Source organism: Toxotes jaculatrix, chromosome 17, assembly GCF_017976425.1.
Source record: "Toxotes jaculatrix isolate fToxJac2 chromosome 17, fToxJac2.pri, whole genome shotgun sequence".
NCBI classification, from domain to species: Eukaryota; Metazoa; Chordata; class Actinopteri; family Toxotidae; genus Toxotes; species Toxotes jaculatrix.
The window spans coordinates 16,001,685-16,290,042 of record NC_054410.1 but is presented as its reverse complement, the minus strand read 5'-3'; the positions used below and the strand labels follow the sequence as shown (position 1 = coordinate 16,290,042).

General features: G+C 41.8%; 7 protein-coding genes across 10 annotated transcripts; 4 read left to right on the top strand and 3 right to left on the bottom strand.

The window, feature by feature from the left end:
- Positions 1–46,431: 46,431 nt before the first annotated feature.
- Positions 46,432–49,104, bottom strand: foxa2 (forkhead box A2). The gene is made up of 2 exons (XM_041059929.1): positions 48,819–49,104; positions 46,432–48,061 (listed from the first exon to the last, which is right to left on the bottom strand). The coding sequence occupies exons 1-2, from the start codon at positions 48,888–48,890 to the stop codon at positions 46,886–46,888; spliced, it is 1,248 nt and encodes a 415-aa protein (XP_040915863.1). The 5' UTR covers positions 48,891–49,104; the 3' UTR covers positions 46,432–46,885.
- Positions 49,105–59,551: 10,447 nt separating this feature from the next.
- Positions 59,552–97,876, bottom strand: prkd3 (protein kinase D3). Of its 3 annotated transcripts, none has more exons than XM_041060840.1 (19): positions 97,583–97,876; positions 95,860–96,540; positions 77,761–77,899; positions 73,602–73,733; positions 72,844–73,001; positions 71,744–71,936; positions 71,550–71,627; positions 71,273–71,459; positions 70,596–70,719; positions 70,297–70,374; positions 66,960–67,236; positions 65,104–65,153; positions 64,590–64,662; positions 64,362–64,468; positions 64,038–64,199; positions 62,909–63,007; positions 62,554–62,821; positions 61,999–62,084; positions 59,552–61,589 (listed from the first exon to the last, which is right to left on the bottom strand). In XM_041060840.1, the coding sequence occupies exons 2-19, from the start codon at positions 96,133–96,135 to the stop codon at positions 61,416–61,418; spliced, it is 2,661 nt and encodes an 886-aa protein (XP_040916774.1). In that variant the 5' UTR covers positions 96,136–96,540; positions 97,583–97,876; the 3' UTR covers positions 59,552–61,415. The 3 variants fall into 3 exon arrangements, with proteins under 3 accessions (XP_040916774.1, XP_040916772.1, XP_040916773.1); XM_041060838.1 differs by having other exon boundaries at positions 59,553–61,589; positions 65,104–65,156; XM_041060839.1 differs by having other exon boundaries at positions 59,553–61,589; positions 65,104–65,156; positions 71,744–71,933.
- Positions 97,877–98,691: 815 nt separating this feature from the next.
- Positions 98,692–105,217, bottom strand: mocs3 (molybdenum cofactor synthesis 3). The gene is made up of 13 exons (XM_041060813.1): positions 105,005–105,217; positions 103,829–103,961; positions 103,625–103,717; positions 103,027–103,147; positions 102,032–102,106; positions 101,705–101,822; positions 101,513–101,621; positions 101,354–101,416; positions 100,666–100,829; positions 100,412–100,459; positions 99,727–99,823; positions 99,509–99,616; positions 98,692–98,896 (listed from the first exon to the last, which is right to left on the bottom strand). Exons 1-13 carry the CDS (start codon positions 105,095–105,097, stop codon positions 98,739–98,741), a joined length of 1,380 nt encoding a protein of 459 aa, XP_040916747.1. The 5' UTR covers positions 105,098–105,217; the 3' UTR covers positions 98,692–98,738.
- A 647-nt stretch (positions 105,218–105,864) lies between these two features.
- On the top strand, positions 105,865–113,551 carry LOC121197677 (glutaminyl-peptide cyclotransferase). Its single transcript, XM_041061383.1, has 7 exons — positions 105,865–106,017; positions 108,452–108,598; positions 109,004–109,285; positions 110,693–110,860; positions 111,589–111,688; positions 112,121–112,237; positions 112,336–113,551. The coding sequence occupies exons 1-7, from the start codon at positions 105,910–105,912 to the stop codon at positions 112,524–112,526; spliced, it is 1,113 nt and encodes a 370-aa protein (XP_040917317.1). The 5' UTR covers positions 105,865–105,909; the 3' UTR covers positions 112,527–113,551.
- Positions 113,552–115,646: 2,095 nt separating this feature from the next.
- LOC121197186 (connector enhancer of kinase suppressor of ras 3-like) lies at positions 115,647–160,572 on the top strand. The gene is made up of 25 exons (XM_041060630.1): positions 115,647–115,857; positions 130,690–130,853; positions 134,721–134,923; positions 136,156–136,243; positions 139,891–139,932; positions 140,793–140,912; positions 141,129–141,188; positions 141,969–142,037; positions 142,159–142,305; positions 143,799–143,923; positions 144,110–144,297; positions 144,407–144,493; positions 144,803–145,053; positions 147,301–147,338; positions 149,119–149,161; positions 153,848–153,901; positions 154,412–154,451; positions 154,946–155,115; positions 156,591–156,664; positions 156,965–157,036; positions 157,141–157,205; positions 157,609–157,733; positions 157,884–158,238; positions 158,587–158,777; positions 158,992–160,572. Exons 1-25 carry the CDS (start codon positions 115,806–115,808, stop codon positions 159,190–159,192), a joined length of 3,024 nt encoding a protein of 1,007 aa, XP_040916564.1. The 5' UTR covers positions 115,647–115,805; the 3' UTR covers positions 159,193–160,572.
- A 137-nt stretch (positions 160,573–160,709) lies between these two features.
- scaf8 (SR-related CTD-associated factor 8) lies at positions 160,710–184,992 on the top strand. Its single transcript, XM_041059928.1, has 20 exons — positions 160,710–160,848; positions 161,786–161,869; positions 174,656–174,700; positions 175,105–175,266; positions 175,586–175,742; positions 175,879–176,006; positions 176,131–176,307; positions 176,395–176,474; positions 176,627–176,747; positions 178,281–178,412; positions 178,545–178,654; positions 178,983–179,176; positions 179,261–179,361; positions 179,695–179,808; positions 180,017–180,173; positions 180,534–180,661; positions 180,870–181,011; positions 181,092–181,139; positions 181,280–181,504; positions 181,652–184,992. The coding sequence occupies exons 1-20, from the start codon at positions 160,819–160,821 to the stop codon at positions 183,574–183,576; spliced, it is 4,260 nt and encodes a 1,419-aa protein (XP_040915862.1). The 5' UTR covers positions 160,710–160,818; the 3' UTR covers positions 183,577–184,992.
- An 18,006-nt stretch (positions 184,993–202,998) lies between these two features.
- Positions 202,999–271,680, top strand: tiam2a (TIAM Rac1 associated GEF 2a). 2 transcript variants are annotated; one of them, XM_041059925.1, is made up of 27 exons: positions 202,999–203,209; positions 224,963–225,057; positions 225,985–227,166; positions 230,085–230,538; positions 231,203–231,375; positions 232,385–232,609; positions 235,871–236,056; positions 236,345–236,488; positions 240,286–240,342; positions 244,395–244,571; positions 245,221–245,325; positions 245,427–245,505; positions 245,665–245,754; positions 245,871–246,089; positions 248,563–248,657; positions 259,962–260,195; positions 261,325–261,393; positions 262,410–262,535; positions 263,015–263,123; positions 265,392–265,571; positions 265,884–266,002; positions 266,647–266,755; positions 267,197–267,255; positions 267,373–267,475; positions 267,692–267,785; positions 269,222–269,376; positions 269,711–271,680. In XM_041059925.1, exons 3-27 carry the CDS (start codon positions 225,991–225,993, stop codon positions 270,412–270,414), a joined length of 5,241 nt encoding a protein of 1,746 aa, XP_040915859.1. In that variant the 5' UTR covers positions 202,999–203,209; positions 224,963–225,057; positions 225,985–225,990; the 3' UTR covers positions 270,415–271,680. The 2 variants fall into 2 exon arrangements, with proteins under 2 accessions (XP_040915859.1, XP_040915860.1); XM_041059926.1 differs by lacking the exon at positions 202,999–203,209 and adding an exon at positions 220,924–220,992.
- The last annotated feature ends 16,678 nt before the right edge of the window (positions 271,681–288,358 follow it).

Genomic DNA, 288,358 nt, shown 5'->3' with positions numbered 1-288,358 from the left:
GGTTGGCTTTTCCCAAGCCTTTTGAAATCTAAATCAAGAGACATAAATTAGATCTAATCCAGGATCCCATTAAAATGACTCTTTCATGTCACATTAGAAAATACTCTTGTCTTCCCTTGTTGTTTTGACATTTTTATGGAAATAAGAATCTCATGACATTCTCTTGTCACAAAAAACATGGCCTCTTGTGTAGAGCACATGTTAGAAGCTACACGGGCGCAGGTAACAGCACTGATAAAGACTATGGTGGTCAGTGATTGGCTCACATGAAGAGGGTGAAGTGAGACAGTCTTATTTGATTGGATGGAGTGAAGTGGGCGGGAGCTTAAAGTGACAGCGTGACAAAGGGAGGAATAAAAATAAACAGCACATGAAATATTTTTATATATGATGCAGCCAAGTGATGTGAGTGCGAAAAGGTAATGAAAGGAAGAGACGGGGGAGTAAAGTAGTCTTGCTTAGCAAACTGTCACCAAGCTCTGTATCAGAGTGGGTCTAACACACCCACAGTCAGCTGCACAGGTGTTTTCAGTTGCCTGATGAGCCCTCCTCTCAGGGCTGAACAAGTGAAAACACCTGTGTGGGTGTGCAGAGTTTTTAAAAGCCTGCCCTTATTTCCAGCTTTTTTTCTTTGCTTCGCTGCTGTTTCAGAGGGCAGAAACACCTAAGCACCTTCCAGTGATAACATTGATATCAGTATAACCACTGTGAATTTAAGAGATAGGAGTGTGAAACAAAAATCACAAAGTATTACTAGAACTTGGTTTGACATGAAATAAAATATCTTTCAGCTGAGATAGACAAAACAGTCAGTTTAATGGTGAGCAGAGGAAAGAGATCTGAGGCACTGAAAACTGCTGACCTTTCCATCCTTATCTCACACACACAAGTTTGATAGTTTTTAAGTGGTGATGGATATTGGCTTTGAGTGTGACATTAGATATTTATTTATTTATTTATTTAGGTATTTATTTATTTCCCTGTATCAGATAATGAAAGTGAACATTGTCAGTCAGACATGTCTCACTATACAAAAAAAGTAAAACACATGAGGAAGCATGTTTGTGGTCAGATATATCACATGATGTATGCACCCATTTTTCCAAATACAACTTTATGAAAGAGACCAATTTAAAGACTGATGCTGATGGTTCTATGAGAGGATGTGAGCAGATTCTGATGTGTCAGTAGGACAATGGGAATGAGTCAAATGGTCAAAAATTATGTTGACTTGGTGGACAACATGACCCAGTAAGAAGTTCAGTTGCCATCATGAAAGATTTAAAAAAAATCAGGGCTTCAAACACAATAGATCATTTTTAGATCTAAACGATATATTGTTTTATTCAAGTGGGGGAAAAATGCAATAGTACAGCTTGATTACTTTCAATATTTAGCTATCATTAGATGGAGGGTATCCAGATTGTCGTCTTTATGATCTAAGTCTTAGTTGTATCACCGCAATAGTGGGATAGAATGCTGGCACAGTTAGCACAGTAAAGGGTATCACTCTACCCAACCCTAATGTGCAGAACTGTGCACATCCAATACTCTCTGCCACCAAAACTTAAAAACTGACATTACAAAGAGAGAAATCGTAATGAGACCCTAAACACTGTTTTGCATAAAATCTTTATTTTCTTGCATGAAATAAAGTTAACTTAGCTGCAGCCAATCAGCATGAGGCAAGCTCTAATCAGCCAAGTGAACTTAAAACACCTGTGTGAAGAACCAGAGCTGATCTGAGCAACTTCTTCATACTTTTTTGTTGTTGTGTTCAGTATAACTTCAAACAGAAGTGCTGTATTTCAATCTGCTACAAGCAAAACAAAAATATAGGGTTATATATACATATGATAAAAAATTTATTTATACAGGAACATTTGACGGACAACTAAATCAAAGTTTCAGATTAGTTAATCACTAAACTTGGGCATGTATTTTAGTGCTGCTGAGCAGCTTTGATTCACTGTTTTTACCATTTGGCTTCCACAATCCTTTTTTTTTTTTTCTTTTTTCTTGGTGAAACAAATTTAAAAATTGCAATTCTGTTGAGCTTTGATGGCTTAAACTTCAGCCAATCTGCCTGAGCTCTAATCAGGCAAGAGAACTTAAAACACCTGTGTGAAGAACCAAAGCTGATTTTGATTTTTGAATTTCCTCATTCTTTTTCAAATAATTTCTTTTTGTGTTTAGTGTAACTTCAAACTAAAGAGTTTAATATGTTGAGCTGATAATCAATTAAACGTGCCTGCAGATTTGACTTGCTTCTGTGTTTCAACAATACACTGACTTTATTCAAAGTCAGTGTATCACTGACAGTGTCGCTGGAGAAAATACACATACAGTTCACATCTTTGAGCCCTACAGACACTTGTCTCCACTACAGATCAACACATAGTGAGACTCTGTAAAACCTAACTTTAGACAGCACAAAAATATGTTTGAAACAGGCCTCAAGAGACTCTATCTCTGCTGTGTTATTCAAAGATAAACCATTGCAATACACCATGTCAAACACAAGGTGGAGCCACAGAATAAGGTGTGATTAAACGTGTCTCAGTCCAGCTCCAGCATGAAGCACTCAAAAACATGCAGAATTAGCTCAGTGTGTTGTTCCATGTAAGCTAAGGCTTGATTGACACACTGAGTGTTTTAACAGATACGAACTCTGTATCACACACCCAGATGATGACAGGTTCTCCATTTTCCTGCTGACCTTTTCTGCTAATCACAGCCACTGTAAAAGAAGTGCTATAAAACACTGGCCAGCTGGTGATAAAGAGCCCTCACATCTAGCAGGTGGTGCTCCGTATGTAACGTCCCCTCCATACAAGCAGCCGGTTATGGCTTTATTGCCCCACACATCCCGTTCATATCTGCCTGCTTCCCTGTCACAGTCAGGTAAGACCACCTGTCAGAACAACAATAAGACAATAAGAGGGATTGTATGTGGTGATAGCCTGGCAAGCACTGGATATGACCGTAGTAATAATAAAGGTGTGTGTCTGGATGTCTGTGGCCATGTTGGTTTAATCCAGTTGTTTGTGTTCATTTAGTATTTGTATTTTCTTTCTGATATGTACATATAAATGTGATTGTTTGAAATGTGTCTGTTTAAAATTTTCTACATAATTTGTAGCAAGGTTCACATGTGTACTATAGCTCAAGGTCCACCAGGGGCAGTGTTGCTCACTATCACATGAATCTTTTTGTTTTAATCTTTTTCTTTTTTTTTTTTTTTTTAATTTGGGTTTTTCATTTGAGCATTAGTATTTTTTTTTTTTAGATTTATTCAAATTTAAAAAACTCAGAAACTTTAAATTATGAGAGAGAAGGTGAGAATGGCAGGCCACTTTCAGTATATGAACTCGGAGTGGTTGCATTAAGCAAATATGGCTCCCTGTTGTCCATTTTGCAAAGATAATCTGCACGATATCACAGCTGGAGTTGTACACAATACTCGCTCACTTGCCGTGGCTTGGTCGGCTTAGCAGCTATACAAACAGACCTGACTGATTATTTTTTTGCCTTGATTTACCAACATGCCTTCGAGATCAGCAGATCAACAGCTAGCTTTTTTGAGTGCTCTACTTTTCAGCGTGATGTGCAGTAAGTCTGAGGATCTCTGTGCAAACAGCCTCTTTATGACAGAGAGCGAGGTGAGTGGCTTCAGACACTACAAGCCAGACAACTCATCAAACAAACACACTAAAGGCACTGAGTACACTCACTCTGTACCGTCTGATTTGTGTTATTAGAGCATTTATTGACATTAGTACAATATTACAGCTTGCCATCAATCACTACAGTGCTGATGTTGTCCATTTACACATCTACATTTTGTGGTCTTACCTTTACAAAATGTTTTCCTATTTGCTAAAACACTACAGTACTTTAGCACACCAGTATTAGGTGTGAACATGCATTTTACTTTTTTTTTCATCTTCCTCCCGATGTTGATAAGATCATAAGCCGTTGACTTTATTCTTTTCTTGACACTTGTAGTATTAAGAAACATTAGGTGTTTATAAAGCATATAGGGAGGTGCCATCTTTTCTGCGTGGGCTGTAGCACCTTTCAGCACCTTGCTACCCGGCTCAACTTGCTATCTGAATCTTACCTGATGAACCTGCACAGCTCCCAGCTGCACAGTAGAGAGGTTTCTTTTCACCAGTAAACCTGGCAACAGCTTCAGCACTGATCTGTCACTCCTCTGATTTTTCTTTCAGTCATTTCACTTTATTGTTTCTTGAATGTGAAAGTTGATGACTGACTATTTTTCGTGTTCTGTCACCTTTCAAATCTCTCAGCGCGCCTTATCTCAACATAAAAGCCAGTGCCTGTTAATGGTTGAAGTGAATGCAGGTGCATTGCAAATCATAGCAAGGAGAAACTAAATCCTTACAACCACAGAGATATAAACCTAAATCACACTGTATATACTTAAAAGAAATGTGCCAAGATTTCTGCCTGACAAAAGCAAACAAGCTTAACATTAACACTACCTGCTCATTCAAACTAAATTAGTCTTAGCAGTCAATATGTAGCCTAAACCCTGTCAAATTCTCTATGGCAACTATGACAACACAGAGTTCAAAGCAGAGGCAGCAGCATCAGAGTCCAAGCAGCATCAGCAAAATGGTAACCATGATGATGCCAACACATATCATGGAAAACACACCTGAGTGAAACATTTTATTATTCAGTGTTTTAGAGTAAGCACTTAGATATAAGAAGGCCGAACAAAGGGGGCAGCGCAGCCGTCTTACAACAGCCAGTCACGTTGAACAAACTGATGATGTTCGCCCATCGTTTTTCTAATATCCATAAACGGATGTTTCGAAGCTACTTTTAAAGTGCTTAAACAAATTAGCAGTCAAATGAGCAACAACATCTGCTACACGTTAACGTCACAATATTTTCCAGACACAATACAAAACAAGACGTGACCGCAGATTCAAATGCCTCTATTTTCTTTATAATCACCGGATTTAAGATGGTTCCATCATTCTGATGACTATTGTGAGGAATAGGAAAATATCATTCACGGAATCAGTATCCATTTCCATATGACAGAAGGATGATCAAAGGCCTTCAGGCTCATACAGATGGTTCGACAAGGAATGGTGGTTAGGAGGTGAATCACTGGTTCGTGTCCATGAAAACACATCGTACTGTGGTGAATCCTGTGGCCTGCTGTTTTCTACAACAGCGAGAATTGAAGCAACTGCCACAACTGTCAGTCTGGGGCCCTTAATTCAGCCATGTGCAGCTTTCTAACTGCCAACAATCTATCTCATTCACGTTCTTGACAAGCCTGCCATCCCGCGCTGAATCTATAATACAGCTTTTCTTCTTTTAGAAAATGTTCAGTCGCTCAAAACTATGAACGTCCCCTCTGGGTCCATAAATTGGGAAACAAATCTCAATTGCATCTACACTGACTAACCCCTGAATGCACTGATGGATGTTTAAGACAACCTTTGTGAAAACAATGGCATGGCCCTTTTTGTGCTGTTTTGCTTGGGGTCTTTCCACAGTGCTGTAGTGGGCCTGGTTTGCAGCCATGTGTGACTGGGGCACTTACTGGCTCACACTAATGACCCTAATTGGGAAAGTGGGCTCCGTTTCAGGGTCACTGACAGACTGACTGGCATGTGAGGAATGTGACCGGGTGGCACCTGCCTATTGTCTGGGCCACCGTATCAATTAGCTGCTTACTGCAATGGACACCTTCCCTCATGCTTGTCTCCACAGGCGGAAAAACTGACCCTAGTGTTTTTTGAACTAGCTGGCTCTCCAAACCACAAATTTTCAGGTGTGCATCTTGCATTTGGCTTGTTTGTTATATTTGTCCTTTTTTTTTTTTTTTTAAACATCTGAGTGACTTTGAGCTTTTTAAAGATACACATGGAAGAAATATACACCAGTAGAAATAACCTCACACTTTTGTCTGAAGCCTCCAAACTTGTCTTCAAAGACCTCTCTCTGTCATGGGAAACTTACTCTCACCTGACCTGAGAGGGTTTCAGCTCATTCAGAGATTACCTCTGAAACCCATTGGTACAGTGCAGACATGCTTTGTCCCTTTGTTGCGCCGCTCTGCTACAGATAGATGTGCTTTGTTACTGAAGGGAGTGGTGGGCTGTTTGTCAGTGTTTCACTCTAAACTGGAATTAAGTTTGGTGCAGCACTGCGTGGGATGAAGTTCAGAATTCAGAGAAACTAGAGTCACTGAGTGAGACGTTTCGCAGTAACAATTCATGTCGCAACCCCTAACCCCCCCCCAACCCCGAATCACATTGACAATTAATCAAGTGTTTGATGTGGTTGGCCTTGCGTTGTGCTCCACACCCTAAAAGACTTCATGAATGAACCCGTTGTAGCAGCTTCAGTCAGGAATTTTCGTTTTTCATGTAAGATGAATATATTTGCACTGCTATTTCAGTCGTGATCGCATGCTGTCAGATGTTGTGTACTACTGAAACGTTTTTCATTAATAAACAAAATATTTTTTAAGCTTTTACTTTATTTAAAAGTAACAGAACACAATAATGTTACTAGAATAATTCTAGTAACATACAGTATATTGTCTACCACTACCTTTGCATAGGTGGATCTCTAAGAGCTTTGTTACCATCTCTAAGGAATGATGTGTACAAGAAACAGGCTTCTGTGTGCATCTGTGATCTGCTTTGGCTGCGGTATCCATTCAGCTCTCTTTCTGAGCTCGCTAACGTCTGCCACCTGCATCCCTGCAGTGCCACTCAGATGTGGCTTTTGCTAATACCTGGGCTATGGTCCTCTGATTTCAGACTGGTAGGTGTGCATAAAATAAAAGCCCTCTTTGGAACATGCAGTCTCTCATGATTTGAGGACAATGTAGCCGTCACCGCAATTCAGAGTGCAGATGGTCACAACAGCGACACGCAGAGCTGTGTGGCTCTGTGACGGTGGTGGGAAACATTTTGTGATTTAAAAATAACAAAGAGGAAATGTATATATTTCTGGGGATGCACCTTAAAAAACAGAAATACATACATGACATTCGTACAATGCCTACAATACATTCTATGATGATTTTTCGTTGCTGCAGCTTAGCACAAGTCTCTGAAAGACATGGGTGTTAGCCACGCGCAATAAGGTATGTGTGTCAACATTGCTGGCCTGGAGGTGAACCCTTGGATACACCTTGTGTGGAGGGAGAAGAAAAGGGAAAGGCAGAGAGAGAGATGGAGAAAAGCGGGTGTGGCCTGCTAAGTGACTCAGCCGGAGCCCGAGTCTGCTGAGTGACAAATCAAATGCCAATTGACAGAGCACACTCTGGCTCCGAATTTACTGGCTCCCTCCACTGCACAGGTGGTCTTTGTCTCATATGCGCACACATGAGCACACACATACGTTCGCACATGCACATGCACACACACACACAGCGACAACCTACAACGCAGCGCAACCTCAATGGGTGATTGCTCTCTGCATTAAACAGGTTAATCTCTGCAGGAAAAACAATACTATTTGAGTTTGACAAACATTCCTGATCACACATAGTGAATCAATATTCAACAGGAAAACAACAACACAAATCACACTTTTTTTTTTCATTATTAAGATATTGTGGGTCTAAACCAGTGCCCTGCACATGACCTAGCAGTTGCAACACAACATGTCAGATCTGACCTCATCCACACACAACCATGACACTTGATTAATGGGCTCTGAGGTGAACCCTGTGTGTCTGTCCCAGGTCAGTCTTTTTGTGCTGATCCTTGAAGGGAGTGGTCAAGTCGTCCCCAGTAAATTGATGGTGCTTCCAGGAAGGAGGGAGGTAAAATTAGTGCCACACAGTGAGACTGGCTGAACTTCTTTATGTAAGGCTTTTCTTGCTGACTCTCTCGCTCACTCACACCCTCTCTCTCTCTCACACACACACACACACACACACACACACACACACAAGGAACAAAGAGAAACCACTTTCAGTTGTCAGTCACAGTTCTAGTTTACCTTGATAACTTTGGCATACTGTCAAACTTTAATCTATAATAGGTGTGTTTGCAAAGCAAAGAATCCCTAAGAATGATCTATTTGCTCATTTCTTAGGTCTTGTTTAAATAAATGCATTACATAAACTCTTTCTGTATTTGTTTGTAAACATCAGGAGATGACGTGCTGAGCAAATTTACTCTCGTGTGTGGTCACGGGGGTGCTGAAGTAGCTCCAATTCATAATGCCACCTAGCAACTAGGGACTTTAATGCATATTGCCATTTGAAGATTTCACTTAGACTTGGTTTTTCATAAATTGAAGATGAATTTGTAAACATTATAGACCAGCTTACTCCTCGGTTTTATGAATTTAAGAAGAATAATATTTTTCTGTCACGGCTAGTATATGAAAATATGAAATATGAACTTGTTTTCCACCAGTCATAAAAAACAGATTGATGATGAACTTTTTTTTTTCTTTTTTTTTTAAGCTCAAGGTCAGAATCTGCGGCCCACTCGTAACCCTTATAACCCGGTTTAACAGCATCTGGAAAGTCAGATGGGAAATTCAGTATTCTTCCCCCTCTGCATCTTTGAATTCATGCGTTTGCACATGATTGTATGAATCAGGAATTCCACTTGCAGGAATAACCCGCTATTTTGCAGCCTCACTCTCATGCCATTTCTGAAATTTTGTAAATGTGGAATGCTCTGTCATGCTCAGCGTGTTAAACATCTTATGAACAGACTTGCAACCTGCCTGCCTGTCTGCTTCCCTGTCTGTACTCCACCTCGGGAGACAGGGATTAGAGGCCTTGGAGGACTGACTGTATGGATGGTGTATGAATAACTTGAAGAGAGGTGACAGACGGGACAGATCGCGTCTCATCACCAGTAAAGCCTTGGGGCTCCCATAGGGGACCAGTGCATCACACAGAGAGCTACATAAAGGGCCGCCGCAGACGAAGGCCTGGTCAAGGCCTAAGCTATAGAAGCCCTGACATCTGGCTTTCTTCTATGCTTCACCGCCAACCTGCTACCCCAGTCTGGCAGCTATATGCACTTCATTATTGCGCCTTAATGCGCTCTTGAATCACAGTCAAAATTTAGTCCTGATATGTGTCTTTATTGCCAATATAAATTTCCTTGAAATGAAGTGTCTGCCATAAGATATACAGAAAGTTATACCGGCATACAGTATATGACGCTTACAGCATCATTATATTGCCCATTTAAGTACAAAATGTGCACTGTGTGTTACGTTTTGGCCAACAAACTGTAAAGATAAAATTATGATGAAACAATAAAGGCAGGCTCAATCATTTTGAGGGGAAGATACACAGCAGGTGGTACGAAAATCTCTGACAGAACCCCTGATTTGTGCAGAATTGTGTTGCTTAAAGGATATGGCCACCAGATGCCCATTTGGATGAAAATCTAGGTTTCAGTCTGTCAATTTCGGAAGCCAAAAACGTGTCAGCTTCGTGAGCAATGCAAGAAACTTTGGTGTGAACACTGTTCCAAAACACTTTTTTACTTTACTAGATTGAGAATTGTCAGGCATGTGTTTACAATTTTATGATTACAATTATATTTTATTAATCTTATTTACAAATATCAAGCCATAGCATTTTTTTTTTTTACTGGGAAGAGTTGATTGCCTTTGTGCTGGGTGCACAGGACCTCAGCAGTCCTAGGAACATAGCCATAGATGGCAGTGTTTTGCCTTATTTTTAACAGCCCACTCAGCTGTGTGGCTGTGCAGAAATTAAAATTATTGATTTTTTTTTTTTTTTTTTTTTTTTTTTTTGGAGGGGGGGGGGGGGGGTGTACGTTTAAATTTTTTATTTGACAATTTTGTCTGCTCTTCTCTAAACTGCTTAAGGCAAATTTCCTAAATTAATCAAACACTTGGTTATAGGAAATAGTGATTTTCGCATGGTACATGGATAAAAGTGCCTCATACTCTGAGTGTGTCTTCTTACTGTTTTAAATTCTACATCTTAACATCAGCTCATGCACTTTACTCGCAACTATCATTCCCACTTGGAGCTGTTTTTTACTTTAACATATAAGTAATTTTGTGGCTTCAGGCGTGGCAGAGTAATCCCCTGTTCTTTAGTGGAACAAAGTATAATTCATAAATGGGTCAACTGTCTATTTTAGAGGTTTTTCTATTTTTATTTTTGCTAATTTTTTTCAAGTACATGTTAAGTTAAAAGTGCCCCTCCTTTGAACATCCAATTTTATTTGTGGGTATTAAATTAGAATATTGGGGCATTATTTTGGATGGAAACTTAATAAATAGAGAAACAATTAAGAGGTGCACTTTAAAATGGGGATTCACTGATCCATTTCCAGTAAAAACATCCTGATATTCTTCTTTTATTTGCCTAGTTATAGAAGATTTGTTGACAAGTTCTACTTGAATAAATAGTGTTTAAACCACAGTAAATTTCCTTGGTCTTTTGCTCCGACTGGGCCAAGGTCGGTTTTATATTCGACTGAAATCATAAATTGACACTTGAGATAAACAGAATGTTTACCCTCCCCATGTGAGCTGAGGCTGATATGTAAATGCAGCCTTATTCTTTCATCAAATTTGCATTTACCCTCTTAACCAAACACTACAGGGCTCCAATTCAAACAGCACTAATGATGGCTGGCCCTTTATGACCGATTGCCGTATCGGCGAAAAAGGGGAAGAGCAATTTAGCCTGGAATGAAAGGAGTAAAGCATAGTAGCTATCTGTGAGTGGCTGACAATAATTGGATCAACTTTGCAGAGAAATGGATGTGTTTTGATGCTCTAGTGGCTGACTGGCAATCGGCTGGCTTTTCGCCTATTTATCATTCCCCTTTTATCTGCTGCTGCCAGACCTTTCCACAGCCTCCATTCCAGGGCCGGCTAATCAAACAACTTTTTAATAAGACTAAACGGCATCTCCACCAACAGAGAACAGAGCAGGGCTTCACAGCACAGGGAGGAGAATCTTGGGATGAATATCAATTAACACTCTGACACGCTGTTTTTCTGCGATGAGAAGTTTGACACTGTATCAAGAAGATTCAGCTGACTTTGTTTGCTGCTTTCAGATCTGTCAGGCAAGCTGTGCTTCGCAGGGCCGCAGCATTTGCGCATTAGGCTGCTTATTGCTCATCAGCCAGAAAAGACTCAACTTAGCTGGACTTGACTTTTCAGCTGGATGTCTTCCAGGGCTGCTTTGTTTGCTGCAGCTGCGTTCACACCTTTACTGCAAGGGCTCTGCTGCTGACGTCTTTTAAATACATTTGCCTTTTTTTTTTTTGCATTTTCCGGCCATAACTTAAACACGTCAGACATTTCAGTGAACCCTGCAGGCACTGTCTATAAACTAGTTTTTACATTTCATGTTTTTTGTGAAAAGTCTTTTTTTTTAAATAAAAAAAGTCTGAATTTTGAGCGTTTTTCACAGAACTCAATAGAAATGTTACCAGTGACAGTGGCGGTTACCAACGACAGGTGATATTGCCTGTGGTCCATTAGCACCTTTGCAAGACTCACTAGTCACTAATCTGTGCCAGACTCATAGCTGCTTGGCAACACGGACAGATGACATTACAGTGAGAAGGTTCAAGGTGCTGTCAAAACCAAGCCTGGCCTGTTTTCCCTCCTTGTTCTGGGATAAAATTGATGCCTTACAGCTTACTGCAAGCTCACCAGCTGCTGCTTGTCCATGCGGCTATAGAGAAGTTAACAAGCTCAAAACAAAACAAGTGACAAAATGCAACAAAGGGCGGCAGGGAGTGAACGGGGCCTAACGGGGCTGTCTTTTAAGGAGGATTCTCCCTGTTGGTCTTCTACCACCAAAGGAGGGCAAAGCAGAAAAGGGGGACCTTGATTCGAGTCCTTGCTAGGTAACTGAGGGTCTTATGTTTGGAATGTGTCTCCCTACGCTTGTGATATCCCACCCTGCGAGTCCTCTGGCCATAGGTCACACAATTTGTCTTTGTTCCCAACGCCTCAATTATGTATTTCCTATTTGATGAAGAAAAAAAAAAAAATTGTGGTGCCCTTGGAAGAGAACAACTAACTCACATTTTGAGTGTGCCTGTCAAATTGCTATCTAATTGTTGCAGGGCTGCAGGGGGAGCTGATATCTGCTTTTCTCTCGCCGCCGGCTGCCGGCCCTGCCGTTCACAAAGCCTGGGGATGCCACACACATTCTGTTTGTTCTACATGAGCAAACAGATTGTAAACTGGCTGATAATTTTTGTACTGACAATGTCATTTACGGCTGTCAGCCTTTTGTCTGCTCTGTTTGCTTTATTCAAATATGAACCGAGTGGACCTCCCCTCCACCGCTCACTTCTGCATTAAAATCACATCAATTCACTTCCATTTTGTCTTATCTGAAATTCATTGGAGGCAATCACTTGGTTGAATGCCCTGCAGTTGCCATGGAGACCAAAGGTCCCGTGTGGACTTCAGAAGGATTAGGAACTTGTAAGATTTAAGTCTTGAAGTACACAGTTGCTTTGTTGTGTCTTCCTTTGATTTGATGGGGAGGAATTTGCCTTTTCTAACTTTGGACTGAGGTAAAATAAATCTGTATATGTATTAGCATCTTCTGACAGGATTGATAAATATTCATCTGTTTCCCCTTTCACTTATTTATCTCTACATTTACCAGTCTCGGTAAAAGGCACTCCTATAGTTATTTGCCTGACCCTGATCTTCATTCATATGGCCTGGGGATCCCAGCAGTGCAGCAGTCTGAAAATGACATTTTATTCCTGCACCGCTCTGCTTCGTTTGACAAGCAGCCATCTTTGTGCTGAAACTATGACAGTCCAAGTGGCATGCAGTGCCTGGGTGCCCTGGTGGCACCTCTCTGCCCTGCCTGGGGACAATAACTCCAACTCAGCGAAACGAGCAGGGGTGCTCTCTGGGCGCTCGCCTCCCGGGGTGTCCCGCTCTGCTCCTGAGGCATTCCCCCCACCCCTCGCCTTTGTTCGCCAAGGTCAGGGCACAAAGTGCTGAGTTATTCACATCAAACTGTCTGGCTGGAAGCGGCTGCAGATGTTACTGTTTTTGTGTTTGGTTTTGTCTCCTCGCTCCGTCTTTTCTCTCTCCCCTGCATCTTGTCAGCGCTGGCTGCCAGGGTGTTTGGCGTGTGAGTTTTTAAAAAGCTGAAAAAACGTGGCCTGTGAAAGAGAAGTTGAGGCCTTGGCTCCTGCACCTCGTGAATTGGGGTTTTTTTATTTTCTTTGCCTTTACAGCCAAAAGTACAAAGTAAACAGTCTGAAGTAAATGGATTCATTTTTAGTTGCGCCAGGCAGTTTGTGCACAACAGAGAGCCGCTTCTTTTTGTCCTCTTTACCATCAGCGCTAACATTTATTAGGCTAGCCTTTATTGTCGGCCATGACAGGCGGTTTTCAGAACTTAATGCATTCCAAATATTTTCTCCACTTTCTAACAAAGGTTAAGAACAAAAGAAATCTTTTGAATAGTTTGTACATTTTAAGTAACAAAAGGATAGTCTAGATCAAAACACTGAATAAGGTTCCTAAAATATGCTGTAGATGTATGGAGTAATTTGCATCTCATTTCCTTATTGAATTGCACCGTACACACTGGCCAGCCTGGTTGCTGGTGAGACAGCCAGAATAATAGTGAGGATGCCTGGATACTATATATCCCTGTCCCTCTCTCTCTTTTCATATATATATATATATATACACACACACACACACTTAAATGCAGTGTTCTTTATTAATGACTTAAACATCATCGCTTATGTGTTTGGGGAAAAATATTTTTTTAGAGGGCATGTGCTGTGTGTTTTTTCACAATTTAAAAAGAATGTTTAACTTAACGTAAAATAATTATTGCTCAATCTGTCTTTTAGCACAGACACTTTTGCAATATGTCAATAATTTTTTAGTGCCACTTCAACATTCTGTGAAATTTGAGAGGTAAACAAAAGTTCTCTCTACTGGCATGGTGTCACCTGGAGCATCTAAACAATCAATGCACATTTGCAACTTGGTATTTACCTGGTGTTGACATCAATGGCAGCCCTTTAAATTAAGGTCATTTTGTCAGATATTGCATGACATTACACGTGGCATTTTGAAAGGATAACTAGACGCTGAATATAAAGTAATGGCATCTATTTCACTTTCACATGTTAGTTCATCTCATGTTGTGTTTCCAAATAATAGGAAAATTTGTTTTTAAAAAAAAACATGTAAATTGCTCATGAAACACATTAATTACTTCTGCACTGTAGAGGAAAGCATTCAGTACAACAGCAAACAAAGCAAACATCCAACTGCTTGCCCAGGCTTTAATTGCACATTTCCTGTATTCAAAGCCAGGTGGCAAGTTTACATCACTTGTTTTGTCATTAACAAGACATATTTCAGCCTTGAACACTGCAGATCTCACAAAGATTCGCCTCTGGAAAAGGTTTTGACAGAGTCTTGCCGCTGCCTGTCGAGGCACTATTTCATCTATGGAAGGAGGATTATTCTCAAATACCAGCCCCTGTTTGAACAAAAGAAGCTGATGATGGCAAATTAGGCTTGGGCTTTTTACTGTTGGGAAAAAGGAGAGAAACCTCTAAAGTCTAACTTGGTGGTCTCCATTTATTCATAATGATATATTCATCTGCAGTTTACATGATTACAGAAGGGAACCATCAAAGTAACAGTAATGGACAGTTAAATCTGCATTTTATTCAATGGATCATTGCACCCTGAGCAAGCCTTTTTACTGAGTTAAAGGCTCCAAAGTAGACATGACAAAACAACGTGGGTTACACTTTGGTCAAGGACACATCTCAGTGGTTCGTTGACAGTCTTTATTGTGCCAAGAGGGAATGGGAAATCAATGCAACTGACCTGTCCAAGCCAGTGTACCTATAGGCTGACTGAGGTCACTGTCAGGAAAGATCTGGCTCAGCAGAGTACACAGAAAACTTTGAAAGGTCCTCAGGGACATTTTCAACTAAATGGAGATATGGCACATCAATATTGCCCCTGGACTGCAGTGTTCCATTTCCTACACAGCAAAAGCAACAGAGAAACCCGACTGAAAAGTTCTGTATAAAAGCAGAGCGTGCACAAGTAGATCAAAGATAGAGATCTGACAATGTGTCGAGTCTGATCAGCTTTATCTTCTCTGTCTTGCAGCTCTGCGCGGCTGCTGCTGCCACTGGCTGCTGCACAGTTGGCCATGCTATTGATCTCATTGTGGCTAAAGACACTTCATGTACCCTGAAAGACTGCTGCACAAAGCGGTGACATTGATAGGGCCACACTGAGGTGGGTCTTTTTGTTCCTGCCTGTGTGTGGGAGTTGGGCTAAGCATGGGGGTGGGGGCAGTGCCTTGAGCTGACCCACACAGGACAACATAAAGTTCAAGAAACTTAGAAGCTGCTAAGGGGTTAAACTGAAATGTTGGGCTGCGTTTTAATCTGTCTATCTAACTTTTTCTTTTTTTGACTCATTTAAAGTCATCAGATTTGTCTGATGACTAATCCAGTCAATCTACTTTGTTGTCTAGACATGCCATCTTTCATATACCAAGCATCAAATTTTATATTTTGAAAAATGTAACAGATATTGTATGTTATCACCAACACAAACACGGCACGACTGAAGTTCTGCCAAGTTCAGTTCTCACAGTGTCAGTAATGTTTGTACATTTTGTTAGTACTAAAGGGTTAAACCTTTCTTTGTACACTGTCTGAAAGGGAAAGTCAGTTTGCAAAGCAATGGCTGTCGACAAGACTGCCTTTCGTCGTCACACACAAGTAGCCTACATGTAGCCACATGAGACTCCTGCCTGCACATCTGGCCTTTATTTTCGTAGCTAAGGAGTATCTAAACAGTGCTGAATTCGAAAAGTGCTTTGTTGTTTTAGGCCCAGGTGGAAGGGATGTTGGTCGCAGCACAAGGAATTTTCATCGCACGTTGATTTCTGCCTTCCTTGCATTCCTTGCGTAACACATCACTGTCGATAGTGTGCACTTGCTTTTATTGTTTTTCCAAAAGGAGTCCATTTTGATAGGATTAGCCATTGCCAGGAGCCTTGTTGTAGTAGATTTAGTTTATCCAAATGTAGGAGCTGTATTGTGCTGTTTTGAAAGAGCCGTGGCCACCCAGATTTCTGGAGTTGCAGGGGATGAGGCAGTGCGTGACTGATGCGCCTCCCAGAGGAGAACAACAACTTCCGAAAGGCAAGTGGGTAATTGATTTGGTGCTTTGTTAATAGCTCATGGCTAATTGGGCATACCATGAGTGGCAAAATCAACAAAAGTACAGAACGGGTTTACACAAGCCAAAACTACCAAGAGGGCTCAATGAATATCCCTTTCCCAACCGATAAAGAAAGTGCTGTTCTTTTTCTGCGGCTGGAAATAGAGCATATGACATGTTGTGAGACAGTGCCCTTCCATGGCTGACCTCTGACCTTTTCATCATCTTTTATGTCAAGAGTGGCCTCTGGCTGCCATGGAACAGGAAAAAAAAAAAAAAAAAAAAAAACACAGTGAAAAGAACCACATTGAGTCAGGTCAGTTTTTTGAGTAGTCTTCATTGTAAAGATTTGTAAAATCTTACATAATTCATGTCTTGATTCTGTAATTAATTCAGCTCTGTTTCATTTAACCTGTTGCTATTTAGTTATTTTGGCTGTGTTGGTTTGAGCTAGGATTGTGCCACAGCATTACACTGAGCCTTTTCTTCTTGTCTAGCATTTCAATGCCATCCTCTACTGTTTACAATGCTCTGGCGTTTCACTTCTGTGGCACATAGGGTGTCCCTAATTAGATAATAATGCTGATCTGTTGTCCTGATTAGCATTGAATAGACTTTGATCAGCATGTATTATCAGATTACTGTGATAGCCCACCTTTGGATTAAGACAAGGTCCACGCTCATTGTGCTGTCTTGCTGGGAAGAAAGAAGGGGGTGTGGGTTGGCTGAGGATTAAGCCCGATGCCTCCTTTGTATGCGGGAAATACCACTTTATCAGGGAGGGCTGTGTCGAGCCGCGGGGTCCAGCAATGAGAAGGGGGAGCGGGCTGCTCTTTCAGGAGAAGCAGTCTTCTGTACCCTGGCCTCTCTTCCAGGCCCCAGCCCCCTTTGTGGAGGCCCAGTGACCAGCAAGGCGCACAAGGGATGACACATCCCAATCTGGCCTGTTTACCCAGGGAAATAATCACTAATTTTGGAATAATCATGCCTCCTGCTGACCAAGACTAATTGAATGGTGGTATGCCATGGAGCCGCTGGACACAGCTTTGCATTGCGTCTGTCTTGTCAGTTGTGTTTGGCCAGGCAGCTCAGAGTGATTGATCCCCAGGGTCAGAACACACCATGGAGCTCTGAACACAGAGAGGCGGAGAAGGAAGATGTAGAAACATAATTAGTCATGAATATGCCTCCATACCCCTGCTGTGATGATCCTGAGATTTTAGGATTGAGGAATGTTGGATTACCCATCAGTGCTATTTGGACAAGTTGGCTGCATTGTGGTGCTGAGGGATAGTCCGAAGAAAAATGTGACCCAGCCTAACCCTCTCTAGAAATCCAAATTTCATAAATAGAGATTGCCTATTCATAACCATTGAGAGCACTTGCATTTCTTCATTATGATGTGATGCTTCAATCTTACTGCCAGCTTTGGAAAAGAAAGAACCATCCCTTGCCAATAAATGGGTCATTCCTGTTGACATTTTTCCCAGCGTGAGCCATTTTGATCACCCAAAATATCTATGAGTCCAGACTCAAAGAAAGAGGATTTAAGAACTTTATTCCTTCATTCAGCTGATAGAAAAGGTATCATTTCGTCTCCTCGGTTATTTTACCATCCTGCTAATTCACTAAAACCGAAAGGGGAGCTTTGAGTGAAGTAATGGAAAATTTCAATCCATCCTTTCTCTCTCACAACCCTTCCCTCTTTTACATGCAGCTTAATGCAACAAAAGAAGCTGATGCATGTGTTTCATGCTTTGTTTGGTATTTTTTGAGAGAAAAGAAAATGCCTCTAGGTTTGGATTATTGTGAGGGAGAGCAAAAGTTCAATTTGGGAAAAAAAAAAAGTCAAAGAATGCCCTATCAGATGTAAATTAGCAGGCATAAAAGGCCCAATGCATCATTGGTTTTACAACTTTAAATTTTGTGAACTAATTTTTGTGGTTAGGACTGGGAAAATACTGAAGTCTGTGAAGCAGTTTGGAGGTGATGAGCAGAACTGAAGCATGATCAGAAATTCAGTGTGAACTGAACAAAACATTTCTTTTGCTGAAGCATTTTCAATGTAAAATAAAAAATAATAATATTAAAAATGAGTAATAAGTAATCTGTCAGTCCATGTGCATTCATCTTTATTACTAATGGAAGAACATCCTAGCATCCTATCATGCGCTAAAACTGAAATTGGACGTGAAATATTCTGGATTAACGTCAGGCAAAACAAACACACAATATGTGCTTTTAAATATTTTCCCAAACACATTTGCCACAAATGTTCCAACACATGCACACACATAAGAGTACACAGGCACAGGAAAACTGAATGGCTGATATCAAGGTTCCCATCTGCTGTCAGATCAATATTTTGTGCAAGCCTTGTAGGCCTGTCTGTTTACCCTAGGCATCTGTGCCTAGCATACCAACCCAGTGCAATGTTTGAGCATGTGACTGTGTAATAATGGCAGATAGGGGAACTAATAGCCACTGCAATATCTGTAGCTTGACCCAGTGTGCCTCTCCCTAATTGATCTATAGATTAACATCAGACACATCAGTCAGGGGTTAACCTTTTCTGTTAGCTGCACTGTCTTTGCTGTGGATTATCAAGCAATTGGATGGCTGACAGCGACTGGCAAGAAGAAAGCCATCCACAGTCTTCATTTTAATGTATTTGAGAGGAGGTGTGAAAGGAAAGCAGCAGAAACATTATAACCACATTAAATGGTAGACCTAAACTATTAAGCACTTTTTAAAAAAATATTTCATGATTTTTCATGATAGATGTCATGATTTTTTTTTTTTTTTTTTTTTTTTTTTTTTAAACTTCCTTGCAGACGGAAACTTTATCTTCAGACAATCTTCCCTCTTGGCCCGGGTCTTTGAGTAATCTTCCTCCTCTGTGGCTTCTCTCACAAAGTGTCTATTTCACCAGCATAGACTCACTGAGGTCAGGCCAGTTCAGCCCCACTCAGCCCCACAGTTCTCCTGCCCTATATGTACACTTGGTCCGGCTATGTAAACTTTGACATGTGGGTGTCAATCTCTCCCATATTTACCATGGGCTTTATCAGACCATGATTAGTTTTCCGAGCAAATTTGGAGGTAAAAAGAAAAACACCACTAGCAGTATGTAAGCCAACACTGCGTGTGCCACTGTTGGACACTGCATATTTACAAGGGTCCTGCTTGTTTTGCTAAGGCTTTCTCTCTAGGTACATGTCAACTGAGGGCTTTTGGAAGAAGCAGGGGTTTATCCACAAGCAAGAAAGGGTACGGTCATGCATGCCGTCAACCCCGGCAGGTTTGTGTTTGTTAGCTGTGCCGTTCCTTTACTTGTACTGTAAATACTTCAAGCGCAGTGCATGTCAACAGTAGAATTTCAGTGAAACAGTCCCAGTGTCTTCGACGAGTTTGTGCAGCAGTATGACAAATAGAAGAGGGGACTTGAGGAAGTTCATAATGCGCTCAAAAAAGGAGATAGCTCTATATTAAAACAAGGCAGATAGGATTATTTTCATTTATTGCATTAGAAAAACAATGGTGTAGAACATCCTAAGATTGAACTTGATAGGATTATATTTGTGGACACTGGTCAATGACATACGAGGGCCCTAAGTGTTTGCCTCAAACAAATGGTCCCCACTAAACGTGTACTCAAGCCAGAGTAAATTTGATTGTGGTGAATGGAGAGAGGAGGGGTGGCCTGGCCATTCCTGTAAACACTGGAGAAAGAGAAACATTTGCTATGACACGGATAAAGCAAAGATGATAATAGCATGCAAATGTTGGCAGATGCAACAAAGCAGTTTGCTTTTACAGACCTTGAAGAGTCCTCATAGAATAATGACACAGACGGTACGTTTGTACACTCTAGTAATACTGCTCGTGGTTTGCAGTGATGTCAGGAAATTAATGCTCCTTTTGACATGTATTTTACAGGAAATAAAACCCTTTTGAGTGCCCAATATTGTAAATCTTAATGACTTACCTGCAGTACAACAGGTAAGTTTGCAGTCTTTCAGAATGACCTCTGACTGTATTCTCAGTGTGACTTATAAACCCAACTTTGAATAAGCCTCTTTGTGCTGAACCTAATCCAGAGTCAACTCTCCGTATCCAAGAACAATCTCATAACCACTGACACAGATCTTATTAAAAGTTATTAATGTTGAAGTTTGACTTCCTCACTCCCATGTTACCATCTAGCCTAGACCAATCCCGTTCTATGCTGCGTGGTGTCATGGTAACCGGGGGAACGCTTGGTCTCTGTTTAATAAATGTGGTCGGACCGGAGTGAGGGTCCCATATTGACCACTCAGGAAGAGATTAAACGCTGGTGACATTTCCGAGGTGGAATTTGCAATTTCCACAAATATGAGGGCGTCCTCGAGCCCGGCATGACAGCACATAAAATCAATACAAATAACCTGAATCCCTAATACCTTGATCCCTGTTAGTGGAGGGATGCATTACAACTAAGACACTGGGAAGTGGAAGACACAGCCCTCCATAACCCCCACCGCCACCACCGCCGCCACCCCCACGCCACCACCAGGCTCTCTGCTGATTCCTATCGACTGTCTCCAGGCCAAACACAGACGCAATAACAATTAGGTGGGACACTGGCCCAATTCTCTCCCTCACCCCCTTCTCTCTCACACATACACAAACACACACGTGTCAGAAACACACACACTCATACAACACAACATACATCAAAAAAAAAAAGTGGAACAAATATGAGAAATGACATATGGGTTTTTCAGATTTTTTCTTTTATTTTATTCAGTTTAGACATGTAAATACTAACATAAGAAGAGGTGTTCAGCAGTCATTAGAAACTATTAAATGCCACACAACATGATTCACAAAGCCAACATAAACATTCCTATTGATATTCAGACTGTGGCAAAGATATCTTTGGGAACACATTGGCCACACCCGTTGTGAGTCATCACACCAAGCAGGATTAGCGGGCTTACCCCAGACTTAGCCGAGGGGAGACACTGAAAAGAAAACAGCTCTCCTTCTTTATATCCTTTTTTTCTGTCTGTTGCAAGAGCCAAAATTGAGGGGGGATTTTGAAGGTGTGCTGCACTGTACAGGAGCTACTGGGCAGGGTCTATAGCTGACACTGGAACTCGGGAGTTTTTATTCACTAAGCCTTCACAGAAGGGCAGGTGAGGCGAGGCAGGTGGCTCTTTTACTGCTTGGAGAGCAGTTGGCTCCTCTTCAAAGCAGTTGCCCATAAATGTCACACCACTTTGAGTCTACATGGAGCACTGGTTAACAAAAGGGATACAACTGCAAGGCGCAGAAGTTGGGAAATTTTCCCTTATCGAGAGTGTTTATGTCGGATCGTAGGCAGTCCCTTATACATGTGTAAAATGTTGTTTGGTGCTATAGAGCGGGCTATCAGACTCAGCTGTGCTGCTTCATTTCCTGCTGATTGTGATGTGGCTTCATTACCTTTCTATGGAGGTGATAACAGTGCACCTGCTGTCTCTGCTTCCTGTGTCTGACCACAGCTAGTCGAGCCACTCCCAGTGAGCATGGTTGTCTGCCTACAGGTGGCAGAGGAGCTGCTGACCCTGCAGCGGTGCCATATAGACGCACACACACAGACAAACACTTATGGCAAATAGCTCTTGTAATGACTGTGTTTTCATTTCGGATTAGCTGTTTATAGTCACCTTCCTTTCCAGGAACAAGTAACCTATTTTAAATATGGCCTTAAAGGAGTAATCCACCATTTTTGTGCATGAAGTTCAGTTTACTTGTGATGAAGAATCTACTACTTCTCAGTTTGTGAAAATTGTTGTACAATGTCTGTGTGTGTCCAAGGCTCTGAAAGGAGCTTTCCAAAGTCTGAAAAGTAATAATAGTAATAATAATAATGATTTCGTAATACAGACCCTATTTATTTTCATTGGGGTACAGGTAGCCTCAACTGTTTTTGCAGCTTGACTCTTCCTAAAGAGTAAAAGTAAAACCTCTATAACAGGATACAAATATCTTGAATAAGATAGGCTTCTCCATCTGCTATTATTTGACATTTATTTGTACATTACTGCTCTCAGTGAGTCAATAAATGCCACAGAGGCCTGTTTGGTGCCCCACACAAAATCTGTTTGTCTGTTTGCTTCTTTACTTTTTCTTAATACATGTCTGTGCATTTAATTGCTATTAAATTTTGTTTAATACAGTAAGTGACAATGATAGTATTAGAGATGTGATGCACTGAAAATTATACAAGGTACCTAAGATGGGTAAATAGCTTATTTATGCATACATTGTGTACAAATTAACCACATACAAAATCAACTTTGCAACATGGAAATATAAAGATCAGCAATCAACTGAAATTCAAATTGACATGATAAAATGTACACAGTGCAGTTTAAACAAAAAGAAGAAAGAAATCAGCTTTGAGTATTTAAAATAAATACAACTGTGACCCAAAAAATTGTTTTCTTATTTATGGTCTCCTGGTTGGAGTGTGGTCTTTCACAGCCCTACAGGGCATCCTGTGTCTGGTCAGCGCGTAGACTGCATCAAACGTGTGCACTGAAACGGGTATTATCAGCCTTGTGTGCAAACTTTCTCCCTTCAAAACAAACACAGACACACAAGCATCACATTCTAGCAGAGTGGTCCCCCATCCTTCCCTCGTGCACTTTTTCCTCATGGGTGCAGAGAAGTCCACATATTTATGTGAGTTGTTTCTTTTTCCAACTCTCTGAGATGAGGGATCACTGATGGATGTGAGAATCTGAGGCCTGTCTCTAAAGCTCGCCTGTCAGGAGGCATTACTGCTCCGTCTTGTGCAGGAGGACAGTTGGAATCCTTCCGCAGTGATATCTTAATCTGCGTCTTTCAGGAGTGCGACTCCTGATGAAGTGGTCACTAGAGAGGGAGGGAGGGAGGGGTGGCAGGCAATCCAGGTGACCCGTGACGTTCACCGGCAGGTAAATCTGTAGGAAATGACATGCCCGGACACAGAGGCACCTCACTCCTCCCTCAGCTTTTACCCCACACCCACCTCAGGAGAATGTTTGCAGGAGAGGGATTTTAAAAGCTGCGCCCCAGTTAAAGCTACCATCATCATTACACTAAGAGGTTGAACTGTGGCGGCGTAATGTGTGTGCCAAGTTACTCTGTCTGTTTGAAGGGCCCTCAGCAGAAGTGTGTCTGCTGTTGACACTCCCCATTTAATATTGTTTGAATTTTTCATCAAGATCCCAGGCCCTGTTACAAGAGCCTTTTGTTTTCCAACTTGTTTGTACATTCTTTGTGTGTGTGTATGTGTGTTTGCAGAGACATCATTGACATTTATTTAGCCTGAAAAACTTAGCACAGCTTTACATGTGTCTGCACACATTTTTTATTTCATTTATTCCAATAGTTTTACTACAATTTTTCTTTTCTTGTCCATCCTGGAGGTCCGAGGTGGTCCGTGGTGGTCTAGTGGGGGATTCCAGGCTCTGGACTGGACATCCAGCTGCAGACACCCCTGTTCCCCTCTCCTCCAGTATCTTTTGTGCAGGGGACCCTGACGCAGCCTTGAATGCAGGTCACCGCAGGTTACTGACAAAGCTCGGTGAAAGGGAGGGTTTTGTGTGTGCGTCTGAAAGAAGTGCACGCGATTAAAAATAGCCTGCCCTCCTGTCAAAGCATCGTCATTAAAAACAGCTGGGCCAGGCTCCTGTCTGCATTCAGCCACGTGAAAGTTGATTCTCTCTTTGTGCTGCTATCTTGTCACAACTCCCCCTTTACTGCCGCCCTTTGTTGGCTGCTTTGTGCAAGCGCCATCACGGAGGCAAAGTCAGCCTCATAAAAAGAGTTCATTTTGGATTCACTGGCCTCCGATGAACACTGGGAACTTTCTTTTTTGTGCCTTCATCCATAAATTGGTGCTCACTCACTGGGCCCTGTCAGTTGGTCTCAAAAGATTCTTTATGGAGCATTTCCTACTTCTTCCCTTGAACACGTTTTGTCAGTTCACCCATGTAGGTAATCAGCCTAATCGCACGCGGTTGATTTTGAGGCTGCCAGGATACCGACAATTCAGCCGCAATGCAGCATGGATGCTCCACTAATTTAATTTATGCGAATGAACCGGGGGGGGAATCAGTCAATGGATATTTATATTTGTGCTGACAGCAATAGATTTAGATTAATCAACTTCAATCTCACCAGATTGTCAGGTGATCTTGTGGGTCCATGAGAGTATTTTCATTTTGCTGTCAGTTATGACACATTAGAGCTTTCATTGGATTTAGGATGAGTCCTCTGAGTCTACAGGTAAAAGTAAACACCCAGGATCCCACCCATGGAGCAGCTGTCAGTGGCTTCAATGAATCAGCTCTACCTGGGCAATGAAGCTTCAGGGGTTAATGGAAGAGGAGGAGGCGGATGGTCTCTCTCTGTAGCCCAGCCTCCTCTGTTAGATGTGGGGGGCTTTCAGGAAACCCTCCTTTACCCCGGCTTGTCATTTTCCACCACCCCTTATTGTTCTGCCCTCTCTCTCTCGCTCTCTCTCTCACACACACTCTTTTTCCTTCTCCCCTGGGCCCTCTCGTCACTCCGTCCAAGGCCTTTTCTGATGCCAAGAGAACACACACACAAGCAAGCAGCAACATGCACCCTCACATCGACACACACTCATAAAGACAGCCACAGAACAATCACACACAATCAGAAAGTCTCAAAAGGGCTTTCTTATCTCATCAGTACTGTCATCGCTCAATCATCCACTGCCGTTCCTCTTGTCTGATCGTTCAGTGATTCCAAAAAAAAAACTAAATGGGTAGAGTAGGATAGTAAGGTAGTAGGAGATGTGCCTGAGCTTAACATTTCTGTTATGCAAATTGAATCCTTTGAAATGTTCTCTTTTTGGATTCAAGGAACTGCTATTATTCATTGTCATGTGACCATCGTGTTACTGCCAAGTGTCTTCTAAGCTCATAAAGGCTGGTCACCATTTAAACAAATCAATCAATAAATATTCTTAAGTTATTTCTTTTTTAAATTCATTTATTTTCTTTTATTGTACTTTATTTAATTTTATTTACTTGCTCACCGTTTGTTTTGAATTCATAATTAGATTTTTTTTTTCCAGTCAGTGTATTGTACATATCTGAACAATGACTGAACAAATGCATTGTAGGAGCTGCCATATTCATTTATAATGTACAATAATATCTTCATGTTCTCTGCAGTCCTAAGACATTACATGTATAATATTAATTCTTGGTAGCCATATTTTGCAAGAATCTCTCCGCAGTCTTATGGACATCCTTGTACTATAATGAAAGCAGATTGTGGTATTATACCTTTATTACAGCCATGTGTATTGATATATTGCAAACATACTATAGGGATCAGGATGGGACATAACCATCTGACTCTGTCGATGCTGATACCAGAGCCTATTATTTTATCCTTTGTAAGCAGACAGGATAATACATTAAAGGGGTTTACAGCAGCTCTTGTAAGGATAGAATCTGTACTATATTATGTATATGGATATCATAGAGAGTGTTACCAACTCCTCCTCTCATCCTGCTCATTTTCTCCCTCACGTCTCTCCGCCTCGCTGCTCTTTTGTTCTGTCTCTCTGTCTGCTTTGGCCTCCGCTGCTGCTGCTGCTGCTGCTGTGGCTGCTGCTGATGGAAGGGATTGTCTGGTTTTATTAATATGACAGGTGAGCCTGCCCAGCTGCTACCTGAGTGTGTCTGTGTGTTCTGTATCTGTGTGTGCGTGTGTGTGTGTGTGTGTGCATGTGTGTGTGTGCGTGTGTGTGTGCGTGCGTGTGTGTGTGCGTGTGTCTGTGTGTCTGTGTGTGCGTGTGTGTGTGCCAAAAAGCAGCAGCTGTCTCATACACGCAATGCACACATGGTCTCACATGAACCCATTCACACAGGCATTATTGTTGCATATAGACTTTTATTTTGCTGTGTGATTTGTCTGGTTACCGGATTCTGTGATGTGAAGTGCATCAACGCATCTTCTTGTGAAACTGATGGAAAGCAACAACTGGCCAGATGCTCTCCGCACTGGAACCATATTTGTGTGTTATTACCCCTCATATATTACCACTTTGTTTACTTCCTGGGCTGCAAATCACCAATGTAATTTTCACTGCCCCTCTGAGATGGCCATAATATCCCTGCTCTTGTATATACACTTTATGATTTGACTCATATGTTGGGGTTCAATACATCCATATTGACTCAGGTAATTGAACACAAGGGACACAGGCTGTTTTCATAAAAGAGGCAGGGAGACAATTCAGTGAAGAGAGGTGTATTGGAACAGAAGCTTCTGGAACATTGGTCGAGGTGTTTTTTGCTTTTAGAGAGGCGTCAGGTTATGTGTCTGTCACTGGACAGCACTTCAAGCATGACAATGGCGGCACAGAGGTCTTCCGCCTGAGAAGGCCGTGCTCCGTTTCTCTCCTTAACCTAAGTGGACCACCTAATACACCAGGATTGTTTGTATGTGTGCTTCTATGTGGGGGGTGGTTGTGAGCAGCGCCTGAAGACAATTCGTTTTCAGGAGGGTACTGCATTTAACTGCTGGACTTGGCTAAAGTCACTGAAAGATCCTTTCAGGATCAGGAAAATCATACCTCAGTCAACAGATACAATAAACCAGCCTCTCAAACGAGGAGACAGGTATATTTTCTTATCTTTCTCTGGGGAGTCGTTAGACTGGCTGGCTGATGGACAGAGATAGTGCCGGCCCACTTGAGCCGAGCAGACACTGTACAGATTTTAGCCCCAGATCTCTCGCCCGAAACAAATTTTAGAATTGGGCCAAATTTCTGCCAAATCAGCTGTTGTTTGACGTGCAGTCTGAGGGGCCCGATTAATCACCTGAACGATTTACGATCTGGCTCCTGGACAATGAATTTCTGGCCTTTCAGAGATTTCGGTTGGCTGTCTTGCAGTTAGAACAGTTCAGTTGTCAGATTTCCAGCATGGCTGCTGTCAAACAGCTGTCATAAACTAGAGAGAGCTTCTTTCTATATTATCGGAGTGCTATTTTTACATTGTGGCTAAAACTGTTGTCGTAGTGTTGCTGTGATGTGAAACTGAACTTCTGAATTGGAAAACAGGCAGATCATGTTCTCTGCATCTGCCTGAACTGCAATTTTCTTAATTCCTTTTAATTTATTTATTTTTATTTACTTTATTTATTTGATTTTTTTTCGTGAGCATTGAGGACACAGCCATTTTGTTTGAATTCAACTTTATTGGAATTGTCACTGGACAAATCCAAACGTACGTTCTGTGTGAGCTCCACATTGTGGCTGGTTGATTGACCCGTACAGTGTGAGCAGAGAAATCGTAGGTGCTAACCATGAAGAAAAACACAGAGAGTGAGTTCACATAACATGGACAACCAATAAAATTGTAAAGTGTCCACCCAGCTTTTGTGGCTGTGACCTGTGACTCCTGGGTAATCTGTCAGCTCCAGCATAATGCCAGCAAGTTTGTGTCACTCTGCAATTTTGAAATACCATTTCCTTGAATCTGTGATCTTGAACTACTTGATGGGACAAACTAACTCATTGTGATGCTTCTTAATAAGCCTTCACATTAGTTAAATCAGTACTGATACAGTACTAATAAGAACACAGCAAGCAAATGTTGCAAGTCTTTGAATAGAGGCCAGCTCTGTGTCTTGATCAGCCGACCTCTGAAGGCAGTAGGTGGAATTAGCACAAAGGTTGTCTCCCCTCAAGGAGGCCATTCCTCATGAACTACATTTTCCATAGAGCGGAATATTACTTCTTTGTAGGTGTGGGCCTGTCAAAAGACAAGGGGTTAATGCAGTGCATTGCTGCTTAAAGCACACTTTGCTCTTTTCAAATTTTACCATTGTGCCTGGCAAGATCAAAAGGGCCCTTTCAACATGTCGCTGTGTTCAATGAGCTTTCATGTCTTACCTCATTACTGGAAAACTTTTCTTTGATTGAGCCGTGGTCTGAGCGGAGTTTGGTCAGACAATGGGACTGGACGACTTTCACCGTAACACAATGAGGAGGCAACAAAGATGTTGTCTCAAATCCCTCTCGAGATGCTGGGCCCCCACGCTTTACTGTGGCCAACAGGCCTGTGAATTACAGTAAGACCCCTAAAAGTGAGGATTTGTAACTCCTCTGATCAGACTCAGCTCACGACCAGCAGAGACTAAATCCCTGCAGGGAACCAGCGGCAGAACAGGGGATGAGATGAGCTTCTCCGAATATATCTTTGCCCATTTTAAACCCTTGCTGATAGACCCTGGAAGAATGGTTTAAGCAGGTTCAATTCAATTTTAAAATGTGCTAATTTTAGCAAAATCGAGGAACTGTTCATTCAAAAAGCTGTTAAAATGAAAATCTTTTTGGAGAAAATTAGATTTCAAATAACACAACACCTTCTATTATAAAGTGAATATTTTATTTATGCAATTTTCACACAGTTGCAAAGGCTTTTTTTTTTTTTTTTTTAGTTCTAACAAAGTTCTAACATTTCATGGGCACCAATATTTTTTCCAATCATTTTTTTGGGAATAGAGCAAACAAAGCCCTGAGTGAATCCTTGAGTATACACACCCTTCTCTGACTCTGAGAATTAGTCAGAAAAAGTCGGAAAAACCAGACAGAAGCGGCGTTTCACTGATCAGAAGCAGGTCTCTGTGGAAACTACTTTTGACCTTCTTCCTTCACCAACTTTCCGTCTCTTCCCCTCACACCCACACACCATTTTTCTATTTTTCTATTCAGTATATAAATCTGTACATTTTTACTACTCTGTCCGCATCTCTTTTTCGCTCTCACTTTTACAACTTAATTTCCTCTCCTGTTGATTTAAATTGTTTGTTTTAAAACATTTTTATCGTCTTTCCATTGATAACTACTTTATAGGCTCAGGTAATTGCAGACTGTGAAACCAAAATGCTAACAACAGACAATATAAATATTTGAGCGATAAAAAAAAAAAAGAAAAAGAAAAAAAACTGTTACCGTGACCTGGGCTAAGTAGAAAATTGAAAATGAAATAAACTGCACCTATTGGGAATTTTCCACCCTGATAATTTTCCTTTCTTTGAAGGAGCCAGCCAATAAGAGCCGAGCTTTTGTTCTTGTTATCGCGCACTGTTCATTTGTCTCCCAGCCGGAAAACCATGTTAAGATAACGCCATCCTGTCATCTGATTGTCTTATCAAAGTTGAGCGACACAACACCCCGAGTCAGTCTGAACAATCAGTCAGCCTGGATGAAAAGGTTAAGTGCTCCACACACCTCTTGTTAAAGTTTGTGGTTGAATTACATAGAGAGCAGAAATAAACCATGAGTATGCACAGTGTTTACTACACACAGAATTTATTCAAGATTTATTTGTCAGATGCCAGTTTGAGGCGTCTCACCGCACCAAGCTCATGTAGGCCGGTACTCAAGTCCTGTTTAATTACGGCCTCCTCTCTGCATTTCAAGTGCAAGAGTGTGCAACCCTTATACAGCATTTGACACCAGGGTCAGTGGAATTGCCCCACTTGAACCAAAAGACATTTAGTTTGGTTTGGAAAGTGAAAACTCGAACACCATTAATTTGTTTGCTCTCCCACTAGTCATGACCACAGCAAATGCCATCACCTCAAAGAAGTGGTCGGCCGTCCTCACTTTTATTTGTTTGTTTCTTTGGAGGGTGTGAGAAGTTGTGGAGCGCGGCTGGAGCGGACATTGGACTTGTGGGGGGGACGTGGGGACTCTCCAGAAGGAAGGCTTTGCGGGGAGAAAGCTATAGGGAGCTAGCAAACAAGTTAGGTAGCGACAGAGAAGGGGTTGGGGGGCGGGTGGGCGGAGGAGGGTGGAGGTGGTGATGGTGTTGCTGTTGGGAGGGGTGGGGATTCATTTAGCCAGGCATAGCTGCTCTTGTTTGTGGTTGTCCCTGACAGCGTCGGCAACGCTGCTCCAAAGCACCTGTGTTTGCTCACTAGCTTTCCCCCAATCTGCTCGAAAAATGCTGTGAGCATGTCACATGGTGGCCAGATAGCCTGGGCACCATGGGAATACAAAAGCCGGGGCTTTTAGAACAGTTAATCATTAATGGAGGTCTCTCTTTTGTTCCCATTCAGCTCCGCACTGACAGAGGCTTTGATATTACATATGGCAGACAGGTCAGACGCAGATATAGCCAAGTACATCGACAGGAAAGTGCTTTCAGGTCACTTGATGCAGGGTGATGAAGGGTAGACGGTGAGCAGCAATGGAAAAGTGTCCCTCCAGTGAAAGCCATGTGCATCTGTGGAGGACAGGAACAACACACACGTCAATCTCATACATCGTTCTATGTAATTTTACGTTTTTCACCATATAATAATTGCAGTGCTGATATTGACTGGTAGAAGTGAGGTGCTCGGTAGCTTCAGCACATGCTGGTGGTACATTAAACAAGAAATTCTATACTAACAAACAATCCAAAAAAAAAAAGGACAACAAATTTGTCATTGCACCATTGTCACTGATTGGCAGGATGGCAATAAACGGAACCAGTCTTTCATGGGATGGGAGGCCACTTTACCAACCCCACAATTAATTAACATGCCTTAATCTCAGTTTGCTCTCCATCTTGAACTGTCAATGAAAAGTCCAGGACTCATTTCACGCCTGTCAAACTGGGCTTTAGAACAGGAGGAAAAAAGGCAATGCATGAACTTGCTTTCACAAAGCAGAGCCAAATTTATCTTGAGGGGAGATTAGGTTTACACAGCCACATTCTTATAAAGCACTAAAAGGGTCAGAGACAAACTCTTATCTCCCATTTACCTCAGCATGCCAATGGTTCTTTATTGAAAGTTAGTCTCGACCCCACCCTAAACCCCCCAGTGCTAATAATACTGTATGGGACTTGGAGAGGATAGTGGGACCACAAACATTTACGGCTGAAAATGCAGCACAAGAGCAGGCAAAGTGGCCACTCAACGCAGGATGCTTGGTGCGCCCGAGAGTCAATCATTAACGCAGCACTTTTAGTGATATCTGCTCTCTCACTCAGAGTAGAAGTCAAAAGATAAATGAAGGTTGCGTTTCAGGGAATGAGAACTGCTCCAACTTTGCTTTAGCAAACATACCAGCCCACACGTAAGTTTCTTCTGAGACATTTGTTCCCAGTTCTCATGTCGGAGTCTCACTCAGACAATATGTTCTCAAGTTGGCCAACAATAGCAAAATGACTCAGGTTTATGTTTTTGGTTAATGTCAATACGACTATGGAAACCTTACTCGCTTCTCAGCCTTTCCACCATCAAATATAAATATTCAAATATGAGCTTTCTATGCTTGATTTATACTTCACTGTTCTTTTATGAACAACTGCTGTATAAATAATACAGTGGTTTTATTTGTGAGATAACATGTCCAAAGAAATAACCCCAACTTAAATAGCAAAGCCACTTCCAATATTTTAAGCATCATAAATGGAAATATACAAATTTTTGTTTTTATTTTGATGTAGCATGATCCTGTGACTCTGCCAGAAAATAAAGAAAAAAGCGTTTTCATATCCTCTTTGTCATGTGTGAGCGTCATGCGGCCATAAATCTTTCCTTTCCTTACGTGCAGCTTGACTTCACTACAGTGTGTTTATTTGCTAACCCTGGTCACCGATGATAAGGGCCACCGATGTCCCCAAACTGTAGCTCGCAATCTGTCTTAGTGACAACACGGTCCATGTTTCTAGCAACACGTTCTCACTGAGCGGCCTACAATAAGAGGAAAAATAAAGAACAAAACATAGGTGCTAGTAAATAAGGAAATAAATTAGGTTGAACAGAGTCAAAGGATGGGTTTAACAAGTGTACGCTTCAAACAAAAGTTCCTGTTTCAGGAGGGAAGGTGCACGGGTGATGGATGGCTTGGCAAACATAGCTGACATACCTGGCCAATGCCATGGGCCGGTCACAACCCAGGACTGAGAGGGACATTGTGTGAGTGTTTGAGAGTGTGTGTGTGTGTGTGTGTGTGTGTGTGTGTGTGTGTGTGTGTGTGTGTGTGTGTGTGTGTGTGTGTGTGTGTGTGTGTGTGTGTGTCTGCATCAGTGTAGCTCTTCCACAGCTATCCCCCTTCCCTCTGAGGCTTCATCTCCCTCCTCTCCTCCACTCGGGCCATGGGGATCACTTCAGTCAGCAGAGCCCTGTTTGACAGAGACACAGCCTCCATATAAATCCCATCCTCCTATTTATTTGATGTGCAGTTCTACTAGGACGCCTTCGATCCGTCCTCAGGGAGCCCGCATCTCAAAACACTCAAATAGTCTGGGTGCGGCGATAAGCACGGGGCTGGAATTATACTCCCAAATTCCCAAATCCTTATAGAGCATTGTCCCATTGCATTTTAAGACACATTCACAGAAAGAAAACTGCCAGATGAGACAGACTGGTGAATTATTGCAATTTCTCTTGTTTACCTTTTTAATATTTTTATTTATGTGCGATACATGTAAAAGATAAATGGGGAAAAAAGGAAGATATATGAAAAGAAAAATGTTCTTTTTCCATGAGTGCAGTTTGGAGCGTGGGAGACGGGTCATTGCAGCCTGGTGGATGAGTGGGAGACCTTTACGGGGAACACCCAGGAATGTTTAGTTAACGCGCCCGTCGCATTCAAGCATGTGTGTCAAAGGTGTTTACAGGGTGTTGACATTCACACATTGGCAGAGAGGTAATGTGAATGGTATAGCAGTGTCTGGCTGAGCTGGGCCCTGAAAATGTTCAACGCAACTGATATGAAACGTCTTGCTGTTAAAATGTTCCAGTACGAACGGTGGCATTTAAATGCAGAACCTGAAAACACTTCTTCAATTCACTTCTGTAATTTAAATTTATTTAATGCAATGTTCATGTGACAAGACACCAGTGTTATAGCAGGAAGCATTTTCAGATAAAAAGCATTAAAACAAAGATGTCCCTTTAAAATTCTTGTAATTGGAAACCATGAAATATACTATATAAAAAGCATATTTTTGTTTCTGTCTGTTTTTGTCAGTTGTTTTTTTATGATTTATATTTTTCTCAACAAATGATTCAGTTATTTCAAACATGTTATAATAATGAAAAATGTATGTATACACATAATTAAGTGTCATTTTGTATAATAATTAACTCGATGTTTTACATGTTTGTTTTGCATATTCCCCAAAACCTGAATCCTTTTACCCGTGACAGGATTTGTAGTTCAATTTGTAGTTAATTTCAAATGCATAGATTTTCATTGTGACAATTTGCTATATCAGTAATATTAACGAGAAAAATGTGTTTTCTTTAAAAAAAAAAAATACAGATTTTGTTTATCCAATTTACTTCCACAATTAAACAAAGCTAATTTAATTGTGCATTAAAAGCTGAACACCTTAACCTTTTTTTTTTACTATGGAAAACATGATCTTATTATTTTAATTTTGCCCTTTCCAGATGTTTTAATTTTTTTTAAGCCATTCTAACCTGTAGTTTTTGTGGTTATAAGGTAAACAAAATATAATTACTCTGATTGTAAATTTCATGATACAGTGACATGCTGTACCACTAATAAAACCAACCTGATAATGTGTGGTTTAATTTCCCTTTATGTGATGGCTTAGCAATAAAACACAATTATCAAGCCATATATCTACTCATTGTACCAAAGAGCAAACACAAGATATGTAAATACAAATAAAAATTTAAAAAACGGTTTGTCCCTACAAAGCAGTGTCATTATAATTCACAATCCCCTTTTTGTTTTGTTTTTTGGACAAACTGTGCTTTTGATGTAGCTCTAAATCAAATTTTCACCGCAGAATGAATATGATTTCTGGTGCTACACAAATGTTAAGTATTTTGTTTCTTTTTTTAATATACATGTCAATAATGATTATATTGTTTTTATTTAGAACTGTGAAAAATATAAGTTTACTATTTCAATATTGTAAAAAGGAAAAGCACTGATCATTATTTTTGAATATTAAAAAAAGTATAACTTATAGCACATTTGTCTGATTTATCTCAACACTGCAAAATACATATATACCAGGATAATTCAATTTTTTTTTTTTTTTTTTGCGCTCATCACAGTCACCCTCTCAGGAGGCTATCCTTTCTTCTGCAGTAAGTTGCCAAAGAAGCAACCAGTGCCAGCAAGGACAAGTCAGCATGTCATTCTGTCTGTCTGTCTGTGTCCATATGACCACCCACTGAGAACTGCAGAACATGAATTGAACTGCTCTAACTACCTCCTGCCAGCTTTATACTGACCTACAGGTGACAAAACACCTAACCTGTTAAAGTGCCTGTACATCCAGTTACTTTAGGTGACGTCCCCTCAACATTTAGTGACTGAACCACACACCAGAACACTACAGGTATCACTCAGACCACCATTGTTTAAGGTAATTGGAGGAGTGTTGTAAGTTTCCTATGACTCACACACAGCTCTTTTCTCCACCCATGAATGCTGGAAGATTGTAGGTCGTAGTGAACTTAAAAACGAAGTCCTCTCAACTCATAAATTACACGGCCACGGACAACCTTAAGCGGTGTTGAAATGCCTCGAACAGAGCTTTATTTCAACGTTGGTGGAGCGTGAAGCTGAGAGCACCACCCCACAAGGAGCCTGGCTCTCACAGGCACAAATAAGACAGCTATTTATCTTGCCATACCTGAGGTCTGACATGCTGGCAAAACGCTGATGGTGCACCAAAGGTGGATGTGAAAACAAGCACTTACTGTTTCTTAATGATGTTGCTCTTTGAATTATTGCTTCCGTAACAGGTCATATACCTTTTGTTGTGATTAGGGCCTTTGTGAATAATGTCTGGTCTTAAATTTAAAAATTTCTGCCCCAAACAAAAGGGCTTTCCTTCCTGGGACCTGTCTTGGCACAGCTACTGGCACTTTGAAATTTGATCTGAGAGATTAAGAGCTTAGCCATTAGAATAAACCACTGTGGAATCATCATGGGTTGTGTTTTCACTCTGGTGGAAAAAGAGCAGTTTTCCTGTAGTTTCTGTGCAAAAGCCGCTTGCAACACAAGACTGTCACTGTCTTCAAATACATTACAAGTCTAAAAAAAAAAAAACTACACATAATACACATATATGTTTTAAAGTGGTTTTCTAAATGTGACAGTGGGGAAAAAAAACCTAAGCCAATTATTCTTTTTTTGTTTCAAAGGTTTTTCCTCACAACATCATATTGTGTAGAAATCATCCTCAGTCTGACCACCCAGGGGGTCCCTGACACCACAACCTTTACAGAGGGGGATGGGTATGAGTGCGTGTGTGAGTGTTTGTGTTTAGGCAAGTGTCTGCTCACATGCATGAATATGCTCCTTCATCTTATGTGTATTGATCCTCCTGTGACATCCCACTACTTTTTTTTTTTTGTATTTGTTTGTTTGTTTGTTTCGGACACATTTACTATTGTTATTTTATTCCCAGCAGACTTCAACAGGGAGGCACGCTACTTCCATTTCCTGCCACGCAGACAACATTACATGTATTGAGTGTGAATACACATTCAGCAGAGAACTGGTCAATGTAAATGCAAACACAAACCAACAAACCAAAACAAAAGAGCACAATATGGATCTTTCTCTCAGCCAGAGCCACTACACTTGCTCTGTTTGCCCTCTCTTCTGACTGGAGTTGCCATTAGGTCATATAATGACCGCATCTCATTTCTCCCTCAAGAGCCCTCTGAAGCTTTCTGCCTTTGGCTGGAAAAGTACATCTTTGTCGGGTTCTTGAAACGGGACTCCTCTGTATTTTATTCCTTTTTATACAACATTTTGACATTTCCTCACTTTCCAAACCCAGCTCTTCTTCATTTTCTCTCTAAATGATAATGTTGCAAACTGCTCTAAAATGAAAATTATGTGTCAGCTTAGGCCAGAAAAAATAAACAAAAAAACACTCGGGTATCGTTATCGCACTCTGTGCTTGACTTGTGCTGCCTCCTCTAAGAAGAGAGAAGAGGGGTCAGCCGTCATTCCCCCTCCCCGGGTGCCACCCTGCCTTTTATAGCAAAGTGGAAGTGATTCAATCCCTAAACGAGTACACATGCTAAGGTGAACAGAGATACACACGCGATAACCCGTTCAATTAGACAACACCGTCATGGCAGGCAGAATGTGGACAGATAAATGACCATACAGTATGGTGTACAATGGGAATTAAAAGTATAGGGCAGCTGGGCTCTTATCTGGCCAGGGAAGAAGAAACCAGGCAACAAAGGGAGGCCTAAGACTAAGAGGCTTGATGCATGGGAAAGCCATGGGCCGGCCATTGTGGCTGCCCTTCTGCTGAGCAAATAGTCCAAACTGTTCATTCCCCATCTCCCATTCTCTCGCCGGTACATTGTTTGTGTCCTTGCATTTCATTCTGACTGGGGAAGATTGCTCTCAGGGCCAGTGAGCAAACAGTCCAGAAAAGAGCCAGCTATCTCCTGCCGTTCCCAGGAGAACTAGCATTTTTATTTCAGCTCCAAGCTGTCAAAGGATTGGAGAGTTTATGTCAGGATCCTGAATTAATTGCTTTAAGCCTCGGGGCCGACGCCGGCGTTTTTATCACCAAATGTTCGGTAAAATGTTTCCTAGCAAATTATGCATACCCCCCCACCCACCCACCATCGCCTCTCTCAGTCGCCAAACATTTGGTATTGGATACATACAGGATGAGTTTCTGCAACACAAATGATGTGTTTAGTTGTTGTGACAGCACAATGGTGTGAATAGTGATGGGCTATAGCACGGCTGTCAAGGATTTGGTGGAATGAAGGCAAACAGCAAACTTTTGTGTGTGTGTGTGTGTGTTTTTTTTTTTTTCCTCTCCCTCTCCATGACGGTAGGTACACGAGCCAAGCTTGGCAATAAAATGAGTAAGCTTACAGATGCCTCAATAAACCATAGCTGTTCAGACATTTGGTGGACCGAGCTTTAAAGGCTCCAAACTGTCCTCTGAACTGCCAAAGTGACTTCAGAACCGTCTGTCATCCTCATATTCATCCCATGCTACCGCTTACTTAATAACTATAACCATACACAGTGCATCATACATTTGGATTTGCAAAAACATATATGTCCGCAAGTCATATATCTAACCTAACTCCATTTAGCAACAACTTCAGGATCTTGAACAACCAGTTTAATGACAAACTTTTCATGAAACTTCCTAAATGCACTAAATAAAGTCACACAGTTGATACTGTTGAAAACTTTTGGCTGCTCACAAACTTTCCAATCCAGTGTATCAATCCCAAATATCCTACTTATCCAATGCAGGGATTTTTTTTTTTTTTTTTTTTTTTTTTGAGTAAGAAAACTGCTGCAGTTTTTTTTATAAATATCATCATGCTGTCATATCTGGATGTTGTGTTTTCATTCTCTGTTGGCTCTTAAATGAACAGTCCAAAAACAACAACAGAAATGGGCGGTCCAACAGTTCCAGTCTTCAGAGCCACACATCAATAACTGAACCTGGAGCCGCCATCTGGACTTTGCTTTTCTTTACTCAAATGCATCTGACGGCGCAGTGGACCATTATATTTGCATCTAAAAAGCAGTGGTAATATTTCACCATGCCACATGATGCTGTGCTATTTGTATAAATAAATCCTTCATCTAACTACCTGCCATTCACACATTTGCTGAGCGCAGTAATTCAAGGCTGTGGTCCTCTGATGTAAAAACTGATAAGGAGTTGTTCCCAGAAAATTCCCAGAACTTATCTTCACATGAAAGGTTTGCATATGAAAGGGGGTCAATGTGAAATTTGCATCGGTACATCAACACAACTGTCTCTGGCACTATGACCTCAAACAGTGGTTGGTTGTAACAAGTCTGAACCCACAGCTAATTTAACTGTAACCAAGGCCCTCACAAATATGAAATATGTGCACCTTTCACACAATATTATCCTTCTGTTGGGCACTTCAAGATAAGGGTGTCCCAGCTCTGACCAATAAATATGCCAGTTGACTCCTTAATCTGAAAGGATATTAAGTGACAAGCGCCATGATGTTTCTGTCAACGTCGAGCAGGCGAGGGTTAAATAGTGTGTATCAGGGGACTACTCTGTAGTGGGGAAAACATACAGGCTTCATCCTTCACCATAATCTGCTCAACAGCCCTATAGACACCTCCCAGCTTTCCTCAATCCTTCGACTGAGCATCAGCCTTTCCATTATAAATAACACAGCCATTTATATGGGATTAAATTGGGGATTAATTTGATTCAAGTCAGGGTATGGGAATTCATTAGCGGGCTGACAGTGGCGCTATACATGGGGAGAATTTAATTTGAATCCCCCAAGGGAAGCACTATGGGGCACTGGGGCTGTGTTGAAATAGAGGTCTTAAAGACAAGGGGGGATATTGTTCCGCACTTTAGATTTGGACACTTGTAAGGTGGCACTTTATTGCTGTTGATGGGTTGTCGTCAAATTGAGAGCGGCAATGCTATTAGGTGAGAGTGTCCTGAAATAGACAGACAGTGCTGAAAGAGAGAGAGGTGGGTTTACCCGAGGGGAGAGAAGGCTTACCCTCACGTCTGGCCTTGTCTATCTGCATGGATCAAGAATAGTTCTTGACACTCCTATGACCGTGAGCAAGTAAATACACGTTTTTCACACAGATTTGGCTCTCACTCATACGGTATTAAAATGAGCACATTATTTGAATGTCAGTGATTCTCATGAATGTTGAAATGGCATATCTATAGCAGCCATTTCCGACAAGCTGTGCGGTGTAAAGTGAAGGCATTAAATTCAGCTCGGATGCAGATTACAGAATTCACCCCTGCAGAACACCATCCTGGCATTCACTAAATTGGACAAGTCCCATTGTAAGATAGCCTATCACAGTGCACATGTCTGCATAGAAGAACATATGCAGGACAAAATATTCCGTAGTTTGTTATTCCGAGGACGGCACCGGGGGCACACGGGCTTGTTTGCCTTTGCTGGGAGAGGAGATTGGATTGGGGGTTTAAATGAATCGCTGGCGCACCACGTTTATAGGTTTCATTAACTTTTAATGAGTTGGGTGTCCTTCGATGTGATTGGCTGGCAGAGCTTTGCCTTCACTTCCTGGAACTAGAGCTGAGGGGGGAAGTGAGGAGATATTGCAGTATGTTGGCTTCCATGTTGTAGCCATGTGCTGCTGGATGTGCCACAGAGGGTGGAAATGGGTCAGAGAAAAGGGGGTTATAATGTGGTACTATTCCAAAAGCAGAAGCCCCAGATATCCATCAGCACTGGCAACTGCTGAATCTAAAACCTGGAGGTATCCAGCCTCGAGGGGAATAAAGAAACCTTGGCAGATCAATCACAGCCAGGCAGGCATCCCTTTACCACAGCTGACTGACATATCGCTTTATGGTAGCTTTGCCAACAAGGTTTGATCTCAAAGACAGGCATGAGACCCACTGGGAAATACCTGTGGAATTACCAAAGAGGGTCTAGAAGCGTGAATGCGTGCACGCACACAAATGTTTTCAGCAGTCAACCCAAGCAATACCTAACTTCATATTTTCAGCATCTTTAATCTCCATCCAATATAGTATCTTTCTGCCTGGTTGATCACACATATATTATCTTGCTTGGAGGGTTTTTCTGTAAGCTTTATGTTTCTCCTTGAGAAGCTAATCTCCTCCTCCCCCCCTGAGTCTCACTTCAGCACTCCTGTGAAACGAAAGCTTTTGACTGTCTTTGCCGTTTTTTATCTCCGTCACACTGACATGAGGAAAGTTCTTCATCAGGCATTTACATTATCTCCATCGCCCCTTGATTTTCAGTGTCTCCCCTGATGAAATTTTGGTTAGCCCGGTAAGGTGGGGACTGCTTCCCTTCCATTTGCATGACGACAGACCTGTGTTGCAATAGTTTACAAGGATAAACACCGACCATCCATCCACTTCCAGGCATATAAAAGCAGCAGGGCAGTGAGAGGCACCCCGTGCTGGCCTGAATAGATCGCCTTTAGGTCACTGCACGTCCCACCAGCTGCTGCCTCACAGTACTCAATGGGCATTGTTGATGGACCTCTCTCTCTCCTTCTCTCTCTCTCACTCTCAGGACATGAAGGAGTCCTGCACTGGAATGTCACATAGTCATGTCAGAAGAGCTCAGACACATCACAGTCGGCGGCCGCATTCTCACCCTGTCCACGCTGCCATCCTTCTCTCTCTTTCCATCCCTCATGATCTCACTCTCTCTCTAACATACACACACCTCCTCCTTTCCATCCAAACAGAGCCCTAACCTGCTCCTCATACATCTAGATTTGCAAAATAACAACCACATCAGTCAATCGTGTTGACTGTGAAACGTTCCAGTTCTTTAAGGTTAAATTGTCACGAAGAGAAGGGAATAGTTATGATGTAAAAATTGTAAAATACATTTTCCGCTGAGAGAAGAAAAAAAAAGGAACAAGAAAGAAAGGAGCAAAGAGTCACATTTTTGTGTGAACAGCAGGAAGGGAGAGAAAAAATGAGTAGAATATGTAAGGCTTTGGTACACATCTGTAAATCCCTGATTATACTCTGGAAGTATATGTGCAGAAGAACAGACCTCCTCATAAGTTAGTTTCCACCATCTCTTGCAGATTTTGTAAAATATCCTTTCTTCACAATGTATAACAATCAAACATTTAGATACTAGTGGCACTATTGAGTCACATAAAATTATATATGAATAATTTACAAATGCTGACAACTTTAATTTGGAAACTCCTCCAAAAATCACTTTTTTCAGTTTTTATGAAAAGGCCATCAGAATCAAACAGTTTGTTTGTAACTTCAAAATCTGCCAGGGGTCAGGTTTAATTTATGCAGGATTTTTGACTGTTTTTATTATTTTTATTTTATTTTATTTTTCAGCTGTTTTCCTTTAGTACAACAAAATATAATGTAAAGGAGATTTAAGATGTATATTTGCATTTGAGGCCCCTTAGAAGCCCCAAAACACAATAAAACCATGTGAACAGGAACTGCAAGTTATTGTACAGTTTGAATTATATTCCGAAATTATGCACTAATATATTTATCCAGTGTGCCAGTTGTAGTGTTCTTTATATTTTGAATTCATTGTTGTAGCTGGAAATACTGAAAGAATCTATAATAATGCAGAAATTTACGTGTATTTATATTTTAACCTCAGAAACTTAATGCAAATTTCAGCCTATAAATTGACAGCAGAAAAAATAATTGTTGCCATTTTAAAAGAAAATCTTCAATGCAGCTTACTTTATAATTTCAATTTTAATGTTATAACTAAACCTTTTTTGTTATTTTACAGGCTGCTATCAAAACTAAATTCAGTTAAATTAAAATTCAGTGTGGCCGTGTGCTCATCCTAAATTCCCAACAAGGCAATTACCAGGTTTAGAAAAGAACAGACAGCAATGACAGCAGAATAATAAAACAGCAGCACTACAGCTGTGATAGAAGCCAAAATAATTAATCATATATTAGATCAACATACATTTTTATTTTAAATATTTTTGTCCATGGCTGAAGCTTTAATTTGGCAATAATTAATATAGTCTCCTTTTTTTCTTTCTCACACTTCTCTTCATAAAACAATAATAATAGGCGAATATAACAGATTTATTCATGGCCAGTGAATAAGTGCGGAGAAAACTGGAGACATGTACTGTCGATGGACAGACGGGACGCCGGAGCGTCACACCGGGGCCGGGCCGCCTGCTGAGAAACCATGGGTGGCTTTGAGTTTTGACTTTGTGGTCCCTTTAATATACTGAGGGACGGCAGTTTGCCTTGCTAGGATATGGGATTAGGAGTATTTCTGGTGAAAGAGGAGTTAAGTCGGGCTAGTGTGGACGGTCCCTCCCCTGCAAAAAGGCTGAGACAGAATTACAGCTTGTTGGACCGGTGTCCCGCCGTCGCCATGGAGACAGATCTACTTGGGTGTTCCAGTCCGCGGGCTGCAGCGCGGAGCCTATAGGTGCGGCAGACACCCTGCTGTATATACCACCACCCGACTCCCTGAAATAACTCTACACCTAATTTGATAAATAACCTGATGAGGCGAGACATCAGTGACGATCCAACAGTGTTTATCCCCAGGCTGACTGGAGCGCTGATCACCAGACTGTTCTGCGCTGACACGCTTATCTCATGGGCTGCTGCCAACCTAATGTGTATATAAATATTCCATATTTTTTTCTAACATTTTATTTTATTTTATTTTATTTTAGTTTAGTTTAGTTTTTTCTTCCGTGCATAAAACCGGTGCCGGGAATGATAGCGCTGCTGTATTCAGCTGACGCCCATGGGCGGATGCGCATGTGGCTTATAGGGTACTGAGTCATTCATTGAAAATAGAGGCCCAAACTCGCCTAGGCATTAAAATGTATTGCTGTAGGGAAAATGTCAGACTGAGGAGGTCTGGTACAATTAGATGCTATTTAAAGACATGAACGGGGATAAAAAGGCAATTCGCTCATTGTAATCTCACAATGCAGATTTTTTTAAAGAAGCAAAACTATAAATAGATTGTTTTGTGTGTGTGTTCACTATATTATCTCTTATTTATGTATCCCTTGTTTTAACAGCATTACATTATATTTTTATAATTGCTGATGTTCCGTCGCAGACCTGCAGCCGGAGTCAGACTGTCAGTGGCTGAGACGCGCACCAAAGCTTTGTGGTGGGCTTCGGGTGAGAAAGCGGTCTGATTTCTGAGGCCTTAATCGAGAAATATGTAAATGAGTCCAAGAGAATTGCAGAGAAATCAGGTTAGCGGAGTTTTTTTTTTTTAAGAATCAACAGGCTGGGCCATCCTTTATTCAGTTTCTATAACAACAGATGTGCTGGTCTATGATGGCGCGGCCAGGAAGCTGCAGAGGTATCCTCCCTGATGGAAAAGCCTGTACAAAGTTAGGAGATGCGTTACGTGGCCTTTTGGCGAACTTTTGTCCGCCGGTACAGATTGAGGTTGGTTACCTTTGAACCGACAAAGCTCCAAAAGGCCATTCCCATCTCAGTGTGCACCATGAGAGGGCTTGACTGGGGTTATCCCGCTTTTAAAGGGTCGGGGGAGAGCCGCGTCGCCGTACAATAGTTTAATGTTGGCAAATGGATGTTTTGGAGAGCTCTCCATCTGCTTAAGATTTAGTACAACTAGATAGTCAAATAACGGCCTCTTGAACGTTATTTATAGAGACATCAGTGTAGAAATATGAAAAGATTAGGAAAAATACTATTATTATTATTATTATTATTATTATTATTATTATTATTATTATTATTATTATTATTATCATTATTGATTTGTAATTAAATATTATCAGTGAGCATTAGGGCTACTTTACATTTATAATATAAGCCAAAAGGAGTTCCGTTTTCTGAACAAGAAAAAAACAACTACATTACCTTCATTTAATAAAATCTCACGAACTGTTATATGTACGTTTGACAATAATTGATTGAAATGTATACCCTGCAAAAAAAAAAAAAAAATATATATATATATATATATAAAAATCTAAATCGATTTGTACGCTGATGAAAGCAGCAGGAGGGTCAGTGCTGCGGCAAAGCCCGTCTTCATGGCATCAGCGCATTGATATCAATCAGCCGCACACTGCAAAAAATATCCGTCTCAACAACAAGTAATTTTAGGTCCATTCTGAGTCTCACAGTTCACTGAGCACGGGAATAGATTCTCGCTAGATTCTCGTGTAAAATCAACAGCAATTTCTAGAATGAAGTAAAAAAAAAAAAAAAAGAGAGAGAGAGATGATTTAGTTTCAGCAGCACTGGAAATAAATGAAATGATCTCACCCTCTGCAAAAAATGTTTTCGATCGAGTTTTAAAGTTACATTTTTAAAAAATGCAACGACAAAGACACTAAATTAGTTGCCATGGCACTTTTTTTTTTTTTGCAGTGTAGCAGAATCCCTCTCCATCACACAGCTCTAAGACACAGAAACTTGAAGCAACCTCTACCACACAACCTGCAGATCCCCTCAGCTTTGCACCACCCTGTCGTGAAATCCAATACGTCTCCTTTCTCATGAATTTAGGATATCAGCTTCTGCACCCCCCTCCCTCCCTCCTTCCCTCCACCTCTCCCCCGCCATGCATGTCCGTCCGGGAACGGCCATCAAGCCACATCTCCCTTCCTGTAAAAAAAAATATAAAGACTTCTAAAAAAGAGAGAGAGAGCCTTATAGAAAATAAAAAAGCTTCATACCTGTGCAAAATAGCCGGTGCTTGTTGTTGGCAAGCCACACAGGAGCCCATTGTAGAAGCTCGCCTTCTGCCTTCTGCAAAGGGCTCCAGACATCACGGCATTTATTTGAGCTCAAACTCTGTCACTGTTGACTTTAGCACAAAGCAAAGATTTCACTGCCCCGCTAGTTAAAAAAATGATTATTTTACAGAGATATCGATCAGTGTGCTATAAAAAAATCAGCTTAGCATTATATGTCTAAAATGAATAGAACGAAATTTAATGTCTGTGTAAATTTACAGAGCTGCGGCGTCCTATTCAAAGTTTACACTTGTGCAATTTGGTTTGTGTGTGTACTCTTCCTATATGTGGGCATAGCCTCCACTCTATTGTTTACTGGCTTTGTTTATTCGCAGATCACGCTGTTTAAAGTACGATCTGTAAAGAGGGTCTGGAGAATAAACGCACACTTTAGGCCCTACGTGTTCAGAAGGCGAAGGGGTGTCATTTGGTTATAAGGGAAGCAGAAATGCCCCCCCCCACCAAACACACACACACACACACTTACACACTCCCCTGGCCTTGGATTTGAGCTCAACAGGGAAGGACAGGCAGTAAAAGGGTGGGGTAAGGTGGGGGGGCCTCGATTCATTTGGGCGACAACTAGCCTATCTTATCTAACAAGTGGGGAGGGTCCAACTACTTTAAAAATAGGGAGTAGACAATGGATCCCCAGATTGTGGGGATAGAAGTTAGAGCAGCGCATTGAGGCGGCCCTGTTCCCAAATCAGCCCCCTTTTCCAGCAACTATTCTCCTGCGCCACGGGAGGCTGTTTTATGTGACAATGACACTTAATCTTAGTCACTGATCTAAACTTTGCAGTGTGTGTGTGTGTGTGTGAGAGAGAGAGAGAGAGAGAGAGAGAGAGAGAGAGAGAGAGACTGTGTGTGTGTGTGTGTGTGTGTGTGTGTGTGTGTGTGTGTGTGTGTGTGTGTGTGTGTGTGTGTGTGTGTGTGTGTGTGTGTGTGTGTGGTGGGGATCCACTTGTGACTGGCAGGCAGGAATGGTGTTTGAGTGACAGCCTGAATCATGATGTGATTCACTGTATGTGTGTGGGAATTTAAAAGGCTGACTGACTACACTTATAAACTTATTACTTGACCAGCTCCTCCTGCGCACTGGCGGTCAGCAGCTGCACATCAGCAGCATCAGACTGTATGTGTGCGTATATGTTATGTTAATATGGAAGCTTCTGCAGAAAACCCTCATTTATGTTTGCAGCATATTTGGAGGAGGATTTTTTATATAAATATTTTTTCAGGCTTTCTTCCTTCTAAACTGCATCTCTGACAGGTTGTCTTCTTCATCACTTCAATTCCAAAATATTACAAACTTTTTTTTTTTTCTGGTTCCCCACATAAATATCCCAATTTATGTTTGGGATTAATGAGTGCGTGCGTGTTTTGTTTACATGTTCTGAACGACAAATTGACAGCATTGTGCTCAGTGTTGTCCAGCAAAGCTATTAATCCCTGCTGAAAATGTGCGCCTCATTATAACAGCACGTGTATATGAATCATATCCACAATTACACCAAAAAAAAAAGTAATGATTATCGTGAAACTCGTTTTATGCACTAACGTGCAAGGCGTTCATGTTATCATGCGTGTTATAAATCAGATGGGTCTAAGAGAAAAATAAATAGCCTAATGCCCTTAGTTCTATCTTCTTCTTCTTTATAAATTTTTGTTTTTAATATTTAATGTATATTAAATGGAAACTAATTAAAATAGTTGCATTTAATGTGAAATATTTCTGCTAATAATTAAATTCTGTTGTATTCAAGTCCACCCACATGGGGAACACCGCGAATATTAACAACATGTAATGGTGGAGAGGTGTTTCATTTACTAAATTACTACTACTGTTCTATAATATTAATAATAATAGTCAAACACCATCATTCAGAAAACAAAACCAATAACACTTTAATATAGATTCTGTTCTTGTCACTACAAGAATACACATATGCAAGTCATAAATAGGAATCACACAAATGATTGAAGAAATCCTGCGAGGCATTTAAATTCATTTAGGAATCCAGTAATGCGGATGGAGGCTATTTTACAGCAAGTTTTTGTTTGTCTTTGGGGTCCATTCCTGAAGCCGACTTCTGAACAGATCTCGTCACATTATCATTACTTTTAATTATTATCATCATTATTATCATTATTATTATCGACATCCTTTCTCAAAATAATTAGGCTACTAACAAACTCGACAACTAAAACGGTGGGAAACATCAAAAATATCTGAAATACATATTGTACACAAACTCTATATTTTTTGTTTGTTTGTTTTTTTACAAATGTACAAATTGAAGGGAAAAGAAAGTCCACGTCGGATGGAAGGGGGTGAAGAGTTTATGAAGAGTTCATGATTGGCCTGGAATAGACGCCTTGGTAGTAAGTTGTGTCAGGTATGGATGAAGAATCCAGACCGGGTTTCCCCGCCATGGAGCCCATGGAAAGCGCCCCGGCCATGGGGGAGCCATATCCGGAGTAATGCATCACTTGCTCGTAAGTCTTAAGGTCCATTTTGTGATGCTGCTGCTCCGACGACATGAGGTTGTTGATGGAGAAGGGGTGGTTGAAGGAATAGTGGTGCTCCGGCTTCAGGTGCGCTTCGTGGGCAAGGACCGAGTGATGCTGAGCCATGAGGTGCTGCCCCTGCGACACCGGTGAGGCGGCGGCGTGCTCCGGGCTCAGGGCCTGGCTCGCCTTCATGTCTGACAGGGACCTTTTGTGGTCGCTGGAGGAGGAGTTGGAGTGCGGGGACTCGTTGCCGTTGCAGCTCTCAGAGCTGCTGTTGGAGGAGCCGCCGTCTCCCGCCTTGCGGCTACCGTCCTTTGTGGTCATCTTCTTCTCGCACTTGAAGCGCTTCTGCCTCCTCAGGTAGCAGCCGTTCTCAAACATGTTCCCGGAGTCCGGGTGCAGAGTCCAAAAGGAGCCTTTCCCGGGTTTATCCGGTGACCTGGGCACTTTGAGGAAACAGTCATTGAACGACAAAGAGTGGCGAATGGAGTTCTGCCAGCGCTGCTGGTTCTGTCGGTAAAAAGGGAAGAGGTCCATTATCCACTGGTAGATCTCGGCCAGTGTCAGCATCTTACTGGGAGACTGCTGAATGGCCATGGTGATGAGAGAAATGTAGGAGTAGGGAGGTTTGGCGTGCGTGTAGCTCCTGCGGTAAGTCTTAGGGTCTCTGGACCTGTTGATGTTAGACTGTCCGTAAATGGGGCTCATGGCGTTCATGGTGTTGTAGGATGTCAGGGCGTTCATAGACGCGGGCTGCGCGGTCATGGGACTCATACTGGGGCTGAGGGCTGCGCTCATGGCTGTCATGCCTGCGCCCATGCCGTTCATGGCTCCGGTGCCCGGTGACATGCCGGTCATGGAGGGACTCATTCCCGTGTTGACGTATGACATGTTCATGGAGTTGGCCGTCATGTTGGCAGTGGTGCTCATGCCGGACATGCTCATGTAGGTGTTCATAGAGTTCATTCCCAGGCCCGTGTTCATGTTGCCAACCGAGGTGTAACACTGTCAGTGAGGGAAAGAGGCACTCATCAGTTTCATCTGGCACAAGCATTAAAGGGAGGAATTAAAAGCAATTGTAATTGCTAAACACAAAGGTTAGTTTCTCTTCCAACTAAATAAAATCCGATTATTATTATTATTATTATTAATGGAATAATATATACTAAGATTAAGATAAAGGCTTTTTTTAAAAGTATGCTGGCTGGTAAACGTCGAAATCATCTTTAAGGTTTTTGCTGCCGCGTGAAATAGTTTGAGAATTAAGAACAAGGCTGCATGTGTTTAACAGGCCGTGTAATGCCACTGTTCGGGCAGCTAAACCAAGTTAAATAATCCTCTATAAAAAAAAAATGTAGGTTGATGAGGTTGATGAAAATGTTGACGCCTAATGTGACTGTGACTCCACACGCAAAAATAGCGACCGCAACGCAAATATTTGAATCAATCTCCACAAAATCAAACAGCGCGGATGTTTGTTGAGTGGAAACACGATACACACACAAAAAAAAAAAAATAATAATCTGATTTAGTAAAGATACGTATGGACTTATGAAATTATAATCCGAGTGAAAAGTTTCCTCCCCCCCTACATGTCAAGCAACTTTGTTAGGATAGTGCGCTGCGTGGAGATGGGGGAGGATTTGGAGGCGCCTCAAGTCAATATTTGATCACAAAGTTAATATTATCTCAGGGCTAATATTGAGTTGTATAAAATGGGATCGGCTTTAGACGGGAAAAAATATATATTTAAGGTACCCACCTCGGGCTCTCCGTAGTAGGTGCTCCAGTCGGTGTGTTCGTGTCCTTCCATTTTAACTGCTCCAAGCATCATGGAGGACTTTTACAAAGCGTCTCCCAGCAGAGGAAAAGCCAAAAGTCTCTCTAATAGCAGGTGACTGGGGACCACTGAGTGTATTTTGGTCGTCGGTGAGTCCCTTCGTCAAGGACTGGCGCATGTGTGTCTTATAGAGCCAGCCGTGAAATGCGTCTGTCAGTGACTGGAGTTCAAATGACGCTCCGTGCTGCCTGTTAACGCTATGATATAGCTCTGTGCGCTAGGCAAGCCTCCAATCCCTACTTCTACGCCTTGGGCCCTATTTGAATAATCTCCTCGCACCTAGATGTGAGACTCCTCAAGCTCCCCTCCCCTCCTCCTCCTCCTCCTCCTCCACCACCACCACCAATTGTACACCTGCGCTGACTGAAAAGAACAGTTTCATATGAAAAGCTTCATTATAAACTAATCTTATTGTAGGCTATTTTGGCTTGGGCGAAGAAAGGAAAAAAAAGAGCTATAAAAGGAATGTTTGGCGCTCTTCCTTGGTGTGCTTTTCATTACGCACGTCCTCAGTAAGCACAACGTGTTTATTCCACCTCAACAGAGCTGAAATCACATTTCTATTGCCTTCAAGCAGTTTAATGTCTAAGTCCATACATATATGTAACTGTTCATTATTTTTACACGGATAACAACGCAGTGAAATGGAGATTAGAACGTTTGTGAATTTAAAAACTCACAATGCGCTTTAAGAAGTGTGTTTGTCATGCAAACATTAATTAATAACTGTGTTACACTGTCAGGGTTGTGCTGCTATAAAATATTGCAGGTACATGCAGCTGTTTATAGGTTACACAATTCTATTTTTGAACGCCTGCGGTGTTAACCTGCAGAGGCTATTGATCGCTGGTATAGGCCTGCATGAGTGCATGTATGCAGTGCAGGAGAGCTATACTGCGGTCCATTCAGATGGTTTAAACACCTCTGGTAAAATAGGTGATATTTTAAAGATACCAAGAGGCCAGTTATTATCATTACTTAACCCCCGCAAAGTATGCCCTAATAAAACCCTGCTGGTCTTGGCACTTTTTTCACAATTAGAGTTTGCGCCACTTTCCCCGAATAATTTCGCAAATATTTGCGAAAAGATGAGATTTTGTTCTGCTTTACTAACCTGGATGACCGATTTACTGTTTCTAAATGTTTTAATTAGTGATGAATATGCCAGACATAGCTTCAGAGCGCCCTCTCTCGGTTATTGTCTCCAACTGGCTTTGCTGTATGTGGCACAAAAAGCAGCCCAATTCTTTGGAATTAAATGCCTGTGAAACATTTCGATGGAGTCGATGGAATTTTATTTTATTTTACATTTTCTTGGAATTTTTAAATAGGTGCAAAATTTGTGTGTGTGTGTGTGTGTGTGTGTGTGTGTGTGTGTGTGTGTGTGTGTGTGTGTGTGTGTGTGTCTAGAGGCTTCCAAACCGCACACTATTTACACACCTTCATATTTGCTGGAGCTCAATATTCAGTTTATCTGAACCTTTATGATGAGAGTATTCATCATAGTGTGCGTTGAGTCTTATTCATATTGGGTTTTTATGTAGCTCTTTGAATGATGAAACTTTATTTATATATATATATATATATATATATATATATATATATATATATATATATATATATATATATATATATATATATATATATATATATTATCCACTCTCACCGCATCAGACCTGGTAAGACCCGGGCTTCTGAGACTCCTCACTCCCCTGCCTGTCTGTCTGTACAGTATTTGTATGACACAAACATCAAGGTGAGGCTGCAGTCCGGTGCCAGCCACGTGTCAGTAGTTGTACATCTATTTGACTGCATATTTACGCAAGAGCATAACTATCAGTATAGAGCCCCATTAGTAAAGGCGAGTAAACCTATCGTGTTGACGAGGGACTAACAGAGTCTGCTTAACTTGGAAATGAGATCATGAGAAAAAGCTCTGTGTGTGTTTGAGGATTGGGGATTGCGCCGGTGGAGAGCTGGAGATGGTCAAATCCGCGCTTTCTCGGCTTGACTCAACACTATGTTTTTTTTTAATTATTATTTTTTCAATATCATTCAAATTTCGTAATAAAAAAGAGACAATACAAAAATAACTCTCCAATATTTATTTATATTTTATTTATATATTTTACATCCACACACTTCAGTATGTTCATCATTAGAGTGTATTTGTAGAGCTGTGTGTGATGTATTAGGAAGGATAAGCATGTAGAGCTTCATTTCAACATAAACTCATGAATTATGCGTTGAAGAATTTCACATTTAAAAATGTGAAATGTTTAAATAAAATCAGTTTCACACGTATTGCATCTTTGACTAACAGATGGGCATGTGTAACACCAGCATGGTGTTTTTCAGTGTCCAAAAACAGTGCACACTTTCTTTTGTTTTTGTTTTTTACTAACACTAAGTGTGTGAACTGACCAATTTAGATTTGAATCAGTCTCGACTGTTTCTAATTTATGACCAAATCCAAAGTGTGTTTTTATCTTAAAATAAAAAAGCATTTTATGAAGTTTTTCCAACAGACAGACCCAAATCTTCAGTACTCCAAAATGGTCCTTGACCTGCATGACATTATGTTCCTGAATGAGACATGTTGCTAATTCCATAGTTAATCATCAACCTGCAGGAGTCCTCTCACATGGGTGAAGGTCACATTTTGGATTTAGTCAAAAACAAAAACTTTCAGCTCGGCTCTGTTTGCTCTGTCACCCTATTTGGCGTGTGTGTATTTCTTATTTATGCTCTGGTGTAGTGAGTGTGTGTGCTAACACACTGGATGTCCCTATATCACAGATGGAAAGGGGAGTCATGCAAAGACAATTGTTACCCTGATTACCTTTTAACACAGGGTTATGAGAAAGTTGGGCAACATCTCTTCTGGGCAACAGTTGGACATCGGTCAGTGTCAGTCTGACAAAAATCCAGGCTGGGTCACACACTCTGAAGAACTGAAACATGGCTCTTTGTCGTTTTTGTTTGGCTTGTCATTATTGTAATAAATCATTATCAAGTATATGAGTTGAAGAGCAGTTTTTTTTTCCACTTTTAAAAAAATGTCTCATGGTTCACGTTTTTTTTTTTCCACTTAAGGTAACAGAGATTAACAAATGTAGTGTGCCAGCAGAGTACATAGAAGATGCTGAAGATGTCAGGAGTGTGTCACAGTGAGGAAATAAGGTCTTGTTATGTGTTGTCCTGTGCTATGTTGTCATGTGCATTCTGCTTTTATTTTGTAATCTGTTCTCCCTTTGTGTTCCAGGTAGCTTGCCCTTCCTCTTGTGTTCCTGCCAGTCTGATTGTCTTCCCCGCCCTGATTGTTTCCACCTGTTCCCCATTACCTAGTGTCTATATATTGTCTGTGTCTCCCTTTGTTCTGTGCCAGTTTGCCCTGTCTTTCGATAGTAGAACCAGCGTTTTCCTCAGTCTGTCAGGTCACGTTCACAGTTTACTCATTCTAGCCATTTGTTTAGTTTTGTCAGTATTTTGTTTGGTTTATTTCATTATCAAGTATTTTCCTCGCTAAGAGTGATTTTGTGTTTTTTTAGTAGTCTTTAATTTTGTTTGTGGACTTTTGCCTCGTCACGAGAGTTATTTTGAACTCCTTGTTGAGTCGTGCATTTGGGTTCAAATCTTGCTCAGTTGTGACAGTGTGTGACCATCAAGAGATGATACTGAAATTTCCCTTCATCTGTATTTGCAGTTACATGCCAGTAGATTAAAGAATTCATTTGCCACCAAGCAACAACATATGCTCTGTAACAGGCCACTGTATGTAGGCCTGTTGCTAAATTAAAGTTCCATTTCTGCCATTGACTGTAAGGATATGCAAATGGTTGTCAAATGAACAGCAACACCATTTTAGGAAACGCATGCATGACACAAACTACTGTTGCACTTATTGTTGATCATTGATCATCGTGTTCTCAGCTCAAGCTTTCACAACCCTGTGCATGTCCTGGAAATGAGAAGAGACTTGCATTTGCTTCTGTTCAAATGGATGAGTCAAAAAAAAAAAAACCCTACTGTAGCACAATGGGTTCCTGTAAAGTTGACACATTACCTCAGGCTGGTTTTGCCACTTTGTCGATCAGTTAACCTCCATGATGATCAGTGCTACATTTCACACATTCAGGTGCCATTCCCTTACTGGTTATGATAAGGGCAAACGCTAAGTGATGAAAGTTTAATGAGTCATTTAAAGAAGTGAAAGCACAACACCTGCATGAGCCAGGCCCTAAAATGACACCACAAAGCTGAGTTTTTTTTTTCTGGGGTGCAGGGCAGGGGGATGGAAACAGGGCGCTCCCTGCTCTGTGAGAGTAAGGCGGAACTCTTCGAACATTCCTTCAAACACCCAGGAGTTGTTGGCAGGAATGTGTTAACTTTAAGTTTCAACTTTCAAAGTAAGGGCTTTTTTTTCTCAGCTGAAATTTAAAGATTCACTTAAGAGTGTCTTCTTTTTTTGTGCTTTTGTGTCCTTCTGAATGCACCAAGTCACACACAAAAAAAGTCCAGGGCAAAGGGGTTAAGCATGTAATTCATCAAAATAAAATTAATAACGAGAGAGTATTCCTCTTAGAGAGTGCTGGAAAAAAAGATGTTTGCTGCCAACTTGCCTGTGGTGACAGTAAACATTCCAGAGCCGGGCTGGAGTTTGGACTTGCCATTATCTGCCACAGCTGTGACAACGCCTGTTGGCCGCAGGTTTGTGGCTGGCCACACTGTGTTTACCTGGAAATGAATCTGAAAAGCGGCTGGACTGGGAAGGCACACAACCCTGCTAAATAAAAACTGAGAGTGGTCATTGCAGCGAGATGCAGTGGGAGGGAGTCCAAAGTTATTGCACTGGCCCCAGTGGGTCAGGGCGCAAACACAGGCGTAAACGCACTAAGGATATCCTCAAATATGCGCCTTTTGATATTGAGAGGAATGTGGCGAGGAATGCCATCCGATATGTTTTATGTTGACTGTATCCAGGGTATTGCAGATTCAGTACTTGTCTCTTGTCATGTTAAAAGGACCCTATGTTGACTGCTGCCTTTCATTTATCAAACAAGGTGACAGTTTATCTTGTGGACCACAGGAGTAGAATGAGGAAGGTGGGATCCCAAGTGATGCACAGATCAGATGACACTAAAGAATGCATGTGCACTAAACTACAGGCTTTAGCGGCTCAGATGGTTGAAACTTTAAGTTTTACATTTATAAAATAAGTGCAGGCAGCACGTTCTAAGAGCAACCCCTTTATAAAGGATTTTCAGTGGGTGAATTGTAACTAATGGCTGTATTAATAATTAATAAATAGTTCAATAAAGCTTTATAAATCAGTCATAAGCTATTAATGAGACCAAGGTTTGGGTTGCCAGATGGTGAAAACTCCCCATGATGAGTTAGACGAAAAGAGCTGCAAATAATATTGATCAAATCCATTTTTAGCAAGTTATTGACATATCTAACTGCAGACATGGTGGCTTTTATGAATCTGAGCCACTCATGAGTATTTTATTAACGGGTTACCAACATTTATAACTGCATTATCAGCAAACGCAACTAATAAACACCTGCCAAAGGGGTTTTTTTGCAAACTGATAACCCAGAATGTGTTCTTTGTAATGGGCTTAGAATGATCTGTATAACTAACCATTTATAAAGCAATTAGGTGAAACCTATAAGCTTTAAAAACATTTCAATAAGAAATGATGTGGATGATTATTTGTACATTTCTGCCAGATTTAAAACTACAAAGAAGATTTTTTTAAAAAACACAAGTCACGTGGATTATATATATTTCATACCCTGTATATGCCTCAACTCTGACATAGATCTGCTCTCATACTATGATTGCCTGTCATTTCTGTCTGAACTTTCTAAGCAACATGCATAGGGTGTGTATTGGAGCCAAAAGATTTAATATCACCAAATCAGCACATTGTTATTCATTAGTGGACCAACTGCAGAGTCAATACACATTTAATCACAGACTGAAGGCAATTAAAACAGGAGGGGGGCCTGTAGTGCTATGTTAATTAAAGTGCCAGGCTCTCATGGGAAGCTCTGTGTCTAAATATCACTACAATCAAGCCCATGCCATAATCCGTGATGAGCAATTGCCGTTTACGCTCGGCCGCCATGCTGTCAGATCCCCGTCAGCGCGGACAAGAGGGCAAACCTGGCCTGATGATTAAACTGTTGTGTATCAGTAATGGTCTTTCTAATCTTAATTGACTCAAGGGACATGGGAATAAAAAGCTGACATCAGTTCCAAGTTAAATTAATTGATCAGCTCTTTTGATCTGGTTTTGAATTGATACAGTGGTATGAATAATGGGTGTCATCCAGAGTCTTCAATACTATATCTTCTTCTGAACATCACAATGGTCAATTTCCTCAAAGGTACTGGGCTGCAACCACCTCTGAGAGACCTCTTGAGAAAACACACACACACACACACAGACACACACAGACACACACAGTCACACACATCTCAGCTCTACATCTGACAGAGGCTTTTGGTCCATTTCCTTTTTCCATCAGTCAGTCAGTCAGTCAGTGAGTGAGGTTCATATCTGCTGCCGTCTTATCTGTATTCCAGGCTGATGGGGAAATTCAAGTTTGGGATTACCTCTGACTGCTGACCCGAACCCATCTGAGACGACTGGCCAGCCCTGCACTTTCATTATTCTCATGCTTCAAAGCACCATACAACAAAATCTCACACTCTCTTAAGCAGAGACACGCTGCTGGCATATCTAAAATCCCCGTGTCTGAATGTGCTATCTTCATATGCATGAGGACAGAAATTAAAAGCTGATAGAGGAAGATTTTTTTTATCTGGTCTACATTAGAGCAGAGCATAAATCTTCTAGCTTCTACCAGGCAGTTGTCTCCTTCCTGTATGGGATGAGGGCCCATCCATATGCAGATGACTAATTTGTAGTGTTTACAGAGGAGCATAGAGGGGGCCGACAACTCATGAAGAGGGCTGAAAAGGGGCTGCCTACGTGTCACCCCAGAAGCCTGGTGGTAAAGCCTGCCCTACCAGAGCAACAACATAAGTGTCCAATCTGTGTTTGCTTACCCGTGGACACCGATGGCTGAGTCCTGGCCTGGGGCCCGTAAATTGTGTCTTTTTTTACAGGCCCTGACAGCTAACAGGCTATTGGGAACAGGGGCCCAATGACACAGCCACTCAACAGATTAGCACCTCATCAGCCTCCTGCAGCTTCGAACAAATACGGTCCCTGCCTCTTTTAAGAGACAATAGGGCCGCCACCGCTAAACAGCCCCCCGCCAAGACAGCCCCCACCCTTCTCCAGCCACAGAACTTCCTGGTCTAGTCTTTCTCCGGGCCACAGCTGCATCAAGGGGTCCTTCCCCAGTCCCTGAGCCCACCCCGACCCCAATTGGCAAGATGTGTGTATTTCAGGTGAGCAAATATTGCCACTTGCCTGAGAGTTCAATGGCCAGTCCTTTCGCGGGGAGGGGAGGGGTTGCGTATTGCGCCTGACTGCTTTGCAACAGGGGTGCATGTGGCCTCACACAGCAACTGGTCCACAAGATGGGTCAGGGGAATTCTCCAGGCACAGCTGGAGTCAGCAAATCAAACATACCTATATAGCTCATCTGCATTTTCCCAGACTAGGAAACCATTTCCAGCTTTCATTTCCTCTCTCCACAGCTTTTACAACAAAAGAGTGACTTGATGTCCTGACCAGCCACCACACACACACACACACAGCTTTGACCTTTTTCTTCTGCAATACACAGTCTAAACCTCTGAGTTGAAAGACATATAATTTAAGGCATAATGACCTATCTTTTCATCAACTAAAATCCCCTGCAAATGGACACACATAACTCCATGATTTAGGCCATGAGGCAATAGGTACAGGGTATTTAAAAGTTTAGCTCGTCAACCACTCGTCATGTTGTGGACATCTTTGTCTCCAATACACACATTTAAGGTCTAAATGCCCTTTGCTGTCGCATTCATTTGTCATCCAAGTCTTAATGTGGAAAAAAGAAACTGATAGGGAAAATACATCATGTTCTGTGAGATTGTATTAGAGATTAGAGTGTTTCTTGGGACTTGTGCCCTTCATCAAGGACACAGGAAGAAAAAAGAAAAAAAAAACAGTGTGGGTAGTATGTGGGTTAGTTAGTCACAGGCAAAGGGCACTGAACTGATAAAATTCAGGTTTTTGTTGTTTTAGTATTGAACACTTTGTTTAGCAGTTATATACTTTCTTTTGATTCTTAACTCCAGTCAACATTTACAGGAAATATAGTATAATACTTCTCAAATGAATCACTATTTACTGGTCATGACTCGGAGACAGCATTGTGAGGATGAAAGGCCGCCAGCTGAATGCCATACCAACAAGTCCCTCACAGAAAGGCCAGGCCCACAGCTAAAGAGAACGGGATCAGCTTAGGTAAAGGCTACAGGCCCCTCTGGCTGCTGCCAGCTGTGTATTGGGTTGGAAGATGATGTGTCACTGCAGACTGAGGACCACCTTGATCCCCGCTGGAAGTCAAACAGAAGTGTGGGTAGCCGTGTCCTGGGAGGCCTTCTCCGCCATCACAGTGAAATGGAACTGGCCCAGAAAACAAACAAGATCTCTTCCCCATCTCTCCCCCAAGCCCAGACCAACCTTGTCTGGGTGATGGGTTTTTCTGTTGTTCTGTTTGTTTGCTTGTTTGGTCTGGAGCCCATGGATACCCAGCATGGAGTAGAGAGGAGAAGCGGAGGAGTGGAGGACATGGAAGAATGAGGAGAGAGGAGAGGTGGTGGTGGACAAGGACGCATGACACACGGACCTCCCCTTGAGGTGACGAGAGACCTGCCGGGAAGCTACTAGGCAAAGCTGCTCAACAAATATACACAGACCTCAGGATCAGGGCAACAAAGACAGATCGAGGTCTCTGATCCTTCAGCAGATGTTATTTCTGATGCACATCTGATAGCATAGTTTTAATTCATGTTAATTATGTTTCAACCTCCCAAATATATTTTATAGTTCACTCTAAAGGAGATTTCTTCAGCTTTTTCGGGTTATTTACACAAATGATTTCTAAATGTGGTGAAGTACAATACACATGATTTGATGAAAAAAATTCTGACACTATATCTGGGGGCAAAAATGAATCTTTGTCCATGTCAGGATAACTAAATGTTTGACTAAACATACGGTTTCACACTCTCCTTTACAATTTGAGTGGACTAACCTACAGAGAGTGACACCTCATGGCAGCATGGAGAATTGCTTTCTCCATGGAGGCTGGGCATGCAGTGCCCTCCCATGACATAACATGGCTAAACAGTAAAGATATGCAGTATATTTTAAATACTTAAAGCACATGAGCTTCACAAGCTACACATATCCCACACTGAATATTTTCCTTTGATTGAGGGCTTGTATTGTGCATTAAAACTACCATAGGTTTGAAGGTTTCCACCATATATGTTTTACTACAGAGGTGTCCAATCAAGAGCCCACAGGTTGACCAATCAGCTGTCTGAGGACTGAGCTCAGTTGATTAAATGATTCAAGTCTGGTGTGCTTCTGTTTGGTTGGAACAAAACCCTGCAGCCACATGGTCCCTCTGTGGTGCAGTTTGGACACCTCTGTTTTACTATATGTAGAATTAGTCCGCATTTAATAATCATGTGTATATGATAAACATAAAAAATGTACCTCCAATTACCATGAGATTTTACTGCTAGATACACGATATTTCCTACTACATGGAAAAGTCCATTTTCAGTGTGCGTGTGCTGGAGGCTTCAAGCTTCCACATGACACTTGTATCAGTTTCATGGCTGGTCCTAAACTAGTTGTAATTAATGCTCTTCTTAAACTGAGGCTTAAGGCAAAAAAAAGTCTTCTGGTGTCAAACTCTTCACCTACATCTTTCTGAGCAATGAAAGGCAAACATCTGAGTTAACTAACAAAAAAAAAACATCTTTTAGAATGGAGGAGGACTTCTAAAGTGGAATATAGATTTGAATGAGACAACACAGCATTCAATCCATTTAAATCTTTGAGGAAAGGCATGAACTACCAAAAGCATGACAGTCCCATCCAACCAGAGGAGGGAGACATTGCGCCTTATTTCCCCAGCAGTTTTGCTCTAATTTCCTTTCCTCTAAATAACTGAAGATACATCTCTTTTCACATTGTATCTTTAAATCTGACAAACAGAAGCTGCACTAAAATATGTTATGGAGGGTAGTTTGGATTTATTTTTGTTCAGTGTGAGGATCAACTTAGTGAACTCTCAAAACAGTGTTGTTGTATTTGTGCCTGTTGACTCTATAAATGGTTCTGGGGTTAATGGGGTCATCTGGCCTGCTATGAAGGTCCACATCTTGAAATCATTCAGACTAACAGACACAGGAGAGTAGTACTGAGTATCTTTAAGAGAAAAAAAAAAAAGAGTCTGACCTTCAGCTTCTCATCAGTGGCTATTAGAAGATAGCACTACAATAAGTCCAGCTGTGATTGCTAACAGTGGTCACCCGGTGTCTACAGTAAGTGCAGTGAACATTGGTGAAGGAATCAAGGAAAGGACACTTCAAAGATTTTGTTAAATTAACGACAGATGTCTATTCCCCGGAGTTCACAGTGAACAGTACCTTCAGACAATAGGCCCATTCAGAAGTACAGTCCAGAAATTAGACGTTTTATTCATATGGCTGGAGTTGAACACACGTTTGATACTTGAAGGGATTCCATGATAGCATTTATCATGAGCGATTTCAAAGTCTTCCACAAACCCCCACATCACCACCACCCTCTTTAACTATGTCATTACTCCCTTGCGGTGAGCGACTGGCTGGGCAAGCTGCTCAGTGTGGTGCAACAATCACATCCAGCTGCTGAGAATGGGATCTGACATGTGAAACCACTACACACAACACTCATACATCACAACAGAACATACACAAAGCTACAACCCGGGGCGGCTTTATGCATGCATGCATAAGCAGTGCCGAGGCACTGAAACCCAAAATCTATTGTTAAAGTCAGGAGCGTGAACAGGAAGACAGCCAGAAGAAAACTTTAATTCTCAGTTAAGACGTTGGGTTTTTATTCCACTGGTATGAACTGAAATATACAAAACACTGACACCTGCCAATCCAGCGGCAACAAAGACGGGAAAGGGACAACAGGAAACAGGAACGTACTCCCAAAACACACCAATAAAGCAAATAACAAAACGGTAGCACTATAAACTCCCATGTGAACCGAACTGTAATTATACTTCGTTTCCACGATGTCTACTGTCTAGACAAAAGGGCTGTTGAAATGGTCCTGACGACATAATAAACAAGAAAATGGACACCAATATTTTGTTCTGTGTAAAAACCTAGGTTGGAAACAGAGCATCAAAAACACATACAGTAATTCAGAAATGGAGTCACATTCAACCATACTGAAAAAGTAAAGGGTACACAGAAGCATGATACTCTAACATAGAGTCCATTGCTGATTTTAACTTCATGTTGAATAGAAGTATTGGCTCCATTATTGCATTTACTCAACGTTCAGGGCTACGGTCTTGCAGCAATTTAGTAATGAACAACGTTAATTAAGAAAAAATAGTTTGGAAACACTGAAATGAATAGTTTTTGTTAACATGTTTGGTCAGGGTCTGTTTGTCACTTTGTCCAGGTGAAAGCTGGTGAAACATACACGCTAATTAGCTGCCACTAAACATACTCTAACAGCCAATAGTATGTGAGCTGCATCAGCTTTCTACTGGTTACCACTCTTTAACACTTTGCACCCAGACTGGACCCTCAAAAGCTGTTTGCTCTCTGTAGCAGCGAATAGCGTTACTATTCAGTTGCTATGTTCAGTGGTAATATAGTGCAAAAACCTACCACAATTACTAAATACATTAAAAAAAAAAGACATACAAATACATGTGATAGTTCCAGTTTCATGCCAAAGGACAGTCTCACAAACAGTCTGGAGATGAGAATAAACTCTGTGTTTGATTCTCATGCTGTAAATCCCTTGTGAAAAGTGCCCTTTACTCCTGGTGTAAGATATCTCTCTGATCTCCTCTCTTACTTAAAGAACAGAGCCATATTATTACTCAAAACCAATCAAAATTGTATGTTTACTGACTAAAGTTCACCTTGCGTATTTTGGCTTTGTGATTGTTCTTGAGCAAATCCATGGAATGTTTTGATATTGTGCAAAAAAAAAAGGAGGAGGGAACACTCTTATCTCCTGACAGTTCTTTAATGCGTTTCTGTGGCACGCATCTCCGCCTGCCTGCTGCGTGTCACGGTGCTCCATGCTACGATTCCTGTCGGGTTTTCCCCGCTTTCAAAGCCTATGGTGAGTAATTCTCTACCTGATTGGCTTCTCTCTGTTTCCACAACAAACAGTCCTGGGGGGAAAATCCACCGCTCCCAAAGCTTCATGCAAAAAGTCCTGATGACAATCCTTGTCCTTAACACACACACACATGTGGTGCAGTAAGTCCCCCGTGCCACTAGGGGTCCTCTTCCATGTCGTCCAGGTTGGGAGCCATGATAAAATGTTTGGGGTAAACGAGACTGTTCTCGTCTGCGTACTCCTCCCAACGTGCGTCGTCGCTCTCGTGGGTGATGTAGCGCTCGCCTCGCCGCGTCTCAAACTCCCTGAGATCCAGCCATGTCTGATAGTCCTGAGAAAAAGAGACACAGACTTTAAAATCAAGTCAATACATTGTCCTCATTGGTGAGGAAGTGCTCCTGACAGTAATGATTCAACTTAACGCTCAGAACCCCAGCTTTTGTGCTTGTTTTTAACTCTCAGTCAGGCATGCCATGCTTTTTTTTTGTTTTTTCCATACATACATACATATTTGGGGTCATGTTCTAAATTTTTGAACCAGGATTCCCATAATGCCGTGGGGCATGTAAGCAGGAAGTATAATGTTACAAGGAAGGCAAAAAGTGGGCTACATCTGAACCCCTGTTTTTATGTCTACATTTTTTAACATCTTAGCAAAACTGGACCATGAAAAGTTTTATTTTTGGATAGAAAATATAAATTTAAAGGGTCAAAAATTTAAAAAAAGAGAAATTTGTCACCTGTAACCAGGGATGGCTGAGACACTTGTCCACACTGTACCTCTTCCTCATCTTGACTTGGAGAAGATTGTTGATGAGATCTGTGGCTGTAAGGGGAAATGTCAGCGACAATGACAGCGTCAGTAAACTTATTTTACACTGTCTCGATTTGACTTCTGAAGAGGCAAGACTTGTTCACACCCAACGATAAAAATCAGCAGTGTATCACAACAACAACAGGGACTACTGTAGATGCTTTACTCCATATCATCTACATGTTTATCAGTTGCTTCACCTTGTAATATATTTTACATTCTGCGTAGGAGGAGCTACAGCTTGGGCAGCTGGGGAGATCTGAAAGTGATTCATCTCGACCACAGACAAAGAAAAGTAAGAGCAAAGTGCAGACAACCTAGACATGTAGGTGGGCAGGACAGCACTGAGGCAACATGTCTGAGTATCAGTTTGACATGAAAATACAGGAGCAGCCAGGTCACCAACTGCTTACAAGAGTGAAGGTCATACTCACTGCCAGCACCGGTGAATATGAGTAAACTGAGTAAACAGACAAATTACCTTCTGCAGAGATGTCCTTCCAGGGTGTAGGTGGGTACATGAATGCAGCATTCTGGATCTGATCGTTAATGTCCTCGTCCTCATTAAAAGGGAATGTCCCGCTCAAGCTGACGTACACAATGACTCCCACTGACCACATGTCTAAGGAGCGGTTGTAGCCTTTACTGCGCAGCACCTCTGGAGCCAGGTAAGCCGGAGTGCCCACTACAGACCGCCGGAACGACTTCTCACCGATGATACGGGCAAAGCCAAAGTCACACAGCTTCACCTGGGTAAAGAAAGGAAAAACATTGTCATGGAATTTACGCACATGTGTGGACGGACCAGAAACATAGATATATTTACTTTTTTTTACCTGAGGAAAGGGCTCTGCAGAGGCTAGTAGTACATTCTCAGGCTTCAAGTCACAGTGAACAATGTTTTTGAAGTGCAGATGTCTCAAGGCCACCAGGATCTGTTGTAACCAAAGGTCCAAAAATCACAGACTTAGCTCAGAAAAATCCAGATGACAATATGTATGAATGTTCCCAATGTTTTTTTTTTAGACCAGCATCTAAAGGTTTTAATGTATGCACCATATGGTATAAACAGGGGAATGTCTGTATAATCTATGCAGTAGAATTTATGGTGTTGCCATGTGGAAAAATCACAGTATAAGCATGCTAATGCCCTTAAATAGTTCCATCTTGACCAGCACCTTCACATAAAGAAATATGATCTCATTTCATCATCCCATCTATATTCACGAGTGCTAGTATTAGCTAGTGCTGCATGCATGTCTGCCTATGGCCCTGTACCAAAACCACAGTGCGCCTGGCTCCCCTATCCTGACCCTGGCTTTGACAGAAGTCCTCCTGGCCACATCAGAGCCAGGCCTGCCGCAGCTAATGGGACTGTTGTTAATGGCCCCGCTCCTGTTTGGGAATCGGGATCCGCGGAGGCCCAGGGGCCTGCTGCTCTTCTAATCAGCCCACAAAGCCACCAGCGAGCTGCAGACTGTAATCCACGGCCAGGGAGGAGGCCGTGATGCCATGCAGACCAATCCCCTAAACAACACCCCCACCCCTGACACACATGCACAAATCAGCTCACCACAAGAATAAACAGGACCTGGAGCTGGAGCACAGGCTCATTCACAGTGGGCTAACACACCCCAAACACAGGAGGGATGATACAGGGACAGAGTGACGGAAAACTACAGTGGAAAATAAATTAAGACACAAAAATGCAAGAAAGGAGTGAAGGATGATGCAATTTAAAAGTAAAAAGTGTGGAAAGGCAATGATGCATGTGGTAGATCTAAGTGATTATCACTTTATTTGACAATGACCAACTGCTTTCAGAAAGAATATAATAGCATTAGCCTATGGAGCATTCTGGTTAGTATCAGCGTGAGAGGGCTGGAATCTTAAAGACTTGAGAGGAGAAAAAAGGCAAAAAGAGTTGGAGCAAAGGGAAAAGAAGCTTATTTCTGCAACACGGACCTGTGTGACTAGAAACTTGGTGATTCGTTCAGGCAGTTTGCTCTTCTCGCTGGACAGGATCATCTCCAGCATGTCGCCGTGCAGCTTCTCCATGACAACAAAGACCCGCTCTGGCGTCTCAAACATACACTCCAAGTTGACGATACCTGGGTGGTGCAGATTCTGAACAAGAGCAGATAATGACATCAAGTTGAAATTTCTGCTTTCATAGAACTTTATTGGTCTGTAACATAAGAGACAAAAATTGACTAAATTGTTTGAAACATGTTTGTTATCTGCTTTCATTTCATGCTGTTCATCATTTTGGTGAATTCTGGTCATTACCTGTAAAATGGCAACCTCATTCCTTAGCTGGCTCTCCTGCTTCGTGGGAAATCGCATCTTGTCGATAACTTTGATGGCCACATCTCTGCCGCTCTTTCTGTGTTTGCCTACGACATTATGGGACACGGTAAAATAAAAAAACGTTAAACAGCCTACGAATTTAAGACAAACACAGTAGATCTATAGTATATAAAATGTAGGTGCTACCATAATAAAAGAGAAATGTACCTCCATACACGATGCCAAACTGGCCTGACCCCAGCACCTCGTCAGAAAATATTTGGTACACAGAGGCAATGTCCTGCACAGAGACAGTTTGCACTGTTACTTAATAACTGTATTTTGCTTTTACTTGAGGAAACATTCAGTTAACTTTCTGTGCTGTCATTGGCAGTCAGCAACAGTTATATCATCTTGATCCTGTCAAAACTATTGAATGGTTGAATGGTTCCTGGTATTGCCAAATATTAAACTTGCACTCAATGCAGAAGTGGAACCAAGATGAAAATTCCTTGACCAAAAAAAAAAAAAAAAAAAAGAATCTGCAGCTTCCCCATTTGTGCAGCATTAAAGCTTCCATTAGAGGTTTCAGTAAAACACAGTAGGATGTCGTTTCTGGTGTTACCACAACAGCTATTTTAATAGCACATGAATGCATGCATTTGCAGGCTATGCTGGGAAGTTGTGCAAGAATATCTCAAAAAAAAAAAAGAAAATTCAAAAAAAAAGAAGCCCCACTCACCACGTTCTCCTGGATCTGGCAGTTGGACACAGATATGCTGATGGACAGCTCTTCTGGAGGGGAACACAAATGATGTTTCCACATTCAACAACTGAAAAACGCCACTTTAACAATGCATAAAGCAATCAGTAAGTCCTTTAGTGATCGCAGTCTGAGGCACATTGCTCACATACTCACATTTCTTTTTTTTTTTTTTTCACAATTTTCCAATTTTCCAATTTTTTTCCAATTTTCCCTGCAGCTGCATGCAATAAGTCACAGCCCCACATAATGAAGCATTTTATTACACAATAAATTGGCTATAAAATTGATCTGGGAAGCTATGTGTGACTGAATGATGCAAGAATGCATTGCATTTCATAACTGGGAATTTAGACAGCCGCTGGGGCTAATTCTGCACAATGAATAGAAAATCAGAGATAAAAGCATGTACAAAACGGGGTGTTGTGATCATTAAGCTGATGTTGCACACAAAAATTTTGTTTTAATCTCAGATGAAACGCTTTTTATTTTAATTGACAGAAAGGACCACTTATATTACACAGACATTTGCAGATTAAAAAAAAAAAAAAAATCAGCCTCAACAGCCAAACAAATATACCCCTCGCTTCAGTGCTCCTTCTGTAACTCCTCCCCCCAAATTCAAGGACGCGTGTTGCCAAGGGAACAACACTAACAACTGGGCTAGCGGACCAGAAGAGAAATATGGTGGAAAGCAGAGTGTAAGCTCAGGAGTAGCTTAGCTTATGTATCTGTAATGTTATCGCTAGTAACTTCAGTGGCAAGGGTAACTTTTACTCTAACTTTTGCAAGGAAGAAAATAACAGAGTTAAAAGGTTATATCTCTGACGTTTTTAGATTTTCTTCTTACTACAGTGTAGAGCACATAGGTGTGATAGTACTGTTACACAGGCGAAGACATGTAATTCCAAGGGAAATAATGTTCGATTTGCCGTAGCAAGTCAAATATTTTTATACCAAGTTGGCAAAGTAATATTCTATTCTCTGATGTTATTTAGGGCTCATTAATATATTGATGTAGCTACAATCATTGTGTGCGTGGACGTGGAAGAGGGAGACAGAGGCAGAAGAAGAGGGAGAGGTCGGAGTGAAACTGGTGTCAGCAGACAGCCCAGTACACTAGCACAAAGGCCCCCTGCTGATGATTGGCTGGAGTTGTGTTCTGTGGCTCGGTACGAGCTGCTTTGTTTGATAGGAAGCTAAAAAGTGTATTGGATTTTTATTGCCAACTATACCCTTAATAAATAAATCCAGGTCCACAGAGCGCGGACAGTTTTATACAGCGAGTTGTCATTTCGAAATGCTGAAGTGGTTTCTGAAGTGACAAAATGAGTTTTTGTTTCAGGTTTACAGTACCTACAACACCTCTGACCTGAGAGAGGCTCAGTTTCTGCACAGTCAGTTCATTTTCAATACTGTCAAACAGTGACTTGGTTCACAGTCTCACTTCTTTGACCTATAGACTCTAACAGAGGGCTTTCCCTGGCTATCGAAAGTTGAGAAGGGCCTTCTATCTAAGAGTTTTTTTTTGTTTCAACACAGGTAATCAGGGTGAGAAACACTTTTCATTTGTTGTGGCCTTAGCAGATACTTTAGCCTTGTGTTAAAGCAGGAAAAACCCAGCAATATTACAAGTCATCACTGAAAAGGGAAACTCTTGTCTAAACCAAACACAAAGTCATACTCACAAAGAAAGAAAATTTTCAGGGAAACATGTGAAATTAACAAAAGGTCACCATCCTTAGGTTGTAAGCTGCTTAATTCTCATTTTAAGTTTCAGTTAGAGACAAATAAGTGCTTTTGGCACAAGAGAGTTGTAAAACTTTTGTACTTACTGTGATCTTTGCCCTGGCCAGCAGCACTGGCCACACTGGGCTGGGGGGTGACGGGCATCAGGGCCTGTCTGATGGCCTTCTCCCATCCCTGGGCTACTTCCATGCCGACTCCCGAGGCAGCCAGTGCGGGGCTGTGGTAGTGACTGCCGTTGTTCTCTCCTACATAGTAGACCATTGTTGCTGTGATGATCTCGAAGCAGTGAGGGTTGCTGCCCTGGGCCAGATTACTGTAGTCTCTGGACTGTTCTACCTGCAGGATCTCGGACAGAGGGATTTCCTGTGTGGGGGGAGAGTGAGGGACTGAAATTAAAATAAATAACTAACGCAGATAATATTATATTTTGTACTTCTCAAATAAATAAGAATTGCTGAATTGCTGTCTCCACAGCAAACCACTACACCTGAGGCTTAAACAGTTTCCTTGCAGAAAAAAACACAAAGCAGAGTCCAACAGCAGGTGGAACCAAACACACTAACACATATGCACGCTTATACACAACTGTGCTGTATGCATTAAACACGTATTTCCTTGTAAAGAGAGGAGAAAACAAGAAAGACATACTAAAATACGTGAATTGATAATTATAAATATATATTTTTTCAAAAGATATGGAAAAAAATCCAATTATTAATATTAACTTGATAAAGGAAGTGTTTAAAAGTTAATAAATAAAAACTGAAAAGTAAAATGAGAAAATATTAATAAATGCACATCCCCTCTCTTTACCAAGTTGACAAGTTTCTTTGTTACCTTTGAAAAGCATAAAGTTACTGATCTATACGTTAAAAAAAAAAAAAACGTAAAAGTAGCTTCGCATGGAAACAATACTTCATAGTTAAACAAATTCAAACAGAGATCCATTTTATCGGACAATGCTTAACCTAAAGATGCAGCTCTCAACCTACACAATAACATGACAAAAACAATACTCATACAGGTAATGACACTCACACACACAGTCTCCCCACTCAGTTGCTGGGTGTTGGTTAAATAATCCAAGCTCTAACTTTCCCCTGTCCTCTTCTCTCTCTTATGAGCACATACAGAATGGACAGTTGCAGCTCACTTTAAAAGTCCCCCCCTTCCCCTTCAAACTCACTGTCAAATCAAAGAGAGGAAGGAGGGTCGAAAATGAAATAAACACAGAGGATTTCCAGCCAATGGGGGCTCACAGAGGCACACGCTGTCCCCTCCACATGGCTCACCACAGAGTATCAAATGAAGTGCTTGTGGTTAGCGGGGCTGGGTCACGTGAGCAGGGCCCTGCGGCGGCTGAAGCGCTCTGGTTTCCTGATTACAAGGCAGGGCCAGCCAGAGGCCCCATCTGAGCACGAGCCGCTGGCGCTACCGCTAGCCACTGAGACGACAGACACGGCAACTACCGTTCTTCTACGGGGTAGTGTGTGAGTCGTTGTGTGTGTGCGGGTGCAACGTTTGATTGTGACAGGACTCAATCTGGCAGAGACAGAGAGAAGCCCCCTCACCCCATAAAAGGTTCTTCAGAGAAAGCCACAAGTACAGGGGTCTCATCTTCAAACGAGGAGCCGTTATGGCTTCCAAATGGTGAAAATGGCTGCCATGCCTGGCAAGCAAGCCACCACGCGACCACCACTAATCAGATTGGAGGTATAAAGAAAAGGGGAGGACAGTGGCCACACACTGATGAGCAGCAGGCTAGAAACTTTCAGGAAATTAAAGGAAAATGCCCAAGAAGGGCGATTTCCCGGGAACAGATTGAGCGTATACAGAATCTGTGGTTTCTAAAAAGAACCCCCTGAAACCCCCTTTTCTACTGTATGCACAGGAAAACATGTCATGTTATCTATCACAGATATAAATCTACTACTCTGAAGCAAAAGGCCTGGAACAAAGACCAAACTTTTGAGTATGAAAAGAAGGCATTTACAGCTAGCCTTCAATTAGCCTCCTGAAGGTCTTAAACGAAGCTGAGTGCCAAGTTGATAATAAAGAACCACATAAAGCTGCCAGTAAACACACCCCGAGGAGTCAGTCCCCACTGAGGTTTCCTCTCCGAGGCTTTAGTGGCAGGCTATGCAGGGTGTGACAGAATAATTGGGAGAGAAGGGTGAGGCAATTAAGCTTTTTTTCAGGCTTGTTTCACAACCAGCATAAAAGAGAGCGACGGTAAGAAAGAAGAACAGAAGAACTGTAGATACAGCTGCTTACAAAACCGCCTCATTTAACACACACACACAACACACACACACAGTCAAAGCGAATGTGCTGGCTCTCACCCTGGAAACTCTGCTGCATCCTACACACCATCCCACTGCAACACAACTCTGGCCACAGCACAAGGAGGTGTCAAAGTCTCAAGACACGCAGTGCTACATGAACAATAAAATGATTACATCCCCCACCTTACACACACACACACGTACACACATACACACACACAAACAACCACCGACACACATGTGGAAGTCTTTACCTTGCAGGCTGTAGTTCCCTCCCTCAGACTTCAGTGTGTAATTACTGTGCTATTAAGCCCCTGCAGCAGTGTAATGACTGACTACGGTGCTGGCAATGGGCGGGAAGTGTCACACACTCTCCACAACTGATTTTACACGTCGAAATTATAGCGTTTCACTCACAGCCACCGCTGACTTTGAGATAAGGTTGTGCAATATACGTATGACCCACTTTGGTGGGAACTTAATCTTAACAACTTCATCCTTGGTCTTAGATTACATCAGTTTGTTTTACTAACTCAGAAGCTTCTGTCCACTTTCATACTTTTTTTTTTTTTTTTTCAACTTGGGGATCCCTGTGGTCAAAACTGCGACTCTCTCTTCAAAACCCCTTCAAATGTCCCATGACCCGATACACAAAAGATAAACTGAGCGAAGGTTAGTGACTGTGTCCTTTCACTTCATGCAGGGAAGAGACAAGGCTGCAGGGTGAAAAACCACTGGGGAAATTTCAGTGTGCCGAACTGACCTTAAGGTGGTTCACAGCTGTGACACGACAGCCCTTCAGGCTGAGTCACACAGTTACCACTCCTTAGATTTTATTTACATACCTCTCACAGTGTGACAGACAGTATTCAAATATGGATAAGACAAAGTAGCCCCTTTTGGCTTCACTATCACTAGTTTAGAATTGTGGGAAATTAAAGTAGAGGCAAGTTTTCAAGTCCGCGGAGCTGTACGAGGACTTACAGAGATATTATTCACCCCGAACTCGACACTGAATCTACTTGCATTAAACTCCTCACTTTTCTGACATTTTAATGAATGTTGCTATGTGTCAACAACATGGAAGACAAGGCGTGATTTTCCAAGAACAAGGCAGAGATGACAGTTTTATGCTTACTTTGTAGAACTTGGCTCCGGTGTCGTTCTGGAAGAGACTCAGACTCTTGCTGTCCAGCCTCCAGTAATGTCTCTTCCGCTGTTAAAAGGGAAAACAAACACCAAGTTTGAGTCTAAATTTGAAAATGTTGCCAATATTGCAGTAGTCGAAAAGTTGGTTTCTTAAGCAAAATACCTTCTGTGCTGAATTCAACACATGTGAACAGCTTTGGAGAAGGAGTTTTCCCCTGCATACAGGCTAAGCACAGCCCATTTCAGACTGGGCTCCTCTGATGAGCTTTTGAGGGTTATCGGTCTTACCAGGTTGTCCCTGCTTGTATAATGAACCATCCAGCCCTCCTTCACAACAGTGGAGCTCCGCCTCTTGGTGTGTTTGATGGACTGGACCACCCGCATCAGAGGGATGTTGCTGCTAGTGGAAGGACTAGACACATATAAAAATAAGATTTTACTGATTAATATCATAATTAGTCACAGATTTAGAGATCAGTATAATGAAACAGTAACTGATTACATTTTATCTGACCTGTGGCCAGTTAATGAAACTTTCTCTGTTTGTTTTTCTAAGCAGCGAGTGTCTGGTAGGTCTTTCCCGACAGAAAACCTGCACAGGAAGTGATGCATTTTATGTTTGCGGCAATGGTAACACTGTAAACTCCACGACTGGCGTAGAATAAACACAGGAATTGGGCAGTTAGACCTAGTGGTTCAAAGCATAACAGTAAAGTCCCTGGTTTGAATCAGGAAGGTGACCTTTGCTGCATGTCTTCCTCCCCTCTCTCCTTATTTCCTGTTGCTCTTTACTGAACTGTCCAAAAAAAAAATCATTCATGAAATTGGGTAGCTGGCATGAGGAAGTGACAGCCATCATGGCTGAAGTAATAAAGTAAACAGTGCCACCTACAGAAATTTACACTTCATCAACTGAGAAAAGTTGCCAAAGTGAGAGTCCTGTAATTAAATTAGTATCTTCATACCTTATGGTCTTGATGGGCTCTTCATCCTTCTCTCTATCCAATAAGGGAGAATCCATGTCAAACATCCTCTCATCTGGTGTTGAGGGTTCCTCTGGGTCATCCAGCCCTCTGCCGCCATCCATATCACTACTGTCCACCTCCATAGTATCCATGGTAGTGTCTGAATCTGGGCCAGGGCTGGCTGGCTCTACACATGTATGTGAAATATGCAAGTAGTTGAAATCACAAATATTAAGAGATATACCACTGTCACTGTAAAACTGGGTGTAGAACTAACCTCCATTGAAGTCCACCTCCCCTAAACAGTCTCTTGGTACCTTTGAAGCACACCGCTTATGGCAGTTGAATCTGCAATCTGACAGATAAAATAAAAAAAAAACCAAAAAACAAGTTAATTATGATACACACTGCCAAAATGTCCTAAAGTGAACCACAGTGTCTTTGAAACACACTCTTTATATGTAGTCCTACCTTTACACTGCATGCCCTGGCGAAAGAGACCCTTGAGCAGACGCTTGCAGTACTGGCAGATAGTGGGCCGAGTGTAGGTATGAATGGCGAAGGTGTGCGGCACCTTAACCCGTCCCAGCACCATCTTCTCCATCCAGATAGGCCTGCCGCTCCAGGACAGGATCCGCTTCCCTGCCTCCTGATGGGACCTCTGCTGCGGGGGTTGGAAGGATGGAAAAAGGGGGGAAGATGGAGGGACGTGGAGGAAGAATTAAAAACCATATGCAGGAAGGAAGCAAAGGGAAAAACAAAAGGAAGAACACCCTCAAAGGGAGAATTTGAGTGATAGGGAAAGACAGAGTGAATAATGACATGGCAGCAGAAGAAGAGAAAGAAATCAGTGGAAAAGGGAAAAAGAAATCTGTCACACTGAGTTAGCATGACTTTGCATAGTTCACACAATCCCGGTGGTCAAAACAAGGTTATTAGATTTGTCATGTTTTACCACATATGAACATTTACTCCTGATTTTATATGAATAAATTGAGCAGTCTGGAAGCTCCCGACCGAAATGGGAAGGAAGTTTTCTTCATTTTTTTTGCCAGCAAGTGAGCAAATACCTAAACTTGGACTTCAATGGACTTTTAATGTCATTAGCATAATTACATTTCCTGATGACCTTTCGTGGGGACACAGACACGAGGAGAATATTCCAGTGTGGACTTATGCAAAAACTGTTTCGTAAGACCTCACGGAGGATCTCTCGGCAGAGCTCTGTGCAGCTCAATTCAATTTTCTGCATCAGTGGTGTTCTACGACAGGGCCCAGGAGATTCACCCGTGGAAAAGAGCCAAATTTGATAAGTTTAGAAACGTTTAACAGCATGCAGATTGACTGCCTCACATTCTTGGCCAGTTCACCTGGCTTTCCAGTCTGATTTAGGATGATGCCAAAACTCCAGCCAGCTCACTGTATGCATAAGGATTAAAAAATCATCACATTTCTAGGTCCTTCCATTCAGAGGATAAGCAGATACTGATTTTTCATAGTTTTGTGTTTGTCCACTTGTATCCAAGCATATGTACAGAATGTAAGTCATAACTCCACCAATCAGACCTCACCTCATCCAGGACGACCACGGCATTCTCAGCAGGTACCGGTCGGGGGACGGAGAGGGAGGGTACAGGCAGTGAGACATTAGACAGTCGCCTCTTCCTCACACCGGTACAGTTATTTGGGATCTTAAAGGCGCAGCGCTTGTGGTAGTTTAGCCCACATCCTTTAAACATGAAAACACAGATGACATCAGTCACAAAAACTAGGAAAACACATCATTAGCCTGTGAGGTGGGAGCATATTTCATTCTGCAAATCAGCCACAAGGTGGCCCCACAGATGAATAAGCCCATATGAGAGAATTTATGACTATGCATATTTCACTGGTAGATAAATCAACTATTTAAATTTAATTCACAGCCACAGAGGACTTCAAATGCAGCTTAATGACCATGACATGAAAGAATATGATTCGAATCTGATCCAGCGATGACAAATAAATGTAAGCGAGCTGGCGTGCCATAACTCCACTGGGATCTGAATGTCAAGTGTTTCACTGGCTACAGTGCCTGGGCCGAATCTTTGTTGTTTGCTTGTATACCTCCCTGATACATTCCTGAGGTCAGAGATGTAGTGTGTTTGTGCATCTGTGTATGTGTACAGATACAGTAGGAGGCAGGCTGGATTTCTAAGAGTTATCCCTGTGATACAGTAAAAGGTCTTAGAGAAGTCAATGGCTTGGGAAAGACACAGCATGTTCTGTACTATTTGTCCAGGTGTGCGTGTGTGTGTGTGTGCGCGTGTGATGTGTGCGAGTTTCTAACCTTCACATTTGAGCCCCTGCCGGACCAGACCCCACAGCATCTCCCCACAGTAGTCGCAGAAGGTGGGGGCCTTGTAGGAGTGGACAAAAAGGGCATGGGGTCGGATCTGGAAGTCTTCAACTGTTGCTTGAGCTAGAAACCACACACAAGTGGTATAACTAAAACTTGACAAAGGCAAAACAAATCTGGAAAATGTTTTTTCAAAGAAAAAACGAAGGATCAGAAGAAAAATAAATATGAGAAATGATGACAAAGGAATAAAAAAACCCAAGAAGAGCGTGGCTATTTATCACATGTATTTGACAACTGTGTTTTTATATCAAAGCAATATTGCAGACAATATACAGTTTCACTATGTGTATGTTTCACACGTGTATGGGCTTTTGCTGGGGAAAAAAAATATTTAAAAGAAATCAAAGAAGAAGCTCTCTGCCAGTGCTCCAGAAACTCTCATCAGAGTGCTGTATCCACACTGCTGCAGTAGAGGGCGTCACACCTGCAGTGCAACAACTTCAATTTCATCATTCCAACTTTTAGTTTGATGCAAGTGTACAGGGCACACCCGTAAGACACCAGAGAAACACACCACAATCCTGTTGTATCAGTCCATCTTTGTTATCATGCACTTGATATAAAATCCAAACGAGCTGTGGATGTGTCTCTCTCTCTTACTCTTCCCTTATTTTTCTGCTCTTTTGTGTCGAGCAGACACACTGAGCTCATTGCTGGAAGCAAGACTTGGTTAATCATGGCTGTGAATCATCAAATATGTGAAGATGAGTAAGATATGGAGATGACTGCTGCCAAACCTGTGTGTGTGTGTGTGTGTGTGTGTGTGTGTGTGTGTGTGTGTGTGTGTGTGTGTGTGTGTGTGTGTGTGTGTGTGTGTGTGTGTGTGAGGCTTTTCTTCTCTCAGAGCCTGCATTAGCAAAATGTTCCTGTGCAATCATTTGACCAGTGGCTGCCGAGCGAACGGTTAATCTTTACACACAGGTTAAGCAGCAAAACCTGTGTGGTGTCAACGGTAATGTCATATATAGCGTGTGTTAGTTCATTTCCTTTGAGGTGATTCAGCCAAGCACATATTTCCTTGTACAAGTGAGGGCATGCTCAGCTGTTGGTGCTGTGATGAGATGCAGATTTGAACAACAAATGTGACATATGGTCATTAAAAAAAAAAAAAAAAAAAAAAAGAAAGAATAAAAAAACATTTTCTTTTGTCAAGAGTCAGCACATGCTCTGTATAAAATAAAGAGAAAACATCCTTGAAGAAAGAAAACAATTTGAGATTCAGAGAAAAAGAAACCCTCAGTCACAGAAATCCTCACAGGCGATAAACAGCCAGTCACACTGAATCACTCTGACGTGTTAATTTGACAAAAGAATGCCACATTTCCACAGGAAAGTCGGGTCAAGGGTTAATTTGAAGGTCAAACCAAATGAAGAAACTTAAATATAAACTTTAAAGTCACCGCATGAGACCACTGCAATGAAATTCTCGAGATATTCATGTTCACACCATCAACGCGAGGGGAGATCATCTGAAAAGAATCAGGCCACATTTTTCTCCACTTCAGAGAAGCGCGGCGGCTGGTGGGATGACGTTCGAAGTTTGGGTTTGATTTGAGAGAGAAGAAAGAGCTCTGGCAGGTCACATGTCACGGAGCAAACACAGCTCCCTGACACAGACACATGAAAGGCGAGCATTCATGAGCTTTTTCACACACGTCTGCAAAACAACTGGCTGCTTCTTAGCAGTCGCAGTGTTATGTAATGCTTGTCATGCTAATTAGCATCAAACAACGCCAAACATAAACTCCAAATGTTGTTTTTCGCAGCACTTCTCACGAGCGGAGAGGCTCACATGAATGCACTATCTGTTTGCTTTGGTGCACTGAGCCTCCATTTGGAGGCCACAAGTTTCCATCTGAGAAAAACAAGTTTGCCATATTTATGACAAACAGAAGGTATTGTAAAATATCAATTTCACACCGCCGGCAGTGGTGAATAAGGAGCTTGTGAAAGTGGGTGGGAATACGAGGGAGTGAGAAACAGAACAAAGGGACAATCGGTCAGGCCAAACCTCAAACCTCACGGGCCGAGATGGCCTGCACAGTGTCCGCTGTGTCCAGGACCGCCCCGCACATCAGAGAGTGTTTACACTCCGCGGGTCTACTACAATCACTTACTGCAGGAAAAACAAGCCCTCTGCTTTGAGCCCGCGGCCAAGAAAAAGCCACTTCTGCCTCCCTCTCGCAGCAAGAGAGATATTCAGACGGTCTCTCTCCCACAGCCGCAGAATCCAACAGCAGGTTGGTTAAGGAACGCTGAACGGAAGATGACAGGAGACAAATTGCGGGGCAGAAAAGGTTCATATTTTCTCTGAACCAAATGAAAGGCTTGGGAATGTGGATCTCTCAGCTCGTGTTTCTCAAACAAAGATCAAGTGTCTGACATAGCAAAGCCCCTCTGATGAAGAGGGCCAAGTTTATTGAGTGTTCAATGAAATTAAAAAAAAAAAAAAAACAGAATGTGTTGCACATGTAGCATATTTGAGATCTTCTTCTGTCGTGCTTTTCATCAAGTATATCTGAGGCCATAAACTGTCAAGCTCCGCTGGTGGAGCTTACACCTGCAGATGGATTTGTTGAGGTAGGAAGGATTAGGATGAGAGAAAGCAGAGGAGGGAAACAGAGCAACAAAGACTGACACAGAAGAGAGCACAAGACAAACACAGACAGTCAGGAACAAAAAGAAGGAAGTTCTCCAGTCTTTAGTCTACATTCCTCAGCCCTGATGCCTGAAGTATCCTCAGATCCTGAACCTATACAATCATCCCATCTAAATCCCCACAAACAATACTCTCAGCCCAGGAGAGAGGAGGAGATATTCAGCACAGGTGGTGTCAGGTGCTTCCTAATGGAGACAGATGGGAGCAGGAGGACAGATTAGAGCAGAACAGATACTCTGAGCCATTTGTTGGTCTCAGCAACGCACAGGAAGTTGATTCATTCATCGCAGGAAATGACAAAGAAAAACCAGAACACCTGTGTGGCACCCCTATAAAGGTAGACAATCTGATGGAAACTTTGACGAGGAAGAAACAAAAAAAAAAAAAAAACATGAGAAAAGAAAACAGGTTTATTGCAAAATCAAAAGCAGGTGAGTAAGTGAGTGAAGTGTAGAGTGATTCACTTGTAGTCATTCACCTAGCTACGTAAAATTGCTCAAGAACTGTATTTCCTTTGGGCAGTGAGGTTTAAGTGATTACACAGAGGACTCTGACAGTAAGTGTCTGACCCACTCAAGTGCCCTTGAACAAGACACAACAGGCGTTTACTGGAAAAAGTGTCAGCTCCGACTAGTCACAAAAAATGTAACGAGTCAAGCTTCCTCCGGTTTATTAGTTTTAGTCAATTGTTTGGACTTAAAAACACTTGGCTTATACTGCTCGGTGGAATTTTATGTTCGTTTTTCTACTGTTTTGGAAGACTAAAGAAGCATGACCTTAAGACTGTTTGTTTTGGACTCAAACAGACTGAAACAAAGCTGTGCCAGCAAAGTCACTGTATTACAATTCATACACAATCTCTGCTGGTGTTTCAGCTGACATGAGCATAAGAAGATAAATGAAGATCTGTCAGAGTGACTGGTTTCTGCAGTCTCAGTTTTTATACCATACCTCTTCCCCCTCAGTGAAACAGGCTCAAAGTCTCCAGCTGGGTTTCCTTAGCCCTTTTGATGTTTGCAACTGCTTTCAAGCTACTGCATTCAACATTAAATATTACATTAAACATTCCTCTGACCTTTAGCTTCAGTGATGAGGGGCTGGAAGTGATGTGGATATCTAATTTGGATTTAGAAACACCTAGCATATTAGGAGGTCTAAACTCCGTGACTGGACGTTTAGAACCTCTTGTTCATTCTGTACCTTTACATTTGCCAAGAGCAACAGTTCACAAGGTCTGCTGACCTTAATGGTTCTTCTTTTTTTTTTTTTTCTCCTTCACAAAGACGCTAAGTAGTAATTCATTTTAGTTCAACTTTGTTCATGTTTTAACTGATCTGAGATGCTGGAGAAAAAGGGTGTGCGTAAATCATCCAACATATTCGTTCATTGCGATACACAATGTGTACAGCTGCAGTGCGGTTCACGTACCAGAGAGCACCACCTCAATGAGGTCTCCTTCATGGATTTCTTCTGCTGAGGTCAGCCTCTGCAGGATGTTCTCGTCATTTAAGTTGTGGCGGAACAGCAGGATTTTGTCGTACATGCCAAAGAAGCCACACTCCGGGAACTGGGGAGAAATGAAGACATGAGTTAAAATATAAGTATAGTAAAAATGCTACTGAAGTACTAAGCCTGATAAATGGTGATAGAGGTAATGTGTGAGCATATTTATTGTTACCGCATAAATCTGATACAGAACACAGAAGGAGACTCAGATCAGCTCCCTTTGTCTGACTCATATTCACAATCTGTTCCATAGAAAACCTCCTGTAAAAACACACAAGGACAGACGCTCTCATATTACGTCATTTCCCATGACTTACATCACGCTCAGTATGAGGTGCATTTTGAACCCGGTGGCTCAGGAAGAGAGCTCCTGCCCAGACCTCCTTTCCCCCCTTCAGACAAATCTAAACTATAAAGCGAGAGGAAATACCAGGAAAAAGACCCTTCATTGAAGACTGATGTCCATTTTCCCTGCTGCAATCAAAATTAGTGGACCACGTTTATTTTCATCAAGTCATAAAGCCCAGGTGCACTGCTCTGTGCCTGTTTTATGAGTCTTTTATTTTGTGTTGTTTCCATTAACACAGGAACCACCATGATAAACTACTCCAAAAACTGTTGTACCTAACTAATGTATTTGATCTATGTTTTAATAAGTGTGCACAAAGAAAAATCCACTTCTGGCCATTCCATCATGGCCAAGATTTCCAGCTCAGCTGTCACCGTCGACGCCGATGTCTGCGCCAAACCAAACTTAGACAAACCAGGTCATGAACTGGAGCTCAGAGCGTCGACGTAAAGTGACGTGATCGAGGAAGGGGGCGGAGAGGAGGGTGGGAGAGGGAGACGTGGAGGAGAAGTAGGAGGAGGAGGAGGTAAACATCCTGAGAGGAGTAGAGGAGAATCAGCGCACAGGAAGTGCAGCGCCAGTCAATACTGAGTCACTTCCTGTACGGGGGCAGCTCATAGCCTCTTGGAGAGCAATGTTCTTGTCACAAGCGCAGGGCTCCAAACAAGTAATATGGACACCTACGGAAAGAGTGTTGAATATATGCAAATATCTACTGTACACATTCACAAAACCTACTTAAAAATTAAAGCTTGCATAAGGAAGAATCCTGCTTTGAATACCAGGGAAAAGTTTTGCAAACCCGCCAGCATGGAAAAAAAACGATCGACAGTAGATGGCTGTTCCGAGCCGTCCTGCATGGTAGGAAGTCAGGAATTGAGGCTCAAAGCGTGAGCCCAGTCTCAATGCCAAGCAGGCTGGTGCTGGAGGATCCACCAGCTGTTTCCCCCTGAACCAGGGTCACACACAATGCGCAACTTAGAACAATGCCACTAAGGCCCAGGAGCACCGGGGTTTGGCACAGTGTCTGGGCACGGGACACATAAGACACCTGCAGCTTTTTAACTGCCAAGAAACGCAGATACAGAGACAGCGAGACAGATTGATGGCTCAGGAAAACATGGGTGTATTAGATGACTCGTGTCAACAAAGGCAGAGGAATGTAAGGCAAGAATGTAATTCTGCACAGAAACTGACAACTACAGAGGCTTGTTGTGGTTCTTCAGGCAGCAGATTGGACAAGTGGTGGGACAGAGAGACGCTCCAACAAAGGACCTGGTGCTGATCCCCTATGTAAAGCAATGGACTTTTCCAATAAAAGACCCACCGGGCTTAGTATAGCACTCATGAACTGTCAATATGTTCAATCACTGTCATGACTAGCACCTAAGGGGGCTGTTTTCTGAACTCTTTTGTTTTGTTATGAACTCTTTTGTGGACATTTGGACCTTTTCAGAGTTTAATTTTGAAATCATAGTCCTTGTGTATCTTGTCTTGTTCTACTTCCTGTCTTTGTCTAGTTTCCCGCCATTTGTGATTGTCTGCCCCGCCCTAATTGGTGTCACCTGTTCCCCATTACCTTGAGTGTATATATTGTCTGCGTCTCCCTTTGTTCGTCTTGTCTCTCCAGTGATCTAGACTTTTATTTCTCGTCATCGTATATTTAGTCAGGTTGTGTATTATTTGTTACTTTGTTTCTGGTTTGTTTTTTTGCTTCTCAGTTTGTTCTGTCTTTTTCCTCACTAGAGTGATTTTGTGTTCGAGTTTTGCACTTCTGTTTTTTTGTGCCCTTTTCCCCTTTATGGGTGACTCTGTGAAGTCGTGCGTTTGGGTCCAAGTCCTTGCTCAGTCATGACAATCTCAGAATAAACAACACATAGTTTGAGCATCAATATTTCTCAGTGTACATATTATACAGTCGTTGCATTGCAAAGGATGCACCGTAAGTTATACTGGATAGAGGGATGTTGAGGATTTCAGCTCCAATGTGCTGGAGTGGAGGGAGATATCTCAAAACCAAAATTATCAGCATTGAAAGATACAATCAGTAGTAGCCTGAAAAATATTTTGGGTGAACCTTGTCTTTAAATAAATAGGACCATTCAAACTGGAGTGAATGAGAGCTGAATTACTGCCTTAATCCACTTTCAAAATTCCTTTAATGATTGCAAGAGTGGTTATTTCCAAATGGAGATAATGAGGTTGTGCAATTGCACCAGTAGATACAATAGATCTAATTCACTGGAGGCAGTTCTTTACAGAGTCTGGATATTCTCACTAAATTGCTTTGGAATTTCTCCAGGTGCAACACTTTTCTCCCCTATATGTAGATCCAAGGTGTACCTGAATGCTCCCCAGATGCATGCTGGGAAAAGCCTGTGTCTCCCACAAGAAGAAAAATTTTCCATTCCTTGTTGAACACCTGTTGTGTTTTAATGTCACTTGTAAAACCCAACTGAACGTTTTATTTCACCAAGGAGAGACACGTTTTGTAAGATGATGTAAAATGTATGAATTCAAAATGAGAACAGGCACACAACGGTCTGACACATACTCACAATCACACTCAGACACCTTGTGGTAAACTAGAGGTAAGCTTTCACAAACACCACGGATCTGTGATGTGTTTGTGTGTTAATGTGTCTTTGCGAGATGAAGATTTTTTGCGACAACAACAGTCCATCATCTTACAGAGACACCCACATCCTTTCTTATGTCATTATAAGTTCCACTGGGGAGATAATCATCAGTTGAAAACACAAGCATGAGAAGTTAACAGTTGCACAGAAACAGTTTGTGGGGAGAAAGTTGTTGCTCAGCTCTGAGTGTTAACACAGGGCACGTGCCTATATAATGGAACACTTCCAACTCGCCCCCCTCCTTCTGACATAGCTACATCCTAAATCCTGTCACCTTTTGAGGTGATTAATGGTATGTGGCCCAAACCATCACCACCGCAGGCAGGCCCGGGGAGGTGGAGGGGGTGGTGGGAAGGTGGTGTGGTGTGGTGTGGTGGGGGGTGGGGGTGGGGGGACATCCTTCCTGAGCCGGCTGCAGTGTCATGGTGGGGTTTTCCTCCACTCGCCTGACACGCCTGCTCTCCAACACACACACACACAAAAACTGTGGTTCATGCCCAAATCTAGCCAGCTGGAGTCGCCTCCTCTTGGCACCTCCTGCAACACTTTCCACTGTACAGATCGGGTCCCATTCCAGAGCAGGAGCATCTGCAGGCCAGCACGTAACGATTGCGAGGGCAGAGGACACTACTTTTTTCCAAGGTCCATTACAGCAAGAGGAAGCCAGAGGTACAAGAACAATAGATTGGCTGGTTTAGGGAACATTTTAACAGTATGTTGTTCAGATCATGCAGATAAACTTATAATTGATGGCTAACCTGTGGGGGGGCATGTATGCATAAAGAAGAAAACCCTATATTCACACATTTCTCCTCCCTGCATGTACAAATAAACCACTCACCTCCACCGTGCTCCTGTACACATATGCCCCCCTCACACACCATCACCCACACATGCTACTGCATACATCTCCGAAGCCCATAGTGACTAAGCATGTCTTTTGTCATCTTCAAACGCAAATCCATTCAGCCGAGCAGCCGCGACCACACATGCACACCAAAGACCCCGGCGCTGAGGAGCTGTGTGTGAGGTCCACAAGTCAGGCTGGAAAGACGAGTGGAAAGGGGCTTTGCAGTAGTAAGCTTTTGTTAAACGAACTAATCCGCCATTGATATGCTAAATCCTGTTATAAGAAAAGAGAGTGAGAGGCAAGAGAGGAGAGGAAAGAAGGGAGATGATTTGGGTGGTGGTGTTCTGGGAGGGTGGTGGGGGGGGGCAGATCTGAAATATGGTCCTATTTCACTGGGAGCCAAAAACAAATTATGTCAAGACAGCCATGAAAAAAAGGATCTGGTATGAATAACCGACTGTGCCATTTGGCATTAAAGAATGTTGATGCTTTCTCTTGTCAGTTGCACTATAAAGCTCAAAATGATAAATTAGAGAAATGACTCATAAGTCATAAGTCATCAGTGTACATCTAGAGAAAAATGTGACATTAAAACTGGGTCGGAAAAGCTGTGGCTTGTTTTGAATATTCCACTGAATTTATTTGCTATCACCTTCAAAAAACACACACACTCACAAAACCAATATGTGGAGGCTTTCAGTCACAGCAGACAGTAAGAGCTCTTGTCGAAATAGAATAGAGTGCACATGATCATGTGGTTAGACGTTTGAGTTTCTGTGCATGTGTGATGTGCGGCAGAGGTGGGTAGCAAAAGGGAAGCAGTGCTGAGAGCGGTGCACAGGCTCTGACAGATGGCCATGTGATTACAGTAAGGAAAAGTATGCTGCTTGACCTCAGGCTGCCTCACACCTTTATTAGTCTGGCAGAAGCCCAGACAGATGTGGAGGACAGTAACAGTATGCCCCGCTCCTGATCAGTCTGCATGAGGTTACATACATATGTGGCTTAGTAAACAACACTTCTCATAAAAAAAAATTAAAAAAAAATGAAGAAGTATTGCAGCTAATAGGCTACCAAAATAGCTGCTGTTTATATGTAAGATGTAACAAGTCCGTTTTTTTTCTTGGTTAATCTTTCTATTCTTTGGCCTTTTAAGTTTCAGAAAACAGTTTTTAAAAATTGTTACCACAGTTTCATAAAGCTCGAAATGATGTTATCAAACAGCTTGTTTCACCCAACCGACTGTAAAACCTGAAACAATTCAGTTTAAAAATGACTTAAATGATTAAAAGATTCTCAAAACGGATGCTTATTTTTTCTGTCAAAGGACTAATTAAGTGATCTTTTTCTTCATCGTTTTCCTCAGTCAGCCTTTCATTCACACTAGCACAGTGTTTCAGACCATCAACAATGGAGCTTTATGAAAACACTCTTCAAAGTGGATGCATTCAAAAATGCCAGTTTTGTTATGTGGTCGAGAAAAGAGAGCGCTCTTCAAAATTCTGTATGATTGTCATGTGACCGCTGGCATCTCATTGTCATGTGATTTATTTTTCATAATGTCGACTTGCTGGCCTATTCCATTCTGAAGTCTCACTTTGTAAGTGATAAATCTGACACAGCCAGAACTTTCTAATCAAATAGAAATTAAAGCACAGAAGCTGATGTAGAAAAGAGCAGAAATACAGAGAGAGCTGTCTCTATACAAAGAAATATATTTCCATTAAGAAAACTAACCGAATGTGTTTTTTTTGGAGCCAACCAACTGGTCGCCCAGAATGTCAAACCTCCTAATTTCGAATTTTTCACATTTTTCACAAGATTTTTCCCAGAACTCTCCAGGCATCTGACTGTGTAAAATCACTGAGTAACCAACATGTAAGCACTTTTCTATTGTTTTGGCATTTTAACGCAGACAGCACACCTGCAGAAATAAACCTGAAACACCGGAGTGGACGGAAAACTTAAGACGTGTTGTTGTCCTCACGCCAATTCCAATCCAAAGTCCAATTGGGAAACCGTGAAAGTGAATGAGCAACAGGCCCAACTACTTCTGAGATGCCCTTGAGCAGGCACTTGGCCTCAGAGTGACGACTGTTGTTGTGCTGGTCGGTTCCCAGGTGCAGAAGCAATTGAATATGCACTTGAAAAGCAAAAGCTAAAGAATAATCTTCCCACAAGAGGACTTCACCTAAATATTTTCATCAAGGTACTGAGTTCTAGTGAAACATTTAACAAGAGTCAAGAGGAAGAAGGCCCTTCTTCATTTAGCTTGAGGTGGTAAAATAAAGACTGTCACAAGATCAGTATGATACAAGGTGCTTTTATCCAGCAGATAAATAACTCCATTGACAGAGAACCCTGCAATTATTTAATAATTCTGGGACACAGATCACACTGCCCCAGAGACCTACATCAGGAGACACAAGATTTTGATTTCTTTTTGTTTCTGTTACATATTTGAAGAGTCCCTCAGCACATCTTAAAAGGAGACTAATGAGAAGACAGTTGGACCAAATAGCACGTACTGTATATTCAAACTGGGTAAATAACTCCAACCAAGACTTGATGAGTTTTTATGTACAGCAGATTTAATAGATAACATGTGCAGCGTGAACACGCTCCTCAGTCAGTCATGAAACCATAAGTTCCACTGAGCCGTAGTGAGGGTTTCGCAAATAGGAAAACAGTGTTTTATGTCAAAACAATGGGGAAACCATTGTTTGACTTTGAGGTGCATGTCAATGCCCACAACAGAGGAAAGTATACTTCAAGAACTCGTCAAACAAATACAGTGGAAAATCCAATTATGCGCTCACGCAAAAACCTTGGGGGAAAGCTGTGTAATTACTTTGTTAAGTCACATCAAACACAGTGTGGAAAACAGTGTTAATTTATTAAAGTCAACAGTGGAATTGTATTTGTTTTCATTACATATTACGAACGTAATACCGAGCAAAACTATTCCACGCAGCATGGCACGAGAAACACATGCGCATTTATACGATGACTGGACATGGGCATCGGCGACAGCCAAATAAGTTATTTTGTCATTCGAAGTGAGGCCTCAAAAGTGGGCACGTTGGAAACACACTAGTTTTCCACTGTCTAGTTCAACACTAAGTGTTTCTGGCCCTCCTTTAACTGTTCCCATATAATTTCATGCACTTTGAAGGTGCATGTCCTCACTGTACAGTAGGAATGAAGAAAATTCAATGTAAACATCCATTCTACTTATTTTTAGGCAAAAAAAAATCCCATTCAGTTTTTCAAAGACATTATTACTGGTTTGTTTTTCTATCTAAAAAAAGGGAATATTCTAAGTTTAAATGGACTCAGCAGTGAGCTGAGAATCTTACATGGCGTCTCTGAAGTAGTACAGTAGTACAGGGCAGACAACAACAAATGCACTGCTACTTAACATGCTGTGACCTTTAGGTGATATATCATGAATGTGATGTCTCATATAAGGAGTAAGCAGTTGATATAGAAATAGAAATAGAAATTGCTTAAATAAATTGAATTAAAACTTCAGTTCCACATCTGACACATAGTGGCTACAAAGTGAAGAAGCATATTTCCCATAATGCTGCACTACTCCTTTAATATCTATCCCTGACCTAGAACATTTTGGTCCGAGCCAAATCAATACTATTAGTGATAAGTCAGATTTTAAAAGAATGATAATAATATATTATGTACATGATGTACTTATGAACATAAATGGCTTTTATGTAGTGTTAATTTAATATATACACCCACAAACAGCTGTTATGGGTCTAGCTCTAATTTTAACAGACTTGTCCTTGGAAAACTTGAAGCTTTATTTAGTTGCAACAGGTCAACTGTTTTTAAAATCCCTTCATATCAGAGAGCTTTATGATACCAGATGACCACATCATCTACCACAGCATCCACTGTTTTATTCATTAAGCAAGACATTCTAGATCATTTTGCAGGCTGTTACAATACGCTGCACATCTACTGACGACTGCCCATGATGAGTCAAGTAACTCCATAGACCGTGCTTCCCTTCTGCTCTGCAGCCAGTGCGTGGAAAGAAAGGCAGAGAAGCATGCTTCATTTCAATGGTACATTACATAAATCCATTTGCTCCTCCGTTTGCAGGCGCAGGCCAAGACAAACACACTACAGCTGGAAGCAGAGAGAGCGAGAGGGGACTGCGTGTAGCTGACTGACGCAGCACTACCCTCATATGGTTCATATTCACACGAGCATCTTTGTACACATGCAGGATCAAGCAAACTCGTCCCATCACTCTCCACAACACATTCATGATACGTGCTCCTCCTGAGGTCAAGTCAAGCTTCTTTTCCACTGCAGAATTAAGACTCCAGCGAGGCTAACCGACTGAAGCAGCCTCATGCAGTGGAAAGGAAACTCATGTGGTGGGAGAACGGCACGAGAAACTGTGACTTTCTCACTCTGCTGGCTGACTAACTTGTTTCCTTCCATGTGGCAGAGTATGGCTCATCGCTCATTCATAGGTTTTAACTGTGTGAGGTTGTATCATTGTGCAGCACAACAGTGTGCTCTTCAGAACCATAAATCCAGTGTGAACGATGCTGATGCTTCTCAGTGTGTGGCTGCCAAGCATGAAATAAAAACTTTATTCGAAATATATCTGGAGCTACAGGCAATTCCAACGTGCATGATACCGTAGCCATTCAGTTTCGAAACTTAACACACACACACACACTGCACAAGCTGAAAAATCTTCACTGCCACTCAGCTGTTAACTCCGCCCGACTTGTGCAACCAACATGATCATTCAGCTGCTTTGTATGAACAAGGGTCAACATAATAACAAAGGCAACTTACTGTTCCACCAACACCTCAGAGCTCTAGACACTCTTCTCACCCCCTTGTCTTTATACTTCACGTTTCAGAAAAGTGTGAACACCGAGGCCTGGCGGAGACATAGCTGACAGGTATGATGAGAAACATAAGGGTCTGAAAAAGTGTAGCACAAGTATTCATGTGCAATTAATTCACTTCTTGCTGAGAGCTGCGTATGTGTGAGACTGCAGCACACACGAACATGTGTGTATCTGCATTTCTGGTGCAGACGAGGTGGAATCACAACTCTAACCACTGAGCTCAGGTCCAGGGCCCTTGTCCAGACCGCAGCGTATATTAGGAGACTCTACACCTGTCATCCTAGACCTCTTGCAATCATCAGGAGACTCTAACAAAGCTATACTGCTCACCCAATTTACATCAACCACAATGGCTGATGGTTTCCAGCCAAATTTCTCCCGGCTTCTACAAAACGTCGCTGTGCAGCTCTCCAAAGAAAATCCCTCAATTTTTTCACCAGGCTTTTGATTATTTGGATCCAGGGAAACAATACGCTTCTGTGGTCATTTGGCCTGAAGTATGCACTGGAGTGGAGTGGAGATAATGGTGGTGAGGTCACCGTTTGGTTACTAGCCACTGTATCCCCAATGAGAGCCAGGTGGCTTTTGGCCTAATAACACCAATTTTTCTTTTTCTTTTTTTTTTACATACATGAGAGAAACTGTCTCATCTCTCCTTGATGACGATGATGATCTCCTGCACATGTGTGGGTGTTTTCTTGCATGCATCTGCGTATGTATGAGTGCGTGTTTGCATGAGTATTACATGCTTTAACAGCGTCCAGAGGCCAGGCAGAGAAGAGGAAGGCTGAGTCACAGGATCCAAAGCCTCTCAGGAAGAGAGCAGTGTGATCTAAAACATGCTTGGCCAGGCCCCCGCACACTGCTGATGAGTTATAGCCCCGCTGCGATCCTCCGCCAGCGCCTCCACCTCAGAGATATACTGCAGTACACACTTCATCTCCCCTCTCAGGCTTGGAGTAGCAGGGGGACAGCCAGCAGATTCACCTCCACAAGGGGCAAATAAACAGGTGAAGCTAGGGGGAAGAACCTAGGGGGAAGATGTGTGAGATTGATAGCGACAGCACTTTCTCTTGTTGTGACAGAGTGGGAGGTCAGAAGGTGCACGGTAATAGCAGGATGTAGGAACATACTGCTGTTGCTCAACAGAAACATTAATAATTGCTCTGGGTTCTGTGCAACAAAGTGGGCGGGGAGTAGCTGCTTGAGGCTTTCTCTTTCTACACAGGTTCTTTTGTTGAACTGGCAGTTTCACAGAAATCCAATTGTGCATATGTAATAAAACTAAACCAAACTAAACACTCAGTCCAGCCAAATTCCAACACCCGAGCTGTCACCTTCTTCAAAACAGAGACACCAAGACGCAATTTCTCAGGACGTTTAAACACACAGACAAGAATAATAGCAAGTGCAGTGTAGGGAAAAGCCATTTGAACACAAGCACACAGACTGCACGGGCTGTGCTGCTCTGCCGACCACAGCAGATTGGAGAGCAGGCGTGGAGAGAGAATATGGAAACAGGGAGCGGCTCTGAGGGGAACTAACCGAACAGCGAGCACGGCTGGAGAAAGAAACACAGTGACAAAAGGAGTCATGCTGAGTAGCTGACTGTTTCCCCTGAGCTTAAAAATGGCCAGACAAACCAAATCAAACGAAAGTGGAAATGTACAACTACTTCTCTTTGCATCTTAGACTGTGGTGTTTTTTCATTAGGGCAAATGTGGGATTTCTGAAGACCTTTCCCCTTCATAGCACAGTAGGCTTCTTATTCTGTCAACAACTTGTTGTATCAACATGTAATTGCACTTCCCCTGCCACCTTCCTATCAGTTTGACAGATCACCCTCTACGCTGAAAGACAGGAAAGGCAAACAGTGCTAAGAAAACAACACAGAATAAGACATTCTGCAACCTGCTCGCACTGCAGCGATCAATAATACCACACTGACGTGACTGTGTAGCTACAACACAGACCATATGCTCTTCATTGCAGGACACTAGTAACATGCTTGGCATGCTAACAGATCCGCTAAGGTCATGCTTATAGCATATGTTTGTAGAAGCAACATTAATGATTAACTAGGTCAAATAAGCAAGGGTTAACATCTTGAAGAGGCCGCGTTCTCGTCATTAAGCCAAGTTTAACCCCCCCTTCGTTCAGCATTTGTCATGGTTGAAGTCTTCTAAGTGTGCTGAGTTTGTCAACAAATGCAGTCAAGGTGTAACTCCAGTCTAAGAAGAGGAGAAACGCCGTTAATGAGTACATTAATAAGGGAAATGAAGTATCCTCTTTCAGCGAACCGTGTTATGCTATGGTTACAAATTTATGAATGGAAACTTAGTGGGGTCTCTCAGGAAGTACTCCTGAACTCCTGCACACGTGATTTGGCTTCACACAAGGACAAAGTCACCGGGATTCCTGAGTATTAAATGGTTCCAAATTACTGCTGTCTACCACTTCAATATAATCACAATCAAAGCCCATTCAGCTGGTATTAGTGGAGATTGGAGTGATGCGAGATTATCACCGTCCACTGGCTAAAGTCAAGTATGGTGAAGGGCATTTGGGCAGCCTAGAAGCGCAGAAAATCCAAAGCAAAGCCACACTTGGTGGCAGGAGCAGCCCTCTACTGATGGTTTTGGCATCAGACATCAGTTGTACGGTGGCCACAACCCCCTCTGTGCCCCATGCAAGGCCTGCCAACAGGGCTGTCCCAGCCTCCCCTGCCCCTTTTCCCCGGAGAGGACCACTCTTCTCCACTCTGTCATTCTCTGACTCTTGTGGCCAGGCCCTGCGTTCTGCCTTGCCACTTTACATTTAAAAGAGAGCAAGGCGGCAGAAATGTGCACTGCAGATGGTAGAAATTACTTAGCTCACTTAACTTCAGAGATATTTTTTTTTCCTTTTTCTTCTCTCGCTCTCCGTTTTCCACAAATTACTCCAAGACTGGGGAAATTGATAGATTCCTTGTGCAAGTAGGCTTTTGAGTTGTACATGGAAGACTTTTGGGGTTTTTTTTCAGCGTTCCCAATTGTGATATCAACTTAGTCAGCTCCATGGCTTTGGAATACGTAAGTATGCCTGCAAATGAACACTGAAAACCATTTAAGTTGGAAAAAGGTTACGGCCATAACAGTGTGTATTTAGAACCAATACCAACAGTGAATATTTTGATTCAAGAGTGACCTGTTTTTTCTTGAGAGGGAGCTGAATGTTCTTTCCAGGAAACGTCTGGCTCCATGTATATCACACATAAAACCCTGTGCTGTTGGGACGTCCTCTGGGGTGAAATATGGCTGCCAGCTCCATAGGAACATGCAGATGTGGGCTTATACCGTCGAAGGGAGGGAGGGAGGGAAGGAGGGAGGGAGCGAGAGAGCGAGAGAGATGGTGGTGATTTATTTCCCGTGTGTTTCAGTTAGTTTTGGTCAATGTGAACTGCAGTCCCTCCATTTTCCATCTGCACCCTTCTTTCTTGCTATTTTCTCTTCTCATTTTCTTCTGCTTACAACTATTTTTTTTTTCTTGCTCCTTTCTCTTGATACATTTTCCCAGACCAGATCTACCTTTATCAAGTTTAGCACCGTATCAAGTAGAAGGTGGGAGGGCTGGTTAGATTACAGTCATTTATTGTTTCTATGTTCTAAAGCTCAATCGCCAAAGCAAAATTTTCAGATTCAAATTTGACACAATAACCTTTGCTTAAAAATAAAAAAAACTAAAGGCCATTATGAAAGCATAAAAACGCAAACCAAAGAGAGCCTTCTCTACTGTTGCAACTCAGTCTAATTAATCTTGAAGAGGAATGTTGAGCCGATCTTGTTCTCTCTGCCAAGCGTTACCTTGCATCATGCAAGTGATATTACTCAAAGGTTTAGAACAATCCAAATCCTTCTGTTTTTATAATACTCTGCCATTTTACTGTATGTTGTTCAACGGAGCCTGTTTCTGACTCAAAAAAGGCCTTTGTCTCGCTAATTACAGAGGCAGATGTACAGCCCTCAACCAGAACTGGGAGTTACAGCACTGACAAAACCAGTAGGGAAACCTGTGGCTGAGGCAGCTGCCTTTCACAACATTTCCAGCTGTAGTGAAAAAGCAGCAACATCCTAAGGACAAACGCTAAAATTAAAGTGTTCATAAAACTAACATTTGAGGCAAAGGTTTAATGCTTTTTTCCATTACCTATGCCAGAAGAACTTCAAATTTCCTTCCCCCTGCAAAGCTTTATCATCCCCTTTTAACTAACGCCAAACTGCACTGTAAATTCTCCATTTATATCAAACATGTTTGCTGCCAATATCCACCAGAATGCGAGTCCACTGAAAATTCAATTGCTCCTTCGTAGGATATTAAACACAGTCCCATAAAGACTGAAAATTAAACTGTGTAGATCGGCCATTTGGTATTACAGCATCCATCAAATCTGTCAAATGTTCAGTGCTACCAAAGCAAGTGTTCAGCTTCAAATATTTCAGTTCCCTAGCAGCCTAATCCCACCCATCCCGAGCAACATCACATCATCTTCCAAAAATGCTTGTGTGAAGAGGAATGTTCTGTAGCTGGCTGGCTGGCTGTCCAGGCTGACCAAGTGGCTAACTGGGAGTCATTCTCAGAGAGTCGTGAACTTTTGTCCCACCACTGCTCCCTTGCTGACTGCACGAGAGGACTTGGGCGACACCAAACAGGAAGTGTTCAACAAGTGGCAGCTATGGATGTTTATCTCGCACCATTCATCAAGCCTCAAAAACCAGACAGAGAAGTCGAAACCCATCCAGTGAAACAAGGCTGTCCTGACTCGGGAGTAGCATGTAGCCACAGGGGAGCCGTCAGTGGGCCATCACGGGTTAGATCTGGGCTGGATGGTACCCGACTGGGAGGGTCTCCACCACCCACTAGCTGGCTCCTTTCATCCTTTCTCACAGTCCTCAAGGAGCCTGGCCAAGAGTTGATACCCTTGCACCAAATGGTGACACATTTTAAAGTATTCAATAGATTTCAGGAGCAGTAATTGCAAAAGCTGCTCCAAGAGACTGAGCCTATCAGGATCAGGTTGCCCCCGGGACTATGGCTGACCTTAACCACAAAAGCTGGAGAATGGGGTCCAAACCACTACTATCAAAACCAACTTCAGATCAGTACAGGGAATAGAGAGAAAGCAAATTCTGTGGACTCTGGCCAAGTCATGTGGTTGAGCCTTTAGCAGGAAGAGGAATGAGTCGTACAAAATCTATACAATACACAGCTATTATAACAGGCTGCATGACTCCCTGTCAAACAATGAGACTGATTCAAAACTAAAGGGTTCAGGAAATATATGAAATGTCAACCTTGAAGCCATGACACAATATACACAGTAAAAGAGAGCACATGTAAACATCTGGAAAATTTACAGCTGTCCAACGGCATCCAGAGTGCATCTGCCAGAGCATAAAGGTTTCTATCTGTGGCTTGTAAAGTTATTTCTCTGCGACTAACAAGCATCATCAATACAAAGGCTCACTGAAAATTGGACATGGGCTAGTTTGTCAGATGTTGCTGTCTAGTATACCAAAAGGTCTCACACGTCTTGGCAACATCATGGCAAGTCAGCAAAGGAAGAGTTTCTACAAAAGAACACCAAAAAAGAAAACTAAAAAAGTACCAACAACAGCAACACTGCAGCAAAGGAAAGCACTCACTTCACCACAAAACCAACTTTCTGTCCTTAAGCTATGGTCACAAGCTTTGAGAGGACACCAAAAGAATGAGATTGCAGATACAGGCGTTCAAAATGGGGTTTTTGTATTCTCTGGCATGTAAAGTATGAATCTTAGGTTGGATTTATTCTTCTGCGGCAAAGGGTTACGCCATACCTACAGCGGCTGTGTGCGCAGTCTCTAAGGTTACACCATGGGCTACACGATAGTTGACATTCACCTCTTCAAATACACGCTGGGGTTATGGCAACAAAGGACACATTAAGGGACTGCAAGACCTGTGATTGATAAGCATGGGCTGCCTGTGCTTTATCCTAAGTTTTTGATGCTGGTGGAGTTTGTTGAGGGTAAAGACAACATTAAAGAACCTGAAGACACACACTCTGTTGTTTTCTCCTTTTCAGTAACAAACTTATAGCAAACCCGTTACACTGCAGACTTGAAGTTCACCACGATCGAGCTGTATGAATGAATAAACATAAACACAGCGATTGTACAGCGGTAGTCTTGTAATCAGTAATAACACAAGGCAAAGTCACCTTGATGTAACTCCAGGTCTATAAGTTGTCGTTGTATCACTAAGTAAATGAAAGAATGTAAACACAGTTATTGAGGGGAATGCAGGGTATTTAATGCACAACAAGGCCTGATTATATACAATACATGTACCTGCAATAAATCCAAAGTTACACTGTCAGTATCTGTAGCATAACTTCTGTCAACCCTATGTGTCAAGTACAAAACAAGCTTTGATCCAATTGGTCAATGAAGGGCAGAAGAAGAGGCAGTTTGACTGTGTAGTGGGAAAAAACCAGAGCAGAGATAGTGAACAGTGGATGAACCAGGTCAACCAGCAAGTCTAAAAGCAGAGAAGAACTACAAGGAGAAGTGCATCTGGGTTTCTGTTCTTGCCCTGCTGGCACAGTGACCCAGACCCAGATAATCAGCAGGAGAATGGACATCTTGCTCTTCCACTGAAGGGTAGAAAGATATCAAAATGCTTAATATCATGGTTTACATACAACTAAATCCCACTGTGAAAGTTCACAACAGCTGACGCAGCAGAAAACCTGACACTGAGTGGACAGATTTAAGCGGGGATAAGCATCCATGTTTGTTGCATGGCTGAGTGGTGAGTCATTAAGTGAAGCAGGCCAGCTCTCAGCGGAGGAAACAGCAGCACGAAGGGGGCAATACACTTCCATCCAGACTCCATCTCCATGCAGATATTACCACATGAAGTCGAAAGCGTTTTCCTGTCTCGCCTCTGCTGACAGACACCTGAGGTTCTGCTGACTGGAGACATCCTGGGACAACTGTCAACGGCTAAGCTAGGGTCAGAGATCCTCAGCTGGTTGGAAAGTTGGCCGGCATGAGCGGACTCTGTAAAAGGCTCACCATTGTCATGCATATTTCAGAACAAGAAGCGAGGCAGGGATGGACTGGAGAGAGCAGGAGGCCTACAGTCATATTTTCCATTGATATCAAAGCCATATGGCTGGATTTCATGAAATAGCTGAGGCAGTACACTGCATTTGGCAGTGTTTAATAGAAGAAACGCACAATAATGTGGATGAACGACCCATGTTGACCCATGTTCTGTGGTACTGATGTACAGTATACTATGATGAAAAGGATGTACAGTATGTTCAGAGGTTTACTGTATACATAGCCTTTTAAAAGTTCCCATGAGTGTTGGCCATAAATTAGATCATTTCCGGTCATATCTTATTAAACTCCATGGCATCTTTAGATGAATGGATTTGATATGAAGTGATACACAGTGATAAAATTGCACAAAACCAACACGTGATCTTGATCACCTCCTGGCAGATTATCAGCACCCATTCGCTGTGAATGCGCTGCACTGATTTTCTTTAAGGGTCGTCTTCAAAGCATCATATTTCCCCCTCTTTTCCTGTTACAGATTCTTGCAACTATGCCAGTGTTACAGGATCCATGTAAATATGCGCAGTGATGGGATTTTGTGCTCTGCGGACCAGAACTGTTCATAACTAGCTAGTGAGAATCAGCAGACCTCGTAAAGAACAACAACATTACCCTGTTCCTCTGGAATGTCAACTTGGACAACATGGAACCAAAGGACACAGGCTCAGTACAGATAGCTCCTTCACTATCTTCCACTTGCTGTTCAACACTAGTTTATCCTTCATTCACTTTTCCTTATTTCCATTATCACCACCTCAAACGCAAAATACAGCTCTGACCTACCTAAATGTTCAGATCCCGGTAGATGATGAAAGTGCTTTGTTTAATCACCCTCTTTTTATCCAGTCAATGATAATTACAGTCACAAATGGAGTAATCATCATTATTCACAAGAGGTTAAAAAAACAGCAACGTGTGGATGCACACAGGAGCCATTTCATTATTCCAACAGGCTTTACACACCATTAATCCCACACAACTATGAAGTGCACACATCCATGGGCTCAGAGAAGACAAAATAACCGAGTAAGAGGTTTAGGGCACCTGCATATGTTTAGAAATACTGTTTATTTAGTATAAATAATAATGGATATTATTTACTTTCAATTTCAATTTGCAATATTTATTGTATTACTGTGCAAATTTACTTGTAGTTCAATGCTCCAGTTCGTGTGAAAGAGTGTTTTGATCTTATTTTGTATTTGTAGCGGTGCAAAGAACATATTTTTTTCCGACAAAGAAAACCACTTCACATAAAAGGCATTACATCTGTGGTGTCGTAGCATTATAATGTTTATTATTACATGGGGCCTCTTCAGATTGTAAAACAAAAATTCAAATGTTTCAGCCTCATTTTCACTCTGCACATTATAAACTCACACACACACAGGCAGACACAGACCACGATCAGAACTTTCCCGACCATTCCCGGCACGTACGAACAAGAACAGGAAAATTAAAGCTGGCGCCGTTGATTTGCACTTAGGATATTCTCACATGTCATTTGCCATCTCACACCAAATGTGAGATGGCAAATGATGGGGAATGAAGCAGCCTATACTTGTGTTTAAAGCCACTTCTTATGCTGAGGCTATACTCCAGTGTCATTACAACACATTACCAATGTCATGGAAAATAAAGCAGGTCCAACATCACACAGGCAGAGCAAAACCACGGAGTAGTTCAGTAAATGTGTTTGTGCATGTGAGTTTGCAAGCGTGCACTTGCATCACGTAAGTCCAGCAACGTTACACCACAATGTAAATAACTGCCGCTACTAGACTGTGTCCTGTAACTGGAGGAGCATCGGTGCTGTTGTGTACAAGCTTCTGCGGTTTTTGACTCATTTTGGGGCACGAGACCCAGATGTCTGCTTTGGAAACAAAACCTAAACAGACGAATATGGTAGAAGATTGGCAAAACAGACCGGTGCAGCATCATGTTAATCCTCTACTGCCTTCAGGATTACTGCTAAAGTTCAGGGACAAGCTAACTGTAGTAGGTTTGCAAGCATTTCTTGCAAATCTTTAGTTTCAGAGGATAAAAAGGAAAGACAGTTTGATGAGGGGTGTCCTGGAAAACTGAAAACAGTGTGAATCACATGAAAGGGATCTGGCATGAGACAGGTCCTTACCTTCTGGTCCACTATGGAGCACACCAGGTCCTTCACAGCAGACAGCGACAGGTCACTGGCCTCCAGGTTCACCGTCTCTCTGGTCAGTCCGATCTGCAGCAGGAAGGACACCCCATGGAAAGAGCTGCGGGAGTTGGTGGGGCTGGGGGCGCTGTGACTGCCGTTGGACAGCCGCGTGTAGAGCGGCCCAGGCGGGCTCGGCGACGAGGACGGGTGGTGCGGATGGAGAGAGTGGAGGAAGGCTCGAGGTAAGGATGGGGGAGAGGAGGCAGACATTGGGTTTCTTCCAATGGCAACGTGAAATGCTGAATTGTGGAAAATTCAGAGAGGGGTGATACAAAAAAAAGCACAGCTGGACTTCTATGGATGAACTCCTAGTAGGGGGGGATCTCTGGTCCTCATCAGTCGTAGTGACTCAGCACTGTACGTGTTTATCAAAGTGACATTGTTTTTTGGGGGGGTTTTTTTATTGTTTTTTTCAGAAATTAAGAGGGTAATAACCAATCCGCCCACCTGAGCTCACACACCACACACTCATTAATGAAGTGGGCAGGTGATGGAGAAAAGCTCTCTGAACAATCCACAGGCTTCTGCAGTAAAACCACCGCCACAAACTTCATATCCTGGAGTGGTGTTCCTTCTCCTTACTGAAGTCAGTAATCCACTCTGACCACAGGAAACCTGTCACCGCAAACACACACACACACACACACAAACAAACAACTATTTGTATAATGAACAAAAGTATTCACCTATCTGAATACAGCAGAGAAAGTAAAGGACTGGTGCACATTAGAGGCTCTCAGTCTGTTGTGCCATAGGGCAAAGCAGTCCAGCTGTATGAATGAATCAGCTCCTTTTCCTCACACTGTGAACACTCTTTGGTTAAACTGAAAAAAAAAAAAACAGGCAGTATACCTTCTCAATTAAAGCACTCATAAAATGGATTTCACCACCCAGTAATATCAGGGTCAGCCACACACATCATTTTTGAAATCAAGTCCACAAAATCCTCATCAATATTTGCCTTTCCTGGAATTATTTCTTAGATCTTTTGTTAAGTTTTGGTTTCTCCTACATTATCTCTATGACTAGCATTTGTGTTGTGTTTTGCTGTTGCCTTGCACTGTTTTGGTTGTGTGTAGGCTACTTCCCAGGGTTAGCTTTAAGCTAACTCACACTGCCTTTTTGTAAATGGGCCGTGCTAAAAGCAGCCACAACTTACCCAACTTGTGTGTATGTGTGTGTGAGAGAGGGAGTGAGAGAGAGAGAGAGAGAGAGAGAGAGAGAGAGAGAGAGAGAGAGAGAGAGAGAGCATTAGCGTTAATATTCCGATCGACCTTTTATTTATTTATTTATTTATTTAACTTTTGATCAACTTAATAAAGTTAGAACTACAATAGGCCTTTGTGCTCGTGCGCAAAACAATAACATTAAAGCCCAAAAGACACGTAAAAGTTGATAAAGCGTATCATTTCTGTGTTTACAAGAATTCAAACTCCACAAACATCTGGAACCAAGGCTTCTGAACATCTGCACCCCTCCCACTTTCGATTGGCTTGCTGGCAGAACACGAGCCGAGTCGAGAATGCCAGCAAAACAAGTTATACAAGCGCCGAATTTGCACATTCAGAGGAGACTTTGTTGCACATGAACTATGTGTCCACCTAAAGCCTGTTCACGACCAAGCGTCGAGTTAAATCACTCTGAAATGATACTTTACCTTCACAGTCAGCGAAGGGCGCTTTTCTTTCCATTGTGAGTGGACTGAAGAAACTTTTCAACTCCATCAACTGAGGAAAGCGGAGCCTGAAGTTTTATTATGCTGCACTTTTTTTTTGGAAGTCACACACCAAAGCGCAGCGTCGTAGTCTACGTACAATAAATACCAACTTTACTGTTACACACGGGCGCGCTGAGACCAACCGAGCCGTCCATTTATTTTCTCTTATCTTTTATTCCAGATTGTAAATTCATGCGCATCTTATTATCCTTCCAGCTGTGACTACTCCCCCTGCTTGACGAGAGAAAGAGCAGCGATCGTCGCTGGGGCTTGGAGTCTTTTTATTATCTCCGCATAACTGACTTTCCATGTGCGGGGAGGGAAACTTGAACTACAGCCCCTGTGAGGCAATGGCGCCTCCGATGGAGCTCAAACTAATGCGCATGTGCTTGTCTTTTCCGTTATTTCAACTTCAAGCCATGGCAAGAAAAAAAAAACTTTATTCTACACGACCCGGTTCGGTTTATAACACGCTGGTTTCTAAAGTGGAGTCCAGGGGTCTTCAGGGCCCCCCCTGAAGGGATTCCTATACGCCCAGAGCAAGATGAGGAATGCCCTGATTTACTTTAGCAAATAAACAACAACGAAAGTAGAAGTTGGAGTTTTCTGATCACAGCTTTCAGTCTCTGCTGTGTTGTAATTTCATCCCAGAAACAGCTTAACTCTTTTTAGACAGAGATTTAAAGGGAAAATCTGGGTCTGTGGGTCGTTGTATCCACTTAAGGACCTTGACATAAAAAAGTGTAGGTATAATTAGTAATTTATTAGACATGGGGAAGCAACCTATTCAATTAAATGGACATCTAAGGATTGATAGAAAAAACAGGAAGAGGGACTTGATTTTGCAAGGATGCTTACGTGTTATCTAACTGCAAGCTCATGTTTTTGATGAACTGATGCACAGTAGATTACACAACATGTTTTAGGAACTGCTCCATTGTTACACTTGGTATATGAGCGATTTTCAGTAATGACATTTATTAGTACAATCTACGTAAAAGCAAGAGGCTCAGTACATATACAAATAAGGAAAAAAACCAACAAAGATAACAAAGAGAATGCAGCGTTTATTAAAAGAAAAAAGCCTTTTAGTGGATTAATACTGTGGAAATGTGGGGTCTATTCTCTGTGCCCAGGCCATTAGACCTCCACAGATGTCTTTCACTGTGATACTGTCCACTTCTGATCCACTCATCTTCTCCAGAACCTGCACCGCCTTCTGAGAGTCATTGCCCAGCTTACAGATCACATACACTGGAGGAAGGAAGGAGGAAAAAAAAAAAAACACGGACAGATAAGTTGAGTCACAGCAGTGGATTAAATTTTAAACTAAATTTGCCTTTCACTGAACTTACAAATGAACTTTAACACACTTAAATCTAACTACTTTGTCATATGTTTAAAATAATGCACAGAAACAACACAATGGACAAAAAGCTACACTCAAGGGTTTCAGTGGGTACATTTATAAACAGACAAATGTTTGAAATCATAAACTGAGTATACAAAAACTGAATTTAAAATAAATAACAAGACCGTATAAAATGCTAAGATAAAACTCCACTAACCTAAATTTAGCTCATTGATATAGAAAGCTCAACACGGTGAATATCCAGAACACCACCAAAATAAGGTTTTGAATATTAATTTCTCTAAAGCAGGCCAGCTGCTCAGGTTGACCATACTTGTTTTGGAAAAGGGGTCACCTAGCAACCCCATTACAACCTTTTACTAGCTGTCCAAAATAAGCCTCCGTCCCGGCAGTATGAGACCACACAGTGGATTGTGAATATGCACAAGTGGCTCTACGTGCCTGTTTGTTTCAAACAACATACACGGACCCGAAATGGTGTTTTGATATGTTACCTGGAGGTCGGCAGTCACCTGCCATCTGCTGTTTCAACTGGCTGATTCTCTCCTGAAATAATTGGATATGTTCACTCTTTCTCTCCTCTAAACTTGAGAGTGGGATATCTGGCGGCAACATAAGGAGAATAATCACACAGAAATGGGAAAAAATATATGAAGTACAGAATTATGGCACAGTGAGACTGCTTTTTGTGTCTCCAACACTGAAAGGATACTGAGAGAGAAGGGTAAGTGGCATATGTCCACCTCCACAAGAGGGCGCACATCCAACAAAAGATGGGGCTCTGCGTTGTTTATTATCGATTGATAATCCTGGAATTATATTAAAACAGCCCTTAATGCACTCATACCATCAACTTTATGATTAGACAGAGGGGTGGCTTTATTTTTTATTCTTTTGGGAAAATTACATTAATTTATGTCCGTAGTTAAACAGCGAAAACCAAAATTAATCACAGCTAACGTTGAAATGTTGCTTGGATTTGTATTTGTGGAGTAACATGAACATTTTAGCTGCTTTTCCTTAAATCACAGGAAACAAAACTGTTTCTAACTGGAGCCCCCTTTGCACAATCTCAATTACAGCCCAATCAATCATGATCCCCATCTCTGCGCTTAATGACTCAGCGGGTTTGAAAGCGCCAATTCTACAGAAATATAAACAGATGCAATCCGCTACCACTGCTCTCAGTGCCAAATAGAACATGTTATTCTTTCCCATAGAAAATCTACAGGCACATTTTAAGTCATTTCCCATTTGGGGCTGGGTCAGCACTGAGATGTAATCAGTTTATGAATGCACATGAAAACTGAGAAAATTGTGAGTAATCATACAATAAACAGCACTAAATACAGGGAGTCACGCAACTGGCTGACTGTTCTGGAGGACACATTCCCTACCTGTACTGTGATCCTCTGATCTCTGGAGAGGAGGGTGAGTTTGCGGCACTGAAACACACGGAAAAATCAGGCAATAAGAGAATTTTTCTATGATTAGGGCATAATTACATGTTCTCTCTGCGTGTCATATTAAATGGCAAAATCCACTTGATGTAAGAAATGCGTCTTATCACTTCGAAAAGCAGCATTCCTGTGAAAACGTGCATGACTCCACAGTATGAGGCGCCCAATCAGTTCCATCTCTTATAACCAACCTTATCTGTAGCAGCAGACCCACAGAAGCTCTCATAGTCCACCAGCTTGGTTACACTGGGGTTCTCTCCACACACTGCACAGCCAGCCTGCTTGGGCCGCAGCTTGATGGACCTGAATCTGGCATCTTGTGCGTCAAACATCAACAGCTGCTGGCCGCAGGAAGCTGGAAGGCCTGGTCAAGGATAAGGCCAGTTTGTTAAAAGTATAGCCGCACAGCTTGATTCAGGGGATCAGCATACACATCTACCACTCGTGTATGAACACCATAGCAACATTCAGGTGTTTTGGTAGGAAAACAGAGGACAGCGCTTCCCTAGCTGACACATCAGAGCCAGATGAGTATCACAATGTGAGTCAGAAGGCATGACAGGGCAAGTCCGTTCTCTGATGTGAGCCTCAATATTGGCATGACAACACTGCTACCACAAAAGCTTAATGAGACAATGGCAAATGAGTTGCCAGCAGAGTCCAGAGAATACAGACAAATATATTTCTGTTTTTGCTACGTTTCATCTGACAGGAACAAAACACCCGTCCCCTATCCTTAACTTTCCTGAAATCCTTTTCAGCGGTTGACTGGTGATTCATCGCAATGACTAGGCGAACATTTTGGGTGCAAAGCAACAAAGTGGCCAAGGAAGGTGCTGTATACAATGTGAGAGATCAGAATGGAAAAGCAAAGGATACAGCCTTGTCCAGAGGCAATCTTGATGACTTCCAAAGCTTGGAAGCAGCCCATTATCCCTGGAACTTAAAGAAAAGTTGAAATGTTACTACAAACTAACATTTACTCTCTACTCTGAACAAAGTTAATGGCTTCTGGGCGAGCAAGAGGAAAAGACTCACCCACTCCTAACACCCCTCCATCAGAACAGTTGGTCACTGTCTCTGGGGGTGGGGGTACTGGGTACAGACATCTGTAGCAGGGACCTCCACGGTAGTTATATACAGTCAACTACAAACACACACACATACACAGAAATGATTTTACAAATCCTGGCCACATTGATGGCAAGAAAAGACGGCTTTCTACCTTACCTGTCCCTCCATTCTCAGGGCACTTGCTGACACCAGAGGCTTGCCACTGAGGACACAGGCGTCATTCACCAGGTATCGAGTGGGGACATTATCTGAACAATCAGCCACTATGTCGTACATGAAGTCAGCAAAGTCAAGGCGTCATAATAGAGTTTATCAATATAATAGATTATTTGTAAGGTTTCCACTACTACTACATGCATTACAATGAGAAATCATAGGAACAGGACACAGTGGATGGCAGCTGTAAGAAATATTCATGACAAAGAATTAGCCCGCATCAGATCTGTGTAACAGATGTAGGCTGAGGACTTTGCAGCAGGATACTGTTGAATGAGTTGCAAGGCATTCTCTGGCGATAGCTGCAGGTGGTAGGGAATACACTCGACAGTGGAGTTCAACCTGCAGATGATAAGTCACGTTCAAAAATAGGAATTCATTTCTATATAATTTAACACAAAGAGATCAGTGTTACTATTGACCTTAAAAAAAGCCCAGATCTGGGCCATACTGGTGTTCCAGTCCAAACAAGAACAAATCACAAAACAACAACACGTGAGCTTTGAATCTGACATGGGATCTGAGTCACATGTCAGCCCCCTCCCCCCTTAATCCTGGCTGTCGCTCAACTATCAAATAGGTGACAAAACAAATAAATAGTGTATTATGCAGGCAACAAAATTTATTAATAAACAATGAATAAAAGAAGGAAGAGGAAGGCAGTGTGTGTGTGTGTGTGTGTGTGTGTGTGTGTGTGTGTGTGTGTGTGTGTGTGTGTGTGTGTGTGTGTGTGTGTGTGTGTGTGTGTGACACAGCATCAAAACACTGGGTACGCTTTCTGCTTGTCAGAGAAATGATGCCCCCGTGTGGCCACGGCTACACAATGTATGTGCTAACCACAGTAGGCCCACTGTGAGGGAGAAAAGCACCAAAAACAGCTGCCTCTAAAATAGCATGTTTACACAATATTTGCAGACTGAGGAGAAATACACAACCAAATATAACCTGTGGTGAGACTGGAGCGCTCCAGCATGCATTACTCAGCCACCAAAGGGTCACAAAAAGAATTTAAATGCACCAATTATCATAGTTGCTGAACATCTAATTAACTAATAACATATAATAATCATGTTTCAGTTTCTGTTTGAGCTGTTTCAGCACAAGCAGACAGGAATACATTTCTTAAATGCTCCCAAACACATTTGATCTATTAGGGGATATTGGTATAAAGGGGTTTTTGACCTCCACGTGCTGTGTACTGTCCCACACAAAGTGTAATTCTGTGTAGGATAATTAAAATGTGTACAGGTAACTATCAGTACCTTCTCACTGCACTGGCAGCAGATAGAGCCTTGGCCTGGCCCTGGTTCTCCTCCCCATGCAGCACCTGTCTGTGCAGGTTACTGAGCTCCACCTCATCATAGTCCAGCAGGCCCAGGCGCCCTGGAGAGGCACCAAGACAAAACTTGGCCATTAAATTCAAAAATTTAACAAAGTGTGCGTTCAGCAGATTGACTGGCACTTTTTAAATCTACAGTCCTTAATTGCTGCCGTTTCTAAAATTCTGCTCACCACTGAACACATTCAGTGACACTGCCCTTAAAAAGTATGCTAATATTTACATGGCTCTACACAAACGCCTCCTTCAGTTTTTATCCCGTTACTTATACAGCCAAAAGTGTAGCTGAAATTTCACTTGAGGCAAGAGGTGATATAAGTTTGACCACAAAAGAAAAACATATGCAACATAAGCAGACGATTGCTAATTTTAGATTCTACCTTAAAGGAACAGACAAACAGTTGACATCTCAACAGTTACTTAGGCTCATATGTTTATTTGAAAGACAGTTGTAGAAGGGTTAATGATTTGATTAATTGGGCATAAGGTCATGCTGTGCATTAATCAAGCAGATTACCTACCAATGCCTGCTGCTGCAAGGTACTGTGCCAGGGGGCAGCCGAGTCCTCCACAGCCCACAATCAGCACCGAGGTCTTAGATAAGTTTAGCTGACCTGTAGACAGTCAAGATGTACTCTGTCATGTTCAGTCATGCCACAAATCTCACTTGACAGAATGCTTACTGCACTGTACATCAGAATGACTCTGTCTGTATCCATCCATACCTTGTACACCCAGCTCAGGCAGAAGGAGCTGTCTGCTGAACCGCATGATGTCCTCATTGCTGAGGGCTGGTTTGGCTTTCAGTGGGGTTAGGGGTGTCACTTTGTCGTGCAGCTCCAGTGCTGAGTTATGGCTCTAATATATCACACCAGGGGACAATTATTATTATACAAGACATATGCCTCTATAATATAATTAGCTTTGTTTCTTCCTCTCTTTACAAATGTTTACCACCAATATGTCTGACACAAGGAGCTAATTTAGAATAGTGCTACACAAGAATAGATTTGGGAACACTGAAGTGGCTAATATGTTTAGCTGCCATCTTCTTTTTGCACTACTATTGTACTCTGCTTCCTGACAAGAAACTGTCTGTTGGTTTATATATACAGATCATAACGCAACATTTCACTGAGGAAGACCATTTGTAGTTCAACCATTGTTGCGTGAATGTAGAATAAAATCACTGTGAATAAGACACACGTGTGCAGCAGTGTTGATTTTAGGGTTAGGGTTAGTGTTAATCTGGACCTGCAAAGAATTTATGGATGTGTGAGTGCTTCCTGATGAATGACATAAGGAGCTACAGTAATGTCTCCATGTAATGCGCACTTGAATATTTACATCTACTCAGTCTAATGCAATGTAATTCAAACAAGCTGCTATGCTATACATTCTTCCTTCTCAAATTTGATAATGTTCAGTTTTGTTGACATGGTTGGAAACATGTGACAAGTCGTATTATATGTTTATTACTCAGGTCACAGATAAAAGTGGTGTCTTCCTCACTTCCATACACGAAGGGCATTAGAAACACCTCTCAGTGTAACGCAGTCCATCAATAGCTATGATCTCACTGTTAAAACGTGATTATAATAACATAATTAACATGTCTATGAGTGACAACAAATACTTAACATGATAACTAGCTAGCATGCTAGTTAACTCTCTATCAAGTGTCCAAGCTCATATAAAGATAGCAGCACTGAGGTTTAACGTGGACAAAAAGCAAGGTTTGCTAACCACCTGTAGCCTACATAACACTCAGAGACATTTGAATAATACTCTGCTATTATGTTATTACTATTATGAAAATAATATCTTTAGCCACAGGCCGTATATTTGGACAACTGATGTATGAATGGACGTCAGATTCACATTTAGTAAAACGATCGTACCTTTTCCAATCGAGCTAATTTCTCCTTCAGAGCAGTAATCTCTTTCTCCTGCTCCCTGAGCTGCGCTTTCAAACAGCACACCTCCTGAGACATCGCTGCCGACAAGCACAAAGAAAGTCAGAAAACGTGTAGTATCAAAAAAGATACTTTAATTCTGCTTCAGCGACAATGTTCAGTGTGTCGATAAAAGATGTTGACATAGGAACCACACGGGGCAGCAAACTTCCGGGTTGACCACGTGAAACGAGAACACGTGGTAAATGACGCAAGGCAAGGCGCTGGTCGTGCTTTAACTGACAATTAAGTAATTCAACTTTAGTAAATAAATAGATATTTAATGATATGAATCTACCCACCCATCCCCTCAGATTACACAAAGACAAAAGCAAAGCATTAGCTCCAAAATACCTGCAAGAATAATATACTGATAGATATCCCTATGTTTTTTTTTTTTTGTTTGTTTGTTTGTTTGCTTTTGTTCTTTTTTATTTTGGTTTTTTCTTTGTTTCTGTGTTTGTTTGTTTGTAAAAAAAAAAATAAAATAAAATAAAAAAATAAAATAAAATAAAATAAAATACTGAGCTCCGGTTGAAAAATGCTGAGCTGTAATTAGAAGACATGATGGGTCTGGTTGGACCATGCCTTGTGACCCCCAGGCTGTTGAAGTGTTGTTTTGTTGGTGAAAAACAGCAATTATCAAAGGACTGCATGGGGTCGCTTTGTAATTATTGTTCACAGACAGTCATTAGGTTCCACGAAACACACACACACATACACGTACACACACACAGAGCAGTATAGTGACGCGCTGTTTAAAGAGCCTCGGGTCCTCCCTCCTGCTTTTCACATGATCTGTGAGCTTTCACAGAGGAGAGGTAGGACTGTGGTAAGGAGCGACAGCAGCGATGGCTGAGCGAAGCCACGGTCCGTGTATAATGCGTTTATTTTACGCTTTGGCCATATGGATGACATACATCCACTGCTCCAATGGAATTGCCTGGACACTTGAGAAGGTAAATCAATTAAGGGAACCTGTTAACATGTTGTTGTCTTAACATATTAGCAGGTAGTCACTATTGTACATTCAGACAATCAGAAAACCGTCTTCAAAAGTGAAAGCCATTTTTAAAAAACTTCCTCCACATGCCTTGTTTTTTTATTTTTATTGTCATGTGGCTGACCTTTGATAAGGCTCTAATGATTGCTTGCAATTACTCTCAGCAAATTGTTTTTATAATTATAAATTCATCTGTGCCCAGTTTCTTGGATTATTTCGTTGGAGAAGTATTTGAATTGTAGGAAAAATAATTTAAATTTATTTCTGTTTATATTTTGTCAGGATCTGTACATGTTTCCTTTTAAGATGAAGATCGCCTGTACAAGACTACTGCTATTATCCTATAATGACAGAACATGTTTCCACACCAGCTTTTGCATGTATACATGTTCATGATATTCCAGCAATCCTCTGCACAGGTTCTTGGCTCTTGTTGTGTAATTCTCCTGGGATGCACCTGGGTATGCCTGGCCACTACTGTTCCTCATCTTTGTTCTTCTTCTCCTTTTCTCTTTGCCTAGTTGCTATGGCAGCACAGCCATCATCATTGATCCTCCAATTGCAGGTCTTGGTATTTATAGACCTTAAGTGGACCCCCTTTTAACCCTCTCTGAGCTCAGTTAGCCCCAGCTCTTTGGAGGACTATATTCAGTCTGTGTGACCACATAATTATACCATTTGCACTGTACATATGCCACTATGTAATTACCAGACTGATGCGTGAGTCAGCCAAGTATGCGTCGAACTCATACTTTGAACAGGTTTTTCAAGTGAATGTTTTTGAACAGACTTAAGGAATGTGTCCTCCCCCTGTTGTCTAAGACAGTAAAGTGAAACCAAATGAGAAGGAAGGACAAATGTGATTTCCTTTTAAAAAATCTTCATTCTGAAAATTTACATGTCCTAAGCAGTGCTAAAACAAGTATTCAGTTAATCAGTCCTTCAATTAATACTTTACTGGTTCTCGTTTCTTACCAATTCTCATTTCTTAGAAGTGATCATTTGCTGCGTTTCTCTGATTCTTGTCACTCTGAACTGAATATCTTTGAATGTGGACTTAAAAATTGCACTTTGAAGACATTTTATAGATTACACAGTTAGCTGATACATTTAACAAAAAGTAAATCAGGGTAATTTATGAAAAAATAATTGTTAATTGCAGGCCTAATCTTAAAGAGGGATTTGATTACTCCATTATACTTCTAATTTCCACCAACTTGATAATTAAGGACTACCCAGGGAGCCTATTTTTGGAGAGGCTGAAAAACAGATACACACGCTCAGACGGTGCTCTTGAACTCACCATTGTCTCTTTCCTTCCAACTCTCCATCCCCCTTGTCAGTTCAGTTTGTTACCAGGACAACCGCGGTTCTCAGCAGGTGAACTTTGAGACCAAATGAAAAAGAGCCATGGGAATCGGAGGGGTCAATATGTTTTTTTTTTTAAGCCATGACTGTAATCTGGCACACATTGAGTTGACACACAGCTTGAAACGTGAAACTGAATCCATATTGTGTTGCATAAATAGTACAAACAGGCTAATTTGCTTTACAATAATCACATTTAAAGGAGTCTATTATCTAGAGCAAAAGAGAGTGATGCCGTGTTAATAAGGGCCCTTCACTTTTCTGCCTCTCTATTCAGTAGAGCTCTGATTTACAGAAGTAGCCTTTGTGTATATTTGCAGCCATTCAATCAATGTCTATTCACAGAACTCTAACTGGCTCTTGTGTCTCTCACTGAGGAGGTGTTAGAGTGAACTTCACACCTCGTCCAAAACACAATGTTTGATAAAAACCTTACCACAAGATCAAATTATTGCTTTTTTTTCACATGAATATACTGTATGGCTTTTGTAGGTGATATTATAACAGAGGGCTGTGAATAATCCTTTTTATGATGGATTTTCTCCTCGGGTGTCTCTAGCACATCTTAAATGTTGAAATAAAAATGTCCACTGTTGTGTAGTGCTTTCCAGTAATGACACAGGATGAACTGATTGTTGTGACACACTAACATTAGTGGTTCAGGACGTTATGTGTCATCCACATTGTTGCTCAATTTAAATGCATCACAGGGAGACTTCCACTGCTCTTACTAAGAATCACTTGAACTGAATCTATGCCATGGCAGACACTAACTGAAAAAGGTGTGAACAACTCTTACTAATATTCTATGTTCATTCTCAATTTGAAACACTGTAGTCATGAACAGTGGATCTGAGTGATCTGATCACAGTAGCGTTTCATCAAATGGAGAAAACACCACACTTTTACCTTGCAATAGTCCCTTTATGCATTTTTATTTCCTCCCTAAATTTTAACTGAGCCCAATGCTATTTCTCATCCTGTTTGTATTATCTTGTTTGTTTCCCCTCGTCCTGTTCCAGCTCGAGCACCGAGCCATCACACTAACACAAGATGAGATTCGTACCGCCCTGTCTCACACTGACCTGGAGCAGATGTGGCAGAGGGATCTGAGGCCGCTGCTGGTTACCAGGTACCCAGGCTCTGCAGGCAGTCGAGCTGTGCAGGAGGTGGGTTTATCATTTACAGGACAGACCAAATCTGTGCAGTGTGTTGTAATACTCAAGGCTATTTGACGATAATTGGCAAGATACATTTCCAAATTCGACCTTGTTAAGAACATAGTCATTTAGTGGCAACTAAAGACAAAATTCAGCAGCAGATATCAGCTGATACCTCACTTGTGAGTGATCCTTCCACATTTCATGTCTTGCCCCAACATGTTTCAGTAGAAAACACATCAAAAATCACCAATGCTGTTTCATTCCTGAAAAACAGGAACATGACAGGTCTAACTCAGACTCTTGTTTTTCATAAATTTAATTACCACACACTTAAGTCAGATAATTAGTAAGGTGGTGATAATGTGATAGACAAGTAATATGTTTGTGTGTGTGTGTTCGTCTTGCTTTCAGCACATCAAAACAACCTTCAGTTCCCTCGGAGCAGGCTGGGAAGTGACAGAGGACAGGTTTGTGTCACAGACACCCTATGGCCCCCTGCCCTTCACCAACCTTATTGCCACCCTCAACCCATCAGCCAAACGCCGCCTGGTTCTGGCCTGTCACTACGACTCCAAGTACTACCCACCACAGTGGCACGGGAGGGAGTTCCACGGCGCTACCGATTCTGCTGTTCCCTGTGCCATGATGCTGGAGCTGGCACGAGCCCTGAATGAAGAACTGAAAGCTCAGAAGGTTAGTGTGCTAGCAAGTGCCTTAAAACCTGCTACAATAAGTCAAGCATTATTACTCTGTTTGCCTGTGACCCCATGTGTCCTATAGATGCCTAAATCTCTCTAGTGTGCATTAAATATGCTCTTCATTTCGGGGTGTGTATTAGCTTATGTGGTTGTGGCTAGCACTAACTTGATTTGTGGCCATGAATCATAGTGAAGTCATACAACAACAACAGTAAGATCTAGAATAACAAGGCCAAACATGTGGCAAACAAGACCAGTTCCTAGAACTGGGTGAATATCACTGTGGATTTTCTTGAACTCAAACATGGGAAACAGTTATCACTTCAAACTGAGTTAAGTGTTATTTGTTAGTTTAATTTCATAGATAAGGCTGGTGTTGTTCTATGTTTTTCCTTCTTTGTCAATAAGTCACATGAAAAGACCAAAACTAGTCATGTGTCAATCCACTAATGTGTTAATGATAGAAGGTGTCACCCAGTACAACAGTTTGGTTTAATGATGTGTTTTTAAAAGTTTGTTGACCACCATGAAGCTTTATTGCACAGAGGAACCCACAGCCGTTTATCAGGCTTTGGCTATAATGACGATCCTTGTTAATCAGATCAATTCATAAAGACCCATACCCATGAATGACATTTTCATGGCATTAAAATAGTCAAATGTAGATATCTGTGGGCAAACTGTGACTTCATTTCACCAACATTATGCTGTAAGATTTCTCACTGAGTCATTCAATAAGAGTTGGTTTTGCTGAGTAGGAAAAAATGTGCATGTGGCTTTGTAGGTGAAAGTTTCAACAAAGTTTCTCAAATATAGTTGTATATAAATTAAACATCCATAATCAAACCTCTGCAAATGTCTGTGCCCAAACTAAACTTCAATGGCAACATTTCAAATGCAAAGCTTATAATTATTGCTTCTGTCTTATGGTAATTAACACAAATTTGCCTTCAACAAAGTGTAATTGTCCCGTGCACAAGTGATGCATAAGGAATATACTTAGTATTCATGTAGCTTGTTCGTCTGAGTCGAGAGTCCCATCTATTGGGTGGACAGTGACAGGGCCTGTGACAGTGAGATCAGCCAAGGGACATGTTTATCAGACTCAGCTGTCTGTCACAAAGGTCACTGTGGGAGTAGGAATCACAGTGAATACAAATACATTAGCTGCCATGAAGGAGGACACATAATCAATATCCTACATAGAAGTTTATTTTTAAGAAAGTGAAACAAAACTAAAGAATGAAATTAAAGGTTCATGCAAAAACAGCTTTTGAAACCTTCAGGCTGTTTTTGTGTCACTGCATTCTCAAAACCACTAGAGGGCGGCAAAACTCGTGGAATGGAAACTGCAGTGGTGTTCATGACTGTTCAGTATTTTATTTTTTTACCCCCCATGTAGAGCTCCAACCCCAACCTGACCCTGCAGCTGATCTTCTTTGACGGAGAGGAGGCTCTTTTACAGTGGACCTCCACAGACTCCCTGTACGGTTCTCGGCACCTGGCCCACAAGATGGAGAGCACCCCGCACCCGCCCGGAGCCACAGACACCAACCAACTACACGGCATAGTGCGTATCAGTTCTACTCATCCCTCTGTGTGTAAACCATCTAAAGATTAGCATAATCACTTAATCACACTCAAGATCATCCCTTTGTTAGCCCACAACAATTTCAGTACAATCTGCTTAGCCCGGATCTCTCCTCTCTCTCTCTCTCTCTCTCTCTCTCTCTCACACACACACACACACACACACACACACACACACACACACACATCCCACACAGACACCTTAACAAAGGAGGCACATGTTTTAAATAGTTCTGTATTTTGAGGAGATCTCAGGGCCACCCATTTTATCATCTGGGAGGCTTGGTTGTCTTGGATATCGAACATCATTTATTATACAGCCTGTGATAACAAGATGCCCCATTAACTGGTATATGTTTCTGTATCCTAGCTATACTGAGATAGTGCAACTGTTTATCAACAAATGGAGACATTCCTGTGTGGACAGACAAGGGATTAAGCAGACAGCATCTAGTGAGAGTGTGTGAGAGTGTGTGTGCGTGTGTGTGCATGTGAACAAGCAGACGGGTGTGTCTTGCAGAGATAGTGTGATGTGTTGCACTATGGAACAAATGATGCCATGATCACACCTCAGAGCAGGGGCTCTGAGGTGTGACTGTTATGGGAGCAGGCTTCTGGTCAGGGACTTATCTACAGGATGTGCAGAGAAAGTTTCTCGTGAGAGCTCGCCACCATCGTTCACCCCCTCCACGGCTCTTTCCTCTCCAGGATCTGTTTGTGTTGTTGGACCTGATCGGAGCTCCCAGCCCTCACTTTGGCAACCAGTTCCCCAGCACAACACCCTGGCTCACCAGACTGCAGAGCATTGGTGAATGATCCAAACTCTTAACTATTATTGTGATAATATGTGGGTCTTTTTATTTTTGCTGAAGGTGCATCACAAACATCCATAAGTCAGCTATGAGTCATTGTAGTTACTAGTCGTCAATATATTAGTCATATTACAGACAGTCATCATTGTATGGAGGCTGATGTGCCAACTACACACAGTATCTTTCCATCTGTTATGACTACACTTTAGATTTTTTTTTTTAAATGTGAAATGATAGTTGTTGGGTTGTTTGCTTATGTTGCCAGCGCTGTCAGTCCATCCTGATCAAACCACACAGCAGTCCTAATGACACAGTCCATCTAATTCTTGACTTTTAATCTATCAATGCCTAAACTATCAGTGCATTTATTTTTCTTTAAACTGAACTGCACTGTTTTTACTCTTTTGTCCCATCTCATCTATCCTCAGAAAAGCGGCTCCACTCCATGAACCAGCTGAAAGATCATCCTAACAGTGTGCAGTATTTCTGGCCCGATCGACCTGTTGGACACATACAGGATGATCATATACCATTCCTAAACAGAGGTAAATACATTACCTAACAAAACGTTACAAACCCAATGCCAAAAAGGTTGTGTTAACTCTGCTGATTGACCCCCCGCCCTCTGCCTCTCTCCTCTCAGGTGTACGTGTCCTCCATCTTATCCCCTCCCCCTTCCCGTCCGTGTGGCACACGTTTGATGACAACGAACAGAACCTCGATCGCTCCACCATTCAGAACCTCAACAAGATCTTGCAGGTCTTTGTTCTGGAGTACCTCAACGCCAGACCAGCCGTATCTTCAATCCCTCCGAACCCGCAGAATGCTCCGTAAAATTCCCAGCATACTCTTCAGCAACTCTGTGTCTTTTTGATGTTTCTCTGTAGCAAAGGTCTTCAACTCTTATTTTATAGAGTGGCATTTACTGCTATTTATATGCCAACACATCTATGGCAGTAACAATATGGGTGCCAACTGCAGAAAACATTTAGCACAGAGAATATGTTAATATAAAAAAGTTCATATTTTGTCCTGTTTGAGTATATATGTAACATATTTTCATTGTCAATTGTTTAAACTCCATGGCTTCATCTTCCCTTCAAGCCCTCAGTACCCAGCAGTGAGATCAGCACACAGGATCTTCTGTGTGTTTTTTACTACAGTGCTCTCTTTATATCAGCCTAAACCCCTCATTTACCCTGAGAGGAGGCTTCTTAGTGTCAGTGCTAATGTCTAGGATCTGCTCCACTAGTGTCAGACATGGTGAAAAAGAGTTTTGAAAAAAAAAAGATAAATTGTAACTGGGAGCCATTGAAAGGCTATGATGTCCTCTATTTTGTGATTTCCCAGGAAACAAATGCATGAATGCATTGTAAGTCCGAAGTTGGTCATATGTTCTACATGAATTGCTATGGCAACAGCCTGAAAACCTTTGCTCGTAACATTCAGAATCATCTGTTATGATAAATATACACAATAAGGCCATTCACATTAATGCTAGTAAAATATACAGCGTGGGAAAGAGAAAGTGACAGCACACATGCCACAAGGTGGTTTTAGCTACAGGATATGTGACATTTCCTTTCGTACAGTAAATCTGTTCAGTGTTTAAAGAGTAAACCTTTCAGTGGCAGGACGTGGGTTTATCTGTATTATCACATCATCTTTTAGCCCTTCATATCCTGTCACCTCAGATAGTGAAGCAGATGACTTCCTGTGCTGATGTTACACGTGCCTGCCTTTGTTTATATGTCATTATTAGGCTGATCTTAATGTAGATCCCAGAATAATATACAGTGCCAAAACTGGACTTCCTGTATTTTGAGGCTGAAATAAATGTTGATTCAGAATACAAAGCAGATCATGCAGAGTTTGCTTATCTTTACAGGTCTTTTGTTTTAATGTTAGTATTTTGGGAGCCATGGGTAATGAAGCTGATCCTGTTCTGATGCTTGGTCATTATGATAAAGAAAGGTGACCTTTTCAAAGAGGAAGTGTGAACTTTTCTTCTGTTATTCTAACCTAATAGCCAAGTTTTTCCCATTTTTTGCATCAACTCCTGAGGTCTCACCCTCCGCCCCCTTCTCAGCCTTAAAGCTTGGGCCCTCTCTTCCAAAGCAAACCAAAAAGTCCTCTCCATCCCTCCGCCTCACCAGGACAACAATCCCATGATTCACTTAATCCTATCAGGGAGGACCTCCCCTGAAATTCCACACCACCCAAATCCCCTCCAATCCAGCTCACTCCCATGCAAACTGAACGTGACTCTGACTCCCCCGTTTGCTGCAATCAGAAATGTTTGCAATGCCTGGTAACAACGCATGTCAACATACTGTATATCTCTGTCTTCAAGGAGATTAAAACTATAATGCTTCAAAGGCCATTAGTCTAAAACTAAAACAGGGATATGCAGTACAGTCTCCACCCAAGCTCCAGAAAGGTGATAAATTCACGTTTTCATGCTTTCTTTAACTTGTAAACCGAGGTAAAACTTCAGTTACCTGCTTTATAGAAGCACCTTTGCCTCATTTTCTACTTCAATAAAAAAAAAAGTTTAATTAACTAAAGATTCTTATTCTGAACATGTTTTGGGTCAGACCGACCAGCATGTTCGAACAAGAAAGAAGAGAAGCAGAATAAATTGTATAGCACTGTATTGTGGCTTTTGTTTTTTGTTTTTTAAGTGTGCCTTAAAGCAAACTGATGCATTTCCCTTGTTTAATAACAGCTGAGCTTTAATCTGCAGCTGATTACAGTGCAGAGTGTACAACAGCTTCCAGCTATACAGTAGTGGAGGGTTGGGAAGGGCTGGGACTCTCCCATGAAAGGTGTGTTTCAGATTGTTGGAGCACAATAAGCCAGGAAAGGTTACTTCATGTCAGAAACCATAATAGTAAAACCACTTGAATATGTTACCTCTATTGAACAGCTCGTAATAAAGGCATATAGCTAAGACCTGCTGGAGCTGCAACACTTGCATTGAATTGAATACTTTTTAACAAAATGAAGTGTTTTTATTTTGATATTTTCTTTTTATCTAAATTAGCATGAGCATGTGTGGGGGTGACTATACTACACAGCTACTACTGAATGACTTGCAGAGAAGCAAAGCACCATCAGAGAGCAGTGGTGAGTCGCGCTCAGGTCAATGGAAAGAAAAGATAATTGCTGCTTCTGATGTTTTTCTTACGTGATGTTACATCTTGGCGAAAATATGATTCAAGAATTTCAGCGAATATCACACTAATGACTTAATGTCATGTCAGTATAAGGCAAGATCAGTGATCTATGACCCACGAACACAGACAAATAAGACGTTTGGTACACGTTGTTCAGTATTTCACTGTGACCCGTCATTTAAAATAAATCATGTTGACAGACTTACTGGACACCAATCCGTGTTTCCTGCATTTTTTTTTCTGGAGTAACAAAATATAAACTGTGCACCACACTGTTTCGTACACACGCCTCCAGTTTCAAATGAGGGCGGTGAACACACAGAAACTGCCTACATCATATGCTACATTCAGGTGCTCTCCGTGAATCTTTACTGTCTATGTTCCGGGGAATGAATTCACACTGTTCAGCTGGTTTTAGTCAGATATATTTATTAAACCTTGTGTCGACCAGTTTTGTGTTATTCAATCGAAAAGACTTTGACAGAAAAGATAACTGAATTATGATTTAAATAAGATTCTATAAGAACACACAATTGTCAAAGTCTCAAAACATAATTATTTAAACAAAAATACTGATGAGATTCAAACAACAAAACCTATGAAATGACACCGGTTCATTTGTGACCGAGAAAAACAAGTTCTGTAAGGGCTTGCTGGTTTTACTTTGCATACAATTGTCATTTCCCCCCAGTATTCCCGGCAGTACGTGAAGGCAGCATTGATCCCAGACCGGGCGGTGCGGAGATGTGGGGGATTTCAGTCCAGCCTCCGGTCATGAGTGTGCAGAGTTGTGCAGTGACTGAACACAAACAGACGAGCAGCACCGAGCAGTTATAAAGAATGTGACAGCCTGTTTATTTTTTAGTTTTATTTAAGTCTTAGATCCTGGTCGCCAATATTTTGTTTTTGTCTCTGACATTGTGTTGAAGAAGTCATGGAGCCGATAACGAAGTGGACGCCAAAGCAAGTTGTAGACTGGATGAAAGGTAGGCGTAAGTGTGGAGCACTTTGCGCGTCTTGTTAATGTACTTTTGTTTTGTTTTGTTTTTGACATAAACAGCAGCCTAATAACAACATTGCGGCTTCTCTTCATACATTTCTCTGTCTCGGCCCTGGGTCGCTCCTCGGTTATCTCCAACTAGTTTCGTAGAAACTGCTCCTGTATGACAACATACCTCCACTGAGGCGCTTAACAATGGGACTGCGTTTTCTTTGACTCCCACTTAACAGATGTTGGGCAAGTTGACCAATATCACTCAGCTGTGTTGCCTTTTTTCTTCTGCTAAACTGTTGTTTAATGCAACGTTTGAATCACAGCAATGTGTTACTCTGAGAGTCGAGCCTTACGCGAATCAGACATGTACAGTAATGTGTGATTCAGTTTCAGATACACTGGTTTCTAAAGGTTTTTTAATCGCAGAAATAAATAAACCAATAAACTCAACTAGTATTTTAACTAGTTAGAAATGACAGTGAGATCTCAGATATTCCACTCATTGGTTAAATGAAGTAATACTGATGTGTAATCAGCACTCATCTTAACTCGGACCTCAGTGTTGAAATCACTTGCTCTCTCTCAGGAAGTCCAAATTATTTGAATTCCATCTGTTATTTTACTGTCAGACCTCTGTGTTAGTCCTTTTTTAGGATCTGACACTCCATATAAACCATACCTGACAGGAATGCTTGTTATGATAATGGTACCATTACTCTTTGAGCTGAGTCTTGAGTCCAGTCACAGCATAGGTATGTCTAGTGAGGGACACCAAATGGTATGTGAAGCATGGATGGAAATAGTTGCAGTGCTGTCATTCCAAACAGAGAAACAGTGAAGTGTGTCTATATTATGCTGCAAAGGGAGTAATGGGTTGTTTATATGGTCAGCGGTGGGAAAACTCTGTTTATCTTTACTTCACTCTGAACGACATTATTAAAAAACAAATCCCAAAACAGATCAGAAGTGATTTCCTTTTAAATCTCATAATTTGTATTTCAGAGCAAGCTCTTTTGTCGTCATTTGGAACTAAAAACAGTGTTGGAGCGGCTGTAACTGCTGATTTGGGCATGCCCTTCAGTGCTCATCTATAGCTGGGAGCTAAAGGGGATTGTGGAGGGGTTAGTTTCAGTGTGTGCGGTGAGAGGAGCCCAGGGAAGGGCACGTATGGACGGAGGATTAGTTGTCTATACAGGCCCCATTCCTGTCAGTCTCCTGAAAATCTGACTCAGCGGTTGTCTCTGCAGCTCTTAACCATTGGATTTGCAGAGCCCTACAAACGTGGCAGAAGTGAACTAACTGAACTGACAGCAGAACGTTCATGGGAATGCTTCATATATCCCTTTCACATACAAGCCTGGTGCATGAATATGAGATGTTGGAACACAGGGTCAATTTGCAGTGAACCGTTCATGCTAAATGATGGGTCATAGGTGGAAACACCAGGTTATCCTGTCATTGTTGTCACTTCAGTGTTGGTTTACAACTGCAGATTCAGCACATGCAGCCTTGCAAAGTCATCCCCCAAAATTGAACTTTCCTCACTGTGGTCCAGGAAGGCTGGATAGTCACTAGCTTGGGTTAGAGGCACCATGTTTGGGTGTACACTACAATTACTTTGCAAGAAATTTGATCTGCCTTTAAGCAGTCAGAGCCACAAAGCAAATAGAGCCCTCAACTAAAATTCAAAATGCTGCAGTGCTTCTTGACATCATGATCTGAACCATTTCTCTTAAAACACTGATTGGCCTAGCTCAGTGCATGGCTAATGTCGAGGTAATGAAAATTTAGCGGCAAGTAGAGGGTCAGAAGTCTCCAGTGGTGTCCATGGAAAAGAAAAGACCTTGTGTTGTCCTCAGTGACCGCTGTACAGTACACAGCCACAACAGAGCATGTAACCTCTGGTGTTGTTTGACTTGAGAACAATTTGTGTAATCCTTTCATACCAAAGACAAGCAGTGTTAAAGTGTAGTAAACCCTTGTTGAAAAGCAGGGTCATGGCCTCATGTTGATGTGTTCACACCAATGGCAAACACGGGTGTTTCCAGAGTTGTTGTGCTAATGTTAAAGAGGTAAAATTAAAGTCCCAGTAAGAGCTGTATGCAGACCTTTGCTCTCATTTGCCTCAGGTTGTTTTCCTCAGTAAGACAGAGACCTTTTTGTGTATTGAGACAGTTGTTAATCACTTGCATTGTTCAAGGAGATCAAGCGGTTTGGTGGATGTTTATTACCAGTGAAAGGGCATTTAGTTCTTTCAATTTAAACACTGCTGTTTTTTTGTTTGGGGTCTGGAGATGCCCTGAAGCGTATTTCCTCCACCACAAGCTCTGATCTTCCTCCACCACAAGCTCTGATCTTCCAGCTGGACCTGTGGTGTCGTGTGATTGGTGTGCCATATGTCATGTGTGGAGCTACCTGGCCCTTAGGGAAATAGGCGCTTTTCTAATGACAGTATAGATGGCACAGTGCAGTATGTTTTAAAGTAAATTAATTAAATTGTCGGGGTGTGTTTGTGTGTGTGTGGGTGACAAATTAAGCACAAGTTTCAGGTTGTATTCGAAGAGCTGAATCTCTGACATTAATACACTGACCTACATACCCATGATCACAAAGTCAAAAGTTTAAGTCGTATGCTGCAAGTCATTTTCCAAATATAGTCCTGAATCCACATGGGCAATGCTTCAGCTGAGAAGGGCTGGCACTGATCGGGGAATGTTTAACTCCAACTCAGCTGAATAACTTCTAATTTACCCAACACACTTTCTTTTTTGTCCTCTCCACTTGTCCACCTTTTAGTTACTCGGAGTGCGACTGCCAAGTTTTAACAAGGCATCCCAGACATGCAAACCTGCACAACTACTGTGTGACGGAATGGCTCTTATCCAGTTATTTAACAACCCCAGGCTTTGCAGTTCACTACACACTGGATTTCCTCCAACACTTTCTCTACTTAAATACTGGCTAATCAAATTTCAAAGGCCTTGTATCTGGAAATTAATTAGGCATTAAAATTTTAGTGATGGGGTTTATTTGGAGCATGAGGTCATGATTAAAGTTCTGCTGATCTACATTTATCTCATACCCCTTTTAGATCAAACAGCCCTGTTTGGCACACATCTATGCAAGGCCCGGCTCTGTTAGCTTATCATCAGTGATGTGTATGGAGCCATAGTTGCAAATGTGTGTGAATGTTCTCCATAACCAGAAGTCTGAGATGAGTGGTCAGATGTTTTTGTTATCCCGCACATGTATATTTAATTTCATGTGGCAGCAAGGGTGTGTGTGTGTGTGGCTGAATCCTGCCTCTCAAGTAGCACCAAGGTGCCAAGAAGGTAATTAGGTTGTCAGAGAGGTGACAAACATGTGCTGGCTATGGTTTTGTCTTTGACCAATTGTGTGCTTGGAAAAATAACACCATCGTGTCTAAGTTCTCACATGACTTTGGAGATGGACACCTTCAGCAGCCTTATCTACAGAGATGATAGCAAGGTGTGGGCAATGATGGCCCATGATCCTTATCTGGCTGAAACAGGGACTTCCAAAACTGTGAGTGTAAACAGACGTTGTACAGACACCTCACCCTTATTAAGGCATCCACAGCCTCTGTGTTCGTGCCAGCTCTATCGGACGAGCGGAGGTCTATGTTTGGATAGCCTCCACAGGCATCATTAATCCAGTTTAGCAACACGTATACTGTAGAGGCTGTGTGTATATGCATCAGGGAGGACAGGTGTTACATGAATCCAAACATAGGCTGTAGGAACAACGGAAGTCTGGGTGACCCCGTCTAGTGGTCTCATTTATACGAGGAAGAAACAAGGGTGAAATAATTTATTCAACTGAAAGTAATTCTTCCGCTCAAAGTTAAAACTCCTGTTTTTGTCATTTACCAGTTTCCAGTCATCCAGCCATTCAGCCTTTAAAATTGACCTATTGTGTTCCACTGATGGGCAGATAACCATGTTACTTTTCCACAGAAAATGGCCTTTAGAGTTCAGGGGAAATGCTGTAAGAGGATTCCCCCTGGGGAGAAATGGCTGAAAGGGATTGTCATGGTTTCGTTCCTGTCGGCCCCTCCGCGGCCTGTTTCTCACACGGTCCGCTGTCCCAGCCTTAAAGCCTCAGGCGCTCCAACATATGGGGATTTCTAAAGAAATCATCAATAGTTAATGTCACCACTCCAAACAAGAGTCAGTGTGTTTTAATCACTGTTAGTGTTTTTGCATAATGGTTAGAAGTTGCTATCGGTTTGATCTTGGAGACAGTGTGTTCAGATTTGATATTGTGTTCAGACAGTGATGATCCTTTACTTTGTAGGGGTTGTGATTGTTATCAGTAAAACAATATCAGTTTACATCTGCCTGTATTTCCAACAGTTCTTCTCACAGTGCCAGTGGAGGAGACCAAGTGCCACCTCCCGTCCCAGCCACCCTGGCCTGAACCAGTACTTTTCATTCAAATCTAAAATATGCATTCCAAATCTCCCTGATGATCTCAGCTTAGCGCGACCTGCAAGCTATTTGGCCCTGCTCTGCCCTAAGAGCATTGGCGTGTGAAGTGCCATTCTTAAGCCAAGGGAGTAAAAACTCCCGACCTGGGGTGGCACTGCGGGTGCAAACGCTAATACGGGTCACATGCTGACCGACCTCTCGTGCAGGGACGTCAACGGTGTGAGCCTGGCCACGCTCGCTGGTTAACGTGATTGTGTGTCATGATTGTGCCTGTAGGCTCGCCATCACAAGCATGTGATCACAGGCACCTGATCTGTGCTGGTGAACTGGTGAAGAGAGCGAAAAAAGGAAGTGTATGGCTGTGTTGGTGCTGCTGTCAAAGCACTGCTAATGCAGTTACGCTCAAATAGCCACAGAACATGAGAGGAATGCAGTCAACTGCTGTTTTGTTTTTTTTTTTTTCCCTACCAAACTGCTCTGTGAATTAGCAGTCAAAACAGGTCACACATGTCCTTTGTTGCATTTGGGGCCACTAGTTGCTTTTAACGGATTTAAAAAGCTGAACCCAGTCGAATTGATGGTTTCCCCTCGCTGACCAAATATACACAAAGCTCTTTCATCCTGCCACCAGGCTTACACTGTAATGGAGTGCGATGTCATTATGATTATGAAGTGATCTGTAGTTTTATGAACTGTTACCCACTTTTGGGTTTAGCCGGGCACTTGGGTGGATGCCAGATCAGAGCCTGTTCAGAACATGTCCAGACTAGTCCATATTTTCCCCTGTCCTCCTCAGTGACTGACTGAATTCCTGTCTTGCTATTCACACAGTTGAAATCCTGTGGTTGAGCTTTAAAACAATTCACTGACTTGCATTTGGCAATTAGTTCTGTTTAAATTTGCATGAGATCATGGTGTTGGTATCACATTAGTACTAAACGCGGGCTGTTACTGTTTGTAGGTCTCCATGCTCGCGGTCATGTTTTCACTCACTGTGAAATGTCTTTGAATCTGTCAACTGTCTTGTTGACTGGTTACATTAGAGCGTGCTGATGGACATGGCAGCTGTAATGGGCCAGTCTGTGTTTTCACACCTTTGATGGTACACTTCATGTACCTCCACTGGATGGAGAGATGAAAGTGTTTTGGTTTTAACCAGGAAACTAATAAAAACACCAGGGATATTAAAGGGAAACTGCAGACTTTCTTTGTGGTTATTTGTGTGTTTATTTTTCCACAGCGCACAAAAGCTCATGTCTCGTTTATGGAAAGGTCATAAAGCTGATAGGTGAAGCGTCCGTGCCAAGCTTTTGTTTTCTTTTGGTTATAGTTGAAAATTACCCGGGGTGTCCTCAGAAAATTCCACAAGCACTGTGTAGGGAAGTCACGTATGCCAACTCCTGTGTGGAGGAACTGTTTCACTTGCTGTCCCTCTGGACTTCCTCGTCACTGGTCCTAACTTCAAGAAAAGCAAGCATTTGTTGTTTATTTCCTTGTTCTCTAACATACAGTTAAGTTATTAGAATACAGGTTAGTCGTGACAGATTCACCCTGATGTGCTTTGTCACATTGGAATTTGTTGTGAAACCTCTCAACTTAAAATCACCTGTTGGCTGACATTTGACAAATCTCATGTCACATCCCAGCTAATCTGGACTCGAGGCTCAAAACGCCAGTAAGTTGAAAAACATTTTTTGTTCCCTTGTTCTCAGCTCAATAGGTTTGAATTTGTTTAAGCAGGGAGTGGCTCCTGGACCTGAAGAAACAATCATGGGAGATTCAGTTTATTCTCCCTTTTGTTTCCATCAGTGCAGACACCTGGGAAAAGCCTCCCATCTGCCCTTCATCCCTGCTTGTATGTGGCGCCGTTTCCCGTCAACAGCACATTTATCATTCATAGGAACATGACTGTCCCTTTCTTGATATGTCACGGCCATGTGGAGACCCACAGCTGCCAGCAACAGTACAAACAAACCTCACCTGCACATGGGCGGTGTGTGTTTTTTGTTGTGAGGCAGGGATTAGCATGCGTGTGTGCGATTATGAAGAATCCATCATTGGTTTAGAGCATTAAAGTGAAATGCAGGGACACGTCTTTTAACACCAAAGCCAGAGAGTCAGCGCAGTAACCGCAGCACAACATACACTGTGTGAATGTGTGTCTGTGTGGCTGCGTCATAGGTGCCCTGTCCTGGCTTGCGGGTGACACACTGTCGCTCACCGCTACCTTTCATTGAAGATGACTCACCCTCCCCCGCCCGCAGCCCTCGCAGCAGGGAGAACAGGATCCAGCTGCCCACGGCCTGCAGGCTGCCTAGTGATGTTTTACATTGCATCATTCATTCAGGTGTTCACCACATTTGCTCCTTTCTGTTGTATTAAAATGTTTTGTTGATTTGTCTTTCCGTGAGTTGCAGTGCAGTGTGTGCATGTTTATATTTTTCTTGTTAGTGGGCACAGAGGATGGACAGACTAACGACGTTCTCAATCTTTTTGACCCCTGTCTCTTCCTCCCCTGACCTGGACATAAGCCAGCTATAAATCTTTGGACTGAGTTCAGGCACTACTCTTCCTCCTCTCCTCTCGCTCCTCTTTATCCTCCTCCAACTTCCCCAAACCCCCGTCACCCCCACTGCAGCCTCTTCCCACTTCCCTTGTCACTATAGTCACCCTAATTTTATTTACAGCTCTGTGTTGGCAGCCATTGTGCCTGAGAGGCTGACCACCAGTAGCTCTCTGCGTCTCCTCAGCGAAGTGCTCCAGCTGCGTTTAGCCGGGGTAGAATGCAGGCAGCGAGCTCAGATTTGCGTGTACGATAACTGAGCAAAGGACCTCCATTGTGCCAAGGTCACGAATGTACTCACTGTCGGTTCTGATCGAGTAAATCCTCTGCTTGGCTTGGCAGTAGAATCTTTCTTTCTACTTTTTCAGCTTGACTTTTTAACAAGATTTAAGGAAGGATTTACCCTCTGGGTGATTTATGGCAATTAGCAGGTTCTTATCCCGAGATGCTTATGGGCAACCACATTAGGAACAGAGGAAGTACTACACTCAACCGTATGAGCCACAGGGGCGATATGAAACTATCTTTAGTTAAATTAAAGGCTTGTTTCTGTCTGTCTGTCTGTCTGTTTCATAAAAGCCCAATAAAGCATTGTCATACAACATAATAGCACAACTGATGCAAAGTCAAGTTTGGCTCTGTTACAAAATATGCCCACATGCAGTGTTAGTGCATGTCTGACTACTAGCACACTCTTCCCATGGCAGACTAAATGAGTGGGGTTCATTTCCTCCCCCAAACCTTGTTGCTCCTTTATTGTGGTTTCCAGAGGCAGCTATTATGGTGCTGGTAAATTGGTCTGTAATCAGCATGCAGGGCCACCCTGATCATACGCCATACATGTGATGGGATGAAACCACTAAACGGAGTTCCCTGTTTTGTTTGATGGCCTGTTTGTGTCTCAGTGGCTATGACTTTGAACCCTGGTTTAGGTTTGATGGGGTATGTCACTTCTTAAAAGTGGTCATTTTCCTTCTTGTCTTTTTCTGTCTCTGCGCTTTGTTCTCCTGTTTTTTGTTGTTTGTTTTTTTTGCCTTTCTCCCTCCATCGCTGCCTTTTTACAAAAACTCAGTAATTATAGTTTTGTCTTAGGGAAATGATGTATAGGTTGTAGCAAAGTGAGTGTTTTAGATGTCCTGTTGACACACAAACAGCAGTGTCTGTGATGCAACATCCCCATCTTCAGTAATAAGTCTCAGGCCACACAGAGTGAACACACTGCTCTCTGATTTAGCACCAATTGTAATTAAAGCTGGAAAAGACGAGACCATTCCCAGAATCCAAAAGTGACAGTCTCTGTTGTATTGTGCATTTTTAAGACCCAAAGACTGTGACTATCTTGGGATTTTTTTTTTGTCAACAGGCGGAAGCGCAACAATACGAACACTAGAGGGGCCAGGAAAGACGAAACATTGCGGTGGGAGGGATGCAAGAACAGGACTGAGACGAGAGGGGGGAGGAGGGGGAGAGTTGGAGACATTTTTGAGGTCTTTGTTGCTTTCTTTAGTGGGTGTTTATGCTAGTGGGAACGAGCCGCAGCGTGGCCGGGGCGACTGACTGACTGGAGAGTGATGGGTGTTTATGTTGGCCTGAGAGGTTATTGCTCCAACCCCTGCCCCTGTCCAACACTCAGGCATCGGCCACACTTACCTGCACACACTGTCACTGGCAGTGGCTTGCGTCTTAATTGGGAAATCAGTTTTATAAAACCTGATTTTGAACATCCCTGTACTTATGTATCCATAAATACATTAATCAAATATGTATCTGCATTTGCTGAACTGTTTGTGAAGGAAGTCTGACAAGAAAAAAAATGAAATGGTGTTTCAGGTGTAAACTCAGTGACCCAGACAGCCAGGTTTTCAGTTGTTTTTTTCTTTTTTCCACGCCCTTAGCTTAAGCAACAACTGCTTTGGTTGCTGCAGGTTTGCAAAGACTCTCACTAATGTGCCTGCAGCAGAATGTTTCATCGCTCCATCTTGTTTTTCCTCTTTGTTCTCATCTGCTTGTGACCAGAAGCCATCATGTATCATGTCATGCGACAGCCAAAATACTTCTCATAACATCCCTCATGTGCTCTTCTGGTCTGACCCTCATCGCTCCCAGAAATCACCTCTCACCTCGCTCTAGTCAATATTAACCGAACACTCTTCTGCTCAAACTTGGAACTTGGAAATCTAATGAGGTACAAAGCAATGTGTCTCGGGGTTACGTGCTGCTAGAGGTGAGGATTAACTGAGCCCGGGGGCTGGCAGTCATAGTTGCTGGTGCGCTTCAACCACAACAACCCTGCAAACTTTGACCCCCCCCCCCCCCTCCTCTTCTCTCATCAGTCATCGTCCATCACCCTGCTTAAGAGACAGAGCTGCTTTTGTCTGCCTGTGGACAGACGGACTGGCCTCAGCTGCTTTTTCTCACTTAGGAAGACCACTTGGGACATGTCACTGCCATTTTGTAGTTGTCTGTGTTTCAGATTAGGCTACATGAAGTGAAACACTCTTTGTTAGCTGGAGGAAGCAGAGATAAGATTAAAACGTGGGTCGCACAGGGTCACAGCCTGTTAAGCAGTCAGAGAGTGAGAGAAGGAGAAAATGCTGTCCTGTAAAATGCAGTAAAAGAACAGTAGACTAGAAAATTTGCATGAGTGAAAGGTCCCATAGAAAGCTGTAAGATTGTATACTGTCCACAGATGAGAGCACCATTGTGTAACTCCTATCCCCAGTTCCCATTGGAAGGGCCTTCCCAGTGTGTGTACAGGCTTTGTTGTTGTCCTGTGAAGTCATGCATTAGAGGATAGCTTAGCAGTCGCCGAGAGGAGCTTTTTCTTTCTTTCTAATTACAACACGGCCTGGTCTAGCCAGAGACCATTGTGCCAGAGTGCTGTGAATTCCCACAATGGAGCTGCTCAGCGGAGAACAATGAGTCGAATTCCTGACCATTCCCCACAGGTTCAGAGGCCTGGCTGACAAATAAAGACAGCAGAGTTACAGTGGCTTTGCTATTCTACACCCTGTAGCTTTCCCACTGGCCACCCCAGTGGGGGTATTGGTTTGTGTTTGTGCGTATGTACTCTATGTGTGTGTTACAGGGTGGCTGCGGCTCTCACTGGGCACACAGTGAGGGACTGAAAGATGGGGGGAGGTGAAGAGGAGGGAGCTGTTTGGTTTTTTTCTGTAGGAGGTGAAAGACTGTTCTTTTTTTTTTTCTTCCCAAGTGAAATCAAACCGCTGAGAGCAAAAGGTTTGCAACCAAATGCTGAAGGCATTGTTGGTCGAAACTGATCAACATTTTGCAGAGGACAGCACACTGAACTTGTGTAAGATGTCATGTGTGCTGTTCTTTAATCATTTCTTCATCACAAACACAAAATTGGCCCTGAGCTATTGTGTACTTGGCCACATTAAACCCAGTCTGCCGTTTTTTCTTTTTTCGTGCTTCTGTACGGATGTGAAAATGTTGAGATTATGACAAGAATAGCCCTGCCATTTGCGAACAGGGACTGTTGTTTACATTGCCAAAAATGTGTGCTTACACAGCCTTTACGTGGGCTGCAGAGCTCGAAGGCCTCCAACAGGGTCCGGTTCCACTTGAAGCATCCAGACTTGGAAGATCTGGGGTTCTTGCTTTCCCAGCTGTTCAGAAATATGGCTGTGTGTACGTCTACATGTGCATGCACTGAAACTGTTGTGTTGGTAACCTGTCCTACACATATAATCACTGTTTACTGAATGGAAGATGGTGGGTGGTAAGAAAGACCCCACAGTGAACAGCAGGTGCCGTACTGGGACAACCACCAACTGTCCCAGTCATCTCCTGCACTGTTTGTTTGTTGATCACCAGCACTGACAGATCTCATTCAGATGCTCTCTTCTCTCTCATACTTGGTGGGGGATCTTTTTTTTTTTTAATCATATGTAGGGAAATGTTTTAGATTCAGTTTGACTGTATTAGACTGCAGCAGTTTGCTGCAAACAATACTATACTGTTAGTATAGTATTGTACTAACAGTATAGTATTTGGTGTTTGTGATGAAGAAATGATTAAAGAACAGCACACATGACATCTTACACAAGTTCAGTGTGCTGTCCTCTGCAAAATGTTGATCAGTTTCGACCAACAATGCCTTCAGCATTTGGTTGCAAACCTTTTGCTCTCAGCGGTTTGATTTCACACTTAGTAATAATTTCCTAGTCCAAATAGTTCAAATAGTCCAAATAATTCATCATGATTTCACAGATCCCAAGATGACACCTTACTTTTTCTTTTTTCAATTCACAGTGTTATAAACTGGGGAAAGAACAGCAAATTCAAGAATATGGTAAAAAAAAAAATTGGCAAAAAGTTACATTTTTCCATCTTATTGGTCAAGTGATTGCAGGTGACTTTGGTGCTGTGTGTCTGTGCCTCTGCTACACAGTTACACCCACTTGCTGTGGTTTGAGGACATTTTTCAAGTGGTTCACAGAGGCCATAAAACTCCTCCAAAGCGTTTCATCCTTCGTCGGCTTTTGAAAAGCATTCACACAGTCCCGCCTGCCGCCTCCCCCTCCTCTCAATCCACAATAACGTGACACTCTATCTCCTTTACTGCTCTCTCTACCCTTAATGAAAATTGATAGTCTCACACACATACACACTCACACCTCAGAAGCCATTGATCGAGGCCCAATAAATGTTTTATAAGCCCCACTGTAAGGACACCCCTCTTTTATTCACAAGGTGTCGATGGTTGAGTCCAGAGGGAGAGATTGCTGTGGTACGTTCCTCTGAGGGCCCCTGAATTCAGTGAGAGAGTAATGCTTTTTCTCTGTAGCACACATTTACCCTTATTCTCAGTCACTGCTGCCATTAAAGTGCTAGGCCTCTTTCTCTGACGCACATGAACACTCTTACAATTGTTCCATTTCAAAGCAAAGGCACGTCAGTTTACACCCTGAAGTGACCTGAAATTTCTAAACTCTCTAGGATCAGGGATAGGATATGTGGGGAAAACACACTTTCCAGTGAATAAATAAAAGTGAAAACAGCCCAGAGGAAAGGAAAGGCCCTCCATTCATCACTTAGTGGGAGCATATTCATTCCCCCACAGCTTCTTTCCAGACTGTTTTCCCATATCTAGTCTGTGTGGCTTTGCAACAATCGAGCTAAGAAAAACACACAATGTAAGCCTCAGCATGTTTTATTGTAAGCTGAACCACAAGTTTCCCTTGTGCCCTTTCTTCTTCTGTTTGGTGAGGAGGGTGGCACCATTCCACAGGAAATGCCTTTTTAACACAGCAGGAAGGAGAAACCTTGCCCCTTCTGGATCCAAGACTTTGTTTTCATCTAATCGCATTAAGTGACTAGCCTAGTGTTTGCATTTGGCTTATGTTCATGTCGGTGTGGGCTCAGGCCAGGACTTAGTCCATTTCTTACAATTCAGAGTGAATTCCTCTGCGGATCACTGGCCAGTCAGGGGTTAAACTGGAAATTCTCTGAAGTCTTGCCGAGGAATTGGCATGCCTAGGAATGAGAAAAATCTGATGAGCTTAACTGGACTTGACTTGTGTGGCGACTAATGGCTAACAAGTCATGATGGGTTTTCCCTTTTATTCAGTGGTGATGACTTGAGCTCTCTCATATGCTTCCTCAAGGGTTAAAAATGCTGTCGTAAGTGAACTTTGATGCCATAATTGAATTTTAATGGCTTTGAAAGGAGTCCTCTGTAGGTAGTTTGAGCCTTAGGGCTACAAGATTAGATAAGATAGGATGAACTTTATTAGTCCCACAGGGGGAAATTTGCATTGTTACAGCAGCAGCAGTAGGATATAGACAAAGGAAGATATTAAGTGTAGTTAAGAGAGAAAAAAAACACAAGGTACAGTATTGTTTACGTCAAGCAGTGGTGAGGAAAAAAGTTGCATATGTTACACTGAGATATTGCACATACTGCTGTCCGTTAGTGTTTGAGGAATACCTGGTGTGTTGTTGGGAACGGTGCTGGTTGTGCAGTCTGACAGCAGCGGGAAGAGACGACCTGCGGTATCTCCACCTTTGAACACTGCGGGTGGAGCAACCGATCACTGAAGAAGCTGCCCAGTGTTGTCAGGGTCTCATGCAGGGGCTGGAAGATGTTTTCCCCTTAAGGATGAAAGCTGGGCCATCAACCCTCTCTCCCCCACCACCTCTGCTGTAACAAGGGGGGTATCCCAGGACAGAGCCTGTCCTCTTGACCGGTTTATTTAGACTCTTCCTGTCTGCTGTTGAGATACCGTTGCTCCAACAGACCACTCCATAACACATGGCAGATAAAGGGCACAACATGAAGGAATTATAAAGCAAGTAACTTGGCAACAGCAGTAGGATCCCATCACTCATAGTAAGAAGCTGATAATAACTTGTCAGGGTATTTAAAGCCTGATAACAGTATGTCTGGAACTTTTTTTTTTTTTTCAGATTTTGTTCAGTGCTTTTTTTTGTTCAGTTTGAAACAGGAAGTGCTTTTAATGCAGAATATGTACTACATAGATATTATTTGGTGTTAGCTTTAAAAAATCAACCGAGTAATACATTTATATCAGCAAAAAAAACATGTTTGTTTTCAGGTTACATGCTTGTAACCTGTTGAGGCAGTGCATATAGTGTGTACTTTTTTGTGTATACTCTGCACGTGAAGTCCAAACTTGTTTGGTCAGCATTGACTACCATCATACACACACACACACACAGTATCTCCACTCCCTTATGCATACTCTTAGCAGCACATGCACAGGCTAAGTGTCACAGAGGCATGAAGACACGAGGTGCCATTCACAAAAATGGCTCAGTGACTCAAGAACACACCCAGTGTGTCCTCACTTGTATCTGCTTGCTCTGGGTTTCATATGGATGCTGCTAACTGCTGTGAAGTTACATGTTCCTTAAAAAGTCAAGCTTTTGCACCTTGAATGTCAAAACTGAAAACGGATCTGCCAAATCATCCTGAGGAATCTTATTTGCGGAGCTCGTGTATGTGTGGTATGGTTAGAGTGAGCAAGTGTGTCACGCAGCTGACAGGTCTTTCAGAGAAGCAGGGCGCAGGGCCATGTAGCTGCAGCTGCCCCCTCTCTGTGCGCTCTTTGATGGGGAGAAAGATGGCGTTTACTTCTACACCCACCGCTAGATGCACACGTAAACACACACAAAGGCTCGTTCTTCACTCTGTTGTCCCAACACTACTCGAAGGTCCACTGAGGGACGCGTTGCGTGCGTGGGGAGGGCACATTTGTGAGTTTGTTTATGGCAGTGTATTGTACATAACTCATTCTACAGAATCAGAGGCACCGGTTGCGGTGCATTACAGGGCACAGTATGTGAATTACATCCTTGTATGTTCCAGAGCAGTTGGTGGCATAACGGTCCAACTCATTTGTTATTGCAGCTCCAAATAGAAGCAAGGGGACGCCTGTGACACTGGCACGTTTATTGAAACACCCACACCCACATCCACACACACACACACAAATATAGCCATCCATTGTTTAACCAACCTAACAGACTTAGAGGTCTCAACCGTTACTCTGTTTATGGTGTGTTTATCTATCCAACAGCAAAGATAGCAGTCCCACCTGTTCCTTATCTTCACTGCACACACACTCACAATATTAGGACCAATGCTAATTAGATTGACAGATACAGAAGTGAATTGGCACTGTTTTTGTGTGTGTGTGTGTTTTTTTTTTGTACTGGTGCAAAGAGCTCTTGCAAATGACAGTTGAACTGAACCTTTCTGTGTGGTTAATGTTTGTCTAATGAGTCCCCTTTCTTTGCCTTTTTCATCTTGTGTGTCCAGGTTTGGATGACAGCCTGCAGCAGTATGTGAGCAACTTCGAGCGGGAGAAGATTAGTGGGGAGCAGCTACTGAAGATCACTCATCAAGACCTGGAGGAGCTCGGCGTGGCCAGGATTGGACACCAGGAACTGGTGCTGGAGGCTGTCGATCTGCTCTGCGCTCTGGTCAGTAGATCCTTGCTGCTGGGTTTACAAGCCTGACATAATGAATGGGACGTGAATGTACTGGATCTTCAGGAAGGTTTTGTAACAAAGCACAGGCTCTTTTGGTCATCGTCCCTTCCCCCCTTCCCTCCTCTCTCTCTCTCTCAGTACCCGCATTCACTAAAAACTCAGCCTGTAGTTTCTGGTTCGGCAGCTAAAGGAGGCAGCGATGCATAAGGGCTGATCATTTCCCACACAGCTCAGCGGGGTGTGGAGGCACCACCAACACATGAAGCTGCCCGAGGACGCTGGGGAACAGCAGTGTCACTTAGAGAAGAGGAGAGATCGGGTCAGAGGGGCCTTGGGCTCGATTTTGCAGTTTGAAACCGTGGGAGATTATTAGAGGCAGTTAATGGAGGTTGTCATGTAGCGACGAGTGTCGACAAGTTTGATCTGTTTGATAGATGAGTGCTCTCTCTCTCTCTCTATCCCGGCTGTTTCTTACATGTAAAGTCTCCAATCACACTCAAAACATTCATTCTGAAGCTTTACGTGTTTTTCAGGCTCCACTTTTTTTTCAAACAAAATGACAGATATGTCAGGCGATCTGTTTCATTCTCACCGCTGCAGCCTTCTGTTCACCTGATCCATCTCTCTTGGTTCAAATAAAGGTCTCCAGTTTGGCTCTTATTAGTCACTCTGGGAGCGAACCAGCTGACCCGCTGTCCATCATCACAGGTCCCAGAAGAACTGCCAACAAAAATGTCTCTGCCTTCAACCAGTGAGCATAAAAAGAGCGATGAAAACTGTCCATGCTCCAACTGAAAGAGAACCAGGTTTTCAAGCAGATGGGATCGATTTGGAGTTTTATCACTTCCTGTGCCATAAAAGTCCCAGATTGTGGTCCCTGCGTTTTGATCGGTGTCAGCATTTCTCTCTTTATGCTCTCTTAAAATGCTTTACATTTATCGTTTGGGGCAGGGATATTTTTACCCTGAAGAAACTTAAAAGTTAAATATTTTCTCTCCTACATGAGGCTGCATTGATGCTGATCTGAAAGCTGTCAGTGAAATGGGTTTGAATCAACCAATATTATGTCTCAAAAAGATATTATTTTTCAGTGATCTGCCTGTTTGTTGTTTCTTTTTCCAAAGCTGATACAGATTTGATAAGTCTTCTCTTTGACCTAAAGTTCACTGTATCAGTACACGCTCCCATGTCTCCCATTGTTTCTTATGCTGCAGAAAGCTAAGATAACAACCTGTCCACTACCTGTAGCCACAGGAATGGACACATGGAAGCACTTTGGCACATACATGATTGCCTTTTTGGTTTTGCTAGATTTACTCATCATAGAATATATACCATATGGTACATCCTGTGGACCATAAGCTCTTTTACCATCATAGTAATCGGCCCAGATTTTTGTGCACCCCTAGAACCTTTGCATCAACGCAGTAAAATCTTGAGTAATTTTCTTCTTGAGCTGCTTCATACGTTCAGCTTCCAACATTCTCCTTCAGCTTGTTTTTGTTATTTTACGTAAGTCCCTTTCCTTGCACATGAACTTTATTCTCCATTTGAAATGTGCTGTTACAAACTGCACTGTCACCCTCTCTTGAAACTTCAAGTCAGGAATGTTGGACTCTCAGCAACCTTTCACCTCTGATGGAAGCAGCGCGGCTAAATGTTTTTTGTCCGTTAGGGCTCTCCATATTAAGAATGAGGCCTCAACCTTCCTCGGGCCCCTTGGGAGGAAGTGAGGCCCCCGATTCAATTAGCTTTAACTTTGGCAAGGTCACTGCTACCAACAGGAACACAGGCCACCAGCACCCAAAATCCCCCACGCTCTCTACGACGCCATTCGCTCCCCACACTTTCTCTCTTTTTGTTTGCTGTTAGTTCAGACACTTCCTGTTGACGCTGTCTTTTTTATTGCCCTTGAATTTGAAATGTTTATACACAAAATAAAGATTTTTCTATCATAGTACCTTTGTGTCCTGTTAGCAGTTTCAAACCTAAATCATAATGGCCGATGGCCTACCGTACAGCCCCACACCCTTTTGGATGCAAGCTATCAAGACCAAACTGCTGTCTTGGGACAAAGAAGGAACATTTCAATTAATTTTACTGGAAGGCCTTGATGCCTTCTGCAGAGTCAGTGTTGAAACCCAACACTTCTTTATTTGCTCTCAGACCCCAGCGGACCATTCAAAGACGAGCACCTCCGTGATAGTCGCACACACTAGCACACATTAGCTGTGTCCAACAGCCATTGAGCGTACAATATATGACAGATCATCTGGTCGCAGAGCAGCTGCAAATTTATTTTACTATTGCCTAGGGTAGAATCTGTCCCAAGGTATAATGTAACACTCAACCATAGGTGACACATTCAAGCAACAGACACACACAGACAAAAGCACACTCTCTGTCCAGGCTACAGACATTTGTATTTTTTATAGTCAAGCAAGACAGACATGTCAAGTCATTCATGTAATGCCTGTGGCAAGGGCAGGAAGTGCTGTGTTGTGATAGCCAGCCTCCATTTCTCCTGAGGACACTTGTATCAGTATATAGTCCCTTCAAAGAGCCAAAAGTAGAGCCCACACACACAAAAAAAACGTCTTCCATCTTGATTCTAGATTAACTGAAAGTCTATGAAAAGGCACTGAAAGAACATAAATTTGGCCTGAAATGTTGATGAGAATGAAAAGTTGTATATAATTGGAACCGCAGATTTTGCTCAGACGTGGTTTTTAGCTCAGCTGGCAGCATGGGACAAAGGCTCGCTGGACATCTGTGGGCCAGTCAGAGCTGCTGTGACTGTGTGATTAGCCTCCTAATGAAAAAGCCAGGAGAGACGTGTAGATTTGTGCTAAAGTTCCGCTTGCGGACTGTGTGAAGGGCTGAATGAGAAACCAAACCATCAAATTTCTTCTTTCCTTTTTTCCCCTCATATATTCACGTTTTCCTATCTGTTATGATGTTTCAACAACCTATTTCACGTCACGTGTGGCATGAGTACTGCCTACAGCTACTGCTTGACTAGTTCAGTGATCCCTTGGGTACTGAAATGGGTGAAATGGTTTGTATGTTTTTTGAGCGCATGTTGGAGAGAGGCAGCGGAATAAAAGTAGATGCTAACCACTTGCAGATTTCCTTAGTTGTTTGCCAAACACGTGCTTTTTTACTCCTTGCAAAGCATATTTAGCTACTGGCCCATCACACATACAGCAGCATTGCTGGCAGCGATGCAACACTGTGTAAGCTGATATTTAACAGGACGAGAGCCAGGCCGCCCCTTCCTCTGCTTACCTTTTACCAACACATCACCACTAACCCATTTATTCAATCAAAACAAGACTTTAACACAAGCTCTTTTAAAATATTATACAAGTGGTCATGCTCATTCTCAGACACACATAAAAACAGTGCATCCTGCTGCAGCTCAGTACCCTGCAGTAGTCCCATTCATAGCTGGCCTGTACTGTACTTAGTGACCCTTGAAGACACAGAGCTGTGCTGCTTTGTGCATGTGAATAACATATAAATTAGAGGAATGCAAAAGCAGGAGACAGACAGCCCAGGCTCAAGAATGCAAACTGTACTCCGCCTGATAGGAATCAGGTGATGGCACGTGCACGCCCTAGAACAAATCTGGAGACTGAGGGGAATTTCATGCCTGTGCTGTCCTCACGGACAAGTGCATTTAAATCATATCTGTCAAAAAAATGATTATAGCCATTCATTGGACAGGAAACATGTTTTCCTTTTGGGGGGGGGGAGCAAGTACCTCCCATGCCACGTTGTTTGCTTTGAGTTTAATGGTGTTTTTTTTGTTTCTTTGTTTGTTTTTTTAAATTATGTATTAATTTACTGTTTCAGAACTATGGAGTAGAGACAGACAACTTGAAGAATCTGGTCGTGCGGATGAGAGCTGCCACCAACAGTTTACACATGGCCATTTCTGATCGTAGAAAAAGCCCCGCGTATGACGGCAGCACCTCACGCAAGCCTCCCAACGACTTCCTTACCTCTGTGGTGGAGCTGATCGGCGCTGCAAAGAGCCTTCTGGCTTGGCTCGACAGGTAATAACACCTTATCGCTGCCTCCTAACTGTACACTGTCAGTCAGATCAGATATCAGAAGGGCCACTGCCTAAACTGGCTCCATACAAAAGCAGATATCAGATCAGTTTTGCATAAAAACATAATTTGACAATGTGTGAGGTGTGACTCTCTGTGTCAGTACTGGATTTAGACAGAGGGGGGCGGGTGAAATAAATCTTTCTTTATTTGGATATAATGGCCAAGCAGACATAGGCATTCATTTCTGAACGTCTGCATCCCCTCTGCTCTCCTGATGACCTGCTCCAAAACACATTGCACCATAAAAGCAGAGCATGTTAAGCAGGTTGCCAGGATTAAGTGTTAGCTGGCTGAAATTAAGCTTCTCTTTTTGTTGCAGGCTTGGCTAAAGCGGGTACAGTGACATCATGATATAAATGGTAGAACAGTACGACAGTCTTTAAAAGGGCTGTGCATAATGTGGAGCCACATCTGTGAATCAGTGCCCAAATGACAACATGAATTTCACATTTTTACGTGGTTTCATTAAAGAAATGTTACAGTAAATGTTCAGCTTTTAGATCATTATGTTTTAATACTGTTAACTGAATTTCCTCTGATTTTGTCAGTGTCAAAACAATGCTAATATCAAGTGCTAACATAGTTGTAAATTGGCATTTTTATGGCATCTATCACTGGCTTAACAAACAAAACCTCTTAGGCTAAGCAAGCACCATCATCATGTCAGACTGCTACACTGTGGTTGTTTTACTTAGTGTTGTACTCAGATCTAATCTAGCATGATGAGGCACGCTTGACATATTTCAAGGACTGCATGGTTTGGGGGTCTGATGTTTGTGGAGCTATTTTGGAGTTCATATGTTTTAGATGGAGTCAGGGGAGAAAAAGAGACAAAATGGCACCAGAACGGTGACATTCTTGACTTACAACCATGTGTGCCTGTGGCCAGTCACCCGAACACAGTAATCAGAGCAAGGTTCACTGATTTTGCTGTGAAGCTCAGCGTTATAGCTGACTCCATGTTACTTCAGTCATAGCTAATCAGCTAATCTTGTTTTTGTTTTTAGTATTTTCATGACTTAAGCACTTGATAAACAATGTTGGTTCTACACATATATTTAAAAATTGTGCTGTTCTGCAGTTTGAGCCAGACTAACACATTTTAATGCAACTCCATGCTTGTCCATCACTGGTTCCTAATGTTCTCCCTTTCCCTCTTTGTCTGCTTGCAGGACGCCTCTTACAGGGATCAGTGACTTCACAGCCACCAAGAACAAGATCATTCAGCTGTGCCTGGAGCTCACCACCACAGTTCAACAGGTCTGCACGCTAGTTAGTTCAACAGCACACACGTAGTCAGCCCCAGGGAAACATAACACACATACACACACACATTAGCTTTTTCCACTGAGCACATACCAGCTCGCGGGCACAGACATGCAGGCTAAAATGTAGGAGAAGAGAGTTATGGGAAATGTGGTCTGGCAGCCATGACATAAACCTGAAGCCAGCAGTCTGAGCACATTATTGCAAATGCTCATGTTTTTCTTGGGATCCTTTCCTCCTCACGCTGGCTAATAAGGAGACCCCCTTAGTGCGGGGACGTTTAATGGTAAACGTCGCTTTTGTGTTTCCAGTTTCATAAAACCTGCTGGCGCTCTTTTAAAGATGCCTGCCAACATTCCCCAGGCTGCCGTACTCCCTCAGCCATGTGGTTCCTGTTTTTGCTTCTCCAAGATGCTCTCAGCGGGAGACCAAACTGTCTGAAAGCACTTCCTGTGTGTGTAGGTTTAAATGCAGGGATGAGGAGGTGGTCCATCTGACTGCCAGATAGATGGCTAATGGTTAAAGCAGAGCATCAGCAAACATCCACATCCACTATATTTCAGAACTTTTTGCTGAGAATTGCTCTACCATTGCATCATGGCACAACTGGGTGCCTACTTCTGTCAGTTTCGTGCAACCAGAAGTGGTTGGTCATATATATGTTTTAAACAACGGCAGCTGGTGAGTGGCTTTTCCTTCAAAATCAAATCCATTAGTTTGTGTGTACACCCCCCCCCCCCCCCAAGTTCTTTGTCTTTAGCACAGGCCGATAAGCAACTCATTTTACACTGCCAGTTAAAGTGGCTGCTGAGACTGCAGGTGTCATTTTTAGAGGGTTATTGCATCAAAATACATTCCTTTCCCAGAGTGCCTATTTCCTCGCCAGAGTCTGGGATTTCAGCGCCTCTGGTGATTTACTGTGGGTGTCTCGGTCATGGTCATCCAGGAGAGTGGGGGGTATACATTTCCCACACAGCCATGTGAAGTAGAGAGGTTATGGTGCAGAATAAACTTCTGATAGGTGCTGAAAGAGTCTTGTAAGACTTGAGAGATTCATTTCCTCCAGCAACCATGGTGGCGGGGGGGGGGGGAGCTGCAGAAACTGATGAGAGAGGTTCATTTCCAACTCATCATTTAGGTGTCTGAACTTTCGCACAAAGTTGCAAGATTCCCGACTCTGTTTCTCATTCCTGTGCACCATTTGGACTCCCTTTGTTTTTTTTTAATAACATGCAGGCGGGCGCATGAGCCACTGGTTAATAAAATAGGTTGCGCAGGAGATTGCCACAGTGATTAGTTTTATGATGGGGGAGGACAGCGTGAGGTTTGCCCAGCTCGTTCATGAACTTCGGCCAAGAATCAGGGCTTTTCAGATCACACAATTTATGTGCTCTGCTTGAATGAAGCCTGTGTGTACACACACAATGGGACATGGCCATAAAACTGTGAACGCATCACCCATCTTGGCTGACCCGTCTTTGTGGGGGTCACCCTCTCTCAAAGAGCGCATTTTTCATCGATCCCCCGTGTCTTTTGTCCGTGCTTCCCACTCCTGAATATTTGGATGATATACGTAGTGTATTCCTCTTTATTTTTTAGTAGAAAAACAGACAGAGGTTCTATTATGTAGGCCAAACAAGAACTTTAAAAAATACATCCATCACATATTGATACTGTATAAATAGCAGGATGTTAGAAGGCAGATTTTAAGCAGTGCAATCCATGCCCTTTATTTCACTCCTGTGTAAAGACAGCTACCCTTCAGGTTCCCGTACCATGCCAGCACTCCTCTCTCTTGGCCACTTCATTGCTCGACCATGCAAATCCGCTCTGGTGGCAGATCAAAGGCCCAGAGAGCAGCACACAGAGTCATCTGATCCACACCGGCTGTGGGATCAAGTCCATAACGTGCAGGATCAGTACACCCAGGGAATTGTCCCTCAGCCTCTCTCAGTGCTTAGCTCTGATCTGGCTCATGTCTCCTTGAAGGACTCTGGTTTTAACAAAGATACAGGATTATTCTGGATATCACCAACATATCTTAGGAGAATTATCTGTGATATTGTTTTCAAATGATTTGATGGTACCGTGAAACAAGAGCAATGTTTTTTAAATGCTAAAGCTTGATGGGAGATGCGCCAAACCATGTCTGCAGCACATAATGATACTGTTTTGTTTCACGACCTCTAAACATCGAAATATGTATTTTTAGATCTTCCCTCTTGGCTCAGTCAATAGTGCAGTCATCCAAACACGGGCCAGTCTCTCAAAGAAATATGCAGTTGCATGTTTACGCAGACATAGCCAAATTCTTTCTGAAACCACCATATGATCTTGGCTGACTTTAGAAAATACATTGTATGGAAACATAATTTTGGGACCAATATATGTCAATTGAAACCTATTATGATTGTCCTTTTTCCTACTTAATGTTTATTTTACATTAAGTAGGGGAAATATGGCAAAGTCACATGTATACAGTAATACTTTAACAAATCAGATTAGTCCTTCAAGCAGGCATTCAAACACAGATCAAAAATAATACTTAGGAAGCATAGCATGTACTCTGTTTTGATGGGAAGCCATCTCTCAGGGCCACAGACAGTCATGCAAATCTTGTCAATGCAAGCAAACCAACAGTATGACAAGCCAAGTGCGTTTGAAAACAGATGCTCGCCTTTAGCCCAGTGGAATGTGCTAGCTATGGAAATATGGAAAAACTTTGCTCGACCCCTATTTTCTGTCTGCACAATAGATTTACAAAGAGCAACAGAGCAGGCTTTGTATATGGCACATGTCTATGCATGTCGCTTATACTGTGAGGGCCACAACACCAGTCTCCCTTTATTTCGTGTCGACAAAGGCTTTTGGGCTCGTGAGGGCTCTCAAGAAATGAGAGAGTCCTTTTCTGTGCTCTCTGGTTTTGACAGAAGCATTTCACCTGTGTTTTGATGGATGGCTTCCCTTGGGGCATTCCCAGCATAGAGACTAGGCCCCAGCCCCCCAAAATGCACTGTGAAACACCCCCCACCCCCACCCCCTCTCTCCTCCCTAACCAGGGGCCCTTTCACCACCAACAACACAGTTGTCAGGGGAGGCTGTTGCCTCAGCTGTGTCCAGTCCAGCTGCAGTCTACGGGCCCTGTGCCGGGGATAGCGGTCAGTCTCCCAGCTGAACTTGCACATTTTATCAGTGGTTCTTTTCCCCCGAACAACCAAGATCACAGCTACTGTGTCTTGTCTGACTTCAAGAGACCCCTACCTCCAGAAGACCAAAGCCCTATTTGCACAAGGCCTTTCTCAACATCACTGAACATCATTACGTTTTCCCTCACCATGTCATCTGCACATTGTTACTATATGAGTGTTCATATGGCCTTTAGGTTCCAATATAGTTTACTGAACCACACAGAGCTTTATGCAATTACAGCATTCCAAGAATTTAGGCAAAGAGGTCATTTGAAACTAAAAGCTGTTAATTTGTGGCTGTTCTCCATTTTTCTCAGTTCTATATCTGGAATGCTGATTATATCGTATTTACCAAACCCCTATACTTTTTCTCTCTCTCGCCATTGAATAACCTCTTCCCTGTTGTTTACTCCTCACAAGTCTAATCTGTCATCACTGTCTTCTGTGCAACAGGACTGCAGTGTTTACGAGATGGAAGAGAAGATCCTGGAAGTTGTAAGTATCTCTACTACCAAAATGTAAACTAAAGGAGACCACTAAGTTCCTATATAGGAGGGAAAAAGTCCTTTTTTTCATTTGTTTGGGTGAATGTCTTTTTTACATAGACATTGTGTGACATGCTCTCAGCAGCAAGGTCAGTTTTCTGAGGGAATAGAGCAGACGGATCTATAGGTTTGCCAGTGGAGGAGGCGGCTCTTAATACGCCCCGGCAATCAATCAGTGTTTCCTGTTGCTGACACTCTCCAGACTCCTTAGGCTAACATGGGCTTCCTCTAGCACTCCGTCTCTCTCTCTCTGGCAACATGAGTGAAGTCAACAGTAGAGTTGAGCCTCTCATTGTAAGATTCTGCATTGTCTCTCTCTGGTCTTTGTTCTCGTCGTTTCTTCCCTGTGTCTTATTTTCCTCCATTTCCGGAGTCCTTCCATATAAAATGTGTCCAAAACAGAATGTGTGCACCACAGAGAAGACCCCACTAATGATGACAAATTACAGTTTTTGAACCAGAGAGAAGGGGTGTGTGCACAGGACTGATTTCAGTGTTGTGTGTGCATGGGTGCATCTAGTTAATAGCACACTAATAGTCCCTTTTAGCCCATTAAGCCTGGCACTAAACATGAGCATACGCACACAGGGGCATGTAAACAGTCTTTGCATTGTGAGAGTAATGAGTAGCAGTGTAACCCGACTTGTTCTAACTTGTAAAACACAAAATTACCTCTACTGGTTATTAAAGGCACAATACACCATTAAACGGTTTAACACACCACTTGTAATCAAAGTGACGAGTTTATTAGAGTCTTGTGCTTCTTGTTTTATTCATGGATGCGTTTTGCTTTTGCCTTTTCCTCTGCAGTCTAAGATTTTGAACAGCATCTGTGATCAGACTGTGAGAACCACTTCTGACCCCCTGATGAGCCAGTCGGCCTGCTTGGAAGAAGTCCAGCTGACCAATATCAAACCGGGCGAGGGTTTGGTAAGGAATGCTGGGAGATTTTTTTCTTTCTTTTTTTTTTTTGTCTTCCCATTTTGTAAACTTGCTGTCTGCGTCTTGGCTTTTCAGGCCAAGAATGCCTGCAATGTGTGTCAAATCGTGACCCTCACATCTCTGTCATACATTTGTCTCTCTCTGGGAATATTGTATTTCTACCAAAAGCCATATGTAATGTTGTCTTGTGTTTTATTTGCCCAGGGGATGTACATCAAGTCTACCTACGATGGGTTACATGTCATCACGGGAACCACAGAACATGTAAGTATAACATTATGCTGAACACACTCAGCCCCTTTCCATGCCTGAATTTATCTAATCATTTAATACATAGTAGATTGTATCACAGAATTAATCAAGTGCTGACAATTTGTGTTGCCAGTTTGTTTGTTTTTTTACCTCATTCAGTTGGTCAACTCTTTTATTGCACATTACTCTTATGCACAAACTTTTGATATGAATTGAAAAAACACCTCCCTGTCATCCTCCTCCTCATCTTCATTTTCGTTCTCCTCCTCCCATACTGAGGGAACACTGAGTTACTGGATCTGAAGGAGTTAAGAACTACTCATCTGTAAAGGGAATTGTTTGTTTCTGCACTTCAGTAACCACGATATCCTACCTTTACCACCCCCTCCCCAAACACACACACACACTGAGACAACCAGTCAGTGACTAATGCAGCAGCATCACTGCCACGGTTGCATCCTCACGCCTCCGGTCCTTAATTGTGAATCAGGACCTGAATCATCACCAGTAATGACTAGTTAATCCCGTTTGACATCTGTGTGACATGAAAAACAATTGAACTGATATTCATCAACAGAGCGCATTCTCACGATTTTGAACTTGGAGCATTTGTTCATCAGATATTTGTTTTTTTGAATGGTAATGCAAAGGAAGAGACAGTTGTAATCAGGCAGAATGGCACTGAAGTAGCTTCTAATTTTAACAAGCTTTTGTTAATAGGTTTTGTGTTCGGTGTTGTATAAACATTGTCTTATCAGGCTTTGACTCCATAAGCATGTGTTTGTTCTTTAGTCGCCTGCAGACCTGACCAGGAAGATCCATGCAGGTGACGAGGTGATCCAGGTTAATCACCAGACAGTGGTGAGAACCTCCGATTCTTTGAATGCAACATATTACACCATACACAGTGGTAAATCCAGCACACAATAAATATTATTGAAACTGACTATGTGTATGTCCCTGTGTATGTCCTGTTAACTAGGTGGGCTGGCAGCTGAAAAACCTGGTTATCAAACTGAGGGAGGACCCCAAAGGTGTGGTTCTACTCCTCAAGAAGAGGCCCACGGGCACAACAGGTTTCACCCCCGCCCCACTCAAGAACATGCGCTGGAAGCCTCCAGTACCTCAGGTATATATACACACACACACACGCATGCAAGCACAAACACCTCCTTTTCATCCTTGAAAGTTAACAAAGACCTGTGTCATTGTCAACCAATTATCAGATTTTTAGGGAGGTGGTTTCAAAACAGCAAGTTCAGGCAAGTGTCACGAAAGCCACCCTGAAAGTGCTGCTAGCCCAAGTGAATCCACCATTGAGTTTTTCTTCATGTGCAGCATCGGAGGCAAACAAACAAAGTCTCATGATGTCATTCAGTCTAGGACATAAAGCTGCCAGCTTATAGTGTTGGAGTCTGGCTAGATTGTGTTTGGTTTATTAGAAACAAATGGGCCAGGTGTTGCCGTCAAAAGAAGACAATAGAACTCTGGATAATCGTGTTTGGGTTTACACTTGTTATTTTCAAGAGAAAACATCCCAAATGTCTTTTGTTCAAAGAAGAGTCAGGGGTAGCTGATAAATATTGTGCTAATACGGTTATGTGACTGTAATCCAATTGGCCCTTCTCCTTCATGTGAACACATTGGGCTTGGCTCAGCTTTTAACCATGTCTTAGCACCTGAGTCCCCTTTAACAGACAGGGACACAATAAGTCCGTTGTAAGCTTAGACTACCAAGATTCAGGCTCTGGTCTTATCATGCGTAGCCTGGTTTTTTTTTCTTTTGGTTTATTTTATAGCCCAAGAAGGTAAGATGAGAGGATATCAGATAAGCTTGGGTTTCTGAAAACAACAAAGAGCTTCTCAACACAAAGGTGGCCAATGTCAACATGTCCAACAGCATCTTGTTATAACAAGTAGTCAGAGGTATCAGACTTAACCATCTCAGTTTATCTGTGATAATAAGGCTCCAGAAGGCAAAACAGAGACAAATCACACACCGTCATTCAAGAATGAATGGCACTGGCTTTGTAATACTATATAATTAGTACACATGGGAGCTATTTGGAGAAAGCAAGAGGGGGGAATGATTCATGAGATCCCAGATCGGATGTTTAGTTTGTCATTAATATATCACATCTACTATACTGTACTATCAGATGTGTCATTTAGGTCTGATGAGAATGCCAGGGAATAAGAGTGGTTCATTGAGTCAAGGGCACAGTGTTGTTGAGTGCTGGGAAACATAACTGTGGTAAATGAGCAGAGTTTTAAGTACATGTCTCACAGGCTATTTTGGACTTCACTTACAATCTTTCCATACCTCAAACAAGAAGGTTTATACTCAGGGAGACACACACACAAGCGCTTAAATGTCTCACCACATCTGATGAACTCCTCCCATTTGCCAGCAAGTCATATTTAATCTTAATTTGGGTTGTTACACAAAGTGAATGAAACAGAAAGCAATGACTTCATTTGTTTTGAATTTGTTTTCAACATTAAACTCATACATTTATGCATTTACACATGCAGGAGAAGCATAACTGAAATAAGAGAAAAGATTCTTTGTTGTATGGGATGTTGAAAGTTTTGATTAATTAGTTATGCTCTGTCTTCCAGAACAATTCCTCCTTGATCAGAGCCCAGTCTCCCTGCGGCTCAGCTAACGGATCGACCAGAAAAGAGAAGCCAGCGATCCTGGACTTGTACATCCCACCTCCCCCCCCGGTTCCATACACCCCACGGTGAGCTGTCCCATTTCACTTTGCCGAGCTTACTTTTGAGCAGACTAAGTTTTATTCAATAAGGGTTTTAAAAGTTAGAGCATTAAACACAAGCTATAGCTAGAAACAACTTTCTCCTCCACGTTTCACCCTGTGTGTGGCATGTTGTGCTGTGGTAAATAAATGAGCATTTGTTTCTCCCTGCAGAGAGGCGAGAACAGACTCCTTCTCTAGCATTAGTAAAAGACCAAAGGGCTCTGAGTCACCCAACTCCTTTCTGGACCAGGAGAGCAGAAGACGCTGCACGATCGCAGATTATGACAAGTTAAGCGTTGGCTGTCCCATCGAGGCCAACGTGATACAGCCCAGAATGAGAGAGCACAAGCCTTCGCGTGGTCAGTATTTTCCCATCAGGTTGTCTTATGAATATTCCACATATGGATATTGAATAACTATGTTCATAAAATAATGTAATTCATAAATATTGATTATTCTTGCCTCTAGGAAAACCCCGGCCCCTGTCCATGCCAGTAGATACTTGTGTTGGAGTGGTAGATCCCTACGCCAGGCCCTGGGCACAGGGAAGGAAAGGTATATATGCACATGCTTTCACTATTAGATTAAAACTTTGTCATTTTAAGTTATACTTTAATGCTTGATCCTCACTTTAAGGGTGGCATCCTCTGTGGTTTGACGAGGATCCTACAGTATAGTATGTTCATGGGTAATCCAACAACACCTTTCTCTAGATCCATGATTGTGCATGTTTATGGTGTGTTCTAAGATGAAGACTCAGCGTCACGTATAATTTTTAGTAGCTAAACACGCTTCACTTTCAAACACCCGGGTTCTTTGTCATTAATGTTGATAATCTAACTTGTCACTGTCTCCCTGCTTTAGGTGAAGACCTCCTGTACAGATACCTGAGCAATGAGAGGATCCCTACCATAGCAGAGGAGGTCCCCTCAGTGTCTCCACCCTACAGGCCCGCAGGGGAACGTCACCTCGTCAGAGTGGACCACATCCGCGGCAGCCGCTACTACTCCAACTCAGACCTCCACAACAGCGCTACCATCCCGTACCAGGAGGACACGAAGAAGGCCCCCGTGGCCCCCATCACCAAGCGCACAACAGCAGAACGCTCACTACTGGTCAGTTGGATCACGCGGCTTAAGCTATTGACTCACTGATGATGCGCTTCCTGTCCGGGCTTCCTGTTCCTGTCTTGTGTCCTTCCTCAGTGCCTTTGATTTTTAACGTCCAGCTGTTATTTTTTATTGGCAGCTTCAGGCTTTCTCACACTCCTCTCTCCCCAACCTCCATATTTCCCTGGTGTTACTACTACTACCAACTACCAGTCCTCAACCAAACTTGCTTTTGTAGTACTCACTACATTATGTCATCACCTCCTTTAACACTGCCCACAACCCTCCTCGTCTCAGACTACAAGTCCCATCTCTGCTTCAAGAGGATACAGTTTGTTCAGGTTTAGGACACTTTGGCCTTGTGTGCTGTCTCTGGACTCCTCTGTACATATTAAGTTATGTCATGTTTCAGTTGAAATGCTCTCTGGTACCATTATTTAATACTTCAGAAAACTTGCCTGATATCACTTAAGCAGCTTGCTTATTTTGATTTTATTTACATAAATACGTTATAAAAATAAAACTTAAGTGGAACAGACAGCATATTTTGTTAGTGAAACTGTGCTTTTACTATATATATGGTTTTTTTTCTTTTTCAAATTACACTTTTGTGATCAGTTAGCTACATTACCCTCTGCCAGCGGTTGCCTCTTGTAAGCTATGCATATACTTCAGAAAGATTTTTAAAGCCACTTTGGTTGAAAATGCTGCTTTGGTTGGTAAAATGATAGTCATATCTTGCCACTAGCAGATATTTGTGCTGGTTTTAAAGCTATGCACTCTGTTCAGTAAAACTGCAATTACCCACCTAAAGGGGCCTATACATACAGCTGGTTGATAGTAAAAACTGGCCTTTTAAAGCCAGTGTTTTGAACCAATCTTTTAAGACAAGCAGGTCAAATGGCCTTTTATTAGCTCGTGCTATGGAAAGACCACACACACCACAAGAGACAGAATGACAGTATTATTTAAGTGAATACAGGGAAGAAGTGTCTGTTGTTGCTTCATCTGCCTTTTGTAAGATTTGAATAGCGTTTATTAAAAATTGCAGTTATTTCAGTGATCTTTTGTATTGTCTTCATTTTACCATTGGGCGTGGAGTTACTTACTTCAAAATGTAACCGTTGTGTAGCATGTGAGGTAATGATTTTTTTTTTTCTTTCTGAAAGCTGCATTGTTGAACCATGTTATTCTAGTTTTAATTGATGGGCAGCTGTAGTTTTTAACTTGCCCCTCTCAGGCTGAACGCAGGAGCCGGCTGTCTCTCTAACCTGCTTCGACCTTTGAGGTGAACCCTGCTTCTGTTTTTTAAGCGTGCGGTGAAACACGATAGCTTACGTCAAGTTACCTTTTCAGTGTGCCTCAGATGGTGATGGTTATGTAACTACTTCCCTCTTTGATGAACTTTAAATTCCAGCTGGGAGACCATATGGTCAAAGCAGGTTTTCCATCAGGGAACCTTATTCCTGCACATATGTTGTCTTTTAATCATTTAAACGTGAGGTTAGGATTACTTTGCCTGACAGCTTTCACCATTTTCATTGATTTGAAGAAGTGTTTGCCTGGGAGGGATCATCGCCTTTCATCATGCAGCTGAAGATCTGACTGCTGCTGCGAACAACCCACCACTCTCACCTCTTTTCCCTTTGCCTGTGTTTCTTTGTGCATGATTTCACTGATCGAGATGGGGCCTTTCTTCTTATCTCTCCTCTGCTGCTTCATCTCCGTGTCTTGCTATGCCCAAGCTTGCCAAGCTGTAGTCGCCTGCGGTCCTCACTAATTTGCACTTTCTGAAAACCTGTGGTCTGCTTAAGTACTACCTGCACTCTGTTTAACCTACTGCTAAGTTTGCTAACCACTAACATGTTATGCCTGCACATCACAAATGGTTACACAGGAATGATATGCTGAATTATTGGTAGACTGTGCATGTTTTTTTTTGTTAATTTATCACAAATCACTGACAGAGGTATGCGAATGTGTTTTCTTTTACATTTGTTTTTTTTTCTGTTATGGAGAAGAGTTCAATTTTGCCACAGCACAGAATTAGCAAAAATTGTTTGTAATCAAATTCAAGGACACGTGCTTATTAAATGTGTCTAAAATTTAGTGAAGATGCTGCACTTTTACAGCTAACATTTAAGTATTACCACGAAAAATTGGATGTTGGCTAAAAGCAAAAAGAGCAAACAAGACCAGCAGAAAGACTCCATCTCCAACATGCGTTAACACACAGATCTTTATGTATCACAGGGACCTGACTGGCACTCTAGCCGTGACTTCCTCAACCGGTGAGTTCCTCATCTCTCTCCCTCCCACACACATGTACACACAGTGCTGCGTGGTCTATAGGTCAGATGAGAAACATTAGAGCAGGGTGGGTCCAATTTTCTTACAGCGTAAGAAGAGAGTGACAGCAGGCTGTGGAATCTCTTTAAAACAAGCCACGGGGTGCAGGGTCAGTGGGTGGGCTGCTTTTATGATCGGGGAAAATATGCCATAGACAACTAAGCTGGGATTCATACAGGACATAAAGAGAAACAGAGAATCATGTGGTGAGAGCTGTAAAGTAAAAAAAAAGCTTCTGCTTCTGCCTGGAAATAAAGAATAAAGAAATAATCATTATTCCCTATCCAACTAGAGGAAAATACATTAAAATATGTCTGTTACAGAGGTAAAGTGTGTTCAAATCCTTCTTATTTGCTTTAGCTTTTACCAAACCCCTGCAAGGGATTGCTCATTTTGCTGAACAGAGCAGTATGAACCTGACTTATCACTACTTTGAATGCTTTACACATATCAATTTAGAGATTAATATCAAATGGGTAGATACATTTCTATGTTTTTTTTTTTAAGACCTCATTATCTCTCGTGTGTGTCCATCCTTCCCCATCCACCCCCAAGACACCTTCATATTCTGGAGAATCTTTAGAAATGTCACTGTTATGACAAATCTTGAAGCTTCTGCGCTTCCAACTATAAATAACTGCATCCCACTGCAAAATATGACGACATCCGAGGATTGCTGTTCAATCCGTGGAACAGATGTACATCCTCTGGTCTTGAATGTAGGGCCTGAGGAGGATATGACTCCCCACATTAACACCGTGATCAATGACTAAACGCCTTGCACAATGCCCCCGCCCTCCCCGGCAGTTTTAGAAGCGCACACAAGCACATCACATCCAGTTTTTCGCACGCTCAATCAAAACATATTACTCATATTAAGAATGTACAGAAAGATGCTATAGTAAATCTCGCACATAAGCAGTTGACTCATCATCTGTTTTTTTTTTTTTTTTTTTGAGCATGTGAGGCTGATGCAGGCGATGGAATTTGACTGACAGTGGATTTAATCAGGTGTCATATTAATTTTGGCTTGGTAATCTGTGAAAACAACATGACAAAGCATAAAATGTGATGGTGCATCAATTTCATTTGTGTCATTTATCAAAACTATAAAAATGTGTTGGGGTGGGGATCCTGTTTAGGAGGTGAGCAGAACACATCTACACAAGTTGGAAAACACCTGAAAAAAAATCTCCTTTAGAAAACTAGTAATTAAAGAAGGAGACAAAGATGTGAAAATTTATGGATGACAGGAGGAGGAGAACAAAAAAAATGTTAGCAATCAAAAGGCAGGAAAAACCAGCCAGAGACAATTTCATACCCTGAAATTGCAGGGTGAGGCCTGGCTGAGGTAAATCGAGTATTTTGAGCATCGGGAACAAGCTTCTTGTATGCCCATGTTGCTGGGGCTGGTTGCCAACTGTATTATCAGAACCACTGGCACACTGACTAAATGCCAAGCCTTAAACAGTCGCCATGGGATTTGTTTTGTTCAGGCCAAATCAAAGTGAGCCGGACTGGAATGTAGATAAAGATAATGAATGGTTATGAATGAGCTGGGAAGCAGTAAGTATGTGTTGGAAATTTTCAAGAGACACTTTTGTCTGATCTAAAGTAGCGTACAAGGACATTTACCGTAAAGTATTGCTTGACATCAGCTTAAGTGGGTTGTTTCAAAACATTAATGTGTTGATTTGCTTTGTCTGTACTCTGTTCTTACAGGTATAATCAGCCACAGATGCGATCCTGGTCCTTCTCTCAAGCAGTAAGTAACAATCGATCCCACTGGCGTACAAAAATCAAGTGTGTGCAGGCCTTCAGTCTGTGACGGCATCTGTATACATCTGTGTGAGTTTGATGCATATGCTGCAATGTGAGGAATGCCACTGGCCTCATCCTTGGCAAGAGGAGGTGAAATCGAAAGCCGCAGTTACAGGCCCATTACATTTCACTGTGAAATATGACAACAGTTCTCTCTCTCTCTCTCACAGACACACACACACAATCTGACTTTTCACCATCAAACTCTTCCTTTTTCACCACACCAGTGGCATGATTTTAAGAATGGCAATGTCTGTCAGTCACTCCACCACACACGGTAAACTGAGTGTTGAACATGTTAAATATCAGCATGTTAACATGCAGGCATTAACATTTAACTGAAAGCACTGCCTCACAGAGATGCTATCAGGGCTGTGGGCTTTTTTATTTTGTTCCTCATTAAATGTGCTGCTAGTGGAAAATTGATCCAGCACCTATTAGCATAATGGCATGTGGAAATGGAATGACCATGGGGGTAAACTAAGTTACACACGCATAGAGACCATGTACCATGGTACCATGAGTTCATGTCAGTCCCCTCAGTGGCGCGCACCGCTCATGCACCTCCACAGGGGTCAGATGGATTAAGCGCATAGTTGACAGTGACAACGTACGTTTGTACAGATTTACGGCCCAATGGTGACCTATTGTTGCACCAAACAAGAAAACCTTGACCTTGCTGTCAATGTTTATAAAGGACAGAAGAGGGAACACATGCTCAACCACAGTATTTTATTGCTTTTATTTCTGATTATCACTGGCTTCTATTTGGAGTATTTGTGTGTGTATATCTGAACAGATACATCTAAAACTAATTCATTTCAAGCCAGATCATCATCTACTGCCATTCAGTGCTACATTTAGAGCTATAATGACCCAATGAGTGCATGTAGTAAGATCTTAACTGAGGTGATGATCAGTGTCAGGGCAACTGGGCAGTTACCACCAACAGCAGACGGCGCAAGCTATAATCTGAGATCATTTCAAGCCCTGCACCCTTCCCCCTTTACACTGTGTGAGAGTCCCCTGCTAAATAATAGCCACTCTGTTTGCCCCCTCTCTCATTCCTGTTCTTCACAGACACACACACACACACAGTTTCTGGGTGGGAGGGGGAGGACATTAGCTAAGTGCCATGACAGTTCTCAGCATGGATCATGATGGGAGATTGAGAACTACAATGGTGTGACCAATCTGCATTCCCGTGAATCCTTCAGGCCTTTGACATGAGTCGCAGGCAAGATTACCTCACTTCCACCACAACTCAGCAACTCAGCGGAATGTCCCTTTAAATCACCCTAAAGTAGCATGCTGAGGCCCTTTGCCTCATCACTGAAATGAGGAGTGTGAATTGTTGAAATGTTTCACTTAATACAACACATTTAATTGAAATGTTAAAGGGTGAGCTTTTTTTTGGGGGGGGGGGGGGGGGGGGTTAACACAAGGAAGTTACTTGATATGGATGAGAAAGATAGGGTGACAAATGGGAGGGGAGGCAAAGAGGAAGCAGCGGTGTGAGAATGCAAAAGATATAAAGGGAGGGGGTCTCTTCATGGTCACTTCAGACCACTCTCTGCAGTACAATTGCAAGTGGAAAGAGAGAAGAGGCCCCTGTCTATTTAAGTAGAAATGAAATGGAGACTATAATAACGCAGGACTCAGGAATGTGTCTGCTGGTTTACCGCCATCCTGCCACAGACAGAGTCAGGACTGAACATCCAAGCAACATCTCTGCACTGTTACAGCTTGAGAGCAGCGATGTTATGGCTACAAACCCAGCTCCCCACAGAGACAGCTAGGGGTGTTGATAGCCAGGCCGCAGCTTCCCTAAGCTGTGAGTGGATTCTGAAACATGAAACACTTATTTTTCTCCTTCTTTCCGAAGGAAACCACATTTATTTAGTGATTTTTTTTAATAATAGAAAAAGAAAATTGCTTTGTATCACTTGTAGCACTGGACACTGACCTTAACACTGAATCCATATTGATGAACACAGTGCTCTCATTGTGAATTGCTCTGTGAATGGCTCATTCAGATATTTGAAGTGGTGATGCAGGATTTGTATTACCCCAGGAAAAATAAATAATAAAATGTTATAATTTTACTGATGTAATTTAAATACATTAGCTAGAACACAGGTAAGTTATTTAAACACAAATATTATTTTCATACTCTCACTTTATAGAGTGAAACATAAATCCTGAGTTCATTCCCCACTACATTTTCAAAGCCTGCCCCATGAATGTGGCTCACGAGGCTGTCATGTACCACAGCAGGGGCTTAGCGACACCTAGTGGCCACGTGTGGTAATTACGAGCGTTTCCTGAAATAATTTTTTTATTTCGTCATACAAATATTACCAATCTGTAAAATATCACAAACCATAGCTGCATTGAACTAAAAACAAACAAACAAACAAACAAACAACCACAATCTCTTCACTTTGGGTCTTGGGTGTTACCTTCATTGAAGTAAGGAAAAAGAGCAACACCCAGACCGCCCTGAGCTCACCTGAACCCCGTCGACATTTCTTTGATTTTCTCCTTTGTTTTTTGTTTTTTAAACGACATGCTCGCCAAGGTTTGGTCAGACTTTGAGCAGAGCTTTCGGGCCAAACTTCTGTCGTTTAGATTATGGTGGCAGGTACAGTAACGTTGTGTGATTTGTTAAAACTGTCTGAAACTGATGAATTTGTCCGCAGACAAATGATTTGTTTTTGTTTGGCTGTCTCAGCTACCAGGCCACAAGCAGGCAGGAAGGCTCAATTTGACATTTAGTACAAACGTAACGTTACGGGCCAGACTACATGATGTTTTCAAGGTATTTTAACTTTCAAAAACACTGACAAAATTGTATTTGTGTGTTGAAAACATTTATTTAAAGTGCAGTGTCAGTGCTTAAATCGTTATATTTGTGTATTTCAGAACTGTGGTGAATATTTACATAATTTAAAGTCTAGAAAAACGTGTTTTATGTTTCCAAAATGTAGTTACTTTAAATGGTAGATTTGATAATGTCTTGTATTTTAAAAACGCATCTTTTACATATATTTTAAGTTTGCAAAAATACATGGTGCCTGTGATTTTTACAGTAGGGTTTAACATTTATTTTGTCTGTTTACTTTTTGGATATTCAGAATATTTTTATTTCACCTGCACAATCAAATTGATATGAAGAGCTACATTGGTGGTGTCTTTGAAAATCTAAGTGACATCACCTGGTAATGTGGTTATAAATATGTGGCTGACAGCTGCTACTAGGACTGACAAGTCGAAAGCTGCGTGTTCATTTTCCATCTCTTGTTGCATCTCTTGTCCTCAGACAAAAAGAACATGTGTCTGCAGTGAATCTTCAGATGCATTAGTTTAAGATGAGTCTCGCAGCTAAAATTATACTTTACTGTTCATGTCTGAAAAATCCAGCAGGAAGTTAGTTACTGAACACACACACATTCTTTCAGTCACGCTTGTGCAGTGGTTAATGTGGTTGACTCAAAGACCCGGAAAATAAGATATGATGCATTTCTGTTGTGCAAGAGTGAGACACACACACATATACAGTGATATACAGATGTTCAGAAGTTTTAGGTTCACAGTGAATACTCAGCTAAGGCGTTTGGACTAGAAGTCAACCAGGTATGAGTCTTCCTGTCTTCTTTTCCTGTTCTCACTGTGGACGTTTGTAGTCTGAGTTTGTGGTGAATGATCGGATCACGACGAACAACTGCAGCAGAACGCTGTGACCTGAGCACCACTTGTGTTTTTTCTTGTGTAGCACTCATTCTGATAAGGTATAATGTTAAGGCTATATGAAAACTGGACTCTTGGGGAGATGTTTCTAATCCACAAAGAAGCGTAGCGGATGGTTGAGATTGCATCTCTGTGAAATCATAATCAGATGTTTTTCCTTTTTTTGCTGTAATGTGACATTATGGGCTTTTAGCAGTGTTGAATGTTTGGTATAACGTGTCTGCCATGTTCTGTCTGGTTGTCTCATGCAGCTTTGCCACTTTTACAAATAAGGAACTTAAGTATGCAGAGGAAGTTAGTCAATAATGGCAACTGGGATTTCTCAATTTCTTTTGTGTCACTGGATGTTCAGTTGCTAAGTATAAAATGTTTCACAGTTTTTTGGTGTTGTTTTTTTTTTTTTAATTCGTTGTGCTGCTAAAAAAGCAATTTTTTGAGGTGTGATAACTGCAGAGGAATCTTGTCAATTTTAATTTGATATCTCAAGGTACTTGCTACATGTATCATGGACTAGATGAAACTGCTGACTGTTGTGACACTTACGCTGTGAGTCAGTGCTGTTCATCAGTGCTGTTCATCAGCATTTTAAAATAGTTTTCAACCTTTGTTTCTGATTCAGCTTCCAACTCCATAGAAGGGGAAATTCTGCTTTTTCTTCTCCCTTTTTATTCAAGTTTGTGTTTTTTTTTTTTCACTCTGGAAGGGAGAGGGGAAAAAAAGCAAATTGTGAAACATTGTCTTTGCTCTCTGTCCATGACGCCACTTCCTCTTGTCACACGGGAGCAACAAATTGCTAATTTTCTGCCCATTTATCTGTTGGTAGTAATATCGTCAACCAACTCACCTGTGGATAAGTTGTATCATCTGCTTTCTCTCTCAGGCTGCCTTCCCTTTATCTGTGTCCCTGCCTATGGCTGCCGATGACTACAACCCTGTAAGTGTTTCTTGTATTTTTTTTTTTTTTTTGTGTACAACATGTACGACTTTCTTGCTGCTAATGAAATAGAAACTCCACCGTCTTTTTAATGGTGGAGCTACTTCTGCTTCTGCTATTTTATGATGACAAATATTGAAAGCAACAAGAGTTTATACATTACATTATGGTTTCTCTTCTTTGTTTCTTTTTTTAAAGTTCATTTCATAAGGGAGTAAAAAAAGAGTTAAGAGCAAAAGAGATCAAAGAGCAAAAAGAGATAATGTACGTGACAGAACGTCGATTTGTAGATGAGGATGTTAGAAGGATGTGTGTGTGTGTCCGTGTGTGTGTCTGTAGAGAGTTAGAGTGAACAGCAAAGAGAAAATGAATGTGACACTGGGTATGAGAAACAGGATGTTCCAGACAGCCTCTTCTTCTGTGGGGTCTAAGACTGCTAATGTGTTCTTCCTCTCTGCTTCTTCTGACTGTCTGACCTCACGTTGTCCTCCTCTGCCAATCCTCTCAAAGGTCTCCCTCCGTCACAAATCTAAGAAGAAGAGCCGAGGAGGTAAGTCGCGTGCTTTCATGGCTTTGTTTCTGTGTGTTCCTGCAGCTGCAGTTTGGCCCCTCTGTGGGCGTGCGTGAAGTGGCAGGGCAATTAGTGTGTGCAGGGGGCATTTAGACAGCACTTGGTGACTTTCACTTCAGTTCTTATCTATTGTAGCTCTGTCTGGCAGTGTCTTAGATTCTTCTGGGAAGCCAGCTTGAATTTCTTTGTTGATATTGTTTTTTCTTGTGGATTTATAACGAGAAAAGGTGGGCTGGGTGTAACACTAGTCTTCAGAATTGACTTGCTGGATGTGGCATGGGTTTGTTCAGTGTTATTTTTAGGACTCATCTGGTTATTGATAAAATGCAGTGGCCTATTTCGACTCAAATGGAAATGGTTTGTTCGCATTAGGATTTCAGACTTCTTCCTTCCTCTAATGCTTTACTTGAACGTTAGTTTACTTGGGAGGAGGCCTCTGTGCATTCATGTGCATGTTTGCTTTTTGTGCATAGGCAATGGTACGATGAGCAGAAGACGAATCTCGGTCAAAGAGCTGGGTCAGCCAGATCACCAGGGCTGGCTTTACAGAAAGAAGGAGAGTAAAGGCTTTCTGGGTATTAAATGGAAGAAGTACTGGTTTGTTCTGAAGAAGACAGCTCTCTACTGGTACACCAACCAACTGGTGAGTATCCTTTTTTAACCACCTTTTCATCGGGGGGTGTTGTAGACATGCTTAGCTGGTGTCTGAGTCATTCATATGAAATGTCTGTCGTTTTTGTGGAACTGTGGTTCCACAAAGTAGGACTGTGGAACTGTGGTTCCACAAAACCAGAGTTACACAGAATCGCCCAAATAAGTATTAAAAAAAAGAAGCTAAGTTTCTGTTTCACTCTGTCTTGCCCATTTTCTCAAATTCAAATTTACTTCAACTACATAAGCAGATTAGTCGAGGTTTAAACAAATATTTGCAAGCACAACATTTTAAAAAAGGAAAGAAATGATAAGATGAGATATAGCTTAACAATTTAATGCAGTGTTTGTGGTGTTCTTTGGATAATTTGTCTCTCAATACTTTCCAGTTTCATCAGCCTGTGTATGGCTCTCAGTCTTCAGCAGACTGCTTCATACTGAAGATGTACATATTGAAAACCGAGTCATGAAAATATACTTTATTTTGAAAAGTTAATCTCCTAAAACATCCTGGAGCTGTATTTTTTTTTAAGTAAACATGACTCAGTGTTTATCACTATAAAGAAACTTGTCACCAAATGCAGCATATTTCTGTGGAGCCCTGTGGCACAGGGGAATAAACCATATCCGGCCTTTGCTATATTACTTGTTACTATCAAGGGTCAGTTCATTGTTGGTTATGGTCTTTTTTTAATGGGATTTGTTGACTTTTGAAAAAAGTGAAATATCACCATCAGCCTTTTCTTTTAAGCTACTGCTAAACTACACTGGTAGTATGTAAAAGTTCATAAATTACAACTTAGCCTGGACAATGTTTAATTGTCAGTAACTTTTAACAAAATCAACAAAGTTAGACAGTCACTCTTTTCTTTGTGTCACTTCACTGTGTCAAGACTGTACAAACAGTCTTCAAAAATACTGGAAATGGTGATATATCTACTAGGGGAAATATTTTTTCTCTTATTCATTTTTTTCAAAAGAATGGTGGAAAAAATGTGGTTTTGAAAAAATTAAATAAAAACTACCTTTCATCATATTCACACATGTGCGAAAGGAAAATTAGCACGCAGTTTGTAACAGTGTATTTTATTTATGTGTCCTCTGAAGTGCTATAGTGATTCATCTGCATTTAACACATCACACATATAACACAGATGCAGGGTGAGGCACTGGAGGCTGCACATGAGTCATACTTGTTTTTGCCACAGCTGTCTCCCTGCCTGTTTGTCACTGCAGGAACCAACAAGCCATTCCCAAATCAGGCCTTCGTACAGGCATACGTAGCTGATGCGTTTGATTTACTGGCATGATGACTTCAGCCAGATCTACTCTACGTCACCATTACATGGTGTGAAAGAATAGAAGAAGTAGCCTGCTGCAATATAACAGCAGGTGTCGTTGTCAGGAAGTGGTTTGAAATCATCATTCTGTTTTAACGTTCGCTGTTGTTCGATCTGTGTGTTGCAGGCGGAAAAAGCCGAGGGCTACATTGACCTCGCCAACTTCATGATTGACAGAGCCATAGAGTGCAAGAAGAAGCAGTAAGCTCATAGTTATACTGTTTTCTGTATCAGGTTTATGTCAGACTTTATATTCCACCCACTATCTTGTGGTTTGAGTTAAAAAGGAACCATATCTACATGTATTGTTAGGCCTGTCATAGAAAATGTTCCATCGCACAGTGATAGGAAATGTATAGCACTAAAACAGTCTCAAAATGATTACTGAAGTTAAATAAGCATAAAGTTTCATAAATTCCAGGATAAACATCTTTTCTCTCTGTCGAGTCACCTCTCTTTCTGTGCTGATCTTAACTACTCTCCATTTACTTTTTCCTGCAGTGCATTCAAGGCCTGTCACCCTCAAGTCATGATGTTTTATTTTGCTGCTGAGAGCCATGAGGAGATGAATTTGTAAGTCACATAAAAGAACTATATTCTGTGTATTTCTCTAAGGGTGTTATTTTTTATTGTTTTGTTCGGTCAGAAATGTTAGTGAGTTGATTTTTTTTTTTCAGATGGTTGAATAAGCTTGGTCTAGCCTCCATTCAGTATGAGCCAGCTGAAGGAAACCCTGCAGCCGGTGAGCACCAGGACAATCAGTTTTCTTGTCTTTTTTGTTCATTTTTTTTTTACTTTTTGACTGACAACCCTTTATCTCCAAACTTTATAGCAAAAGTAGTCTCATTTTTATCTTGACAGACAGGCTTTTTTGATGTTATTTATTTGGTTTTGAAGTAGATCATCTCATGGTTTTCTCAGGAAATGGTTTTCTGAGAGCTCTGAGAATTTTCTTTGCTCAGAAGATTGTGAACATGTGATACATCAAAATTAACATTACATCCAAAATGATCTGTTCTGGTTATTTCAGAGCTAAAATTAAAAGAAAAATTGATGTATTTTCCTCTGGTTACTGGTTAAATATGTCATGATAGGGTTTCTAACTCTGTGTGTGTCGCCTCCCACACGTGCATTTGGGTGTTTAGAGTGTTATAGTGAAGCCAGTGACCATGAGGAGGCTGAAAGCACAGAGATCCCCCCTCCACCATACTGTGAACAGACCCTGCGGGACCCTGTGGATGGGTCTGTACCACCTGGTAGCACACATCAGGTCAGTCATGTCTCTGGCTGCAAACAGTCAACACTGCACTATCAGTCACGTATACAGGAGCCAGCCATTCACTGAATACTGGAGCAAGTGCAAACCCTGTTTAATTTATGGTAGATTATTACATCTGATGGTTGAGTATTTTTCTTTCAGGGTACCCTTCCTCCCCCTTACTCCTCTACAGTCCCCAGCGAAGCCAATGGTTCGCTCTCGTCACCCGTCAGTACAATGACGTCGCAGAGCTCCGCCTCCTCGCTCGCCAAGCACCGGCAGTCCTGGATGGACCTGGTCTCACAAGCGCCTCCTTCCGCTGGGGAAACGGCAGTGGTGTGCTCCGCTCAAGTACACTTGCATCAGCCTCCACAAGAAGAGACAGAGGAGGAGGAGGAAAACTCCCAGGTGTTGGAGAGCTCAGCTGCCCAGGACTCCACAGAAACAGGGTCTAATGAGGAAAGTCCCGCTGTGGAGGGGGAGGCTCCCAGGGATGTCTTAGGTGCTCAAGATGAAGGTGAGACCTTGTTTTACTCCTTTACTTCAGTTGTGGGACTTTGATACTTTAAAAACTGAACTAACTGGCTTATCATTAAACTTTTGAATACTTTTGGTTCTGCTTTTCGAGCAAACTTTCATTTTACGTAAAGGAGATCATATTTTAGGTTTCATTTTCATTGTTTCAGATTTTGTAATATATTTTGTACCCTGTCTTCCTTATCGGTGACTTGTCTGTGTAACGTGAAGCAGCTTTGACATATGGTTGATCTGTGTGTCATTTAAATGTACAAGTACCGATGCATTTTGTCTGTGACTCAGTGTATCTCGTATGGTGATGATACTGTGTAACCTCCTCTTGTTTCAGGGAATCATGGGAACAGCTCAGATGAAATGGAGAAGCTGTATATTCACCTAAAAGAGGCCAGCCTGTCGCCAATAGGAGATCGTAAACCATCCACGAAAAGGGAATTCAGGGCCTCCTTTGTAAAACGCTGTAAAAACCATACAATCAACGATAAGCTGCACCTGATCAGGACACTCAACAGCACATTGAAGGTACATTTTCTGTTTCATGGTCTGTTTTTCAGAACTGTTTTTCTAGTGTTTTTCCACTTGTGATTTTAGATTACACTTTTACAGTACACTTAGCAAAAAAATGTAGGATTTCCTAATATGTGAATTGCAAAAGAATGTCGATTTTTAGAAGCACTTTATGCCATGGTTTTATTTTCCCTACTGACTTGGTGCTTTTTGTTTTTCCCTGTCCCAGTCAAAAGAAACAGACCTACAGGCAATAGAGCAGGTGCTGTCCGACCGGGAGCTTACCTCACAGAAGTTCAAAAAGTGGAAGGAGGCCAATGCACCCTTGGTGCAGGAGATCTGTGTCAAACAGAACCAGCAGGTGGCATCAGAGGCCACAGAAGCTGCAGCATCAGTCATTGCTGCTCCAGTGGTGGAGACCAGTTTATAAAGACTTCTATCGACTGTGTCTGGACTCACAGGACCTCACACTCATGTGCTTTGGATATACATGTTTACTGCTGTTTTCAGTTGAGACTACTGTTCTGTATCAGCAGACTCTAAGTGCTCTTCAGCAGGTAACTGGATCAATGAAGAAGAGTGTTTTTAGTTCCTAAATGCAGATGGTGCAGACATTACATGAATAGCAAGTCAAATTAAAATGTGAAATGTGTTTTAGTATTACTTTTACAGTTTGATTTGTAAGATTAGCTAATTTTACAGGTAATTGTTTTTATGATGCAATTCTGTGAACCTTTGCATAAATAGATTTAATATTTGGAATGATGGAGTACGTTGAAATAATGGATCCATTGTTCTCTGCATGGAAAACACTTGTTTTTACAGTATATTTTATCCGTTTGGATTCCACCAGTAGTGAACAAATTTTTATCTCTTTTTGGTCTTTTATTGGTGCCATGCACCATCACTGCCTGTCACACTTTAGTTTCACAGAAAGTGTTGTGAGTGATCGCACCGATCATTGGGCGTGTTGTTCAGCGTTGTTCGCCCATTGCATCGTCATACTCACCATTAAGACTTTTAAGACTGAACACCTGGGCTTGCCCCAACAAAATAAGTGGTCACACATTATGATCATATCAGATTTTAATTCTGATTAATCAAAGGATCAAATCAGATCATTGCTACTACAACAAAATTTAAAACCAAGATGTCAGTGGGCACCACATTTTTCAGTAGAAAAGGATATGTGGTTTTGTATTATACTAAATCACAAACTGTTCCAACCTCACTGACGAACAACAAATATTGACAGTAACAGATGCCTTCATTTATATTTTATTGCAAATGTAATAAAGACTTTATTACTAACTGCTGTCAATGATATATACAGTGAATTGGACTTGAGGCCGTATTTAGTGCATCCATGTGTTGTGTGCAAACACAGGATGCATGGTGGATAATTCTCAGGAGAAACACTGAAATTGTTAATAAAGACTGATCCATCAGGCCAGCAACACCCAACCCCTGTACAACTTTCACAGATAAGCAGATGATTAGGAGATCATGCAGCTGCATACACCAGGCATTATGTGACTGTAGCCTGACTGGCTCCTGAGAGCTACAGGCTTAGGAAGCATGGGCCGGGCAGTGGGCCTCCGATAAACCTGCTGGTAGGGGCCCAACCAAGCTCCAGATTCAAAGATGCTTTTTTTTCCTTAATTAAGTTTCATCTGTTGTTCATGTTATATATTAACTAAGTGTAAATAGCTGTAAATGCATATGTGATGTTAATTTTCAGTGATCTCTATTCTGGTATGAAAGTCAGTGTCATAGTTTGTTTACGGGGAAATAAAGTGTTGTCACAGGAGTGAACATTTTCCACTGGGGCTTTATTTATATTCATGTGGTCAATGCCACAGATTACTGTGTGTTTGTGTACTACTTGTGTCAACGCTAGGAGTCGCCGGTCCCTCTGCAGATTTCCCATTGAGGTTATGCGCCATATTGGCAGTCTCCTCCATCTCACCAAGCGTCGAGCATGCATGTCTCACACCGGTTATTGAGGAGATATCTGTAAATATTTACAGCCACCTGCGAGCCGAAATACAACACTATGGAGGCCGTCAAAGCCTTTAACAATGAGGTTTGTTTGAAACCCTTGCAGAATTTTCATAACAGTGACAGCAGAAAATGTTGTCTGTTCACATTTGCGGTAGCTAGTTAGCCATCGTTAGCATCTAGTAGCAGAAAAGGAGAGGGAGGGCATTCTCGGACAAGGCCGCTGTCTGTGCACAATAATACAGGGGCAACGTTAGGCTATTCAGCGTCTAATCCCAGTGAATTGTCCAGACTATAGCTGTGAAAACTATGTTTCTTAACGCACACCGTGTTATGTTGCCAGTCCACGAGTAAAATTTTCATCTGTCTAGTGTGAAGCTAACGGTAACTAGCAAGTTAGCTACAAGTTAGCAAACCCGCCTCAGTTGCGTGATAACTTGGTAAGGTGGTTAAACATGGATGTGGAGAAAATACTCTCTCTCACCGCCACTTTTCCCAATAATTATGGTAACTGTATGTAATCTAAGTGTGACTGAATTAGCGTTAGATTTCTGTACAGTCGCACAGTATTGTAAAGACTGGAGATAACCTAGCATATTCAGACTGCTAGGTTAACCGCTAGCTACCACAGCTAGTAGCGCAACCATCATCTGTCTGCATTGACACTAAAATCTGGGAGACTTTTGGCATAATCGGTCTCAGTGCTGGCCTAAATATTCATTCAGTTAACGAAAACGATCCGTCAGTGATCGCTATCAATTATTGAATGGTTATTTCATGATTGTATCAAAGCATTTGATCTGAGGCAGATACATACTCTCTACATTGTCTCATAATGAACTTAGTGACTCCCTGACCACTTACATATCCACAGTGAGGGTTTTGCAAATGGTGAACCAAGCTTGCAGACAACAAGGAAGGATGCTCTGGAGTACAGCTTGTTCATATGATCCTTGGAATATGTATTAGTATTTACACCGTGTGACAAAAGATGTCCTCTCTTGTCTCGTTTCATCTTTCAGCTGTACTCATTGAATGAGTACAAGCCGCCCATCTCCAAGGCCAAGATGACACAGATCACCAAGTCCGGAATCAAAGCTATAAAAGTAAGTATGTAGTAAGAAAGGATGAGGCAGGTAATGGGGAAGAAATGCTCGTGAAAGGGAATTCCTCTCTAATTCTTATGTTAAGACAAAGACCAAAGGGATAAGTCCAGATATGTTCTATAATAAATTGTAATAAATGAGAAAACTACATTACGTTATGTCCCACAATGCAAGACAATCTTGTAAAAATCATTTAAAGCATCTAAGTACTATCTTATTAACTAACGGTTACATTTTGGTTCTTGAATGACTAAAATCAAGCAAAAATAAAAAAGGCTAAATTCTCAAATGTAGTCTCTGCTGGCTGATGTCAGTTATACAGCAACACTGACATCATGATGCCAGTGGCCGTGTGTCCTCATTTTACTTTTTACAAGCTGCTAATCATCTGCATATGCCAGTGAGTGGATCCATTACTGAGCAGCATCAGCTCAGATAAACTCATCCACACAACCGGTCTGATCTAGTACTTTGTTTTTGAAATCCTATACTCCCTCTGTGAATACTTCTGTGCAATAATTAGGAATAAATTATTCCTTTTTTTTAGTAACAATTAAATTATGCAGACTTCATCAAGACTGAAAGGCCCGTGTAAGCATTTCAACCTCTGATGACTATAGCTTTTCAGAAATACTTGGGAAAATTGTGTCACTTAAAAATAGTGCAAATGCACGTTGCTTCTCAGGTATTGCTTTATATGGTCTGTAAAGCCACAAGGTTCAAAGTGATGTACTGAAATTTTTGGTAATTTCCATATGGGAAACTCATGCAGTGTCGTACTATGAACAAATAATGTCGCTTACCGTGGTTAATATGTGTTTGTGTCATGAGGCTGAATTTAAAATCCTATGGGACAATAATTTTGTGGTGTCTTAAAATCAGAAAGCTAAACTAGAATGTCAGTAATTTAATATTTTGTTTACTGCAAAATTTACTAACACCAAACTGTATCTAGGGTTTTATGTATTTTCAAGAGGCGTTATCAGAGCATAGTGATGCAGATCACCATGTGATGGTCTGGCATATTCACGTGCTGATTGGAGGATGGTCTGGGCAAACTGGCAATAAGCAAAAGTGGATGTTGCCAAAAAGGACATTTGAATGTGTGCTTATTGCAGTAAATGGTATTAAAACTGAACTGCCATACAAAAACTTTGTATTTTTGATCAACTGTAAAGCAAACAAATGCACTATTTTGCATTATAAGTCCATTAGCTGTAGTTATAGCAGGTGGCATTTTTCACAGCATTTTGACTTTTCACTAGGAAAGTACAGATGTTTCTAATAACATAAATAAGCCATTATTTTGTGACAGTAGACAAACATAGATACTCAAAACTAGCCGCTATATGGATTTTCATTCATTATTCATTTCATTATTTACGTGTTAGCATGCTTTTTCATAGTGTGACAGATCAAATCTCAGTACTTCTTTCTGATGGGGCTTTCAGACACAATGTGACACTGCACACCACCACAGCAGTGTGATGCTGCGTCATACACAGAGCCCGTCACCCGACGAGCTTTCACATCGGGTGGCGGTGGTAGACTCTCGCTATAAACAGTTTTCTGAACAAATTGTTTTGTCTGAAAGGCCCACAACATTACAGTTAACTAATTGTTTTAAATGGAGCTTGATGGCTCTGCTGATAAACTACAGCTCTGATAGGAAGCCATTCTAGAGTCTCACTGTTAAGTTAGAGCTGACGAGTTGATTTTGTGCAGGTCCAGCAGTATCTACACAAACAAAAGAAGCAAGAGTGGAATTATTTGAGCATTCAAGGGTGATTTCAAAAATCTTAAACTCTGTTACAGTATGACTCAGTTATGATGCAATTAATTTGAAAGTATTAAAATACTGTGCCTACACAGCATCAGCTTCTATCTTATGTCCGTGTGTACACTGAATGCGCTCAGCCTCAGTACTGCTGTGTGGTCGACCGTGCTTTGATAGCTCCTTGAGCTCAATAAAATATCACTGAAGTCAGATGCTTGGGGTTGTGGTTATGAATGGAAATCTGGAGTGAAATGTGAGTCGTTAAGCGGCCTGTGTAGACAGCTATATTGATTTAAATAGAAACATATCTGTTTTATTAGACATTCGCGAGACACTAGACTGACAAACACAGCTGAAACGCATCCTGTGTAAAAGACAGTCATGCAGTACAGCTATCATTAGCAGTGGCTGCACCTTATACAATTACAGAAAAATCGGTTTACAGTTGAATGTTGTGATTGGGTTTTAGATTTTCAGTTTTATATATATATTATATATATTGCATATGCTTGACCTAATTTCGCTGGTTAGATTTTTTTGTAAACTCTCTGTAACATGACACCTTGAATATCTTTTAAAGGTTTAAATTTAACTTAAAGGATCCTGTCACCTAGTATATTGCTCAAATCTTGCAGATGGTCTTACTGAAAATGCTGCCCAACTGGGGAACCATTTCACATTAGTGTCTGTGTAAACAAAAAAAAAACCAAAAAAAAAAAAAAAACCAAAAAAGTGACACAACTAGGGTGTGTTTAAGTGGAAAGCCCAAGTCGGTTCAATACAGGCCCATCTCAGAAGACCTGTTTTATTCTGGGCCTCTGGTATTGTCCTGAGCTACAACTAAAACTATATTTGGGGAATGTTGTCCCTCTTTTCCTTAGTTTGATGTGTGTGGTTTTTAAGTTATTATGGCCAAGGTTTCCCCGTTAACTGGGATTATGTAATTTGTCTCCAGTATTTACTTTACTCCAGTGGCTGGCTTCCTTCACCGTGGGCCTATTAGAAGCCTCTCAGAGAAAAAGTCTGATCAACAATCACTGATCAAGTCTCTATTAACATCCATGGTTTTAGTTCACCTGAAGTGCAAACCTGATTAGTGTTTTTTTCTGAGATGCTAAAGGCCAAGGGTAAAGACATTTTTGGAACAAACCGTTGTTACTATTATCGATTCATTATTATTATTCTTGTTAATATATGTTAATTAAGATCATTTAAAGGCCTGAGCACACAAATCAAGGACACCAGCCCTTAACGCTAAGTCCTCTGATGATGTATTTCCTTGTCCTGTTCTATACTCTTGTTTCTAAAAGAACTGCTGTGCTTTTGGTGTTGCTGTGCCTTGTGCTGCCTGTGAATAACACCTGTTTCCCCTTCCCTCAGCAGCTCTCCCAGCTCCCCCAAAGCACTGAAAGTGAAGCAGGAGGATGGGGTGGAGAGAGTTACAAAGAGATAAGAGAATCCCTAACCAGCTTAGGTAGGAGTATGGGTTGTTTCACAAGGAAGATGGAAGAAGACAAAAATTATTTAAACTCAGTTTGCTCCCACACACCCAGAGAGGCAGGGCTTTTTCTGTTGCCGCTGTGGGCATTGGTCCATGTTGGTTTTTGAGGTTTTGATGGTGTTTGAAGTTGAAGGTGCAGTCTTGTTCATTTTCTTCTTGAATTATCTGATGACAGTATTTTGTCTGGGTTTGGTTAAATCACTTACCTTTCGACATTTCTTGATTGTTAAGTCACAACATTTTTTCTGTGTTGTTTCGTGCTGCATGTTGATGGAGCTTGAGCAGTCATTAGTTGGTGTGGAGTTCAAATTCAATAGTTGTGAGAAGGGAAATTGACAAGTTTACCTTTGGGTTGATGGATATTCATATTCTTGTGTTGCTTTAATCCACACACATTTTAGTAATTCAATTCTCAACACACATACACACATATATAAATATATATAGAGAGAGAGTGAGCTCTTGACTTAAAATGACACTGGCAAACCACTATCACTATCACATTAATATGAGAGTACTTATTAACATGGTCATTTCATACATCCAGGCATTATCTGTTTCACAGCGCATAAATCCTGAATGTTTGTTTTGACAGAGCAGCAGTGATTCATGTCTTCTGCACACACATTGTTGCTGTATTTTTCATGTTGGCACATACAATATAGCGTGAAAGGACTTGAAGATTTCGTTCTTGTGTGCTGATCTCGGCTTTGATATTTAAGATACAATTTAAAGTGCTGATTTTAATATCAAGTTGAATCTGTCACTTTTCAAATGAACAAGAACTTAAACATTGTAAGGCAGCAAATAGGCTTACCCTTTTCCACTGCTTTTTTTTTTTATCTGTAGCATTAAATCCAAAAGGCTTTCACACATTACGTCTCAGATGGTTTGTCGTAAATACCCGTTCAGCCCAGCTGCTAATTCCCCCCCACTTAGCATAAGCCAAGAGAACAACAGTAGGGTAGTTTACTGATGGGTTGGAGATCAGAGTGACAGAGCATTTGACAGCTTTTTCTCCCTACTGTAGTAAAAGACGCAACTTAATTTGGTATTTGTTTAGTTGATTAGACACAATACAAACTTTTTTCCGCCTGTGTTTGACTATTAGTTTGATTTTTGAATACGATGTGACAGCCCTATGACAAATCCAAATGGACTCAACAAATCTTTGTTTGTGTTAAGTTATGGCAGTGAACTGTAGTCTACAGTGTGGACTCCACTTTATCTATAAAACTCAGTTTGACTTGGCCTCACCCCAGAATTCTTCCCTTTTTAACCAGTCTGACAGACTCAGACATGCTTAATGTCATTCATTTGTGCATTTTGATGTATGGGTGATAATCAGTGATGCTGTTTATTATGCACCACTGTTAACATCCATCAGGTGCACTGTCTGTGCTCACATTAGCCACAGCTACTGAGAAGGCTGCTATAAAAGAGGACATGGCTGACATTACACCATATTCTGTGTCATTCGAATAATGTGACCACAGGTGCTGTGACTGAAGAGTGACACTTGTTTTTGGACCAATCAGGTTCAATCTACGGTCACATTTCCACTAGTAGTAGTTCACTATTAGGCAGCTTGTTTTGCCAGTGTTGGCCTACTAGTGGGTGATTAAGTGTCCGCAAACATCTCTACAGCTGCATACTTCTATCTTTTTCCTTTGCGTGTTGTGTCTGTGGTATGTTCTCTGTGTTGTATGCGTCTCCCTTTACTTCTCTCCAACTAAAAGAGGAAAGCTATCATAATAACAATCTCATAAACTCTCCTCTTGAAATAAAATATTTTGTGATTCAGCAGCAATCCCTGTCTGCCCGTTACTGAATGATTTGTGCAGTTTGCAGCTTCAGGGCCAAAGTGTTATGAAATGTGCCAGACTAAATTTAAGACCAGTCTCGAAACAACATGAATGAAATAGTTAAATACTATATTGTAAGGTTACTCCTAATATTGTAACCTTACAGCTACTTCTTGTGAATCACTATTTGCATATAAAAGTATTATCAGTTTTAATCATTTGTGACTGTCCTGACACAATTTGTTTGCCTCCTAATGGCTGTTGTTGATAGTTTGACTTTGCAAGGTACAATAGGATTCAAGTGTTAAACTGAAGGTCTATACCTCCTCCTCCTCCATTGATTTTTAATATGTGTGCAAAACAATGAATTCTGTGAAGTTTGACTTGGTGGGATGTATAAAACTGTGTCAGAGTAAGGGAGCTAATCTAGGATCCGTTTTGTCTTACATCATAATTCTCTTATAGATGGTCAAAGGGACTTGGTCAGTGATTCAGAGATTAGCACAACTCTTCTTGATACTTGATAAATGCAGCATAATGTGTCCATTAAATTGTGCAGAGACTTCTCTATAATTTACCATAAGCATTGTGCCCAAGTTACATGAAGATAAGATTATTATCATAAATTCTCAAATAGTGTTCAGAGACTTAACTGAGCTCAGTTGAAGAAAGAGGATTGTATTAAGCTGTTGTTTATAATTTCCTCTCTGCTAAAAGTATATTTGATCAGATTGTAGGACAAAGCGTCCCTTTGTTCTAAAATGCGGTGTATTTGGTTAAAATCATTCCCTGGGCATACATATAAAGGCTGTGACTGGTCTGTAGAATGAGTCTGGGTTGTATGTACGTTAGAAACAGTAAAAGGTAGTAAAACTTATAAAAAATAAGCAGCTTATATTCTGGTTTATTTCCAGATAAACTTATTTTGATCCCTGATTTCTGAAGGGCACTCTGACAGCCACATCAGTGTCAGCAGCAGCACTATTACGACACAAGCTGTCAGCAGTGGTGAAGTGAATCTTTTCCATTTGTCTTATGCCATTTGTTGGCAAAACTTTAAAAGCCATGTGACTTGTATTGACATCATTTATGAACTTAGTTCCATCAAGTGTCCGAGTGAGCCAGCATGCACAGTACCAGGACTCTGGATCTGGCTCACCTAAATGGACTGCAGTTGTTTTTAATGTTATCAATTACACCTATACTTATCATGGAGTGACGATTCAAAAATGCCTGCTGTGGAAAAAAAAAAGTCTATTGATCCACCTTGTCTGCTCTCCAAAGTTTGACAGCATGTGTAGGATTGACCTTTCATTCAGGAAATGTGGATTGTTTATATCCTTGAATGTTGGTAGGTTTGGGCATCCCTGGTCGACATTTCTGTCACTATGAATAGTTAATTGAATAGAAGATTTTTGCTTTGTACAATTTTAGAGTGGAAAAAAAGGAAAGATGCACTATGCAAAAATTTTGGTCCCCCAAAAGATTTGAGCTCTCAGGTAACTTTGATCAAGGAGCCATAGCCCTAACAAGCTGACTGGGGCTATCACATATCATCTTCTACTCACAGTTATTGTTAGAAAAGGCCTCTAAGCCACTGCCCAACGCTCAGAAAATTAAAATAGTTGATCCCCACCAAGCAGGAGAAGGATATAAGAATATAGCAAATTGTTTTCAGGTAGCTGTTTCTTCAGTTCGTAATGTAGTCAGTGGAAGTCAGGTTGAGGTCTGTAAAAACCCAGAAAACGTTCAGAGAGACCTGCACATAGGTTTTCTGTAAAGGGAAATCAGAACCCCTGTTCGATTGCAAAAGACCAACAGGGTGGTGCACTGTACTACTGTGCAATGACCCCCGCATAAATATGATTTTCATGGAAGAGTCATCAGAAGAAAACATTTGCTGCCTCCTCACCACAAAATTCACCATCAGAAGTTTGCAGAGGAATGTCTAAACAAGCCTAAAGCATAATGGAAACAAGTCCTGTGAACTGATGAGGTCAAAACAGAATTTTTAGTCTTGAGCAAATGTGTGTTTACTGCAAAAAGCATGCAGGATTTCATGAAAAGAACACCTCTCCAGTCGTTAAAAATCGGGAGAGGATCGATCGTGCTTTGGGCTTGTGTTGCACGGGGAATTTTTCACTGGTAGAGTGAAGAATCGATTTAATTAAATTCCAGAAACTTCTGGAAGCAAACATCATTGTCTATAAAAATACTGAAGATGAAAAGAGGTTGGCCTCTACAAAAGGATAAGGATCCTAAACACACCTCAAAATCCACAGTTGCACCTTAAGAGATGCAAGTTGGAGTCATGGACATAAAAAATAATCTGTCGATAGCCTTCAAAAGAGCAATGTATGCAAGACAGCCCAAGCATCTCACAGAACTAGAAGCCTTTTGCATGGAAGAATGGGCAAAAATCCCCCAAACAAGAAGTGAAATACTCTTCACTGGTTGCAAAAAAAGCTTTCACAGTATTGCCAAAGGGTATGTTGCCCATTTGCTTTTTTTGTTATTTTAAAACTGGAGAAGTTGAGGGGAAAAATCTTGCTTACAATATTAAAGAGATTTGTAAATGTTTAACCTGTTTAGCTTTGCGCCATAACAGAAATTTTGACCATGGGTGCCCAAACATTTGCATGCAACTGTATCTATAGATGCACATCAAAATAATGCAGTAGAGAAAGCAGCATGCTGCTTGGCAGTGAGTGAAGCGCAGTGATAGAGGCTACTGGCAGGATAGTCTTCGATAAGAAGCTGTATGGTTTACAATTTTATGGACCACACCACACCAGGTGAAGTCCAGTCTGTCTGTACCTGTTGGGCTGGAAATATTACATCTTTATTATCTTCATAAGTGCATTCTATCTGAGGACATTGTAATTCTAAAAATGGTTTCACCCACCTTCGTATCTTCAGAAGTCTGATTAGCCAGAGTAATTAAAAACACATAGGGGATTGTGTCATATCAAAATGAGGCAACAATTTGTTTTTGTTTTTTTAAAATAGTAATCTTTGTTGTGTTTGAATAGAATAATCTTCAGAGCCTAAATGATGGTTATCAAAACACATCAACCAAACAGGTGTAATGTTAATTCATGGGACAAACCCAGTTCCATTTCTTTAAAGAAATATTTTGCAGCCAAAGAATATGAAACCTTCTTTTTACCACCACTTCTTCTTGTCAAACTGTTCCCACTATGGAGCAAACTGACAGTTTGAAGTACTTAGTTATGAGCAGATCAAAACATTTCTTGTTTTTCATTTTGTTTTCATACTATGAATACTACCTACCTTGTCCAGTGTACAGACATATATTTTGAATTATTACCAACAGTACTGTAACCAGTAAAACTTAATTGTATAGATCATTAAGTCTTTTATTACTTCTTTTTTTCCCCCTTTAGGACTTAGGGATTGTAGAGATTGTTCAAGTTACAGTGCTTTTAGCTCAGAATATTAATCAACTTGAAAATGCAAAAAGTATTCAGATGGTTATAAACTGCAGTTTTTTTGTTCTGCTATATGTTGACTTGTTTATGACTAAATTTAAGACTTGTGTGACTGTTATCCCAGTCACCAGTGCAGCTTTAAAACACAGTTACATCTTTGCTTGTCTCACTTTCTCTATTTATTTGGTTACAGAGGATGTATTGATTACTAAAACACTGCAGCTACCAGACTGGCCAGGTAGTTATGCACCTGGACGTTTTCCAGCTTGTTTAAACCCAGTATCAGTAAACCTTTCAGAAATGAGCCCAGTCTTCAGATTAGGGAGAATCTCACAGGTGAGGTTGAGGAAGGATCCTCCCTTTTCATTCCATGTGCTTTTTCCCATGCACTTGGTCCTAACCGTCGCTTAAAATTACCTAACTACAAGTTCATCTAGGCCAGCAACGGGTCTGTGGATTTCTAAGGGTGAAAATTTTGCTAAACTTTGCTATTTTTCGTGGTCATTTGTTGGGCATATTTGAAAGTAAGCAGAATTGCTGAAAAGTTGTTGTTATCCTTGGCACACTTAATCAGGCTCTGCAGTATGCTACATCAGTTGCCTAGAGACAGGTCCATACTGCAGCAGCTAGTCTATGAGCATGTGTTTTTCATGTGTGAGAAGAGCATGCCTGTGCTCAGAAGCCCTGAGCTCGTGTGTGGAAGGCCAGGGGAATCGCACAAATGGATTTTATTTAAATTTAGGGTGTTGTTGTGTGAATAATTCTCAACACGACTCAGTTTTTGATTCTTAAAGTGTAGTGTGTACTGTTTAAATAACATTATTAATTGTTAATAAATATTTTTAATATTTATGATTTGAAAATAGGCTTTTCAAGGACCAACAACAAGTCGATTCCCCATCAGCAACTACTGCTTTTCTCATTTTCTTACCTGTACTGTGACTTAGTGTGTTTCAGGGTGACCCATTGTCACTCAATAGATTTGATAAGTAAAGACATTATTACAGCTCAACTCATTATTTTAATAATTAGAGTTTTATTGGAGGCATTTTTTATTTCACAGAATAATATTTTTTATTCTAAAATGCCCTTTGTCAAATGTCTGTTATTCCATAATGGCATAATGCCCAATATTTCTGGTTACCTTTTATTTCGTCTTGTGCGTTTGACAGTGGTGTTGTCACCATCTCCTCACCTTTCAGCCAGTTACATGCACCATGCTTATAAATAAACATGGTACACATACACTGCAGCTTTACTTTTATTTAGCTACACAAGTCTGCACTTTCTGCCTGTCTAGCAGTTTAATTATCTAAGCTGAGCTTGTAACATTATTGATATCTGTCATCATTGTCACTGATATTGGGCATGATAGTGAAGAACTTCCTCTAAACATTTCTTCAGTGAGGGAGAGAGACAGTTCAGTGAAGAGCAAAAAGACAAATGTTTTTAACTTTAGTCATCGCTCCCAACAGCTTCAACCTTGCATTAGGTTACGTCTGTGTACCCAATCCCCAGATTAGATTGGATTGGCTTTTCAGATCACTTAAGCCCCAATAAATACTGATTGTGCGATCGTTTTAATTAGAACGTGTCACAACATTTAAAACACCTAGTTTCATTGTGAAACTATCATGTTTTTCCTGTAAATACTGGTCTGTCTGGAATGTCATGTGGTAATTGGCTTGCTGGGACTATTGATAGACTTCAGTTTAACTTACTTGTATCTGCTTAGCGTTAAGTTGGTTTTATTTTCTACTTATTCCAGGATCATGTTGCTAATGTTGTCATTGGGTTGGGCTCTTTAAAGAAGGTGTCTGTCATCTCTTAATTTAATTGTCTGAGTTTCAGATCTTTTCCGTGTCTACAACAAATGTTCCGTGACTACCTCTTACTAGCAGGTTGGCTGGTGCTGCTGACACTTTTATTCTTAGTCATATCTGGCTAATGGTGACTTGACAAAAACAATTTGGTCTTTGCGGGTTGTATCATATATTCTGCCACCAGTGTCATGTTTTCCTGAACGTTACCCTGCTTTTGATTGAGCTCATCTGTTTTCCAAGAGTATGCGTAGTTGAAAGCTTATTGTTTTTCAATTGCTGCATCTGCAAAGATCTTTTTTTTAAAATGGGATTTATTTGACAGTGTTGATTAAATGTTTGAGAACGCCTTTTTTGGAGGGGGGTTTAACTAAAGCATAAAAATGCTAGCAGCGTGGCATTCAGCTTTACCCATGTATTATTTATGCACTTGTTTGTATAAAAGTAATAACTGCGTTTGCAACAGTCATACAGCTCTGTCTCCGTCTCTTGTACTCTGACTCCATCTACTGGATGATAGTAGAACTTGAGCTTTTAATTAGAAAATGTTAACCCGGTACACCAGTCAGTACAAACTGTGTAGTAAAGACCCGTTGATTTATTTGCTTCAATCTAGATGCATATTGATTCAGCCCTCTTGGTCAGAATCCTTTCAGATATGGATTTGCAAGAAACAGCTGTATAACTTAGTTTTTTCTCTAATATGAAGAGGATAAATGTGTAATCCTTTCAGTGCCAGTGTATAGAGCTTAAACAAAGACATTTGTCATCCTCTATTGAAGCATGAGCTTCAATACATTTGTACATCACCATGCATGGTTTATGAACTTCAACACATCTGAGGCTGTCTAACTTGATCAGCAGTCTTAGCTTTGTTCACCGATGGACTGGCAGCAGAGTAAATGTTTGTGTTAAAGCTTCTCAGCTAGTGTCATTTTATTAGCAGCAGGGGCACAGACCATGGTAACTGTACACAGAGGTCAGGTTGGTGTTCTTGCAAGGTTCAGCTTCATCTCTCTCCATAGGCAAACATTGTGTAGACAGCCACAGAGACAGAGAGACTAAATAGGACTGGTTGTGATTATATGTCCACTGTACATAATAGGAATATACATTTCCTGATATTGACAAATGTCGCCTTTTAGCTCCATGGTAACTGTAGATAGTAAAGGTGCAACAGTGCAGTTTCTGTATAGTAGTCGCGCAAAAAAAACCCAAAAATTATATTAACTACATAAATGTATATTATGCTTTTTTGATGTAAAGTGATTTAACTTATCATACATTTAATGTTCGACATGCACAGCTGTACACCAGAGTGTGCACAGGTTAATAGATAAAAGCAGACGTTTCCATCCCCCAGGCCGTAAAGAAACATGATTTGGAAAAAAAAAACACTGCTCAATAATAGTCGGCTATTTTTGTCGTGAATGTGGCCCACCACTCCCTGTCATGCTCCTAACAACAGTATACTGTATGTTTAAGCTGTCTGCTCACCCCTCTTCTTTGCAGGTTACATTTTATTTTGTAATAGTCCTATTCAACCAAACACAGCATGGATTAAATCTCGCTGTAGCTTCAGGCTCTGGCCTGAACAACATATGGAGAGTGACCATGTGTGCCAGACACTCTGGTGTTTAGAGCTGCTCACTGAATTGAGATATTTTTGCCTCTTCGCCTATTTTAATGCACACAGCTTGCATGTTTTGGAGTGAAGTCAGCGTCAGAATTAAATGTTTATTTTTGGTAGTTCAGTTGGCTCACTCTCATAAACACGAGTGAATGCTGATAAGGTTTTTTTTGCAGCAACATCCACTTAACAGGCTGCTTTTTTTTTCCTGGAAAATTTTATCCTCTATACTTGTAGAGGAAAGTCTATTATACTTCTGATGACACTTTTAATAAACTGATCTCTGGTTGTAGTTGTTCAGTTAGACTGGTGGTTCATTGTATTTTTCCATTACACCCTCCAAAATGATGAACCAGAATATAATGATAATCATTACTGATATGTCCTTTTTGGAGCCGCTCTAAACAAGGACAGAAAAGTTGAGAAGATCAAATGATATTCTATCTATTTTTACATTTCTTAATATTTTGAACTGCCAGGAGGAAACTACAGTTATCATCAGTAATCGCTCTTTCTTCACTGTCTGTAATGTGTGGAGGTTTTGATGCGGTTTATCAGAGTGTGTAGTGATGGGGAAACTGGAGAAATGTTCCAACAAAAAATAAGGAGTTTTAAAAAGAACATTCAGTAACATTCATTCACCCCAGTCATGTACCCTCTGTCGCTTTCTCACAGATTTTAACAAACCTGAGCTGCTGCTTTTTAAACTTTATCTACACTGCTGGCGTTAATTTAGCTCTGCTCTGAGATATTGCTCTTCAAGTCACTTAAGGTGTTTCCTGTTCTTTGATTCTCTTTCAGTTCTACAAGCATGTTGTCCAGAGTGTAGAAAAGTTCATACAAAAGGTGAGTTATATTTTGAATAAGGAACAACCTAACAATCAGTTCAGTTACATTTTTGGAGTTAAACCATAAATAATTGACATAAGTTCAAGGACTCTTGTGCCTGTCATGTAGTTCTATGATGTGATAAAGTCAGTTGTTTTATTTCCCTTCTTAAAATCTAAATCAGTCACAAAGGATATGAGTAGTTAAAGGCAAGCAGATGATCTTAATAGTTGTATGTTTATTCAGCTTAAATGCAGTGTTCATTCACTAATTGCTTTTGATCTGCTTGAAGTGTTACTATAGCTGCATGAATAGGTCAATCCACTATTTAAGTAATGCATAGAAAACAGACAGTAAATCCATAGATTAATTCACTGTTCCTTATAATAGCCTTACGCCAGCTGTCTATTTCTGTATCGCAGTGCAAACCAGAGTACAAGGTTCCGGGGCTGTACGTCATCGACTCCATTGTAAGACAGTCACGACACCAGTTTGGCACGGAGAAGGACGTTTTTGCCCCACGCTTCAGCAAGAACATCATCGCTACGTTCCAGCATCTCTACCGCTGCCCTTCAGATGATAAGGTCAGACAGCTTTTAATAGGTTTTGTGTTCCTCTCTGTGGCTTTTCATTTTTGTGGCTTGTCATGGTTTAATGAGAGCTGATATTGGACATTTGATATATGCCTCAGTTTTACAGGAATAGATGATTTGATGAATAGATCAGGGAATTGGCAGGGGCTTCACTTCATTGCATTTTTCCTGCTGAGGTTGCATATTTACCACATATATCTATTTGTCACATACATATTGTGTGTAAGCGAATTTGTCTTTGTCCTGCCACAAGTTTTGAAGTCTTTTTCTGTTATGTCACTGCTGCCTTTGTCTGTGTTGCTGTTTTCAGAGTAAGATAGTGCGAGTCCTCAACCTGTGGCAAAAGAATGCTGTCTTCAAGAGCGACATCATCCAGCCTCTGTTGGACATGGCAGCAGGGATTCCTCCTCCCAGTGTCACCCCTGTCATGCCCAGCAGCGCTGCCCCGGTTAATAACACTACACCTGGTCAGTCAGAGCATACACACGTACAGTGAAACGCACATAACCTCCGATAATGTGGTCAGATAACTTGTTTGACACCACTAGGTAATGTGGTTACTTGATGTTTTATATTACAACATCTGTAACTCTGTTTATCCAGGCACCCCAGCCACGCCGGCCACTCCAGCCAACTTAGTCCAGGGTCTGCCTGACTGGGCTTCCCAGATTACCAACACAGACACTGTGGCTGCTGTGGCACAGATCCTACAGAGTCCCCAGGGACAACAGGTAAGCAAGCATGTCCACTCGATGTCTCAGTTACTAAAATGTTAAAATACTTATTCCTTATGCTTGTGAATTGCCTTTGTTGGTGACCGAATGTTTCACAACACTGTACTATCACTTGTTATAGCTGCAGCAGCTTGTACAGAGTCTGCAGATGCAGCAGCAGAAGCCCCAGCCGTCCCTGCTGCAGGCTTTGGACGCCGGCCTAGTGGTGCAGTTGCAAGCCCTGACGGCACAACTCACTGCGGCTGCTACAGCCAACAGCCTCAACCCCCTGGAGCAGAGGGTCTCCTCTTTTAATAAGGTAAGGCCGGACTCAGCAGCTCTTAGTTTCTTATTTCCTACATCATCTGAAGCCTCCTAATGTGATTATGTTGCGTCTTTGCTGCAGAAGCTCTTGGGTCCGTTTGACTTTGGAAATGATTCTGAGCGAAGTGAAGAATCTAAAAAGGACACTTCATCATCTCAGCTGTGAGTTCAGTGTGTGTTATCATCACATTGTTTTTTTTTTTTTTCTCACACATCCTAAACTAACTTAATAGTGATCCAGAGTTACGCCCCTTCACTGTATCAGCTACGTCCACCAAGTTCTTGTATCTCATTGAGCTTCTGACCACTTCCAGGCCCATGGTGTCCGAGCCTATCAACAGCTCCCTCTTCCATCAGTTAGCTGAGCAGCTACAACAGCAGAACCTGGAGCAGTTTCAGAAGCAGCTGCTGGAGCATCAGCAACACCAACAGAAGGTAGATCGCACAGACATGTACACACACACACACACAACACTCCTTTCAGCAGAACATTTTTCATGATTTATGATGTGCTGGAGCTCAGCTTGGTTTAATAGATCTTTTTTTTGTTCCCCACCCAAGTTTCACTATGACTCTACACTACATATTTATTTTCATATTGATTGATTGATTGGTAATTATCAATATATACATTAAATACTACTAATGAGGAAGGAAAATGCATTCAGCATGTTTGCGAGTAAAACTGAATTGAACCTACACAGGGTACTTTTTGATTAGAATTTCAAGAGTTATATTCAGTGTAGGACTGAATCTTATATGAATCACAAAATGTGTTTTGGTTCTAAGCAATTTATTTTTGAATCAGTAGTTTGATATTCTCCACAGCCAGCATGGCGTAGCATTTATGATTATTACACTTATGTAAGGCACTGCTGTGTGGCTGAACTACACTTCACTAGTAGTGGCAAAGGGTGTAAAGCTGCTATTTTCCACTGAACTCTGCTAAAGCTGAGGCAGTGCTGGAATTTTTTTCTGTCCTGACACCTCATTTCATTTGCTTTTGAAAGCCAGGTTTTCCACTAGTCTAACTGGCATCATGTCTGTGGCTAGAAAATCTGAAATTGCACCCACTGTACCCCTGTTTCTTTTTGAGCTTTTGCCATATTGGATAATGACCAGAAAGGCAGATAGGAGCAAGTGCTGCTGGAGTTTTAACTAACGTTACCACAAGACTTTGCAAGCTTGGGTGTTAGTGCTAGCAGTTTGGGAACACTTTCTGTACACTGGGATGGTAACATGACCTTTTCAAATGCTGGAAAAGGTTTGTCATGTTTGCCATCTTTATTGCCACTGGTTGTCTGCATATCTTGCAGCGAGTATCACTACAAATCACAGATGTTGTGCGACATGTCTTTGCCGTCATTTCTTCGTCCTGTCCGACCATCTGACTCTCCTCACAGTCGTTCATTTTTACAGTTCCAAAACGTAAAAGCATAAGTGCCTGTGTCTGTGGTATTTTTCCTTGTTTTGGCTTGACAAGTGTCAGCTACGTAACCCTACATGTGTAGCCTTATAGGGTGATTATGGTTTGACCCAAGTGCAGAACAGATACATTAAGCTAAAATTAGTCATTGTTTCCATGGGAATTTGTTCTGTAATAATTGTTGAGGTAGTTTTATTACTCAGTCCTGTTGGGAATTAAGTATCCTTAAGTTGTTTCATAAGGAAATATAATTCACCATGAACAGTCCAATCATATAGTCAGATCAACGCTTTGTTTCAAACACATCCAGTGGGCTCTAACACTAGTTTAGAAGGACTTTGGCCTAGTATGTTAGTGTCCACATACAAATGATCTTAAATCTGAAATCAAAGTGGTTTAAAAAAAAAATTGCAGGAAATGGAAACAACTGGGTTCTCATCATCATTAAACAAAGTTATCAGTTAACATGCCTAGACTTGCCCGTTTAGATTGCTATAGATCAAAGACATGTTAAAAATGTACTGCTCTTGTTTTTCTTCCAGGCCATGAGCATAGAAGGGCAAGATTCAATCTTTGGGCAAGAGAACTCTGTTGCGACTGCTCAGAGCAGCAGCCAGACACAGCTGTCTGAGCCTGAGAACAAGTTGGACGACTCCATAGACAACCAACAGCAGGTACGTCTCAACACTGCACAGAGCAGTGTTGATTTAGCTGTAGGCTCAGGTTTGATGATAATTGCTGCAGTTCTCTGCTTCATGTTGCATTGCTGTGAAGAGAGGTGTGGAAATGATAATGTCTTTGTTTAGGACATGGATCTGGACGAGGGCCCAGATGGGATGGAAGAGGAGATCTTTGAGGCGGAGGAGAAGAAGACTGTTAGCACACGCTCCAGAACACGCTCAAGGTCACGTTCGAGGTCAGCCCCTTTTCATTTCTGCAGTCTTATTTTGTGGTAGAATTTACTAAATGTGCCTAAACTGTCCAAGTGAGAGAAGCTGTGATCCTTTAGTCTCGCTAGAACAGGACTGACTATGTTGCCTTGAAGGTCAGATGAATCAGTGTAGTCACAAGAACATACTGATGACAGAACTTGAGTGTAGAGTGTTTTCATTAATCGCAGTGTGGACAGATGTTTAAATATAAATATGAGCTATGAAAACATTGTTAATGTTCAGGTATCACACCTGTATTTTACAGTGAACATGACAAAACGTCATCAAAAGGTTTTGATGTTCCATCTGTAGGTCTCCCAAGAGAAGACGGTCCAGGTCCCGCTCTGGCTCGCGGAAACGTAAGCACCGGAAACGGTCACGCTCACGCTCCAGAGATCGCAAGAGGAAGTCGTCACGGTCTTACTCAAGTGAAAGACGTGCCCGAGAGCGAGAGAAGGAGCGGCAGAAGAAAGGACTGCCTCCTATACGATCTAAGACTCTAAGTGGTAAGTGGAAGTTGTCCTTAATTGTCTGTTTCCTGCCGGTGCTTTTACTCTGATGAGTAATGTTATTCCCCCTTCTTTACCTAGTGTGCAGCACAACCCTGTGGGTGGGCCAGGTGGACAAAAAGGCAACTCAGCAAGACCTCACTAATCTGTTTGAAGAATTTGGTCAGATTGAGTCTATCAATGTAAGTAGACCTCTTTCCTCGCCAATCCTCTAATTTAGCTGCAGCATGTTAAGCAGTTTTTTTTTTTTTTTTATCATCAGAAACTGTTAAGTGAGCCTCAGTCTGTCATTACCATATTGTGACCTTAAGCTGCAGTTAATGGTCTGCCATTTTTCTACCACTGTTCCCCTATACTTTTCAGTTCTTTGTCATGTCTCCATTTTACACATACTCTTCGACTCGCTTTCTCATTTACACATTTCTCATTATCAGACAATTCTATGGTTATTCTCATGTCTTGTCCGGTAACCGTTCCTTTCTCCGATGTAATGTAATCTGTGTGTGTCTCTGCAGATGATCCCTCCAAGAGGCTGTGCCTACATCTGTATGGTCCACAGACAGGATGCGTACCGTGCCCGTCAGAAGCTCAGCACCGGCTCCTATAAAATTGGCTCCAAGATCATAAAGGTGCACATTGCCTTTATAATTGGATTTATTGTATTCTCATTCTCCTTGCGTTTTTTTCTAATGTAATTTTCCATTGACCTTCAATGGTGTAACCTCAGAAGCAGTTTCGCTTTCCAGGCACATGGATCCTTGTATGCTTTCAGAAATTACTCTTTCTTGACCTTCGTGTGTGTGTGTGTTTGTGTGTTTGTGTGTACATCTGATCCAGATTGCGTGGGCCCTGAACAAGGGAGTAAAGCAGGAGTACAAGCAGTTCTGGGACGTGGACCTGGGTGTCACCTACATACCCTGGGAGAAGGTGAAGCTGGATGATCTGGATGGCTTTGCTGAAGGAGGAATCATTGACCAGGAGACCGTTAATGATGGTGACAAGAAACACTTCTACTTATGAACTCCTTTTTTTTTTAACACAAATACTAAGTGTGTTGATTCAGTAGCAATGATTGTTTAAATAGAAGTAGGAAAGGCAAGTTTATGCACAGATGATAAAAGCCTAACACAGATATCCAAACACAGACACTTCTTGGCATTTGATCACGTAACTGGATTTGTTTTCTACCCCATTCCCTCAGTTTGTTTTGTTATGGTAATGCCCCAAATCTTTTAAGAAATCCCATCAGGAACCCCCCACCCTGAAAGGAACACAGCTACACTCCCTAATCCAAAAAAAAAAAAGGAGTTGGATCATAGTTTCAGAATTTATTTTGAACGGTCTTTTTCTGCAGAGTGGGAAGCAGCCAAGAACACTGAGCCAGCGAAGGAAGCTACGAGTCAGCCTGCAAACGCCGAGACTACAGCAGTATCTAACACCCAGACTGAGACGTACAACCAGGTTACCATGATGCCTGTACAGGTACTGGAGAGGATCTGTTGTAATCTGTGGGCAGATTGTAAACAGTACAGTGCACATAGGCACTTGAATATCATCTAGATTTTATATCATCTCACATCTTGTTTTTTAATGTATTTCTATTGTTTATTTATGAGTGAAAATACATGTTTCTTTTGCAATAAGTAGGAGTCTTACCTGTTTTTTTGCATATACACTCTCTCTCATCCAGCTGCCAGTTGCTCAGGCTGTTCCCGGCGCAGTAGGTTTGGTGCCGCCCACCTTCCCTGTCACCATGAGTATGCCCCCTCCAGGCTACGGGCCGCCACCACCCTTCATAAGGGCTGGCTTCAATACCTCACAGCCTCCGCCAGGTAAATGACGCAAACAGTCACGTATAGATCAGATCCAGAGAAATTCACAAGCTTACACAACATTATTTTCTGTTGTGCAGGTTTTATGCAGGCAGCACAGACAGCAGCCATGGCCTCAGCAACAACTTGTAAGTATTTCTGACATGCCACTCCTTTAACTAATAAATGCACTTTAGATTTGAAAATTGGCAAAGTGTCTTTTCTGGTCATTTAGTTGGTATTTATTATTTTGGATTACATTTCTTGTCTCTCCTGTACTCACCGACAGCTCTAGTGCAGCCTTCAGTGGCCTCCAGCCAAGAAGCTGTCAAGGAATCACCGTTCAGTGCTATGATCCCACCGACCAGCACCATCCCTGGCAGCTTTATGCCCTCAGCCATCCCTGGAGCCGGTGTGTTCAACCCAGTGGGAGTCCAAACTCAGCAAGCCGCCAGTGAGAAAACGGCTCAGTCTGCAGAGGGATTGGATGCTGCTGCAGAGCTCACGCTGCAAGGTGAGGCACTGCTAATGTGATTTTAAGTGAAAGAGACTATAAGTGTTGTCTTTTTAAAGTGTTTATATTCAGTCTTATAAAGGTTATTTGTGTTTGACCAAGAAGAATTTTTTTCATTTATTTCTGTCTTTTGTGCTTTGTCCTCAGGCATGCAAAATGCAGTGCGCAGTGGGATGGGTCTCCTTGGCATGCACCCTACAGCCTCTCTCACCCACCCGCTGCATCAGTCTGGTCTAACCGGTCAGAGAATGCCTGGCCTGTTGCCTCTAGATGTGCGACCTGGCCTCCTCCAACCGGGGGCTGCAGCTCGCTTCCCACTCCTCATGCAGCAGGGCCCCGCCCAGCAGGCTGCTGGCCTCCTCGACAGTTCTCTCCAGGCTCAAGCTCGTGCCAGGACTCCCTTCCCTCAGATGGACCCCTTCAACAGGGCCCCGAACCTTACCAATGAAAATTTATCCAAGACAGAAGATGAATCTTCCTCTGGTGCTGATGAGGGCAAAGACCAGGACTATCGCTTTCCCCCAATGGAAAAGCAGAGCACAGGCCTTTTGAGGACCCCTCCACCAGAGCATAGGGAACCCCTTGGAGGTGGAGCAGGAGCAGCAGGAGGAGGTGGAGGAGGCAGGCCTCCCTTACTCCAGACCCCAGGGACTCCGCAAGCCAGATCCAGCCTAGTGGGACGTCTGCAGGCTCTTGCAGGCTTCACTCCTGATAACCGGTGGAACCAGGCCAGAGGGGACTTTGATGAAAGAGATGGCATGCGTGGAGGCCCACAGGCTTCTGGCGGTCCCAAAGGCTTCCAGGAGGAGCGCCCTGCACCTGGGCAGAACTTCCCCAACCGCTTTGACAGCCGTCCTGGGACAGCAGGAGGAGGAGGAGGAGCTGGGGTTCCTGGAAATGCTGGAACTGCTGGAGGGCCACAGGCCTGGAACCGAAGTGGTGGTGCCACGGCTTCTTTTGACAGTGAATTACATCAAGACCTAGATGACCGAAGACGCCCATGGGACAGGCAAAGAGACCGAGACGAAAGAGATTTTGACTTCAGGAGGGAGGTGAATGGTAACCGCCACAGCCGTGAGAGAGAGCGTGACAGGGACCGTGAGAGGGAGAGAGACAGGGAGCGAGGCCGAGATCGCAACAGGGAGCTTGAACGAGACAGAGACCGTGACAAAGAGAGAGACCGCGAGAGGGAACGTGAACGTGGGGGCTGGACACCTCTTCTTCCTCTTCCTACACCTCTACTTCCAACTCCACCCCTTAATCCTAATCTGACCCTGAACCAAGGCAAACTGCTTGCGCCACTCAAATTGAACCCCCAGATTCAGCAAAGATTCCAGTCCCCACTCCTGCCTCAAGCTCAGGCCAAACCTCCCCTCATGGGTCTGAACCAGCAGCTGCCTCAGGTTCAGATCAAGTCTCCACCTTCATCACAGAGCCAGGGAGCTACGCCTGAGTCCCAGCCAGAAACCCCAGCTCCGTCTGAGACACCTCAGACGCAGTCTCCACCCTCAGCCCAATCACCTGACCTGTCACCTGACAACAAGAGTCAGAGCCCGTTGACTGAGGCTCCCTCCCAGGCCAAATCATCACCCCAATCTGAGACCCCTCCGCAGACAGAATCGCAATCCCAGCCCATGGCCCAGTCCCCCTCCAAGACCACTTCTTCTCCAGACACTGAGACCCCAATCCAAGTCTTACCTTTGGTAGAGGCGTCATCCCAGGACTCACCTGTGGCCTTCACACTAGTTCCCAGCTCCCCTGAAGAGACGTCTCTCTCTCTGGAGGAGCAGGAAAGCCCACAGAAGGATGAGGAGGAGTCACAAGAGAGGGCCTCCTCGCCCCAGCCCCAGTGGGTCAACGGACCCGGGATGGACAATAGCAGTGTGGCTGAACCCACACCCGAGGCTTCGCCTGAGCCCACTCCAGACCCTTCCTCTGATTCTATGCTCCCTGAAAGTGAACCGGAGCAGCTTGCCTCTCCTAAGGACGTAGACAGTGAACAGAGTGAGCCCATGGAGGAAGCTGCGAGTCAGCCAGTGGTAGACACTGTCACAGACACTGAGGGGACATAATCATCACTCAGTAGGTAAAAGATCATTTTGTAAAGTTGTCTCTTCTTCTCTGTACTCATGTCAGCAAACCACCACCACCACCACCACACGGGACATGACGAATACTGACTCACATCAGTTATTGTCTTATAACCAATAACAAATGATTTTATCTCTCACAAATACCAGTGTACTTAAATAGAAGGCTCGTTAGGTGATTTATTGATAGAAATTTTGTTTGTATTTTATTTCCTTTTTTCCTTTTTTAAGTTGTAATGCCGCACCACCCATTTTAATTAATTTTATCGAATTTTAATGGATTTTATCGACTTGCCTGCCAAAATGTTTCAATTGTATATGAGGAAAAATAAGCTTTGACCTTCCTATGGAAGAGAGTAAGAAATCCTGGCTGTTCAACAATGGATTGAATACATTTTAACTCAGTACTTGAAAACGGCAGTTGCTGGCCCCATTTCTGTCTCCTCTTCTTTTAAGATGCTGCTGCAAAGTTTTCAATGAATGCTTTTGTGGTGTCCTACAATGCTTTCTGTTCCTGAGCAGAACGAATAGCCTGCATACGGTGAGACCAGTACAGCTGCTTTTAATTGGGAAAAATGAACATTTTTAAAGTGAAAACATGAAAATGTTGTATCCCCAAAATAAATGTGTGTAATTTGTTTTTAATTATACAGCGAACGCAAACAGCAAATGACATGCCAGGGGGAAGAAAAAGAAAATGAACAGAGGGATATTCTCATGTCGGGTGCATATTGTTTTAGTTTGAAATAAACATGCTTTGTCTGTTTTAAAACACATGCTTTAGGACTGTTTTCTGACCCAGGACCGGTGGAAACTAAGACTGCTTTTACAGACTCGTACACATTGTGTGCTGTCACTTCAGTCGATTTGATGTTCTCGTAACTCAAGTTGCTGCTATACCATCCATCCACAAAGCACTTTGTTGGATGCAACCGTGGGACTTGTAGTTTTTTAGTTTCTGATGACTTCAGCCTGTATGTTTCCCTAAGCTTTTGCTGGGTGACTGTTGAGGATGGGATTGTGCCTTTTTTTGAATGGATTTGTCGTTCATGACGCTTCCCAACACTACTGTGTGATGTACACCAGACTGTGCGTGCAACTCGGTTTCAGACGGCTCTATGAACAGAATGCTACCTGCACAGAATTGACTGGCCTACCGTTTGAATGGTAGCTGGGCAGTTTGTACAGCACTCACCTAGAGGAGAACAATTATATACTCCATCGTTCTGTGCATGCAGGCCTGTAGCCATGTTTTAACCTTCCTGTCTCTCTTCATTTCATACTTGTAGTGCTTTTCTGTTGAGACATACTACTAGAAATCCATAGTCTGCTGTTCTCTCAGACCAAATGTCTACTACAGGAGTTGTGATGTTGAATAAAAGTTGAAGGTGCATCAGATTTTCACCGCTCTTATTGTCATGAATCCCGATTCAGGCCGATCAGATGAAACACAACAATGCTGCGGCTTCAAACTCGACAACAGACTGCAACTGAGACAACAAAAACTTTGACCTGACACATTAGTAGTTTAAACTAATACAAATGTAGAGAGATTCTAGGACTAACACGTATATCAGGTTGCGTATTGAGATGAACATGACATGACCTTATTTCTAAGTTTCCTTCACATTAAAAAAAAAAAAACATTTAGACTTCTTAGGTGCTTTTTATAATTTGTAGACAGCAACTCTAGAAACCAACAATAGAAAAAACATACTTGTATCCTGTAAAAAAAAAAAATCCTCCTGAGATACCAAATAAAGGTCAATGCCACACTGTCAAAACACGAATATATTGCATTTCACACCTAGCAATAAAGGTGTAGATTATAACCAAATGCCCTCTTACTAAAACAGTCAAACCGTTCACTGAATCAAAGGAAAGAGCACATTTTTCACAGGGGACAGTTCCTATTATTAAAACAAAAGCAACATATAAAGAGCAGCCATCTGGTGCTTACCTCAACAGAACAAAGGGGGAGGAGGGAGTATACAGATGAGGGAGATGTGGAGGAGGAAGGAGAAGATGCTGATTATCTTTAACCCCCCCCCTTACCCACTCCTGTTACCCTGCACTGCCAGGGACCCGACTGCTACAGCTGGAGGAGGTGCTTACTCAGCACACACTAGCACCACTCTATACTCGTTTATGGCTCGGCTGGTGTTAGAAAGCACAAGCTAGGGGATTTATTTGAACAATCACCTACATCATGGTGTCTACTGATGCCATTTCAGCGCTTTTTATTTTCACAGCAAAAACACAGGGAGAGGAGCGGCACCATGTGCTGTAGCAAATACCTCCATCTCCAATTACACCTGAGCTTAGCCTGCTAATCCAAAAATTAATACACCGATTTAAAAAAATGTCATAGTTTGGCTCTGGATTAAGCATCTAGAGACCTTTTTCAGGGATAAAACCGAGCTGAAAATATCCAGTTGTGCGTGGTTTGTTATGACTCAGTCCATAAATTTCGAGCTCCCACCTGGCTCCCAGAGGCCCAGGCAGTCAGCCAAGTCCAGCCTCCCCCTGACCTCCCCACAAAAAGATTTGACAGCCTGAGACTTTGAATCAACCGCTATCTGCCCTGAAACAGACAAACATGTACACAGCAGTTGGCTAGGCCTCCTTTGGACAGCAATAAAAATAAATCCTCTCTACAGAGGTCCAGCAATCCTTCAGTTATTTATCTGTAACAGTACGAAGGGCATGTTCGCTAATGTTGACTTTAATTAGGAAACCTGATAGAATGACATATTTTCATTACGATCTGGCTTTCAAACCTGGCTCAGGGATGTAATAGGGTATGGCTCTGAGCATTTCTTTCTTTGCAAGCCTTATATCATAGTCAGTATAGCGACAGACTCCATCTGAGTGTACCGGTGCTCCTGTGCCAAACCATTTGCACATCACAGTCAGTTTACACTCAATATAAACCCCTCAACAGGCCCATGGAAACAGACCAAAGCAGGCCTGACCTTTAGGTGAGGATTACCTCAGTATGGGCAAGTAACCGTAGTGCTAGTTCATGCCCAGGTGGCAGTGTTAATGTGTGGTTTTTACTGTAGGTCCGATACATAGAAGTTCCCTGCTGAGAGGAAGTCAATTAGACAGTGCTGAAGGTTAACTTGTAAATGATTTTACTATGACGTGAAGGAAATCATAAAATCTCCCAGTCTTGACACGAACTGGAGATGTCAAACTGCAAGCCTCAATCAGCTCAGTGAGCAGCGTTTTTAATTAGTTTAAGTTATGTTGAAGAATAGCAGTTCGTTTCCGCAGCAGATACCGTGCTCCTGTTGCCATGAAAAAGGACAACAGTCAGTTGTGTGCCTGGAATGTCAGTACCGTGTCTGACCATTTGAGGTCAGTGTTGCACTGCAGCGGTGTAATTATGGCAGACAGAGGAGTGTGCTCTGGGCAGGCTGGATTCTTTGGGAGTGCAACGGCTCAAAATCTGCAGTGCTCACCTCTCTAACCTGATGTGCTTCTCTCTCAGTGAGACAAACAAAAGTCCATCAGGTCCATGGCAAAGTATATCTACACATGAAATCACCTTCTTTGAAACAACAACAGGCTCAGTGTTAAAAAAAAAAAAAAAAGGAGGGGACAGAAAATTGCTGCCACGCAGGATCTCCACGGTGCCACCTCGCTGAAATGTATTCCTCAGATACCTCTTTCCATACCTTTTCTTTGGATCGATGCAGGAGCGGTGTGATAAATGGAAGGAGGTGCTTCTAGTGTGAAATTTGGCCTGTTTCTGCAGCTTCTCAGTTGCTGCATTCTTAATTGATTAAAGCTATTGATTAAGCCTCCCAAAGCCTCTCGACTAAAATCAGCCTCTATCTGCCAAGGCCAGATACCCAGATATCATATTCGCACAAGCTGGAGTCTGTGCCAAGTGGAGAGAGACAGAGTGTCTCCGTTAGCATGACTGCTTGCACAAATTCATGAGCACCAGAGATGGAGTTGAAGCAAAAAAAAAATGGGACTACTGTATCTCGCTTTCGTACACTTAGTTATGCAGGAGAGGAATCACCTATCTCGGCTCACAGTCGGCAGCCACAGTAATTACTCACCTCTGTGGGAGTGTGTGAATGTTTTCTCTGGTTTCAAGAAGCCGCCACTGCCGGCCTGACTCCCCGTTATCAGGGCCAGCACACTCTTCGAGGGCTTGGCCGAGGAACCCGAAGTTCCCCTCACCTGGGAACTTAGCCTAGTCGAGAGTTCAGAACCGCCGCAGGCCACGCCCTGCTGCAGGTTGGCTGAGAGAGGCAGAAAGGTCACAGAGTTGTAACAGGGAAGTGTGAGTGTAGGAGGCTGAACCAGAAATCCTGGAGCTGGTGGTGGGGGGGGGGGTTCGGTGGCTTGCTCAAGGGCACTTCAGCAGCACTGGTATCTGGCAACATAGGAGCATATTTCTTTCATACTTTTTTCAGTTGAGTGAAAATGTTGACCTGCTGGTGTCACTGAATGAGAAGTACAGGGATAAAGTAATAAGGATTTATCCTCTGGCGACCACGGATATCTGTGCAGAATTTTGTGATAGTTGCTGTGATAGTTTATGCTGGTCTGAAGTGATGGACACTGACTGACCAAAAGACTGACATTGAAATGGTTAAAATTAAAAAGTGTATTTCTAACCAGATCATTGTCACCAAACAAGCAGACTGCAACTTTTACCTATTGCTTAGTCTCACAGAGACTGTGCCTCGTGATAAACAGAAGTTCAGCAAATCCAGACTTGGTTATTTCTCCACCCATGTTGCTGATTGTTCTCCTCTACATAGTGAGCGTTGCTCCACTTTTGTTTTTGAAGGCACCAACTTGTCTTTTTTCCCCCCTCAACTTTCACGAGGACGTTTCATTTCATCCTCTCTTGGGGCGAATAAAAATTTGGCGCAGGTTTTGTTTTTTTTTGTTTTTGTTTTTTATTTTTTCCACTGTGCCAGGAGCAGGAGGAGAGAAAAGGCTGTCTTTGCCAAGTCAGTGTGTATTTGCATACTGAGGAGGTGTGCGTGTATGTGTGTGTGTTATCAGTGGTCTACATGCCTGTCACTGAATACCTTTTGCCTACACACATAACTAACAGTGTGTGTACTGGCAGTGTGTCAGCGGTGCCACAATGCGACCAGAATTAAACCCATTAGTGCAAACATGGTTTACAGAGGCAGAGACAGTACATTCACATTTCGGGATTGATGTCTGCAACTGTTGTCTCTGTTAACATTGTTAGCCCCTAATCTCTCCTGTTAGTGGCCCCATTTCAAAACACAAATATCAGTAAACATACATCATCTGTTTACATGTGCCTATCTTCCCAAAAATTCCTGTTTTCCTAAAGTGCCTGTCTCTGAATCATTAGACGGGTCCCGTCAGTGCTTCTGCTTCTCGTCTCAAACTGTCCACGCCCGTGGCAAGGGTGAACGCGAGGTCATCGCGGGGGCGTAGGAGGTTAAAGGTCGCCACTGCTGGAGATGCAGGGAGGTGTCTGGGAAAATGAAGGAGTAGTCAGGGAGACAGCAGTGAACAACAAGGAACACCTTTTTCTGATTTTCAGAGAGGATCCAGTCGTGATTCACGGCAGGGGTGTGTAATCTGGGTGAGTTTATTAAATCTTCAATACAAACGAGGAATACGTGTGAGAGTATGGGGGGGGGTGGTGGTGGTTGTAGGTTTGTTGAGATGCTGAGCAAGCGCAGCACGTTGTGCCTGGAAATTTGGAAACATGAAATGTATCAGTAAAGACAGGCGCGTGCTGCAGCCTCCCGCTGTCAGCCTTCCATCAGCGCCGCTCTCACGAGAGTGGGCGCACGCACACACTGCAGTCCTACACACTCGTTTTACCAGCTCCCACAGCATTCACACCTATTTTCTGATTATTGTAGCCTCTTCTCATTCTTGCACTCTTCTGCAGCTACAGAAGTGTGTGTGTGTGTGTATCTGTGTGTGTGTGTGTGACAAAGCCTCGACACACACGTTAACACAGCCTTAATACACCGCAGACATTTTATACCCATTTTGTTCTCATGTCTGTGTCGTCCCCATTCACACGTCTGTCATCGTTTGTAAGAGAAGACCTTATAAAAGCTGCTTATTAAAGGCTGACTCAGCTTCTTCCTGCAGATGTGACACCTGGTTCATCAACCGCCAAAACAAGCCTCATTGTTTCCATTAAGGATTATAGTGAATGTGTGTGTGTGTCTGCCTGCCCACACATGTGACTCTATTTGTTCGCTCCCCTTTGCTCCCCCTGTGCTGTTTGTTAGCAGCAGCAACTAGCTTGTAATCAGCCCTCAAGGCCTCCTCGTTGTCTGCGTGTTTGTTTACGATGGTGAGGAGCAGATTCCCTTCTGAGAGTCGGAGGCGTCAGTCAGAAGTGTGCACAAGAGACGGCGCAGACGGTGTCAAATTAAAGAAGATAGGAAATTCCTGACTCACTGGGATCATGTGGTCGAGAGGGTGGTGGTGGTGGTGGTGGGGGGAGGTTATAAGAGGAAGTTGACAGATTTGTAAGGATGAAGGTGCTGTGATCAAACGTGGCTCTGCCTTTAACGGATGTTTTGAACCGTGTTTATCACGTAACAACAACTTGGAATCAAATCAGATGTTTGGAATAGAGTCTGAGCTGACGTGGTGGTTTTGGAAGCAGATGCTCAAGTTCTTTTCGTTTTTAGACCAATATTAATACAAAATATTAGGGTCAGCAACAAAAACTGATCTCTACTGTGTTGAATTATGCAGATAGTTTGGGTTTTGTTTTCTCAGGGTTTGAGATACATTTTTCTTCCTTTATTACGCTGGAGATAAAGAGAATTTCATTTGTGGCACTCACAGAATTGGTAAATTACTTTTCAAAAATTAAACAGCATCATCTGTTTCCAAAAAAATCTATGTCCCAATTACTTTGGATAGTTCACAGAACACACTGTCAACTGTTTTGACAGAGACATTTTCTTCTGTGGAAAGTAGTTCCAGTAAAAACCGGATGTGAGGACTTTTAGGCAAATGAGCCTGAAACTCGACACGATGCGAAACAGCACTGAGACTTAAACCAAACAAACAGTTTTAGTCACATTACCGAGGTTTTGTTTTTTTTTGCCTTGTTCACTGATTTTCCCACGCATTATCAACCTGTTTAAAAATAAATGACATTTTATTGTGCTTTCATATTAGACCTCCCCTTACATGCATGATAAGGGAGCCAAAGCAAAAAAGAGTTACAGCTGGAACAACAACTTGTTGAAGACCCTTGTCTGAAAACCAGTGTCAGTGGGCAATATCAGCAGTTTTAAATAACTGTTGGAAAATGAATGTTTTATCAGCCTAATTCTTAATACAGTTTTTCTGAGGAGAATAACTGCACTTTATCTTAATAAGGCACTTTATCTACTAATGAATCCTAGAAATCTGATTTTCCCGGAACAATTGAAAAAATCTTTGCAAAATGGTGGTGATTAATTCAGCCTGTTTCTGGTTACAGATCAGCTTGTTTCCTAATGCCTCTCCAATCAGGTGTGGTTTTCTTGATTCTGGTGCAGAGATCTGCTTTATTCTGTTTTGTTTCAAGATGCTCATTCTTAGAAAAATTCCTGAAAGTAAGGGGAAGCTTTGCTGTGAGTGGAATCAGTCAGGCCCATTTTAACAGTATGTCATTGTTTCCTTGGTCCCAGTGGGTCAATCTGACAATAAATATCTGTTTCTCATACACACTTATTATGAATAGGTGCTTAATGTTTGGACAGAGCAGACTGTAGACACATAAACAGTCGTTTGTATTGAGATTCATTTGAAGATTTGCATGTAAGACAGGTTGTAAAGAAAATTCTCATCTTCCCTCACACGCTTAGCACAGTAAAAAGAGAGCCGGGGTCCTGCTCACGAGTAGTTAACCCCGTGTTGAGCGCCTCAAACCTCCCTCCTGCCGCTCCTCCAATCTGTCGAGTGTGTGCGTGTGTGATAGTGTGTGTGCGACTTTGTCAATATCACCCACGAGGGTTCCCCTGCCACCCCGCTGATGGGGATTAAACATTCATGATCATGTTTATTAATGACCAGCAGGCATCAGGGATTTCCAGGCTGTCACACACACACACACACACACACACACACGCACACACACACACACACACACACATTAGCACTTCCTCTCATACACCTACACAGTCTCTCCTCTTTTCACACACAAAAACTCTTCCTATTCTCTCACCCACACATATCAGCTATACACACTTTCTCCACACACACACACACACACACACACACACACACACACACACACACACACGCACACCTCATCTGCCTTAATGCTGTTCAGTTTGGTAGTAAGGTCTGAAGGGTCTGAAGTGTGCGTACATGTGTGTGTGCCTTGCCTCAGGCTGCTTTTGGGGGACAATTTTCAGACTAAAGACCTGTTAATTGGGGACAGCTTGTCCAATTGGGGACAAAAGCTGTGTCCCTAATTGGGGAAAAGCTGATGGGAAAGCTGAGTCAGTGATTAAGTTTAGGGTTAAGTTAAGGTTAGGGTTAGATTCAGTCTCTAGGAAATGACTGCACGTCCATGTGATGTCCCCAAAAGTGACTTCGATCAACCTATGTGTGTGTGTGTTTGTATATAAGTATGGATCCTTTGGCCTGTTAAGCTGAAAGAGAACAGATTTCCTGTCTCCATGTCTCTCTGGACCGCCGGTCTGAACTCTCCCAAGGGGTGGAGGGATGGACTGAGGACCTCGCTGTGAACATCTGTGACGGCCGGCCCCAGCAGGGACTGCAGTGTGACAGGGCCTATCCACAGCAGATGTCATGCCAGTGTGTGTGAGAGGGAGAGAGATAGTGTGTGTCTGTGTGTGTGTAATCAGGGGTTGAGAAGTCCATGACCTAGAGAAGATACAGAGGGAAAAGCTCTCTATTCTCTCACACTCTCTCTTCCTTCCTGTTAATTCTTGGTGATGCAGTGGTAACTAACAGGTGGATAAACATGGCAAACAGTAGCTGATCACCCTATAAGTATTATTCCACATTAATTCTAAAATAAAATCTGTTGTGTCACCAGAAAAAGTTGGACCTTTATTTGTTTGTCAACATTTCTAACGTTTTGTTTTTCCTTCTTCGTTCCTTTTTCCTTCCCTCTGGCTCAGAGACCATTTGTCCTCCTCGAGTGTGATATAAAAACTGTACGTGCTTTGCTCCGCGGCCTCCGCAAATGAAATGACAAATGAGTGACGAGCAGAGGAGCGCTGATGCTGCACTCTTCACATCCTCCCGTCTGATTCCACATCCACTCTCCGTGGCTGGACTTACCCCCATCATTCCTTCCCCACCGTGCTTTACCCTCATTATTCTTTTGCTCCGCTTCCTCCCCTTATCTTTTTTTTTTTTTATTCCTCTTACCATTTGCGTCTCGCCTCTCTACTTCTCTGTCTCTTGCGCTCCATCCTCTCCTAGCTGCTTTTTTTCTTTCTTGTTTTTTTTAAACTCCCCAGTGGAGCATATCACAGTCTGGTCAGATTCCCTGGTAACTGAGCCTTGCAGTGGGATCTACTGCCTGGATCATAAAACTAACTAAAAATACAGTTTGAGACCATTGGAGGTTATTTTTAGGTTTAATTTCCATCATGTCCAGAGAGGCTAGAGAGCAGTAAATTACTCTTCAAATTCAAGTTCACCTCAAATGAATTCACTCCTTTAGAGGGAAATCATCTGCTATTTGGTCGTCTAATCTGTTCAGATGAGAACATTGACCTTAAATAGATTTTTAACATCTATCCTTGGTAGAGCCACTTTTACATCTTTGCATTTTCTATTCTGTGTGTAAAGGTCGAAAAGTAAGACATTTTGGTAGCTGTAAAGAAAAACTTGTTTTAAATCAGCTATGTGCAGAAAACCTGCTTACATTTGTAAAAATTAACATATTGTTTTGAACTGTTCAGGACAACTCTCTGTCTGGTTTTTGTTTACTTCTGAAAGTGTGGAAACATCTGAGAAAGCCTGAATACAAACACATAATTGTGCTTTAATGATATTTCATTCCATCCGTATAAAAAAATAAAACAAAAACAGCCCTTCGCTGCTGAAATGTCTTCTTACCTTGGAGAATGTTGCTCTTTCTTTGATCTCTCAGCAGTGTGTGTGCTGAAGAGAGAGATAATGCCAAAAGTAATGATATGTCAGAGAAACATGGACAAGTTTGGACTGTGCACTGACTATAACAGAAAACAGTACAAGCACTGCCTCTGCAGTATAATTCAGTACAACATCCCTGCAGCAGTCCCTACCTTTATGAAGCTGTTTCTGTTCAGAGGAGTGATGCAGCGTTGAGATGAGAATACTGTGATCCTGAATCTAAGTGAATCTGAACAGAGTCAAAAAGCATCAGCGCTCGAAACAGAAGCTAAATTCAGACCAGGGACCACTGAAGACCTCGGTGGGGAGTGAGAGGAGAAGGGTCAGGGACCAGTGCAGAGGGTTTTACAAGGTGAAGGAGGGAGTTCTAACTAATGAATAAGCAGACAGTCTGCTCCTCTGCCAACCGGTTTGGCCTCCACCCTTTCTCTCTTTCCCTGTCTCTTCTTCCACCCCCACCTTATTACTCCCTCCCTCCCTTCCACGCCCTGAGTGTCACATGGGACACCAGGGAGAAAATGAGAAACATGAATTTGGCGCTCGTCTCGATTGTAAGAGTTTGGGAAGATAAGTGTGTGGGCTGGGTCAGACTGGGTAAAGCGGTGGAGGCTTAGAGGGTAAAGGATTTTGCATGGATCTGGAAAGCTGCCAGGGACTGGACGGAGGACTGGGTGGAGAAAAGAGATGTGGTTGATCTGGTGAACTGGCTTTTACACATACCGTTTTTAAATTACAATTTGGATCTGATTTTTGTAGTTACAGTGCCTTGCTGTCAGTAATCAGCGAGGAGCGAGTATCCATGTACATCAAACATAGGAGGTGGACAAAATAAGGGAAACATTTCATATGAAACGAATAACTTTCATCATCATATCATCACATCACATCATCATAATTACAAGGTCAGCTACACAGGCAAAGTAACCAGCGTAGCAATTAGTGGTGTGTGTCAGCTGTAAAAGAGGTCTGACAATCACTTTTTAATAACTGCTTTATGGGTTTTAATATATGGGTTGTGGATTCATACATTTTTAAATTTTTATACAAGCCTAATATAGCTGATGTAACCGCTGTTTATTCTGTATTTGGAACGATTTCGGTTCGGTAACTACGCAGTCATCTGCTGTTCAGTTCAACCTCTGTGAAAACAGGACAAAGATAGTTTTAAAAGGTACAATATTTGCATCTTTGCAGAACTACCAGGCTTTTCTGCATTGACTTTAAACAGATTTCCGTCTAGTATTGGAGCTGTGCACATTCAAATGGCACAGTGAAATCTATGCTAAAGTGTTGACATGGAGCTCTGGAACTGTAAAACTTCAATGGTAACACGACTTTCTGCTCAACTGCCGCAAGTCAAACTGAGACCAGCTGCGCTGCCAGCAGAAATCTACTGACATAAGTCAAACTTCGTCAGCAGGGATGAATGAGTTGATGAAAAAATGGAAATCTTTGCCAGGAAGTTATTTGTAGGATACTTGTTCAGAATAAAAGCAGGACAAACACAGAGCCATGAAAATAAATAAAGGTAATGTAGTGGATCTGTAATGGATATGATGGCCAGATTAACTCACATGGAGGAGGGATGGGTTAGAACCTCCAGTCTCTGAGCAATGTGGGCTGTTTTCTGTCCCCAGGTTTGTAGTGAGGTAATTTAATCAAACACGTTAAAAATATGCAAAATCCTAAACTAAAAACTAAAACAATGAAAGTCTTGAAACTGGAAATTTTTAAGACGTGGCACAAACCAGTTGATGCAGAGGAAACCTGGAGCTTTCGAGGCCACCGGAGGAGGCCCTGCAGCAATTGGCCACTTTACCCTGTTCGTAATCCAACCTTGATGATGTATGAGTCATTTTCCTAAAATGATAACGCCCTTATACGCACAGCGAAACAAATTTAAGAATGAACTGAACATCAGGATGAACTCAAATGCTTCCCATGACCTCCCAAATCACCAGACCTAAACATCATTAAACCTGTCCGGGATGCTCTGTGCATCCTTCTAAGACCTGGAGCCTTTCCCTCTTAGAAAGCTCCAATATCCTGTTACACACAGTTCAGGATTTGTACAGCGGCAGCACAAGGAGACATGAAGCTGTCTCACAGGGGAAGACCGAACTTTGTTGTATACCGTTTGGCATTTCACTTATTTTGTTCATTACTTTTCATGCAAACCACACTCCATGTTATCTTCTTAGTCATGGAAGATCCCCTGTCCCTTCCAAGGGGGACGTCATCGTAACATATACACACGCACACACACACATACCCACTCAAACGCACATACATCACAGCACACAGGAGGACTAATCCGATTTCACAGCCCAAATGAAAAGAGTCTCACATGCACACATCCATTAGCTATTATTAGCTAAATAAGCTAATAGGTAAACACACACACACGCACACAAAGAGCTGCTGTAGAAAACACAAACACAGAGGGAGACCTGCTGCTACAAAATGGAAATGTATTGAGTGCTCTTCTTTTGTTCACAGTACTCCCACGCAAATACACACAATAGACCAGGGTGCACACCTTTTGAAATGGACCTCAGAAACAAAATATTAACCTCACCTTAACTTATGGCCTTAAAGGCTGTAAATGTAAAATGTGGTCAACTGTAACATTTCCAGTGCTTCATTTTCTTGGTGCATTATTTTTACAGCTTCAATTTCACAATTTAAATTTTTGCATGGCACATGATACTTTATAATTCTATTAAACTGAATTAAATATGCGTTTCCTTTGAAAAGACTGAGGCAAAACGTTAGCATCCTCCCCAGCTGATGATTCATATAGAGGACATGGAAATAATATTGCTCTATTTTCAACTTACGGACACAAAGAATTTAGCATAGTGAATTGTCTCCTTGGGAATATCTGAAGGATATCCCCAAGGAGACATTAAAAACTGTTTATGAGCCTCCATTGTTGCCATGCACGCCTCCATGGGGCCTGTAACCAAACCAGTCCAGACAGTTTTGGGGGAAAGTATCAGCTTTCCATTAACAGCTCCAGGTCATTCATTTCCTACTTTGTTTAAAACTCGAGCTGCCAGACACAGACAACCGCCTCGGCTGGGTTTGGTGCTTTCTGCCGCTCTGCATTGTATACTGGTAGGTGATGATTTTGTGGGAAAGACCCAGAGCACTGTGAGTGTTTCTAATTAAGAAAGTGAAATGAGCAGATTTTAACAAGGTAATTTTAACAGCCGTGTGCTCTACTCCCTTCACATGGGTGTGAAAGTGTTTCTCAGCAGGGAGCGAGGAGGTAATGGGTGTGGGAACGTTGCCGTAGTGGGCCGGCTGAGGGGGACAATCACAGTCCTAATGGAGCAATACGAGCCAATTTGTTTCTAACACTTTCGATGGCGTCTGTGACGGCCAGTAGCATCGCAGTCAGAGCTGCGTTAATTGGTGAAAACGCAGTTGTGTGGTTGAATGTTGTTGCAGTTAAAGAATGTAATTAAAGAATGTAATTAACACGTTTGTCATTCCCAGCCTTCAACTCCCTGCTCCGAGTTGTTTGTGTCTGAATTGTCTGGCTTGTTTTCAGCGTCGTCTGTTGGCCTCATTGAATTAGCATGAGCAGAATTTAGTCTCAACACAGCCCAATACAAACCACATTACACTTCAGAGTGAATGATTGCATTTGGATCATTGGAATCAGCCTTTGCCTTTTCTTTTTTTTTTTTTTAACTGAATAGACCTTTTGAGTTTCAGAGTACGTTTGTTGGCTTGTAATATGTTATTCTCACTGGACTGGATCTAAGATTATGATAACTCAATCAAATGTCCCTGTGTTTGCTCTGGATTCCCCCTCCTCTGGCCTCTGACTGCAGGGCTGTGGTTGTAGTCATTCGACCAGGAGTGAAGAGATTTGAAGGAGCTTAAACTGTCACGCCAGCCCAGAGCCACAGACTGCTTCCTTATTCTCCTTCAGTGAGTCTATAAAAGACAAGGCTTGTCCAGTGCTGATCTTTCTTTCATAAAGTAATCTCTTCACAGTCTCTCAATCATTTATATCCCTTCCTTTCTCATGTGGGTTATATTTGGCTGCTTACATTCTCTCAACTTTGTCATTGTCAAATCTGCCCTACATTCGATTAAAGAAAATGTAAAAGTGGGTGCTCATGTGTTTTCTTGGGTGCATTTTTAGATCAAGGTCTCATGTCATGCCCACCACATGTTGAGCTGTCTACCACCAGTCCATCAGTCATATTTTCTCTCTCTCTCTCTCTCTCCCCCATGTTTGGACACGGTACAGTGGCACCATGTACCAGGCTTGACACGGCCTGATGGGAAGGCAAACACAGCTTTTTAGGATAAGCAATTTCCTTGTCAGTCGCTGCAGAGTCACTCGCTGTTATGGAGAGTTTCTCTCTGTAAAAGCCAGAGGAAAAACTCTAGGCGGCTCACTGTGTTTGTGCTAATGCAGGTGTGCAGTGTTGCCTGAGAGGAAATGGTGAAAAGTAGAAATTCAGTGCAGATAAAACATAAAGGCTTAAAGGGATAAAGAAAAAAAAACTGTTGTTTGCAGACTGTAGTTTGTGGAGCGTTGTAGCCGAATGGATTTGGTAAAACTATAGAACAGATTTCGCTTTTTCACACAACAGATGCTCATATGTGTTCACAAAGCTAATCTGAGTGACTGGGCTCTGGGTTACGCTGTAAACTGAATGTACTGTATGGTAAGTAGACATGTTCTGATGTGGGATCCAGTGTTAATAATAGTAAAGCTTAGATTCCTGACTCAATACTCATCTGAAAAATCATGGCTGAGTGTGGCACAATGGATTCTTTGGTATTGGACAGATGCATATTTGCATTGTGTTTATCTTATGTGAGCTACTGCCTGACTCTTACTTCACATAGAAAGAGACGTGAGGGTCCACATACCATTAAAACTGCTGATGCCACAATAAATGTACACATTGGTTCATGTACTGAAATAAATTTGGAAAACAGAGTAGACAGAGCTAAAGGTGTGCAAACATATATTTATCCAGGAGTGGCTGAATGAATGCACTCAAGGGAATTTACCATAGAAAGAAAAATTGTGAATTGTGACATGCAAGCATAGCCTGCAGGGCTTTAGGCTGAGGCAAGTAATTCCTGTAGTACAGATTTACTGCTGTATGTCCTTTGACTGGCTCATCCTCAGCTTATTTCTGTTCAATACATTTTGTATTAACTGGCGCTGCTCAATTTAGAATCCATTTTGGCAATTTTCACCCCCTTTTCCGTCTGTGTCTGGCTTTCATCAGCTTCTCGTGTTGATTTCTCAAAGCCGCCCAACACAATCTGGAATCATCTGTACTCAACTTGTTCGGGATTTCTCACCAGAAATTACCACGATGACTAACTGATTCCATAATGCTGTCTTGATAATCCCTGCTTGATTGGCCTGATAGGTGCAGACTCTGCGCTCTTACTTTCGAAATGATTAATTTAACTGAGAATAATGATTGCAAGTAGATGCAAACAGGCAATCAGCCAGAGAAAGAGAATGGAGGTGCTTTCTCACAAGGCAGATTTGGACGTGCATGATCCACCAGTGCACCAAAGTCAGATACAGTTGTATGTGCAAAAGTTTGGCCGCCCCTGGACAAATTCCCGTATTTTGTTTTAAAGTAGTTAAAATGCTATTATGACCCCTGCAGCAAACACATATTTTTAAAAAATGACCTTTTTTTTTTTAGATGTGCTAACGTGTTTTTTCATTTGCACATTCTCAAATTTACTTTCCGCAGGTGCAGCCTCACTTGCCAGTATTTTAGCTCTATCTTTGTCTTACAGTCCCATTCTCCCTTTCATCAAATGGCCTCAATCTTTTCTCCACATGCAGGGACACAAAAACCACACTCAGCTCCTCACTCTCTCACACCCTCGTGATAGTTTCTTCACCTAGAACTCAGTAATCAACAGCTCAGACACATCCACCCCCCCCCGCCCCTGCTCTGTGGTGCTTGCTCTCCCTCTCCTCTCAGTAGTAATGGCATATCCGTGTGGCAGACAGGCGTCAGACACACAGATGATGCAGTGTGTTGGGGTTGGGGGCAGATTCATCGCATATGTGGTTTCCCATATCAACATATCCATACAGGTTTATATGTCCTCTGATGAGCAGGCGCAAGCTGCTCTATTAAGCACCTACCTGCTCTATCAGCCATTACTTTCAACTTCAGCTGCTGGATTTATTTCTGTATTTTCTTCAGTAAAAGGGCGAGGAGTTTTTTTTAATCTAATGCTAATAAAATCACGTTTACAGAATGGGGCTTTCATTGCTCTCTATGTCCTTTAAAGATCCGAATAACACTGGTGTGAGAGGTTGGCTGCAGTGACACACAGTTCGCTCGTTGTCGTCATTGATTTCTCATTAGTTTGGCCCTTAGGAGTCTGCAAGCTATCACTTGGATCAGACCTGTCGTGTTCAATTAAAAGCCTTTTCAAAATGGACTGGCTTTTTCATACCTTATCTTCACCCATGCCCTTTCCTGCGTAAAGATTTCCTTTGTCTATTGTGTGAGCTGCTGCAGTCGCCTCTTTGTGGTCGTGGACGCTTTAATGTCGGCTGCTGTATTTAGAAACAAGTAAGGAGTTGTTTCAGGGTGTGGCGTGAGAATATCTGATTATAGCCCTCTCTCTGTCTGTCTCACACACGCACACACACACACACACCTTATGACAACTCTGTCCCTGTGTTTTCTGGATGCTGTCACGTACACACACATCTTCCCCTCCAGACAACCGCAGAGGACCTTCCACACCAGCCTACCAGCCTTTGAAACAACTGTACGGGACTATTTTCTCCCGGCCACAGTCAGCCATTAAAGGCTACATGACAAATGAGCGGGGTAATTACACGTGGACACTGAACAGGCCAGCTCTCGCAGCTCAGCACCTCATGCAGTGGTAATAATGGCTGCATCACATTGTACAATGGGGCAGCAGGGAGAGGAGTGTGAGAAAATCACTTAGCAGGGGGTCTGCCCGCCCCCTCCCCTTCTCTCACATACAGTAACACACTCTCACATACACATACAATTACTATGACGACCCTATTACAGTGGCCATAACGGCAGAGCAAAGTGGTGACAGTCAGGACGGCCGGACCAAAAGGTGTTGAGAAGGCTCATTTGAGAGGAGGAGAAGGCGCTGAGGTGTTGATAAGTGTGTGACTGTGATGTGTGTACATGTGTGTGAGCCCATACCTGTCCTGCCTGTCCGTGGAATATCTGTTTGGCGTCAGCACAAAAAAATGAAAATGCTGGCTGAGCTCACTGTTTTTCTGCTCCCTGTTGTGTTTTAAAGCAATAAACTGGCAATACTAATATTTCAGCCTTTCTGAGTTAAACAGGAAAAAGCCCAATCAGGGATGTTGCCTTGTGTCAGACGCAACAGACAGACAGAAAAGGAGGATGGGAGGCAGGATGTCCGTCAGAGTCAATTATATTTAATGAGATGCAGGGTGACCAGAGCTCCTGATAGCTGCCAGACGACACAGAGAAACTCTATGTGGCCAGAATGTTTCCAGAATGCTTCGCTGAGCAACATTACGTACTGGGTGGGAATCCGTTGCACGTCACTGGTAAAGACTGATGACATTTGCCCAGTGGATCACAGCAGTGATCGTGATGGTTCTACTGGATGATTCACAACCTTATTCATATGCGTAGTCCCTTGACACCCTCGAAGACGCGTAATTAGATAGTTTGTTGATTTCAAAACAATATGCTCAGCTAACTGGAGTTGAATACCCTGTGGCTAAATGTTACAGAGGGGGAATGAGAGGCTGCTTGTTGTGTAGACAGATCTTGATCGGTCTGTGATGAAAGGAGCAGAGCTTTAAAGTATCTACTGCTACAGTGGGCAGCAGAGAGGCCCCACTGTAGCAGCTGTAAAGAGGCTGATATGCAGATTAGATGGATCTGGCTGGGCTGACACGCCTGGCTGAAGAGCCACATTATGAAACACAAGGTTTACGAGCATCGCAAAGGCGATTGCAGGAAGGAAGGCCTGCTCATCGCAACTGTGTTATCAGGGAGTGGTGGCATCTGAATGAGGATGACTGAGAATGACAGGAGGAAAACGAAAGGCAAAGTCAGAGAATAACAATGATCATTCTTCTCTTCACTTGCATGCTGTTTGATTGTCTGAGACCAAACCTGTTTCCTATCACTCTGACCATCAGTTCATTAGTCCATGTGACAGACAGGTTTGATAGTGTTATGTAAAATATGCTCGCCCTCTTCACCTTTCCAAGCAAAACAGCTGGATGAGAACGGAAGCACAAGAAACTGTTGTGGCCATGGAGCTGCCAAAGAGAGTCTCATAGGACTACAAATCTAAATTCAGTAAGTTTGTCCCAAGAAAGTTGAGCAGTGCTACAGTGGATGAGGGTGCGCATTATGAGTGACAACAAAAGTATCAGTAGTATTTCATTTGTTGATGGTCCCTGTGACATAAAGTTTATCATCTGTTTGTGTCTGGAAGGGTCCATGTGGAACGAATGACCCGACAAATGTGTGAATGCTTAGCAGACATCCAGTGTTTTATAAACACAACTGTGTGCGTCCACTGTCTGCTTCTGTTTTTACTCTAAATCCGTGCCTTCAGTGTTTTAAACAACTATTTAGTATTGCACCTCCATAAAGTTGGATGAAGCTGGACTTCCAAGCGAGACATAAAAAAATGAATAAATAAAAAAAAATAATAAAAGATTAAAATCAAAGCAGCAGATGTAGGAACCCTTACTTTAAGTCCCTGGTATGGATTAAGACAAAAAAAAAAAACCTGAATCCTACATTTCCCATACTGCACTTTCATTTCTTTCAAACCCAAACCTCTGGTTCATAAAGCAAGCTTTTTGTTACAATAAAATAAGAACAGTCTCAAGCCCAGACTCAGATAACCCTGATAGCATCATGAGTATTATTGTTATTATCATTATTGACAGATAAGAAGACAGTATAGAGCTCGTCCTCCTTATGAATAAAATGATCATCATGCCTAAAATCAGTGGAACACCCCTTTATATTAGGTGAAACAGTCGTGATTATTTGATTTCACTGAGGACCCTGACATTTCCCTGAGGGACCCCTTAAAGTCTACGAACCATTCATTCACGTAGATATACATGTCATTAATCCCCCGGTACTGCATGCTGAACTAATGTAAGCGGCCAACCCCCCCCCCCCCCCCGCACCTCCTACTCCCCCCCCCCTCTCAGTGTCCGTGGAGGGAGGGAAGGAGGAGTTTAACCCCACATTGTCTGGGAGGAGTCCGCAGTCTCTTGGCGCTCTGTCCCAGGAACGTTTGCTCTGAAAACAGAGAAATCGTGGAAGTCCGCGCCAAGAAAATCCGATTTCTTTTTTCTTTTCCTTTCTTTTAATGCTTCTATTAAACGCAGCAGCGTTATATGAAGCGGCTGCGAAGAGGGAAGCACGTAAATAGTGAGCGAAGAATGTTTAAGCAGAGGAAACGTTAACCGGTAAGTTGCAAGCGAACTTGTTTTACAGTCACGGTTGGTTTTAAAGGTCTCGCTTGTGCGTATAAGTGCCGCTTTAACGCCTCTACGCATCCGCGCGTTCACTTCAGATGTGTGTGTGAAACAAAAAGTTTGAGGACGTTTGTGTAATGTTGAGAGTTAATGTCACCAGTGTCTTCTCACGGGTCGCTGTGTGTAGTAAAATCTCGCTGCAGCAGTTGTGGGAGAAAATGATTTCCCTGCACAAACGTGATTGTGGTCAGTGGCTATAAGTGATTCATGGTGAAAAGAGTTTTAACAGCATGGACCATTGGATGAAAAGCACTTTGTATCAGTGTGCTTTGTCCTGCAGAGACAGAAAATGGCCTCTCCCTTTTATATTTATAAACATTTGATATTAAAACTCAACAGTGTGAGTGCTCATTTCCACCTCCCTCATTAGGATGCACTGTTTGTTATTAAATGTTTTGTGGGGTGTGATAAATAAAACAGATTGCATCCTGTCTTTATACTCAGCCTTGGAAGTGAATTAAAACTCCATACTAAAGGCATCTCAGGGTCTTTCCATTGACACAGTAGATCATTGAGTGTGGAGATGTTCAACATGTAGTCCTCAGCAGTGATTGCTTCGCTTTCTTTCTTTTTTCTGATTTATGAACTGAGAGACTGGGAGCACTGGCCATTCCACTAAATGCTGGGGAATGTTTGGATGTGATTTATCCTCCACTGTTATTGTTGTGTGGTTGTGTGTTGGGGTGGAATGGCTCTCTTGCCTCATACAGAAGCAACAAAAGGACCTCGAGACCCCTGGGGTGAAGGGCCAGCCCATAGCAAACAGGGCCGTGGAGTGGGAGGAAGGGCCGGGCATGCCTTTTGGCACGATGGGCCCTCTTGTCATGGAAACCCAACACGAGAAGGTGTCAGTTTGGCTGCCTTGCTATCTTTGCACGCCGCCGAGGAGGGTTGCAATAATAAAAACACAGGCTAATGTTTGACTTGAAGAGGCTGGCTGGCGTGTTCACTGATCTGAAGGCTGGAGTCTGTCCAGTGTTCTCACAGCTGTATCTAGGTGGAGAAGTTCAGTGTGACTTGGTAATGATAAATGATGTGATTAATGATTATTGAGCAATGGATCTGATAAGTAGATGCACTGTAAATTTATTACCAGTCATTTACTTGGAACAGGAATTAGACTCAGCCCAAAATGAGCGGAAGAGAAAAGATATCCAAGAATGAGTTGTGTTTATTTTTCTGGAGAGGAGACAAGCTGGGCGTTTGAGTCACCCCTGTCTAGTTAATGGACTATACAGGAATGGTTATTTACTTACATAATTGCTTTTGTTCTCACATGTTCACCCTGTTTGTTTATGTTTTTTCCTTTTTAATTCAGAGATCAGTAACAAAATCAAAATCACCCGGTCAGAAGCTCCATGGATATCTTGGCTTTTGCGGCTCACATTTTTGTGGCAAAGAAATCCTCAACCACAAGGAACATTATGTTTTTACTACTCTGTTTTTCCCTGGGTTGGGACGGGGTCTTGAACCAGAGTGATGCTGATTGAGTGTGGCCCATAATTTCCTTTTAGTGGAAAACGTGATTGCTTTGGTAGTTTCACTCTTTCCTTTTGTGCCACGAGTTGCACATTATGCCTTTCATCCTGGCAGGACTGCCTGTTGTCAAAGTTGTTTACCAGTGACAAAAGGGAGATGTAATGCTGCCCCCTCACCGGGTGGCACCGAGTTGCTTCACAGGCATCTACAGCTCATCGCTCGTCTAGTTGAAGTTGAAGGGCTCAGTAACATCATCCAGCAGTGACATAATTACCACAGGAACCCCCCCCCCCCCCCCCCCCCCCATGAAACTGTCTGTTTTGAAGTCGGTTGCTGTCTGTAGCTTTGCCGAGTTATGTGAAGAAGAACAGTCTCACTGTTGCGGAAAACTTGCTCTTCTTGTCTTTGACACTTTGATGCTCTGTGTGAACAGCGACATTTGTGGAGTGAGAAAAAGACTTATTCTCCTCTTTGCGGACACTGTGTGTGAGTGTGAGTGTGTGAGCGTGAGCGTGTGTGTGAGCGCCAGTCTTTGTCTTTAATGCTGAAGTGCTAGCCCGCTGGCCGAGAAACACCAATGTTTCATGTCCTCTCCCCGGCACATTTTTCTCCATATAAGGTGGCGTGCATGTGACTTATCAGGCACGGGTAACATCTGTGCTTATTGTCACATGGTACTGAGGGCCTTTTACTGTCTGTAGGTAGAGAGGCACTGAGGGGGGAAACCACAGGCGCTCCACATGATTGCTGCATCTTCAAGACAAAAGGATTTGAAATGGATCAAATTGAAATCAACAAAAAGTTTTACTTTCAAGGCTTTTATTGTAGTTTAAACAACCCGGACAGGCGAGTATAATAGTGGCTTGTATGTTTCTATTTCTTACTTCTGTGGTAGAGATTATATTTGGCTTTCAAAGTGTTTGCTGGTAGTGTGCGGCCAGCAGTGTCTGGAGTGGCTGCTATAAAAAGCAGGTGGACTGAAAGCTGGTGTTGACAGTGTCTTGGCTAAGACTTTTCATTTGCTACCACACTCAGTGAGAGACACATGGCTGGCTTTGACCCCTTCCTGGTGTATACAACTACAGGTCAAAGAGCTATCGCCAACACAATGCTGGCATTCCCTGTCCCGTCCTGTAGCGGCGGTTTGGACAAAAATAACAAGCGAACCCTGTGACTAAAAATCAGCCGGTCAGAGATGCTTTGTACCTAGTGAGCTGCATAATTCAGTGATTCTGAGTTTAACTTGTTTTGCTATGGCCACTGGGCTGGCGGACACACGCGCACACACACACACACGGCCGGCCACTTTGAGGGATTGCTCCAGTCAGCTGCAGTTTGTGTATATGCTCCAACAAGAGAGCCCCTGCTCTGCTGCACAAACAGGAACCTTCTGTCCAGCTCAGCAGAGCGACGTGGTGCCATCCAGCTGAACCGATGCGCCCATTCGCGCTCCTCATAACAGCCACAACTCCCCGGCCTTTGAGAAGATTAATGTGTAGCTCTAAATGAAATTGCACTCCTTCTTGGTCACCTGCTGGAGAATAGCCTGTAAGGTTTACAAGGAAAAAAATGAAGATTAAATGGTGGCGGGGGCTTTTACAGTGTGTCAGACGAGGTATCAGATTAAGAGTTACCAAGCAGATGATTGGGCTGTAGGTGAACAATGGCATGAGGAAGCTCTTAAACAGTGCCAGACGACTTCACTTGTGATTCAGACTTTCATTAACCCCAGAGAAATTACTGGAAGACACACCATTACCAGTCTTTTATTGATGGCCGTATAAATCATTTGGCGATTGGTGTACATGAGACAAAAAGCCCCCATGGTAGCAGTTGCGTAGCAGTGCATGTAATTCCTGTAAGCATACCAGACGGCATGCTATATTTCAGTCTGGAAAAGCTGCTGTTTCAGCATTTGAACCCGACCGGAGTGATTTACAAACCGTGTATACACAAGAAGTAGTTTGATTATCAAAATGTGTGAACAATAAGATGGAGAGGACAAGGAGCGCTGGGTACAGGAGCTGTTTGCTGCTGTACTGATCCACATGTGGGACCTGATATCTTCCCGCCTGCTAGGGAGAACCCAGTTTGGAGTGTGTGTGTGTGTGTGATCTTATATTCTCAAAGCATTTTCTTTCAGAGCGCTGATGTAAAATCCTGTTTGAGCCTTTGATTATGAATTCAAGCTGGAAACAGTTTCATCATGTCTGTCTGCAGTAATGTCTGATATATTTGGTTTCTGATGCCGTTGCCACATTATTTGGGCAATCAGTGACCTGTTTGTATGGAAATACCCCATCCCGTTCTGCTCCCCCACCCACCCATCAGCTCTACTCCTGCTTACCGGTCAATCCTTATAACAATAGAAATTGTGATTGATCTGCTCTACCTCGGTCCAGTAGCCATAAGGTCTCACTTACTATCCTTGCCCTATTGGAAAGGCAAACACAGCTGGTGCCACAGGCCAAAGTGCTCGTTGCTGGGATGTTCAGTTGGCGCCATGTGTCTTGTATTGTCCTCCGTGATGGATGGAGAACACTCTATGTACACATTTACTCCAACACATCCCACCTGCTCATCAGTGGGTGGAGATTGACTGTCTTTTTGTTTTCAATGAAAGCAAAGCAGCCCACCCTCTTATTTTTTATTTATTTTTTTTGTACAGCTCATCAAGCTCGGTGACTGATGGTGCTAACATATCCAGAATCATATGTTAAACAATCAAAATGTCTCTTTGATCTTCATGGTAAGATGGATTTGCTTTTTATAGTTAAATTAGATTTCAGATTTCTCCATCACCGTAGCCTGATTAGTATCCCATCCCAATATGCTCCTCTGAATAAATGATAAATCTTAGGATTGCAAAGTTATAAAGAGCAGATGGGAAAGAGTTTTGTGATTGTGCATAAATCCATCACTGACCACACATGGATCCAACTGTATCTAATAGTCTATTCATCACAGCCTTATCTTCAGGCAGCCATATATCAGCCATCACAACACAAAACTGCACTAACTCTTCAGTCTCAGGAGACACTGATGTTGTTTCCCTTCTTTTGCTTGCTCAGTAACTCGCTCGACTGAACTGCTCGAGACATGACGTGACCTTATCTGCACAGTTTCCTGGGCCCTGTGACAGACGTGAAGTGCTTTGGAGGGTCTTTGGCAGCCGTTGTATTCGTGTTATGTTGAGGAACATTTTCAGGCTCATTAGCACTCCTCTCCCTGTCCAGCCCCCTCCCCGCTTTAGCGGTCGGTGGTTTGATCTCCGAGCAAGATAAGCTCTTTTCCCCACTTCTCAGTCTCCAGGCTTTTGTCATGTTAGTTCAGTCATTTGGCGTCCGGCCAGCGTAAACAGAGACGTGATTGCTTTAGGTCAATGGCAACCCTGGCATCCACTCAGTGAACATGCTCAATTAAAGCTTTCTTGAAAATCCTTTTCTCCAAAGAGGTAAATGTATCCAAATAACCTGTTTCCTTGGGCGATATCATCGTCAAGGCTTATTTGGCTGAAAGGCCTCAGCTGTCAGAAGGAAAAGGATATGTGAGTGAAGGAACTTGTTGTAAATCACATTAAGATAGGAGCAAAGAAACAGTGGTTGTAGGAACATTTTATCAGTTTCATCAGTCTTTGCAGTCTGTGCCTCTGAAAACGGTGTAAAATATGCATGACATCCTCAATGTAAGGGAAGTTGAGTGGTGTATCGGCCAGGCCGCAGTAGGCGAGCCTGTGTGTGGGCTTGCTTATTTTTTACGCTACCTTCTGAATGCCAAAAGATTGACCAGAATTTCTCCATTTCTCACTACCATCGACTCAGATTTCCCTCATCTTCCAGAAACTTACAGTTCCACTTTTCTCTGCTCTGCTAGTGCCAAGACGTGATCTCCTCTTGGCGGTTACATAAGAGCTGTTTAACCCAGGGTTCACCTTCTCTGGCCCAGAAGGACCAACTTGCTCACCCTGCCAGGCCGACTCTCCATGCCACCCTGGCTGCACAGTCCGCAGCTTGGGTGGTTTTCGCAGTTGATGGACGCAGGTGCAGGGGCAGGTGCAATAGCGGTCTAGACTTTTCCACCCAGCTGTTTAGATGGAGAAATACTTGCAGATAAACAGGGGAAAATTTCAATTCTTGTACCTCCAGGTGCAATTGTGTATCACAGGATTGATTCCCAATTCTGGCACATTTTTGCTATCCAAAAAAAAAAAATCTAAAACAAATCACTCTTATAGAATAAGCTCACCATCAACAAACACACACAAGAGTACTGCCAATATACAAAGTCGAGAAGGTCAGTATTACAGCTAGCGGATGCCTCCATGGGTTGATGCCAAGTCAAGCAGATTACGCAGAGTGCAGGTCATTGCTCAGTTTGTTGCAACTTGAGAAAGTCCTGCATTATTAATACATCTCTTTCCCCAAATGGTGTCACAGCAGATGCCACCAGGCTCTTATAAATGCTGCTTTTTAAAAGTTTTAGCAGTTTAGCCAACATGGGTTCAAAGCTGTGTCAGAGGATTATTAAAACTTGCCACTCAGAGAAATTCTGGGCCATAAGACTGAATCTCTGAACCTCATGGTATGACTTTATAGAGGAGGCAGAGGGCAACCAGTTCACCAGGCTGCTGTAAACACACAAGACACGTGTGCTGTGTGTACAGGGGATATCAGACGCTATTAATGGTATTTGACATTCAACTGTCATTGGAGAAGCTGAGTCGTAAATTGTCTGCAGCTCGATCCTAATGTTATTAAAGGTGCTGTAGCCAAGAAAGTGAACTACTTGGTTCATAGACTCCCACTGATCTGGTCTTGGTTTCTCTATCTAAGCACTACAGCTCCTCCAAGAGAGGTTCTCAGAAATAGAAATACTAAGTAAGACAACATGAGTTTGAAAGAGTAGTTTGATATTTGACCTGACCTGTTCCTTTTTAAAAGGTAAATATTACTATAACCATAGTTTTCTGGTGTAATTGTGAAATCAATTTCTTTATTTTTTTATTCAAAATTTATTTTTAATTCTGGAAATTTAAAGCAGCCTTCAGACGGTCATGACTCGACCTTAGGATTCCTGAGCTTTGCTGCACAGTGACCCCACCTCTCCCTGTAACCTAGGCATGAGACTCTATGTTATGGCAAGGACAGTAGCTAGAATGGCTCATCTCACTCAACCCCTCAAACCTCCCTCGTGGGTTGACCCACTCAACTGGACCATTGTTGACGTTTCCAGATGGATCGCTGTGGATGTGGATTATGTGTGGGATCACAAAGTCTACAGTTTAGACTATCTCTCTGTGGTAAAATGGGAACGACTGACTCACAGCTACAAGGGATGTGCATATCCTCTGTGTGTGTGTATATATTAGAAAATCACTACTGAAGTATGCAGGGCCACTGTGGTGCACATGTTGTAAAGCAGCTCCTCTGCTTGCATTCTCTCTAGATGAATAATCAGAAGTCTGTTTTACTCGGCATAACTCTTAAAGCCTTCGCCATCCACGTTGATGGGGTAGGTGTGTGAGAGCCGCCGGTTGGCTTTCACCCAATAAAAGTTTTGATCTCTAGCTCATCTGCTTTCGTGGTAGGAATCCTCCTGCCTGATTATCAAAGAAAAAAGAACATGTCTCTTTCAAAGATTTTTCTACATCCAGCAACCACCTTTTTTATAAACTCATTGATATTCGCCTTGCATGTAACAGGATCTGGTGTAAAGTGAATCCGTACAGCGGTGAAGTCATTCATTATAAATCATTTCCCCTTTGGAGGGTGAAATCATTTATTCACAGTCTCATGAGGTTAGTGATCCAAGGAGCACGCCCTGACTGATGACTAATAGGTGGCTGATGTTATGTCACTCAGCCCACTGACATGCACTGGATACACTTTGCTGTCTGTTATTGCAGTCCACATTCTCTGTCAATATTAACAACTACCAGAAAGCTTAATTTCGCTTTTTTTTTTTTTGCCTCAGGTGTCTTTGCTGAGTCTTGGATACAGCATGACAGTTTTCACTGGTGATTGCCAATTTTCTCAGTCCACATGTCTGTTTCTGCCTGGCAGCGACTCTAACTGTAAAAAAAATGACTTTAATAACTGTGATACTTTCTTGAAGCTATTTTGAAAACCATTCTTGTCTCTTTAGGCGCTCGTCCTGCTCCTCAGTAGTAATTTTGTGTGTGTGCGAGCGAGCGGTCTTGTCTCCAGTGGCAAGCCCTGTGGTCTGCTCGCGTGGAGAAATCGGCCTCGCTGGAAACTTGTGGTTGCCTTTTTTTTTAATGCTAATAATGATATTATACAGTTCATAGGTTTGCACTGGCATACCCTAGCTTAAAGTAATAATAACAATGTTGAGAAACTCCAGGAACTGGGGTTTCCTGACAGTTTAGATGATTGTTAGTGTTCAAGGAGCTGGGTGAGCCGTACTTACACAGTCATGTTTTATTATTAGTCTCATGTATCATTTCACTCCGTATTTTTTCTTCTTTCCTTCTTTTTTTTCACTCTGTGATTCGTGTGTACATGTGTCCTGCAGCTGATGAGATTTTAAATTAAGAAGTGGAAATTAACACATTTCAGTCTTTTGTTTGTCATCGACATGGACAACACTTAATTGGACCCTTGGAGTGTGTGTGCGTGTATGTGTGTGAGTACGAGGGATTGTCTAAGTGTTCATGCTTGGTCCCAGACATGCCTCCTGCTTTTGTTAATCATGCTATCATACAGTGCCACAGGCTTTTTTTTCTAAGCCAACAAGTATTTTAACAAGCTGAGAGACTGCACTCATTCTTTCCGATCTTTTACCAGCATCCATATCATCACGCTTAACGTCTGGGCTTTTTGGCAAGCCATGCAATACGCTCTGGCTAGCCACAGGAGTCCAAGGCCAAGATACATTCATGCATAGCGTGAAGTATGTTGAAAAAAATTTGCAGTCATCTTCTATATGCTGCGTGCAGGGGAACATCAGAGCTGCTTTGATGTACTCTGAGACAAAACAGCCTCATAGACGCTACAGACAAGTCAGATCAGGTTAGATTGTTTAAACCACTATATGCCTCTTTGGTCATTATTACTGTTTAAAGTGGGTTGCAGTGCATAAGTCTTGGCAGTGCGTGTTGTTCTTTTCAGTTATTATCAAGCCTGGGTGGCAGCGCCTTCTCTTGATCGTTCAGGAGTTGCATTTTCTGTGAATTTCTGGCTTTTTATTTACACCTTCGTCTGGGTGGGTGTGGGTGGAGCAGTTGCCGTATCTCCACCAGTAATGAGAGAAACAGTGGATGGTTTGTAGTAAGGCGTTTGCCTCAAGGGTTAAGTATCCATCTCCATTCCCTCTAAGCCCTCCCCTGCTAAGGAGGAGAAGGCTGTGAATAAATACCACCCTTGTCCTCTCATAATGGAACAGCTTGACCTTCTGTGACTTCTGCTGGTCTGAGCATCTGCCTGTCGATTCCTCCAGCCCGCCCTGTGGGACTTCACCAGGCTGTCACATCTGCCTGTGAGCAGTAATTCAATTGGTTGAGGAATTTATTTTACTGGATAAAAATTAAGGACTGGCCTATAATTTTTCAAGTCAGAAAAAAACACCATCTTAGCTGGACTATATTGTTGATTTACTGTCTATAATTGTGAGAAAGTATTTGTTTCTTTCTGGGCACTGTCCATGACGACTGCATAATGAGCGTGGTCCTCATTGACATTCTTCAGCCTCCCTATATGGATGGGATAATAATGAGTTTGGCAGGGGCCTTAATTTAATCGTGTCGGTAAAAGCGGTGCACATGTGGCACAGCTGCTAGTGCTTAGCCGAGTCGTGCCATGCGCTTAGAAGGGGTGCCATTGGGTGCCTGCACTGGCTTGTTTCTGTGTTATCAGTCTTTATGAAACACATTCCTCGGTGAAAAGGCTTTGCAGAGCAGGACAAAAGAGTTTGTTTAGCAGAGATTTATCTGTGACTTCTCTGCAGCAATCGAATTAGCTCACGTGCTTCTGTGTCCGCATGACTAGAGAAACTGGTTTAGGTGTTTTCCTGCAGCTTTCACAGGTCAGTCTTTGTTGTTGCGTTTATTTAACTTTCCCAGTTAAAGCACAGTGGCGCTTGAGTTCTTTGTCGAACACCTGTTCTGGATTACAGGTCGATAACTGCTCCCAGCTAATTTCTTGTGATAATTCAACGGTGAAATCTAATCTCGCCTCGGCTGTTTGGGCTCATTTAGTGCCACAATGTTAAGAATCAAAAGAGTCCCAATCTGGTTCTACTTGGAAATGAAACAGAGACAAATGCACAAACGTCAAACGTACACACTTATACAAGCACGCTCGCATGCACTTACTGAGCAGATTTTCTCCAAACAGGTTTCACATGGCATTCTGTATATTCTAGTGAAATGCATTTTAACCTATGACACAGTTTTGGGAACAGAAACTAGGTCATGGGTTGTGCACTGACTAAGCATCTCCTGGAAAAGAGGCAAGAAGACCTGCAAAGTTGTGTCCACACACAACGAGACGGACAGACTCACCGCAGGCGTTAAACTTGTTTATGAGTATTGAGGTCTCCTCTGCAGGACGTATCTGGTGTGGCCTTATTTCTCACACTTAAAAAAAAAAAACACACACTTCACTGCTCACAACAGCTCGACTATAATTGTCGCTTGTAGTTTTTATTCACTCAGGTGTGACTGTTTATTGGCTGTTGTAATGAAATGAAGTCTGCCAAGACTTCTGCAGATCTGTTGTCTGATGTCTGATGTTAATGAAATAACACTGAGATCTATACAAATAAAAACAGTGCATAAGTCTTCGTTTGCATGAAGCTCTGATATTTACACAAATAGTGGTTTGCCCATACATCGTTTGCAGATACTTTAGAGCCTGCTGCATGTGCACAGTAACCTCAGACACCTTAAACCGGTGGCTCTGGCGGTGAGTAAAATTTCTGCGTGTGTGTGAGTGTTTGCTTCTGGCTCCTCACCAGCTGTCTCACCCATCATCAGTGCTCTCAGGATGCTGAGCAGACAGTCCAGCTCAGATTTCTCTCCTGTTATCTGTGCTGTAAGCCTGCCTCGGACAGTACATGGTTGCAGATACTGTATATATCATGGCCAGCTGGGCTTGAAGCGGCAATAAAACAAACTGTTTTTGGTTAATGATAACAGGAGCAATAATGTCTCTGCTTTGCTGTAAACGTGAGATTGCACTGAGCTGGTCTTATTTCATAACCTGTTTATTGCTTTGGGAACTTACTCACCTTTGATCAACGGCCAGCTCAGCCGACTGTGTTAGTTGTTTTCCCTGAGCTGTATGGAGCCACTAGCTTCATGTCAGAGGATGGTTACTTTAAGAAGATTTACATGAGCTTTCTCTGCCTGTGCATTCAGAACTGTGTTTACTAAAGCTGTACTGTAAGTCAGATACTTCCTTGTTGAGTGAGTACATGGGAGTTTAAGGACATCTATAAGGTGTATGTGCATAAACATGCACTTGTTTAGAGTCCAGATCCAGCAAGACGTATCTAAACAGCGTTGATTTCACCTGATGGATGGTTTATTTAGCTGTCTAGACTGTCGTCCTGTGTTTACAGGGCTCTGATGTAGGTCCATGACCTGATGCTGACAGCTCCACCGCTTTATCCTACCATCTACAGCCAGCCGCGAGGCTCCACTCGGCTCAGCTCCACACAAGGATGTATGCTTGTCTCACACTGGCTCAGCAGTGTGATGAGAATACTAAAGCTTCTCTGGTGAATCATCACATTAATTTTCATTTGAAACAAGAAAGGGAATTGGTTTCCTACATTGTGTAATGCATTTGTGATGTGGTTCCTGATTCACAGCTTCCAAAAAAATAATAAAAAGAAAAGGTCAGCCCTAATAAGCAATGCAGTCCTGAAATTTGTTTTAAACAAGTTAATCCTACATTCTGGCAGAGAGGGATTATCCTGCTTGTTTGTAGTTCAGTTTCCCCTGTTTCAGCCATTTCTTTAAGTGTCAGGGTTTTGAAACAAGGAAGAATGAAACAGATCAGTGCTGCCATTTTAAGATAGGTTTTCCACCTGAAGAGCGAGTCTATCTGCATTGACTTATCTCATGCTAAAAGGAACATTTTTGCACCATATTGACTGAGCTGCCATGTTGGTTATCAGCAGGTTGGTTCTCACCAGGTAACGTCCATCCTGAGCACTTAACAGGAGCAATCTCTCAGCTCTGCCGATGTGGAAAAAGACAGGCTTTAATAAGGCCGGTAATTGTCTCAGGTAATGGCCTCTAATGGCTAGCTGAGCATCAGCTCCATTGTTATTCATCTTAACCTTGACCACGGTGAGAAAACCAACCAGACAGGCCCAGACTAGTCTGACCACCTCTAATAGACTTAAAGCGTCATCTTGGCTTTGGCCTGTCAGTTTGTCACAGTTTACGGCTTTAGTAGACATGACTGTGATGTATAAACGTCTGTGAAAGTGCTGAGCTCGCACCAACAATTACTGTGACCCAGTCAATGTCTAATTTTGTATTGCTTGCCTACTTATCATTTTCATGGGTTTTGTTTTCCAGGTCACTTACTTGTGTTATCAGTCAGATGGTCTTGTAACCTGCAGGGTCAAGAGAATAATGCTGCATGAATTCGATCAGAACGAGCTCAGTGATTCATGCTCTGTTTGGCCAGACTGTGATTTACTCTTTGGCCTTTAATAGGCCATAAAAGGAGAGACATTGCCAGTTGGAGCACGAGTTTGCTGTGGACATATGCTCGCCTTGGCATAAGGAGATAACATTTGAATTACCATATCCATTAGCGTCAACCTGTCCTCTGGCTTTCCAAGCTGAAACCACGTGTTAGTGATCCACTGTCTCTCACAGATTTCTGAATAAAGTTTTACTCTTGCAGAAGGAAACAGTGGCTCTGGGGACACGAGTTATGCTCTACACCCAGGGTTGGGAGGGGGGCCACAAGGGCAAACTCCCTCTGGCGTCAGAGCTCCTCAAGAATGCAGAGAGGGATTAATGCATGTCTGTGGCAGTGATGGATGGGGACTAAGAGCCACACACACTCATACACTCACATATATACCCACTGAGCATCTGGATGCACACTGTTTGGCCCGCCCCTGCAGCACTATGTGCCAGCTTAGCAGGTGTGTGTGTGGTTTGTATGTGTGTGTGTCTGCTGGGATAAAGCCAGACTTGATTGTTTGCCCTACTACCCCAGATAGAGCTGTATTCACCAGCCGCATGTCATTTTGATTCAAAGGCGCAGCTTTTATCATGCCAGTTCATGACTGGGGCGCGTTGAGCAATTCTCTTTGCTCTCTTCAAAATCGCAGATGAATCGATTTCTGCTCCCTCAATAGGTTTTTGTTTCCTGTTGAGTCCAGTAATTGATGCTGCATGCGTGTGTGGGTGTGTGTTTGTGGTTATGGATGTGTATGTGCGATCTTCGATTACTGTACATGCGCTCGACTACCTGCTCCCAAATCCCCAGTACCTCATTGTTCCCCCGAAACCTCTGGTGATTCTATGTGACCTCTAGCAGCTGGCTCTGTGTGACTGATATTGTACCGCACTGGTCAATGATCTCTGATGGATCACCTTAGGGAGCCTGGAGCGTGTCTCACATGACTGCTGCAGTACACTACGGCGGCTATTGCTATGGTAATGAGTGAGTGAGTCGTGGGGCTGATTGTATTAATCACTAGAGCTCACACCACGTAGCGTGTGACAGATTATCCCGCAGTGCACAAAAGACAGCCACAGTCAATTCCACTGGAGATAATGCAGTTTGAGAATAAGTTCAATGCAGCTGCATAATTCAGGCGTTTGCACTCGTACGCGCAAAATATACAAAGTCACTGTGAACCTTTACTGATGATGCTCGAGATTCAGACCGACCTTCCTGAAGGTTAGCAGCTAATGTTGTTGTTCTTTTCTCCACCTCAAAGGCACGTTTCTCAGCTTATCCCTTATCGGTGGAGAGATAATTAGGTATCTCTCCTTTCCGCTTGTATCAGGAAGCCGTCGTGCTTTGCCCGGTCTTCCTGGGCAGGGCTGGGTGTGTGCTCGTCTTTCCCGGAGCCTCAGGGTCTCTTATCTGACCCTGTGGCTTCTTTCTTCCTCGTGTTTCGCATGCCCTGCCTGTCACTCTTGAACCATCACCTCCAGGTATTTTGTTTATAACTCTTCAGCTTAAAGAAAGGGGCTCTTAGTGTGACAATCAAATGAAGCTGACCAGGCATCTAGGCCGAGATGTTCTGCACAGATGTTGAGGTGTGCTTAAGAGCATGTTGATCGCACTGGAAAATCAATCCAGCTAAATTGTGGGAATATCAGTCAGTCTGGAAGCCAGATACTGCAGCTCTGGAGCGAGTTCAAGTACATGCTGTTTGTGCATGTGTTTGTGTGTGTGTGTGCACATGTGTGTCCTTTTCCTTCACAGATTTAACCCTCAAAATGACCTTCTTCTGTCCATTAAGCTGCTTAATTAGCAGAGAAGCTGATGGAAAGCTGATTTCCACCTGCAGTCTTCCAGCTGTTTGCTAGATCTCACACACGCACACACCCCATCTTTTTATGAGAGCTGTTAACCTGTTCCTCGCTCTGCCACTCACAAAGCATGCACATGTTAAAGTGCAGACTCGGATGGATGCCGACACCCCCTTGAGGATGTTCTGAGTCGGTGTCTCCTCTAAACAAAGAAGCAGAAGATGTTTACACCATATTTCTCATTTTAGATTTCTACACTGCCACTGTCAGTGGAGAGAAAACCCTCTGGCGTTTGTCCTCTTGTACACACACTAACACACACACAGGCACACATCCTCCCTCTTTTGTTCGCAGAAAGCCTGCATGTGGTGACATATCCTGCTTAATTTAAAGTCGGTGTCGGACTCTCTCTGTTGTGGGCTGCCTCGTATGACAGGAGCTCCAATCTGTAGAAAATGAACTGAACTGACAGCAGGGGAGGCAGAGGCAGAAAATAGAGATTTTGCTGCATGGGACAGAAGGATCATGAGGTAGAGGAGGAGGGAGAGAGGATAGATAGTGGGAGGGATAACCTTTGAATGATTTGAATCTCAGCATTAGAGACAAAGTATTAATATTTGTATTTCCTTCAGAGTGCGTTTCTTTTAAAAAACACCTTTTGTTTTACCCTATAAAGATGTTCAGTTTAAAAACATAATTGTATTTCATCAGAAAATGACCCCCAGTAGTTGAATTGTTAAAGAGGTGGAGTGGGATTGAGGGTGAAAGCACCAAACAAAAGACTTGACCTTTCACCCCGACTTAAAGCGTTCCAGCTTAAGTAAATTCCATCAGGCTGAATCCCAATTTCCTCTGACCCTCTAAATTATAATATATTTCCAGATCCTAGATATGACAGATATGTGAAATGTGAAATCCATGGTTCTGCGTAAGGCAGTGTACTAATCTCTGCTAAAATGTGCAATTAAGATCAATTTATTTCCTCCCAGCGGATGTTTCAGTTGCAAATCGCCGCAGACCGCAGTCCCCAGTGAGCAGGATAATCAATGGCATCAAACCATAAACGGCCTCCAGCCACGAGAGTAGCTCCATCATGCTGTTTAGGAGAAATATTAGCACGCTGACTGAAAACTCATATTTCTCCCTCCGACTCTCTTCCTCCATCGCGTTTGTCAGCCCGGTCCCATGAGCATCACTCGACCAGTGTGAGTTTTTCATCGGAGATGGATTATTGAGAGTAATAATGTCTGAGATTAAATGTGACATAATTTATGTATTGTACGCAAAACTCCTACTTTACATAGAAAGTTATGGTGTCTTCCTCTCTCAGTTTAACTCATAAATGCACTGCATCCATCTGCGATGCTTGAGCAGATGTTCTGAATACATGTAGAGTCGCTCTGATCTCTCTTTTGAGGATGACGATGAAAAGGTTTGGAAACGGCAGAAAGGCAATGGAAGCGGTCTGGGCCTTCCAAACCCTGAGAGTGGACTTACCTTTACTTTTTACTGTTGGCGGTTTTAGAAGTTGTTTTATGAACTAATGCTGGTTTAACTGTTTGCAAATTGGAGGAGAGGACTTGTGTTATGGGACATGGACTTTGCGCCACACTTTTCAGTATTGAGCAGAGTGACAAGAAGGCCATCAGGGGTCATCTACACCTCAGCACCAGTGGGAATTCCTAATGTTTGAAAGCATTATCCCAAAGCAAAGCTGTGCTAATGCACTCTTTAGAACTTGTGTCACCAACACAACACACGCACACACAAGTACTCCTGACTTCCTCCATCTCAAATGGGAGGAAATGCCTTTTCCTTGTATTCCCACTTATTATATTCCTGATTAAGACACACACGAGCTGACTGTGACAACAGTATTTAGGCTAAATTAGGGCATTAGTTCATCATTTGAAGACATGCGAATGGAAATAACGCTGAGATGCGTGTGAGAGCTAGATGACCAGATTTTGGATATAGAGGGATTTAATTTGGCTCTTGAGAGCCTTAATTGATCTTAATTAGGGGTCAGACCATTTGGCCGGGTGAAATTAGACCCAGCACCTGCTCTGTATGAATATGCATCACAGTGGCCCTCCCTGCCTTCTCTTTCTTACTTGGTGCCTCACTTTTTTTTTTGCCTCGGCCTCTCTGAGCGTGTTGTTGACCAACCTTTTAGCTGCCTCCATCTATAGCCAGACAAAGGGCTTTGAGAATAGCTCAGACTAGGCTATGAGGACCATTGTGTTGTTAACAATGTTGTTTAGCCCTGGTGAACGCTGCTGATATTGTGTCCTGGAGCTGATGTCTCGATGTCAAGCAGCAGGCCGATGAAAGACTATTCCACAGCTGCTCATACAGCATGGCATGGACATGACTTTTGTATAGCTTTTCAGACCAAGATAAATTTCTAAAGGAGAACCCGACTGAGCCTTCTAGTTACACAGGGGCTCGTGTTTTCCATTTTTAGGAGAGCCCTGTCTCTTGAACACTAATAATGTTCACTCAGTTACTCTGAAATAAACAACTGGCTCGCAAGAGAGTTGGGAGCAGCTTTTTGGAACAGTCTGGCACGCTCCGTCCATTTCTGATGCCGTGTTGTGTTCTGGTGTGGCTTTCTGAATGGGTCCAGTTTGACTGTGTGACCACAGCTATGTGAACCGTAGACAAATGGAGGCATGCGTGTGTTTTTAGACCGACGGCGGTCTCCAGTTCGTCTCTGCTGGGATAAGGTTTAGTCACAACACTTTTGAGTGCATTTCAGAAATTCTAATCCCAGAGAAGGTTTTGACTCCGTTTCTTGTTGTTTTAATTAGCTTCTTCTCAAAATGAGATGCAAATTTGTCCCCCTCTGGCCCCTAGAAACTTTTAAAAAGTCATTAACTGCCGTTTCCTCCTGTGTAATTTCCTTTTTGGATCTGCTCTTTCTTACACCAAGCCTCTGTCTTCACCCACTGGACCTTTTTTTCTTATATATGGCTTACATGGCTCACACTCACTTATGAATACACACACACACACACACACACACACACACACACACACACACACATACACACACATATATATATGTACACACACATACACATACACACACACGCATACACACACACACACTTATACTCTCTTTCTGTCTCCCCAGTAGTTGGCTGCCTCCCTGGCCTCCTCTTGGGGTCATTGTGGTATTTAGGGTCAGACAAGAGCTCCAGTCATTGCGCCCTCCCCAGTGCCTCCCAAGCAGCGCTGTAGCCATTATACGCCAGCTTGTCTTGCCCAATCGCCTCAAACAGCTATGGAAAACCGCCTTGGCTGTAACAAGCCCTGCATCCTCCTCCTAGCCAACGGAAAAGCAGGATATAGGAAAAACAACACTGTGGAGTAGTGGAGCCTTTTTTTGCAGTGGTGACTCTAAATGGATGAGCGCTATAAAACATCCTTGCTTCTCTTTCTGAGAGAGCTCTTCTGTTGAGAACTTTTCACTTTTTCCTCCCTACTCGCTGGCTTTTCCTCTTGGCGCTCCGTTACCCAGGGTTACCCCAAGAGGACTGTGATTCGTTGCCGCTACAAAGCCGGGAGGGAGTTTCCACGTGTCCTCCAGTGTGTCTGGGTGTGTGAGTCAGATGCAGTGCGTGTGCATGTTGCTTTAAGACTCAACGAGCCTTCACTGGGAGAATACACTTTGAGATCAGAGAACACCACCTAGACTTCTCCTTTTGCAAGCTCTTCAAAGAGCTTCTAGATTAAAGCCCGGGCCACAGAGGTAAGGGATGTTGTGTGCTCTGTGTTTTATCTTTCTCTTCTTTTGTTTCTCCAATTTACTGCAAGAAGAAGAGGCCGGGGTGAAGAGGTTGCATTGTGACTCCTATTGTTGAGATGCACGGGGATGGGTTACACTGTGTGTTTGCATGTGGGAGCGCTATTTCTACCTGTATCCGTGGGACAGCGGTTTGTGCTTCACTTTTCATCTCTTCTATAAAATCTGCCTTGCTGTATAAGCCTTCGGCATGTAGCCTTGTAAATGAAGATGGAACAAAGTGACCATTCACTCTCTCAGACTTCATCACTTCTGCTGCTCTGTGTTTCAGAGTTGTCAGCATTTTATGCCTGATTCATGTTCACGCCTAAGAATAACAGAGTTTGACTAACTCAGCCACCTTGTCTAAACTTTGTATCTCGTGCTAAAGTTGCTGGATGCTTGCTCCGTGGGAGCACTTAGTACACATTTTAAAATTCACATTTTATTTTCTTGGCAACTCTCTGGAATGGCACTGGCATACATGCATAAATCTTTCAGAGGGCTGCCATGTCATTTTTGGTCAGGAGCCAGGAGCAGATCCTCTAAATGTATTATGAAAAAGTCCAAAAGACACTTAACAAGCTCTTTGATGGATGTTTGGTGGCTTTGGCTGAATCCACCACACAGTAATATGGGCTTTCAGCGAGTGATTCATAGATAGACATTTCTCCTCATAAGCAAACAACCGCAGGACACTTTAAATCTACTTCATATGACAAAAACTCAGTAGGAGACGTCCTGGTCTTTGGCTCCAATAACACTGTTTTCTCTTCTTCCTCACTTCCTGTTGTTGTTTTTGTTCCAAACGAACTTGTTGGTTGTTTTGCATAAGTTTGAATTTAAGCTGTGTCTGAAAGAGTGAAGCTTTAAGCGTGCTGCTCCTTTAAGAGCTCACTTGTCACAGCGCCAGAGGAAAGTGATAAGCGACAAGTCCCATGGGCTGTGATTTGACAGGAGGAAGGCTGTGCGATTGTGTTAACAGTCACTACCAATAACAAATGACCTCATAATTTCTGCTTCACGGCCTAGTAATTCAAAAAGCATGAAACCTTGTTGGTACTTGTGTGAGAATATTTTGACTTTTTTGAATATTGTTGATTTATGATATTTATCTATCAGAACCACATGTTAACTGAACACTGTGCCATATGGTTAGTCTGTGTTTTCAGAGTTATTGCTTACTGATTGTGCTCTTTTGGGAAACTAATGAAAAAGTCCGGCAAGATTTCTATATCTCCAAAGTTTAATGGTACATTAGGTTAAAAGAACTGCACCAACAGCATCATGCTATTACCATGTGGTTTAGTTCTCTGGGGGAATCACTGTGTGTTTCACACTGCTGTGTCAATAGTTTGCTCTTCCAGCTTTGATTATCAAGTTTAGATTCAAGGACACAAGGGTCAGAATTGCAAGCACAGGTCTCCAGACTCCGTATTAGTGAGGAAGAGGTTATAGCTCCTGTTCCACAGATGCATGGTGGTCCTCGTGTAGGAACAAGACAGTTACTTACTTAACACTTCATGTACCTACTGTGTTTATACCATGTTGAGGTGTGGCTCATTCCTCACCGTTATCCTGAGCTCCAGACCTAAGACACAGCCAAGTGCCAGACTAAACATGGAGCTTACGTGGGAGTCACCCAGGGGCAGCCTGAGAAGAATGCCAGGTCATGGGGTGTGTCGAGGAGCGATGGGGTGGCAGTGGTCCCTTGGCCCCCGAGCAGATGGCCTGTAGGCAACCTATTGACAAGAACAGAGGATTGAAGGGGAAGAGGGAGGGAGAGTTCAGACCGGGCGCAGTGGTTTGCAGCTAAAAGGAAGACTTGTCTTGTTGTTCTCCCAAAACAGCCGCACAATACTGCAGTTCAACTCGCAGCAGAAGGCAAACGTGTGTGTCTTTAGGTTTGTGTGTTGGCACGCCTTCGAGCCTTTCATACCCGACGGTCCTGCTCTGCGTGAATAAACTTTGCAAGAAAAGCGTCAGTAGAAGTGTTAAAAGAAAGCACTCATTGTGATAAGTTCGACAACCAGCTTTATGCTGACTTCTGGTGTTGCCCGCAGCTGCTTTCTTGGTCTAATTCCTTAAAGACTATTGTTTAGTTCCTCTCTATTCATGTAGAAGTACTTCAAATCATTTCGCTTTCTTCTGCGTGCGAGGTTCATTGTGAAACGTTGATGCTGATCGAAGTCGAGGGTCAGTTGGTGCGTGCATGGTGAGGGTTTAAGACATGGGATGTGATGGGGAAACGGGGGAATTGAGTAAGAAAATATGCCAGTTTTCCCACAAGTTTCTAGGTTAATGAAGTGGACTCAAATTCTCAGAGCTGGACCAGCCAAGTGCAGTTGACCATGCATCCATAAATGCTATTAGCTTGGATTTGCCCAGGGTCCATGTGAACCTTGGCCCCAGCTCAACTAGTATGACAAAGCTGGAAATTATCAGTGTGTTACTGGCAAAAAGCCGCTTGAACAGCTGGGTACGGGGTTACAGTGCCTCTTGGTATCAGTGCTGCTTGTATTCAACGTCTTCACCCTCGGGTTCACCCCCTAAATCGTGACGAATGAAGCAAGTGTTTAGTTAATCCTCTGATCAGCTCAGAGTGATGGTTCAAGTTCATTACAAGGCGTACATATCTCAGGCCAAGTTTCCATTGCACTTCCAAGTGCTACTTTTTCACACCTAAACAGTTTAAATAAGGAGAGAATAATTTACGTGTGTGGCTCCTTGTCGTGTTTGATTTTTTTTTTTTTTTTGGCAACATTAGCCTGGATCTTTGCCCTGTCCTTGAACTTTGGGATAAAGTGCCACATGGGCATTGCACTTAAATCATTTAAGTCCCATGGAATTTCCTTCTCAGCTTCATCTATTAAACACACTCTTTTACAGTAGTGCATTTATTCAGTCAGCCAACACTGTTTAATCTCACCTCACAGCCAAGGTGCATCCAAGCAGGAGCAGATAAACTCTTAATTCTGCAGATCACTTAATCCTGAAGGTTAGGGCTTTTGGCAGTCGGCTGTTTACACTGTAACCTTACACATGCTGTACGTGTGCTGCGAGGCTTAGTGGAGTTAGCACCATTTGAAAGCCTTCCTGGAGTGTGGGCTACATGCATGTAAGTGGGTTATATTACATACACACAAGACAGTGTCACACTGCTTCTCAGATGATGCCTGGTTCCTCGGCAAGAGCACTCCTCAGCCGTTTCTGGTTTTGGAACCGGCCCCCGGACAAATTTGGTGGTGACGAGTTAAAAAAAAAAAAAAAAAAAAAATAGGGAGCAAGCTAGGATTCCAAGGTTTAAAAATAAACAGACGGGCAAACTGTAGCCGGCTTTCAAAAACTTTCCCAACCCTGATCAAAGACGACGTCATTTACTTGTGGGGAGGTGGAAAAATGTGACTAATGTTTGGTTTGGATGCCTGATTGAGGAGAGTTAAATTTGGGGGGGGTGGAGTGAATTTTTTAACTTAGTCATACTGAAGCGCCAGGGTGGCACTACTCTACTGTGCTGTCTTGTACAGAACAAAGCTGTTCATTGGACCTGCTGGATACTTGAGGGCTGCATAGTTTTTGAGAGGAAATATTTTCATCTCTGGGATACTGGCTGTATTATTTCTTTGCAAACCGGTCAATAAGACCAATGTTTTATTTTTTCCCCAAACAGAAAATTTCAAACTACTAGAAGTAAGACAATCTCACATAGTGGAGGAACCTTATTGTTGTCTGTTTTAGCAATGCATTGGCTTTGTTTATCCTGGTGTGAAAGAAGTTGCGCTGCCTACCAAACAAATGCTGGGGATTAGGATCTTCTCTCTAACTGGCACACCTGTTATCAAACATGGAGCTCATTACATGAAGTAAATTACTGTGCTGTGGGAAGAGACTGAGCACTAAGTCAGCTTCTCTCTCTCTCTCTATCTCTGTGTTTCAGATGAGCCAAACGACGGAGGGATGAATTTATTTTGAGAAATGAGGAGGAGAGAACCGTGTATACGAGCTCCAATCTGAGACGAGACTTTCACACAGGTGAGATCTGGGATGTCAGTGTTATAATGCTTTGATTATATAACTCTACATTTAAAATCTGTCCTTGGCAAACACATTATAATCTTTCAATGCTCTTTTCACCATTGCACACAAGTACAGATGGATGTTACTTTCTCTTCAGGAATATTTGTCATGTTGAAATTGTCATCATTTGGTCACCTGGATGTTTTTTTACTATTACAGCACCTCCTCCTAGGTTGTGTAGCTAAACTGAACTATTTATTTCCCTTCCACATGTTTTAAAGAGGTTTGTTTTAGTTCCTAATCATCTTTGTGTTCTTATTTAAAGACTTGAAGACTTACCTGGACCTGTTATGTAATCCCTACTACAGACGACCACAGATGCAGTACTCTGTGTGTCCCAGCAGTTGATCTTCGATAGCATCAACCCTGTAATGAAATGTCTGTCTGGTCATGGCTTTCAGTCACTAATGTAAGAGTGTTGTGAACAGTCTGGAAGGGATTTTTCGTTGTCCTGAACTCTGTCACACATAACAGCCATGACAGTCTGAAGCCTGTTCATCTGACTTGACTTTTCTAGGGAAAGAATGGAGGAATGCAGTAAAATGAGAGGGGGGGTAGACCAAACAGGTTAATGACCAGATGTGACACAATTACTTATAACTATTCTCTTTGAAAGGCATAAGGAAGGTATTAGACCTGCTGCTGTTTTATTCTGGAAACAGCCACTGCAAATTAAACGACTATGCCTATGTATGGTATGGTTTTATGGGAGGGTAGCCATTATTGTTTATGACTAATATGTTAATTTTATGTCTCTGATGAACTGGCATTGTGTCATACCATGTCATATATATTATACTACCTTATGTTTGATGAACCATGTGTTTTCCAGCACAATGCCAGGGATATTATGGTTTTGTTTCTTTTTCATTTATTTTCCAGGCAGAGATGGGAAATTCAGAGAGCCAGTACAGCATCCAGGGCCCTAAAGGCACCAGCTTTGTCTTCCCAGGGAAACAGAAGCCATATTCACTGAAGCACCGCTCAGCCAAAGATGATGCTTTGTCACCCCATTCGTGGTGGAAAAGCGCCCCAGTAGGCTCAGGGTACAAGGCCAGGTGTGTCGGTCGTGGCTGTTTGTCCCCTCCTAAAAGCCGACAGCCGTACTCCGCTCGGCACTATGACTACGTCTCCAAGGGAGCGAGGGGCAGCCCAAGTGAGCATCGCTGGCATCGGTCCCCTGGATGTGGTATGCGAAGGCGTCATATGTCAGATGAGTGCGAAGATAATCCATACGGAGCTGAGCTCAATGGGCACACCCTGAATGGACACAGTGATGAGCATGAAGTTTTAGAGGAACAGAGCAGCCCACGTGTGGTCATCAAGAAGGACGGCAGTCTAAGGGTGGAGTTCACCAACACCTCAGGAAATCCCCTGCTCCTGGACGAGGCCTCTGGCCCTGTACAGCTCCTCAAGTTCTCTCCCAACCTGGAGTCTGAGTCCACTCCCAGTCTGCCTGGTTCCAGTGGTAGTAGGCAGGATGGCCACCGCACCGGGCCTCCGCCGGCCTCTACCTCCTCCACGGCCAGGACCAGCAAGGGAAGCTCACTGAGCTCTGATGGCTCATGGTATGACTCCCCCTGGGGGCCCAGCACAGAGCTATGTGAGCAAGACCAACCCTGCTCGGCCAGCAGGACTCTAGTTCACTCCCCCATCCACCAGCTTGACTCATTCACTGAGCAATCACCCCCCGTGTCAATCACAGACCTGTACAGGGACTCCACAATGGCTGCTACCTTTCCCACAGCCAGGGACCTGTCCTCCCAGTTACAGGAGCCTCCACCAGGCCAGAGGCCTCACCGAGCCTCTTTTGCATCCGTCCTGGATGTGCCTGTGGAGGAAGAATGCCCTGAGGTCCGGCAGTACTCATCATACACCCTGCCCTGTCGCAGGGCCAAAGCCCACACCATGAGCGAGGACCTGAATCAGTACCCTGACCAGGAACAGCACCAAGAGCAGGGTGTGCCAGATTTCAGCTTCCACAAGAAAGACTCCATCAAAAATCGCATTAGACGCTTCAGTGACTGGACAGGCAGCCTCAGCCGCAAGAAGAGGAAGTCTCAGGTACATTAGGCCAGAATGGGTGCTGAGGATCTTGTGGTCAACAGTTTTCAATAATTTACACTCCTTTATCACTCACAGGGTTCATACAGGGATCTTATCTACACGGTATGTAAAACATTAGGTCACATAGATGTGGTGTTTGTGGTCGTCCTGTAATTTATAGCGCACACAGTAGTTAAATTTATTGCTTTTTTATTGTGGTCATCTTTAGTTCCTGCATCATTAGCCCCAGAGTAACAGCTTATTAGACAGGAGAGGGCATCAGTAACAACCATGCACAGACAGTTTTCTGTCTGGCAGGGTTTATTTGATCGTGAGCCACAGTGGTTGTCCTGGCATGGCCAGTAACCAACCACCGTCCTTTGGTCGCACAACACACAACACCAGCTGTCTGAGCACAGGGCACAGTGGGGCAGCACAAAATGAAATTTGTAAGGCAACCAGCCTCGGGTCTTGTTGTTTTCATGAAGATGGAACAATGGTGAGAGGTACTACCTATTACAATGTGCAACATGGATGATGATGCAACGAGGTTGAGGAGTCGGGGGCTGATGTACAGATGTCATAATGACATCTGCATCTGGGTGGGTACATCTGAAGTATTACTGATTGTTTGTGATTGGTTGTTGAATGTACAGTGCTAGTTACATGTTAATGTTTTCAGCTCTTTAGTTTACAGTTGGATGTAGATGTTGGCTGGAATTATGTTGATCTAACTGAATGGGATTAAGTGTGATTTTAGCCTTCGTGGTCATTTGCACAAGATTTGTTTAAAAAGGTTTTGAAGGTTTCACTTCAACTGATGGCTGATCGAAGTGAAGAGAAATTAGGGAATGGAAAAGGTTGTGCAGTGAAATATTGACATGAGACACAGAGCAGACAGCTGATATATACATACATGTTTTCCCAGGAGTAAAATGATACTTGTGCCATACAGGCACGGGGTCAGAGGAGAGGTTGGAAATAACCACAGCTTGTCTGCACGTTGCCTTCCCATGTTTTTTGAGAACCATGTGATTTTTGTCCTACAACCACTGTATTCTTAATAGCTTTCATTTGACACGAACTCGTGTCTTCCTCTGTCTTTCAGGCTTGAAAGCAGTTGTTTTTGCATTAATTCGTTTAGCTTTGCCTTGTAAATGTTTTAAGAACAGCGTTTGGGCACTGCCAAGAGAATAGCTTTAAGCCTCTGAGAGGCTCTGTTAGAGAGAAACTAAATCCTAGCAGAAGATTTAACCCCACCCCTCCTCTAATGTTAATGAATGACTTATGGTTGTTCTAGCTGTTGTGTGGTGCAGATTTTCTGGGCTCCCCTCACGGTCCTTAGAGAGTAAATCTGCTAATAGGGATTGGTGTTCAGTCAGTTGGGTCTGACAACAAACCAAGGGACAGAACAGAACAGTCGCTGTAGTCAGAAGGCATTTTTTTTTGGAGAATTTGTGAGCTTCTCTTTGTACTTAAAGAGCTGATAATGCAGAGTTAAATATATGAGATGCTTTGCCATGACACTGTCACCTGACTCTATAGCGGCAAATACTTAGCAGACAGGCAGTGTTCATTTTGAGTGTTCCACAGCTTTCACTCTACATTAGCAACGTCTGCCTTTAAATCTCCTGCTCGCCATAATGCCCTCCTAATCTATGACCGTGTGTGGGGGGTTAACCAGTTTTGGGGGCAGACTGGTATCCACAGATTTACTGTCATTGTTTCCTTATCCAGACATAAATCTGTGATAGAAGGGTTTTTGTTGCCTGCAGAAATCTTCAAGGAATTTTGAAATTAGGTGTCATTGGTCAAAGAAAATAAAATCCATTGCCAGCTCTGTTTTTAGAGAGACAAAATAGTGGGAAGACTACATTTCCATTAAAACTTTAGGGCAATTTATACAAACTTAAAAAAAAAAAAAAAAGAATTAGTGTTTGACACCAGGGAGTCTCTCTCAAACAGCACACAACAGGTTCATTTTCAGGTTCTTCAGACTGAATTTTGTTGACTGCCAAACCTCTGTGGAATGGATCTCCAGGGGCTGGTCACAGTGACTCCTTTCACTGGGTCAACCAAAAATCAGGAGCACCTCCAGCTCTGGTTCCCCTCCACCTGGGCTCCAGGGCTCTGCTGTGAGTTTAAAGGTCACGCCGTGACCCTGATGCCAAAGACCAAGAACCTGCTTGTAATGAAAGGCAGCTGCAGGAGGGTGAGACAGAGGGTGGATACATTCGGGCTGTGCCTGCAAAAACAAACTAGGGAAAGATGAAGAAAACCGGACATGGACAGAGCCGAGTGAGACACACGAACAAAGATGGAGAATGAGCTCCGTCATGACGGCACATGCTGTGTGTTAAGAGCGCTCCAGCGTGTTGCCAGGGGCAGAATCGATGCTGCAATCTAGTCAAGTGTAGGTAGGCTGTCATTAGGCATGAAAGAGTGCAATTCCATCAAGTGTTCATTTGGGGAATCGGGAAGCCACAGCAGACCTCAAATGACTTAAAATTGTCTGAGCCTGGAGGGTCCCAACCTCCCAGGTGCCATCACAGGAAATTTGTCCCACTTTTTCGGCCTCGCGAAAGATTTAGAGACTGTAATGCAGACTTTGAAGTAGGTTCGAGTGGTTTGACTAGCTTTTTTTTTTTTTTTTTCAAAAGTTCTCCTGCAAATTTGCAGTGCCTCAGGGCTAATTGAAAGTTAAGCTGATTTACAGTTGGATTTTGGTCCCAGTGTAAGCTCACCGTGCTTTGTACAGAGGTGTTTTTGCCTAAATGTAGATGAAACAATTTCTAAAACTAACTCAATGCCATCTAATCAATAAAACTGTTAGCTATCATGAAAGTCTCATCCTTTCCCTACATCCTCTGCCCTTCCTCTAATCAATACCACTCACACCTCATCATGTCTTTCCTCCACCTTTTGTGCCTTATCAGGAAACCAGGTACAAGGACCTGAGCGATGCGTTTGACAGTGGAGTCGATGGGCTGACTGCAGACACCAGCTCCCCCTCCCAGGTCTCTAGCCTCTTCTGGTTTCCAGGAGCTTCCAGGGCCCAATCTTCAGGAGCCATTCACCAAACAACCAGCGACGTTCTCCGCCAGAACATTTATGAGAACTTCATGAGGGAGTTGGAGACGGGTACTGGACAAGGAGGAGGGGCAGGAGGTGAGAGAAGAGACCCGTCCACTGGCACCGAAGAGGGGGAGAGCAGCAGCGAGTCGGCAGAGGGCTCCTTGGAGCAGCTGGACCTGCTGTTTGAAAAGGAGCAGGGGGTGGTCAGGAGGGCTGGCTGGCTTTCTTTTAAACCCCTCGTCACCCTGCACAAGGACAGGAAGCTGGAGCTGGTGACCCGCCGCAAGTGGAAGCAGTACTGGGTGACCCTGAAAGGTGAGCTTAGGTCTGGCAGTGGAGGGGGAAACTATTTTTCATCATTCCTGAAACTGAGTCAAAGACTGTGCTGACTTTTCATTTTAAAGTAATAGTTTAGTAGATAGTAGATTATCCAAATTTAAATTCCTTAAATAGATTCCCCTTTGTTCTCAAGCTTTTCCTTTTCACAGCAGTTGTGTCCTTGACCATGGCGTCACACTCGACTTGTCCTTTCCTCCTTCTCTAGAAGCTTATAGGGAGTTCTGGCCAAATAGATAAAGTTCAGGCCGTCAAACGTGTGTATGTCCACATACTGCTGTTTTAAGGATTTACTGAAGATTACCTCTTGGATGTTACATAAAAGGAAGAGGTGCAAGCAAGGACAGCCTTTTCATTTTTATGATTCCAAGTGGCCTTTTGGGAGTATGTAAAAGTTCTTTTAGTTTTCAATGCTGCTGCAAATATTCCAGTCCCGCTGAACTCATTTCAGCGTTTCTGAGATGTTTTTTTACAAGGACAGTTTCTCTGTAAAACATTAAGTAAGAGCTGTAAAAGCCTCAAATTCTTACAGTCTACAGAAACTCAGTTTGATGATGTACACTTTTTTCTTGCATCACTTAATCATGATGTTTGTGTCCATCTCTTTGTCTTTGTGTCTACATCTCCACCTCTTTGTTTCCAGGATGTACGTTGCTGTTCTATGAGACTTATGGTAAAGGCTCTCCGGAGCAGGAGCTGTCACCCCGCTATGCTCTCTTGGCTGAGGACAGCATTGTCCAGGCCGTCCCTGAGCATCCCAAAAAGGAGAACGTCTTCTGCCTTAGCAACTCATACGGAGACGTCTACCTCTTTCAGGTAAAAACACATCAGCTGACACAGTTCTCCATATATAATAGGCTAATTGGAAAAGCTTTGCGATGCTCCACCCAACTCAGGTTTATAGTAGCTTGGGTGAACCAGTTATGTTTCATGATGCTGACATTTAAACAACAATAATGAGTGTTTATGTGCCAGTGGAATATTTTGGAGTGTATGTGGTAACATGAGACATAAAAGGGAACAGATATCAGCGAGTTTCCACACTGCACAGTTTCAGTACATGGTTGTGGTTGAATTATACCAGAGACACACTTTTTTCTTAGCTTCCCTTCCTTCAAGTGAAGCATATGAAACAACCAATTTCAGCCTGCGACTCACAAGCAAAGTGTTCAAACCTCTCAGCTAAGGGGTCTGAGAGAACATCCCGTCTGCCCGTTGTGCTTTCTGACCTACATATCAGTACCAAATTCATGCAGACCCTCAGCTCCTTCCATGTAGCCTCTTCCACTCAAGATTACAAGCTTCCCAGACTGCACTATGTCATGGTGTCCAGACCCACATCTAATAAAATAGTTCTGTGTGGAGTTCACGAGGCCCCAGAGGCAAGCGCGGAGAAAACCACCTCTGTGACATAAAGATAGGAGCCTGGGTTTCATCCTTTTGTTTCCTCTCACACAGCCTGCTGAGCACAAGTCATTCAACTAATGTTCTGCTTCTCAGTGAATCACCTTATAAAGACGGGGGAATAATCATGAAAAGGCTTATTAACAGGGAAAATGTATGTTTGATTTGAGCATCGGTTCATGGCCTGCTCTTTCTCACAGAGACACTGTTAATAAAGTTTTCTTTTATTGATCCAGCAAAGCCCAACTTGCCACCCAGTGATCTTATTGTGATATATGACAGAATAACACAATAGCAGTGCATTGGCAATCCTAGGAGATTTATAAGGCGTCAGATCTCTGACTCCAGCTTGTAACGGGAATATTGGCCTTACTGCTTCATCAAATCTATCTCTCTGTCTGCCCACCACCCCCCTCCCCAGGCCAGCAACCAGACTGACCTGGAGAACTGGGTGACAGCCATCCACTCTGCCAGTGCGTCGCTGCTGGCCAAGCGCCAAGGCAAGGAGGATACAGTGCGTCTGCTGCGGAGCCAGGTCCGAGGCCTGCTGCAGAAGATCGATATGGACGGGAAGATGAAGAAGATGGCTGAGCTGCAGCTGACCGTCGTCAGCGACCCAAAGAACCGCAAAGCTATTGAGAACCAGGTGAGGCGGAGATAATGATATTGATACTGAGGCATCAGTTGAATTTGCTGAATTAATACTGGCATCGCTGAGAATATTTGAGGCCCCTGTTGCATTATTTATACCGCATTATACTTTTCATGGCCTTCGGACAAATTTCGCTGCGAATGTGCTGCATTATTTTACACTATCGATACATCAGCTGTGTAACGTGTGCTCTTCCCATGCTGAGTTTTGATTTTTAGACTCCTCTGTGTGTCGTTATTCCGCACGATACGTGTAGCAACCACATGATGTGCCCTACTTAATTTTCCTGATTTTATGACTAGCCCGTGAGCCTGTGCTTTATTTTTGTCTGTGGGTGGGTGAAGTGGCCTAAATGCATCAGTCCCCAAACGCATCGCGAGCTGCCCAGGGGAGCAGCTCGCTTCCCCGAGCATCAGATTGGGATTCCAGATGTTTCCTGGTAATGGGCTCTCAACATGCATTATCCTCTTCCTCCTCCTCACAGCCTGGGGGAGAATCCCAAGCACCCAGTACTGAGCTGTAGCCTACATACAGCAAATTACAAACGGGTATAAAAAGCCCATAACCTATAGCTTAGCAAGAACACAAATACTTTTACAAGAAACCGGTGTTTGGCGTGGAATGTGGGAAAATCCGGTTGCTGTTTTATACCTGCAACTCAGGTGGCCAGAGATTTAAAGTGCCTCTTCAAGCAAATGTATACTTCCTTCATCTGCGTAGCCACAAGAAAAGCAAAATGGACAGTGTCCATTTTAGAAGGCTGTTATTTGGTCTTTAGTTAAAGAACCCTGGGTGGAAGTATGAGTATGTTATTATGTAGAACTAGCAAGACAGAGGCTGGACAGCTCACTGCAGTAATGACCAACAGAGACATCACTGCCTGACTACTAGACTGACTGTGTGCTCTCCGATCTGTTTCCAATTAGCCGTTATGCCACCTCAGCGTAGACAAAGAGACAGACGGGGTCGGAGTCAATGATAGGGTCAGAGGGGTATGGGACAGGGCTCTGATACAGGCGCCCAGAGCCTGATGATAGATTTAAGGTTTCGGTGGGGTTGTCTAGCGCCAACAGGGCACTACTTTGATGTCCCTGCCCACCCCCACCCATGTCTACTGAAATCAGTGCCAGTAGACCTCTTTTGAAGTCTGCCTTTACCCTCCTTTCACACACACACGAGCTCACGTAGACGCACACGGCGATCAAGTTGCATTGAAAGACTTATTATGCATCAGGGCTTTTACAGAGAGCGGGGAGCAGATGTTAAAAAGGGGGAATAAGAAAAGATGAGAATCTGCTAAAAGAGAGGCTTGTTTCTGCTTAGCTTCTTATTGATGTTGGTTGATTGTCTCAATGCACTGATTCAAACCTGCTAGACACATGAAGCAATGGACTGCATATAGGGCCTTTATCAAAAAATGTATTCATCAGTGATACACCCTGCACAAGACTATATTTGGGCATCATTGAATGAAAATGGAGATATTTGACAGACACATCCAGATGGCATGTAAATCAGAATCAGTCTAGGATCTTGTGTGACAGTTGTACACAGACTTTAGTTTTTCCAAAGCAGCAACCCTCCTAAATTTGTCTTTGCTTTTGAGGAAGGAGCTTATCTCATCTACAAACTCGTCACTGCAATTAAATCCCAGTTGAGAACACCGTGATAATGTATAATGACCCAAGAACAGCAAGATAAAAAAAATGTGCTTTGCGTACTCACATCAGAGGATTTATGTATGAGGTCTTTGAGTTCAGGTTCAGCAGAGTAACTCCAAGAATGAGACCTGACAGGAAGGATTTTTAGACAGAGTGAAAATGTGAAAGGAAGGTTTATCACCCTAAGTAATGTGAACACAGACACTAAAGTAATCATTTGCTTTTGTGCACAGTGCTACCCACACTAATGTTATATACAATATGTAATGACCAAATAAGAATAATAAAACTTTTTCCAGATAAGTCAAACCATCTTTTGGTTGTTTAAAAAAAAAAGGTCATTTTTCTTATTTTATATAGATTCATTAAACTTTTCAGATGAGACTAGTTGTCTATAATCTCCCCAAAGTCCACATCAGTGTCTGGTAAGCCACAGAAAGTTACTGGTCGTGTCAGTAAGTAAGGTTGTAGTGGTAAAATGCCTTTTAATAGCTTGTCTGGCTTTAAGTGTAGAGAACCTTGACAAATGTTCTGTTAAAAAGACAGAACTCTGAAAAACGTTTAAGTCCTTGTAGTAATCAGCGTATCTCAGATTTGAACTGTTCTGATTTCTTAGATAGACAGTTGAATGTGGATGCCATTATTGTCTCACTCTGGTGTTGGACCATTTTCTCAATTACTGAAATAACTGTCATGCCAAAATGCAAGGTCATTTTTTTAACCAAAGCATGTGGACTCCAAGCAGCTGTTCTCATGCTCTGGAATGGGAATAATGGCTGAATGTCACCGACTCAAGACTTGTTAACCGAGGACACCTGCACGGCTACATACATAGGCGTTTTCATGGGTTTAGCACATAACATAGCCCCGAATGGTCCCTCTGTGATTTCTGTGCAAGTTCTCTGTTTAACATGTTTGAATTTGTTTTAAGTCAGGGGTTCGTAAACCCCCCCACCCCACCCCCCCTCCTCAGTCTGTTCATAATCCTAAAGAATGCCATTAATGTGAATGAGACCTAATGGGACAACGCCATAGGGTGCTTTATTGTAAATGAACTCAGAGTGCAGACGAGACCTATTAAAGTCAGTTGTTACAGAGCGTTGTTTAACTCGAGTGTTCTCATTAAAACGAGTCTCCAGCCAACAAAATAAGCACTTTCTCATAGCTTAAATAGTGCAAACAGGAATAGGAAGGCAACTGTAAATTGTGTGTATGTACTGCATGTGTGTGCGGGGTGGAGGTTTAACGGGTGGTCTGTGCAACATCACCATCCTCTCTAGACATGCATAAAAAATGGGCATTTGGATTTACTGCACACGGACTCACTCCTCTGGTAGATACACAGTCACCACTCACTATCTGACCTCCACCAATTTATGCCCTCACCCTCCACCAACATCTGCAAGCAATTGCGGCTTGACGGGAAGCACTCAACTGACCCTAGATCTCCCTCTTTGACTCCCTTCCCTCCCCCTCTCTCCTAACTCGCTCCATTACCTCCCCTCGACTCTTTTAACTCGGCCACCACCCAAAAATGTTCACCAAATTCACATTACCAAACCTACCAAAGTAATCTTCTTATTTTTCCCCTCAGATCCAGCAGTGGGAGCAGAATCTGGAGAGGTTTAACATGGATCTCTTCAGGATGCGCTGTTATCTGGCCAGTCTACAGGGTGGAGAGCTTCCCAACCCAAAGAGCCTGCTAGCAATTGCCAGCCGTCCCACCAAAACGACCCTGGGGCGCCTGGGGATCTTCTCTGTTTCCTCCTTCCATGCACTGGTGAGGAACCTCAGGACGGGCACTGGGAAAGGACAAATGAGTGAACGCAAAATTAAGAATCAAAAAACCAGCAGTGGGTCTTGTTTGGATGCTCCGTAGCCTTTTGCTGTTTGCTTCAGTTTTAATTTAACAGTAACCTTGAAGATCTTCAGAACTAAAAAGCATCCTGCTAACGCTGCCTTTGTGCATTACTGGGGGAAAATAAACTTAATTAAGATGGTCTGATTAGATGAAACTTTTTTTGTTGAGCTAAATGATTACAGTGCTGATATTGTGTAATCTGATCAGATCTGTTCCAGAGATGAGGCCACACTCAGGAGGCGCTCATTGTCCCTGACTTACAGACAACGCAAGAGAGGTCTCTTCTCCTCGCTCAAAGGCCTCGACAACCTGACAAAGAGAGGCAGGGACAAGAGGCCCTCTGCATCACAGGTAATACTGAGCACACACACACAGATGGACAGATAGTTACTGTTGCTGAAAAACACAAAACTCTTTAAAATCTTACTGTATTGATTAAATTCCCTATATTAACAATGAAGGATTTTGCAAAGCGTTGAGTACTTCAAACTTCTAACTGTTAAAATATTTAATATCCTCAAACTTGAAGTTCTGGAGGAACAAGTATTCAAAAATTTCTATGCATATATGTAAAACACTGCATTAAAAATGTAGCTCTATTGGTGTTTTTCTTTGTAGTCAAACACAAAGAACAGCTCTCTCGCCTTAGGATAAAATTGTGCACTACATAGCGCTCCATTTGGGTTCAAGGTGTTGGCTTACTTCGCAGCTATTTTCTCGTCACAAAGTTTCCTGTGTTCTGTCTCTGTGTCACTTTGTGCTTAGTAAAGAAAAGAAAAACAGAGATAGAAGACGTTTTAATATGTGGCTCGTAGCGAGCCCATGAGCGATCACTTCAATCAAAAAGCAGATGTGGTAATACGATGAAAGATTACATAACAAACTATATGTATTTTTGTGCTTTTTATCAGCGTTGAAAGCCTGACAGCAGCAGAACCTTAGAAACTTGAGGTAACACTAACTAATCTCTTTTGAATCCCAGAGTAATAAAACTCTTCAGGTGGTCTGGATTAGTGGATTCCTAATACAGGATCACCCACCTCATTTAGCAGCAGGGGAAACTACGCGCACGCACACACACAAGTAACATGAGCATGCAGAATTCATAAGAATGCATGCGCACGCCATTGAGGTATACAATACATGCGTGGATGTGCACGCGCACAGTCTCTTGGGGTGTACTGCTGAGAAAAACTGTGTCTTGATACTCACACCCTCAGAGCGCACTGTGACTATTTGTTTGCGAAACAGCCTGAAAGCGCGTTGCCTTATTGCACACTCGCATGTACAGTGCCCACGCTGACATGAAGGAACACAAGAGATTGTTACAGTCATGCAGCACTTTCAGCACATTGTCCCCCTAAGGAGATTTTTATTAATTAGAGGCACACAAGCTCACGCCCCCCCCCCTGCTTCCCGGTAAGTTTGACTGCAAACCTCCCATCAACATAAACACAGGGGAGCATTCCTTATGCAGGTGCAGGGAGGGGTGGGGGGGTTTAAATCCTCTCAGGTTAGTAATTAGACTCATGCAGGCTGGTTATTTATTGATACAGAAATCCACTCTGTACCCTAAAGGTATGGCCCTGGAGAATCCTCTACTCATGGTGGTCTATTTTAAGAACTGCCACAGGAAACACTCATTTACTTAAGTCTTTTATGGACCTCTGTTCATTAGCTGAGACTAAACGACGGGAGAGGAGCGTGGTTTTGATTAACAACAGTCTGCCGTCATTTTTTCTTTATGCTATGATGGTAGTATGGAGTCTTGTTGTTGTTCTGAGGCGAGCACAGCTAAGAGCCAGTCATGTTCCTCAGCTGGTGAACACTGACTCTTGACTGCTCACAAAATGTTTCTTGTCCGGTTTCACTTTCTCTTATCAAGCTTATCAACCATCCCACCACCTGCTCTGTGATATTTATGTTTGTGCATTTGCGCACGTCTGTCAGTGACTAGGTATGTGTGTGTGTGTGAGTGTGTGTGTGTATGTGGGTGTATTATTATTTTTCTGGGGAACTCCAGCCGGCCGTCCTAATGAGGCCCAGTTACATTTCACAGTGCAGAAGGCCGAGGTGGCGCTGCAGCACACGCATGAATTATTAAAAGCCATATGTGGTAGATGGCATTTTCCACTCTTTCCCTCAGCCCCGCAGACATCAGCAGATGGTTGGTGTAAAGACACTAAATATTAAAGAGCCTTCCTTTATTTTTTTTTCCCCAGGTCTCTTTCTTTTCTTATCTTACAAGCTCTTCTTTAGTGCTTTTCTGTTGTTTTTTTCTTTACATAGAGGCAAATAAGGAACGGTTAATGGCTGTTAGTGTTGAAAGGGATTTTCAGTGTTGGGTTTTCTTGGACATCTGCTGTATTTGTGCCATTTTGTTTTTTTGTCCCCAAGAGTGAGGGATCATTGTGTTGTTAGTTTCAGTTTTCTGTTATTCTCTGTGGGAAATTCAGGACATTTTAAATGACATCATCAGCTCCTTGGCTGTTTTCTCTTGTAGCACTGACGAGACATGTGTTTGCTGGAGCGGGATTTGGACAGTGAGGTCGTGCACTTAATCTGTTGTTATCGTCTCAAGTTATCAGACAGTGCTCTTCTTCAGATTTCCAAAATATATTTCTGCTTTCTGTCCCTTTTTCTCTACCTATTTATCCCCCTTTCTTCCACTGCGAGCCCACTATCTTTTAGCTTCTTCTTTTTTTCCTGCTTATTTAATCTCTTAAACCTAGAGTTTCATCTCACTCTCTCCCCCAATTTCTCTCACCATTTGTCTTTCCTTTTTTCCCCCTCAGACTCGTCCTCTCTCTCAAACCCCCTGGCTCTTAGAGCATAAACATCAGAGCGTTACCCGGCGGTCTTTCTCCCACAGTTTCCATACTGACTCATCTGTGTTGACTAAGCCTAAATCCCATTTACCACTGCGACGCTGCGCTTGACAACCTTGCTCCAAAGTCATGCTCTCACCCCCATCTCCTTCCCTCTCGTTTTCTCATCTCTCATCCGTCTTAGCAGTGCTATGTATACAGTAAGGAGCTGGCCGGCACTCGGCTGTGGGAAGTGGGCCAGAAAGGTCCTAGGATTTGTGGGAGAGTCGGTAAAGCTTTCTAAAATTAGTCAGTTTACGGTGAAGCAGCACTGTTTACAGCCACTTTATAAATGTCCTGGCGTTGCGGAGGGAGAGTTACTGTAGTCTGCTGATCAGAGTTCAGATGAAGGTTCTTACTACCATAACAGGAGCTGGAGTTTTTTTTCTCATTTTAAAGGAATTTTCTTGGGATTGTCTTTGGGGAAAAGTAATCCTGATCCTTAGAAAAAGGGATAGTCCCTGCAAGTTTCCTCCACACAACAGTTTCTAAGTATAGCGTGCATACTACTAAAAGGAAATTTTACAGGAAATTCTTCCTCAACTCAGTTTATTTCACAGCAAAACACAAACACCTGTGAGACTGTGCCAGGCTCATTTTTAAGAACAAAATGCCCCATTTCTGTCACCAGCTGTGCCACCCATCATTCTTCTGCCGCCCAGTGACAAAGTATCTCGGAATAACCCGATAACTGCGGGCCGGTTTGAGTGAGCACTGGAGTTACACCCTCACATAACAGATAGCTCCGTGTCACTCTCGTATTATAGAGTTGTTAAAGCCCTCTGAGGCTGCAGAGTCACCTCCAGCTCTGAGGCTTAGCCCAGACACAGCCGCGCCTTGCAATCACAGGCCAGGGAGAGGAGCTAGAGAGGAAGATGGAGCGGATCAAGAAGTGCAAAGAGTTCGACACTGAAGGGTGAATGTGGAGGTGGAGGGCAGGGAGAACTCGTCCTCTTCTCGTCTGTAACCCCACTGTTTCCCCACCTTTCATCTCGCCGCTGCACAGAAACCACTCAATGTCCACACACACACACACACACGCACACACACACACACAGACTGGATTTCCACTGTTGCACCTTCAAAGGCTACAGAGCCTGTTTGGAAGCAGTATCAAAGTGCTGCACTCTCCACGCGTAGTTTTTAATTAACTACATAATAGCACCGTGTGTATGTGTCTGATATTGTGTTGCCGGAGTGGCTGGGCACTTAATCGCTTATGAGTCAATCAGTGTGGTGCCCCTCTGTCTGTAGCTCTGACTGTCTGTTTCTTGATTTCAGATCTTTGAGAGCGACGCTGGAGGTCAAACTTTCGCCCTGCCTCCCAGGAGCACTGAGGTGAGTCATAGTGTTCAGTAACTTTGTCCGTCCATTATGGTTTGTGGATCTTTGATATATCCTCTAAAAATTCCGCTGCCATCTGTCATATCCATCCTGCGGTAACGTTTTATGTGCTAAATTATCTGTTAAAGCGTGAAGTTGCCATGGCAGAAACAGGTCCGCTGTTGCTTTGACCTCTGCTGTCTTTCATGGCTTTGATAGTGGCCCGTGTAAAGATATTTTTAACGCATGAGGTGTGTGTGTGTGTGTATGTGTGTGAGGGGATCAGAAGGTGTGTGTGTCTTGCCTGTATATATTACTTGTCCAAAGGATCAAAGCAGAGATTCCTTTCATGTAGAAATGCAGGTGTCTGCAAGATAAATAGACAGCGTATCTGACAGGAGATTTTTACTGCAGCAGAACCATGTTAAACTCTGATGTGGACAGGGGTCCAATTAACGCCATAATTGAGTTAATGGAGGGTGTTGGGTTGAAGTGTTGGTGATTGGAAGTGCGAGTGTATGGTAAAAGTGTTGAATGATTGATGAGTGTGAATCCTGGCCATCTGAGCAGCCTGACGCTGGAGCCTCAGCGTTTGCATGTTATTGAGTGGTTACATGGCTGCATCAAGGAAGTGTGAAGTATTGCTATAAGCTTCAGCTCCAAACCTTTCTGGCCCTCCATGTGAACAGGACACTAGAAAATATAGGAATTTCTACACAACTATCTATTACATAATATGTTTTATAAATATATTTTTTCTGTTTGTCCCTTGACATAAAATCTTATCAAAGCCTTCCTGGAGGAACAGATATGTGGTTTCTGTGCTGACAGATGAGCATAATGGACACTTTTAGACAGAGCAGGACGGGTGTTAGAAAGATCACTGTTCCACAGGATGTAATGATTCATAGCGTGAGCCGGCGGTGAATGTGGCGAGTGTTAAAACTGCCCTCATTAAGTGTTTAGAAATGGACTCAGAGCAGGAAGTGGCTTGGGAAACAATAATGGCCTTCATTGGGTCGGAGCTTTTAATTTTGCTTTAAATGTGGTGGCTTCCCCTCAGTTGAGTGTTTGGATGTGAATGTGGAAAACAGCTCGTCACAAGGATCCATTCTGACTTAGTGAGGGATTAAGACTCTTCAGGGTGGGAAGTAGGGGAAAAAGAGAGAAAGAGGGTAGCGCAGCTGTATTGATTTTTGTCGGCACACACAGTTCATCATGTTTGTCTTGATGAATTCGTGCCTGCTGTACTACTTGGATCTCAAATCCCTTGAATTACACTAATAAGCAATCATCTTCCACTAATCCTTTGAAGTGAAGTCAAGTGAAGGGTATGTTTGTACGAGTGTGTGCCCAAGATTTGTTGTAGCTGTATGGCCTGTGAACTCTCATATAGCGTGTGACTGTTTGTGTGTGTTTTTGTGCATGTGGTTACTGTGCTTTCTACATAAATTCTAACCAACCATTTCGACAGGATGAGGATGTGCTAACACTGTCGAGCTGTAGGTTGCGAGTGTTGCGTAAAGCAGAGAGAAGTAAAACATCATCTATGGGATGCCATTATAGCAGTTACCTCCATGGTGGTTTAATCAGAGGTCATGTTGAATGGCTCGTTTTTGCTCTTCACCTTTTCCATTTACCTACAACTTCTTTCAGCAGTGGAAAGATTGAATATGTTTTGACTGTTACAAAATATCTGATATTACTATTATACACTCATTTTGAGAAATTCACATATTTTGAATTTATACAAATGCATCACGTCCATGACATACTGATCCCACGTTCTGTGTCACCACCTCTCACCACGCTCCACTACCCACGAATACACATACCCTTCTTGTACATTGAAGTCATTGCTGATGCTGACGAACAGGCACTCGTACTAGCCAGTCGGGGTGGCTGTTATTGTCACCTTCTGTGTGTGATTGTGTAAAAACGTGTGCTTCAGCAGTGGAAAGATGAACCTTGGGTGGAACTTTAAGGAAATTAATGGTAATACTCTTTAAAATAGATGTAATAGAAGGAAATTGCCTAAAATTGTTTTCAACTATTCTTCTGCTTCCTCCTCACTGTCACCATATCTATTCAAGGCAGTACTGTAATATTTGTGTTGCCCAGTTGCTAAGTGGAACAGAAAGGGTGTATTTGTGCAGCAGGCCACTAAACTGTCTGTAACTCCACGTTCCATCTTTAGAAGCTCCAGGGTGGAGGTCGGCCTGCTCGGAAATAATTTCCACACTTGAGAGGGAAAAACTGAAGTATCGGTTTGAATTATTTGGCTGAATGCGAACGTAAATAGAGTACACACTCACCACACAGAGCACTTGTTGAAGTCCAGCGCGTGCCTGGACTGTACTCTTGGCAGTGGTTCATGGAACGTTGACCGGGCAACAGTCCGGTCCGTTGCAGTCGTCTCCGACCGATGAATGAGTGCATAGTGTTAGTCAGCCGCTGGTCAGGTCAGCGCAGGCAACCAAATCTTAATTTTCCAGTCACGCCATATTGCTGGGACACAAACGGGGCGGTTATGCAACCAGTTGCCATGACGCCTTATTTATTTCATCCTCAGTTTGTAATCATGACCTCATGCCCCAAAAGAGGTGGGTGTTGAAGTGGCACCTTGTGTTCCTTCATCACCAACAGGTTAGTGAAACATTACCTTAAGAACATTGGTGGCATTAATTTCAGCACTGATTCCTGCGGTAGATTAGTCATTTAGCTGGAAAATTAGGCAAATGTTTGTCTGTGTGCCTGTGTTTTTCTGAGCTACACTGCTACTTGTGTACATTTGTGTGTGTGCAGAGCTAAGTGATGCTGTGAATCAGAGACCTTAGCTTGTCCCTTTAGGCTTTTTGTCTGGCAGGGAAAAAGGTCTTTTTCCTCTTGAGGTGATTCATCAAGTGGAAGCATCCAGCTTCTGAAACAGACAGAAAATCTTGCATGCATGCACATCAGACAGAGAGCCTCAGACACACACTGGTCTTCATTTTTATGATCCCATAATGCATTTAAAACATTGCAATATACCCAGACCTATTCACCAACGCAGTTATACCTCTCGGTCTTGTGTCTCAGTTTAACTTCATATCTTTGTCTTGGTTGAAAGTGATGAATCACTGTTTTTTTTTTTTCAGCCCATGACTTTCAGTACATTTGGTGTGATTGAGCCTTTTCCCTCAAGATCTAGGGTCTTGATAATTGTGGTCTTAGGCTGCACTGTGGCGTCTCCCACAGCCCCACAACGCAGCAGTGGTGCTTTTCCCCCCAGAGACACAGAGTCGCAACCAAAACCCCCAAATGGCTGCCTGTGAGACTGAGCGGTGGGCTAACCCCCAACTCCCCTCCAACCCCACCCTCAACCCCCTGCCTCACACACACACACACACACACACACACACACACACACACACACACACACACACACACACACACACACACACACACACACACACACAGGCTTAATACCCAGTTCAAACCTCACTGTTAATGCCACCGACAAATAATTACCTTCTGAAAGTTTGACTGATTTTGAAATAAACTTCTCCTACACAACACTTAAGTCAAAATTGTGCTTGTGGCTTTTCAAACCAAAGAAGTCCCAGAGAAGCGCACAGATATCGTCTGGACGTCTAGACCTTTGCCAGTCGTCTTGTGTACATGGTGATTACGATGACTATTATGTGGAGCAACTGCCGTCTGTGTTGTCAAATGAATTTCTGAAAGGCTAATTGTATGACATCTTTGCTCCGCTGCTTGATCCACAGCCAAGCATTTAGACTAATGGAACTCTATTGATTTGTGTGATGTTACTTTAACTCCACCACTCTCTCTCACTCTCACTCTCTCTCTCTCTCTCTCTCTCTCTCTCTCTCTCTCTCTCTCTCTCTCTCTCTCTCTCTCTCTCTCTCTCTCTCTTTCTCATCCGCTCCCTCCCTCTCTCTGTTTACCTCCCTCGCCTCCTTTTTCTGTTTGCTCTCTCCACCATCTAACGCTGCTCACTCACTTCCTTTTATCTCTCTTTACCCTCTCTTCTTACCCCCCTCCCCCCTTTTCCTCCCCCACAGAGGCTGGACGTGCTGACCAGTATCTACTCCATGTCGCCCCCCGAGGGCGGTGTGTGGGACAGCATCAGTGGTGCCACAGACGTGCTGACGTGTGTCCACATGCCAGACGGCCTGACAGTCCAAGTTCCCGTCAAAAGAGACCAGACAGCTGCCGACCTTCTCTCTGCAGCCTGCAAGGTTGGCTTGGCGGCCAGTTTCAGAGAAATGATGACATGTCACCAGACTGAGAGAACAATATTCCTGACAGTTATAGTAAAAAACGTCAAGAACAAAAGCAGGATTGTCATTTAGATGTAGTTGTCTAGTAGAATTTTTATGTTGTCGTTTTTTGTTTTTTTTTTCATAATCCTGCCATTCACACTTAACGGCGAGAATGTGTGTTTTCCTGTAATGTGGGGTTTGATGGTGTGAATACAAAGTTAATGTTCTAGAAATGTTCAGCTATGCGCAGGTGTGGTCCTGTTCATGGTCAAATGGTCTTTTTTTTTTTTAAGCCTCTGTAGCAGGAGATCTGGTTGTGTTATTCTCCCAAGGGCTTGAAATAACACACCTATTCATGCAGTGTCTGACTTCACATTCTCCCCTAAGAGAATGTGAAGTCAGTGCAGAGAGACAGGCACACACACACACACACACCATACATGTAGTCCCTTGGGCAAAACTTTTTTTTTTTTACCACAAATTTCTCATTACTAAGTGTAAAGTCAGTGAATAATTCACGCTTTGGCCACACAGCAGATGTCAGACAAAGCGTTGGTGCATGAAATATGTCGGAGGATTTTGTGCATACAGGCCGCTGAACATTGAGGTTCTCTTGTGTAAACAGGTGAAACAGCTGGACCCAGGCCTGCACTGCCTCCGACTGCACAGGCGAGCGGGACAGGACGTGGAGGTTCGATCCTTGGCACCTGCAGAGCTCCTCAGCGATATGGTGAGGAGGGCGAACACTCGCAGTCACGCATGGGTACACAGTGCTCTTCATTAACTTAACTTTATTTAATGGGTATTGATTTCTTTGATATCACCCCGTAGGTCAACAATCAGTTGGAGGTTTTCCCACTTAATGTGTTTACACTGCACATGAGCAGGCCGAGCGGCACTGGAGACTTCGGTGAGTCGGCCTCAGATGAGGATTGATTTTTAGATACTACTTGTATCTGTAATTTTCTAAACACCTCATGATCCTTTGTATAATCCTCCCGTCAGTCTAACTATTTTTGTCTCTTTGTCTACTGTATGTCTGCGTCTCGGTTTCTCTTCCTCCTTGCAGGTTTTGCAGTAACAGGACACATAGACAGCCAGAGGAACAGCCGAATCTTTGTCAGTGAGGTGCTTCCTGACGGATTGGCCTTCACTCAAGGTGCTTGCTTACTTAAAATTACCGTAGAAGACTCTGAAATCGCAAGTAACATTATCATGTGTAATTTCATGTGAATTTAATACCTGTTTTCTGAAATGTGTGTGTTGTGTTGCCAGGTTTGCGTCCAGGCGATGAGATCCTGGTGCTGAACGGTCGATGTGTGTCGGGTCTGGACCTGACGCTGATCCAGACGTTGTTTGCTGAACAAATCCTGCATCTGAGCCTGAGGCGGGACGGTCCCTTGCCGCCAACCGTGGCCTCCGACCACCCGGCCCCGCCATCCAGACTCAACCAGGAGGTCTGCAGCAAGCACCACCGAGCCAAGTCTTCCTCAGGTGCTTAAATCCAAACGCACTTGGATGAAAACACACAAAAATCCTCAAACCAGCAAAAAACCTGTTGATCTTGTCATTAGTGGGACCTTTTTTTTGTACCGAAAGGATTTAGGTTTTTACTTAATAGAAAGACAGCAAAATTTAAAGTGAATTTGTTATTGATAGCCTTTAATTCCAGTCAGTTAACTTCACTTGTGTGTGACAGGGAGGAGAGAGAGTACGAGACGTATGACGAGGGAGAGAAATTTCAGCTACTGTGAAATGCAACAGCTTGGCACACCCTTTAGCAGCAGCACTGTCTCTGTTCTATGTACACGACTAGGCACCAGTTTAATAGTTTTCTCTGTAAGTAAGCTGTGTCATTCTACCTGTAAACAGCCTGCTCACGGTTTAATCCCAGTTTACCCATCCACTTTTTCTGAAATGTTTTGCTGTGTTGTATATGCTGTTGTATATGTGTTTGGTGCATACTTCAGTAATTCGTTATCTAAGTGGGTTTGTCTTTGTGATGTTCTTTTAGAAGAACTTTGTGTGGAAATTCTATTTATGTAAACCGAAAACTTGCTCGGTTTCTCATACGAGCAGTTATTGCTGAGAGAGTAGGTTGTTTTGTCACCTCAACCACAAGACATCCACCACACTTCCGTTCCAGTTAAGATCTGTACTTCCTTAAAAGAGACACATTGTCCCGCCACAGTTAAAAGTTAAAGGCAGCAGAGAAAGCTTCAGATGAAGTTTCACAGCTCTGTGGATCCTCGGGGAGAGAGAAGGCCAGGAGGGACTTTTGACCGCAGAAGGCTCATTATTGCTGCGAATGTATAGCGTTGTGTCGGCTTGGGTCAGTCTCACAGTGGCTGTGAGGTGTCAGAACTGAACAGTAAGGTCGTCCATGAAGCCGGACACACACAGCTGATACCCAGCTGGTTGAGAAGCACTATTTCTGTTCGGTGTTTTTTTTTTTTTTTTTTTAATCAAGCCTCACTCTGAAGGTAAGGCAGATTCAAGATAGATTCATTCCAGTATCATCTAGTTGAAGATTTAATTCACAAATCCCAGCAGACAAATTGGAATGTTCAGCTAATTGAAGTGTAGAAGTTGTAAAAAAAAAAAATGCAGACAGTGGCAATTTTCACATTTTCAGTTTGATGATAATCCAGATTCTTCTACGGTTATTCTTTTTTGGTGTTCGTGAGAAGGTCACAGTGAACAGGCCGGTGTTAAATGAGTACAAGCGAAGGATATGACTTGCAGATTTGAATACAGGATGTTGCTGGTTCATGGTATGCTCTGCACACCATAGGATGACCTATTCATACATCAGGTTTTTGAATGAAACATACCAAGACTCTTCTGCCGCCATTTTCCTTAAAAATGTGCAGAACATTTGATGTCTTTTTATTGTTTTTTATTCTTCCTCATTGTTTGAGTCATTTTCAGAGAAAGTGTCATCTTAATGATAGTAATTCACTAGTGTTTTCCTCCACTCCAGCCATAATTGAACACAAAGGGATTAATGACTTGAAGGCCTCATTATAGTAAGTGGTGTGATCAAAGTTCCTGCAGTTTTCTTCTCCGTCTCTAGAGGGCGTATAATCCCAGGCAGGCTGATAAGGAGGCAGGGAGGCAAATGCCTACAGTGGGGAATTAACACTTGTCTGACACAAATTACAAAAGCGATTTCATGGTGGCATTCCTACAAGGAAGCTGTCTGTCATCTGGATTCATTCAGCATGATGCAAATGTGTAAGTCAAGAGAATCAAATTCAGATGTCTAGGCATCTTTAGTAACTCTGCTCCAGCAGTTAGACATTTGGTTGACTGTGATTGCCAGCTTAAAAAGGAGACGTTCAGCTCCACGGGAGGTCCAGAAGTTTTCTTTTGTTTCCTGCTGTCACATTGGCCTGCCTCCCAGGATACCAGGATACAATTGTGAAAAAAAGTCTTTTCATGTGCCAACTGCTACAGAGTTTGTCCTCAGGACCTTGAAATTAATGAGAAGTAGGCAAAATCAGGAAAATGTTTTCAAAACACCCAGTTAATCTGATAATTTCATCATGTCAGGTGGGTTCATATCCAAATATACATTTTTTTTAAAGTAGGATTTTCATGAAAACCAACATAAACTCTGCCTATAAAACTGTATTTGTTTTTTTTTTGTTGTTGTTGTAGCTTTTTTGAAAATAGATAACAGAGTCTTTAATTAAGCCATTGCCATTTTTAGTTTAGAGACATATTTCAGTTCTGTGCGACTGGCAGGCGCTCATGAGGGTTTTAGACGAGCCAGCATTGTTCGTGTTTCGTGGTCAGAGGAAGGGTGTGTGGTGACAAAAGCCACGGTTGAATTGTACAGATGCAGTAATGGGTGGTATGAGCATAACACTCTCTCTCACACACACACACACACATGCACACGTACACAGAGGTCATGCTAAACCTAATTCTCAAACTGTTCCCTCTGCCTCTCTTTTTCCAGATGTGTGTACTGCAGCTGATGGTGTTGGGTCCTTGTGCGTAGGACTGGAGAATGGTCACTCCCACTGCGCACACAGGCCTGTTCAGCACAGCAAGGTAGGAGGGGGCGAGAGTGTGTGTGTGTGTGTGTGTGTGTGTGTGTGTGTGTGTGTGTGCAAGAAAAAGTATTTTTATTGTCTCGTAGAGATCCGCATATGGTATCCCTCTCTCCTTCCAGGTTTGTTTGTGTGAATAAAAGTGTGCACATTGTCGAGAGTGTGTGTTTTGTGCCCACTCGCAGTGGCAGCTGTGGGGCTGTCAGAAACCAGACTGGCAGCAATCCTTAGCATTACCATAATTAGGATATTCCGTCATAGCCACCGGTATAAACACAGCTTATTACTGTCATACAGACAGGATCCAGACTGAGAGAAGAGGCTGTGTGACATTCCCACTGCTGCCAACACACACACACACACACACACACACACACACGCATATGTACATGCACATGAAGACATTCATGCCTGCAGGCAAAGCTAAATCTCTCAGAAGAAACAGTTGTCTAATGTGCTTTTGTCATCCTCACCTTCACTCAAACATACATATCAATCATGTGAATAAAAACGACAGTATATTTCAGTCAGGCAGATATCTTTCTCTTACTGGTGACATACTCCTGTGTTTGTCTTTCCCTTACGTGTCCTGTCTTTGGTCCAGGTGGCCTTCAAGTAATACAGCTCACCTGATTCAAGCCAGTTTAGAGGAATATCTCCTCTATAAATATACCAAATGGTTGCCCCTCATGATTTATGGCAGACTGCACCGGTCAGATTTTTGATATGTAAACCAACTTTATTGAAGTCATTAAACCAAGCGTGAACAGGTCCCATTGGGAATTACGCCTCAGAGCTGCGATAATGTAATACGGGACAATCTGGTGTTTATTGAGAGCAGTAATGAGTGTGTGTGGTCATCACCAAAAGCCATGTGTTAATGATGTAGACATGGATGGAGCCCGGAGGAGCTGATATGTGTGCGCTCATGCATATTAACCTTCTTTTGCATCATTCGGATAATATTTCATGTCCTTTTAAAGCAATGCACCGATAGTTTTAATGAACAACGTGAGTGCGTGTTTGGCACACTTTTACCAAGCCTCTCGTTATGTAATATGAGTTAAATGAAAAAGGGAATAGGCAGTAGCGTTGCGCTCATTTCAGTAGCGATTCATTGATAGTAAATCCAGGCCAAATATCCCGAAATCATCATTAATTGCCGTGGCTGCCGTGGCTTTGTTCTAATTGCCTGTGTCAGAAGATGCCGTTCAGTATTTGACCCAAGGTCGGCCGGGAGGTGGATTAGAGAGGACAACTAGCCCTCTTCTCCTCTCTCTATTCTGGCTCTATTCGCCTCGCTTTTTGTTTGCCCGGCGACATGAGTCAGTCCCACTGCGCTGGGATCTGCACTGCACCACTGCTGCTACTGCTGCTGCTCAGCTCCCTGCTGTTTGTCTTTTACTGAGGAATGAATGGAAGAACGGAAGATAGGTGTGTGTATATGTGTGTGTGAGGGAGGGCGGAAGGTTTAAGAATGTGTCACTGCATATGTAAACATTTGAGGCGTAAAAGGAGAAAAGCCTCCCTTCTTCCTTCAGGAAAAGTCAGCCACTGTAAAGGCAATAAAAAAAATACATAGCGTGAGGTATTGGTGCTGGTAAATCAGATTTTTGCTGTCATGAAGAGCGGAATTTAATCACAGCACAGCCATCAGTTTGTTCTCTGGGGCGGGGAGAAAGAAATTGAGTCACCAGGTAGAAAATCAGCCATGTATCAGCATATAGGTGCACACATGCATGCACACGGCGTTGTGGAAGTCAATAGAGATGCATGGAAGGGAAGGACCAATTTCAAGCCTCCTGTCACACCTTGTAATCAGCTGCCTCACTAGACTGACTACCTTTGATTAATTGGTCCGTTGCATTCCAATTTGCGCTTATTACACTGGAGATTTCTTTTTTTGTCTGTGTGTGTTTGTGGTGCAGTGCTTACTACGCTCAGTTGACGACGTTGTTTACCATCAGGATACTGATTGTGATTCTTGTGCCTGCGAGTTACTTAATGATACATTTGGCTATAGAGCGCCACAGCAATTGGTTTAACACAAAGTTGTGCTGCCATTATGAGTTTAACCAATCGATTGCAGAAGTCAACTGAATCGGTCCCGGATAATTCCCGTGAGGCACCTTAAATTGAATTGATTTGGCATGCGTGCATTAGTTTTGCTGAGGCGATAGAGCAATGTCCATCTCCATATTCAAAACTGCAGCATCCATTTTGCTAATGCTGCACCTAATCTCCACTAGTTTAGGACCTGAAAGGCTTGATGGGGATTTGTTGGCTGGCAGGTCATCAGCAGGTTCTCACGCATACACATGAACACACACACTTCTATAGGATACCAGGCGATCCCAGTAAACAGATGGAAGGACATGGGAAGTAATCTGGCGGGGTCTGGTTGCACCACATGGCACCAGTCCACTGTAGCAAAGTCACACACTTGGATCCAGATGATCATACCAGGATGTACTGAAGGCCTCTATCACCATCCCTGCTTCAACGCTGCACCGAAACAATTAGTTAATTAATTGAGTGACAAAAAAATTATTGGTAAATATTTTGATAATTTAATTTTGTGGTTAAAAATTCACTAGTTTCTCAAATGGGCGAATTTGCTGTTTTTCTCAATCTCCCATGAAAGAAAACTGAATACATTTGGGTATTTGAATATGTCAACATGGGATTCAGTATTTTTCACCATCGTTTGACATTTTATAGACCAAACTATAAACTGCTGCCATTAAATATGATTAGTTTGTTTTTTTTAGGCAAAAATGTCAAAATTGTATTACTTTCAGTTTCTCAGATGCAAATATATGTTGGCTTTAGGTTTTCTATAATGATAAACTGAATGTCTTTGGCTTTTGGACTATTGGCTGGAAAATTGCTTCCAGGCTGATCAATAACAACTACACAGTCCTAGTATTATGTTTTGTAATGTTGTGGACCCTAATGGAACAGTATCTGTCTTATTTATTGTGCATAGGCAGGGCTTGGCCTTGCTGGTGGATTACTGTCGTGCTACATTACTGTTAAATTCCATTATACCATAAATACTGTGACATTGATTTTACCCCATAAATAGATGTTGTATGTTTGACATATTGTAAAGTAGCCGGTCATGTTTTGTATTATACCAAAGGTTAAACAGTAGGCAGACATATTAAGCCTCTTTGCTTTTTTTTCCCCAGACTAGACATTTGAGTAAGAGCATTTAAAGGATCTTATGAAGAACTGACAGCCAGACCTGATTCACCTGATTTGAGTTGTCATGTTTATTAGGCTTCTCTGTATTAGAAGAACACATATACATTAGTAGACTCGACCTTCCTTTCTTACTTACTCAGTGGATGAGAGGAGTGTGAGAGGTGTTTAACACTTTTTATAAAAATGTGTGACTAAGAGAAAGTTGAATTATGCAGTTTCGATTCTCCTCTCTTATTACGGGTCCCAGACTTCAAAAAGATGTGAGAGATGCCGACGGATATTAGGCTCTATCATCTTCTTCAAACATGATTCTGTCTTCCTCCGAGCTACAACCATCCCCTCCCTAAACTTTACAGAATCTCCTTTAGCTGACTGGTGTGTGTGTGTGTGTCTGTCTGTCTGTGGGATGGGAGTTGGGGGGGATAATTTGGGGAAGTGTGTGTGTGTGTGCGCGCGAGTGCATATGTGTGTGTGTGTTATGACTAAGCCCATCAGCCACCATCTGGTCTTGAACAGGCTAATAATCTGAGCTTACTGCTGTCAGTGCAGCTAGCCCGCTCTTGTCAGTCCACTCCACTGTAAACAAGTTGGAAAGGCAGATAAAAACCTAAAAGGAAGGAGCGACGGAGGGACCAACAGGGACCCGGATCCAACATGATCCAGATCTGGCTAGAATGACCACAAAGGGCCTGCCTGGTGCAGCCATAGCAGTGGCCATACCAATCGTAGGCCCAGCGGTGAACGATGAAGCTCCTCGGCCGTGCCTCCACCTCACCACTTTCATCGAGCTCTTTATGTGGGACCAGTCGCCTGCCCAGGCCCTTTGCTCCCTCTTGGCCATGTGCTGGTTCTGGCCTTCCGGCTGTGAGGACGAGGAGAAAGATTTGTTCCTGGGATCCGCGCTGCTCAGTTTGGGACGGCTCCTCAAAGACAAACTGGCCTGCCTTGCCCAGGATTTGGCCTCCTGCTTGTCCTGCCACAGAGAAGCCAAAGGGGACAAACAACTGGTAACTATGGACTGTGGGAGGTTTTAACTGAGGAAGCTGATGCTATGAATCGTCACACTTAAGATGCAAAGTTTCACACAACCTTCTAGTTTTATAGTCAGATTATTCATACATGGAGCATTGTAGCATTCATTTTACAGGTCACAAGAATTACAGTATCATATGCTCTATATGAATTGTTTGCTACATTTTTAGCCATGCTAGTGATGTGGCAGGGTCAGTCAGACGGATAATTCACCACTATGGTCCAGACTGAAATATACAATGAAATATATTAAAAAAAAGGATTGCCAAGAAATTCGGTACAGATACCCATGGTGCCCAGAGGACTGAGCCTAACCCCCTTGATGATCCACTGAATTTTCTTCTATCACTTTTGTTCTGGAGAATTTAAATTTCTCCAGTACATTGGTGTCCATCCAAATACCTGCAAAACTAATGACAATCCCATCAGCCTCATTGTGAAGGTGTTAGCATGCTGATTTTAGCATTTAGTCATTCATAGTACAGCTGTTTGCGTGGCTTTTACTCTTGTCCTGCACTTGTTTGTCCCTCTCTACACAGCTCTGTCCTAGTGATCTTTAATTCAACTGTTCTCTCGTAAGGTTTATAGTCTAGGCAGATGGAAGCAGGTCAAAAGGTCACAGTGTTACTTTTCTCTCTCTCTCTCTCTCTCTCTCTCTCTCTCTCTCTCTCTCTCTCTCTCTCTCTCTCTCTCTCTCTCTCTCTCCTGCCGTTACTGCCACCCATGATGTTATCTCAGCACTATGGGCCCTATTGGAATTAATTATATTGGTTTGACTAGCAGTTACTGGCTTTATGGGCGCGTATTCGCGCTCAAGTGGTCACCTTGTGTGCTCAGTGGCTGTATTATCTGTTAGTATCGTGTCATCTCTGGCAGTTGTATGGTGTGGTTAGTTTCAGGTTGCATCATTTTGCTTCACAACCACCCAGACTGAGTGTTTTCTATGTCAGGAAGGGGCATGGGGGCAACACGGGGACAGCCATTAGCTGTCCCAAAGGCTTGTTTGTCATCAAGCTATGTTTAACATTGGCAACAAGCATTTCCACTTAACCTTTCATTTACTTTCAGGCATCCTGGTGGAGTAAGAATAGCATATAGTGCTAGCCTTACTTTGCCTTTGTACTTGCAGTCATGCAGTGGAGTGGATCTGAATAGCCTAGGGGACTCAGTAGAATGGGTGCTTTAATCTGAAGCTGGCTTCATTATTAAAACACACTCCTCTCCCAAAGTCCTCCGAGACTTTGTGGAATAATATTTGTTTAGGATGAATAATAAAAAGCGTAAATGGGCTTGAGTGGAGCGAGACGGGACCAGCCCTCCCTCCCGTCTTCCTCTCTCCTCCCCTCTACTCTTCTTGATTTATGAGCGTGTGTCTTCTTTTATTGGGCATTGAAAAGAAGATGGCATTGTGGCACTATAGCCCACTAACATAGCAAATGAATCACTGGCCTGCCCACCGGCCACCGGGCCTCCTTTCTCTCTCTCACACTCTCTTTCCCTCATTTTCTCTCTCTCATAGTGTCATGACATGGCTGTTTCCTGTGAGGGATGGGTAAAGCCAGCCCCAGGGACATGCCTGTATTTCATCCCCCTCTTCTTTATCCTCTCCCTCCCCGTGTTTGTTTGTTTATTTCTGCTAAGATGTGGCCTCTTCGCTGGTAAAGCACAAGGCTTCTCCTTTGATTTGAGCAGCATTTCATCTGCAAAGCAGACTGAGCTCTGAACATAATGACTCCATCGGAGCGTTAAAGGGAGATGGAGACATTGTTTAGTGTTTATCTTTCAACCTCCTACTCTGACAGAGCTGAGCTGTGTGTGCATGTGTTTTTTATCCCTGCAAGTGTTTATTCCCAACACTATGCCCAAAACAAGTATTGGAGTATGACTCAAATGAGAGAATAATATTTGGTGTCATGCTTTATGAGCTTAGTAAGTCCTCAGCTATTGTGAATATGCCCCCAAAAAGGCCTAAAGTCCTGCTTGGTAAGGCCTCGACGTGATTGAAATAAAGTTTGTGTTGGATCTTCTAGCAGTGCCACAAATCCCTGTTCTGACTGTGGACCAAATTTTGACAGTTGTGTTCACTTCATCCAGCATGGTGTGTGCCAGGTGTGTGCATGTGTAAAAGTTGGTGGGGTTTGAAATTCTCTTTTTTTCATTGTGCAGCCTATTTTATTTGAAGCATACAGAAAAATCCTGACTCAGGGGCTCCCTGATGGCCAGGGGTTAAGACACTGACCATGACCTCCAATGGCCCTGCTTCGCGTCTGGTCGGGACTTCTCTTGTGACTCCAGTTTCCTCCCTTCGTTTCTCGGCTTCTATCTCCAGTGTCTCCCCAGTAAAGTGCTCCAAAATACTTTAAAAAAGATTGTCATCTGGGATACTGTCAAGTAGTGGTGTCTTCTTACAGGATACCAGATGAGAAAGTACCTGAGCCAGTCTTACCTCTCTTTTTATTAAGTGGCTACCCTCACAAGGATTAAGCTCTTAAAATCTGGTTATAATAAAGCAAGTTTGCAAAACAAGTTCAGTATCATGGACAGAGTCTTCATCTGTTTATTTATTCCATGTGAAAGCACACTGTGCAATGTGCGATACATGTCACGTTTTATTCTTGTGCGAGTCCATAGTTAACATTCCTGCCCTGTTATACCCCCACCGGCTCAGAGCCTCCCATTTTTGAGTCAGCCATTTCTCTGTGTGTGGAGGTAACAAGCCAGAACAGTCTACATTGTACTGCTGCTATTGAGAGACTGGACACTGATACAGCCCCCAGCCTCTCCTTTCAGCTCTCTGGAAATCACAACAGAGAGGTCACATGTAGCCGAAAAGGAGGGGAAGAACCAGAGGAAGAGGAAGGAGAAATATCTGGAGGCAAACGGGCAGAGGGAAGTAGAATGGATGGCAGGGTGTTGAGGTAGAGACATAGGCCAACCAGCACTGATGCAAAGGGACAGATACTGAACGAGGACAAATGCGAGAGGAAGAATTCCCCCTCTATTTGCACAGACCAAGTGGCCAGACTGTCCACCACTGATTGATACGCAAAACAAGCCGGCGGCAAGCACTTTTTCTCTGCCTACGCCCACAGAACGGCAGGACACAGGATCAATGGCTCAATCCCCATCACAGCCCACACTGCCCCAGAAGTAGAGGCGAACTCAAGACTGAGGCTTCTGACTACAGGCCTAACAGAGAGACAGGCAGCTGCAAATTAGATATAGAGAACAGGAAACGAGGAGGAGGAGGAGGGTGAGAAAAGTGGAAGAGAAAATTGACTGACCATCAGAGGTGGACGGCGCGAGAAGATCTCCAAGGCAGTCAAGCCAATTTCTCCGTACTGTCGCGGATATTTTCTCTAGTTTGGTCAAATACCGTTTCTGGAGCCGCCATGCCAGCGTCCAGGGGAGGCAGACTGCGTAGGAAGGGCTGCTCGCTGGCCCGGAGGACTCAGCGGCAGGCCACAGCAGCATGGAGGCTGCTTTACAGACTGCTCTTCATGGTGAGCAGAGGACCGAGAGAGCAAGTAAATATTTAGAAAGACTGACACGGTTTATGCTGTGATAGTTGATGCAGTTTATGAAGAGACCTCATTAAGAGAGGCAGTAGAAAGTCATCAGTACCAAACTGGGTTTAAGAATCACTGTTCCGTATAGTGAGTAAGTTCAGTAAGGGCTTTCTGGACTGAGTAGATGTGGTTTAAACTCAGAGAGACCAGAGAGCTGGTGCAGGTTTATCTTAATTTATGTCATGGAAATTTCTTCAGTCAGTTTGGAATGAAAATGTGAGTGGATTTATAAAACTAAGGATTTTTAGATGGCATGAGGGGTACGGCATTTTGGAATGAAACCTTTCACTTCGTCCTAGTGGATCAAACAAACAAACATCATGTACATGTGTATGACAGTTGACTTAAAATGAAAGAAATCATGCTGGATGCTGTCAGGAAACCGTGCCGGTGGAGACAAAATGACTCAATAGCCTCTCTGTTCATTTTATTTATTTATTTATTTTTACCGGCAAGGGTTGACAAAGACTGCTTTTCTAAATTGACTAAAGGGCATGAGCAGCGAGTAGAGGTAGAAACATGATGCAGAGCTGACAGCTGTCAGCGAGAACACCTGAATAGGAATCCACAGCAGCGCTGTCGAATCCACTTGTCTTTTCTGGCGCTCCCAGGCTTTTCTCCCGCCTCTGCTGGCTCCTGTCCTCGGTTCTTAATTGGTTATTTGGACTAGCTGTCAGGCTGTGTTGGTAGGATTGTTGTGAGGCAATTGCAAATCCTGAGTCATGACAGTGTGTAGCCCCCCCCCCCTTCCTCTTTCCTTCTCTCTTTCTTTCTGCCCACCTCTTCTCGTCACGCTCCAATGCAGGTATCTGCCATTTAGTAGCTGATGAAAATCTTATTTACTTAGGAAGCTGTGTGAGGGGTGAAGGTGTTTTTCCCTGTTCGCATGTCCCCAAGCAGCCAATCAAGCAAATACTGTGTTCCTTATCCGCCCCCCAACTCTGTGGGCTCCTCCATCATCTCATTTGTGAGTGTACGATGTGAACATGAGCCCATATCCTTCCAGTGTGTGGGTGTGATGAGAATTAACTCAGCACTTGAGAGGTGATGTGTGTTCGCAGGCGCACACACATTTTTTAAAAGACCTGGGCTGGCCTCCCCTTTCTAGGCGCCTGTAGCTGAAATAAACAGCAGATATGACTGTTATCTGTCTCCACAAGGATGCTCTCCCCATGTCTGGAGCTACCAGTGGCCTATTTGATGATTATGTCGCTCTGATATCCTTCAACCTCTGTGTTTCCTTCAGGCAATCTCCCCCGTCTGCCTGTCTGGCGCAATATGTATTTTCCCAGACCGTGTATCAGCGAATGAAGGCTGACCGGCGCTGTGTGCGGCACCATCATGAGTGTGTGGAGCAGATTTTCTGATCTTTAGTGTTTGTGTGTGTTACATTGAAGATATTTTTTTGTGAATGACATGTATGCTACATTCATCTTTTCATGCAAAGTCAGAATAAATGTTGGGAAAAAATGTTATAGCGTTCCCCATCAGTTTAGACCCTGAAGTATATGATTGTAGGCAAAAAATATACTGTATTCTGACTGGAGAAAGTTTCACTTTTATACTAGATGAACCTTAAACTCTGTTATTAATGTGTAATAAGGTATTTTTAATCAACAGTGCAGCCTTTTTAGCAGCCTATTCTTAATCTTGTTTTGATTGTTAGTGGAGCATAAGGTTTATTATCGACTCCAGTGCGCTTACATACACAGGTATGCCTGTTCGCACTGTATGAGAGTGTCTCGCTCTCCACTCTGAACGTTGCTCTCTCTACCACTGCACAGGGAGACATTAAGTCCCCCTCATAATTATCAGCCCACATTCAAAGAGATCCAGAGTGGAGCGCTGCTGTGGGTGGTGGATCACTTGAAAGAAGCTTAGCTCAGACGTACATAGAGGACAGGGAGAGGAATTTCCCCCTCCTGTCTCGTCTTTCTCTTTTCTCCGTCTTTTGGTCTGTCACGCTCACACAGTCTATATTGTAGAATTGGGGGGTGGGGGGGGGGGGGGGGGGTGCGCCTCTGGAGTGACCGTGCTATAATGAGCTAGCTGATGAGTCGCAGGCTTATTAATGGAAGCCTTGATTGTCTGTGGGCTCCATGGGAGTGGATGGGTGGTAGCTCGCATCAGCATCAGAGCTGAGTGACTCAGAGAAGCTTCCAGCGCTGCTCAGGATGTGTGCATGAGTTTGCATCGGTGCTTGCAGTGTCACAACGAACGGCTTATCAATCCATGTGTCTTACTGTACAGTCTTGCAGTATGTGAGCTGCACTTGGATGCTTGCTCGTGTAATATTTTCAATACCAGCACAAGTTCATTGGAACCTGCTATTATTGGCACCTCTCAGCCTCTGCTGATTCTAGTAACTGGCTACATATTGAAATGCTACATCATTCCATTTACTTGCAATAAGGAGGTAGGAAGTCATAACTGATGGCTTGCACACTCTTGCCACTGTAGTCTAGCAAAGTGTGGTGGAGGTGATGACGTGATCTGCATGAGTAGCTTGTCAGGTAAGACATTAGGTTGGATTTTGATTGAGTGTACATACATTTGTCATAGTGCCTGAAAAGCACATACAGTGGAGTGGCAACCATGGTGTAATGTAGAGAGAGGGGGGAGGTTTTTCCCCAGCGCTTCTTTTTTATGTCCCAGGGAATAGAACAGAGAGGCTGATAATGGTTCATTTTCTGCCACAGTTGCTCACAGTCTACAAAATCTTACCCGCCACAGGCAAGACTTCTCGGTATGGTGCCTACAGCTGATGTTAATTTCCTTACCCCAGGCAAAACAGTCCAAAAGTAATTCAGATTATCCGTTTCCATTGAATACCTTTGTAAGTGGCATGATGCTGAATTCGTCATGTGGTTCCATCTATCAAAGAAATACAGAGCGGGCAGGAAGAAATTATATATTTTGTGAATGAGCAGAGGTGTTACCAACTAAACCCCGCCTCCACTCCCTCTAATACAAACTACCACAAACTAATACATGACCACTTTGGATGTCTTGGCACATCAGATTTTCTGGAACTGATGTGACACAAAGCTGCATAACTGTCCATTATGGATTTGGAAGAACAATGTAATATGCTATAATACTATCTGCTGGGATATCCAGTCAGTCTTTCAGATGTACTGAAAAGTCTTTGATGCAAAGCCAATTAGCATAGAGTGCATAACTAAATCTCCATAACGCCCTTAGTATACCCAGGGGAATGACTGTCCATGTACAGTGAAGAACTATTTACATCATTATTTCATACAACTGTGGAGCTGAAATCATTAGTGGTGAATGGTTAAATGAGGGAGGTAAAAGACTTTTTCATTTAAATGCATATTAGAGAATATGTTTGTGGGCACATGCATCACTGTGTGTGCGTGCATGCAAAGCAGTTTCTTACAAGTGTTATCCTCATTTCATCCAGCTGGCAGTTATAATCCCTGAGCCGCCTAACCTAAATACAACCTCCTTCTCTCTGTTGCCCCCTACAGAGCGTGGACACAGTGTGCACACTCTACCAGTCCTTCCAGGAAGGGACGGGCTCAGGCGCTGGGGGTCTGATGGAGGACACCAAGGAACCTCGGGTACGGCAGGGAGGGGAGTTGGGGTCAGGTCCCACGGGAGAGGCCACCTTGCTCAGACCTTGCCCCAAGCACATGAGTGCCACTGAGAGGTTACGAAAGGTCATCCAGGAGCTGGTGGACACAGAGAAGTCCTATGTGAAGGTGAGACTGCAAAGCTTGGACGGCTGTCGTATTAAAATGTCTTCTCAGAAGCCAGCATGAAAAATTCATAAAGCCATCCTCAGACTTTCTAAAGATTTTATTTACTCCTTGGTAATAACTTTTTTTTTTTTTAACAAGACAAGGAAGTAAATATGTAGCAGGAGCCAATATCTGGCTGCCTTATTTAGCATAAACACTGGGAATAGGGGGAAACAGCTAGCCTGGCTCTGTTAAAGATAAAAAAAATCTGCCTACCAGCACTTCTGAAGCTCATTAGTTAACTTGTTATAGCTAAATGGCTGCTGGCTCCAGGTACATATTCATCATACAAATTTGTGGTGGTATAAATATTCTCATCTAGGTCTCGACAAGAAAGTGAATAAGTAAATTTCACAAATGCCACATTATTCGTTTAATATGAGATAATGTGTTCAGTAGTAAAATGGGACATAAAGAAAAAGAGATGGACTGAAAGAGATTCTGTTTCCTGTGTCACAGTTAGATCTCGTCCTTCCCTCCTCCTCCTGTCAAGCCTTATTCATCTTCCTCCCACCCAATCATTTTGCTGCCCTCGTGTTTTCCAATACGACCTTTTCCTCCCCGACGCACATTAAAGAGCTGCATTCGTGATCTTCTTGTGTATGCAACACTTGAGATGGCTTGCATTTTCTCCCCTTTCTTCTTCATCTCCTTATTTTTCATTAAGTCCCTTTCCCCGTGTGCCCCTCTTCTTCAACCTGCAGTTGATTTGTAACCGAGGGAGGGGATTGTCTTCTCATTGTGCCTATTCGCCCGTATCTGTGCACCACTGGTGCCCAAGGTAGCCAGAGGAGGGGGACGAGGCAGAGGAGGAGGAGGAGGAAGCTCATAAATCAACCTAATGAGAATATCCCCACTGATACCAAGACAAGCTACAGCCACATTAAAGGGCTGGGGGTGAGGCAGAGGGGGGGAATGGAGGAATGAGATGAGGGATTGTGGGATGGAGGTAGATGGAAGTTGTAAAGGGAGAAATAAGGCGTGATCTGATGATGAAAGGGATGTTAAATGACAGGCAGGTTAAGGAATAGTGTTTACTCTCTTTGTTTGATTCCTTGTCACTAACCTTCTTTTGGATTTTTTGGTGTAGGACCTGGCCTGTTTGTTTGAGCTCTATCTGAAACCCCTGCAGAAGGAAACCTTCCTCACACAGGATGAGGTAAGTGGTGAGTGTGAGTGTGTGTGTATATGAAGAATGGAACATGTAGAAAGAGGTATAGTGCCCAGAGGCGTGTCCTGGGAGATGTTGAGGCTGTGTAGGATGTCAAATTCATTGAGTGTTTATTACCCAGAGGTGGTAGTGATGAACTCTTGTAGGCCATATCTCCCTCATTACCACTGTGATGGGCTGGAAGACAAATTAGCATTCCCCTACAGTGACCTTCTAGTGTCCCAGAGGGACACACCAATAAAGGCCAGCTTAGGGGGAAGCTTGCCCTTTAAGCATTCACCTAAGATTCACATGCCACCGTATAGCTGTCCGCTGACATCAGTGCACCTTTTCCATTAAGAAAGTGAGATTTTTCTCCATCTAAAAACACCATTAACTGTCACTGTGTGTTCCTGTGACAACATACAGAGGAGCTGCAGCATTCTAATGACCTTAGTGTTTCCAGTTTCCAGTCCAGTGTGTAGCACTGTGCCAGACGTGACCTCAAATGCAGGACGTCTCTCCCAAGACACACTAGTCGATAGGCCACTGAGCACTGGGGCAAATTAAAAGGCCATTATGGGACAGCGGGACGTGTCCAGACACAAAATGGACAAGGGCATGTTAGCCCCTGAACGCCTTTTAATGAAGGGAAGTGTTGACCCTGGGTATGTGTGGTGCAGAGGGTGTATAAAACTGTAGAAGTTTGTTCAGGTGTGCGCTGTATTTCTAGCAGGGCTATAGCTTGTCCCTAAGTGCCTTTGTCAGAGATGGAGCCATCAGAGTGGAGGTTTTATAACACCCCAGGGTGCCCGTCGGACGGATTGTTATGAATTACAAGCTATCCTGGCTCTTTTTATTTTTTCTTATAGCTGCACATTGCTTCACTTTCTCCTTTCTCCCCCTCCCTCTACTTTTTCTGGTATTTTCCTCTCATACATCTTTATCCATCACCTTCCCACAATTCCAAACTACCTTCTGTCTATCCATTATCCTCGCTCCTCTACTCCTGCTCTCTTCCTCAGATGGAGAGTCTGTTTGGCAGCTTGCCAGAGATGCTGGACTTCCAGAGGGTCTTCCTACAGACGCTGGAGGAGAGGATTGCCTCCTCCCCTGACTTCAGCACCTTGGAGACCCCCTCACAGTTCAAGGTGAGATACTCACCCAGTAACATATCATATTATTGATTAAACGTCCAAAAATTCAGAGGAGATTCTGTCAGTATGAATATACAGAACAACTTTATTCTGAAACCAGGTGACTTTAGCCTCTATATTCCAAAGAAATGTGTGATCTTTGAGATCTTGAGGTTTATAAATAATTGAGGTGGTGTCAGCATCGCTGGCTGATTTATAGGCTTGACATGACAAAGTGTGAGGTCTATTGATCGAGGCGGTGGTTCACTGCTTGGATGGTGAGCTGCTGAAAGCTAGTGTACTCAAGAGGTTAGGCAAGAGGAAGAGGACAGAGGGGGCGTTTGAATAATCTCCCGAGAGAGGGAGGGTCACGACTTCACATGTTCACACTCTTTCATCCCCTCTCTGGCTTTGTGTAGCACCACTCTATCTCCATCTGTGTGCAACACTCTCTCTCTGTCTTTGTTTTTCACTCACAACCTCTCTGTTTACAGAAGCTGCTGTTTTCTCTTGGGGGTTCGTTCCTCTACTATGCTGACCACTTCAAGCTCTACAGCGGCTTCTGTGCCAACCACATCAAGGTCCAGAAGGTCCTGGAAAGAGGTACTACACACACCTAAACACGTGAAGAATACATGATGGCCTAAATACACTCCTGGTGCACAAACTGAAAGTGAGAACTTGCATATAATAAATACAACTGACGGCATGTACTAATTTAAAGTGTGCCACACTCCTGCTAAAATCAGCTTCATTGCACATACGTTACATCAGAGACATCTCTTGGCAATCACTGTTGAAGGTTTCGTCCTCTCTTTTGGTGAACAAATCAAGTCTCAGAGTTAGATGGTGGATGAAAGTGATGCCTTTCTAATTTACTGCAAACCTCATTCCATCGCTAACATCATATACACACACACACAGTCAAAATATTAGCTTTGCAAAGTACAGATTCCTCGCCTTTCATATTGTGATCTATAGTTTCAAAACATTCAAAGCTACTACCTGTTTTACAATCAGTGGAGTTTAAACAAATACATGCATTTATTTATACGCAGACTTTGGATAACCTTGTCCGCTAACGGCAGATATGCGACCGTGACAACCTGAGAGCCCTAATAATTCCTTGCGTTTCCCTCAGCGTGTGACAGAGTAGAAATTTTAAAGTTGATTTACGGCCGCTAAGACGCCAGCCTTTCTGCCACTATTTGGGATCGCTGCCCAGCACGGCACAGAGAGAGATGTAAGAAGATTGGCTTCTTTGCTGACATGGGGGGATGGGGAGGGCAAATTACCCCCCCCCCCCACCGTGTTCTGCTTAAATCTGCCCCATTACCAGAATTGCGTGGGATATTCCTCGAAGTAAGCAGCAGATGTTTAATAGGATTGGACTGGAGGAAAACAGTCAGAAAAGTCTCTGATGGGTCAGAATAATCTACAGTATGGTAAATGTGGTTATCAAAGCAACAGTGGTGCATGAAAGCATTTTCTGTACAGTTAAATATTTTTAAAAGTCGTGAAAATTGTGATGAATGATATATTATCCCACCAGTGGGCTATAAAAAGATCTACAGATGAAAACCTTTAGGTTCCTTTTAGAGATGAGCTGTTATCTGTGATCTAAATGGAAACAGAAGGGTAACCCCTGCTATCAAAGATCAAAGAACTCAAATCGGTTTTTGTTTTTTGTTTTCAAATTTAGGATTTATGTGGTGAAAAATTACTGACTGTCCTTTTCAAAATGCCCCTTAGGTCTTTGCATAATGATTATTCTTAAGTGCTTCAGTCTGTGGACAGCGCCAACTTGGCTCAAAATGGCTCCAAACAGTTGAGTGAAGGGAGAAGATGCCAGACTGAAAGCACCAGTATTCACAGGGCTTATACACCCTGTTCTTTAACCAAAGCTTTAAATGTTATAATTGGTGCCGTGCACTATTATTAGAACAACATGTAGCACAGTAATTGCACGGCACAGATAAGAACAGCCAAGAATAACAAGCAGATAGTTGCACAGTGCACACACCGAGTATATAAGTGGCTCAGCATGATACAGAGCACCCATCGCTGCCTGGTCACAACCAGCTGATCCAAGGACACCGAGGAGAAATCTGTGGGTGCTTGTCAACCCTTTAAGTAATTATATGCCCGTCTCTGCCATCTTCATCACTCCCCTCCCCTTCCCATCATGCCAAGGGCCCTGGGTTGCCTTAGTTTCTGTGTTTATTTGTCGACTCGTTAATTGCCTGCCAATTACTCAGGGAGGTGTCGATGCAGCTGCCTGTCTGAGGCTGGGAGTGCTATAATTAATACTTTAATGGCCCCCCTCACTAAGCGTTGTGGAAGCACACTGTTGAGGGAAAATGTCATCACCTTTACAGAAGGTTTGTCCTGTATTATACCTGCCGTTTCACACATGCTGCTGGCTTCGGTGTAAACTCAGCAGTCCCACTTTCACCAGTTGTAAATAAAACTGCTTTTCTAAGTTATGTTAGATTTTTTTTTTTTCACTTTTTCTGTGTGAAAACACCTCATCTTCAATTTATTAAGACACTCAGTGGTTATGCACTGAGTAGAGTGGATTCATTAGCAGATGTTTACGCTTAAATACTGCAGTTGGCATGGTAGGTTAAGGAGAAGTATACACTACCCCCTGCTGGAGACATGTTCTTGCACCATGATTCTGCACTGGGCTTCATAGGACTAATAATATACAAGCCAAAAAGTTTTCTGTCAGGTCTGAGTTTGACTAACAGTATAGCTGCACGTCTCTCTATGTTTACTGGAGACCATTAGGAAACGTAAACACCAAAAACAAAGATGCAAACAAATAGCTAAAAGATCCACACTAATACAATGTGTTTGTTATTTCAGCTAAGACAGATCAGGCCTTCAAGGAATTCCTGGATGCGAGGAACCCCACCAAGCAGCACTCATCCACCCTGGAGTCCTACCTGATTAAACCGGTGCAGAGGGTGCTCAAGTACCCCCTGCTGCTCAGGGAGCTGGTCTCTCTCACTGATGCTGACAGCGAGGAGCACTACCACCTCACTGGTAGGGAGAGGAATAGCTATATATTTACATACAAGTACATTTGCAGACATTCATGCACATCCGCACATGGGTAAGATGAGCTAAAAATATATAAATATTCACACTTGTCAGTCCAGTGTCATGTGTTATGCTGTCATGCATGTGAACATTAAGTGACAGATCTTGGCACATGAGAGCTGGAATTTACATACACAATGGTGCACAAACACACACACTGGGCAAATAAAATCTGCTACTGTAATGCAAAGCATCAACATACATTGTCAAGAACTGATGCCTGTTAACACCTCTGATTTGTTCTTGGCCCCGCAGAGGCTCTGAAAGCCATGGAGAAGGTGGCCAGCCACATCAATGAGATGCAGAAAATCTACGAGGATTACGGCTCGGTGTTTGATCAGCTAGTTGCCGAGCAGACTGGCCATGACAAGGAGGTAGGTACACATTTTAGAATCGGATTAGTAATCGCAAAGCACACACATCATGGCAGCACATCTGCTACAATGGCTTCTCATAGAAGATTAAGTGAAATACTTAATAGTTATCACAATAAGTTTAAACTACTTCAACAGAGCAAACTATCAGTACATCAGAGTGGAGTTGTTTAGCTTCTTATGTTGTTTACGCCGTCTTCTGTGCATTGCCTCCAGGGACTGAATACATTTACAAATTGATGGAATATTTAGTTGGTAGGCACTGCAGTATAAATATTCAAAGTGAATGCTAAATAATGTTGTCTAGGGTACTGCTTTCAGTGTATTTAAACAGCTCTTAGATAAAGACCAGATAAAGGTTTGCTTTAAAATCAGAGTTCATCCTATGTTCAAACACTAGTTTGAATGGAACTCCATTCACAGACACTGATACTTGGTATGTATCTCACACAGCAGTGAAAAGCCAAAAGTCTGGTTTGTTATTCCTCTGCCTCTAGTCTCATCCAAACCATCCCCTGTGTGTGTGTGTGTGTGTGTGTGTGTGTGTGTGTGTGTGTGTGTGTGTGTGTGTGTGTGTGTGTGTGTGTGTGTGTGTGTGTGTGTGTGTGTGTGTGTGTGTGTGTGTGTGTGTGTGTGTCTCTCAGGTCACAGAGATCTCAATGGGAGAATTTCTCATGCATTCCTCAGTGGTCTGGCTCAACCCGCATCCATCATTGGGTCGCATGAGAAAAGACCCAGAAATGACCGTGTTTGGTGAGTCTGCACACTGTTCCGGCCGCTTTTGCTGTTGCATTCTGGGAAACACGAATTTCCCTTCACACCTTGCCAGAATTAAGGTTTTGGCAACAAGTATTGTGACTCATGTTACCATCTCACTCCACATACGGTTTCATCTCAGCACAAATGACAAAATAGAGGACAGTTTTAATTCACCCATGGGTGTTTGAAGTTACAGTGTTTAATCAGTACGAGGCAGGTATATTGGCTTGGGTTGTACACCCACACAAAATCATCTGCAGTAGCACTCAAACATATCGCAGTGAATTTCAATATCCGTAGCTGTATCGCTGATACATGCTTTAAGGCTTCAAGCTGGCATGTAAAATGCTTCTGTGGGTTGCACTCCTTCAGTCGTGTTGCCCCAAGAGGCATTCGCAGTCAGAACTAAGACACTGATGTGTTCTCTCTCAACAGTGTTCAAGAAAGCGGTTATATTGGTCTACAGGGAAAACAACAAGCTGAAAAAGAAGATGGTAAGTATTGTGTCTGCCGCACTCATTTACTCTCACGTGCCATAAATATTGTCTTTGGTGTGAAACGCAGCATCTTTCTCTTTTCTTCTATGTGGCATTTTTCGACATGATGACCAGGCCAACCCTCGTTCAGCACTTTCTCACGGAGATTCAGACCCCTTTAAGTTCCGTTGGCTCATCCCGCTCTCTGCACTGCAGGTCAGATTGGGAAATACTGCAGGTAAGAGGCCCACTAAATCACTCACAAAGTACATCCACTAAATCTTTTTTGTTCTTTCTCCTTCTCCATATTTCCCCACATCCTCTTTGCCACACACACAAACACCTCTTCTGGCATTTCCATTCAGCTCCCTCCCTCCTTATCTCCCTCTGAAACCATAAACCATATTTGGACTATGTGATTAAAAGCCTCTCCTTTATTTCCTCACTCTCCCAGGAACAGGCACAGAAAGCAGCTGCATCTGGGAGCTGATTCACTCCAGGTCTGAAGTGAAAGGGAGACCGGAAACTGTCTTCCAGCTGTGTAGCAGGTCAGAGATTAAACTTTCAGGTGGAATCTGTGATGATTAATTCTGGTATGCATTCATGGATTCCATAGTCTTTTTTTTTTTCTTTTACCCATTACACATACCAGATAATTAAGGTTTATCACAACTTTGGTCTATTTTTTTTTTAGTTTAATTTTGTCCAACATTTTCTTGCTTATGATAACATAATATTCATCAAAGTAATAGCTGTGATCTGGGAGCGCAGTGACATCGTTAAAATGAAATCCCACAGGGCAAGAAACCAACATCTGCAACAACAGACAGTTTGGGTAATAATTTGAACCTCTCCCCTTCTTTTTTCTTCAACATAAGTTAGACTACCCTCTGCTTTTCCCAACAAGCAGTCGGATGATCAGACAGGTTCTGTCTTCTTTTTAGTCTTTAGTCAGTCTTCTCTTTATGTTCCCAGACTTCTATTCTGCTCTTACTGATGGAAAGGATGGGAGAAGCCACAAAATAAAAGACCCAAGTTGTGATAAATTGGAATAATCTTTTAACCTTTTTCCAATCCTATGGAAAATGTATTCCTTCCCAAAGTTCCGCCCTCATTAAAGTAAACCAATATTAAAATGGCTTGTTGCTGATCCAGCTTAAGAGAAACAGTCAAGTCTTTTATCAAATATCTTTTATTTTTTCAGTCCAACGGAAGCATAATGAATGCCTTAAAAAAAAAAAAAAAAAAAAAAACAGGAGCACATTTTGGAAAATACACAATTTCTCTTTTTTGCTGACAACACCACTCATGTCTGTCTGTCTATAAATGTCAAGCTACACACAGCAGCCAGTTATTTTAGCATGAATACAGGAAATGGGGAAACAGCTAGCCTGGCTCTGTCTGAAGGTAATAAAACAAAAAGCTGGTTTCCCAGTTTCCAGTTGTTAAGTTAAGCTAAGCTAATTAACACTAGAGTGGTATCCATCTGCATGTCGTCGTCTCACTTTCTACAAGTATTCCTGTAAAGATGCTTGTTAAAACAGAAAGTGTCAAATATGCGCTAGAAAATACGAATTGTCTCCTATGCATGTAGTTTTTTTTTTTTTTTTTTTTAACATGTAATCCAATAATCAAATATTATAAAGCCAATTTTATTTTCACATCAAGGTCCCCAAATGTTATAGCTGTCTGTATTTTTTTTCTCCCATAAACGCAGTGTTTACCATTATTATTTTAGCATTTAATGGTGCAAACTGTCTACATGTGGATGCTGGTGAGAGTGAAGCCTGTGACCAAATTGGTAATTCTCATTACACACTGTGAAATTGGGATCACTCCTAATGAATTAAATCACCCACGACACTGGGGACACAATGGAGCTCTCTCACCAATCCTCTTATCTATATTTAGCTACTGAAATCAAGTTTAATATACCATACCCTGTGCTCATGTTACTATGGTACCTCTGCCGTGTCCTCCTCAGTGTGCCAGAGAGCAAGGTCAGCATCATCAAGGTGATCCGCTCCATCCTCAGGGAGAACGTGAGGAGGAACATGAGGAGCGAGGGCACGCTGGAGAGGAACTATAAGGAGCGCCTGGCCCCCCTGCACAGCACCCTGCCCTCCTCCGCCAGGCTAGGTGAGTGCTGAGAAACATTCTTATGAAAAATATTTCTAACAATTAAAGATCTATGAAACACTTGGCACTTGTTGCAAGTCCAGGACACTGCTTCCTGGGAAAGAATAAAAATAAAAAATAGAAAAAAGCGCATGCCCTCACAGGGCATAGCAATTCTTGCTGACTGGTAGTTGCCCTTTAAAAAGAATCAACTGCTTAACAATAAGTGTGCATTTACTTTACAGATGATCATATCTTACTTTCTAGGCCACAAAAATTCTAGAGGGGCTTATGGTGCAAGTGCTTTGCTCAGATAACTGTGGCATTTCTAACCTGTCTCCACCTTCCATACTAGGTTCCTCCAGGGCTTCCTGGCTGTGTAAGAAGCCACTTGGAGATTTCTCTACCCCGGCAGGGAATGCCAAGCTGGGGCCAGACTCAGACGAGGGAAGCCTGAGCAGTGGAACCTGCAGTTTATCTGGAGCTCCTCCACCCTGCACCTCCTCTGACTCGCATATCCTCCCTGTGCAGCAGAACTGGTCTCAGACGCCTGAGTCTAATTTGCAGCCTCGCTCCACCTCTGTCAAAGAGTCAGATATTTTAAGTGATGAGGATGATGACGGCTTTAGTGAGGGGGGAACAAGGAGGGACAGTGGAGACAGCAGCTCCCCAACAAGCGCCATTGAGGCTCAGTTCCTCCAACTTAAACTCTCAGAGGACACTGTGTCAAAATGTGCACTGGCACCATGTGTTCAACCCGAGGGAGTCGGAGACACTCCAGAGACGCAACCAAAACTGATGCGAGGACACTTCAGTGCTCTTAAGAGGAAACCCAACAGTTTTAGAAGGAGTCAGGGTGCACTGTTGAACATGAAGGAGAACAGCAGGTCGTTGGACAGCCAGACTGATGCAGCATCATCATCCGGGGTGGTGGACCTCAACGTGCTGCTGGAGAGAGAGTTCAGTGTTCAAAGTCTGACGTCTGTTGTCAATGAAGACTGTTTCTATGACCCTGCTGAGAGCTGTGCCACTGACTCTGGAAATGCCACATCCTCCTAGGGGGTAGGGTGGACAGGACTATACTGTGCCTGGGCCACAGGTTAGAGGTCATGAAGGTCAAAGAGGATGACCCAAGCCCGTACGTCACGATAGGGAAAACCCCTGTCACTCACTGCAGTCTTCACAGTCACTGGAGGGTGGCTGTGAAGCCTGGTGCCTCAATTTGGAAGTCGGTTTAGTAAGCCACACGCCTGCCTGCTAAAGGTTAAGTATGAAAACCTATCAGCTGACGGGCCCAGTTTTTTTCCCTCTTCAGAGAGTGAAGCTTGGTGATTTTTGTCCCAGTGATGATGACTGCAATGAATCTGCCAAGCACTGATGCGTACCCATGAATCTCCTCGGCCCCCCGGGCTTTGCCTCCTTCCCCACAAACCGCCTGAATGACTGATTCCATGCAAGTTTCCCCTGGAGCTCATTCTGATTGGCAGTTTTTATTCCGTTTTTGACCTTTTCGGTGAGGAACTGGGGAGGAGAATGTCCTTGGTCTGTCAGGTGAGTCAGTCAGTTTCGAAAGTTGAATATATTTCCATGGAACGCTGAGATAGAATAAGTTTTTCAGGCAGCCACATTGGCACTTTGGGATGGTTTTGGCACAGCAGGTTTTCACATGGGTTCAGGGTTGGTGAAGTATTCGTCAGACTTTGGTTTTACAGAACCAAAGGCTGTAGGTCACAACTTACTATTTACTACAAATTGTTTTTTTCATCAAAAATTAAATGAAAGGAGGCGCTGAGTGATAGCTATCACAGACTAATAAGAGCCCCACAAAGAGCTGTCGTGGTCAAGTCAGACTCCAAAATAAGAGGACATTGGCTTAAATGAACAGGAAGTAGACTGACCTTCGCAACTAAGCCTTTTTTTGCGGTATTTTGTGCACTAAAGTACACTGTTTGCCTATATATTTGAAATATTTTTTATTTGTACAGGTTTTAATGTTATTAATGCTGTTTTTATTTATTAATAGGTTTGATTATGTAAATCTTAGGAAGGTAACTTTTTGGGTGAAGGCTTTAACAGATGGCTACAGATTGATCTACTCTTAAATAAAAAAAAAATACATAATACAGTTTGATGTTAATTAACTCCATTTTAAATGTAGCCTTCTGGATTCTGGCTGTCTTTCACTGAAGATTGTAATTTCCATTGTATGCATTTGAATGTACAATTTTTTTTTCCAGATATGGCTGCTTAACTGAATGATTTAAACTGCAATAATGTTTAAAACCCAATGTTTCTTTTTTATGTTTATATGTTTCCTATATATATATATATATATATATATATATATATATATATATATATATATATAATCTTTTCTATCTTTCACACATTTATGTATTCTCTCATACATACTTGACACTGTACAGAGAAACAAGGCAGGAATTTGCAATGAATGCAGTCGATATTTTTTTAAAACATTGTTTGCCGTTGCAAGTACACATTGAGGTACTATAAAAAAAAAAAAAGGCAAACCACTACTACATTCTTTACCTTCTCAGCTCAACTTTAACATGCCTTGAATGCTAGGATACCAATGAATGTGAATGCCCCATTATTCCATTCTTATGGAATTGTTTTATAAATAAAACTTTTATCTGTGAATGACGTCTGGAGAACAGTGCTTTCAACTTTCCCCCTCAAAGTCTGTCTCTTCGATTTTTCCATATCCCTTCTTTTCTATTGACAGCTAAAGCAGAGCTGGGAAGTAAGTGTCTTTATCAGGCTCAGTCCCAGGACTAGACCTGCCACCTTGTCCCTGATTAACTGTCATAAGAAACACACAGTTCTATATCTTGGTATTGGAAGGAAAAGTATATCCTCAATAGAATACATAATTATCTGACAGAAGTGGGCCACAGTTACACGAAGAATGACTTAGAAAAAAGCTTTACTGCAGTGCTTGGATTTTGTTTGCAGTTAACCATGCTACATGTTGGGGGTTTTTTTTATTGGCTGAGCATATTTAGCAACTATACAAAGACAATCTGTTTTTCTATTCTTAATTCTCTTTTATATTATTTAGACAGCAGACTGACAACACTCTAAGAATCAATTAAAGGATTTTTTAAAAGTCTCATTCATTTTCCCTCTTAGATAGAAGATGGAGAATGAGATATTTCTTATTTCAAATGTTACAGTCATAGTTAAAAACACTGAAAACTTAGATTTGAGATTTGAACCTCGTATGCAATGTGTCCTAGCAGAGACAGAGGTTCAGTTCATTGACATTTCTGTGTTTTGGGTGAAATAATTCTTTAAGAGACTTTTTACAGACTGCTTCTAACCCCACCTCCTGTTCAGAGTTATGCACCCATGCAGGCCATGATTAGTGACAGAAGCTTCAGAGTAAAACAACACATCTCTGATCATGTTCACGTTACACACAACAGAAGTCCGATACCTGACACCTTATCTGACATAAGGATGTAGTTTGAACTCACCTGTAGATGCAAGACTGGACTGGACTGGTATCAGGACACACTCGATTCTCCTTACGAGTCTGGTGGAAGTGGTAGTTAGAGGTCCTCTTCAGGGTTTTATCTAAAAGATAAGATACACCTTTATTAGTCCAACAGTGGGGAAACTGCATCCGTCACAGCAGCAAAGAGACAGATTCAGGTACCCAGAATATACAAAAAATCAAAAATATAAAAGACTCAAGATTTACCGTAGAAAATAAATATTATAAACAAAATGACAATATAAACAGTGTGAGCAGTATATACAATATTGAACCACTGTACACAGCATGGGTACAGTCTAGACAGTATAGAGAGTGTAGGCAGTTAGAGTAAAGTTCTATTTAGTTGTAAATTAATTGCAACACATTATACAAAAGACACAAACATTACCTCAGCATTGCACAACATAACATTCCTTCTTCTGCACAGGTGTATCTCATCAGTGACTGATTACCTTCCCCTCCCATTCGTGATGTCAGTTCTCACCAAGGGGGGAGTTTTAGGTTTATATGCTCATTTGAGGATACACTCATAGCACCCCCTGCTGGGAGGGTCCTATGACCTTTTTTATGACATTTTGAGGTCATACTAAAGTATGACTTTTTTGGCCGATTTTGATGCCTTACTATACTATAACCATTTTTATGACATTTTGACGCCCCAAAAAAATCTGACTTTTTTTGGCAGATTTTGACGCCTTACTATACTATGACGTTTTTTATGACATTTTGAGGTCAAAAAAAATGTTGACTTTTTTTGGCCGAAAAAAAAACGCCTTCCTATACTATGACGTTTTATGACATTTTGAGGTCAAAAAGAAATGTTGACTTTTTTTGGCCGATTTTGACGCCTTACTATACTATGACGTTTTTTATGACATTTTGAGGTCAAAAAAAATGTTGACTTTTTTTGCCGGAAAAAAACGCCTTACTATACTACGACGTTTTTTATGACATTTTGAGGTCAAAAAAATTTTTGACTTTTTTTTATCTGATTTTGACGCCTTACTATACTATGACGTTTTTTATGACATTTTGAGGTCCAAAAAAATATGACTTTTTTTTATCCGATTTTGACGCCTTACTATACTATGACGTTTTTTATGACATTTTGAGGTCAAAATAAATTTTGACTTTTTTTGGCCGATTTTGAAGCCTTACTATACTATGACGTTTTTTATGACATTTTGAGGTCAAAAAATTTTTTGACTTTTTTTGGCCGATTTTGAAGCCTTACTATACTATGACGTTTTTTATGACATTTTGAGATCAAAAAAAATGTTGACTTTTTTTGGCCGAAAAAAACGCCTTACTATACTATGACGTTTTTTATGATATTTTGAGGTAAAAAAAATTTTTGACTTTTTTTGGCCGAAAAAAACGCCTTACTATACTATGACGTTTTTTATGACATTTTGAGGTCAAAAAAAATGTTGACTTTTTTTGGCCGATTTTGAAGCCTTACTATATTATGACGTTTTTTATGACATTTTGAGGTCAAAAAAAAATTTGACTTTTTTTGGCCGATTTTGAAGCCTTACTATACTATGACGTTTTGTATGACATTTTGAGGTCCAAAAAAATATGACTTTTTTTTATCCGATTTTGACGCCTTACTATACTATGACGTTTTTTATGACATTTTGAGGTAAAAAAAAATGTTGACTTTTTTTGGCAGATTTTGACGCATTACTATACTATGACGCTTTTTATGACATTTTGAGGCCAAACAATTTTTTGACTTTTTTGCCCGAAAAAACTCCTTACTATACTCTGACGTTTTTTATGACATTTTGAGGTCAAAAAAAATTTTGACTTTTTTTGGCCGATTTTGAAACCTTACTATACTATGACGTTTTTATGACATTTTGAGATCAAAAAAAATGTTGACTTTTTTTGGCCGAAAAAAACGCCTTACTATACTATGACGTTTTTTATGACATTTTGAGGTCAAAAAATTTTTTGACTTTTTTTGGCCGAAAAAAACGCCTTACTATACTATGACGTTTTTTATGACATTTTGAGGTAAAAAAAAATTTTGACTTTTTTTGGCCGAAAAAAACGCCTTACTATACTGTAACGTTTTTTATGACATTTTGAGGTCAAAAAAAATGTTGACTTTTTTTGGCCGAAAAAAACGCCTTACTATACTATGACGTTTTTTATGACATTTTGAGATAAAAAAAAATGTTGACTTTTTTTGTCCGATTTTGAAGCCTTACTATACTATGACGTTTTTTATGACATTTTGAGGTCAAAATAAATGTTGACTTTTTTTGGCCGATTTTGAAGCCTTACTATACTATGACGTTTTTTATGACATTTTGAGGTCAAAAAAAATGTTGACTTTTTTTGGCCGATTTTGAAGCCTTACTATACCATGACGTTTTTTATGACATTTTGAGGTCAAAAAAAATTTGGACTTTTTTTGGCCGAAAAAAACGCCTTACTTTACTATGACGTTTTTTATGACATTTTGAGGTCAAAAAAAATGTTGACTTTTTTTGGCCGATTTTGACGCCTTACTATACTATGACGTTTTTTATGACATTTTGAGGTCAAAAAAAATTTTGACTTTTTTTGGCCGAAAAAAACGCCTTACTATACTATGATGTTTTTTATGACATTTTGAGGTCAAAACAAATTTTGACTTTTTTTGTCCGATTTTGAAGCCTTACTATACTATGACGTTTTTTATGAAATTTTGAGGTCAAAAAAAATTTTGACTTTTTTTGGCCGAAAAAAACGCCTTACTATACTATGACGTTTTTTATGACATTTTGAGGTTAAAAAAAATGTTAACTTTTTTTGGCCGATTTTGAAGCCTTACTATACTATGACGTTTCTTATGACATTTTGAGGTCAAAAAAAATGTTGACTTTTTTTGGCCGAAAAAAACGCCTTACTATACTATGACATTTTTTGTGACATTTTGAGGTCAAAAAAAATGTTGACTTTTTTTGGCCGATTTTGAAGCCTTACTATACTATGACGTTTTTTATGACATTTTGAGGTCAAAATAAATGTTGACTTTTTTTGGCCGATTTTGAAGCCTTACTATACTATGACGTTTTTTATGACATTTTGAGGTTAAAAAAAATGTTAACTTTTTTTGGCCGATTTTGAAGCCTTACTATACTATGACGTTTCTTATGACATTTTGAGGTCAAAAAAAATGTTGACTTTTTTTGGCCGAAAAAAACGCCTTACTATACTATGACATTTTTTGTGACATTTTGAGGTCAAAAAAAATGTTGACTTTTTTTGGCCGATTTTGAAGCCTTACTATACTATGACGTTTTTTATGACATTTTGAGGTAAAAAAAAATTTGGACTTTTTTTGGCCGATTTTGAAGCCTTACTATACTATGACGTTTTTTATGACATTTTGAGGTCAAAAAAAATGTTGACTTTTTTTGCCCGAAAAAAACGCCTTACTATACTATGACGTTTTTTATGACATTTTGAGGTCAAAAAAATTTTATGACTTTTTTTGGCCGAAAAAAACGCCTTACTATACTATGACGTTTTTTATGACATTTTGAGGTAAAAAAAAATGTTGACTTTTTTTGGCTGATTTTGAAGCCTTACTATACTATGACGTTTTTTATGACATTTTGAGGTAAAAAAAATGTTGACTTTTTTTGCACGAAAAAAACGCCTTACTATACTATGACGTTTTTTATGACATTTTGAGGTCAAAAAATTTTATGACTTTTTTTGGCCGAAAAAAACGCCTTACTATACTATGACGTTTTTTATGACATTTTGAGGTCAAAAAATTTTTGACTTTTTTTGGCCGAAAAAAACGCCTTACTATACTATGACGTTTTTTATGACATTTTGAGGTCAAAAAATTTTTTGACTTTTTTTGGCCGAAAAAAACGCCTTACTATACTATGACGTTTTTTATGACATTTTGAGGTCAAAAAAAATTTTGACTTTTTTTGGCTGAAAAAAACGGCTCACTATACTATGACGTTTTTTATGACATTTTGAGGTGAAAATAAATTTTGACTTTTTTTGCCCGACAAAAACGCCTTACTATACTATGACGTTTTTTATGACATTTTGAGATCAAAAAAAATGTTGACTTTTTTTGGCCGATTTTGAAGCCTTACTATACTATGACGTTTTTTATGACATTTTGAGGTCAAAAAAAATTGTAACTTTTTTTGGCCGAAAAAAACGCCTTGCTATACTATGACGTTTTTTATGACATTTTGAGGTCAAAAAAAATGTTGACTTTTTTTGGCCGAAAAAAACGCCTTACTATACTATGACGTTTTTTATGACATTTTGAGGTCAAAAAAATTTTTGACTTTTTTTGGCCGAAAAAAACGCCTTACTATACTATGACGTTTTTTATGACATTTTGAGGTTAAAAAAAATGTTAACTTTTTTTGGCCGATTTTGAAGCCTTACTATACTATGACGTTTCTTATGACATTTTGAGGTCAAAAAAAATGTTGACTTTTTTTGGCCGAAAAAAACGCCTTACTATACTATGACGTTTTTTATGACATTTTGAGGTCAAAAAAAATGTTGACTTTTTTTGGCCGATTTTGAAGCCTTACTATACTATGACGTTTTTTATGACATTTTGAGGTCAAAAAAAATGTTGACTTTTTTTGGCCGAAAAAAACGCCTTACTATACTATAACATTTTTTATGACATTTTGAGGTCAAAAAAAATGTTGACTTTTTTTGGCCGATTTTGAAGCCTTACTATACTATGACGTTTTTTATGACATTTTGAGGTCAAAAAAAATGTTGACTTTTTTTGGCCGAAAAAAACGCCTTACTATACTATGACGTTTTTTATGACATTTTGAGGCCAAAAAATTTTTATGACTTTTTTTGGCCGAAAAAAACGCCTTACTATACTATGACGTTTTTTATGACATTTTGAGGTAAAAAAAAATGTTGACTTTTTTTGGCTGATTTTGAAGCCTTACTATACTATGACGTTTTTTATGACATTTTGAGGTAAAAAAAATGTTGACTTTTTTTGCACGAAAAAAACGCCTTACTATACTATGACGTTTTTTATGACATTTTGAGGTCAAAAAATTTTATGACTTTTTTTGGCCGAAAAAAACGCCTTACTATACTATGATGTTTTTTATGACATTTTGAGGTCAAAACAAATTTTGACTTTTTTTGGCCGATTTTGAAGCCTTACTATACTATGACGTTTTTTATGACATTTTGAGGTCAAAAAAAATGTTGACTTTTTTTGGCCGAAAAAAACGCCTTACTATACTATGACGTTTTTTATGACATTTTGAGGTCAAAAAAAATGTTGACTTTTTTTGGCCGATTTTGAAGCCTTACAAGACTATGACGTTTTTTATGACATTTTGAGGTAAAAAAAAATGTTGACTTTTTTTGCCCGAAAAAAACGCCTTACTATACTATGACGTTTTTTATGACATTTTGAGGTAAAAAAAAATTGTGACTTTTTTTGGCCGAAAAAAACGCCTTACTATACTATGACGTTTTTTATGACATTTTGAGGTAAAAAAAAATGTTGACTTTTTTTGGCCGATTTTGAAGCCTTACTATACTATGACGTTTTTTATGACATTTTGAGGTAAAAAAAATGTTGACTTTTTTTGCACGAAAAAAACGCCTTACTATACTATGACGTTTTTTATGACATTTTGAGGTCAAAAAATTTTATGACTTTTTTTGGCCGAAAAAAACGCCTTACTATACTATGACGTTTTTTATGACATTTTGAGGTCAAAAAATTTTTTGACTTTTTTTGGCCGAAAAAAACGCCTTACTATACTATGACGTTTTTTATGACATTTTGAGGTCAAAAAAAATGTTGACTTTTTTTGTCCGATTTTGAAGCCTTACTATACTATGACGTTTTTTATGACATTTTGAGGTCAAAAAAAATTTTGACTTTTTTTGGCCGAAAAAAACGGCTCACTATACTATGACGTTTTTTATGACATTTTGAGGTGAAAATAAATTTTGACTTTTTTTGCCCGGCAAAAACGCCTTACTATACTATGACGTTTTTTATGACATTTTGAGATAAAAAAAAATGTTGACTTTTTTTGGCCGATTTTGAAGCCTTACTATACTATGTCGTTTTTTATGACATTTTGAGGTCAAAAAAAATTTTAACTTTTTTTGGCCGAAAAAAACGCCTTGCTATACTATGACGTTTTTTATGACATTTTGAGGTCAAAAAAAATTGTGACTTTTTTTGGCCGAAAAACGCCTTACTATACTATGACGTTTTTTATGACATTTTGAGGTCAAAAAAAATGTTGACTTTTTTTGGCCGATTTTGAAGCCTTACTATACCATGACGTTTTTTATGACATTTTGAGGTCAAAAAAAATTTGGACTTTTTTTGGCCGAAAAAAACGCCTTACTATACTATGACGTTTTTTATGACATTTTGAGGTCAAAAAAAATGTTGACTTTTTTTGGCCGATTTTGACGCCTTACTATACTATGACGTTTTTTATGACATTTTGAGGTCAAAAAAAATTTTGACTTTTTTTGGCCGAAAAAAACGCCTTACTATACTATGATGTTTTTTATGACATTTTGAGGTCAAAACAAATTTTGACTTTTTTTGTCCGATTTTGAAGCCTTACTATACTATGACGTTTTTTATGACATTTTGAGGTAAAAAAAAATTTGGACTTTTTTTGGCCAAAAAAAACGCCTTACTATACTATGACATTTTGTATGAAATTTTGAAGTCAAAAAAAATGTTGACTTTTTTTGGCCGAAAAAAACGCCTTACTATACTATGACGTTTTTTATGACATTTTGAGGTCAAAATAAATTTTGACTTTTTTTGGCCGATTTTGAAGCCTTACTATACTATGACGTTTTTTATGACATTTTGAGGTCAAAAAAAATGTTGACTTTTTTTGGCCGATTTTGAAGCCTTACTATACTATGACGTTTTTTATGACATTTTGAGGTCAAAAAAAATGTTGACTTTTTTTGGCCGAAAAAAACGCCTTACTATACTATGACGTTTTTTATGACATTTTGAGGTCAAAAAAAATGTTGACTTTTTTTGGCCGATTTTGAAGCCTTACTATACTATGACGTTTTTTATGACATTTTGAGGTAAAAAAAAATTGTGACTTTTTTTGGCCGAAAAAAACGCCTTACTATACTATGACGTTTTTTATGACATTTTGAGGTAAAAAAAAATGTTGACTTTTTTTGGCCGATTTTGAAGCCTTACTATACTATGACGTTTTTTATGACATTTTGAGGTCAAAAATTTTTTTGACTTTTTTTGGCCGATTTTGACGCCTTACTATACTATGATGTTTTTTATGACATTTTGAGGTCAAAATTTTTTTTGACTTTTTTGTCTGATTTTGACGCCTTACTATACTATGACGTTTTTTATGAAAAAAAAGTCAAAAAAAAAAGTTGACTTTTTTTGGCCGATTTTGACGCCTTACTATACTATGACGTTAATTATGACATTTTGAGGTCAAAAAATTTTATGACTTTTTTTGGCCGAAAAAAACGCCTTACTATACTATGACGTTTTTTATGACATTTTGAGGTCAAAATAAATTTTGACTTTTTTTAGCCGAAAAAAACGCCTTACTATACTATGACGTTTTTTATGACATTTTGAGGTCAAAAAAAATTTGGACTTTTTTTGGCCAAAAAAAACGCCTTACTATACTATGACATTTTGTATGAAATTTTGAAGTCAAAAAAAATGTTGACTTTTTTTGGCCGAAAAAAACGCCTTACTATACTATGACGTTTTTTATGACATTTTGAGGTCAAAATAAATTTTGACTTTTTTTGGCCGATTTTGAAGCCTTACTATACTATGACGTTTTTTATGACATTTTGAGGTCAAAAAAAATGTTGACTTTTTTTGGCCGATTTTGAAGCCTTACTATACTATGACGTTTTTTATGACATTTTGAGGTCAAAAAAAATGTTGACTTTTTTTGGCCGAAAAAAAACGCCTTACTATACTATGACGTTTTTTATGACATTTTGAGGTCAAAAAAAATGTTGACTTTTTTTGGCCGATTTTGAAGCCTTACTATACTATGACGTTTTTTATGACATTTTGAGGTAAAAAAAAATTGTGACTTTTTTTGGCCGAAAAAAACGCCTTACTATACTATGACGTTTTTTATGACATTTTGAGGTAAAAAAAAATTGTGACTTTTTTTGGCCGATTTTGAAGCCTTACTATACTATGACGTTTTTTATGACATTTTGAGGTCAAAAATTTTTTTGACTTTTTTTGGCCGATTTTGACGCCTTACTATACTATGATGTTTTTTATGACATTTTGAGGTCAAATTTTTTTTTGACTTTTTTGTCTGATTTTGACGCCTTACTATACTATGACGTTTTTTATGAAAAAAAAGTCAAAAAAAAAAGTTGACTTTTTTTGTCCGATTTTGACGCCTTACTATACTATGACGTTAATTATGACATTTTGAGGTCAAAAAATTTTATGACTTTTTTTGGCCGAAAAAAACGCCTTACTATACTATGACGTTTTTTATGACATTTTGAGGTCAAAATAAATTTTGACTTTTTTTAGCCGAAAAAAACGCCTTACTATACTATGACGTTTTTTATGACATTTTGAGGTCAAAAAAAATGTTGACTTTTTTTGGCCGATTTTGAAGCCTTACTATACTATGACGTTTTTTATGACATTTTGAGGTCAAAAAAAATGTTGACTTTTTTTGGCCGAAAAAAACGCCTTACTATACTATGACGTTTTTTATGACATTTTGAGGTCAAAAAAAATGTTGACTTTTTTTGGCCGATTTTGAAGCCTTACAAGACTATGACGTTTTTTATGACATTTTGAGGTAAAAAAAAATGTTGACTTTTTTGCCCGAAAAAAACGCCTTACTATACTATGACGTTTTTTATGACATTTTGAGGTAAAAAAAAATTGTGACTTTTTTTGGCCGAAAAAAACGCCTTACTATACTATGACGTTTTTTATGACATTTTGAGGTAAAAAAAAATGTTGACTTTTTTTGGCCGATTTTGAAGCCTTACTATACTATGACGTTTTTTATGACATTTTGAGGTAAAAAAAATGTTGACTTTTTTTGCACGAAAAAAACGCCTTACTATACTATGACGTTTTTTATGACATTTTGAGGTCAAAAAATTTTATGACTTTTTTTGGCCGAAAAAAACGCCTTACTATACTATGACGTTTTTTATGACATTTTGAGGTCAAAAAATGTTTTGACTTTTTTTGGCCGAAAAAAACGCCTTACTATACTATGACGTTTTTTATGACATTTTGAGGTCAAAACAAATTTTGACTTTTTTTGTCCGATTTTGAAGCCTTACTATACTATGACGTTTTTTATGACATTTTGAGGTCAAAAAAAATTTGGACTTTTTTTGGCCGAAAAAAACGCCTTACTATACTATGATGTTTTTTATGACATTTTGAGGTCAAAACAAATTTTGACTTTTTTTGTCCGATTTTGAAGCCTTACTATACTATGACGTTTTTTATGACATTTTGAGGTAAAAAAAAATTTGGACTTTTTTTGGCCGAAAAAAACGCCTTACTATACTATGACATTTTGTATGAAATTTTGAAGTCAAAAAAAATGTTGACTTTTTTTGGCCGAAAAAAACGCCTTACTATACTATGACGTTTTTTATGACATTTTGAGGTCAAAATAAATTTTGACTTTTTTTGGCCGATTTTGAAGCCTTACTATACTATGACGTTTTTTATGACATTTTGAGGTCAAAAAAAATGTTGACTTTTTTTGGCCGATTTTGAAGCCTTACTATACTATGACGTTTTTTATGACATTTTGAGGTCAAAAAAAATGTTGACTTTTTTTGGCCGAAAAAAACGCCTTACTATACTATGACATTTTTTATGACATTTTGAGGTCAAAAAAAATGTTGACTTTTTTTGGCCGATTTTGAAGCCTTACTATACTATGACGTTTTTTATGACATTTTGAGGTAAAAAAAAATTGTGACTTTTTTTGGCCGAAAAAAACGCCTTACTATACTATGACGTTTTTTATGACATTTTGAGGTAAAAAAAAATGTTGACTTTTTTTGGCCGATTTTGAAGCCTTACTATACTATGACGTTTTTTATGACATTTTGAGGTCAAAAATTTTTTTGACTTTTTTTGGCCGATTTTGACGCCTTACTATACTATGATGTTTTTTATGACATTTTGAGGTCAAAATTTTTTTTGACTTTTTTGTCTGATTTTGACGCCTTACTATACTATGACGTTTTTTATGAAAAAAAAGTCAAAAAAAAAAGTTGACTTTTTTTGTCCGATTTTGACGCCTTACTATACTATGACGTTAATTATGACATTTTGAGGTCAAAAAATTTTATGACTTTTTTTGGCCGAAAAAAACGCCTTACTATACTATGACGTTTTTTATGACATTTTGAGGTCAAAATAAATTTTGACTTTTTTTAGCCGAAAAAAACGCCTTACTATACTATGACGTTTTTTATGACATTTTGAGGTCAAAAAAAATGTTGACTTTTTTTGGCCGATTTTGAAGCCTTACTATACTATGACGTTTTTTATGACATTTTGAGGTCAAAAAAAATGTTGACTTTTTTTGGCCGAAAAAAACGCCTTACTATACTATGACGTTTTTTATGACATTTTGAGGTCAAAAAAAATGTTGACTTTTTTTGGCCGATTTTGAAGCCTTACAAGACTATGACGTTTTTTATGACATTTTGAGGTAAAAAAAAATGTTGACTTTTTTGCCCGAAAAAAACGCCTTACTATACTATGACGTTTTTTATGACATTTTGAGGTAAAAAAAAATTGTGACTTTTTTTGGCCGAAAAAAACGCCTTACTATACTATGACGTTTTTTATGACATTTTGAGGTAAAAAAAAATGTTGACTTTTTTTGGCCGATTTTGAAGCCTTACTATACTATGACGTTTTTTATGACATTTTGAGGTAAAAAAAATGTTGACTTTTTTTGCACGAAAAAAACGCCTTACTATACTATGACGTTTTTTATGACATTTTGAGGTCAAAAAATTTTATGACTTTTTTTGGCCGAAAAAAACGCCTTACTATACTATGACGTTTTTTATGACATTTTGAGGTCAAAAAATGTTTTGACTTTTTTTGGCCGAAAAAAACGCCTTACTATACTATGACGTTTTTTATGACATTTTGAGGTCAAAACAAATTTTGACTTTTTTTGTCCGATTTTGAAGCCTTACTATACTATGACGTTTTTTATGACATTTTGAGGTAAAAAAAAATTTGGACTTTTTTTGGCCGAAAAAAACGCCTTACTATACTATGACATTTTGTATGAAATTTTGAAGTCAAAAAAAATGTTGACTTTTTTTGGCCGAAAAAAACGCCTTACTATACTATGACGTTTTTTATGACATTTTGAGGTCAAAATAAATTTTGACTTTTTTTGGCCGATTTTGAAGCCTTACTATACTATGACGTTTTTTATGACATTTTGAGGTCAAAAAAAATGTTGACTTTTTTTGGCCGATTTTGAAGCCTTACTATACTATGACGTTTTTTATGACATTTTGAGGTCAAAAAAAATGTTGACTTTTTTTGGCCGAAAAAAACGCCTTACTATACTATGACATTTTTTATGACATTTTGAGGTCAAAAAAAATGTTGACTTTTTTTGGCCGATTTTGAAGCCTTACTATACTATGACGTTTTTTATGACATTTTGAGGTAAAAAAAAATTGTGACTTTTTTTGGCCGAAAAAAACGCCTTACTATACTATGACGTTTTTTATGACATTTTGAGGTAAAAAAAAATGTTGACTTTTTTTGGCCGATTTTGAAGCCTTACTATACTATGACGTTTTTTATGACATTTTGAGGTCAAAAATTTTTTTGACTTTTTTTGGCCGATTTTGACGCCTTACTATACTATGATGTTTTTTATGACATTTTGAGGTCAAAATTTTTTTTGACTTTTTTGTCTGATTTTGACGCCTTACTATACTATGACGTTTTTTATGAAAAAAAAGTCAAAAAAAAAAGTTGACTTTTTTTGTCCGATTTTGACGCCTTACTATACTATGACGTTAATTATGACATTTTGAGGTCAAAAAATTTTATGACTTTTTTTGGCCGAAAAAAACGCCTTACTATACTATGACGTTTTTTATGACATTTTGAGGTCAAAATAAATTTTGACTTTTTTTAGCCGAAAAAAACGCCTTACTATACTATGACGTTTTTTATGACATTTTGAGGTCAAAAAAAATGTTGACTTTTTTTGGCCGATTTTGAAGCCTTACTATACTATGACGTTTTTTATGACATTTTGAGGTCAAAAAAAATGTTGACTTTTTTTGGCCGAAAAAAACGCCTTACTATACTATGACGTTTTTTATGACATTTTGAGGTCAAAAAAAATGTTGACTTTTTTTGGCCGATTTTGAAGCCTTACAAGACTATGACGTTTTTTATGACATTTTGAGGTAAAAAAAAATGTTGACTTTTTTGCCCGAAAAAAACGCCTTACTATACTATGACGTTTTTTATGACATTTTGAGGTAAAAAAAAATTGTGACTTTTTTTGGCCGAAAAAAACGCCTTACTATACTATGACGTTTTTTATGACATTTTGAGGTAAAAAAAAATGTTGACTTTTTTTGGCCGATTTTGAAGCCTTACTATACTATGACGTTTTTTATGACATTTTGAGGTAAAAAAAATGTTGACTTTTTTTGCACGAAAAAAACGCCTTACTATACTATGACGTTTTTTATGACATTTTGAGGTCAAAAAATTTTATGACTTTTTTTGGCCGAAAAAAACGCCTTACTATACTATGACGTTTTTTATGACATTTTGAGGTCAAAAAATGTTTTGACTTTTTTTGGCCGAAAAAAACGCCTTACTATACTATGACGTTTTTTATGACATTTTGAGGTCAAAACAAATTTTGACTTTTTTTGTCCGATTTTGAAGCCTTACTATACTATGACGTTTTTTATGACATTTTGAGGTAAAAAAAAATTTGGACTTTTTTTGGCCGAAAAAAACGCCTTACTATACTATGACATTTTGTATGAAATTTTGAAGTCAAAAAAAATGTTGACTTTTTTTGGCCGAAAAAAACGCCTTACTATACTATGACGTTTTTTATGACATTTTGAGGTCAAAATAAATTTTGACTTTTTTTGGCCGATTTTGAAGCCTTACTATACTATGACGTTTTTTATGACATTTTGAGGTCAAAAAAAATGTTGACTTTTTTTGGCCGATTTTGAAGCCTTACTATACTATGACGTTTTTTATGACATTTTGAGGTCAAAAAAAATGTTGACTTTTTTTGTCCGATTTTGAAGCCTTACTATACTATGACGTTTTTTATGACATTTTGAGGTCAAAAAAAATGTTGACTTTTTTTGGCCGATTTTGAAGCCTTACTATACTATGACGTTTTTTTATGACATTTTGAGGTCAAAAAAAATGTTGACTTTTTTTGGCCGAAAAAAACGCCTTACTATACTATAACATTTTTTATGACATTTTGAGGTCAAAAAAAATGTTGACTTTTTTTGGCCGATTTTGAAGCCTTACTATACTATGACGTTTTTTATGACATTTTGAGGTCAAAAAAAATGTTGACTTTTTTTGGCCGAAAAAAACGCCTTACTATACTATGACGTTTTTTATGACATTTTGAGGCCAAAAAATTTTTATGACTTTTTTTGGCCGAAAAAAACGCCTTACTATACTATGACGTTTTTTATGACATTTTGAGGTAAAAAAAAATGTTGACTTTTTTTGGCTGATTTTGAAGCCTTACTATACTATGACGTTTTTTATGACATTTTGAGGTAAAAAAAATGTTGACTTTTTTTGCACGAAAAAAACGCCTTACTATACTATGACGTTTTTTATGACATTTTGAGGTCAAAAAATTTTATGACTTTTTTTGGCCGAAAAAAACGCCTTACTATACTATGATGTTTTTTATGACATTTTGAGGTCAAAACAAATTTTGACTTTTTTTGGCCGATTTTGAAGCCTTACTATACTATGACGTTTTTTATGACATTTTGAGGTCAAAAAAAATGTTGACTTTTTTTGGCCGAAAAAAACGCCTTACTATACTATGACGTTTTTTATGACATTTTGAGGTCAAAAAAAATGTTGACTTTTTTTGGCCGATTTTGAAGCCTTACAAGACTATGACGTTTTTTATGACATTTTGAGGTAAAAAAAAATGTTGACTTTTTTTGCCCGAAAAAAACGCCTTACTATACTATGACGTTTTTTATGACATTTTGAGGTAAAAAAAAATTGTGACTTTTTTTGGCCGAAAAAAACGCCTTACTATACTATGACGTTTTTTATGACATTTTGAGGTAAAAAAAAATGTTGACTTTTTTTGGCCGATTTTGAAGCCTTACTATACTATGACGTTTTTTATGACATTTTGAGGTAAAAAAAATGTTGACTTTTTTTGCACGAAAAAAACGCCTTACTATACTATGACGTTTTTTATGACATTTTGAGGTCAAAAAATTTTATGACTTTTTTTGGCCGAAAAAAACGCCTTACTATACTATGACGTTTTTTATGACATTTTGAGGTCAAAAAATTTTTTGACTTTTTTTGGCCGAAAAAAACGCCTTACTATACTATGACGTTTTTTATGACATTTTGAGGTCAAAAAAAATGTTGACTTTTTTTGTCCGATTTTGAAGCCTTACTATACTATGACGTTTTTTATGACATTTTGAGGTCAAAAAAAATTTTGACTTTTTTTGGCCGAAAAAAACGGCTCACTATACTATGACGTTTTTTATGACATTTTGAGGTGAAAATAAATTTTGACTTTTTTTGCCCGGCAAAAACGCCTTACTATACTATGACGTTTTTTATGACATTTTGAGATAAAAAAAAATGTTGACTTTTTTTGGCCGATTTTGAAGCCTTACTATACTATGTCGTTTTTTATGACATTTTGAGGTCAAAAAAAATTTTAACTTTTTTTGGCCGAAAAAAACGCCTTGCTATACTATGACGTTTTTTATGACATTTTGAGGTCAAAAAAAATTGTGACTTTTTTTGGCCGAAAAACGCCTTACTATACTATGACGTTTTTTATGACATTTTGAGGTCAAAAAAAATGTTGACTTTTTTTGGCCGATTTTGAAGCCTTACTATACCATGACGTTTTTTATGACATTTTGAGGTCAAAAAAAATTTGGACTTTTTTTGGCCGAAAAAAACGCCTTACTATACTATGACGTTTTTTATGACATTTTGAGGTCAAAAAAAATGTTGACTTTTTTTGGCCGATTTTGACGCCTTACTATACTATGACGTTTTTTATGACATTTTGAGGTCAAAAAAAATTTTGACTTTTTTTGGCCGAAAAAAACGCCTTACTATACTATGATGTTTTTTATGACATTTTGAGGTCAAAACAAATTTTGACTTTTTTT

Coding starts and splice junctions, on each gene's coding strand:
- foxa2 (XM_041059929.1), bottom strand. CDS start 48,890: ATGATGCTTGGAGCAGTTAAAATGGAAGGACACGAACACACCGACTGG. Junction 48,062..48,818: donor CCTACTACGGAGAGCCCGAG/GTGGGTACCTTA, acceptor CCTCACTGACAG/TGTTACACCTCGGTTGGCAA.
- prkd3 (XM_041060838.1), bottom strand. CDS start 96,135: ATGTCTGCCTCCTCTCCCCCATCCTTACCTCGAGCCTTCCTCCACTCT. Junction 77,900..95,859: donor GCTCCATAGTGGACCAGAAG/GTAAGGACCTGT, acceptor ATTTCTCCCCAG/TTCCCGGAGTGTGGCTTCTT. Junction 62,822..62,908: donor CTGCAGAGCCCTTTCCTCAG/GTAAAAAAAAGT, acceptor TTCTTTACCCAG/GTGAAGCTGTGTGACTTTGG.
- mocs3 (XM_041060813.1), bottom strand. CDS start 105,097: ATGTCTCAGGAGGTGTGCTGTTTGAAAGCGCAGCTCAGGGAGCAGGAG. Junction 103,962..105,004: donor AATTAGCTCGATTGGAAAAG/GTACGATCGTTT, acceptor GTGATATATTAG/AGCCATAACTCAGCACTGGA. Junction 103,718..103,828: donor GCCTGAGCTGGGTGTACAAG/GTATGGATGGAT, acceptor GACTGTCTACAG/GTCAGCTAAACTTATCTAAG.
- LOC121197677 (XM_041061383.1), top strand. CDS start 105,910: ATGGCTGAGCGAAGCCACGGTCCGTGTATAATGCGTTTATTTTACGCT. Junction 108,599..109,003: donor GCAGTCGAGCTGTGCAGGAG/GTGGGTTTATCA, acceptor TCTTGCTTTCAG/CACATCAAAACAACCTTCAG. Junction 109,286..110,692: donor AAGAACTGAAAGCTCAGAAG/GTTAGTGTGCTA, acceptor CCCCCCATGTAG/AGCTCCAACCCCAACCTGAC.
- LOC121197186 (XM_041060630.1), top strand. CDS start 115,806: ATGGAGCCGATAACGAAGTGGACGCCAAAGCAAGTTGTAGACTGGATG. Junction 142,306..143,798: donor GGAAGCCTCCAGTACCTCAG/GTATATATACAC, acceptor TCTGTCTTCCAG/AACAATTCCTCCTTGATCAG. Junction 153,902..154,411: donor CTGCCGATGACTACAACCCT/GTAAGTGTTTCT, acceptor ATCCTCTCAAAG/GTCTCCCTCCGTCACAAATC.
- scaf8 (XM_041059928.1), top strand. CDS start 160,819: ATGGAGGCCGTCAAAGCCTTTAACAATGAG. Junction 176,475..176,626: donor GACACTTCATCATCTCAGCT/GTGAGTTCAGTG, acceptor GACCACTTCCAG/GCCCATGGTGTCCGAGCCTA. Junction 178,413..178,544: donor CCATAGACAACCAACAGCAG/GTACGTCTCAAC, acceptor GTCTTTGTTTAG/GACATGGATCTGGACGAGGG.
- tiam2a (XM_041059925.1), top strand. CDS start 225,991: ATGGGAAATTCAGAGAGCCAGTACAGCATCCAGGGCCCTAAAGGCACC. Junction 227,167..230,084: donor GCAAGAAGAGGAAGTCTCAG/GTACATTAGGCC, acceptor GTGCCTTATCAG/GAAACCAGGTACAAGGACCT. Junction 260,196..261,324: donor CAGAGAAGTCCTATGTGAAG/GTGAGACTGCAA, acceptor TTTTTGGTGTAG/GACCTGGCCTGTTTGTTTGA.